At 34.5% G+C, this 209,686-nt stretch overlaps 4 protein-coding genes across 5 annotated transcripts in view; 2 read left to right on the top strand and 2 right to left on the bottom strand.

Annotated features, from left to right (window-relative positions):
* Window positions 1-1,994: 1,994 nt before the first annotated feature.
* On the bottom strand, window positions 1,995-73,860 carry LOC136037326 (endoplasmic reticulum mannosyl-oligosaccharide 1,2-alpha-mannosidase-like). 2 transcript variants are annotated; one of them, XM_065719996.1, is made up of 12 exons: window positions 73,780-73,860; window positions 68,638-68,780; window positions 66,079-66,279; window positions 61,399-61,564; window positions 58,950-59,135; window positions 38,726-38,874; window positions 34,533-34,721; window positions 29,575-29,762; window positions 24,959-25,085; window positions 17,936-18,100; window positions 16,084-16,224; window positions 1,995-2,051 (listed from the first exon to the last, which is right to left on the bottom strand). In XM_065719996.1, exons 2-12 carry the CDS (start codon window positions 68,713-68,715, stop codon window positions 2,010-2,012), a joined length of 1,632 nt encoding a protein of 543 aa, XP_065576068.1. In that variant the 5' UTR covers window positions 68,716-68,780; window positions 73,780-73,860; the 3' UTR covers window positions 1,995-2,009. The 2 variants fall into 2 exon arrangements, with proteins under 2 accessions (XP_065576068.1, XP_065576067.1); XM_065719995.1 differs by lacking the exon at window positions 1,995-2,051 and adding an exon at window positions 5,327-6,715.
* A 10,314-nt stretch (window positions 73,861-84,174) lies between these two features.
* On the top strand, window positions 84,175-140,745 carry LOC136037324 (carboxypeptidase D-like). Its single transcript, XM_065719992.1, has 4 exons — window positions 84,175-84,407; window positions 96,200-96,508; window positions 131,040-131,172; window positions 140,598-140,745. The coding sequence occupies exons 1-4, from the start codon at window positions 84,237-84,239 to the stop codon at window positions 140,714-140,716; spliced, it is 732 nt and encodes a 243-aa protein (XP_065576064.1). The 5' UTR covers window positions 84,175-84,236; the 3' UTR covers window positions 140,717-140,745.
* A 157-nt stretch (window positions 140,746-140,902) lies between these two features.
* On the top strand, window positions 140,903-178,916 carry LOC136037325 (carboxypeptidase N catalytic chain-like). The gene is made up of 6 exons (XM_065719994.1): window positions 140,903-141,000; window positions 145,359-145,487; window positions 156,536-156,705; window positions 167,050-167,211; window positions 175,650-175,800; window positions 178,654-178,916. The coding sequence occupies exons 2-6, from the start codon at window positions 145,411-145,413 to the stop codon at window positions 178,757-178,759; spliced, it is 666 nt and encodes a 221-aa protein (XP_065576066.1). The 5' UTR covers window positions 140,903-141,000; window positions 145,359-145,410; the 3' UTR covers window positions 178,760-178,916.
* Window positions 178,917-190,119: 11,203 nt separating this feature from the next.
* LOC136037323 (ZZ-type zinc finger-containing protein 3-like) overlaps window positions 190,120-209,686 on the bottom strand; it is a 39,726-nt gene continuing 20,159 nt past the window's right edge. Inside the window, exons 4-7 of the mRNA XM_065719991.1 lie at window positions 208,361-208,476; window positions 201,105-201,308; window positions 199,201-199,329; window positions 190,120-190,457 (exon numbers count right to left, since the gene is read on the bottom strand). Of these exons, the coding sequence (XP_065576063.1) occupies window positions 190,287-190,457; window positions 199,201-199,329; window positions 201,105-201,308; window positions 208,361-208,476 (620 nt within the window). The 3' untranslated portion in view covers window positions 190,120-190,286. The remainder of the gene's footprint in view (window positions 190,458-199,200; window positions 199,330-201,104; window positions 201,309-208,360; window positions 208,477-209,686) is intronic.

The following is a 209,686-nucleotide window of genomic DNA, read 5'->3' as shown; positions in this document are numbered from 1 at the left end:
TAACGTAGCTGGGTGTAGGAGAGGGTGATTTGAAATCACTAATTTCAACATTTAAGAAAAAGGGCTCGGTTTCACATTTCCGAAATCACATAATTTCTCCTACGATGTGTCTTTTTTCCTCTTTTGAAAAATTAACCCCCCCCCCACGTTTTCTAGGCTGCGATGATTCAAAAGGTTGTGACAGTTTGCCAACGAAGCATCAATAACCAAACCCATTGGCGCTACACCAAGCCCATTAGCGTAACCAGCACTGCTGTATCTTATACAGTTATATTTTGACACAAACAATGTGTCAAGACAGTATGTCTTTCCTTAAGGGTTGAATAAAAACGATTTTTTGCGCAACAAAAATTATCACAAATGCCTGCCCCCCCCCCCCCAACTACCGCAAAGGTTAGTACACCAGTTGCACATTACAAAAATCCAAAGATTAGTACATTGGTTGCGTATTACTCTTGTAATGTGCAATTCTGATCATAAAGTGACTTAAAAAAACAAAGGTTTTGTGAAAAAAAAGATGAAAGGCAACTAGCCTGATTAGGGTTGCAGCCAAGGCCGTATTCAGGGGGAGGGGGTACCGGGTTTGAACCCCCCTCCAAAAAAAAACAAACATAACAAAGGTTTTATGGATAAAATAGATGGAAGACAACTAGCCAGATCAAGGTTGCAGCCAAGAACGTATCGAGGTGGAGGGGGTACCGGGTTTGACCCCCCCCCCCCAAAAAAAAAAGGCCCAACTCGTTAAATCGTAAAAAAAATGCATACGAAGAAATTTTCTGTGCCCCTCCCCCCAAAAAAACAATTCGGGATACGTCCTTGGTTGTACTGGCAGCTACAACCTGGTAAAGAACGAACCACAGCCCAACGTAATAAAACAAAATATAGATACACGTTTAAAGAAGCCATGTTTGTGAGAAAAAAAATCGCCATTTGTAGAAATGGGCCAGGTCAAACGAAAGTACACCACTGGAATTGCATTTGTCAAAAACCCACTTACACGAAAAACTAACAGCCCCCTGGCTTGAACAACAATTACTAACTAGGCTTACACACAGAAAGTTACCAAAGATCAAAACTATAGCGAGGACTGAAAAGCAAATATTTTTTGAATTTTAGGGTTGAAAAACAGCACCCCAGGTTAGCACGACACCTCAGATTTTAGAGCACGACACCCCAGATCAGACTTGGTATGAACAGACATTACCCTAGATGTAGAAACAGACAATAGATTACAACTGGATTTCTCCCTTCAATTTAAAAAAAATTAGATCCCTAGAAAGGCGAAAACATTCCTAATAATGAACATTAAAAAATAAGTAAAATAAGAGCCGTATAGCATACAGTTTTTGGAAATTATCTCAGAAGTATGGAAATGTCAGACAGGAATTTTTGGGGAGAGGGGACTGAGGCGACATTGCAGTCTTAAGTTGGCTTGAGAGGGCTGAGAGGGTCCAACTCTTACATGTGATAGATTCATAAGTCTTAACATTTATTAATTAAAAAAAGTTTTTTTGAGGGAAGTAAAGAGCGAAGTTGAAACTTAAAACAGATAACAATTATTACTTCAAAGTCTACCTAACACATATCAATAAAACTAGTACAAATAAAACAACTGATGATATTTCCCTATATTTGTATGATTAAATTCATTTCTTCATAGTCTACCTAACATATATCAATAAAACAAGTATAAATAAACCAACTAATTTTGTTTAACTATGTTTGTAGGATTATAGAAAATTCGCGCTTTTACATCATATGAAGCAAGTCCCAAAGAAGCCTATAATGCAAATACGCTAAGTGTATCGTAGTCGAAAGATTTCTTTTCTAGTAGAGCCATCTTTAATTTCCGTTATCACTGCCATCTGATATTTGGCTGTAATAATATTTCACCGAATAATAGTTTATATTAAGGGCATTAAATGGTGCATAGTCAACACAGTTGGTCATTATACAGAAAATGAACTACACTAATTCGCTTCGTAATCAGATATATTAAGCTGGGTTCTTTACAAATCAGATTTCACTTCAGCTGCCGAATTTTGCATGCCCTGATAAAAAAAAAAATCTTCAAATCAAACCCGCTTCTCTTTTGCATCAGAGTTAAAAAAATTCGCTCCCCTTTCACCAAGATAGTGCTTAAAATAAATGGAAGCACCCTATAAATCAACAAGTAGATTACACTATTGATATTCCTTCTGAAAGATATTCTAGGAGGACATAGGATTTTTAGCTGAATCCCATTTACCAGTCAAAATCCAGTTGCACTAATATTCATTATCGCACGACGAAATTACTATCTTTTGTTACAATGAAACACTACACCAGTTCATATTCAATTTTAAATATCTTTTTGAGGGAAACAACTCGTCACAAGCTTTTCAAAAGCTGAAATCTCTCAATTCAGAAACTAATACTCCCTAAAGTTTCATTAGACGGATTACTTAATTTTCTCTAGGCATTGAGAATCGTGTTGGAAAATATTCAAGGACATGCGTTCCGTAAACCAATTATCGTCGATAATAATTAATTGTTCGTGGTTGTTCTCGTTCAAAGCATTAGACAAAAAGAATATTCAATATGAGAATATTCAAGGATATGCGTTTTGTAAGCCAATTATCGTCAATGGTAAGTAATTATTCGTGATTATTCTCGTTCAAAGCATCAGGCAACAAAACCATCTCATCCATTCTAGGCATTGCAATCACAGAAGGGACTACAGTGTTAGGCCCTTTAAGGGGATTCGATCCCTCAGAATCATTCTTAAGACTTCAGCGTAGGATGACCGTCTCAAAGACAAAAGACCCATCAGCGATTTCTCCCAGGACTAGCCATCAAAGAGAACTATTGAGAATCTATCACTTGATAATAAAGTTTGGTTTAAAAGACCATGATATTTTATGTTCCCCATGTCAGCAAGGTTTCCAATCAAAGCAGGTAGCACCACAGGGAGCTCTCAAAGCTGCCAAATTACTCAAGTGAAAATTTAATGAGCTAATTTTAGCGTTTTCCTAGCAATGTATGCTAGAAAATTTCTAGGGACTGCTCTTTCCTGAAGTTTGAAATGGAAATTTCTGCTTCATTCAATTAAAAAAAAATCATATTTCCTAATGATGTCAGTTTCATTATATACATCATTGCAGTACTGCAATGACGTTGTCACACTTATATAGTTGCCGCAGAACAGTGGCTATTAGCGTCCCTTCCTAATTCGAAAGATGGGAGTTCAAGCCTCTTTGTGGTAATGATGTCCTTGTTTATATTCAGTCTTTTAATATTTGTAGTCAGTTTCATTAGGCTGAATATCTTTATCTTCAGCACAAGACGGGAGAAGTTAAATGGTTTTGCTAAGATTTTAGGAATCAACTTTTTAGTTTTCTGTCGTTTATTCAGACGTCTGTTCTAAAAAAAGCATGGCAAGATCAACCAATTAACTTAAACTATTTGGGCCACAAAAACTAAAAAGTTAATAATGGACGAGATAGAATGTTCCTTTAAGGTATCAAATCCTTTAGTTGATTACAAACAACAAAGAGAGATAAAACTCGGAAAAAAAAAAAAAAACAAAAAAAAACATCAAACGAGACTGCGGCCTGTAGAGAGAAAAGAGAAAGACTAAAAAAACGCAGATATTTCGCCTGTATGTAAACTAGGCGTCCTCAGCACAAGATAAAAAGAAAAAAAACACTAAATTAAAAACAAATAAAACCACCACCATAATAATAAATGTAATTGTCGCTACTGATCCACGTCGGGAAAAGAAGCTTTTAGAGTTACTTCAATGAGAACATCAAAGCAACTGTATATTATAATAATTGCAGTATATAATTAGCAACTGTAATAAGCAAATGTAAATACAATAATTAGTAACCATGAATGATAATTGACATTGGAACGGACCCTTAAATTCACATTGTAGGAGCGCGTTCCAGAAAAAAAAATATCATCAGTTATAATAAATTGTACATAACTATTTACCAGATGATAAACCACATAGTAAAAATGTCGGCCAATTGCTTTTATTATAATTGTAGATAGAAAAAGAATGTTCGCCTCTTTTGTTTAGAATGATCATATAAGGGTTGAATTTGCAAGCACTAGCTATTTTAGGATGAAGGTAATAAAGATAATTAATTATAATTCGGGATAATTAGCTTATGAAACCACTTACTAAAGCAGATTGACTGTGTAATAGGACATAAACCGCTTTTTTACTTTGCTATTCCGAGGATAAGTAACTTTTACTTGGTATAGAATAGGCATATTATTATAAGAATAGTATAAGAATAAATTTTCACAAGTTTGAGTAAAAGAGTTTACAACATTCAAAATATTCAGAAATTTTTGAAGTACGTATACCAAAAGTATTTTTTAGAACCGAAAAATTTATTATCCTCTCTTTAGTCCATTCGTAAAACACATTTAAAAAAAAAAAAATTATAAAGTATTTATTAAACGACTATTTCATATCGAACGGCCAAAATACTTATTTAATTTCTTCATTTTAGGGAGATTCCATACAAAGCAAAAACGTCACAACGCAAGGCAAGTCACAACACAAAAAAGTCACAACACAAAAAAGTCACAACACAAGTGCCTCAAATACTTTGCCACCAACATATCAAAAAACAAAGGTAATCAATTTAGCTTGTGGACGGCTCTTATACGAACTTCAAAACTTATTAAAAATACACTTCATAGAATAAATCCTGTTCTTATGAATTTTTGTAGGCGGAGGAAGGGGGAATAAAATGCAAAAATATCAACTTTGGGTTAATATTTTTCAATCCTTTCAGGATGGTTTCTTAGAAGGGGTCTCAAAAGACACATAAATTTTTAGCTGGCAAAACTAATAAGGATTTCCTTCATAAGCCAACAACTATGAACTCAATAATTTAACCTGAATTCCGAAAAGATGAAAATAGCATGGGAGGGCAGCCAAGGGGAAGTAATAAGCCTTTATACACAAAGTTCATTCACCCAAAATAAACCGTTCGTTCGTCATATATTAGAATAAAATTGTCAGGTTTGGCCTTTTTTAATTCGGAAGTTCAAGGTTTGGCCTTTTTTAATTAAGAGAAAACGGAAGTTCATAGAGGCTGTTCCAAATCATTAGAAGGTTATAAATGCGAACGTTACTTATTACACAAGATTTGGAATGAAAACCTTACAAAATAGAAGACGTTACTGTGTCATTGATTTCTAAGTAAGACAACTGAGAACTCACAATTCAAAAAAAAATTCCTTAAACAAAATTGTCTCCATAAACACAATCTCCAGAAAAATAAAACATCCAACCCTACAGTGGAAAAAAAAAGTCGAACACATCGAACACAAAATATGAAATGAAAAATTTACAAAATAGAAGACGTTACTGTGTCACCGATTTATAAGTAAGGCAACTGAAAACTCACAACCCTAAAAAATATTCCTTAAGAAAAATTGTCTCTAAAGACACAATCCCCAGAAAAATAAAACATCGAACCCTAGACTCGAAAAAAACTTTCGATATATGTCAGAGACACCAAAAGAGTTTCCTTCCCTCTTTATATAGAGCTTCTACTATTTACATCTGTTTTTATATAATTTTGCCTTGGTTGTTTTCCTTATAAATCTTAATTTTATGGCATTCTATATTCCCAATTGTGTTTCTTTTACCTTAACCCCAAATTCCACTATATCACTTGTGAACAGATATAGCAAATACAATATCTTTATAATATTATCTTTACTTGTTAGCGGGGTCTATCCGTGGAGTCGAACGGTTAAACGTTATTTTTCAAAGATGGAAATCTTACCAGCTCGAAATCCCGACTGGTTCTGCTTTTTGAAAAAAGGAAATAAGAATTATTTTTGAAAAGCTCATTATTTTTAATTGTATCAATACAAAGGAGATACAGGAACGTGCATTTGACAAATTGATTTATCTTAAATTAATAATAGGGTGGCCCTACTAATAGCTCCTTAGACGAAAACACACAACACTTTTCCAGTTATCGTATATCAATGGCAATTACTCTTCACTCATATTAGCTCTACAAATAAGATACATTTTCTTGAGGATACGATTGAAAGCGTAAAACGATTTAAAAATAATAATAATAATAAATAAATAAATAAATGACACTACCAGCTGTATACCATCATCAGCGCCATTATCTAAACTCTCCAGTTCTGCGCCTTGTTTTGGGATAGCTGCCATAAAATAACTTTCCTTGAGAACTTTATTATTAAATGTATCTTCTTATGTAACATTAAAAAATGTTACCATAACCACCATAAGATGACCATCAAGGCCTGGACTAAACTCTCAAGATCTGCACCTTTTTTTCATGGTTTAGAAAGTTTTCTTTTTTAGAATACAGTTCAAAAAAAAATTCCTTTGCCTAGCCGCATTTTTCACACAGCTTGCTCTTTGATGTCAGTCAAGCGGGCGCACAAAAGAATCCAAAGACAATTCCCTTAGAAAGCACTTAACAAGTCCTTCCCCGTCGTCCGAAGTGTCCACGTTTCAGAACCATACTTGACCACTTCACTGTACTTCACATCACTTGATACTTCACATCACTGTAGCTTCCAATTTTCTAATTTTGGCTCGCAAAATTATCTTCCTATTCTTCCAAACTTTTTTCAGCCGTGAAAAAACACCCTGGGCCTTGGCTATTCCACCATCTTCACTAATAATACTATCCAAGTAAGTACAGCTATCCACCTGCTTTCAAATTTGCTTTTATGTATTTCGACATTGCTTGAGTTGCTTAAAAATTTCTAATTTTTGGCTTTCAATTTTCTCAAGGTAACTTTTTATTTTTTTCTAACGTAAACTTAAATGCGGTTAAATTAATTGTGAACAGTTTTAGTAAATACAGTTTTGTCTCTATTATATTATCTTAACTTGTTAGCGGAGTTTTACAGTATAGTCTCACATTAACACCTTTATGCTATTCTGACTTCATGGAACATTTTGGCAGGAAAATTTATCACGAAGCTGTTCATCAAGCTACAACTTTGAAGTCAGCAATTAACATTTCCTTTCCAAAAAGCGATTGACCTTGATGAAGTGGATTCCATGATTTTTGGAATGCGCTAAAAATAGTGTAGGATGACATTTCTTAATGAACAGAAATGGCATGGAGTAGAAATATTTCTTAAGCCAAATAATCTCCAGAGAACCCTTTTCTCAGAAAAGTAAAACTTTCTACCCCTAGATTTGAGCAGATTTCGACGGAAATCAAAAGATACCAAGAGTTTCGCCCTCTCTTTCTCTTAGATTTTATAAATGTTAGGTGCCCTTTTATATGTTTTTTTTTTAGAAAAAATGCATTTTTTAGTATATATTAATATAAATATAATAAAATATAGTTTATATATTATTAGTATATAAAATTATGTTTTATATAAAATGTTTTCATATATTTTTTCCTTTCAATTTCTGCCTATGAATTGTAAGTTTGTGCAATTTCATTTTTTTTAGTGTTTTTTTTTTTTTTTTGTTAATGCTTTTTTTTATTTCTTTTACATAAACTGGAATTCGGTAAAAATCACTTGTTAGGCGGTTTAGTAAATACAATATTACCTTAACTCTCATTTATTATCCTAAATTGTTAGCGGGGTTTCACTGCGTATTCACGCATTTAAACCTCTTTGCCTCTAACATCTTTATAGCAAAGAGGTTTATTTTAAACCTCTTTGCGTCTAACATCACGGAAGGTTTGAGTAGGCACAATTATCACAAGATTGATCATCAGCCCACAGCTCTTAAGTCAGTAATTAACACTTCCTAGTCACAACGAATTGAGCTTGATGGAATGGAATCTATGATTTTTGGAATGCGCTAAAAATCAGGTGGGACAGGAATAATTCTTAAAGCCAAATACTCCCAAGAGACACCCTCTTCACAGAAAAGGAAAGTCTTCTGACGCTAAACTTGAACATATTCTGAGAAAACTCCAATACACGAAAAGAAATATTCCTCTTTCTCTTTACTCCCTATTTGCTCCAACTTCAAATTTTAGGCACAATTATCACAAAACTGATCATTTTATTTTTGAAGTTTTTTTTCTCTTTTTTTGCATACACTTGAACACGGTAGAAATCACCCGTGAAAAGTTTCAGAAAATAAAATATAATTTTTTTTCTCTTTCATTATCTTAACTTATCAGTGGGATTTCACTAAGTAATCGGACCTTTAAACTTTTTTTTTCTATTATGAAGTCATGGAACGATTTTGGCCAGAAGAATTATCACGAAGCTGTTCAGCCCACAATTTTGAAGTCAGTAATTAAACTTCCTAGACACAAAGCAATTAAGCTTGGTGAAGTCGATTCTATTATTTTTGGACAGCTTAAAAATGGTGTGGGATAGTATTCAAAAACCTAATAATCACATAGGTACTCATTATACAAGTAGTTGTGAATGGGAGTAAACTGTGAAACTGGACGTATTAACGCGATTGTCAGCTATTCCAATGGCAGATACCTTTTTGGGTGGCAAGGTCGTATCCAGGAAAGAGGGTTACAGGGTTTGACCCTCCCCCACAGGATTTTGTTTCCCCAAACAAAATCCTGGATGCACCCTTTTTGGCTGGTGAAGCTCGTTATGTCATTGCAAAATAAAAATATAACGAAATTTTAAGCTACACTCCAATGTCTTTATCAGGAGACAGGCAAAGATTTAACAAGCCCTTTATCAAACATACAAAAGCTATTTCTCCTACGGTCATTGCGACACATAACTACTCGCAATGGGGGAGGAACTTCCCCTGGGACTAGTCCAATAGACCCCCCCGCCACATAAATACTCTGGTTCAGACATTAGGCCTTCCTGGTAAATTTAAGTAATTGAACACACCGCGACTCCGGTAACTTTTAACCGCCTATTTTTTTTCTTTTCTTTTCTTTTTTTTGTAAAGCTTATTTATAAATTGTTTTGGACATACTATTTCTGTAAGCTATATTTTTTCTATTTTCTATGTAATTTTAAGCTATATTTTTTCTATTTCCTACGTAATCTTTAAACTGATAATTTGGTTTAATTGACACCTAAATGACACATATTCTTTTTAATTACTTTTCAACGTTTTTAATTTTTGTTTCTGTTTCTTGGTTGACCTACAAATCAAATTAGACTATCTTAAACCTTGTTATAGTCTTTTGGAAATAAGGATTACCATAACTTAAAACCCTGTAAATACTCGCTTCACAATATGGATTAGAAAAAGTTCTAGTAGTAGCCATTGGTATTATAGAAAGGGCTAGTTATGAACAACACATCTTTATTTTTGCTTTCGATTTATTATTAGTGAAATAGTTTTAGCTACCCCGCTCTATGGGCGTAATATTTCATTGGGGGGGGGAGTGGGTAATGAGTAGTTTAGTTGACAGAAATCACAGAGGTGCCCTAACAAGAATCCTCAGCCAGATGACACAGTGCGAAAGAAAACAGGATCAGTGACACCTAGTTTGCTCCTTCCTTCGTCAAAATAGATGGCAAAAGAAGTTCAAGCCTCTTATTGTTCAACATTATTAAGTCAACAAAAATGTCGACGTTACAGACAACTAATATTTTATTTGCCTAGTTTAAACTATAGAAAAACAATGAACCAAACTCCCGGTTTTAACGAAACATTTTAAATTATATCAAATAACGGAAAATTAATTTACAATTAAGCCTCTCCAAAGCAATCATGTTAAAAAACAATTCTTTCTGCATAGTGCGAAGAATAATTGTTGTTAACGTATATTCAAGGAGATTCCATTTAAAAAATAGCAGTTATATGTGGCTATGAAAATAGCCACTAAAAATAAAAGTTAAGTTATTTTGCTTTTTATTCATAATTCTTTTATTATTATTATTTGTTATTTGATTTTTCACTTGCTAATTTTACTCGTCCGGTATAAAAAAAAACACGGCTGCTATTTTTAGGCAAATTTTTCAATACCAAAGGCACACTACATTAAGAGAAAAAAAAAAATTAATCTTCCTTTTTCAAAAAAGTGAATGAAAGCGGAAACGCCTTGACTGTCTTAAGTACAATTTTTCTGCATATTATAAAGTAAGAATTGTTTCCTTAACATATTTCCTACTGCGGAGGCCTAATTGCAAATTATTACCCAAGTACTGCTATTTTATTCAATTTGACGGCGCATCTTCGAGCGGGGAATGATAAAATTTCTTTTACGAATCTATTTCTTAAGCAGATTCTTTCTTATTGGTTCTATTTTAGTGCCGTTTTTTAGTGATGGTTTTAAGAGAGCTTCTAATAGCATTATAGTTCAGCAATATATTCCAATTGCAGGGACAATTCAAAACATCCTCTTCTTCTACATAATGTTGGTGGTCAAACCACAACAGGTTCTCCCACCTCTTTTACGATCTGGCTGACACGCTGGTTTAATTACGGGCCAATACTCTAAGACAAGTATACCTTACACACTTTAAGTAACAACAAGGAAGTTAATGAATTAATATCTTCTTTAGTTTCTCAATTATCCGTTTAAAAATAATTTTCTCATCTCGAGGATAAAAACATAATTTACAAGTTTCAAATTTGAGATAATCAACGTCAAAACACTTAATTTCAGTTTTTGAATTTTTTGCCAAAATGCAGTTTTTCCTAGTCAGGCAAGAAAACAAATAGAAAATATTTTTTTGCCGTCAAAAGATGACATGAAGAGCATTTGATCGGTGTCGAAAGGGGACGTTTATGTCGTATGTCGACATATCGACGTTTATGTCGATAGAGAGAAACCGAACGCACAAAATCTCCGTTCTGTCGACAGGACTTTTGAATCCAACGACGATTGAAAATCAACTATAGCACTCTCTTCATATGCCTTTAGGCGAATTTGGCCGTGTAGTGTCAAAAGTTTAAACCGTTGCGCTCAAATGGGACGGTTCTGGCCCACTCCCCAAAAGACGATTGGTCATTGGTTTTGACGATATTTAACATCAAATGATGCAAATGATGACAGCAAATGATGACGTGGCTTTAAAAAATGTCGCAAAAATAAAACGTAATACAATCATTATAACAAAAATTATTTTTGTAATAACGATTGATGCGATATTGATTGATGATTGAGGAGATAATGATTGATGTGATTATGATTGATGTGGCAATGATATTATGTCTCGATTTTCTTTAACTAAGCAAACTATATAGTTACACCAATAGCCAAAATTTGACTTAACGATTTTAAAGAAATGAAACAATATGCAAATATCAATTCTTCTCTAAGATCTTCAATAAAACTCCATTATTTATTTATTTTCATCCAAAACGGTAAGCACTCAGTGCTTGTCGTGAAAATTAACTTTTTTCGTAACATTATAACTTTCTCAATTTTAAATATTCTTAATTATAGCTATTATTCTCTTCGTTCCAATCATTGTGTATTCATAATATGATTTTATAGTTATAAAAATAATACAGCTATTCTACATTAATTTGTAATATGTGAATTTGACTTCATTATATTATGACCAGGAATGTCAGTTATTATGTTCCCAAATGTTATGCTATTTTGAGTGCTGTCTTACGCTATTTTCAGCACAGCCCATGAGAGTATGTCCACCCGATCAAGCATGGTTCATTAGAAACAGCCAAATTCTACATATTTTTTTTATGGATTATGCGCTTCGCTATTGTTAAAGATTTAAACTTATTATGTGATCTTTAATAGTCTCGTCCAAAGAATATGGTTGACTAAAAAGAAATTTGGTGTTTAGTGTTTCTTGGCATTTTCCTGGAGCTTCGTAATTGGTTTTCCCCCAGAAACGAAGATGAGAAACTTGTCCTTACGTTAACCTTACTAACTGCACCAGTTTACCTTGTTATTACTTGTAAATTTGTATTATTTGTAAAAATGCCAAGAAACGTGAAACGCTAGATGGTGTTGGTATTTTTTGTTTTTATCAGCACCTGTGCCAATTTCCACAACATCTTTGTGCTTTGGATGTGTTAATTATTAACTTCAACGTTGATAGTTGGTGGAAAACTCGATGATTAGTTATATCAGCAAAAAAGTTTTGCATCCTGAGAATAACAAAGTAAAAAAAGCTATAAATATTCAACTACACAGTAAATATCCATGAGCAGGTTCTTATATGACTACCAACTACGGGACTATTTGATTAATGAATGTTGTCGCACGACATATTTATTGGAATCCAAGAATTATGGAGTTCATAATACCAAACTCAATAACTAAGTGAGTATGGAGTCTTAATTATTGACTTTATAATCGATGGCTGATGAATAGATTTGTGAGTAGTCGTATTAGAAAAATTTTTATGACCCCAGAATATCATAGTGTAAAATCTAATAATCTAATCGGATATATAAATATCCGATTAGACAGTTGACCTCCGCCTATTGTCGGATTATTTTTTTAGCAGTCAGTCACACGCCTGGGTAAAGGAGGAGGGTTGGGCTGGGGGCTTGCGACCACCACCTAAGACTCTACAGCACGAATGTGCAGTGGAGGAAAACCAATTTGCAAACGAAACATAAACGAACAGCCTCGGATCAATCCCTTTATCGACAACGACTAATGCATATCAAAGGAAAAGATTTTTATATCCTTTGAGCTCTTTTTGAAGTACGATGGACGGGTATTGGACGGACCTAGCTCTTTTTGAAGTACGATGGACGGGTATTGTCCAAAAACGAATAGACAAATATCATACTATAATGTCAGTTACGGATTCACCTATACACCTGAGATGCGATAACCAGCGCATTGAGCAAGTTCTAGATTTTAAATACCTCGGGAGCACATTGATAAATATGGGTTCGACTGAAAGATATATCATGCCGCATCGGGCAGGCATCCGGTACATTCAATAGACTGAAACCGGTATGGAGATCGCAGAGTTTCTCCCCCCGACTCAAACTTCATCTACTCAAAAGCCACGTCATCCCCGTCCTGTTATATGCTTCTGAAACCTGGCATCTGAATAACACACAAGAAAGGCGAATTCTAGCTTTCGAGAATGCATGTCTCCGGAGAATATTAAACATCCATTGGTCGCAAAAATCTCCAACGAGAAGGTAAGACGGATGACCGGACAAACCACAGTGACAGATGTAATGACAGAAGGACACGTCAGTGGAAATATCTAGGGCATGTTCTTCGTTTGGATGAATCCCGGATCACAAAAGCGACGTTCCAGAGACAACCCAAAAGAAGAAGAAGAGGCAGGCCACGCAATACACTCAGGCGCATCTATCAGACGGACCTGCGAAACATAGATGCTTCCCTTCAACCAACGTGGGAAGATATTCCTGCTGCGGCACACATGAGCGATGACTGGTGGCTGCTTGTAGATGCCCTGAGCACCTCAGGAGCCACAGGAGGATCTTAGGTCTAAGGTCTCCACTAACAAGCTATTGTATAGTTCCAGACTATGGGACATTTACATTTATCAATGCTCCCCACTGCCGTTTTAATATATCCCCAAAAATTGTTGAATCATATCATCAAGCTCAAAAACTTTGTTTTTTAGAACCGTTGATTACTGATTTCAATGTTATGGGCTGGTGAAAAAATTCGTGATTTGTTTAACAATCCAAAAATTTTTATATTCACAGAGTAGGAAAGTAAAAATGGGTACAATATCCAACTACACAGTAAATCTCCATTAGCAAGTTCTTGTATAACGATCAACTAGAAGACTATTAAGTTCTTGAACGCTATCCCACACCTTTTCTAGCGCAGCCCAATAGACTATGGAGTCCTTCTCATCAAGGTTCTACAACTTAGTAGCAATGTAAAAAAACGGGTATAAATATCCGACTACGCAGCGTACCTCAACTAACAAGCTCTCGTGTAGCGAATAGCTATGGGACTTTAAGATTCGGTAATACTCTCCCACGTCATTTTTAATACAGTCCCAAAAATATAATCTCATCAAGTTCAACAACTTTGTGCTTTGGACATGTTAATTACTAGTTTCAAGGTTATGTGCTAATGAAAAACTTCGTGATTAGTAGTACCAGCCAAGAAGTTCCGTGTCCTCAGAATTTCAAAGTAACAAAACGAGTATAAATGTCCGATTACACGGTCAACCTTCACTAACAAGTGTTTGTATAATGATCAGCACTGAGGATTTCACAATGTCATATTTTGAAGAAAAAAACAATTTACGATTTTAAGTAATAATAATATTTAATAATATTATTATGTTAAATAATATTTAAGATAGAAATAAGGATAGGTGGCATTAAAAGTAAAATTTTCGAAGTATGAAACGTAATGCCATTGAGATGAAAAGAGGTGAGATTTTTGAATAAAAAAAAAAAAAAAAAAAAAAAAAAAAAAAAAAAAAAAAAAAAAAAAAAAAAAAAAAAAAAAAAAAAAAAAAAAAAAAAACATGTCCTTCAATACAGAGAGAGAGAGAGAGAGAGTGGGAGGCAATTGTGATGGGAATAATTTCTATATCTGGAAAGAGCACAAAACAGGGAAGCGAATCATTCATTTTTTTATATATTTGATTTCTGTGTTTTCCATTCATTTTTCAATGCAAAGTGGATTACTACTTCTGCTACCACCGCTGCTACTAACTGCCCAAAACAGCCCAAAATTCACCTGAGGCCAACACAGCTACGCACGCTCCTTCATAATCCCAATCTAATCAAAGCCGTCCTCTTTACAACATCCCAAGAAAATCGCAAACCCCTTAAATTTTTCCTTACAACATCCTCTCAACCCATTCGGGGACGACTGGCTGTTCGTTTGGCCCTTGCCGGATGACCAAAAAGGGAGATCTTTGGTAATCTGTCATCCTTCATCCGCAAAGCGTTTCCTAGCCATCTCATCCTTTCTCTCATTATGGCCCTAGAAAACAGGATTGAACCACATTTTTGTACAACTTCCTGTTTGAAAACGACCAGTTAGACGGGTACCCAAAACGGGTAGACAATTCCTTTGTTAAACATCGAGCAAGTCCTCCTTCGTCTTTCAGAACATCCATGCTTCAGAACTATGCTTGACCACTGTCATCAATGTAGCTTCCTACATTCTACTTTCAACCCTCGGCCTTGATTATTCTACTTTTAACTAAAAATTAGTTAGTACATCTCATAAAGCTTGATTATTTAAACTCACTAGGATGTATTAATTAGTGAAAAGGATTAATTAATTAGTTTTGAAAAGCTCATGACGGACAATATCAGTATAGCTTCGAAATAGAAAAACAAATTGCCAAAGGATAGTCGCAACCATTTTCGTCAAGCGAAAATAACGAAATGGCATTGCTACAGCAACTCCGGTTGCTATGTCTGATTGAGCGTATCTTCTTGGAAATTTCATCGGAATAAATAAGATTTCTTAGAATATCTATTAAAAAAAAGAATTCAAAGCATTTACCAGTACATAAATTCGAGGCCATCATTAGCTTTGAACACAATTTTTGGCCCAGAGAAACAAATGAACAATATAAGCGAACCAAATATTGGCCGATATGGCAACATTTGTGCATCAGATGATGTGAAACTTGGCAGCCAAAGCGGAATTTGACTCATGTGAGAACCTTGCTTAAATTTCAAATTATAATAAAATCATGCCAACAAGGACAATTTGATTTACTTTGAGCCAAAATTTGGCAGCCAGAGAAACTTTTTTAACTCTGATTGAAAACATAAGTGAACTTAATATTGGCCCACCTGATGACAGTTTTTTAAGTAAAATTCGGCAGACAAAGCGGAATTTGACTTATCTGAGAACCTTGCTGAATTTTTTTGATTACAATGAATTCATAACAAAAAGTTCTTGTGTAATGACTAACTATGGGGACTATGCATTATTTAATACTCCCCCCCCCAAAAAAAACAAAATAATTAGTGAACGGGATACAAATTTGTTTACTTCCTGTGCACTACGGACTGGATACAGAAGTAGGTTATAGAGCAAGATGTGAGCTAGGAGATAGAAAATCGTATGATGTACAGTTCCCAGCCACTTTAATTTGGCCAAATTTCAGACATTTTTTTAGAAAGTTTGATTCGGTGGGAGCCTGAAATAAGTAACAGTGTAACTTAGATAAGTATAATAGTGTAACAGTGCAACTTTGTTTCCTTACCTGGAAAATTTCCCATGCCCAATCCTGGTATGTTGTGTTTTTTGTGACGTAATACATGTACCAAAGACCTTCTATAGTCTCTGGCCTTAGTAAATTATGCGCATCATTGGATTTAACCACAAAATCTGAATCAGCATCTTTCTGCAAGGAAACAATAAATTTTAATAAATATTAAGTTCAATTTCAACATGATGAATCGTGACAAAGAGCTATCAAGTATCGCACCATAATTTTCCTTCTTCTGCTGCAACTTTACTTATCTTTTCAAAATTATGCGGTGGTTTTAACGTGATTTAGCAATAGCCTGGTATATTGAGCTGGGTTGTTAGAAAATTAGGTAAAAATGACCAGTCAGTCATCAATTTCTATTGTTTTTCCTTCTTTCTAATATTCCTCCTTCCTCATAATATTTTTCCTCCTTCCTAATAGTCATCAGTTTCCATTGTTTAGGCAAACCTCATGGTCTTGATAGACCAATCACAATGAAGCAGAATAAATTTATGGGCTCTAGCTAATACGAGCAAGTCTAGATGAAAAAAAAAACAATAACAAGAGCTTCTTCAAGGTCAGGGTAACCAATTAGAGCGGAATATTAATCATAAAATTTTGTAAAAATGAGGAATAAAAGGTTCCACAGAGGAATTACAGTATCGTCTGGTAATTCATGCGAAATTTTCTCAGAGTAAAGCTATATTATAATAGTTTTTCCAAGCAATACGTCACTGCGCGAGTTCTGGCTAGTATCGCTGATAGAAAGCAAAATTTTCTTAAATCTTCCTAGATGATGAAAAAAAAAACTCCTTTAAATAAATATCTAAAAAAAAAAAAAACAGAATTTGTTTATCCGTACATACGAAGGAAGTTTCTCTTATTTTTCTACTTGAATAATAGAATTTTTTGAATTATTTCAATAATTAATAAAACTCAATCATTTCAATTGTAGAAAAACTATTTGAGAGAACCTTCGATTATTGGTATAGTAAAATCTGTAGGTCTTAGTACCCTCTTTTGCAAGTTTTTTTCCACTTTCTCATTTGGCCAAAAATCCGCTTTTTGGCTAAATAATTTAATGCAATAAAATACCTTCTTTTTTTGTGTTGTATTTCTCTGCCACCCTTTTATCTGAAGAATGTTCTAATTATTTAAACCAGATTCTAAGCACTATTGAAAGGGTTATCTAAAAAAACGACATTCCCGATTTTGTTTATTCTGATTATATAATAGGTACACTGTTCTGTTTTATATTATAAAGGTAACCCGAAACAGAAATGAACCGGAAATTTGTTCGGATGACAACCTTTTTTTCGAGCAACATGAAATCTGGCAGTTTTGCAGCTCTAGTAGTTACCCCAGTTAGTGTGTCAGTGATCTTGGTGTGGAGGGGGATTTTACAGTGGAAGTCAGATCCCTAAAATTAATGATTATTTGAAATAACAGGGGGGGATTCCTACCACAAATGTGCCCCCCCCCCCCCCCTAAAGAAAAATTAAAATATACCGAGAAGTGCTAGTTTCTATGTTGTAAGTATTCGAGTAAGGAGTCATAATGACACTCTTAAATTCAGTTAAACTCAGTCGGTTCGCTTGTAGATTAAAATGAGTCATCTCTGATGTTAAGCCAAAAGGCTAGATAGCCGAAATCCCATATATAATTTAATCTAAAATATTAAAATGGAAAACAAACAAAAAAGGATAAAAAATAGAAATAAAAACCAACTCAGATTAAAATGAGTCATCTCTAGTGCTACGCAAGAAGGCTAAATCACCAAAACCCATTTCATAGCCAAATCTAGAAAGATGAAAATGGAGAGAAAAAATAAGAAGGATTTAAAGAAAATAGAAATAAAAGCCACCTGTAGATTAAAATGAGTTATCTCTGGTGCCAGGCCTGTGGGTTGAATGGCATATGTTTTGTAGCATGTATGGATTAGTTCTTCAGCTAACCTTAAATGCTCTTGGGGCATACCAAAAAGTGTTCCAAGAGCTAGTGTTCCCGGTAGAAAGCATACCAAGTGATCCTTAAAAAGAGAGCTCATAAGTAGTCAATGAAGTAGAATAAAGAAGAATAAAAAGTAGAAGTAAAGCAGTAGGAATAAGGACAATAAAAGTAGAGGATAGTAATAAAAATAGACCATAAAGTCACCAAGTGATTCTTAAAAAGAGGATCAATAAGTAGTCAATGGAGTAGAATAAAGAAGAGTAGAAAGTAGAAATAGATAAATATTAGTAAAGAAATTAGAACTAAAAGCATACCAAGTGATTCTAAATAAGAGAAGTCATATAATCAAAGAGTAATCAATGAAGTAGAATAAAGAAGGAAAAAAAAGTAGAGAAGCAGCGGTAAAGAAATCAGTAGCAGAAAGTAGTTGTCAAAGTAGAATAAAAAGCACATCCAGTGATCCTTAAAAGAAAATTCAAAAGTAGTCAATAAAGTAGAATGACGAAGAATAGTAAGTAGAAATAGAGTAGTAGTAGTACAGAAATTAGTAGTAAAAAGTACTAATATAAGTAGAAAGTAGTAGTAAAAGTAGAATACAAAGCATACCAAGAGTTTCTTAAAAAGAGAATCCATAGATAGTCAATGAAGTAGAATAAAAAAGAACAGAAAGTAAGTACAGTAGTAAAGAAAGTAGAAACAGAAAGTAGGAGTAGAAGAGTAATAGTGAAGAAACTAGAAGTAGGAAGCAGAAGTCAAAGCAGAATAGAAAGTATACCAAGCGATTCCTAAAAAGAGAATCCATAAATATTCAGTGAGGTAGAATAAAAGAATTGAAAGTGGAAGTAGAATAGTTGTAGTAAAGAAAGTAGATGAAGAAGGTAGGAGTAAATAAGTAGAAGTAAAGAAATTAGAAGTAGAAAGAGGAAGTAAAAGCAGAATAGAGAACATACTCAGTGATACTTAAAAAGAGAATCCATAAATAGTCAAGGAAGTAGAATAGAAAATAATAGAAAGTAGAAGTAGAGTAGTAAAGATAGCTGAAGCAGAATGTAGGAGTAAAGATGTAGTAGCAAAGAAATTCGAAGTAGAAAATAGAAGTAAAAGTAGAATATACAGCATGCCAAGTTGTCCATAAAAAAGAGAATCCATAAGTAGTCAATGAAGAAGAATAAATAAAACAGAGAGTAGTAGTAGAGTAGTGGTAGTATAGTAAAGAAATTAGAAGCATAAAGTCGGAGTAGAGTACTAGTACAAAGAAATAAATAGTAGAAAGTAGTAGGAAAAGTAGATTAGAGAGGATACCCAGTGATTCTTTAAAAAAAAATACCGATAAGTAGCACTAAAAGTAGATTGGAAAGCATACCAAGTGATTACTGAAAAGAGAATCCATAAGTAGTCAGTAAAGTAGAATAAAGAAGTTTTGAACCCTTGTAATTTGCAGGTTTAATGAAAAGTGGAAGTAAGCATCATGCCAATTTTTGTCAATTGAAATTTGTGTATGTTTTTATTTTTATTTTCTTCAGTATATTTGTTAATTATTTCATTTCGCTTGTGTTCAGTTTCTTTTTTCCGAATTGCACTTCACATTTACCAAAAAATAGCCTATCTAAATCTAAAAAAAAGAAAAAAAAGAAAGAAAGAAATAAAAACAAAAAAAACAAAAATGTGACGTCAAGATAATAAGCGTTTTATCTTTGAAGATAAAAATCATTCAAATGAAAGATAGAGTGACATTAAACTTTGAAAAGAACAGAGTTTATTCCGTACGTAAAGGGTACCCGCCTCCTCACCCCCTCGCCTCTTTATATTAAACTTTTACAAGGCTTTACTGAAAACACTTATGAGTGAAACAAATATAGGTAGAAGGTGGTTGCAAGTGTTTTATTTACCGATTGAATTTAAAAATTTGAACTGAAACTTTTACTTTTTAAAGCAAATACGCATCAATATGCTCTCCCACTCCTTCCATTCTTAATCTAACTTGGAAAATACTTTTTATCCATTTCTAATTGCCCTTTTTTCAGGATTCGTTCTTACGGCACTCGGGGACGAAAAAGTCCAACTTTAGAGTAAAGAGCGGGGGGCTGGAGACGGCAGACAGTTCCATCATTAAGAGAACAATTTTCGATCATTTTAAGATCAAATTTAGCTCATTCCTTTTATTTAAAAAAAAACTCGGGTTTTTTCTTATATGAATTCTGTTCGTTCCTACTATCATTCCCACGATTACCCTAAATACGAGGATAACTACTGCCCCTAAATCCCCACTCTTTACCTACAATTTCGATATTTGCAAGAGCTTACTTCGATAATAAGAGCTCATTTAGTGCATTTGCTTTCTGAAATAAAGTATAATTTTCTAAAACAAACTGTCGTATCCAAAATAGGAGGGGAGTTTTCCCCCCTTAGCACCTATACTGTCCCCTTCGTCTATATTCAACCGTTTTAAACCTTCCAAAGAAAGAAGAATAAATCTAAACCGTCTTAAAAGTCATTCAATTTATTTGAAGTATCTTTGACAGAAAATCTGAAAAGGTGGCTCTACAACTCTTTTGAGGCCATAAATTAAGGCCATAAACGAATATTCTGAAAGTTGCGAAATATCTAGATCGTTTTCCAGGAAAATATAGTAAAGTTTTCCAGAAAAAACTTATAGATAAGTAATTCCTATATATATATATATATATATATATATATATATATATATATATATATATATAGATATATATCATGAAAAGATAAAAACACAAATGCAACAGCACAAACACACAAAAAAAAAAAAAAAAAAAAAAAAAAAAAAAAAAAAAAAAAAAAAAAAAAAAAAAAAAAAGACAGACAGAGACAGAAGACAGAGACAGAAGGAGAAAAGGAAGACTGTTTTCCTAAATTAGTGATTAATATAGACCAGAACTTGAATGAGGCCTTAACCCTACTCATCCATACAATCACATAGGTCAAACAGCATAGCCATACACAATCAACCATAAAAAATAATCCATGGACAGGCAGTCATGTCGTCAATAAGTATAAGTCGTCATTTACCAAACAATAGAAAAAATAATAAAGACAAATAATTCAGAGGCAACAACCCAACACAAGGGCTCATCAGGAGAATACACTGGCCTATAGGGTTTCGCCACTTTAAATTCTCTACCCAGCCAAGTGTTGTGGCTACCACAGAATATCCATGGCATCCCCGTGTCAGGTATCACCCCCAAAATACACGCCTATGAAAAAAAAAAACCCAGCAAATGTAAAACAACCAAGTAACACCAAAACAAACTTATCCTGTTAATATATCCCTCTTTTTAGCAACAATAGGTAAACTAAATATAATAAATTTTACCAAATCACAAATATTAACACATTGCAAAAAACCTGAATGAACTAAACAATTATAGAATTCATCTTTACTATGTGGCTAATTTAAAAAAAAAATCCGCTAAATTAGAAACACAATTCAAAATAAATGGCGCTGCAACATCATTTCTCGAACCTCCGAAATTAGTTGAAAATTTCTTTAAGTATTTCTAGATAATTCTTTTGATATTTATTTAAAAGTTCGTTATAATGAAAACTAAATTTTTTAAATTGCCAAGTTAATTTATTTGCAGAAAAACCTCTTGATATCAATTTTTGGCTTAAGATTTTACATCTATTTTTAAAATCAATATAATTACTACAAATCCTTTTCAATATACCGACTCCAACCACAACTCCGACACCAGACATTTTCAATATACCGACTCCAACCCCAACTCAGACACCAGAGATTTTCAATATACCGACTCCGACCCAAACTCCGAATCTAGACATTTTCAATATACCGACTCCAACCCCAACTGCAGACAATTTCAATATACCGACTCCAACCCCAACTCCGACACCAGACATTTTCAATATACCGACTCCAACCCCAATTCCGACACCAGAGATTTTCAATATACCGACTCCGACCCAAACTTCGACTCTAGACATTTTCAATATACCGACTCCAACCCCAACTCCGACTCCAGGCATTTTCAATATACCGACTCCAACCCCAACTCCGACTCCAGATATTTTCGATATACCTACTCCTAACCCCAACTCCGGCTCGAGACATTTTCAATATACCAACTCCAAACCCCAACTCCGATTCGAGACATTTTCAATATACCAACTCCAACTCCAACTACATCCAGCAAAAATTTAATAAAACTCCGACTCGACAGCCCCTTCGGATAGATTCATTTAACTAGATTTTATACATTTAAAATTTTATACAAATCCCCTCCTCCCATAAAAGAAGCTATTGGCAAACATCCTAATGGATCGTGTGCTATACCACGCGCCAATGCCGCCTCTGAAACTGGTAAGCTATTCAAATACTCTAACAATTGTTCAATGAATTTTCGCTCGATGACAATTCGGCTCTGTGCGAAATAAAGTTGCTGTTTTCTCTATTTTTATAGATAGTAGCTTTAAGGTTCTTGTAGATTTTGAGTCTCATTTTTTAATTTTCAGTGGGATCATATTCCTTTTTTGGGGAGGGAGCAGGTGTTTAACCCCTTCTTCTAAAATAAAGCCAATTTCCATATATTAATAACATTTAACCATTTTACTAAAATTGAGCTGATTTTCAAAGTCTATTAACTTTTAATGATCAAATTCAAAATTAGTCGAAAAATATTATTAGTAGATATACTTTAATCTAGTAGATTAAACCAAACTAGTTGATAAACTTCAATTTAGTAGATTAAACAAAATTAGTAGATAAACTAAATTAGTAGATAAAATTTAATTTAGTAGATTAAACTAAATTGGTAGATAAACAAAAGTAGCAGATAAACATATTTAAGATTAGCATAGGATGCATCGAAGATTTTGTGGCTGCAAATATTTTTTAATTTCAATTAACCCCCTCAATAATTTGCAGTAACAACAAAGGACACCATTATATGATGTCCTATGACCTTTGTTGGTGATAATTGACCCCCTTAATTTTTTGTTTGGTGTCCTTTCAAACACAATTTTTTACTGCGAACTGTTTGATCCAAGGCTCTTTCACATGTGAGGGAGGCTGCAACACCCCTTCCCTCAACCCCTGTTTCTCCAAATTAAAGTTAAATAATCTCACCACGATGCTTCGATCATACCTGATTCATGATCCTCCCCTCAAAGGCAGTCCCCTGCCTTATTATCTATATACATAATTATCTATATACTTATTATCTATATACTTGTTATACTTATCTATATTATCTATCTATACCTATCTATCTATTATCTATCTATATACTTATCTATATACCTAATTATCTATATACTTATTATCTATATACATAAATTTATTTTCAAATGGAATTTTTTTCGTCATAGAAGATACCGAAAGATAATTAAAGGACGAAAAAAGCTTAGAGTAAAATGTTGTATATTCATCATCGTCCATAAGAACGGACTTTCAAATGGAAAACAAAGATTTAAATATCCTCTGCTGTCGGTTTGACCGACAGATCAAACTCTAACCTCAACCTCTATTTCTCTAAATTAAAGTTAAATAATCTTACCACAATGCTTCAACCATACCTGATTCATGATCATCCCCTCAAAAGCAGCCCCCTGAAAATGATTAAGGAGGCGGGGAAGGGTTGAAATATAAAAAGAATTTTAGGTTTTCTAAAGTTCTTTAAACAAATCGTTTCTATAGCGGATTTCCGACCCCCTGTTCATTCTCCTGAGCTGAGCATGCGAACATAATCTTTTCTTTTATACCTATGATAGTTTAAAAAATATGTTTTATAATGATGGCATATTGGAAGGGAAACTATAACCCGTTTCCTCTTTCTAATTTTATCTGACTACTGAAGAAGAGATAGAAGATATGGCCCAAAAATTCCCTTTTTGGGGCTTCAGGCACTGCCTCAACCCCTCTCAAAGAGAGACTACTAATATTCCTTCCCAATAACTGATGCACAACTATAGAACACTATAACTAAGCCCTATAAAGCCTAAAATATTAAATTCAGCTAAATGAAGCTTAAAGACAACTATCTAGATTATCTATCTATTTTCTATAGGCTGTATGTAGCTTTCGGAAAGATGTCTCACCATTTTCACACGATAGAGTTTTGGAACTCTGTGGCCCAAAGTTGTTACTTTGCACCAAAAAATAGCAAAAAAGCCACTTTGCCGTAGCGTGATCTCTTGTCAAACAGTTCGTGGTAACGAACTGTAAGTAAGGCGTGACCCCGCTCAATAGTAGTCGAAACTCTAAAAAACAGAATTTTGATACCATCAGATACATCGAAAGAATCGGATTCTTATGCTGATACTACATAAAGGGCACTAACGCTTTTTATCTTCATTCGAAGGATCCCTTCGCCAATATCCTATGACCAATGGTTCGAAACGATCACCTCTGGGAAAAAAAAAATCCATAGAAACAAACATACGTCTGTGACCAACCTTCTTAAAAAAAACATTTATTTAGACAATTATTTATTTAACATTTATTTAAACATTTACAAAAAATTTATTAAACATTTTTTAAACTTTTATTTTAACGTTTATTTAGTTATTTATTTAGATTGAAACCCATGCGCTAGGGTTCTCTGAAATGCGGAATTTAGTAGCTCATTTTTCAGCAATATCGCTCTTGGGGGTATTCCCTCTTTTTCTAAAATCAGGCAAATTTTCTCAGGCAAGTACTTTGTGATGACAAATTCTTGATGAATTTTATATACTAATCACCAAAAAAAACAAAAATTATTTTGATGCATATACTTTTATCAAAATCCCAATTTTTGTTTCATTTCAGTTAATATTCGCACGACTCGCTCCTTACTTACAGTGTTTATCGCGAATTATTTGATGACTACCAAGGCAACACCTACTTCCCTTCCTTATTACCTACCTTACCCATAAAATAGTTACTAAACATTTACAACTTGCTTACCATTTTTGGTCTGAAATCTGAGCCGCCACTTGCTAATTCCCCCACAAACAAGTAACCACTGGGACCACTTCTTTTGAACAAATGCTTAACCATCCCAGATACAGAGTCAATGTAGTCCTCCTTCAAACTAAAAAGAAAAATTCACTCGTACTATCTTCTCTAGATTACATTTTAACACTTATAAGTGGCTGTTACCGTTTTACAAAGGCTCTTTAATAATAGAAAGTGATTTCCCATCCCCACAAGATTCAATGTAGTCCTCTTTCAAACTAAAAATAAAAATTCACTCAATGACTGCTTAAAAAAAATTCTTTGAACTATATTAGTGCATTTGTAAATGGTTCTGAACATCTTACAATGGCCTTTAAGTAATAGAAAGTGATTCTCCAATGATTTCCCATACCAGAAAGGTCCAATACAGTCCTCCTTCAAAACTAAATAGAAAAACTGACTGCTCTGACTGCTTTAAAAAATAATTCTTTGAATTAAATTAGTGCATTTAAAAATAGTTCTTAAAATTTTATAATGGCTTTTCAGCAATAGAAAGTGAGTCTCCAATGATTTCCCATTCCAGACAGATTCAATATAGTCCTCCTTCAGACTAAACAGAAAAGTTCACTCGTACTGTCTTCTTTAAATTAAATTATAACATTTATAAATGGCTCCTAACGTTTACAAAGGCCCTTTGATAACAGAAAGTGATTCCCCAAATCAATGTGTTCCTGTTTCAAACTAAAAATGAAAATTCACTGCTGTGACTGCTTTAAAAAAAATTATTTCTTGAATTAAATTAGTGTATTTAGAAATGGTTCTTTTTACAAAGGCCATTTAACGCTAGAAAGTGATTCTCCATCCCCAAAAGGCTCAATGTAGTCCACTTTAAAACTAAAAAGAAAAATTCACAGCTCTGACTGCTTTCAAAAATAATTTTTGAATTACATTAGTACATTTAGAAATGGTTCTTAAAATTTTATTAAGGCCTTTTAGTAATGGAAAGTGAGTCTCCAGTGATTCTCCATCTCAGACAGATTCAATATAGTCCTCCATCAAACTAAAAAGGAAAATTCACTCGTACTGTCTTCTTTAAATTGCATTATAAAATTTATAAATGACTATTAACGTTTCACAACGGCCCTCTAATAATAGAAAGCGATTCCCCATCTCCAAAAGACTTAACATAGTCTTCCTTCAAACAAAACAGGAAAATTCACTCGTACTGTCTTATGCTAAGTTATATTATAACATTTAGAAATGGCTCTTACCATTTTACAAAGTCCCTTTAATAATATAAATTGATCCTCCGCTGAGTCCCCATACCAAAAATATAATGTAGTCCTCCTTGAAACTAAACAAAAAAAATCACCACTACTGTCTTCTTTGAATTACATTATAACATTTAGAAATGACTCTTAACATTTTATAAAGGCCCTTTAATATAGAAAGTGTTTTTTCTATAAATTTCCATCCAAGAAAGATTCCTAAGAGTTTTATTCACCGAGAGGCTTGCCATATTCGAACGCGACCAGGAGCAGAGCTAAGGCCGGCAGTTTAATTAACTTAAAGCTTTTAACTTTTTTAATTAATTTTTTTTTCATTAACTTTAAAGCTAGGGTTGGTGGCAATCGGAAAAGAATTAAAATGCCCCTCCCGACTATAATATAAGCAAAAAAGTCAAATCAACCTGAAAAATTTTACTTCTGCATTATTCCAAGGTCGTTGAACTAGACACTAGTAGTCTACAAAATAGAGAACTAGTTTTTGTTAAATATTTTCTTCGGCGAAGGAAACCATTCGCTTAAATTGTTTCAGCTAAGAGAAAAAAAAGTCTCTATTAACATCTACTAAATGACCACAGGTTTACAAAAAAAAAAACTAATGATTATTTTACAAGTTATAATCAATTATCTTGATTTTTCTTTGTGAAGATCGAATGTTTCACTCTTTTTTAACACGCAATAACACGCAATTGCTTGGGTTGGGAAGGTATCAACTATATAATTCTAGTTGCTCATTTTATGACTAAAAAGCACAAGGTATCAATCATAGTAGTATATGCTATTGTAGAATCGACTGATTGATATGGTAGTGACTCAAATAAATCTAACAGTTACAGGAACAAATAAAGAGGATAATAATTTTTTGTTAATGCTTTTGTAAATAACATAAAAACACTTTTTAATAAAACTGAAGACAGAGGAGCTTATGTCAAAAAATTACTCAATTGGAAATCTGTATTGCACAAACTGTGTCTATAAATATTTAACCTGATAATGCAGCCACTCCCAAATAAAGAAACAAACTTGAGTGTGGTCTGGCAACCCTCCCCCCCCTTACAAACTGCAATCCTCTCCTTTTCTGGGAAGATTTATACGGACATCCTTGCCAAAAGCAATAAAAATATAGCAAGCAAAATAATAGTTCCCATAAAGCAATAATAATCTCTTTTTCAAAAGTTATCATTTTATCTTCTGATATAGTGCAAAACGGAATATTTAATGTCGGACACTGTCTTAGAGAGCACAACAGAAAGCAGGATAGGCAATTTTTTTGTCAGTACTATGTTTCATAAAATGACGAATATTCATACATTTTTTTTTTAAAGATTTTATTGTATAGTTATTATGCAAGTTAGTTATAATGCTTAGAGTGGAAATAACTACCTCCAAAAATGGTTATATTTGACTATATAAGCGAAAATTTAGACTATATTTCTTTAGTCTAATCAAAATATTCCAAGTACGAAGACACATCAAAAATACTGGTTGTTCCATTTCACTCTTTCATTTCTGTCTTTGCCCAAATTTCTTTGTCAAAGGAGAAGAGAATGAACAATTTTTGCGTCACTTAAAGACCTAAAATGTCGTAATGACATTAAATGTCAACATCCTGTCACAAGATACATAAAATGTCATACGATATAAACGTCAACATCCAGTCAAAAGAGACGAATCAAACCTTCGATACTGATGCTGATGTATCATTTCCTTCGTAAAGGTCAATGGTATTGTTAGCGTGGGATTTTTCTTTTGGGGGAAGAGGGCATATTTTAAAGAGACCTACGTTTGCGAAAAATAAACACACAATTGTATGGAAACAATGGAGGAAAAGAAATTGTTTATTGTTGAAGAATTTTCGTTACGGTGTGGGGTATTCATTTCGAATGAGGCGGGATTATTCAAAGCATTTGTTGAAAGTGTATCTAAAATCATGTGGAAATAACAGAGAAAAGGAGATTTAAGAGCCTGGACATTAGCCAGTTTCTTCATTTTCTTGTTACGTTTTGGAATTTTCATTTTGAGTGAGGGAGGGGGGGTTCCAAAGATAACTGCATCTGTCAAAAAATACTTAAGTACCTAGACATTGGCTAATTTCTTCATTTTTATAATGAAATTTGGGAATTTTGTTTTCAGGGAAGGAGGAGGGCATATTTTAAAGTGACCAACATTTCCAACAGCATCTGGAACACAGTCGTGGTAAACGTCAAGAATACCACTTTTTAGACTTAATTATTAATATTGCTGATAATGATAAATTAGTTTTAGACGGATGACTTCAATTTGAAGTAATTAATTTCTGTTCCCAGAAAGTAATATACATTCATACATCACATATTCAGCCCTGTAATCACAATTATTTAGCCAAGCAAGAATTTGCAGTAATCTAACGGATTTTAAAAATAGACGTAGAGCTTTAAGCCTCAAATTGATCTTGAGAGGTTTTTCCGGGGATAAAATAACTTGGTAATTTCAAAAATTTAGCTTTCAATATAGAAGATTTAGGAAAATACACAAAAAGATATCAAATAATACTGAAGGAAACTTTTACGTAAATTCTCTATATTTTTTCTTTGGAGTTTTTTTTTATATATATATTTCGGTGAAGTCTTTGATATATGAAGTGAAACGCGAATTATGTAGTAGGTTTCACACTTTTACGGTGAGATAATGAGACAAAACTCAAACCCTTGTTTGAAGCGATTTTTTTTCGCTTCAAGCTTGATTTGTATGTTCGATTTAAGTTTCGCTCGTTTTAAGATTCATTTATTCATTTATATTAGTACCTATTGTATATTTGTTTGCTATGATTGTTTATTTAATTTCTGTTCGTTTCGGGTTTCATTTATGCTTCAAAGGCAAAATATTTTTGTTCGTTTTAAGCTTGATTTGCATATTCAATTTAAGCTTTACTGGTTTGAGATTTATTTATTCATTTATATTAGTCCGTATTATATGTTTTTTTGCAATGATTGTTCATTCAATTTCTGTTCGTTTTGGGTTCCATTTATTCTTTAGTAGTAATTTCTGGTCATCTAGAGTTTGAGTTATTGTAGGTTTCTAATTCTTCTGATATTAAGTTTAATATGGCCTTTACTTTTCTTTAAAAAACTTCTTTTTTGGAAAGTTTATTTTTAAAATTAATTATAGATAATGAACAGGGTATGCTGGTACACTAACTAGTTCACTATCATAGCCGTTTATATCCACCTCATCAGAAATAATCATAATAAGAAATTCCTCTTTCTCCAATAGGAGATAAGAATCTCCTCTTGTCTAAAAAATAAAAAATAAAAACAAAAGACATTATAGATAATCAACAAGATAATCTGGTATACTCACTAGTCCACAGTCATACCCGTTTGTATCCACTGTTTTAGAAGATATTCATAATAAGAATCTCCTCTTGCTCCAAGTGTGATAGTGGAATGTTTCCTGAATTCTCCGTTCATTGGGCTAATAAAAATTGGGACCAGTCCATCTTTTTTTTGTAACGTGTGAATATGTTCCGATACCTTGGCACCTGCATTCTGTAAAAAACAAAATAATGAATACACATTGTATATAAAATCTATTCTTAATTCAAAATATAAAAGTCAGAAGTTTTTCATAAAATAGAATTCGATGTAAGCCTAGATCAGGGGTTCTTCAGAAGAAAATATGTTAAGAAAACAATTATCACTTAACAATATGCAAAATGAAAGTAGCTAAACGTTAGCATGCAGCTAAGCTTTTTCTTCACTTATTTCAGTGTTTTCTACTTTTTCTAGCCGATTTATCAATTTTTTCAAAGTTGAAAAAACCTTAGTTCAGTTTTGAAAGTCACATAATCATTCCTGAAACAGAACGCCCTCTACAAAACTTGTTTATAGAGTAAAGCAATGACAGACATCAGCACAAAATTCATCGAAGTGCCATCTAAACAATTTTCTCTCAACACGCTACGATTAATTGTAGATGACGTCTCGTTTAATCTTGTTTTGAAAACGCAGCATTAAGCAAACTTTTCAAAGTTAAAGGAAAACTACTACGGTTTGTTCAAAGTCCTGTGGTAGCGCAATGGGTTTGACCTTAGCTTGGTAATACGGGACTCAGAGATCGAATCATGCTGCAGAAATGCACTGCAGGGCCAACGCAGGGACCTTAGTAGTCAAGAAGCGTCGTTAATCTGATACAAGGTTTGTTCAAAAAAAAGAAAACACTGAAACAACTGGATAAAACTTAGCCATTATAAAGTTCCAAGTATTTAAATGATATCTAATTTGTACCAATATAATAAAAATTGATTATTACTCAAAATAGGACAATTTAGTCTTTTTCCTAAATCGGACATTTCTTCATGAGACTCGTGATCTGAATTATTTTGAAATTACACCTTTTGCATGCCCTCATAAAAACATCCTTGTTTTTTATTTCTGCCACTTGTCCTCTTTTAGTGGGTCGTAATTACTACGTGCAGATAGTTCGTACAGACGATTACATAGATACGAAACAACAGCATAGAAAAACGTGTTAGCTACACTTATACTGCATATCATGAATTAAGAATTATTTTCTTGACATGTTTCCTTCTCAAGAGCCACTGTTTTAGGCTTACACCTAGAATTCTTATGGACAAATAAAACGAAGCATTAATTTGCTTGAAAATAACTTACAAGTCAAAATATATTCATTTTTTATTCACCTTTATTATCCACTTTCTTTTCTCTGTTACTAAACTTTCTTTCTCTGTTACTTTTGTTTTATTTGATTGCATTGATTCAGAGAATTCAGTGAAGTCAGCAGCGATTTTCTGGTGCATATTATTATTTGCTGCTCTTCATTTTTTATAAATTTCTTACAGCATGAGCTCTGACTATTTAGTTAAATCGTATCATTTCTCTGTCCAACCCTTTTTCTTATTTTAGTTGATATTAAATTATTTTAATTGTTAAATATTTTTAATAATTGATAATAATTATAATTATTTAATCAAAAATAAATAATTTTAGTAAATTAAATCATTTAAGTAATATTTAATTTAAATATCTCCTTTCTCTTTAGATTATTTCTCCTTTCTCTTTCTTTTCTATGTAGCATTTCATTTCTCCAAACCTGAGTCTGAAATAACTATCACTTTGTAATAGGTACTCATTAATAAAGTCTCATAATGTTTCAAATTACTGCTGTCTTGCTCGGTAACTATGAGAAAAAAAAGATGAGTATTTCAATCAGTGTTGCCAACCCGATACAATTGTTTAAGTTTTAGTTTATCGAATATATTCCTTTTGTGTCGGCAGATTTTTAACCTGTTCTTCAGATGGTACAAACTAATATCTTATGGAACAATTTTTGTCGGGAAACTAGTGCAGTTTATTTCAAAGTATTGACATAACTGATGTCGACCCTGCCTCCAAAGGCCTTTCTCAGCAGCAACAATGACAACAAAACCAGAGGGTAAAAACGTGATCCTTCACAGTCATCTCATTTTAACTGTTTAATTAAATTTGGGGCCATTAATCTATTTAAAAGAATGCTTTAAAGCACTAGGAAAATCAAAATAAAACATTCTTTATCCCTTTGACTCATCTCAAATCTTGGCCCATTTCCCACCTGAAAAAAAGTAAAATGAAACTTTCATGTTCATTCATTCGAATGAAATAAAAAAAAATTTATCTTGGCCTGTACCAAATATGCAGATTGTTTCATTATTGATCTAGTTTTGGAATTTATTAAATCGAATAATTACAAACTGAGAGATTTTTACAAATATTTACCATTATACATTACCGTTTCTGCATTACAATTACACATATCACGGACGTTTTTATCTTTCGGCTATTCAATGATTTATTTATTGCTATTATGCATATAACGGACGATTTTACGATTCAGTTATTCAACTTCAACTTTTTCTTTATTCAACTTAAAAAATACAAAAATAATATTATGCCCCAACAGAGAGCAGAGCTCCTAAGGCTGGGATAGTGCAAAAACATAGAAAAAACATCAAAATCTCATCAAAGCAATAATTCCAAAATTTACACGTGAAATTAACAGAGCTTTGTCATAGAAACAATTTTTAGAATTTTGGATTTGAAAATGCCATGTGGAAGTATTTAAAACTCGTATATCCTTTAAATCTAACAAATTTAAGAAGAGGAATAATGTTTTAGTTTCCAAAATATTTTCAAGTTTTGAAGGGCGATGTAAGAAATTTCCAAGTATTCTTGTTGCCCTATTTTGTAGTACCTGTAAGGTTTTGTAGTATATATAGTATATATCACGGACGTTTTTATCCTTCAGTTATTCAATGAGTTATTCATTACTATTACGCATATCACGGACGTTTTTATCTTTCAGTTTTTCAAATTCACAATATTTTATCTTTCAGTTATTCAATGAGTTACTCATTACTATTTTGCATATCCACCGCTCAAGACAAGAACCTTCGTCAGACAGAAGTGCACCATCCCTGGACAGGACGGGACCCAAGGTGGGAGTTTTATTTTCAGTGAGGTCTCGGAGATGCTTGAATAGGCTGCCCATGTCTTTCTTTTTGCAGCTAGCTCAATTTCATCGGCTTTCCTTGCAACAAACTGGGTTCTATCCCGGTGAATGAGTCTGTTCCGCACTCCATTGAGCCTCCGATATGTGGTCATGTCCCCAAGAAGTCTTGTCTTCCGTCTTTGCTCAATGACTTGCAGTGTTTCATTAGTTAGCCACGATTTCTTTGTATAACTCCTCCTGCCAAGCACTAGTTGTGCTGCTTCACTGGTCTGCAATTTAAAATGCTTCCAGAGATCTTCGCTGGTATTAAGTGAGCCAAGGGCCTCGAAGCGATTCGATATCTCGATACTATACTTCTGGCGAGTATCTGGTTCGTTTAGTTTCCCAATATCTGCAGCGACGGGTTTTCTTTTCGATCGTTGTGCATGGAGGCGAAGCCGAAGATCGGCACAAACAAGCCTATGGTCTGCGTTTCCAAGCTCTGCTGATCTGTAAGTTCTACAGTTCTTCATCAATGATCTCCAGCGTTTGGAAATAATGACGTAGTCAATCATCTTCTTTGTACGACCGTCATTACTATACCACGTGTACTGATGAACAGTTTCGCGTTGGAAGGTGCTTGCAATGTAAGGTCGTGAGATCGGCAGAGTTCCAAGTAAGTGGAGCCCATTGTCGTTAAGTGGGTCGAGGGATACAGGACCAACTGTGCCACGCCATAAACCCATATCATCGCGCACTGTCGCATTAAAGTCGCCAAGGAGAACAGTTATATCATGGGGGGGGGGGGGTACTGTTGCAAGGCATCTGGACAAAGCAGAGTAGAAATCCTCCTTAGTTGCATCATCCGAATCATTGGTCGGGGCATAGCATACGATGACAGTCATCTTGCCATGCTTATGTCCAAAGCGGGCCTTCATTAATCTGTCCGATACAGCTTCGTGTAAAAGTAAGGCCTTTCTTGTAAGGCTATTTAGTGCAAGGCCAACACCATTCCTTCCCGAGCTTCCTCCAGACCGGAGCAATGAGTCACTGTTGCCTATTCGCTCTTCTCCGCTTCCGGTAAGACGTGTTTCTGTAAGACCTGCAGTTGACACTTTATTCTTGCGAAGTTCTTCAGAGAGTAGGTTCTTGACGCAGGTACATTCAAAGTCAAGACATTCCAGGTGGCTATTCGTAGCCCCCTTCGATCCATAAGGTTTAGTCTGTCAGTCTTTCTGACGTCGTCAGCATGTCCATTGACGCGCGATGGTCGAGATCTTAAAAGGGAATCCGGGTCCGAGGCTATGTTGTCACTTTTTGTAGCACTTAATTTTCGGGTGGAGGGTCGCTAGCCCAACCAACCCTAGGCCTGGAATCTGATTAGAGCTAGGTTAAACCTAGGTACTGAGATTCCCGGTATGTGATATATCCAGTGCATCTTATGAAATCCATTGTGTAATGGCAAAGAAAGGAAAAAGAGCGAAAGAAAAGAAAGAAAGAAAAACAAGGAGAGAAAGAAAAAAGATTTATGTAAACTTTGTTAAATACTTCGTCAAATGTCATAAGAAAAAAAGAGAAAAACAATGGAAATAACAAATGAAAGAAAAAAGGTTTATTTATGCCAAAAATATATTTATTCCAGTACATCTTGTGAAATTTCGAAGAAAGAAAGAAGAACGAAAGAAAAGAAAGAAAGAAAAACAAAGAGAGAAAGAAAATATTTCAGTAGCCTACACCTTGTTAAATCCCTCACCAAATGTCACCTAGTCAAACGCCTTTTCTGATGTCAAAGAAAGACACAAAGAAAAAAAAGGAAAAAAATAATAATTTACCTCAAACGTATTTATTCCAGTACACCTAGTCAAATCCCTAAGTTCAAGTTGGATTGTTGTTACTTCAGAGGTGGTTGAGTCACTATTCCATGATGGGGGGTGTGGCTTAAGAGTATTCAGGTTAATGTCTGCCCAAGGAACACCCCATGCTGTATTGAAAGCAGGCATCAATCTATTCCCAAGGTCTAACTGACAAAAATGAAAAGGTAGATTAATTTATGCTAAATCCCCATGCTGTATTGAATGTCTGCCCATGGAACACTCCATGCTGTATTGAAAGCAGGCATCAATCTATTCCCAAGGTCTAACTGACAAAAATGAAAAGGCAGATTAATTTATGCTAAATCCAGATTCCACAGCAAAGTAATTTCCATAACAATAGTCAAATCTTCACCAAGGCAGTAACGAGAAAATAAAATTCAATTCAAAATCTACATTTTTGTAACTGATGTGAAAAACATAAATATAGTTGCATGTATACACTACTTTGCTATTGAAACATTCCTTAATAGGATGTTTTTTTTTTATAATAATACATTCTTTTTATAGCTAAAAAGCTAATAAAAACAAAGTCTCCCTAAATAGAACCCTAAATACATGGACTACACTGTTAGATGTCTAGAATTGGATCTCTTCGGAAGGAGACATGCTAGAAACAAATCTTCGCCAAAGCAGTAACGAGAAAATAAAAAATCAACTCAAATTTTACGTTTTCGTAACTGATGTGAAAAACATAAATATAGTTGCATGTATACACTACTTTCCTATTGAAACATTCCTTGATAGGATGTTTTTTTATAATAATACATTCTTTTTATAGCTAAAAAGCTAATAAAAACAAAGTCTCCCTAAATAGATCCCTAAATACATGGACTAAACTGGTAGATGTCTAGAATTGGATCTCTTCGGAAGGAGACATGCTAGAAACAAATCTTCACCAAAGCAGTAACGAGAAAATAAAAAATTCAATGGTAAAATTCTAGTTAATTGACTTCTTGCTATCTCGGAAAGGGTTTAGGTTAGGAAAATGAAACTTTCAGGGAGGGGTCTACAGGCTAAAGTATGTCCTGGGAAGGTATTTTAAAGTACCCACCTTCACTCCTTCTCCCTCTAAAGGGCCCTGAAATTTGCCTACATGACAAGTCTATGCCTATTGAAATTTTGACAAAACAACATTTTACCTTAATTTTCAGTTACTAGTTGCTTTTTCTCTGCCTTTAGTTCTGAAAATGCAATTCCTGTTATTTGAGAAGAATTTTCAGCCATATCAATGTTTTCTTTTTCAAAATTTAGGTAATGTATTTGCATATCTTTAAAACCTTCTAAAATGGAATTGAGCAAAGTTATGAAGCTGAAAACAATTTTGTTGTACTTCAATTAAGCAGAAGATCTATTCTGCAAGGTTTCACTTTTATTACACACATATTTTTAACGGTCATCAAAGGTCAGGGCCCTCTAGAGGGTGAAGGAGTGGAGGTAGTTGCTTCAAAATGCTTCCCGGGACATACTTTAGTCTGTAGATTCATCCCTGAAAGTTTCATTTTCCTAACCTAAACCCTTTCTGAGATAGGAAAAAGTCAATTGACTAGAATTTTACCTCAATGGTAAAATCTATGTTTTTGTAACTGATGTGAAAAACATAAATATAGTTACATGTATACACTACTTTGCTATTGAAACATTCCTTTATAGGATGTATTTTCTTATAATAATACATTATTTTTATATCTAAAAAGCTAATAAAAACAAAGTCTCCCTAAATAGATGGGACTACATGCTAGAACAAAACGAGACATATTTTTAGATTACTAATTTTATTCTTATATCTAAGGTTTGATTTGCTTTTTTGATAATTTATCTCCAGCCTCCCTCTAATGGTCGCCCATAGCCGTAGGCTATACAATGAAACTAAAAAAAAAAATTACGGCATTATTACCTTATAATATACCTTGTTATAATTTTGTTATACTATTCCTTGTGTTTGTCCATTTGTATCTGTTTTTGCCCAGGTGCCCATTTATATCTTGTTGTGATCGTTATAATTTTGTTATAATATTTCTTGTTTTTACCTAATTGTATCTTTTTTTGCCCATGTGTCCATTCGTATCTTGTTATAATTTTGTTATAATATTCCTTTTTTTGCCCATTTGTATCTGTTTTCGAATCAGTTTCAATCGATTATTACATTACTATGCAACCTATAATATGGTATAATATGCAACCATTAGAGTGGGGCTGATGATGAACTGTGAAAACGCGAACCAAAACATGGAAATGAGTATAAAATTACCAATCCAAAACGTATTTATTTTTGTTCTAGAATATGACCTTCTGAATAAACCACAAAATTCACAGACTATTAGTTATAACAGTGAGGCTGAACCACCAGTTTTTTTTTCTAACATCATCTGTATTTTCTTATGGATAAAATATTTAGTATATATAAGACATAATAGAATGTCTCCTTCTTAAGCAACCAAAAAGCCGACAGACCAGTAGGTATAACATCGAGGCTGACCCACCATTTTTTTTCTAGCATCATCTGTATTTTCTTTTGGATAAAACATTTATTATATATAAGACATAATAAAATGTTTCCTTCTGAAGAAACCACAAAACCACAGATCATTAGTTATAACAGCGATGCTGACCCACCAGTTTTTTCTAGCATCATCTGTATTTTCTTATGTATGAAACATTTAGTATGGCAAGAACATAAATTGCATAAATTAATTTTTTTTTGGGGGGGGGGGGTACTATTTTTATACATACTTCTTAGATTCAAATAGGCTTACTAGAGGCTTATGATGAGATAAGAACATTTTTCCTATTTTGTTTAATGGCTTAAAATTGTAAACCTTTTGTTCTCTTTTGGTTTATCGGACAGTCAAATTTCAATAATCCAACCCTGCTATAGTAGTCTCGGAACGATTATAGTCTCGAAATCTGATACTTTTTACTTGCTTAGCCCCTCTTTGTTTTTGTTTCTTTGTCATTTTACATGGATATTTCTTATAATAAGCATGTTTTATTTATTCTTTCGGTTTGTTCTTAGTTTTGATTTTCTAAATTTCTGTTTAATTCCTTTCTAAAATACGACTTATCAATCTCAAATAAAAATTGTCAATCATAGAATCATTAGAAGCGAAAGCCTCAAGAATAGAAAGTACCTCTCCAAAAAGATAAAACCCCTCTCTCCCTGAAATATTATTGGTTATTGAATACTTCAGAAATAATTCTGTCAGGTACTGAAGTCGAATGAGACATGATACATCACCATACGATTAATAGACAAAAAAAATATATTGTGAAGGTAATTTTTGTAAACAAGAATAAAGAAATCCTCTCTCCCTTCAAAAATTTCGTTAGATTTTTTTGATAGTTTTATAATAGCATAGTTAATGTTGCTGCTGATGGGAGGGCATTTGCAGGCATAATCGATCGCCCTTAATGCGCGTGACCCTCTTTTCTTTTATTAACACTATGTACTTTTCTTCAAGGGTGTGTGATAGAAGGCTCTGTAGAGAGAGGATGCTAAATTTTTTTCATTATCTTCTTTTTCTTCAATAAGATTTTTTATCTAACGTCCAAACAAACACTGTTAGCTAACCTGTTACAGAATTTATTCAAGAAATCCAACCATTATTAGAGAATAGTCATTAGATTGAACCGTTAGAGAATTACAGGCGCAATATAGAAAAATTAGATAACGGAGTAAAGCAGGTGACTACTTTCTATGCTCATAACATTGATAGAGAGTTCAGGACTGCAAACATTACCTATATTTAGCTCATTCTTAGTATATATTCTTTTTGCCTCGAAGCCTCTTCGCCCCACAAAAAAATCCCTGAAATTTCCAATTTTATTTTGAAAGTTACGGTTTTTAAATTTACTACCGAAATATTACATTTCTGCGAATTGCTAGCTAATAATCTCTCTCAACTAATAACTCTGCTTCCGCCGTCCTAACAAGAACTGTTAGCTAACAATGGGAGAATGAAAAAAAAAACCTACTATCATAACAGCAGTCACTCCACTACACCGGAACTCACAACTTTCTCCAGGATAAGTCCTATATGTACGATATTATTTAAAGACCATATCTGAACACAGGAGGAAGGGATCCTTCTCCCTATAGAACGTCTGTTAGAGTTATTAGAAATCATAAGTTAAATCCCTAAAATGGTACTCACTGCTTTTTCCAGAAAAAACTCATCTCCAGATAAATGATAGGCTGACAACAATCCTCCCATAACCCTGATGGTTGTTTCAAAGACGTTGACATCCTTGTTGATGTCTAAACGGAATTCACTCTGAAGATGAGCTTTGGCTTTGTCAAACTCTTTAAGAAAGAGATAAAAGAAAGTCAATAGCATGAAGATCCAGATTAGAATTCATTTTGTTATATAAAATTAATAATAACATAGAATATAAAATCAATGAGCACCGCCGAAAGCTAAACCAAACTGAGAGTACTATCCCCTTTTAAGGATCACCGCCGAAAGCTAAACCAAACTGAGAGTACTATCCCCTTTTAAGGATCAAGCGCACACATAGGCGGTAAACTATTAGAGCTACTGGCCTCTAAAGACGTTATGACACACATCTGGATCTGACGCAATAGCGCACGTGTATAGTACACAAGTCTGTTAACATCATAGGAGTTGAGGGTGACGCATTCTTGCATGACTGTTACCCCAGGATTTCTTCAAATGTTACATAATAGGATTTGGGATGTTACTTAATATGATTTGTAAGAGTCCACTAGTCAAACAGGGAAGTTTTTTTTAAAGATATTTTTCTTCAACAGGTTTTATTAAGACATTTTTCTTCAAGAGGTTTTTTTCAAGACATTTCAAGACGTTTTTTAAGATATTTTTGTTCAAGATTTTTTCAAAACGTTTCACAACATCCCAAAACGTTTTTAAGACATTTTCCAAGACGTTTCAAGACATTTCAAGACAGTTTTTTTCAAGGCGTTTTTCGTCATGATTTCTTCAATTTTTATGTGATAGGGGAATGTTTCTTATTCTGAGGATGACGAATTCATACATGACATACTAGACTTGGAGGCCCGTGGGGAAATCTCCGCATGTAGCTTAGCAGGGCACACACGTGGATGTTACGTAATGACGTTACACACGTGGCTGTTACGTAATGACAATGAATACGTGAGGTTTTACGTAATAACAGCGCGCACGTGGGATGTTACGTAATGACGATCCACACGGGGAATGTGACGCAATCTTACGTGTGACTGTTACGTAATGGCAGCGTACACGTGGTACGTTACGTAACGGCAGCGCACACGTGGGGTATTACATAATACTTTAAGATATTTTTTTCTTCGGGATTTCTTTTTCTTTCAATGTGTTTTTTTTCAAGATTTTTTTCCCAGGGAACCTTTATATTCTAAAGATTGTTGCCCTCATTGGGATTCGAAAGAGTCATTTCCATCCAATGGAATGAGGTCCTGGACAGCTGGACTATGAATAACTTTCTAATATTGTGTTTCAGGAAATAGATCCTATGAAATAACCTATTCCATGCAAGAAGAATCCCCTGTTAGGTTTACTGGCTCGATTAAATGATTTCCAGTCCTTTCCACAGGAGAGCACGTAACCATTCCTATACTATTGATTTTTGGACCATTAAATACATCCTTCTATAACAGGGTTATTAGTGTTCTAACAGGACCTATACAGGTTAAGACAGCTATTGAATCGATGAGATGTCACATAACTTCAGCGTTATATATTCCATTATGTAAATAATTACATATCGAAGTTTTATCCTAAAAAATGTAATCTAAAAGACACAAACTTTTACCATACATACAACTTTATTAATAAAAAACAAATTTACAAAGCATTACCAAAACACAGAAAAAGCAGTTAAAACCAAAAAAAAAAAAAATCGTGAAAAAAAGCAAACAGAACCATGAAATTAATGTACAGTGGGGGTAAGCAAGCAATTCCAGAGGGGTGATATAAGAAGTAAATTTAAGCCATATTACGAGATATCTCCGAGAGCTTTGATTGAGAATCCCACGTTAGTTTAACCCAAGACTATGTATATCCACGCCACCGTGACAATATGTGGCTAGCCCAAACTAGCAATCAATTCCAGAGGAGAAGGGGTTATTATTATACGTAAAATTTTATTTACGCTTTATTTCCCGTTTTACAAAGCTCCTATAAGCAACAATGAAGAATTTTGGATTCATTTTGGCTAGAATTGTTGTTTTGCGCTAAAAAATGGTGGAAAACACCACATTGCTGTGGCATAATCTTTTTATGGCTAAAATAAATTTCTATGTTAACCCTTATTTTGTAGCATTACCTGTACCTTTTAAAAACGAATGCGCTACAGTACGGCATTACTGACTCTGAAACTGGAGGCTCAATATCCGTACAGTTTTTCGATTATTCTAAATCAATTGACTATCTCAGAAATTTCACGCAATAGCCTTTTCGGCCTTCTTTTGGCTAGAATTGTTATTTTGCACCATAAATCGGCTGGAAACGCCGCTTTGCTGGTGGTCAGACTTTTTGGCAAAAATAAATGTCAATATAAGCCCTTATTTTGTAGGATTATCTGCACCTTTTAGAAAGGAATGCGCTACCATACTGCATTACTGCCTCTGAAATTCGAGAGTCAATATGCGTATAGTTTATTGATAATTCTAAATCAATTGACTATCTCAGAATTACTAAGCAAAAGCTTTTTTGGACTTCTTTGGCCAGAATTGTTGTTTTGCACCATAAATCGGCTGGAAACGCCGCTTTGCTGGTGGTCAGACTTTTTGGCAAAAATAAATGTCAATATAAGCCCTTATTTTGTAGGATTATCTGCACCTTTTAGAAAGGAATGCGCTACCATACTGCATTACTGCCTCTGAAATTCGAGAGTCAATTTGTGTATAGTTTATTGATAATTCTAAATCAATTGACTATCTCAGAATTACTAAGCAAAAGCTTTTTTGGACTTCTTTGGTCAGAATTGTTGTTCTGCACAGCACATCGGCTGAAAACGCCCCTTTGCTGTTTGACAGTCCTTTTTGGCTAAAATAAATGTCTATGTTAACAATTATTTTGTAGGACTACATGCACCTTTAAAAACGAATGCGCCACCGTACGGCATTACTGCCTCTGAAACTCGAGGTTCAATGTGCGAATAGTTTTTGATAATTCTAAATTCAATTGACTATCTCAGAATTTTCACATATAGCTCTTAGGCCTTCTTTAGGCTAGAATTGTTGTTTAGCACTACAAATCGGCCAAAAACGCCGCTTTACTGGGGAAAAGACTTTTTGGCTAAACAAATGTCTATCTTAAACATTTATTTTGCAGGACTACCTGCACCTATAGAAACGAATGCACGCCAGTACGGCATTACTACCTCTAAAACTCGACGCTCAATACGCGTATAGTTTTTCGGTAATATTAAACCAATTGACTATCTCGGAACTTTCAAACAATAGCTTTTTGGCATTCTTTTGGCTAGAATCGTTGTTTTGGACCACAAAATGCTTGAAAACACTGCTTTGCATTTTGATCAAAATAAATATCTATGTTAACCGTTTATTTTGTAGGACTAACTGCGCCTTTAGGAACGAATGCGCCACCGCAAACCATTACAGACCCCTCTGGCAGCCTTCATTATTCCTAAGACATTTTTAGATTTTTCTTTATTAGTCATATCCAATTCCGCTTCTGACCCCGATTACGTCTTCGAATTTGCTGGCTTCCAACCCGCTTCAACCGATTCCACTTCCCGCTACGCCCTCTCCAATCCCAACTTCAAATCTGACTCCGTTTTCGTCAGTTCCAGATTTCTCACTTCTGTCCCTGATTCCAAAATTCAGATTCCGCTCCAAGTTCCACCAATTCGCAGATATGCACGGCTACCTCAATGGTAATCTATGACTGGCAAATGGTACCACTCTGGCGCACATTATTACATCTCAAGGTTTTTTCAAGCCTTTTCCCTTCGAAAATAAATTTTTAAACTAAAAAACAACTATTGTTTTTATTTTAACAGTGAAAACTTCCCACTTCATCGCTAGATAGCCATGTTCCATGAAATTTCTTAGCCAGTGACACTCAATGGCTGATAAACAACATCCTCTAAGAAGCATTATCACACATATGACATTTTTTCGAGCATTTTCCTGCAAATATATTCGTTTACACAAGAACGGATGGTTTAAACGTAATGAAAAAATCCCGGTTAGTATTCCTTCTGATGACTCCTAGCATTTGATGACAACGTGGCACAATGTACCACTCCCGATTACACCCTTCTGGCACATATTGTCACACCCAAGGGCTTTTCAAGTTTTTTCCACCTCAAAATAAATTTGTAAATTAAAACAAGACCATTGGTTTTTATTTGAACTTGTTGCGTGCTCATTTTTATTAATCAAACTTGTTACATGTTGATTTTTCTCTTCGTGACATTTGTATATTGATATCTATCTTTGTGAAACTGATTTTGTTCATAGAACTTATTGTGTGTTGATTCTATTCATGGAACTTGCTGCGTGCTTATTTTTCTTCGTGAAACTTATTATATGTTGATTTTTCTCTTCATGAAACTTGTACATAGACTTTTCTCCTCGTAAAACTGATTTTGTTCATGGAACTTGTTGCGAACTAATTGTTGTTCTTGGAACTTGTTTCGTACTGATTTTGTTCTTGGAACTTGTTGCATGCTGATTTTCATTCCTAAAACTTGTTCCATGTTGATTTTAATTCGTGAAACTTGTTACATGTTGATTTTTCTCCTCGTGAAACTGATTTTTTTTTCAAGAAATTAGAATCGTGTTGTTTTTTTTCATGGAACTTGTTGCGTGCTGATTTTTGTTCATGAAACATGTTGCAAGTTGGTTTTTCTCTTCGTGAAACTTGTACATTGATTTTTCTCCACGCGAAACTGATTTTATTCATGGAACTTGTTGCATATGGACTTTTTGCTCCTGGGACTTTGATTTCCATTCTTGAAACTTATTGCATCTTGATTTCCCTCTTCGTGAACCTTGTACATTGATTATACGTCGTAAGTTAGGTTAAGTTAGGTTAGATGAAGCGACATCTAACCAACCATGTATAAGATAGGTGTGGGTTCCGTCACGCTTCGTACGCCCGCCCCCCCCCCACCAAACCTAGTACGAGTTCCATGAACAAAATCAGTTTCAGGAGGGTAAAAATTAATGTACAAATATCACGAAGAGAAAAACCAATATACAAAAAGTTTCACGCAAAAAAAATCAGCACACGAGAAGTTTAATGAAGGAAAATCAGCATGCAACAAGTTCCATGTACAAAAATCAGTTCACAAGAGTAAAAATCAATATAAAACTTTCACAAAGAGAAATATCAATATACAACAAGTTTCATGAACAAAAAAAATCATGCAGCAAGTTCCATGAACAAAGAACCGCCATGTAACAAATTCCATGAACACAATTAGTTTCATGAGGAGAAAATCAATGTAAAAGTTTCACGAAGAGAAAAATCAACATGTAAAAAATTTCACGAACAAAAATCAGCCCATGACAAGTTCCATAAACAAAAATTAGTATGCAACAGGTTCCATGAACAAAATCAGTTTTTCGAGGTGAAAAACCAATGTATAAGTTCCATGGTGAGATAAATCAATATGCAAAAAGTTTCACGAACAAAACAAAAACCAGCACGCAATAGGTTCTGGGAACGAAAAATCAACACGCAAGAAGTTCCATCAACAAAATAACTTTCATGATGAGAGAAAATCAATGCACAAGTTTCACGAAGAGAAAAGTCAACATGCGACAAGTTTCATGAACAAGAATCATCACACAGCAAGTTACACAAACAGTAAACCAAGACGCAATAAGTACAGTGAACAAAATCAGTTTCACGAAGAGAAAAACCACTGTACAAGTTCTAGGAAGAGACAAAAAACCAACATGTAACAAGTTTCAAGAACAAAATCAGCACGCAGCAACTTCCACGAACAAAAAAATCAGCACGCAATGGGTTCCATGAACAAATCAGTTTCACAAGAAGAGAAATCAATGTACAAGTTTCTCGAAGAGAAAAATCAACATGCGAAAATTTTACGAACAAAAATAAGGACGCAGCAAGTTCAACGAGCAAGAAGAAATCAGCACGCAAGAGGTTCCGTGAAAAAAAAATAGTTCCACGAGGAGAAAAAATCAATGTACAAGTTTCACAAAGTAAAAATCAACGTGCAACAAGTTTTACGAACAAAAAAATATATCAGTGCGCAATAAGTCCTAAGAAGAAAAACCAGCAAGCAAAAAGTTTCATGAAGAAAAAATCAACATGCAACAAATTTCATAGACAAAAAACACGAAAAGAGTTTCGCGAACAAAATCAGTTTCACGAGGAGAAAAATCAATGTACGAGTTTCACGAAGTGAAAAATCATCGTGCAACAAGTTTCAAGAATCAAAATCCGCATGCAACAATTTCCAAGAACAAACAATCAGCACGCAACTAGTTCCAAGGGAAAAATCAGTTTCACGAGGAGAAAAATGAATCTGCTAGTTCCACGAAGAGAAAAAATTAACGTACAACAGCTCTCGCGAACTAAAATCAGCACGCAGCAAGTTTCATTAGCAGAATTCGAATGGATTAAGTTCCATGGACAAAATCAGTTTCACGAAGAGAAAAATGAATCTGCTAGTTCCACGAAGAGAAAAAATTAACGTAAAACAGCTCTCACGAACTAAAATCAGCACGCAGCAAGTTGCATTAATAGGAATTCGAATGCATTAAGTTCCATGGACAAAATCAGTTTCACGAGGAGAAAAATTAATGTACAAGTTTCTCGAAGAGAAAAATAAACATGCGAAAATTTTACGAACATAAATAAGGACGCAGCAAGTTCAACGAGCAAGAAAAAATCAGCACGCAAGAGGTTCCATAAAAAAAAATATAGAAAAAAAAAATGTACAAGTTTCACAAAGTGAAAATCAACGTGAAACAGGTTTTAAGAACAAAAAAAATAATATCAGCGCGCAATAAGTTCTAAGAAGAAAAATCAGCACGCAAAAAGTTCCATGAAGAAAAAAATCAACATGCAACAAATTTCATAGACAAAAATCGGGATGCAGCAAGTTCCACGAACAAGAAAAAATCAACACGAAAAGAGTTTCGCGAACAAAATCAGTTTCATGAGGAGAAAAATCGATGTACGAGTTTCACGAAGTGAAAACTCATCGTGCAACAAGTTTCAAGAATCAAAATCCGCATGCAACAATTTGCAAGAACAAAAATCAGCACGCAACCAGTTCCAAGAGCAAAATCAGTTTCACGAGGAGAAAAATGAATCTGCTAGTTTCACGAATAGAAAAAATCAACGTATAACAGCTCTTACTATTTATTTTTTCATTGTTTTTTAAATAATGCTAGAAAATCCGACGCTCCCTTCATAGAAATTTTCTTCCCCCATGACAAATTCCTCGATGGAAAGTTCCTCCAACATATCCCCCTCTTCTCAACCCCTCCCCCACCCAAAAAATCTCCTTGAAAACGTCTGTACACTTCCCAATACCCATTACTATATTTATACACTGGTCAGTTTGTAACTTGTAGCCCCTCCCAAGGGGACTGTGGGGGAGTAAGTCGTCCCCAAAGATATGGTTATAAGGTTTTTCGACTGCGCTGAAAAAAATGGATATCTCAGAATTTTGATCCGTTGACTTTGGGAAAATAATTAGCGTGGGAGGGGGCCTAGGTGCCCTCCATTTTTTGGCCATTTAAAAAGGGCACTAGAACTTTTCATTTCTGTCAGAATGAGCCCTCTCGCAACATTCTAAGACCACTGGGTCAATACGATCATCCCTGGAAAAACAAAACAAAAAACAAACAAACAAATAAACACACATCCATGATCTGCCTTCTGGCAAAAAATACAAAATTCCACATTTTTGTAGATAGGAGCTTCAAACTTCTACAATAGGGTTCTGATACGCTGGATCTGATGGTGTGATTTTCGTTAAGATTCTATGAATTTAGGGGATGTTTCCCCTATTTTCTATAATAAGGCAAATTTTCTCAGGCTCTTAACTTTGGATGGGTAAGACTAAACTTGACGAAATGTACATATTATAATCAGCATTAAAATTTGATCCTTTTTTTCTATGTAACTATTGGTGTCAAAATTCCTTTTTTTAGAGTTTTGGTTACTATTGAGCCGGGTCGCTCCTTAAAAGAACCCATCGTCTTATATTTTGTCTCCGGAGAAGTACTAATATCGCACTCAAGTACATAAGCCATGATTTTATTTATAGTCATGAAAGTTTAGTACAAACTTGAGTACAAAAACATTTAGTTTGTATTTCGGCATTAAAAAGCAAATCAAAAACCTTAATAAAAAGAATGAATAATATACAAAAGAAGAAAGGGAGAACAAATAAAAAAATTATTTAACAAAAACTATAAGAGTTTCTCCATATATTAATAATCATGTTTCTCTTGTGCTAATAATCATTCAAGATCAATCTATTATTTATTTTGGTCAATTGATTAGCTTTTGGGAAATGTAATACTATCTTTCATACGAAAAACATTACTGAGTGTTATTAAGGCCAGTTTATACACAGACGAGGGGGGCGACCTATGTTGGATAAAAAATTTTCGAATTGTCATCATGCTTATTATTTACATAGTGTTTTGAGATGCATGTGCAACTGAACCCTCGCTTAACTGAACCCTGTGCAACTCGAACCCATTTAACAGAACCCTCGTGGAACTTAAATCCCGTCTGAGTTAACTCACGTTCAGCTCATCGCTCGTTTAACAAAATCGCTGTTTAACTTAACCTCCAACAACTCAACCCTCATTCAACTCAACCCTGTGCAACTCATTACCGTTCAACACTACCCTCATTAACTCAACCACCGTGTATTTCAAGCATCATTTAACTCAACTCCCGTTTAATTTAACCCCCATTCAACGTAACTCCCGTGCAATACAACTCTCAGGTTGAGTTTTTTTTTACCTAAATGAGGGTTGATTGCATGAGGGTTAAGTTAAATGAGGAGTGAATTAAAGCGAGAATTGACTTGTATGGGGGTTCAGTTAAACAAGTGTTCAATCTAACGGAGGTTCAGATTAAGGAGGCTCCATCTTAAGGAGGCACCCTTATGATGGAGGAAGAGCAGTCATCAAGCAGTCTTGGACACCTCAATCCTGCCACAGGTCGGCAATATCAGTAGCCTAATAAGCATCTGAAGCAAAATTATATAGAGACGGTATCATAAAGCGAGGTTCAGACAGGGGACGAAAATTCTATAGAGCAAAAGTGACCAAGCAACATCGCCGTGGGAATTTCGACTGGGTCTTCCTAGAAAATCTCTCTATCAAAAAAGGTAAATAGGATTTTTAGACATGGATCCAACAGTTCGTGCTATAAGTAAGGAGGAACCCGACTCAATAGTAACCGAAATCCTGGGGGAAGGGCTGCAAATTTTGAACTTTGTCCATTGTTTACATACAGTATTGGTTATTGAGAAGTACACAGCATTTTCAGTGGTGATTTTTTCTGGTGGGGGGAGGGGTCGGTCATAGAGGGCTACGTAGGAGGATCTTTCCCATGAAGGAAGTTTTTATGGGGAGAGGGATATTTCTAAAATGAGGGCACCGGATTTCCCAGCATTATTTCAAAACGGTTATAAATTAAATAAAAAACGGAAATTATTACATATCTTAAAAAGGGAGTTATGCACAACTAATGTTTACGAAAAGGTAAATATAGAGGATGAGAATTTAATTGAAAAGACTGAAGAAATACTTTTTAAAAATTTTAATATTAAAATAAATGACAATGATAAAAAGTTCCCTTTCCTATATTGGACTGTAAAATTTCATAAGAATCCCCCTAAACCACTGTTTATTGCTGGAGCAGCTAAATGTCCAACCCGCATTGCTGCTACTGACCTCTCTTTAATTTTAAAGGAAATTGTAAATAAACTTAAAACCTATTGTTCTGGTATTAAAAAATTTTCGAATTTTAATCCATATTGGAGTGTTAATAATTCACTGCAGGTGATAGATTCTTTCACAATGGTTTCAGCTAAAAGAATTGAGTCTTTCGATTTTGCGACAATGTATACTAATTTATCACTTAATGTAGTGTTTGATAATTTAAAAACTGTTATCAAGAAATCTTTCCTCTTATCTAGTAAAAGGTCCTTAAAAATAGACACTTATAATAAAAAAGCTATATGGACAAATTGCTTTAATACTACAGTTAACTTGAGATGTTACAGCTTGGATATGATTTTTGAGTTATTAGAATTTGTTTTATACAATACTTATATAAGATTTGGTGGTGATTTGTACAAGCAAATCGTGGAAATTCCCATGGGGGGGGGGAATACCAGCCCATTTATAGCTGACTTGTTTTTAAGTCAACTAGAATATAAATATATGATGGATAAGAATAATCCAATTAATTTAAAACATGTTTTGTCAAATAATAAAAGATATTTAGACGATATTTTGGTCTTAAATTGTAAGGAATTCATTGATATTCCTAAAAATATATATCCATCAGAGCTTATTCTTGAACCTAGTCATGGCGCTGGTCATGAAGATCATTTCTTAGATTTAAATATTAATATTTGTGATAATAATAAATTAAGTTTTAAAATGTATAATAAAACGGATGATTTTGATTTTGAAGTGATTAGTTTCCCATTCCCTGAAAATAATATACACTCAAATATCACATATTCAGCGTTTTTCTCACAGTTACTTCGCTATACAAGGATTTGTAGTAATTATATTGATTTTAAAAATAGATGTAAAATCTTAAGCCAAAAATTGATATCAAGAGGTTTTTCTGCAAATAAATTAACTTGGCAATTTAAAAAATTTAGTTTTCATTATAAAGAACTTTTAAATAAACATCAAAAGAATTATCTAGAAATACTTAAAGAAATTTTCAACTAATTTCGGAGGTTCGAGAATTGTTGTTGCAGCGCCATTTACTTTGAATTGGGTTTCTAATTGAGCAGATTTTTTAAAAAATTAGCCACATGGTAAAGTTGAATTCTATAATTGTTTAGTTCATTCAGGTTTTTTGCAATGTGTTAATATTTGTGATTTGGTAAAATTTATTATATTTAGTTTACCTATTGTTGCTAAAAAGAGGGATATATTAACAGGATAAGCTTGTTTTGGTGTTACTTGGTTGTTTTACATTTGCTTTTGTTTTTTTTCTCTTTCATAGGCATGTATTTTGGGGGTGATACCTGACACGGGGATGCCATGGATATTCTGTGGTAGCCACAACACTGTGCTAGGTAGAGAATTTAAAGTGGCGAAACCCTATATAGGCCAGTGTATTCTCCTGATGAGCCCTTGTGTTGGGTTGTTGCCTCTGAATTATTTGTCTTTTTTGTTTTTTCTATTGTTTGGTAAATGACGACTTATACTTATTGACGACATGACTGCCTGTCCATGGATTATTCTTTATGGTTGATTGTGTATGGCTATGCTGTTTGACCTATGTGATTGTATGGATGAGTAGGGTTAAGGCCTCATTCAAGTGCTGGTCTATATTAATCACTAATTTAGGAAAAGTCTTCCTTTTCTCCTTCTGTCTCTCTTTTTTTTCTTTTTTTTGTGTTTGTGCTGTTGCATTGGTGATTTCTCTTTTCATGATATATAAGGAGAGTCAATACCTCGTTCTTTACGCTGAAGTTTTTTCGGTATTTTTAAAAGAGCTATTTATTCTAATTAAACGGCCTTTGTGATTCAGGGGTTATTCTTAAAGAACAAAATTCGGTACAAAATTCACTCGAACAAAATTCAAACTTTAGCGTAAAGAGCAAGACATTGACTACGGGGCGAACCCCTTTCATATACGTAATAATTTCTGTTCGTTTTAAGTTTTGACGTTGCTCCTTACTTTCAGCTGGAAAAACTTGTTTTTTTTTATTTAATCTCAATAAAGCACCCACAGCCGATTTTTGATTGAAAACAAATTGGATATTTTTATTTATTTTAAGCAGCATTTTTCGATTATTAATTTACTAATTAAACCCAAGTTACTAATGCCAGAAACCTCGAGGGAGATAACACAAAGAGTAATTCAAAGCTTTTGATTTTAGCTGCACAGGATAGCAACACGTCAATTTCATATGCAGACAGAGAGGGAATGGGAGGCTTTACCGGGTAGAAATTTGGTTTATCACGGTTGTAGCATTAGCTACTACCTAGTAGAGAGCGAACTACAGCCCACAGTAGCAAAAAGTTAAAAAAAAAAAAATACCTAGTGAAAACAATTGCCGTCTGACACTGACATGCAAAAGTAACTATCATTTCAGTTTTTCTTAAAAGTAAAAGTTTTTTGCCAAAAGACATTTATAGTGATTTCGAAAAAAAAAACACATCGAAAGTGGTGTCAGATCAAAATGAAAAGTATGCCATTGGATTTAGCATGGTCGAAAACCTTGTAGAGGTAAATTATAGTCTCCCACTTTGAGCAACAAGGAAAATCATTTTTTGCATAGTCAGGACTGATCTGTCTCCCGTTTTTTATTCTTTTTTTCTAGCAGATCTAGAGGGTGACCAGAACATCATAGACAGATGTTTAATAGCTCATCTAAACGAAAATTAAATTTGCTGGACCCCTTTTAATTGATCAAAAAGATTGAAGGACAGGTTGCCCCCCTTCCCTCGGATCGTCCAATCAAAATTTTGAGATAGCCATATCCTTCAACATAGTTCAAAGGTCCAATAACTATGGTTTTGATGACGATTTAACCCTCCAGAGCCCCCTGGAAAAGGACTGTAGGCTGTATCGGATGTACGGTATCGGGATTGGGCGTATTGATATCACGCGTGTCGGTATGGGCGTATTGGTAAAGCTCGTATCCGGATTGCCAGCACTCTTTCCCGATCATGATTTTTCAAAATTTGACCGATTTTGAGGTGTTTTTTTTTAGGATTTCAGGGTGAATTTTGCAGGGGAAGGAATTTCCATGGGAAGGGTTGTAATCTGACATTGATTCAGGAATGGTAATAGATAATTCGCTAAATAGTAAAGGTTTATTAGAAAAACAAATTTATGGTCACCGAGAATAAATTAATTAAAAGAAAACAGTTTTTGCGAGGGAAGTAACGAGCGAAGTCGGACTCAGGCGTATTGGTATCAAGCACGTATCGGTGTCGGCCGAATATTTTGAACATTTTTTATTTTCAAACATGGATTTGTGTCTTCTGTATGGTTTTATGTATTAAAAACGGGCAAAGATTAATTTAAAAACAAAGTTTTTCTGAGGGAAGTAAAGAGCAAAGTTGAAACTTAAAACGGACCAAAATTATTACTTCACAGCCTCATGTATCGATAAAATTAGTGCAAATAAAGCAACTGGTGATATTTCCCTATGTTTGTATTATTATAGAAAACTAGCGCTTCACTGAAAATACGAAAGCCACACGAACAAGAATATTGATTTAGGAGCCAAAAGTGATTACACAGCCTCACAACAAAAAACAAATCTATAACGCTTTTCATAGTCTTATGCGAGCTGTAATATCGGTAACTTCCAGTATACAATTAATATTATCAGTTGTGAAATTTTAAGTTGTGATACAAATTCGAAAGCGAGTCTGTAGTCCCAGTACTATCAAAATCGGTTCACTTCGAACCTGTCTACAAAATAATAATAAAGTGTGCTTTTCCGATCCAAAACGACAGTGAATCATTGGATTGAGCTCATTGCGCAGGAGTGATACAAATTAAACAAAAAACAAATTAAGCAACAATCTTAAAATATATTATTTTTATACTGCTAATAGTGTCCTTTAATGGCTTACTTTTACTACACAATGATATGGAAATTTCATCCGTTGGCTTATTTGCACCAGTTTTACTGCACAACGATATGGAAATTCCATCCGTTGGCTTATTTGCACCAGTTTTACTGCACAAAGATATGGAAATTCCATCCGTTGGCTTATTTGCACCAGTTTTACTGCACAACGACATGAAAATTCCGTCTTTTGGCTTATTTGCACCAGTTTTACGGCACAACGATATGGAAGTTCCATCTGTTGGCTTATTTGCACCAGTTTTACTGCACAGCGATATGGAAATTTCATCCGTTGGCTTATTCTCACCAGTTTTACTGCACAACGATATGGAAATTCCATCCGTTGGCTTATTTGCACCAGTTTTATCGATATATGTTAGATAGGATGTGAAGTAATATTTTTTGTTCGTTTTAAGTTTCAACTTCGCTTTTACTTCCTTCAGAAAAACTTTGTTTTTTAAATTAATTATTTATATAGTGTCTTTCTTGTGCAGTATATCACAAACTTTTGACACTTGTCTCCCTCTTTGTATGATTCTCAAACACGGAGTATCCCTCGAGAAAAAATGGACGTATTTTCACATTTTCTAGGACTATAATGAAATATATAACGCCCTAGACGAATGGGCTATAATGAAAGAAAGGCTAAAATGGCAAACCACGTTTGCGAATGAAGAATGACAGGTTGCCAATTATGGCGCTAATTGGCCATCCTTTTGGAGCCAAAGGAAAAGCAGCTTACCCCCAAATGTGGTGAGAAGAAGTCATAACGAAGGAGTTGGAGGAAACTGGCACTTCACCCGAGGGGTTAAATAGTGACATTTTGACAAGACTGGGATGGAAGAGGGGTGTGCGCAGCTATATTGGCCTCTGAAGATTAGATTATCAGTAAGTGGTTACTAGTATCAGCAGTATATCAATAAGAATCAATACAAGCTTATTTTTGGTACGAACACCCCCTCCCAGAAAAAAAATAAAAGAGAAATAGAAGTGTCCATGGTAGAATATAAATAAAAGTGAGATTAAGAAAAATATTTGTTTGAACCAATGAGAAAGATGAAATTATTCCTGATAAGCTGACAGATCATCATAATTTGGTTCTCTCGCTGTTAATTTTAATCCAAGATGAGGTTCCAAGCTCAACCTCGTGTTCCTTTTATAGTACAGAGCACTCCGGGTAGCTTGACTCCTTACTTTGATAGGGCACTTCTTATCAAAATCCAGTGCAGCGCATACCACCACCAAACTTTTCTCGTACGCATACGTTGTACGCGTACCACACTTCGGGAGACGCTGCTCTAGTGTGTGTTGACACGGAAGATGAGTGATTACCAATTCGGTATCTTTGAGCAACTCAATACTGCCACAAATCAGTGTTACCAGTAACTTAATATGCATCTGAGGCAAAATAAGTGAGAAACGGTAACAGAAAGTGAATTTCAGCCATAGGAACGGTAAATTCTGCAGAGGAAATGTCATTGTCACGTCATGAGACAGCGAGATTCTCCTAAGTCTTCCAAAGAAAAGGTAAAAAAAAAGGTAGATAGGTGGATATATATTCCCGTTATTCCTAGTTATTAAGGTATATTATGCACATATTTTCAATATTTTAAATCTTCAAATTATATATATACATATACATATATATAAATATATTTATATATATATATATATATATATATATATATATATATATATTTATATATGTATATATATATATCATGAAAGGTAGGTAGGTAGGTAGGTAATTTTATTCAAAAAACAATACAATAAACTTTCATTCATCAGCTAAAAAAATAGGCCGCAATGGCCTGTAAGCATAGCTGACATCAAATACGATCCATTTCTTTAACATATTTCACTTACATCAAAAAGAAAAATAAATAAGATAAATAAACTACAAAAAAAGAAAAAAAAACACAAAAAAAGAAAACAAAACAAAAACCAATGGTCAATTTAACAAAATGGGGGGAGATACCCCTCTCTCAATCTAAAATACTCAACATTACTAATTGTTCACGAGATGGGCCTTGAGGCGTCGTTTCAACTGAGGCAGACTTTCTGATTCCTTAACTTGCTGTGGGAATGGATTCCAGACGGACGGTCCCATGTATCTGATGACATGAGCCGACCGGGAAGTATTCCGAAACTCATGAACAAGATTATTTGAATTTCGCGTGTCATAATCATGATAGGAAGAACCCAAGCTAAAAAAATCATTAAAAGTATCAGGCCCTAAATTATGTAGACACTGATATACTAAAATACCAATCTGCATGTCTCTGATTTTTCCAACATCCAAAATATCAAACTTCTTATACATAGACACAGTGCTAGCGCTTCCACGATCATAATTACCTAGAATTCTAATTGCCTTATTCTGTTGCACTTGAACCCTCCTGTAATTAGACTGAAAGTTACTAGCCCAGATTAAACAACCATAATTTATATACGACGCTATTAAAGTATGGTACAGTGACATTAAAACTTTCAAAGGAAGCACATTTTTTAGACGCCGCAGCATTCCAACTCCCCTTGACACTTTGCAGGAAACTAGGTCACTGTGCGCCTTCCAACTCAGTTTGAAGTCAAGAAGAAACCCGAGGTAACGCGTTTCTCGGACTTGTTTTAAAGAAACACCATTGTACTTAATATCTGAAGGTAAATCTTGGGTCTCACCAGTCCTTCTAAAAACCATGTAACTTGTTTTTGAAGCATTAACAGCACGTTTACTGAGTGTAACAAACGTATGTAGTCCCTTTAAAGCACTGTTTGCTCGGTCTATCAAGTCCGGCAACGATTTGACAATAACAGTTATAGCAGTATCATCAGCAAAAGAGGTTAAGTAACCAGGGACAAAAAATCTTATACTATCTACATAAATTAAAAATAAAAGAGGACCTAGGACAGAACCTTGTGGCACTCCGCAATTCAATGGGTAAGCTTGTGAAACTTCATTATTTATTACGACTTTTACACTTCTACCTCGCAAATACGACTCAAACCAACTCAAACACTTATTCCTAATACCTAACTTCGACAATCTATCCAGCAAAATTCCAAAATCAACAGTATCAAAAGCTTTCTTAAAATCAATGAAAATTGTCATGCAAAAATAATTTTTTTCCAGTGCACCGTTTACCTTATCAATTAAATTTAAAGCAGCATGCACAGTTGAATGTCTTTTTCTAAATCCATATTGAGTTTCAGGCAGAAATCCGCAATTTGTTAGATGCTCATATAGTCTTTTGTGCACTATTTTTTCATATAGCTTTGAAATGATGGGTAGTATTGATATAGGTCTCCAATTTGAAAGGTCACTTAGAGTCCCAGACTTCGGAAGCGGGATGACTTTGGCCATTTTCAGCGAACAGGGAAATTGACCCTCTGCCATTGACAGATTTATTAAAAATACTAGTACTGGAAGAATATTCGGAAGCACTGATTTTAGAGTTCGTAGGTTGAGGCCATCGGTCCCAGCACTGTTTGATTTTATTGAAGAAACAATCTTCTCTATTTCTACAGAATTGCAGGGTTCTAATTTCATTTCGAAATCTTGACCTCTTAGGTCTTCAAAGGTTGATTCTTCTATCAGCAACTCGTTGTTCACTGATGCTTCACAGTTTCACCAATCTTCGAGAAATGATAAGCAAACAAATCACATACTTTGTCAAGATCTCGAACTATTTCGCCACCAGCATTTAGGCTATACTGTTGTGGAGCAGGACTACCTCTGATCACTTCATTAATAATTTTTCAAGTGGCTTTAGGGTTTGATGCATTTTCTTAAAACACATGAAAGAGACAGAAGGAGAAAAGGAAAACTGTTTTCCTAAATTAGTGACTAATATAGACCAGCACTTGAATGAGGCCTTAACCCTACTCATCCATACAATCACATAGGTCAAACAGCATAGCCATACACAATCAACCATAAAGAATAATCCATGGACAGGCAGTTATGTCGTCAATAAGTATAAGTCGTCATTTACAAAAGAATAGAAACAATTAAGACAAATACTTCAGAGGCAACAACCCAACACAAGGGCTCATCAGGAGAATACACTTGCCTATAGGGTTTCGCCACATTAAATTCTCTACCCAGCCAAGTGTTGTGGCTACCACAGAATATCCATGGCATCCCCGTGTCAGGTATAACCCCCAAAGTACATGCCTATGAAAAAAGGGGGGAAATGTAAAACAACCAAGTAACACCAAAACAAGCTTATCCTGTTAATATATCCCTCTTTTTAGCAACAATAGGTAAACTAAATATGATAAATTTTACCAAATCACAAATATTAACACATTGCAAAAAACCTGAATGAACTAAACAATTATAGAATTCATCTTTATCATGTGGCTATTTTAAAAAAAAAATCCGCTCTATTAGAAACACAATTCAAAATAAATGGCGCTGCGTCATCATTTCTCGAACCTCCGAAATTAGTTGAAAATTTCTTTAAGTATTTCCAGATAATTGTATTGATATTTATTTAAAAGTTCGTTACAATGAAAACTAAATTTTTTAAATTGCCAAGTTAATTTATTTGCAGAAAAACCTCTTGATATCAATTTTTGGCTTAAGATTTTACATCTATTTTTAAAATCAATATAATTACTACGAATTCTTGCATAACGAGGTAACTGTGAGAAAAACGCCGAATATGTGATATTTGAGTGTATATTACTTTCAGGGAATGGGAAACTAATCACTTCAAAATCAAAATTATCCGTTTTATTATACATTTTAAAACTTAATTTATTATTATCACAAATATTAATATTTAAATCTAAGAAATGATCTTCATGACCAGCGCCATGACTAGGTTCAAGAGTAAGCTCTGATGGATATATATTTTTAGAAATATCAATGAAATCCATACAATTTAAGACCAAAATATCATCTAAATATCTTTTATTATTTGACAAAACATGTTTTAAATTATTTGGATTATTCTTATCCATCATATATTTATATTCTAGTTGACTTAAAAACAAGTCAGCTATAAATGGGCTGGCATTCCCCCCCCCCCATGGGAATTCCCACGATTTGCTTGTACAAATCACCACCAAATCTTATAAAAGTATTGTATAAAACAAATTCTAATAACTCAAAAATCATATCCAAGCTGTAACATCTCAAGTTAACTGTAGTATTAAAGCAATTTGTCCATATAGCTTTTTTATTATAAGTGTCTATTTTTAAGAACTTTTTAGTAGATAAGAGGAAAGATTTCTTGATAACAGTTTTTAAATTATCTAACACTACATTAAGTGACAAATTAGTATACATTGTCGCAAAATCGAAAGACTCAATTCTTTTAGCTGAAACCATTGTTAAAGAATCTATCACCTGCAGTGAATTATTAACACTCCAATATGGATTAAAATTCGAAAATTTTTTAATACCAGAACAATAGGTTTTAAGTTTATTTACAATTTCCTTTAAAATTAAAGAGAGGTCAGTAGCAGCAATGCGGGTTGGACATTTTGCTGCTCCAGCAATAAGCCGTGGTTTAGGGGGATGCAGCAGAATCGTGGATAAAATTCAGCATAGAATAAGTTTAAACCATCCAGCACAAACAGTTTAAAGTAAAGTTCAGACAGAAGATAGGAAATTCTGTGGAGATAATATTGTCATGCGACATTGTCATGTGAAATTTAGCTCAGAAAGGTAGATATTATTGAATCGTCAGAAATAGCTAAGATTAAAAGATATAGCTTTTACCGTAACTCTTATGGGGCCAACGACAGTGGCCCCATAAGAACGGGTGTTCGGTTAACCTGTTCGGTTGAGCCCGTTACGAAAAGACATACAACCGTTACAACGGTTACAACCCGTTACAATGGTCAAACCCGTGTTGAACCCGATACAAAAAGGCCTTTAAGGCTAGCTGCCAAAAAAACAAAAGTATACCTTTGAAATATGATATTTAATTACTTTATTTCCTTTCGTTTGAATGAAATTATCATCTCACATCATTTGATTTATCAGTCCTGGTTGAACTTAGTTGGTAGGGATGCTAGGACTGTTTTAAAAAGTTCTTTAAAAACATTTTTAATTTCAATTTCACATTTTAATGTAAGTTTTTATATATACATATGTTTTTTGGTGTTCTACTGAAGACGGTCCTTGGACATAGGGCCAAAATATTCACTGAATTAAATTCCACTCTCTTGAGAAAATTTCCCTATTATTTTAAGTTGTGTTTGTTTGTTATGGAAAGCCAGTGTGGTCTAAGTCGGTATTTATATTCAAAATCTAAGAAGGACATATTCGGGGTGCCAGTTCAAACAATATAGGACAGGGGTGGGGGGGGGGGGTAATTTTTATATTTCATTTGTAATGAGGATAAATTTGCAAGGCAGTTTTGAAAATACCAGGAGAGGGTATTTTTAACATTATTCGCAAAGCAAATGCACAAAAATGTATTTTCAAAATTCAAGAGGGGAAGCCCACCCCCGTCTTCACCCTTGTAAAGAGAACTATTACTCTCTCAGTAATACAAATGAAACAATAAAAGCCCAGGGCGGTAAATGAATCGTCAGATGGTAACAAAAGTAGTAAAATATTACCTTCATTAAGTCCCATTATATAAATCGTATCTAAAGAGTCAATCATGGTTAGTTTTAAGGTAAACCAATCATTATAAGTCCTTGATACTGGTTTCAGATGGTCGTGACCCCAGGCATATTCACTGTAGCCCTTCCACGCGTGACGGAATGCGCTAACAACTGCTTCTTGTTTTTCATTTTTAGGGCCTGAAATCAAGAAAAATATTAAGGAGGAAGTTTAGATTTGATTCCTAAACTTTGGTTGGTTCCCAAATTTTGAGTTTGGTTCCCTACTTTGGTTGGTACCCAAATTTTGAGTTTGGTTCCCTACTTTGGTTGGTTCCCAAAGTTTGAGTTTGATTCCCAAACTTCAGTTGGTTCCCCAAAGTTTGAGTTTGATTCCCAAACTCTGGTTGGTTCCCAAACTATCGTTGGTTCCCAAAGTTTGAGTTTGGTTCCCAAGGTTTGGGTTTGGTACCCAAAGGAGTTTGGTTCCCAAAATTTGAGTTTGGTTCCAAGACTTTGGTTGGTTCCCAAAGTTTGAGTTTGATTCCCAAACTTTGGTTGGTACCCAAAGTTTTAGTTTGTTTCCCGAAATTTGAGTTTGGTTCCCAAAGTTTGAGTTTGGTTCCCAAACTTTAGTTGGCTCCCAAACTCATTGGGTCTACCATCCCTTTCAGAACAATATTACCCAGCACCTTATGGAAATTAATTCATCTCAAGCTTTTATCAAACAGTTCGTGGTAACGAACTGTAGTAAGGAGCGACCCGGCTCAACAGTAACCAAAACTCTAAAAAATGGAACTTTGATATCAATAGGTACATCAAAAGAATCGCATTTCAATGCTGATTTTAAATATATAAATTTAATTAAGTTTAGTTTTACCCATCAACAGTTACGAGCCTGAGAAAATTTGCCTTATTTTAGAAAATAGGGGAAAACAACCCCTAAAAGTCATAGAATCTTAACGAAAATCACACTATCAGATTCAGCGTATTAGAGAACCCTGTTGTAGAAGTTTCAAGCTCCTATCTACAAAAATGTGGAATTTTGTAGTTTTTGCCAGAAGGCAGATCACGGATGCGTGTTTATTTGTTTTTTGTTGGTTTTTTTTCCAGGGATGATCGTATCGACCCAGTGGTCCTAGAACCTTGCGAGAGGTCTCATTCTAACGGAAATGGAAAGCTCTAGTGCCCTCTTTAAGAGACCAAAAAATTGGAGGGCACCTAGACCCCTCCCACGCTAATGATTTTCCCAAAGTCACCAGATCAAAATTCTAAGATAACCATTTTATTCAGCGTAGTCAAAAACCTTCTAACTATGTCTTTGGGGACGACTTACTCCCCCACAGTCCCAGTGGGAGGGGCCACAAGTTACAAACTTTGACCAGTGCTTACACATGGTAAGGGTTATTTGGAAGTGTACAGACGTTTTCAGGGGGATTTTTAGGTTGAGGGGGGAGTTGAGAAGAGGGGGATATGCTGGGGGAACTTTCCTTGGAGGTATTTGTCATGGGGGAAGAAAATTTTCATGAAGGAAGCGCAGGATTATCAAGTATTATTTAAAAAAATACAAAAAAAATAAATATGAAAAGTTTTACTGTTTTAAAAAGTACAGTTAAGAGAAAGAGTCAAACTTTAGCGTAAAGAGCGGGGCGTTGATGAGGAAGCATCTCTTTTCATATACAAAGTAATTTCTGTTCGTTTTAAGTTTTAATGTCGCTCCTTACTTTCCGTTAAAAAACTTTTTTTTATTTAATAGCAGTAAAAATTAAAATTTTCATAATTTAAGAAGTAAAAAAAAAGTAAAAATGTTCGTAGTCACAACCAGCCATGTACAAAGCATTTTAGCACGGAGAGAGTATATGCTTAGGAGGGGGACACAATTTAAAACAAAATTAGCAAATTATTATGAAAATATTAGACAATGGAAGAAAAATTGCAAAAATATTTTCATTCTGGGGACCCATTGTCTGGCAGCCCATTTCGCCTTGGCACATCCCAGCCTGATCCGATATCAATAGTACAAAATGTTTTTTTCTTTCTTTTTTGGAAAAGCCAGCTGTAATACCGAGTAACTAATCATTATTACATTCTGCCTTTGACGTGAAAAAAAGTATGGTAGAGGGAAGGGTGTTAATTTTTTTTTTGCCAACATTTTTAAGACCAACTTACGAGTCCGTGATTATTTTTTTCCTGTTTTGCAGGAATAATCTTCTTACCTAGGTTTTTACAAGTTCGAGAAATATATTGTTCTTCTCCTGTTCTTTTCTTATTATTTTTGTCGCTTTTTTTAGTCTTATGCTCCACAAACGAATTTTTTTATTTTTTTTGCATCTTTAGTAGTTTGCCAGAGTTACGCATATCGATCATTTTTTTACTATCATTGTTTATGTTTGTAATGTTAAAATTAATAAAAAATAATTAAATTCAGTTTCAACAGAGTGTTATAGTGTAACAACAATATTACCTGAAAACATGAGTTTCTTTGGTTTACTGACTACTTGATCTTCCTTCTTTTGAGGAATCTCACCCACTCTAATTTGTTCTTCTTCTTCTTCTCGACTCAGTGGTCGGATATCACCCCGCTTCACTGATTCGTCTTTATTAAAACCGACGACTGGGGGACCAAGGGGCTAAAAGTAAACATTAGGAACACCCTAACATAAAAACAGATGATAGCAAGGAAATGACAACACATAAATACCAGCTGACATAGGTCCATCCAGGGAAGTATGTACGATTTTGACACGGTCAGAGAAAGGGGGGGGGGCAATTTAAGGAGAACACAGCTTCAAACAAAACATAAACGGGCAAATTATATTGATTATACAGAAAAATAGAGTAGAATTCTTAAAAATATTGGAATTTTAGGAAGGGTACGGGCCTGAAACCCCCTCCCCATCTTTATGAACTAGGACTAATCCCTCTCAAATATCACGTTTATATGATTATTCCTTGTAGACTGGACGCATTTATTTAGTCGCGATTAAATCCGTAGCAAAAAATTGAAGTACTAAATTCACAAAAAGTAAGAAAAAGAACCTAGAGGAAATGGAAAATTGTCCAAGCACCAGAAAACACTGGTCAAATGCTCTACGGAGTCAATTCATGAAAATTTATGGGGGGCAAAACGTATTTTTCAAAGTCTAGGTGGCTTTTTTCAATTTTATTTGAAAAAAAGTGTTTAATTTTATTTCTTTAATGAAAGTTCCAAAAAAGGAAACTTCTAATGAAAATACCCCAAGAAAAGTATTTTAAAAAATGTAGGGGCGAGAGCAAAAAATACGAAGACACATGGGTTAACATTATGAACCCTAAATTTCCTTTCTCTTTCCCTAATATCAATCGACCCTCCACTTTAATTCAAAATTCATTTTATTTCATCCCCTTTAAAACCCAACTTAAAATACACTTCTTCCTCCCACGTCTGTTTCACCATACTATACAGACTCATAGATCCCGATGCCTTCTTCCGAGCCTGCCACTACTGTATTCGTTGCTCGGGTAACCTTTCTTTTACCTTATCAACCACTGTATCCGAGTTCGATCCCTTACCTTCATTCTAAAAATATGAATATCTTCCATAATAAAATATTTTCTTAATTTCCTGCGTCCACCCTACCTCTAACTTATCCTCTAACGAACCAATATACGCATCTTTCGCTAGCCTATTTTTACTTGTTAAAATTTTTTATTCTAACTTCACCATTCTTTTTAACCTATCTTTTCTTAACCTACTCAATCCCAAATCACCCAAACACTTAATACCAAAGTGGATTTATGTGCCTGAAATATATATTCCAACAATTAATCTATCAAAACTTACAAGCAGTCTCCAAAAGTCACTTAACTAGCATAGCTTTCATAACATTATTAAAAACCCCTCTTAGGTCCAGGAACGAAACGTAATCCTACCCCCTTTTTTCATGATTCCCTTTCTAACTATACTATGCAAAAGAAAAGCCTGCTCTAATGTACCCTATTCTTTCCTAAGCCCTCCCTACTCCTCTGTTAATTTCCCTAACTCTTCTAATCGTTTTCTTAGCCGACTATCTACTATCTTTCAAAAAATATTACTAACTAGATTTCTCCCAGCATAAATGTTGTCCATTCTATTGGCCAGCTGCACAATAACAATATGTGGCTGAAAACTACAGTTAAAACGAGTATGCATATTTCCTTTGCCTTTTTCCATGCTCATTGTGGAATCCCGTCTCGACCTGTCGTTTTCTATGATCTTAGGACTATTTCAAAAAAGATGGATATCTCAGAACTTTAATCAGATACATTTGAGCAAAGAAAGGCATGGGGGGGATCTGGTTACTATTGCGTCACGTTTGAGTCTTAAAAGGGAGAAAAACTTTTAATTTCGAATAAAATGAGCCTCCTCCAAAGTACAACCACCACTTCCATATAAACCTTATATATTAATAACGAGCAATTAGTATAATTTATAGGCCTTGCTCCAGGGGCTGATGAGGGGGTATGTCAACCTCGGAGGCATATTTATTTTAAATTTGGACTCTTTTGAACGAAATAAATATCTCAAAATTTTGATCGCATTCATTTGCGGGGAAAATTTGCAGGGGGGGGGGGATTGGTTGCCCTCCAAAACAACTTTTGACTCTTCAAAAGGTTTCAATTTCCAATCAAATAAGCCTCCTCCAAAGTTCATACAATCATCCCTTCCATATAGCCTTATATCTTAACAACGGGAAACTAGCATAACTTGTTGCCCTTGCCCCGGGAATCGGGGGAGATTTAATCCTTACACCCACGTTCTGGGATGTTGTGTCAACACTGGAGGTAGCTCTTTAAAGAAGTAACCAGAATCTTCAATTTCAAATCAAATGAGCCTCCTCCACAGTTTATACAACCATCCCTTCCATAAAAACTTATTTACCCTTGGATGATAGCTTACAACCTTTGCCCCTAGGCTCTGAGGTTCGGCCAACCCCGGAGACATCGTTATATAACCTTTGGACTATTTTGAACAAAACAGCTATCTCAAAATTTCGATCTGATTTATGTGGAGAAAAGAGAGCGTGGAAGGGACTAGTTATCCTCCGATTACTTTTGACTCTTAAAAAGGGAAATAGAACTTTCAATTATCAATCAAATGAGCCTTCTCCAAAGTTTATATGACAACCCCTTCTAGTAAGTCTTATATGTCCCCGGGGTGTATCTTAATATACTTGTCCCCGGGGTGTATCTTAATATACTTGCCCCCGGGCTCTAGTGGGTTGTGTCGATCCGAAAATTCTTTTTATCTGATCATTGGACTATTTCAAAGAAAATAACAATTTAAAAATTTTGATCGGATGCATTTTGGGGAAAGAGGGCGTGCGGGGAGCTAGATTCCCTTTGATCGCTTTTGACTCTTAAAAGGGCATTAGAATTTTCGATTTCCAATCCAATGAGCCCCCTCCGAAGTTTATCACGACCGTTTCTTCTACCAAGATGTGAATGTGAGTGCGATTGAGAGTGTGAGTGAATGACTGAGTGTGAATGAGTCTGAGTAAGTGTGGGCGTGAGCCCTCTTGGGAATTCAAAAGTTTATACAACTATCCATACCACAAAAACTTAAAATGACCCCAGGGCATAACTTACAATACATGAGTGAGTGAGTGTGAGTAGCTGGTTTAGTGTGAGTAAATGAGTGAGTCTTGTTAAGTGTGAGTTTGAGCCCCCTTGTGTGTGTGAAAGTTTATAAAACCATCCTTTCCTTAAAAACCGTACATGCCCCCAGGGTACAACTTTCGATACTCACCCCTGGGCTTTGGGCGGTTGTGTTAACCCTAGAGTTTTGTTATACGATCTTTGTACAATTTTGAACAAAGACATGACGTCCAAATTTTGATCACATGCATTTGGAGAAAAGAGTGTGGAAGGGGTGCTAGTTGCACTCCGATCACTTTTGAGTCTCAAAAAATGCATAAAAACTTCTGATTTCCAATCGAATGAGCCCACTCCAAAGTTTATACGACCACCCCTTCCATTTGAAGTGCCTCTAGGAAAAAAATAATAAAATCTTACACATCGAAGCCAAATGACCTTTACTATAGGCAACTCTATAGCATTGCCTCTGAAACCTGAAAAGATTCTTTTCTTAACAAATTTTCTAAACCCATGTCAATTAAAAACGAATAAAAATTAAATTTAGAAAACTTCTTTCACAAAGAAATTTTTCAAAGAAAAAAGTAAAGAGTAACATTAAACAAAAAAATAAAAAAATAAAGTCAAATACATTTTTCATCATAAAACTACCACACATTACTATCAATAAATAGATGAAACCCAAAACAAACAGAACTCACAACATATAACTGAGTTAAACTCAAAAGAAGCAGAAACTAAGAGGAGGAGGGCTGATACCCCCCGTGCCTTCTAAAGACTAGCACCAAATTTGCACCAGATTAAAAACAAAATATATTTTAAATGTTTTCTCCCTTTTTAAATTTAATATATCCAAAATTATTAAGACTTTCAGAAGCCTCGGTGACTCGGTAGAGCGTAGGTCCCATTAATACTTTCAGGAATGAATATCAGAATGTATAGACTATTAAACCGTCAATCTACATTCATTTGTTTTGTTTTTTTTTCGTAGTCTTGGTTATGATGGTGATTTTTGTCTTTTCTTCAATATTATTAGAAATGAGTGCAAATTATGCTTTGATCTTTAGAAGCCATGAGGGGTTTCAGCCCTACTCCTCTAGTTTCTGCTCGTTTTGAATTTGACTTGGTAATTTGTTGTAATGTTTGGGTTTCATTTATTTATTGATGGTGATCTAGTGTGGTTTGATGATTGAAGAATTATTTTACTTCATTTCTGCTCATCTTTGGTTTAAGGGAGCTCTTTACTTTTCTTTGAAAGACTTCTATGGAAAAAGTTTTTAACTAATTTTCCCTTGAAAAAAAAAGAATACTGACTTTTACAAATTTTGGTAACAAAAAATAACGAAATGGGTCAACCTCAACCCTAGGTATGTCAATAATATTTGTCAGTTAAGTCAGTCGAATCAAATTACATATCGGCAATTAAAACAGTCAGTTCAATTAAACAAAATATATTCAATATTTTTGCTGCTGAAAAAAGAAAACAGACATACTTTTGGTAACAAAATAATAAAGAAACAGGTCCACTCACCCCTAGGAACTTATTTGAGGCATTAGGATAAGAGAGGTCTAATATATTTTGGTCACGCCAATCAGGTAAACGGTTAGCCATATTCACTCCAGGGAGACCACTTGACATATCCATTGATACAAAGATGAACACACATACGAATACACCCACCATTGTAAGAGATATCAAATTCTTTTGAAATCTTGAAAGACTATTCCACCTCTGTGAAAGAAAAAAATAAGGTCAAATTTGGGTTCTCATATCCTATAATACGCTTTCTTCAAACATCTTTTGTTTTAATCTTGCTCAGTGGAGATTTATAGATAGTTGAGTGCATTTAAAGCCCAAGGGTCATAACTGAAATACAGAATCTGAAAATAAAAAACAACACACTTAAAATTCAAGTATAAAAACACTAAATGGATCTTTTTATGAGAATTAAGACTATATTCATGTTTCTATTTATTTAATTTTTACTACCTAAACTTAGTATAAACCTAAGAAGTATTTAAAATAATTAAAAAAAATATATCCAAATTGTCATGACACATTTACTGTCATGCACTGTCATAACTGTTAAGTCATGTAACTGGCATGTAGAATTGTGACGTAATTGCCAAAATTTATCCTTAGGTTTATATTCTATTTGAAACTCACTATTTCGTCACAATTCTACAGCTGTAACTTCCGCCGAAAGAAAAAAAAATGATTTTTTCTGATAATTATAAGAAATTATAAGAAAATTTATCACTTGATTCCTTAGTTTCATCCCTTTCCATCCACTTTTCAGAATTATAATATTACTTTGACTTTTTCTCACACCATAATCTAGATTAGCGTAAAATGAAAAAACGTTCCCATTTCCCGCTGTTTTTGCCTATTTTCAACACATTTTCTGATCTCAAAAAAAAAATATAATAAAACTTTTTGAGTAATTCCAAAATTTTTGTCTTATGTCAAAACATAGAAACCACATGACTTCAGAAAAATGGCATCAAAACTAAAATAGCCTAAATCAAACTAAAAACTAAAATAGAATCCTATAAGCAAAATAAAAAAAACAAAAATGATCTTTTGTTATTTGTTTGCTTGTTGAATATAAACGAGAAAGCTAAATTCATGCAAAATAAAGACAGGCAGTAAAGATGTGTCCGTCTTTTGGATATTAGGGCATTTTGTTTTTTCTTTTTTTGAAACCAATAAAAAAGAGGCTTACTCAAAGGGACTGAGGTGAGCTACATACCTAAAACCTATACACAAAATCCTAAATGATAGGTCGTTGGGGGTGGCGGCAGCAGTCCTTTCAACTTTTCTTAGAAGTTATGTGCACTAAAAAGCTGTGCAGTGGTCATAAGAGCTTTGTGTGTCACAAAGCTCTTGTCACATCTATCTATATATATAATATCACATCTAAGGCATTTTGCTTCGTCATGATACACCCCCTATCAGCTCAAAACAGTATATAGAGAAGCAGTAAACCCTATTGTATTGGAGGCAACCAGCTCCTCTTCCACGCCCTATTTCGCTGCCTTCCCCCAATTCTGGTCAAAACTTTTAGAGAGCCATTTTCTTTTAAGATAGTCTAAAGGTCATATAATTATGTCTCTTGGGATGATTACCCCCCTCGGCTGCTGGGACAACGGCCATGCATGGAAAATGTTCCAAAGCTGCCATTACCAGAATTCCAAAAGCTGCCAACACTTTACCAGCACAACTTGTGTTTTGGCAGCTTTTCTTTAGGCAAAAAGTATTTTTATGTGTAAAAATGGTATTTTCAGACAAAATCTGCCAATCTTCTTTCCATAATATAATTGTTTTCACTACTTCTCTTTACACTGTTTTAGGGTGACAGATGGCATATGATGATGAAGCAAAACGTCTTAGATTTCACATCAATTGCTTCATTATTCAAATCCGTACTCATCATTGTGCGTTATTTCTATGAACAACAGCAAACATTTAAACACAACGATTATATGACCATATCACAGATAGAGTTGAATAGAAAAATTGCCCAAAAAAATTAAATTTCTGCCATCAAGTATACACAAAAAGGTTCAAAATAATTAAGGTGTTAAAATAGAGTAAAATACAAGAGTTGTCTTGAGGGAATTTCAAGAGAAAAGAAAAACCTCACTAGAAATACTTGAAAAATGTAATATTATTTAGAGTTAGAGATTGCTATGTTGTGCTACAACTGTTTCGGTATAAAACAAAAAATATCACAACATATTACTTATCTATGGGATTCAAAATGCTTATAGTTTGTTATAATTTGCACACAATTCCAGAGCCTCAGAAAACAAATTATGCAATAATATCCTTACAGGCCAACCAATTTTCAGCTTATAAGCAAAAATTTTTTTTTTACTTGGTTGCAAGCTGGTGGGCCCTAATATTTGGAATCAGAACTATTGAATATCCTGAAAGCACCTTCAACCCAACACCAGGAAAAGTGTGCCACCAAACCCCTTTTTTAACAATAGCCAGCTGTGGATAGAACACTATGAATAAGGACATTTAAATTAAAAACTTTTCTGCATAAAATTCAAAATATAAGCAAAAAATCAGTTCACTTACTCTCCATAGAGATTTCTGAGGATATATATTCCTTAGGGCTTCCGTATCATAGGAAACCCTATCTCCATATCCAAACATTGCCTAGGATCCTAAAACCACAATATCTCAGCCAGGAGCTTCCATTCAATATTTCAGGGATGAATCTAAAATTGATAAGTTGTAAAGAATTATACTTGTACAAAATAAGAAAAATAACTAGGAAAAAAATAAAACTGAAAAGAAGAAAAACAAGAAAAATCCCAGTCAGAGTTACCACAGGAAAAAAACATTAGATAGAAAAAAGTTATCAATAAAACCAAAAAACCATAGCTCCATTTTAACTGTTAAGAAAAACTTAACTCACTTTTTTTTAATCAAAATTACTAGGGCAACCATTCCAGAAAAAAATCAATGGAGTAAAAAATTACAGATAAAGAAAAATAAAATCAAAAATAGAATTATTAAAAATTATGACAAATTGCTAAGAGTGGTAATCATGATCAAGAGTCTATTAATACCTCTGTCTGAGACCCAAATCATCCAGCACCTTAAGAAGCACCCAAATGTACATGAAAACATTGTATGACCTTATTTTTATCCTGCTTCTACCAATAGATCTATCTTCCCATTTGGGTTTCAGGAATGTATTTATAATGAAGGGATCTGAGTAGCAAATTGCTAAGGGTCGTAAACATGATTAAGAGTGTATTAATGCCTCTCTCTGAGACCCAAATTGTCCAGCACCTTAAGAAGCACACAAGTGTACTGGAAGAGATTATCTGATCTTATTGTTATCCAGCTACTACCAATAGATCTTCCCATTTGGGTTTCAGGAATGTATTGAGAATGCAGGGATCTGACCAATATGTGCAGCTTAGGGTTTTTTTTGTGGGAATCTATTGACCTTGCTTGCCAGTGGAAGGTTGACTTTGGAGCTTTCAGGTCCCCTATTATTGCAATCAACATTGGCACACAACATGAATATGTCAAAAGTAGTAATACTCAACAGACAAACTATGAACAATTTGGTAATTTGACTTATAAGATTAGCTAATATACCAAGACCAACAATGATATTAATCAAAATTTAGAACTGCCTTACTGGTATTGAACCCTTTAAGAGTGTCAAACTCTCACCAGGCAAGGGGGAGATGTCAGCTATTGCTATGCATGAGCCTCTTATTCCTTGGAATGTTGTTGAACAAGTGGGAATACATGTTCTTTCACACAGCATCAGTCTCAACTAGACCGTGGTAACTGAATGATGCAGTGACATCAACTGGGGTTGGCACTTGCCCTCCCCCTGCTGAAGATTTGTTTAGATTTTTTACCAATAATATTTAGGTAAGACCATGATAAATGTGCAAAACCAAGCAAAGTGTTAGCTATATTTCTAAGAAAAAAATTATTATAGAGTGGCATAGTAAATAATTGAGTATTACTACTAGATGGTTTCACATGGCACCCCAGTAACTTTTTCATTCCTAAGGAGATACAAATTATTTTCTTTCATGATTTTAGCTTGGACAAAGCATAAAAATGAAATCTGAAGCATTTTATGAATTTTATCAACCTTTTTTTCATAATTCAGGCATGAAAAGGTTAATGATTAAAGACCTTAGAAAGTGCTACTAAAAAGAATTCTTTTTAGAAACAGATTGTAATAAAGGAAATGCATCAATGCTTGGGTGACAGAGGAGTTCATGTCCTTCTCCAAAGGAAATACTATACAACTAATGAATATAGAAAATATTTTACAGACATTTGCATTTAATTTGATTTTCAGATTCAGTTCTAGCTTGACTGCATGCCACCCCTCCACCACATCCAGATGCTTGTATAAAGACCTGAACAGCAACAATAAACTCTTGCACAGAAACCAATAAGGTCTCCACAGACCAGATGCCAGCCTCCTGATACTCTGCAGTTGGATGTTAAAGCTATGCATGATTGGGAAAAAATTATCCTGTTCCTTGGTTGAAAAAGCTTCCTGTGTTCCCCTAGATTCCTCCAGGTACCTGTTTGAAGTTGGTTGAACTATTGGTATGCCTTACAGTGAGATGGTCCAAACAAAAATAGCTTCCAACAAGAAGTGAACCAGTGACCCTTTTCTGGTGAGTCTGATAAGCTAAACATTCAGTCAGGAAAGACACACTTGAACAATGGATTGAAAAATTCTTAATAATGTCTTTTTTTCCTGTGGACTTCTAAGAATAGATAGGTCTGTCTGAGTCACATGTCTGTGGTATCTATTTCTACTCCTTCCTTCTACACAGGCAACTGTTCTTTGATGACCTTGGACAATATTTATGTTTTGAAAGTGTAATGTTCAGAAACAGATTTACAACCTAAAGTAAGCACAAGAAGGTATTTCAATCATTACATTTTTATTCGATTTTGATTTATGGATTTTTAATAATTTTTAAAACTTTTTTACATTAAGAAAACTTGACAGCGCTAAAAATTGTGCTGTGATCAGAGGAATTGCTTTTTCAAGATTTGGAACAAAAGAAAAAGAAAAACCTATGCAATCTTCAAAGCTCTAAAAATAAAGAAATGGTAGAGATAACAGCCTTCTCTCCCCCCCATTGTACTTCCTGCCTGAAGGGTTGTGAAACAGAGATTAACACAACAGCTTTGGACTAAGAAGTACAGTGCTGATTGCCAAACTTTCTTTATGTTAACATTTACAACTAGGCTATACAAACACACACATATATATATATATATATATATATATATATATATATATATATCATGAAAAGAGAAATCACCAATGCTACAGCACAAACACAAAAAAAAAAAAAAAAAAAAAAAAAAGAGACAGAAGGAGAAAAGGAAGACTGTTTTCCTAAATTAGTGATTAATATAGACCAGCACTTGAATGAGGCCTTAACCCTACTCATCCATACAATCACATAGGTCAAACAGTATAGCCACACACAATCAACCATAAAGAATAATCCATGGAATAGACAAATATATATATATATATATATATAAAGATATCCTACATGTGTTATAAAACATAAATTACAAAAATACATCCATATAGAATTCAGAAGGAAGGAAGGATAGAAGGATATTTCAGAAGGAAGTGATGATGAAAAAATGATTCTTGATGATTCAATAAAACTAGGTGAATCAGAAGATGAAAGTGAGAAAGAGATCTTTGACAGTCTCTCTACAGGAGATTTTTTTTTAAGTTGTTTACAAAGTAGAGTATTTTCCTGGGTGTGTCCAAGAGAAAAATGAGAACAGTGTCAGAGTAAGTGTCATGTGAATGGCAGGTCTAAAAAAGTGGAAATGCCTGGACTGAGAAGACTCAATATTTTATCCAAAGGAAGACATTTGAAAAAGTTGTCACCTCCTACCCCTGCACCTGGTACAACTTCCAGAGCAGCATCATACTTCATGTTTGCTGACTGGTAATCTAGTCTTGTGCCTAAGATATTTTTACTTTTAAAGTCAAATTTTTAATGTAGTTTGTATATGATGAATGGTCAAAGTTTCTACCAATACATGAATCTTTTTACTATGTCCCAGAGTATACCACCTTGTGTCCCAAGATATACAACCTCAGAACTTAGTGCAACAAATGGCATATGCAGGGACACCCCCCTTTCTTACTTCTAGCTATACAAGAAAAATCAGGAAAAATCATAGTTTATGCAGCAGTTCTGGGGCCTTTATTTGAGACATAAACCATTTTTCTACTCTAATGTTAACCATGCATTTTGGAAGTTTTCCAAAATCCATCCCTATATATAGCCTACCACTCACCCCAAATTAAAATCTAGCACTGTTAACTGAATACCCTGGCTGTTCTTCTGAAAAATATCTATGTATTTTTTCTGTAGAACTGTCTTTAGTCAATACACTTTTTTCATGAGTTTTGTGGTAATGTCACTGTAATTACTTTAATAACCTCTATAAGCAAGTTTTGTAGAGAGTACTCTGTTTTAGAGATGATTCAAAACTAAAGTAAAGCTTTAAAAAAAAAATAAGATATAGGCCTAATTCTAATTAATTGACTTCTTGTTATCTCAGAAAGTATTTAGGTTAAGAAAATGAAACTTTCAGGGATGGTTCTACAGGCTAAAGTATGTCCCAGGAAGGTATTTTAAAGTACACACCTCCACTCCTTCTCCCTCTAGAGGGCCCTGAAATTTGCCTACATGACATGTCTATACCTGTTGCAGCAATTTTTGCAAGAGAGAAAAGATGTTCAAAAGTCAAAATGTATCTATTAACAATAGTTTCATAACCCTAAACAATCATTCAGGCAATAGGAACATTGACCCATATGTCCACCTAGGCAAGCCTAATTCATACCTTAGTAATGGAAAGCTTTCCATACTTACTGACATCAACAATATTTATGAAAGAAAAAAGGTAAAATTCTAGTTAATTGACTTCTTGCTATCTCGGAAAGAGTTTAGGTAAGGTAAATGAAACTTTCAGGGATGAATCTACAGGCTAAAGTATGTGCCGGGAAGGTATTTTGAAGCAACTACCTCCACTCCTTCTCTCTCTAGAGGGCCCTGACCTTTAAAAATATGTGTGTTATAAAAGTGAAACCTTGTGAAATAGATCTTCTGCTTAATTGAAGTACAACAAAATTGTTTTCAGCTTCATAACTTTGCTCAATTTCATTTTATAAGGTTTTAAAGATATACAAATACATTTCCTAAATTTTGAAAAAAACATTGATATGGCTCAAAATTCTACTCAAATAACAGGAATTACATTTTCAGAACTGAAGGCAGAGAAAAAGAAACTATTAACTGAAAATTAAGGTAATGTTGTTTTGTCAAACTTTCAATAGGTATAGACCTGTCATGTAGGCAAATTTCAGGGCCCTCTAGAGGGAGAAGGATTCATACCTCAGTAATGGAAAGCTTTCCATACTTACTGACATCAACAATATTTCTGAAAGAAAAAAATCTGGAAAACAACTAAAAAGAGAATGTAGCATGGTAGTGATATTAAGCAAGCTGCTGAGATAGGCCAACAAATGCTGGTTAACAGACCACTGCTTTGGCCTAGAGAACTTATTGCTATATGCATCTTGGTAATTGTTAGATTAACCAAGAATGATAAACATGTTTTCAGACGGTGGTATTTTGAGCTTTCTGTTTTTCATGTACAATTAAAGTTTACATGTATCTCTGAACTTGATAGATTATCCTTATAGAAAAAATTGCAACGGAATAGACTAAAATCTATAGCAACAAGTCTTTTGCGTTTTCTTGAAAAATCCAAATATCTTAGATGGCGCTTAGTGAGAGTGCACAGATAGTCCTTTGAAAGCGCCGAAATATTTTGAGGAAGAAAGAAAAAACTTCATAGTATACATTTTTGTCTTTTAATAATTCATGGTACTCGTATCTTAATAGCTACTACACTCAAGATATGAATTTCGGTTATTCCTATTGAAATATACCTAAATATGATGAAAATATAATGATTTAGTAGTACAATTGTTGAAACTACAACAGAGAATTATAGAAATCAGGCCACTTGGAATGTATTATATTAAATGGTATTTAAATTGTTCTAACCAAATTCAACCAAAATATCAGCTCTGTACAGGAATTATTTAATTAAAATATATCTAAATTGTAGATCAATTGTCATCCTACTCATGTGGATTGGTGCGCTAGATTTAGGGTCCTTTGTCCGAGAGGGCGACGGTTCAAATCCTAATGAACCCAATTATTTGGTTTGGGATGGGGGAGTGGTGTGACTATGCAAGCTCAGATAGAGTCAACCTAGCTCTAAATGGGTACCTGAAGAAATCGAGAGAAGGTAAACCGTATAGGCGTGCAAAAGCACTTGATGGTTGGCCCCTACCCCCCACCCCCCTGCCCTCCCCATTGCACTTCCTGGTTGAAGGACTGAGAAACGGAGATCAACACCATCGGTAGGGACTGTAAAGTCTAATAGCCTATTCTTTACCTTTTAACCTCTTTTTAAGTAGTAGTTTATCTCTCTCACACTAAGCTGGTTATCACCGAGTACATATTGAAATAAAGAAAGAAACCGACTCTACTCAGACCAAGAACTTGAGTCTGGTGGCTATAAGCCAAAAGTACCTAATTCATTGTATTTTTGTACATTTTCCTGGCTTCTTTTACAAATTGTAACAATTTTGCTTTTAATTAATGTTTTGCATATATTTGGATAGTTTTTTGTTTGGAGTTTGCGTCATCGTAATATCACGAATACTACTGGTGTTTCCAAGATGGCTCCTACACATACACTTGTGACACTGAAATCACCAGGATAATATGACCTACTGTGTTTGTCTGCATGGAAGCCTTATTCCATACAACAACAAGTTAGATGCCGTTTTGTATGCTCAATTTTGTGGCCTTTTCTTTCAATTTGGCTGAGACAATTTTAGCCTTTTGAAACTGGCTAAGCTATTTACAGTTCTGTTAATTGTTTTTTTGTGGCCTTTTCATCCGATGTGTGGTCTTTTTAAAACAAATTATTGAATTAAATGAGAGCGAAATATTCCCAGAAATTTTACCGTTTATATCACAGCTATTTTTTAGGCCATAATATTAGTTTACAAGCACAACTGCATGAACTTATTTTTCTTTGAAGAGTATTAAATTTTTTCATTTGGAAGTACGGGGGGTTGCAAATTGAAAAAAAAGGTAAGAATTATGAAGGAATTCAAAAGAGAACAAAAATCCAGGATATTGAAACGTTTATCCAATATTGAAACGATTTATCCTGTGTCTAGTAGCATAAGACATCGCACATCAATTAGCTTTTATTTTACTCGATATTTTATAATAACACTTTCGAAGTATTTTCTGGAGGTTATTTTATGGATTGGCCTATGTGTGTTATATATTGAGGACTTATGGACTATAAAATAAAGACCCCATGGTAATTGTTTAGTTTCGTCAAAAGCTATCTAAACTGGAAACTATGCTGCGAAGCAGTATAGTTTCTATACTATAGCACTTGGAAATACTAATTCTAGAAGTGCATTCATTTCTGGTTGACCCTCCTCCTCCATGGGCCAAACTAAATGTGTGTATGGTGGGCTGGGCTTTGAAGCTGAGGGAAAAGTTGCGGTTGTACAATATGAATGAAATTATATTTTAAATACTAATTACAGTCATTACTGTTAATTTTTGCATAGTAAGAAGTCGAAAAAAAGTTAAAAAAGCTCACGTATCCATTTATGTTAATATCCAAGATGGTTCACTTTCACTTTCGAACAAAACAAACTTCCAATTTTGCTTACAGGTAACATTACCTATAGAGCAAAGCTTATTAGTCCATGAGCCCCGCGGGCAGCAGGGCGAGGTGTGTGTTCTGATTGGTTGAATTGTTAGTTGATGTTTATGACGTCATTTTTGTTGATTGGCTAAGCCTTGTTTGTTATGGCCATGATGTTTTATCATTGCAACTCTATTTTCGCCAGAAATTGTGGTTAGTCAAGGGCAAGCTTCTGTGGTGTTAAAAGTTCGAAGGAAGGATATTTTAGTTTTTTTGTGAGTTTTTATTTTTATTTTTATTTTTTTGGATTACTGCATATAGCTAGATTCCAATGATTGCATATTGTTTTCATATCATTATTTACTCATATTGCCCAACCCCAACATTTCCCTTGGCTTTAAAACCTTACCCACTTAACGCATTTTTTAGTTTCTTTGAAAGGCAAGTTTAGAAAGCTAAAAAATGGACTTGCTTCTGTAATAATGACAAAGAAACAATATACGATCGTCAGAATCTTACTATATGCAGTAATACGCATTTTTAAAACCTTGTGACGAAAGTAAAGCTTTGTTGACCCCACTTGGTGGACAATGAGAACTATGTGGACTATTCAGTATTATGCGATTTGTATGTGTCGAGCGTTATAGTATTGATGTGGCTTCATGGATGACATACTTGCTCTAGGGTTTGCTATTTTCGTTAAATAAATATAATATAGGTATATAGGTATAATAATATACATATATATTTATATAATAACATAAATATAAGAATAAATGTATGTAAATACATGCTCATAGTTGGTCTACCTGCATTAAATGATAAAATGGGTGTAATTCAAATATTCATTTGAAGACGGCTTAATCGTAAATGATGTTTATATCGACATGGTGAAGGGCTGTATGAATCTTGCCCAACTAGATGCAATCATAATTCATAGAAACATGATAAGTTTTTGATTTTGCCGTGATTTTTGTCTTTTAAAGAATAGGCAACAAAAATTCAGAACATTACGCATAGTCTCATAGCCATAAAAAATAACTCAGAAAAGTTGGGTCGTAATTAATATACGTCAACCAAAAAAGGCTATTGGATTTGGCTAATTACATTTTGAGTCACTTTACTTATAACACTTCTTGCAGATAAACATTTCTTTTTAAGTTTATTGGACACCTGGCTGAGTGATATATAATTTTGCTAATATTTAATATCGGCTCGTAATCAGATTACGTCAGGTAATTTCACATAATAATTAGTTGCAACGGTAGAATTGGTTGACGGCTAGTTGAAAGACTAAGCCTGAACTGTTGCTGCGTGTAAACAATAACACACATACAGTCGCTAAAGTCTTGACTACTGACTACTTTTTTTTAAGCGTAAGTTAACTTCACTTTTCTTCCTTTGAAGTCGTAAGTTAATTTTGTGCCGATTATTAAGGTAGAAAATACCTCTAGATTATCTTGGATTATTGATTAATAGACGATACTTCCTCAGCCAAATAATTAAGTGGGGATGGACTGCAATAATTAGGTGGGGATATATATATATATATATATATATATATATATATATATATATATATATATATATATATATATATATATATATATATATATATATATACTAGCTGTTGGGGTGGCGCTTCGCGCCACCCCAACACCTAGTTGGTGGGGGCGCTTCGCGCCCCCCCCAAGCCCCCCCGCGCGCGTAAGTCGTTACGCGCCATATTAGTTACGCGCCATTGTAGTTGTGTCCCTATGTCCCACCTGTGATATATATATATATATATATATATATATATATATATATATATATATATATATATATATATATATATATATATATATATATATATATATATATATATATATATATATATATATATATATATATATATATATATATATATATATATATATATATATGTACTAGCTGTTGGGGTGGCGCTTCGCGCCACCCCAACCCCTAGTTGGGGGGGGGGCGCTTCGCGCCCCCCCCAAGCCCCCCCGCGCGCGTAAATCGTTACGCGCCATATTAGTTACGCGCCATTGTAGTTGTGTCCCTATGTCCCACCTGTGAATATATATATATATATATATATATATATATATATATATATATATATATATATATATATATATATATATATATATATATATATATATATATATATATATATATATATATATATATATATATATATATATATATATGTTTTTAACTACGTAAAACTTGCGAATATACAACATTCTTTGCTGTCCCATTGTCTGTGCATATAAATAGATTGTCAGGTTTACCGACTCTTGAACATGCAACATATAATGGTCCATGGGAAAACAATCCGTATTCAGATCTATACCTCATGATTCTAATGATTGCCCTTGAGCTTTGTTGATGGTGATTGCTAATCGACCATTCCCTGAGTCGCCATCGTCATTTATATATCCCCCTGTGCACCCCGGCGTCCCCTTTGTAGTTATGTCCCTGTGTCCCGGTCGTCATTTATATTCCCTGTGTCCCGGTCGTCATTTGTGTCCCGGTGTTCCAGTCTGTGATTTCTCTTTGAGTGTCCCGGGCGTCATTTATATTCCTTGTGTCCCGGTGTCCCGGTCGTCATTTATATCCCCCTGTGCCCCCCGGCGTCCCCATTGTAGTTGTGTCCCTGTGTCCCGGTCGTCATTTATATTCCCTGTGTCCCGGTCGTCATTTGTATCCCGGTGTCCCGGTCTGTATATACATTCGTTTTTTAGTTTTGTTTTTCTCCTTTATTTTTTTCCTTTTTTCTTTTTTTTCTTTTTTAGTTTATTTAGATTTTTAGATTTTTTAGTTTTTTTTATTAGTTTTTAGTTTTTTTGTAGTTTTTACCATTTTTTTAGTTTTTTTAGTTTTTTTTTTTACTTATGTCCTGGTCGTCATTTATACTCCCTGTGTCCCGGTCGTCATTTGTGTCTCGGTGCTTTGTTGATTGCTAATTTATATTATATTTATATTTATAGTTTTTATATTTATTAATATTTTTTTAGTTTTCTTTTTCTCTTATTTTTCAGTTTTTCTCCTTTTTTTTTAGTTTTTCTTTTTTAGTTTTTAGTTTTTTTTTGTTTTTTACCTTTTTTTAGTTTTTTTAGTTTTTTTAGTTTTTTAGCTTTTTTAGTTTTTTTATTAGTTTTTAGTTTTTTTTTAGTTTTTGCCTTTTTTTAGTTTTTTCAGTATTTTTTAGTTTTTAGTTTTTTACCTTTTTTTAGTTTTTTTTAGTTTTTTAGCTTTTTTAGTTTTTTTTCTTTTTAGTTTTTTTTGTAGTTTTTACCTTTTTTAGTTTTTTTTCTTCTTTTGTATTAGTGTGAAATAATTCAGACGTCATATGCGGACAAACACGACGTCACTCGACAGACAGACAGACAGACATAACCCACAAACAAATTATTTTTATATATATTTATTCATATTTTTTTAGTTTTCTTTTTCTCTTTTATTTTTCAGTTTTTTCCTTTTTTTTAGTTTTTTCTTTTTTAGTTTTTAGTTTTTTTTAGTTTTTTACCTTTTTTTATTTTTTTTTAGTTTTTTTAGTTTTTTAGCTTTTTTAGTTTTTTTATTAGTTTTTATTTTTTTTGTAGTTTTTGCCTTTTTTTATTTTTTTCAGTTTTTTTTTAGTTATTAGATTTTTACCTTTTTTTTAGTTTTTTTTAGTTTTTTAGCTTTTTTAGTTTTTTTTTCTTTTTAGTTTTTTTTGTAGTTTTTACCTTTTTTAGTTTTTTTCTTCTTTTGTATTAGTGTGAAATAATTCAGACGTCATATGCGAACAAATATGACGTCACCTGATCCATCCACAGATCCACACACAGACAACTTATTTTTATATTTTTTATATTTATTAATATTTTTTTAGTTTTCTTTTTCTCTTATTTTTCAGTTTTTCTCCTTTTTTTTAGTTTTTTCTTTTTTAGTTTTTAGTTTTTTTTAGTTTTTTAGCTTTTTTAGTTTTTTTATTAATTTTTAGTTTTTTTTTAGTTTTTGCCTTTTTTTAGTTTTTTCAGTTTTTTTTAGTTTTTAGTTTTTTACCTTTTTTTAGTTTTTTTTTAGTTTTTTAGCTTTTTTAGTTTTTTTCTTTTTAGTTTTTTTTTGTAGTTTTTACCTTTTTTAGTTTTTTTTTTTTTTAGTTATTAGATTTTTACCTTTTTTTAGTTTTTTTTAGTTTTTTAGCTTTTTTAGTTTTTTTTTTCTTTTTAGTTTTTTTTTGTAGTTTTTACCTTTTTTAGTTTTTTTCTTCTTTTGTATTAGTGTGAAATAATTCAGACGTCTGAATTATTTCAGAAAAAAACTAAAAAAAAGAAAAAAACTAAAAAAAAGGAAAAAACTGAAAAATAAGAGAACTAAAAAACGAATGTATATACAGACCGGGACACCGGGATACAAATGACGACCGGGACACAGGGAATATAAATGACGACCGGGACACAGGGACACAACTACAAAGGGGACGCCGGGGGGCACAGGGGGATATAAATGACGACCGGGACACCGGGACACAAGGAATATAAATGACGCCCGGGACACTCAAAGAGAAATCACAGACTGGAACACCGGGACACAAATGACGACCGGGACACAGGGAATATAAATGACGACCGGGACACAGGGACATAACTACAAAGGGGACGCCGGGGCGCACAGGGGGATATATAAATGACGATGGCGACTCGGGGAATGGTCGATTAGCAATCACCATCAACAAAGCTCAAGGGCAATCATTAGAATCATGACGTATAGATCTGAATACGGATTGTTTTCCCATGGACCATTATATGTTGCATGTTCAAGAGTCGGTAAACCTGACAATCTATTTATATGCACAGACAATGGGACAGCAAAGAATGTTGTATATTCGCAAGTTTTACGTAGTTAAAAACATATATATATATATATATATATATATATATATATATATATATATATATATATATATATATATATATATATATATATATATATATATATATATATATATATATATATATCTATATTCACAGGTGGGACATAGGGACACAACTACAATGGCGCGTAACTAATATGGCGCGTAACGACTTACGCGCGCGGGGGGGCTTGGGGGGGCGCGAAGCGCCCCCACCAACTAGGTGTTGGGGTGGCGCGAAGCGCCACCCCAACAGCTAGTATATATATATATATATATATATATATATATATGTGTGTGTGTGTGTGTGTGTGTGTGTGTGTGTGTGTGTGTATGCGTTGGTTGGGGGGGGGGGGGTAATAGTGTCCAGTCGATTGCGCCACAATATTTCTCTATGTAGTATAATATATGTCATTCTAATGCCAACCGGCACAGAGATAGAAAAGGCTAGGCGGGCCGGGCCATCATGACCCTCGCCAGGAAATATCTTGAAGGGTAGGGGTAGACTTGAAACTTTAATAATACTAGAAACTTTATTTCCAGCAATTTTAAATGGTAGAATTTCTCTGATTCCATCTATTTACATTACAATGTTCCAATGTGATTAAATAAATTATCTAAGATTACAGAAACTTATTGTATATGCTGGGATGACTTCTGTCACATGGAAGATTAGAGGTGACACCTAATTTCCATCCACATGAACAATAATTCTCCTCTTTACCCTCCCAAAATTCTGTAATAAAAATGCCAAATGCTTTATATTAAGGACTAATTCAACAGTACTACTGTTCTTAGGAAATTTTGACAATGTGTTCAAATTTCGTCCAAATTTTAAATTGGAATCCCTCATTTTAGTCCTTAAGCAGAAAAACCAAAAAAGCGGGGAAGGGCTACTAAGCAATTTACAATAATTATTATTTAAACTTTGACAAAGGGGCTTAAAATACAGGGGTTTAAGGGGTCGGTACCTCATATCATCTTTTGGTTAGACCTGGACATGTTTTAGAAAAGTCAGAAACCAAATATAAAAAAAGTTTCTTCATCTGAAAGTAAGGAGCAACTTTAAAACTTAAAACGATCAGAAATTATACCTTATACTCAACTTCTTGTTCTTTACTCTATAGATTGGCTTTCCGTCCAACTTCTTTGAAAAATTTGCTGAAACGAGGCATGGCCTCGTTTAGCTTAAAGAGTGAGGAGCGGAGGATGAGACAGTCTACTTTATATATTGAATAATTTCATTTAATTTTAAGTTCTAGACTTGCTCCTTACTTTCTGTTGAAAAAACTTGTTTTTTTATTTAATTACACTTCGTGGAACGGTAAAGTCTTACGAACACGATGCTTTTGTTAACTCAGAAAAAATTTCGATATTTCAACGCTCTCTGTCTGGTTTTTGATGGGTAGCAAAGCATTGAGATTTTTTTTTGAAAATTAATGAAAGAGTATGCCAATTAAAATAGAAGTGTGTAAAAATGAATAATAAAAGTAATTATAAAAAATACACTAAACAGCAGCCTACTTATGAAAAATAAGATAGGAAGTCTTACTAGCATTCTGTTCTACTGAGCAATGCCGAAGTGTTAGATGGACATTATTGAACACTATTGATATTTTTGAACTTGGATATCAAACACCGAACTATTTTGAGCCTTCAGACTCTGTAATTATAAAAATAGGAGCTTTTACTAGTATTCAATTCTACTGAGCAAAGCCAAAGTGTTGGATAGACCTACTTATCAAAAATAAGATAGATACTCTTAGATATCAGTTGGGGAATCAGTTTTTTTTTAGTTTTTGTTTTGGGCGGGGGGATTGGAGTGGGTTATAGGATTGAAGGAAGGAGTGGGTAGAAGGGGCTGGGGTGGAGGGAGTTGTATTTGGATGAGGGTTTTTACCCTAGGGGTGTTTGAGAGAAGTGGTTGTACTTTTACTTTTTTTGTTTTTATTATTATTTTAATTAGTGTAGGATGCTTCTAGGAACATTTATATAGATTTTTTTTATCATTGTTTTTAATTTAGGATGCTAAGCATTAGCAAAATTTAAATTTTTCCCTAGTGTGGTGAGTTATATCTGTAATAGCTTATATTTTTATTTATTATGTAAATAAAAGTCAAAAAGTATTAAGCAATGTATTGGCTCTCCTTCCTTATTTTTCTCACAATAACCTTATAATCCCCAATTTCCAGGGGGCATGGCTCCTTTGCTCCTCTCCTGTACAGACACCTGTTCGTCAGAAGAAGACATGCTAGAATAAAAAGAGAGACACTTTTAGATTGCTAATTTTACATCAATTTTTATGGTTTTGTTCACGTTTTTGACAATTTATCCCCAGCCCTCCTCTTATAGTCTCACGTAATCCTAGGCTATGAAGAAAAAATAACATAATTATTGATGAGAGTCCAAAAACAGATAATAATGGAAAGACAAAGAAATGTGATTCATTGATACTAATCATAAAGTTAGAATTCCATTATTTTTTTTGTTCAGTTTTTTATATAGCCTAGACCCACATGAGACCATTAGATGGGGACTGGGAATGAATCTTCCAAAACTTGAACAAATCAGGGTTGAGTCCAGGTTTTTTTTTCGAGGGGAGGGGGGTACAAGGGATTTTTTGGGGCGTGGGCTTACTAAAAGAAAACTTCAAAGCGCATCAACAATTCGTTTATATTAATTTTTGTTACGTTCTTACGAGATAGAAAAAAATATTTGCGGGAGGGGGAGGGATTCAAACCCCCTAACTCCCTTGGATGCAGCTTTGATCACCATGCTTTACAGAAACAGACAGGCACACCTGAGATATTTGGTGACATATTTTCATGTTTTTCTATTTTTATAGCTGTATCCACATACTGTACTTTATTTACTGTTTTTTTTTCCCTATCCATTTTTCTTACAAACATAAATAAAAGCAAATCAAAAAAGACAAAATCCTGAGTATATTCTTGGCAAATATAATTGCGAAAAGGCAAGGTAGAACCTCAACAGGTTGACTCTAGTTCGGCATTGTGGAGTGACATTCATGAGAGGTGTAGCATAAGTGGAAGACAGTAACAACGGCAATCAAAGGGGTAAAACTAACCTTGCACTTGATGCCCATTTCATTGGATAATCTATCTTGGCTTTTTCTACAATTGGCCATGACTTTGACTTTTGCCACAACTATTCCCTTTCTATTTATTCAAAAATCAACGGACTCTTTCCCCTTCATCATTTTGCAAGTTAATTTATCCTTGAGTCAAATGCAGCAATTTGCAACCTAGCAGATAACTGCCGAATTTACCATCTCCACACCTTACCACATTTAATTTCCATAGGAGTTCAAGCCAGTTTCCATAGAAATTTATGACGTCACATAAACTCTTTCGCGCATGTTGACGATTCAATCCCAATAAATTTGTTCTTACTCATCTTTAATCAGTTCGTTTTTATCACTCAAACAGGAAAGACTTATGGTTTGAGGATGGCAGCCGGATTCTTACTGATTTTTCTATTTGGGACTAGCTTAGCGTTTCCACGATTTTCTTTTGATGATTATTTAGAAGCTGTGGCAAGGAGTAGGCAAGCTAGACGAATAGAAGAAATTAGTAAAGCGCGCTATACCCATTTTGACGATATGGAAGAGTGGATGAAAGTAAGTTAAGTTTCTGTATTTTTCACAAACGATTAGTCACTAGCCACTTTTCTGTGGGTCCCTGTAATTTACTTAATTTCCACTACTTAAACTTAGTGTAAGCCTAAAAAGTATTTAAAAAAATAAAGAAAAAAAATAAAAAATTTTCTGTGGGTCCCTCGTAATTTAGGTGTAAGACTTTTTCTAAAATAGCTGCAACATCAACAAAATTTCCACTTCATGTATAAGTCCAGCATTGGGGCTCTTGAAAAAGAAACATGTTAGAAAGAGAGAGAAAACCCATTAATAAAGTTCTCAGGGTGAGAAGACAAAAATTAGGCTTTTGTAGTCTATTTTATTCACTATCTTGATTAAAAGTTCTGTCAAGTTTTTTTTTATTACGCGAGCTAATTAGAATAAAGGGGCTTTCTGAAAAACATGATTTTGAAAGGGGCCCACGTCATTACTCCCCATGGATGGGGAGGGGGTGACTTTCAAGTCTAAAGAGTAAGCCTTGCAAAATTATTTTATACTTGGATTGTATGTGGGCCTCTTTGTTATATATATGTAAACGATGACCCATATACATGCATAGGTCCTTCCAGGGACCTGTGTATAATACTGCATATTACATCCGTCCAAGGACCAAAATCATTGTTGTTTTTTTTTTTTTTGCCAAGAACCACATTTTCTTAAGTATCAGCCCCCTTCTCCTTTAATAAAAAATATTAATTTCATTTCATCAATTCAATTCATTTCATATACTAATTTCATTTCAAATATATTCATGTCGTCAGATAACATGTTCAATTTTTGACCAATATACCTATGCTCAAATATTTACTCATCACACGGAAAATACAATTTTCCTTAGGGGGAAGATGGTAGATTTAGATCTCCTAAATAAACCAGGGTTTTAGCAAACTAGGGGGCAGACATTTTTCAAACCGGACGCAACGGGCATTGTTTCAAAAATGTGTTTTAGAATTCTTTTGCTAGTGCCTTATATGCCCTGGGTGTGGGAGGTACTAAATCTAAGCTATTTCAGGGTGCAGGTAGCCCTTGGGTCCGAAGCCTTTGCCCTCCCACGTGAGTGTTATTCGCCAAAGCTATTAGAGATTCAACATTATTATTTACATAACTTAGCGATTCTTCTTTATTTAATATTTCTTATTACTTATATTTATATTTCTTACTATTATCTTATTATTTAATATTTATTTAATATTCCTTGTTTTTATTAACATTCTTGCCGTTCTCTTTACAAATTTATTTCAGTTATATCAATTTGTTCATTTTTGGATACCGAGACTAGACTATCTCGTGCCCCGTCTATAAGTCTATTTCAGACATTATTCGGTTGATTTAGTCGTTAATCAACTTGCTTATTACTCAATTTTTCATTCAGTTAATTCTTTCAAGTCATTTCAACCATGTCCTCAGAAGATTAAGCAAATCCGATTATATTTACAAATGGATTGAAAATCAGAGGTACCAGTTGAAGGAAGGGGACTCTTTCTATAATTTATTTATTCAAAAGAAGAAAAAAATCTGAAGACTTACCCCTACCCCCCGATTTGAAAATTGCCCTTTTTGTATCTTTTTTACTCCCCCTCCCCGACTATAGTGTTATGAGTTGAACCCACTGGTAAAAGCAATGGCGAAACTAGACAATCTTGATCCCTACTATATACTTTTAAATGGGTGTTGAGAAGGCCGTAGCCAATTTCTTTTTAGGGAGGGTGTATGTTTTTTTTTCGGTCGGGGTTATAGAAACTTATAAAAACATCGTATTTTTGTTACGTTTTCACAAATCAGATAGAAATCTTAGGGGGATTGGGGATTGGGCCGAGTGGATCGGTGTGCTGAATTCAGGATCCTTTGTCTGAGAGGGCGAGGGTTCGAATCCTAGTGTACCCAATTATTTAGTTTGGGACGGGGGTCAGTGGCGTGACTCTGTAAGCTCAGCCAGAGTCGACCCAGCTCTAAATGGGTACCTGGAGAAATCTGGGGAAGGTAAACAGGAAGGGTGTGCGAAAGCACAGGATGGTTGGCCCCCAACCCCCAATAGGACTTCCTGGCTGAAGGGCCAAGAAACGGAGATCAGCACCGCCGGTAGGGACTGTAAAGTGCCGTATTCTCTACCTTTTACCTTTTCTTTTTAGGTGCTCAGGACTTAGAAAAACCAAGATATAGTCCATAGAAACAACTGTTGCGAGGCAACCAAAAAAAGATTAGGACGTCGTTCCGGTTTATTGCTAATACTATTTTTGACAAATAACTTTCATTTTAGAGATGTTCTTATATGTTTTATCTATAAATTATAATATTTTGACAGGATAGTTTATTTTATTTCCTACTGTCACTGTCCCCGCCAGATATATTTGACTTAGAAAACGCCTACATTTTGGAGTGACTAATTACTTTTGGCCATTCCAATCGTAGCTGACGATCTATTTTGTAAATTTTGGTTATTAATCATTTCTTGGAATCAATTTAGCAATAAATAAAAAATCACGGATAATAATATGTTTTAGAACTTTACATGTGCCAAGTAAACATTAAGCTTAACCGACATTAAACATTAAGTCAACAGAGCTCTAAATGGGTACTTGGAGGAATATGGGACATATTTGCTAAGTTTTCGGCGGAACATGTAACCCAAACCGGCGCAATCACTAGCCCAAAAATGGCGAACTTATACTTGTAGCCTTATTATGCCCTATTATAGCGTCAAACATTTCATCAAAAACTCCCGCTGCTTCGATGTCACTTGATTCGTTGCATTCCTCTAGCTTATACATGGAATTAACCTTTGAAACATGGATTTCGATGGAATTAAATAAAAAAAAAGTTTTTTTTTGACAGAAAATAAGGAGCGACATTAAAACTTAAAACGAACAGAAATCACTCCGTATATGAAAAGAGCTGTTCCTTCCTCAACGCAACGCTCTTTACGCTAAAGTTTGACTCTTTCTCTCAATTCTACTTTTTAAAACAGTAAAAAACTTTAGCGTAAAGAGCGTTGCGTTGAGGAGGGGACAGCTCTCTTCATATACGAAGTAATTTCTGTTCGTTTTAAGTTTTAATGTCGCTCCTTACTTTAAGTTAAAAAAACTTTTTTAATCTAATTTCTGGATGTTTTTGAATTAATGCATGTTTTGATTTTGGCTCTCTGCATATCAATAATTACGTTCTGAGACCATACTGGCTATGCATGACGTATGAAAACGAAGAAAGGAAATAATAAATGAAAAAGAAAAAACAAATAGGTGAAAAACGAGGATTTTATCAGGATTTAGCGATTATCATAAATCCAAATCATTGATCGCTAAATAATGTGACTATCTTCTAATTCGTGATAATCAAACAAAAGCTGTGGACCCCACTACCATGAATATCCCGAGGAAAATTGAAATCGTGCGAGACATGACTAGAAAAGCTTACCGAATTCCTTTTTCTCTTTCTCCTCCTTGCAACGAGAGATAGAAGCAGAACATCTTGTTGATTCATTTTCCTCACGCGCTTTAATTTCAAATTTTTGCAGATAAAAATTGACTGATGCGAAAATCCGGTGTGAACAACAAGGCAAAGGAAGTTGCCAATTGCCGCGATTGACGAAATTTGCCTATTAAAGCAACTTCTTGTGTGTGAACCTAAGGTTGTCTACATTCGACTTTGACAATATATCTAAAATCAAGTAGCCTATCTTCGTCAACCTTTTCAAGCGCTGATGCTTCAAAAGCAATCTTAAAAATAACCAATACCAGGCTTTTAGTATGGTTTCTATTATCCTAAACTCAGTTTTTAGGCATCTTCCTGTCCTTTTAAACTTACTTCCAACCTAAAAAAAACGTGCACTCTGGCTATTCCAGTTTCTACCTCTGTACTGCCTCCTCCTTACTGGCTAATTACACTAACTAGTAGGTATACATATAAGCTATCCGTTCGGTCAATTTTATCATTATCTAACGTCATATTTATTCATAGTTCAAGGACATTTATATAGGGTTGTGTTCCATTTAAAAGAACTTAGTTATATAACAAGTCTACTTTTTTCACTTTTAAGGTTTTATTTGTCAGAAATTGAACTAAGAAAGTTTACCAGGCTTTTGCAAATAGAACAGAAAGTTTAGAAAAAAAAATTCGAAGAAAAAAACTGCCTCTTTGGGCATTGACATTCAAGTTTTTAAGTATTTTTGTTAAGTATTTTTTAAGTATTTAAGTATTTTTAAGTTTAATTTCTAGAGGTTTCATCCCCTGTTACCCATGTACTCACCAAATTCAGCTTTTTTTTACCCCGCCCCTTAAGTATGAGTTATATTCCTACTTAATATAGCGCTGTGTCTTAGACAATCGTGCCTGAACTTTTGGAGGAATCAGAATACCATGTTTAGAAGAAGCTTCTTTAGATTTTTCGAAATTCCCAGACTTGTTTTCACAATAAAACCTTACCATTAATATTAATCCAAATATTAGTTACCGTAAGTCAACTAAGTCACCTAAGTCAATTAAGAAAGTCTACCTGGCTTTTGCAAATATAACATAAAGTTTGGTACGCCGTATAAGACATTAGGAATAGACCACCAGGTTTAAGAGGGAAGGTTTGAAACAGTCAAAATAATGAAGTAGGCCGAAATAATCTTGACTAACAAGAAATTAACCTTTCAGTGAAAATTTTACCTCATGTTTCCTTTTACAAGAAGAAAGGTAAAGTCCAGCATTAATAATGCAGCCTCTGAGTGAGCAATTTTTATAAACAGCTGCATCAGTCAACCTGGCAAATCCTAAATGAACCATATCAAACAATTCGTGGTAACGAACTGTAGTAAGGAGTGACCCGGTCAATAGTAACCGAAACTCTAAAAAATGGAATTTTGATACCAGTAGTTACATCAAAAGAATCGCATTTTTATGCTGATTTCAAATATATAAGTTTCATCAAGTTTAGTCTTACCCATCGACGCCTCGCTCCTTACGCTAAAGTTTTTTATTGTTTTAAAAAGTAGAGTTGTGAGAAAGAGTCAAACTTTAGCGTAAAGAGCGAGGTGTCGAGGAGGGGAAAACCCTTTTCATATACGGAATAATTTCTGATCGTTTTAAGTTTTAATGTCGCTCCTTACTTGCAGTTAAAAAACTTGTTTCTTTTATTTGATTTTTCAAGAATCAAGCCTTTTACCCCAGATGCAAGCACGAGCTGCCGAGTTCAAATTTTTTTCCAAAAATTCATTGTTGATATCTAACAACGAAGAATTCTTACTAGTACTTTCATAGTCAACTTTTCAGTTAATTAAGATTTCATTCCTCAATAAAACGTTCAAAGCTAACTAAGAATTGCAAAAAAAAACCGGCAAAATCTACTTATTAGTTAACTAATGAAGTAAATTGAACGGGATATAGTTTCTATGACTAGTAACAAAGTATTAAGTTACTTCTGACGCTGCAAATATTACTATCAAGCTTGATGGTTGACCGCGAAGGACAAAAGCTACTTGAACAAGTTTTGCGCTTTTATTTTTCATGGGTTGGTTCATAGTTCAGCCAGTTTAGCTCGAAAAGTACTGAAGTAATAGTAGAAGATTTGAAGTAAAAGAAAGAAAAATTATAAAAATAGGTGCAAAGACCCATGAAAAATCGTTGAACTTCTTTCATTGAGTCATCTGTTGATTGATAAGAATTTAATAAGTCTTTGATTTCTATAAAACCAGGAGCTAACCCTTTGCTGATTCATAGTAGCGATATTAGAAAGTTGACCCATGGCGAAAAGCTACTTTAGAATAAAAGAACAAAATGTCTGTTTTAATAATGATCAAAACTTATTGAACAGCTGATGAATTGCATCATTTTTTTTGTAAGAAAAAATTGTTCATGTGCTGCGCCAGCTTGAAAATTTCTGTTTGACAACTTTTTTCGTTGGACACACCGAATAAATTAGATAATGAGTCAACTTAAAAACGTGTCAACTCCCGATTTAGAAGCCTCCCCCAGACCACTCAGCCTGTCTCAATGTGGTCATAGGGGAACATCCTACGGATATATAGGGCACTTCCATAGGATGTACGGACCAAGGGGGGACCTTGTCTCTGGGGGTCCATTATAAAAACTGGGTCACCCTTGCCCGGGGCATTATATACAGGCAGGGGAGGAAGAAGATCCCTCATATGTACGATTAAATTGCTTGGTGATACAGAACACCATCGTCGGAGGATCCTCTATACGAGAACAACTGCGACAGGGTGTAGGATCCAGATCTATGGACACTGGCCTCTGCAAAGGGCCGTCTCGACCCTTTCGGGGTACGTGTAAGACTGGGGATCAAGTGGTCAACTCTATTCCCACTCGAGGATTGGCACCCCTCGAGGAAATTATACCCTCGTAAATGACATAGCATTCGCACTGGACTTTGATTAATGGAGTAATTCTTCTGGGTTTGATCGGTTTTGGTGGGCGTTGGGGTCGAAAAACCCCTTCCTAACTAATTTATCTATTGAGGGTTGCCCTCCCTCCTCATAGTAGCATAATATTTGTAGGCATGAATAATTATGCGTTGGAGGTAATAAGCTTGTGCAGGATTTCGACTCTTTTTGATAAAAGAGCCGCAGCAAGTGTTAAAAACCATGTTACGACCATTAAGGCTCAGGAGTGCACAAATTCTACTGGAGGTCCCAGGGACTTCTTGCTTTCTGGTTCTAAGCCGGCTTAAGTGCTTCAGTGTTTTGGTCCCCATCCTGTACTGATATCCGGGACTACTGTTTTTTCCGAGACCAAAATAATTCTACTGATTTATAGAATTTAAAATTTGAACTTGGAATGTTACAACCTTAAAAAAGGACTTATCTACCAATTCAGGCGATTCAAACTGGACTTATTAGGAGTCTCAGAACCTTGTATCCAAGGAGTAGGAAGCATGAAATTAGGTGATATAAAATTGGTTTACTCAGGCAGGAAGGATGGGGTACACAGACAAAGAGTAGGGCTGCTAAGGAAGGAAACTAATAAGGAAGCTGCTAAGTCTTGTTTATACTAGGAAGGCATAAGTAATAAACTGCTAACAACTCATTTTATGACTAAAAAGTTCAGGGTATCAGTTATAGTAGTATTCGCCCCTGTAAAACCGACTGACGGAGATGCTAGTGATTCGGATGAATTTTACTTACAGTTACAGGAGAAAATAGACAGGGTCTGAGGTACAAATATGGTGTTTTTGTTAGGAGGTTTTAACGCCCAGGTCGGTAGATATAAGGATATATGGTATCCTAGCCATGGTAAACTTGATATAGGAAAAGAAAACAGCAATGGCTACAGACTGTTGCAACTTTGTAGGTATAAAATAGTTGTAGATATAAGTTAAAATTGTACTCACGTGATGGCAAAAAAAAAATATTGATTAAGTTATTTTAAACCAAAGACTGGCAGGATCAATACAAGATACTAGGGTATATAGGAGTACTGTTATTAATGTTAAAAGTAAAGACTGCCATCTGATAGTGCCTGGATTTAATATATTGCTGAAATCTCGGAAGAGTAACTACCTCCCGAGAATTTACAATGTTGGTAGACTCTAGGATGGGAATTTGGGAGAAGATTTCCAGGAACATTTGAATACTAAACTGGAGAGTTTAAAATTTGACAATAAGGACGATGGAAGGAATAACTTTAGGAAAACATGTTGTGAAGTTGCTGGTGGTGTCTTGGGGGAAAAATTATGACTGCAGCTAGGAATATCAGTAAAAAAGATTTATGTTTTATTGAGAGGAGAAGGAGCTTGTACAAAAATTATCTGATTGATAGATTAAATAAAAACAAAATGAATGTAAAGAAAGTGGAGAAAGTTTTAAAATATGAAGTACTGAGATGTGATTTGGAGGTCAAGGATAAAATTGGCGTGGATCTCGAAGATGCAGCTAGACGACATAATATTAAAATATTTTACTGGAATGTTAATCAATTGAAAGGTAGTAATCAATCTTGACTTGTCCCAGTTAAAGATAGGAACGGGGCCACAATTAGGTATAGCGAAAGGGTTAAAGAGAGATAGGTAAAACGTTTTGAGAATGTGCTAAATCAAGACAGAGTTGCAGAAAAAGATATAGAGGAAAAAAAAATTGTGATTCTTTGGATCTGAAGGACGATTTGTTTTGTGAGAAAGAATTAGCGACAGTACTTAAAGGATTAAGAAATAATAAGGCTCCATGTGTTGATAGTGTGGTTAATGAGTTTCTTAAATATGGTGGCTCTGATGTCAGAAATAAATTACTGAAGATTATGAGTATGACTTTTGAAAAAGGGGAAGTACATAGTTATTTTAGAAAATTCTTAAATAAACCACTGTATAAGAAAGGTGATTAGAGTGAGTGTGGTAATTATTGAAACATTAGTCTGATCTCTGTAGGTAGTGAATTACTTAGTAATAGGATACTTTTTAGACTGAGAGATGCTGCAGACAAAATATTAAGAGAAAAACAGTGCGGTTTTAGAAAAAGTAGAGGATGTTTCCTGAATTTTCACTCTTAGGTGAATAATTGAGAAATGCCTGAGTCATCAAACACATTTGGTCCTCAATTCTATTTATTATGAGCAAGCGTGAATGAACTTTTAGAGGTTTTGCGAGATCAGGTTGCTAGAATATGTTTGGAAATAAATGCTAAGTAGACTAAGTCACTAAGGCTAGGAATGAGTAAAGATGAAAAGGTGACGTAGGGAAACGAAATGATTAATCAGTTGCACAGCTTCACTTGCCTTGGTTTCATTATTAGTAAAGAGGGTGGGAGCATTGAAGATGTTAAAAGTAGAATAGCCAAGACTCAGGGTGTTTTTTCACAGTTTAAAAGGTTGGAAGGATAGTAAGATAAGTTTGTAGAAATTAAGATTAGAATTAAGATTATAATATTGGAGGCTACACTGATGAAAGTTGTCAAGTTTGGCTCTAAAACAGGCACTCCAAAAAGCAGATGAAGATTTGCTGGATATTTTGCAGAGAAATTGCCTACGGATTGCTCTGGGTACCCGGCTGACTGACTGTTCTTTAAACATTCAGCTGTAAGAAAACTGTGGTTCAATCTCACTCTCTAAGGCTATAATGAGAGAAAGGTTGAGATGAATAGGGGATATTCTGCGTATGAAAGATGACAGATTCCCAAAGATTGTCCTTTTGGACTAACTGACTAGGGCTGAACGAAAAGCAGGTCGTCCGCGTTTGGGGTGGAAGGATGTCATAAAGAAAGATTTGATGTAAATGGAAACTTATTGGGAGGGTGAAAAGAAGGTGGCTTTAAATAGATTGGGATGGAGGAGGAGCGTGCTTAGCTCTGTTGGCCTCAGACGGCTTAGTGCTGCTTTGATTTACTAGTAGTAGTAGTAATAGTAAAAGTTCACGGCAAACTACACAAGCGAAACAGAATATACCATTGTGATCCGTGGTTCATAGGTTGTGCAACACTGCATGGGGCTTGACAGAGGAAGTCTAGTTTGATACAACAGCTGCCGTGCAGGTCATGAAAAAGCATGGTTTTCAGCCTGCTGGAGATTTTGCAAATTTCACAAAAGTCTATCTTATCCGTTTCGTGGTCTACAAATCAAAATGAAGTTTTAGTTTTTCTCTGCTGCTATTACGAGCCATAGATTGTTCGTAAGACAATAAACTACGAAAGAAGTGTTTTTGCTCCATAATCAATGACGTCAAATTGGTTGCGCCCTTGGATTTCGAAAGACCGTTTGTGGGTGCATTTGGGAGGGGAGTAGGCTTACAATAAAAAATTATTTGTTAATTGGAATTAAAAAATAATTAGGATTTCAGAGGGTTCCAGGCTGTTTGTACATACCAGGGTCTTGGTTTTTGTACACCATCACAAACTTTAGATTAGCAGTAATTTTTGATAGTCTCTAGTTGTTTCCATTTAATTTTTCTTCTGTTTTCACCGTTTATTGAGTTTTCGCATCCACGAAATTTTTATCCCTGTCCTATAGAACAGTTCGTGGTAACGAACTGTAAAAGGAGCGACCCGGCTCAATGGTAACAGAAACTCTAAAAACTGGAATTTTGATACCAATAGTTACATAAAAAAATGCATTTTAATACTGATTTTAAATATATAACTTTCATCAAGATTAGTCTTACCTATCAAAAGTTACGAGCTTGAGAAAATTTGCCTCATTTTAGAAAATAGGGGAAAGCACCCCCTAAAAGTCATACAATCTTAACGAAAATCACACCATCAGATTCAGCGTATCAGAGAACCTTATTGTAGGAGTTTCAAGCTCCTATCTACAATAATGTGGAATTTCGCATTTTTTGCCAGAAGACAAATCACGGATGCGTGTTTATTTGTTTTTTTTTCCCAGGGGTGATCGTATCGACCCAGTGGTCCTAGAATGTCGCGATAGGGCTATTCTAACGAAAGTTAAAAGTTCTAGTGTCCTTTTAAGTGACTACAAAAACGGGAGGGCACCTAGGCCCCCTCCCACGCTCATTTTTTCCCCAAAGTCGCCGGATCAAAATTCTGAGATAGCCATTTTATTCAGCATAGTCGAAAAACCTAATAACTATGTCTTTGGGGACGACTTACTCCCCCGCAGTCCCCGTGGGATGGGTTGCAAGTTACAAACTTTAACCTGTGTTTACATGTTGTAATGGTTACTGGGAAGTGTACGGACGTTTTCAGGGGGACTTTTTGGGTTTGGTAGGGAGAGTTGAGGTGGGGGGGGGGGTATGTGGGAGGATCTTTCCATGGAAAAAACTCATGGGGGAAGAGACTTTCAATGAAGGGGGCGCAAGATTTTTTAGTATTATTTAAAAAAAACATGAAAAAGTAAATATGAAAGCTTTGTTTCTGCTGAAAGAGAGGAGCAGCATTAAAACTTAAAACGAGCAGAAATTATTGTGCATATGAGGGGTTTACCTCCTCCTAATACCTCGCTCTTTACGCTAAAGTATTTTAAGTAATTTCAACTACTTATTCTACGGCCTTTGTGATTCAAGGGTCATTCTTAAGGAATTGGGACTTAATTTAAGCTTTAGCGTAAAGAGCGAGGTGTCGACGAGGGGTGAACTCCCTCATATACGCAATAAAAAAAAAATACGAATATAGAAGTTCGTTACGTAAGTTAATTCGTAAATTACGTATATGTTTTACTAATGAAAATGTTCGTAAAAAAATTAAAAGTTCTAGTTGCCTTTTTAAGTAATCAAAAAATTGGAGGGCAATTAGGCTTCCTCCCTCTCTCCTTTTTTCTCAAAATCTTCCGATTAAAACTTTAAGAAAGCCATTTAGCAAAAAAAATTAATATGCAAATTTAGTTTAATTATTTATGTTCGGAGAGCCAAGATCAAAACATGCATTAATTAAAAAACGTCCAGAAATTACATAAAAAAAGTTTTTTTTTAAATGAAAGTAAGGAGCGACATTAAAACTTAAAACGACCAGAAATTACTTTGCATATGAAAGGGGCTTTTCCTCCTCAACGCCCTTCTCTTTACGCTAAAGTTTTTTACTATTTTAAGAAGTAGAGTTAAGAAAAAGAGTCAAAAGTTTTTACTGTTTTAAGAAGTAGAGTTAAGAAAAAGAGTCAAAAGTTTTTTACTGTTTTAAGAAGTAGAGTTAAGAGAAAGAGTCAAACTTTAGCGTAAAGAGTGGGGCGTTGAGGAGGAAAAGCCCCTTTCATATACGGAGTAATTTCTGTTCGTTTTAAGTTTTATTGTCGCTCTTTACTTTCATTTAAAAAAACTTGTTTTTTTATTTAATTCCGAAACAGAATTCTGCTTATTTGACTGACCGTACCACTGGCTCATTTCTATTTATCCCTTCTTTTATTAGGAAGCAGCTGAAAGTCGACCTGATATAGTGCGTTTATATTCAATTGGCAAATCTCTACAAGGTCGTGACCTATGGGTGTTTGAATTCCGGAATGGAGCTACTACTGAGCCTCGCCCTATTGGTATGCCCATGATGAAATACATAGGGAACATGCATGGAAATGAAGCCGTTGGGAAAGAAATGCTTATTTATCTATCTCATTTGTTTTTGACCGAGGGAGACAGTGACCCCCGTCTTCAAAAGATCCTTAATACGACCTCACTTCATATTATGCCCACTATGAACCCTGATGGATTTGAAAGAGCCAAGGTATGTATATTCTTATAAGCAAATATGTTCAATAGGATAGAAAGGGCTAACAGCATAAATTGACATGGAAAAATTAAAAGATTTATTAGTCGCTTATTCAATTTGATCATGATGAATCAATGCCTGTGGATTAACAATTTAACTACAACTTTAACATTTAGTGAGTTTTTAACCAATATTTAACTCTTTTTCATAGCTAAAAATAAGAGAAACCTCAATGGTTTAAGGTTAAATTTCCGAATGGCTATTATATTCAGAAAAAGTATTAAAAGGCATCAAGTGATATGTTCATTTAATTCATAGCTAAGTAAAGGAAATGTCTCTAAATTTAACTATCTAAATGACGCCAAGACAGATACTGTGCCAGATAAAAAGTATACAAAGCGCCCCCCCCCCCCTAGCTGAATTGCTGTCTATAGCCTAGCCAACACAAGGAGTACTAAGAATAAGCTATTTGGATGTCCCATATTTAAAAAAAACAACATCAAAACAAAACAAGGTAAGTTTTTAGTACTCCCTTCCTTCATAACGAAACACGGTAAAATTCTGGATTGATACGTTTTTGAAGTTTATATTATTACCCCTCTCCCCTAAATAAAAATATTGGTTGCGCCCTTGCCCTTGTTGAATTTTCAACAGCTTGACTCTTTCCTGTCCGCCGCTTGTTTACCGTTTGTCATTAAATCAATTGAGGTTACAGCAGTAGCTGCAACCTAGTAACGGCTAATAGTAACCGAAAATAAGTTATTTTGAAACCAAATCAGATCGAAATAAAAATGTACACCATGGCCCCATGGTACCATGGTATAGAAGCTCCATGACTGAAAACCCTTTACATGAAATATACAGTCCCCTGTCTTCACCAAGAAAGAAAATCACTTTTTTCGGCCTGGGAAGCACTTATGTATCCTATTTCTTCTGCTTTTTCTCCGCTGTTAGCGGGGCACTAGAACATAATAGAGATTTTTAGGGTTCATGTTAAAGGAAATTACTACATCTAGGGCCTTTCCAGGTTAAAAAAAAATTAAAATGAAATCACTTTTTGGCAAAAAAAAACTGCATCATCATATTCAAGATGATGAGTTACGTCGTAATCATAGGTTTCAACCATAAATGGCATTACTTAAAATACTTTGAAGGGTGCCCTGGGTAATGATGACAAGGCAGTTTGTTCTTTACTAGTCCTGCCCAAGGTCATTTCCTGTGTGTAATACACGCCCAAAGAAAAAGTCATGTCGTTCAACGTTTGAAAACTGTAAGGACCCTTAGCCGATCATGGAATACTTATGTAGTGTGCAAACAACTGATGGAGTATTCCATCAGAAGAAATAAGTTGCTCTATTGAAAGTAGACTTTTGGTATTTTTGTCCCAAGTTGTATTTTGGCCCAAAATGTATTTTGGGCTATATATTTTAAATTGAAGGGGAGGGGTAAAATGAAGCAGTCAACATTTAGAAATGAAATAAGCAAGCATTTATAATGTTTTAAAGCAGTTTCAGTATTTTTTAGTATTTCCTACTGCAGGGTAGCATCACTATACCCGACACCCAGAACGAAACAGTAACTCGAACATGCACCGTTTAATGCATTAAGTGCTTGGGACACACCCTTCACACATAAGTATTACTTCAGCGGTATAACTAGAATGTAGCTTAGTGTAATATAATATAATGCATAGTTTAGTTTAACCTTTGACAAGACGCCCTGCCTTAAAACCCGTTTCGCGAGGTTCAATGTGAATTAACAAATGACTACGAGAAAGGTATTTTGAGTCAGAACATGCTAACAGTATGCGGAAATACGGATAAGACCTCTTGCCTGTAGTAATTACAACCAGGAAATATTGCATATAGCTCAAATATAGGCTAAACAGCAACAAATAACTGACTTTGAACCTTGTCTTGAACGTTTTATGTGTGTTTTTTTGTTTTTTATTTATTTATTTTTTTTTACAAGGGAATGAAATATGTAGAGGGCAGCCCCTCTCTAAGCATAAACACAGTGCAAGAAAAACAAGGAAGTATTCAAAAATTTTGTTCTAGGAGGGGGATTACCATAAAGAACTTTTGAAAATGCATCAAAAATTCGTCTATATGCATTTTTGTTACTTTTTACGAGCCGGACATCAAACTTTCAGAAGGAGGGGTTCAAATCCCGTAGCCTCCCTCCCCTGGATACGGCCCTGATGAATGTCCTAAAATTTTGTACATGTCTTAATTCTGTTATAGCTCTTATGCTTACGATCACATGCACACGACAATGGGCATGCCATTGCACGTCCACTTTTTCATATCATTTATATTATTTATAACTCATTTTATTTATCTTAACTCATATTTTATTCATTCATATTTTAATATTTTATATTTAATATTTTATTATATTATATTTATATTATATTATATTATATTATTTTATAATATTATATAAAATTTTTAATTTCAACTTAATTTCAACTTATAATTTTTAATTATAATATTATATAAAATTTTATAATATAATATTATATATTATTTATATTATTTTATATTATATTATATTTTATATTTTAATATTTATATTTTATATACATATTTTAACTCATTTATAACTCGTATTATTTATAACTTTGTGCTTAGTCGAATTTGACATTATTTAGGTTTGATTACAGTTTGTACTGAATATGTAATTTAGTAGTGAGTTTAGTACTGAATATTATACTGAGACCTTATCTCTACTGTTGCTTATTTTCTTAGGATTACGTGCACTGCACAGTTGACGCACCTAATTCCGGTCTACTTTTACATTTCAGTGTTAGAAATTTGGCCTCACTGTATTTATTCGCCTCTATCTGCTCTCTTTGCTCACTAACGTCAGTAGATCTGACCTTCAGCCTTGGTGTAACGTCACTCTAAGTCGAGTTCCCAGAAATTTTATTTTCTAGTGAATTTTTCTCCACTTGTATTATTAACAATAGTACTCACGTTTCCAATACTACTTTTAAAAAAGTTTGGCAAATCAGAGGGAAAAATGTGAACAAAATAAAAAAATAACAAGATCATGGATTTCTAAATAGAAAAATTACAAGAAAAGTGATAAACTGAATATTATTTTGCTACTACTACTACTAACAACTCACTGCAGCCCCAAGCTGCACCTAAACTGCAGCACCCACTCTATTCAAATCCTCCTTCTTTATATCGTCCAAGGAAGTTTTCATTTTCCTTAAATCTTTCTTTTTGACATCCTCCCACCCCAACCGCGGACTACCTGCTTTCCGTTTAGTCCTAGACGGTTGGCCGAAAAGGACAATCTTTGGTAATCTGTCATGTTTCATCCGCAACGTCTTCGAGTATAATTAAGGTATATGGTTATGCTAGTATATGCTTTTGCTAGTGATTTAAGTGCGTCATTAGGGGGGTATATTTTTTCACTGAGAAAAAAGTCGAGTAGCTACTTGACTACCCACATAAGCCTGAAAACCACTTTTCGAGAAACCTAAACTACTATTAATCACCCATTTAATAAGATCTTCGATAGCAACCAACTGAGATTTGCTGTTTGTGATTTTCCATCTTTTCTGAATAAGGTATCTCTAAGGTTTTTTTTATTCTTGAGGAATTGAGTTTATTTACCCCCACCCCTCCCCCACAAAAATGGTGCCTATCTGTTAAACGAAACACTCAAGATTTACACTGTGTAAGATCTGACAGAAACCGGTTTCCTTTCTTGGGTTGGTTATGATTTGCTTATTTGAGTGAGAAAAACCACGATGTTCGTATATTTTGATTAAATATTTTATATATAAGTGGTTAGGGGTTAGTTTGAGTTATATTATGTATTTAATATAATGCGTTCTGCGCGGCCTGCTTTCAACTTCATGTTCCTTTTATTACCAATATACTTCCATTTACAAACAAAAATATCCCAAAGGGCTCAATGGCCCGTTATTTGCGAAAAAAACAAATATAAATAAATATTAAGTATATTCACACTTAAAATATATTTAGATTCTACTCACCAGTCCCCACCCGAGTGCAACTGGTTTCCGCACCACCTAAATTAAAAAAATCCACAATTCTTTGTCATTGTTTCCATAATTTTTTTCTACTGGTATTATATTATCATCATGTTTTAGTATATTTCATTAGAACTAAACCAGCTACACTTCTAAGGTATGTTTCATTTAACAGACAACTGCCAAAAAAAAAGAATTTCATTTTGACATTTGTGGCCCGATTTCACGAACCAGTAATTCATGTCCCATTTTGCCCATACTACTGCTTCAAATTAGTAAGAGTCACGTGGCTTTTCTTAGTTTCTAAGATCAAGAGGTCGCTGCTGCAAACTCTTTAGTTACAGTCCTGTATAATGGCATAATTTTTCTACTGCTTCAAATTAGTAAGAGTCACATGGCTTTTCTTAGTTTCTAAGATCAAGAGGTGGCTGCTGCAAACTCTTTAGTTACAGTCCTGTATATTGGCATAATTTTTCTACTGCTTCAAATTAGTAAGAGTCACGTGGCTTTTCTTAGTTTCTAAGATCAAGAGGTGGCTGCTGCAAACTCTTTAGTTACAGTCCTGTATATTGGCATAATTTTTCTACTGCTTCAAATTAGTAAGAGTCACGTGGCTTTTCTTAGTTTCTAAGATCAAGAGGTGGCTGCTGCAAACTCTTTAGTTACAGTCCTGTATCTATATATATATAAATAAATTGTCTGTCTGTGTGTCTGTCTGTGGATCAGGTGACGTCATGTTTCTGTGTCAGCTGACGTCATGAAGTTAGTTGTCGTCATTTTTGCTATGACGGTGACGTCATTAAAGATATTTAAGACATATATGTTCACGTAGAAATCTATTAATGTTTAAGTTTAAAATGACTGATGAACTTACAATGGCAAAAGCCGATGAAGATGCTCAAAGAGTCTATGCCAAAAAACTTGCTGCTGATAGAGAAAGTCAGAAAAGAAAGCGTGCCGAGGAATCAAAAGAACAGCAAGGAAACAGGCTTGAGGCTAAAGAACGCAAAACCGCGCAGTTAGATGAAGATCCACCTGGACAGCGAGAGTCAAAACATATCAAAACTGAAAATGATAGCGATGATGATTGGGTTTGGGATTTTGACTCGGATAAGGTCATCAATGCCTACCAGATTTTAGTTAAAAAAACAAAGGTTCGGCGATATGTATTTCATAGTGAAGCTGAAAAATAAAGAAGAAAAAGAAAACTGAAAAAAGAAAAAATGTAAAAAACTAAAAAATACTAAAAAGAAAAAACACTCAAAGAGAAATTACAGACCGGGACACAAATGACGACCATGACAGAGGGAATATAAATAACGACCGGGACACTCAAAGAGAAATTACAGACTGGGATACCGGGACACAAATGATGGCCGGGACACAGGGAATATAAATGACGACCAGGACACAGGTATTTAAGAATATCGTTCAAAGACAAATTTTTAATTGTAAGAAGACCGTTGAAAGAGAAATTTCTAATTGTAAAATGACTGAAGAACCTACAATGGCAACGGCACCACCATCGAAGTAGATAACCAGTGGGTTGTTCCATATTCCCCATTAGTGCGAAACGTCAACCCCAAGTCAAATTCGTGCATTGTTTGGCATCATTTTAACAACTTGCTCTCCATCAGCTTCTACAGAGTTATGGGAAAAATATAAGTCAAAAATGTCCGAAGATATACTCCATCGAAAACAGTTAGAGACGTCAGATATGACTTTTGATTTTACATCAGAAATTTATAACTACACTTTAGTTGTTATAGAAGATTTGTGCGTACGTATGGCAAACAAACCTCTTCAGGATTTGGGAATGCCTTCACCTAACCGTATCGCTGCTGTTTCGACATGTGTAGAATTGGATCGTGAAAAAAGTTACAGTACGAATGATCTATTGTCGTATGTACAAAATAACATTTCCAAGTTAACGTCGGAACAAAAAGACATTTATGATACGATAGACTCAATTTCAGGGCGTATACAACTACCTGCTGATTTCTGTAATTTAGTGACGTCCAAAAATTAATTGATTGAAAAAGTATTTCCGAATATTCTAAAAAATTATAAAAATAATAAATGGCTAAGTGAAAGAGCGATTCTCGCACCCAAAAATATAGACGTCCACGAAATCAACAATATTGTTTTGACCAAGATTCGAGACCAGGCAGTCCTTTACAAGTCAGTCGACACAGTTTTGGGACCAAATGAAGCGGTTAATTATCCATCTGAATTTTTCAATTCCATAGATCTTTCAGGGTTTCCACCACACGTGCTACAACTAAAAATAGGCGTACCAATAATACTTTTAAGAAATATCAACCCACCAAAGCTTTGCAATGGCACGTGACTTGCCGTAAAAAAAACAATGGAAAACCTAATAGAGGCCACAATCTTGACAGGGCCTTTTGAGGGTGAGGCTGTTCTTATTCCTCGCATTCCCATGATTCCAACGGATCTGCCTTTACAATTTAAAAGATTGTAATTCCCAATTCGATTAGCATTTGCAATCACCTTTAACAAAGCTCAAGGTCAATCATTAGAAATGTGGTATAGATCTTAATACTGATTGTTTTTCCCATGGATAATTGTGCGTTGCATGTTCGAGGGTCGGTAAACCTGACAATCTATTTATATGCAGCGACAATTGGACAGCGAAAAATGTTGTATATTCGCAAGTTTTACGCAGTTAATTTGTATTGTATCTACCTATCTATCTATCTATATAAAAACGAGTTGTGTGTATGCATGTTTGTTTGTTTGCAAAAAGAGCGTTTGCATATGACGTCATTATTAGTGCATACGGCTTTGTATATGCACAGACAATGGGAAAGCCAAGAATGTTGTATATTCGCAATTTTTACGTAGTTTAACTCCTGCAGACGAAATGAATGCTTGCCTGAAAAATTCTAATTTATGGGTACACGTAAAAATATTAAAATTAACTACAAATATGCGTGTCCGATTGCAAAACGATGACTCTGGTCAAACATTTTCAGATCAATTGCTGGCAATTGGAAACGGAAAGCTCCCAGTAGTGGGAAAGCCAAAAATGTTGTATATTCGCAATTTTTACGTAGTTTGAAACACATATATAAATCTATCTATATTCACAGGTGGGACACAGGGACACAACTACAATGGCGCGTAACTAATATGGCGCGTAACGACTTACGCGCGCGGGGGGGCTTGGGGGGGCGCGAAGCGCCCCACCAACTAGATGTTGGGGTGGCGCGAAGCGCCACCCCAACAGCTAGTATTGGCATAATTTTTCTACTGCTTCAAATTAGTAAGAGTCACGTGGCTTTTCTTAGTTTCTAAGATCAAGAGGTCGCTGCTGCAAACTCTTTAGTTACAGTCCTGTATATTGGCATAATTTTTCTACTGCTTCAAATTAGTAAGAGTCACGTGGCTTTTGTTAGTTTCTAAGATCAAGAGGTCGCTGCTGCAAACTCTTTAGTTACAGTCCTGTATAGTGGCATAATTTTTCTACTGCTTCAAATTAGTAAGAGTCATGTGGCTTTTGTTAGTTTCTAAGATCAAGAGGTCGCTGCTGCAAACTCTTTAGTTACAGTCCTGTATAGTGGCATAATTTTTCTACTGCTTCAAATTAGTAAGAGTCACGTGGCTTTTCTTAGTTTCTATGATCAAGAGGTCGCTGCTGCAAACTCTTTAGTTACAGTCCTGTATATTGGCATAATTTTTCTACTGCTTCAAATTAGTAAGAGTCACGTGGCTTTTCTTTGTTTCTAAGATGAAGAGGTCACTGCTGCAAACTCTTTAGTTACAGTCCTGTATATTGGCATAATTTTTCTACTGCTTCAAATTAGTAAGAGTCACGTGGCTTTTCTTAGTTTCTAAGATCAAGAGGTCGCTGCTGCAAACTCTTTAGTTACAGTCCTGTATATTGGCATAATTTTTCTACTGCTTCAAATTAGTAAGAGTCACGTGGCTTTTCTTAGTTTCTAAGATCAAGAGGTCGCTGCTGCAAACTCTTTAGTTACAGTCCTGTATATTGGCATAATTTTTCTACTGCTTCAAATTAGTAAGAGTCACGTGGCTTTTCTTAGTTTCTAAGATCAAGAGGTCGCTGCTGCAAACTGTTTAGTTACAGTCCTGTATATTGGCATAATTTTTCTACTGCTTCAAATTAGTAAGAGTCACGTGGCTTTTCTTAGTTTCTAAGATCAAGAGGTGGCATCTGCAAACTCTTTAGTTACAGTCCTGTATATTGGCATAATTTTTCTACTGCTTCAAATTAGTAAGAGTCACGTGGCTTTTCTTAGTTTCTAAGATCAAGAGGTCGCTGGTGCAAACTCTTTAGTTACAGTCCTGTATATTGGCATAATTTTTCTACTGCTTCAAATTAGTAAGAGTCACGTGGCTTTTCTTAGTTTCTAAGATCAAGAGGTCGTTGCTGCAAACTCTTTAGTTACAGTCCTGTATATTGGCATAATTTTTTTAAGTCTATAACTATTTTCTTTCAATACAATTGTAAAATTTTTTTTCAATGCAATTCTTTCAACTGCAAAAGGACTACGAGAGTTATACACACTTTTGTTTATTATTAGGCTATATCAGGGTACAAATCTTTCATGCTTTGACAATTTAGTTAATTGAGATCCATGACCGAAAAAATGACACTCGATCTTCTGGAGAGATTAATATTCCATTGGTTGTGTCGACCCGGTTGACGATCTCTGTGCTTCATAAGGGGATTTGAAGTTGAAAAAATCTAGGTCAGAATTAAAAAAGATAATAGTGATATTTCTTTTTTCAAGAAGAAATAAAAGAAATCTTTTTTACTAAGTATGAATTTTAGTTCTTTTGTTCTAGTTTTTTTGTGAGGGGGAGGTTTAAATAAATAACTGAGCAACTTGTTTTGGCCTCTAAGGGTATTAGTACTGTTGAATTCTTTTGTTGTAAGGCTTGTGGTGCCGATTAGGTCGTACTATTGGTTTTCTAAAAAAAAATTTTTTTTTCTTTGTCCTATTTTATTTTTTTAAGTATTTTTACCACCCCCCTCGGACAAATTTTCTACTTCTCAGGGTGGTTTTATTATCGTTTTTGTTTTGGTTTAATAATTGTTTTTGACTATTTTGACAATTATTTAATTATTTGACAATCTTAACTATTCTTTAGAAATAGTTTTTAACTTAGTTTAATCAAAATTAAATTAAATTAAATACCAATATATTACTACTAATTCAGATCCCATTATTATTACAATTATTCAAATTCCTTTTTTATTAGTAATAAGAATACTGGCTTGAAATTCACCTAACAAAATTAGGAATAAATGCTTGACCAGTAATTAATGACAAACTAGCTGTTGGGGTGGCGCTTCGCGCCCCCCCAAGCCCCCCTGCACGCGTAAGTCGTTACGCGCCATATTAGTTACGCGCCATTGTAGTTGTGTCCCTGTGTCCCACCTGTGAATAGATATATATATATATCTATATATATAAAAATAAGTTGTCTGTGGATGGATGGATGGATGGATGTGTGGATGGATGTGTCAGGTGACGTCACCTGAAAAAACTGGATTAGGTGACGTCAAAACTGAAAAAACTAAAAAAAGGCAAAAACTACAAAAAAAAACTAAAAACTAATAAAAAAAATAAAAAAGCTAAAAAACTAAAAAAACTATAAAGGTAAAAACCAATAAAAAACTAAAAAAAAAACTGAAAAAACTAAAAAAAGGCAAAAACTACAAAAAAAAACTAAAAACTAATAAAAAAAGTAAAAAAGCTAAAAAACTAAAAAAACTAAAAAAACTAAAAAAAGGTAAAAAACTAAAAAAAATAAAAAATAAAAAAAAACTAAAAAAAAGGAAAAAACTGAAAAATAAGCTAAAATAAAGGTAAAAACCAATAAAAAACTAAAAAAAAAAAGGAAAAAACTAATAAATGACGACACTCAAAGAGAAAGCGACCAGGACAAAAAACTAAAAAAAAAGGCAAAAACTACAAAAAAACTAAAAACTAATAAAAAAAATAAAAAAGCTAAAAAACTAAAAAAACTAAAAAAAGGTAAAAAACTAAAAAAACTAAAAACTAAAAAAAAACTAAAAAAGGTAAAAACTAAAAGAACTAAAAAAGAAAAAAATAAATGACGACACTCAAAGAGAAAGCGACCAGGACAAAAGGAATGTTCGATTAGCAATCAACAAAGCACCGGGACACAGGGAGTATAAATGACGACCAGGACACAAGTAAAAAAAAAAATTAACAAAACTAAAAAGAAGGTAAAAACTACAAAAAAACTAAAAAGAAAAAAAAACTAAAAACTAATAAAAAAACTAAAAAATCTAAAAATCTAAATAAACTAAAAAAGAAAAAAAAAGGAAAAAAATAAAGGAGAAAAACAAAACTAAAAAACGAATGTATATACAGACCGGTACACCGGGATACAAATGACGACCGGGACACAGGGAATATAAATAACGACCGGGACACAGGGACACAACTACAACGGGGACACCGGGGGAAACAGGGGGATATAAATGACGACCGGGACAAAAAAACTAAAAAGAAATAAAAACTAAAAACTAATAAAAAAAACTAAAAAATCTAAAAATCTAAATAAGCTAAAAAAGAAAAAAAAAGGAAAAAAATAAAGGAGAAAAACAAAACTAAAAAACGAATGTATATACAGACCGGGACACCGGGATACAAATGATGACCGGGACGCGGGACACAGGGAATATAAATGACGACCGGGACACAGGGACACAACTACAACGGGGACACCGGGGGAAACAGGGGGATAACCTGACAATCTATTTATATGCAAAGACAATGGGACAGCAAAGAATGTTGTATATTCGCAAGTTTTACGTAGTTAAAACCATATATATATATATATATCTATATTCACAGGTGGGACATAGGGACACAACTACAATGGCGCGTAACTATTATGGCGCGTAACGACTTACGCGCGCGGGGGGGCTTGGGGGGGGCGCGAAGCGCCCCCACCAACTAGGTGTTGGGGTGGCGCGAAGCGCCACCCCAACAGCTAGTATATTATATATATATACTAGCTGTTGGGGTGGCGCTTCGCGCCACCCCAACACCTAGTTGGTGGGGGCGCTTCGCGCCCCCCCCAAGCCCCCCCGCGCGCGTAAGTCGTTACGCGCCATAATAGTTACGCGCCATTGTAGTTGTGTCCCTATGTCCCACCTGTGAATATAGATAGATATATATATATGGTTTTAACTACGTAAAACTTGCGAATATACAACATTCTTTGCTGTCCCATTGTCTTTGCATATAAATAGATTGTCAGGTTTACCGACTCTTGAACATGCAACATATAATGGTCCATGGGAAAACAATCTGTATTCAGATCTATACCTCATGATTCTAATGATTGCCCTTGAGCTTTGTTGATGGTGATTGCTAATCGACCATTCCCTGTCCCGGTGTCCCGGTCGTCATTTACATCCCCCTGTTTCCCCCGGTGTCCCCGTTGTAGTTGTGTCCCTGTGTCCCGGTCGTCATTTATATTCCCTGTATCCCGGGTCCCGGTCGTCATTTGTATCCCGGTGTCCCGGTCTGTATATACATTCGTTTTTTAGTTTTGTTTTTCTCCTTTATTTTTTTCCTTTTTTTTTCTTTTTTAGCTTATTTAGATTTTTAGATTTTTTAGTTTTTTTATTAGTTTTTAGTTTTTTTTTCTTTTTAGTTTTTTTGTCCCGGTCGTCATTTATATCCCCCTGTTTCCCCCGGTGTCCCCGTTGTAGTTGTGTCCCTGTGTCCCGGTCGTCATTTATATTCCCTGTGTCCCGGTCGTCATTTGTATCCCGGTGTACCGGTCTGTATATACATTCGTTTTTTAGTTTTGTTTTTCTCCTTTATTTTTTTCCTTTTTTTTTCTTTTTTTTATACTCCCTGTTTTTAGTTCTTTTAGTTTTTACCTTTTTTAGTTTTTTTTAGTTTTTAGTTTTTTTAGTTTTTTACCTTTTTTTAGTTTTTTTAGTTTTTTTAGTTTTTTAGCTTTTTTATTTTTTTTATTAGTTTTTAGTTTTTTTGTAGTTTTTGCCTTTTTTTTAGTTTTTTTAGTTTTTTAGCTTTTTTATTAGTTTTTAGTTTTTTTTGTAGTTTTTGCCTTTTTTTAGTTTTTTTTAGTTTTTTAGCTTTTTTATTTTTTTTATTAGTTTTTAGTTTTTTTTGTAGTTTTTGCCTTTTTTTCTCTTTGAGTGTCGTCATTTATTAGTTTTTGCCTTTTTTTCTCTTTGAGTGTCGTCATTTATTAGTTTTTTCCTTTTTTTTTTTAGTTTTTTATTGGTTTTTACCTTTATTTTAGCTTATTTTTCAGTTTTTTCCTTTTTTTTAGTTTTTTTTTATTTTTTATTTTTTTTAGTTTTTTACCTTTTTTTAGTTTTTTTAGTTTTTTTAGTTTTTTAGCTTTTTTACTTTTTTTATTAGTTTTTAGTTTTTTTTTGTAGTTTTTGCCTTTTTTTAGTTTTTTCAGTTTTTTTTTAGTTTTTTTTTGTAGTTTTTGCCTTTTTTTAGTTTTTTTAGTTTTTTAGCTTTTTTATTTTTTTTATTAGTTTTTAGTTTTTTTTGTAGTTTTTGCCTTTTTTAGTTTTTTCAGTTTTGACGTCACCTGATCCAGTTTTTTCAGGTGACGTCACCTGACACATCCATCCACACATCCATCCACAACTTATTTTTATATATATAGATATATATATATATATATATATATATATATATATATATATATATATATATATATATATATATATATATATATATATATATATATATATATATATATATATATATATGTTTTTAACTACGTAAAACATGCGAATATACAACATTCTTCACTGTCCCATTGTCTGTGCATATAAATAGATTGTCAGGTTTACTGACTCTTGAACATGCAACATATAATTGTCCATGGGAAAAACAATCCGTATTCAGATCTATACCTCATTATTCTAATGATGTGTCCCTGTGTCCTGGTCGTCATTTATATTCCCTGTGTCCCTGTCGTCATTTGTGTCCCGGTATCCCAGTTTGTAATTTCTCTTTGAGTGTCCCGGTCGTCATTTATATTCCCTGTGTTCCGGTCGTCATTTGTGTCCCGGTCTGTAATTTCTATTCGAACAATCCCTGTGTCCCGGTCGTCATTTATATATCCCGCCTGTGCCCCCGGCGGTCCCGTTGTAGTTGTGTCCCTATGTCCCGGTCGTCATTTGTATTCCCTGTGTCCCGGTCGTGATTTGTGTCCGGGTGTCCCAGTCTGTAATTTCTCTTTGAGGTTCCCGGTCGTCATTTATATTCCCTGTGTCCCGGTCGTCATTTGTGTTCCGGTATGTAATTTCATCAGTTGACAAACATGACGTCAGTCGACAAACAACTTCATGACGCATACAGCTCAATCCTTATAATAATGTCAGTCGACAAACATGACGTCAGTCGACACACAAACATAACGTCACTCGACACACACACACACACAGACAACTTATTTTTATATATATAGATTACCAGTAACTACTGCTTTAAATTAGTAAGACTGACATGTTCATTTATTAAAATGACCGTTGGACACTGACGTATCGAAACGAAAGTCATGGAGTTACGACCTCGTTCGTCACTGTGTATTTGCTGGCGGTCATTATTAGGAAGCAATCTAGTAGATGAGGTGTCAAGGCCATATTCGGGAGGTGGGGGTGGGATAGGAAGTTTACCCCTCCCCCCGCCGGAAAAAAATCCTGGATATGGCTCAGAGCTGTCCTCCAAGCTCTATTGAGCTTCTGGTTCTAGACAGCTGTCTGCAAAAGTGGAAAATCTGCTTGACATCAGAGCCAAAGTTCATTAACATCCCGAAGCACTAAATTTTAATGTTTGCTTACACAAAATCTCAAAGATATTTGACCAGTATAGTTTTTCTTAACCAGAATGCTGATGATGCTGATTAAAACAAATGTGCTTAGTTCCAGTTTTTGGAATCCTCTAAAATGTATTAACGTACTCAGTCAAGGAGGATGAGTTTAACATGGACTGGAAACATAAAATTTTCCGAACTAAGATTGAGTGCGTGCATCCAAAATTTCTAGCGTCGACACTAATGGATTAAGGACGTTCTGCATTATACTAATCAACACGGAAAGAACTTTCTAGATGGCATTTATAACAATTTTGCGAAAAAGTGAACTCAACGCGTTTATACGTAATTGTACCTTACTGTGAACCAAATGTCTTTCATTCACAGCTTTACCAAAGAATTTAAGTATTTCTTGGGGATTAGTCCCACAATCGTTAAAAACCCATTACGATTATAGTCCAAATAATCCATCCACCTCTTTGGAGCTGAACTATACTATAAGCATGTTGCCTATATATGTTACAATAGCCCAACAATACATTTTGAAAAATGAAGATATTAATCAAAATATTTAAAAATAAGGTGTAACAATCAAAATTAAATAAAAAATGTTTTTTTATTTTTTGGTGTATTTTGTGCTGTTTCGGATTATCTGTAGCGTTCCCTTCATCTTGTTTACCACACCGCCAAAGGCCTTTTGATAACAGAGAGTTTACCGCAGTTCAATGATTCTAATTATAAATTTCAGAATTATGTGCTCCTTGAAATTTTGGTTGAAATATATTAGTTGAAATATAATTAGTCATATAATCATATAATAATACATTACCATTAATTAATTAATAATAATACAATGCATAAATAATAATAATGTATTATTATAATAATAATACATTAATCATATAGTCATATACTAATCTATATAGTCATATAAATACATTACCTGATATATGTTGATTTGAAATTCTTGAAAAAATATGTTTAAATTCTCCAATTGCAATTTTACTGTTTTAAAAATTCATATTTTATTTTTCTCATTTTAAGTTGAGCCTAATTTTGTCCCGCTAAAGCAATTTATAATTCGGCTTGTTTTAGCCGTTTTTTCATGAGTCCTTAACTCAGAAGATACTTCTTTTGGACTTGATCCATTTCATTACACAGCCTCTCCCAGTATCTTTAGATAAGTAGAACCTCTAGGTTAACCAGGGTTGTTTTGTCTTTTGTTGCATAGCTGAATTTATTATGCTATTTCCATAAGCAACATTTAAAGTTGTATGGTCGGTTTCGTCGCAAGTACATTTAGCTTTACTCCTCGAGGTTTTTTAAAGTTTTAGTGAAGTACAAATAACTCATGCAAAAAGTTTAAGTTAAAATATTATCAAGTAGAGTTAAAATTAGATTCATATAAAATAAAATAAAAAGTTAAAAGTGCAGCTGGTTGTAATAGCTCATGCAAGTACTTTAAGTTAACATATTATCAACTAGAGTTAAAATTAGTTTTATATGAAATGAAAAAAAGACAAAAAGTTAAAAGTGTAGTTTTAAGGTAAAAATTCCAAGGAGCTAAATAGGAACCCAAAGAAATCCAATAAAAGCTAAAAAATGCAACACGTAGTAAGAAGTTTCAGCTGCTTTTGCCCAGAATTTATATAAAGATGTTAAAATAAAAATAGTATAAGGCAAAGTTACAATCAGTTTAATTTGAAAGGAAAATAAGGTTAGTGTTGATTGAATGTTAAAATAAAATAAAGAAGTTGAAAAGTAAATTCTGCCTGGAACCTCATTATGCGTCAAAAATTTTTAGTGAGTTTTCCCAGAATTTAAGTAAAAAAAAACTTAATATTATAGTAATATTAAATTAAAAGAAAAAAAATTTAAGTGATGTTTTAGTAGGAAAGTTGAAATTAAAATAAGTTAGATTAAAAAGTTGAAACAAACCTTTTAGGCTGAAATTGAATTTAAAAAACTCAAATACTGCATGTAAAACAGTTAAACCTTAGTAAAAATACCCCCCAACACCTCAAATCATTCTTGAGACATTGCAGGTAAATGGAAAATGCATGTGCACATAGCCTTCTAGGGTACACTCTTGAGAAACTCTTGGAATATTATCTGAATGGAGCGTCCAGTAACGGCTTTAGGCCTCATAAACTGGGGGGGGGGAGGAGGCATTCAAAAATATTTTTTATTGTTTAATTTACTTAATATGAACGTTAAAATATTAAATGAAAGGAATTTAGTGTCAGATGCCAGAGAAACTGGGGAGAAACCAGCTTCCCTCCCTGCCCAGGCCTTGAACTGCCACTGGAAGGGACTCTTAGAACTGTAGGTTGATCATAAATCCAACACCATAGATGGCCGACTGACATATCTCTCTCCTATTCTTTTTTAAGATTATTTTCAGGAATATTCCTAACTTTTGAAGTCCTTGTCCATTTGTTTTGTTTTTCTTTTGTCTCATGTTCTAATTAACTTGGTCTTTCCTGTTTCTCTACTTTCTTGGTATCTATTTATTGTTATCACTATAATTACTACCAGTTTTTTTTTTTTTTTTTTTTTTTTTTTTTTTTTACTGAATGCTAGGGATTATACTCCTTTATCTTTATTTTATATGTATTGTTTGATTTGGGGTATTATTTATGGTTATTTTAGTGCTTTAATATTGTGTCGTATGGTCCATAACAAGCAAAGTTTCTTTGGCCGAATAACTTTTTTACATTTGTAATAGTGTTTTAGTATTAATAAAACAATTAAACAATTGAATTGAATTCTACTGAAACCTCGCTATCAACAATGGATAGTTATATATCGGAGGACAGTACCCCTGTAGCTGTGAATGGTGTCTAGATCTGCCGACGTTTCTGAACGAAATGACTATCTCAAAATTTTGGTCCCGTATCATAGAAGTTATAGGGGACCGTAATGCCAATGGCACGGAGGACTCAGGTCACCCACACTCATTTTTGGCCATAAGAAGGATACTGAAACTTTTAATTTGCCATCCATTGATCCCCTTCCTGGCTTCGTGCAACCACCTTTTCCATACGAGGTGGCCAAAGTGGCTTTTTTTCATACGAAGCGGCCGGTTAAAAATTAATAATAATACATTGAAGGTATATGACTATTTACTTAGTTGTTGCTATCACACTGTCTCTGAAATCCATGAATTCCTATTTTTAAATATACAGAAACATCAAAAGGCTAAAAAATTCCACATAAAAATCTGTGTAGTTTCCAGAAAAGCGAAAATAAAACTATATTTTGGGAGGTGCAGGGGGCTAAGAGGCGCTAACATTGTACTTATTTGCATTAGTTTACGTTCATTTTAAAATTGTTTTTGTTTTTTTCATTGAATTCTCTGATTGTTTCAGCCGTAAAATATTATGTAATCTTACTTCCCCTCCCTTTCAGTTTCAAATTCGCTCTTTGCTTTTATAGAAAAAAAAAACTTTAGTTTTTTATTTCGTAACACAAAGCATCTAATGCTTCCTAGCTTACATTTCCATAGAAATTTTCTTACCGAGAACTTATACGTCATTTTATTGATTGCTGTTTGTAGGAACACCTTTGCCCTTATGTGGGAGTGTGAACGTATTCTCTGAAATTTTCTTTGTTAGAAATAAACTAATCAAGTGTACTCAAGTAAGTGTTGTTTTCTTAGAACAAATACGTGGGAGGAAAAGAGGGCAGAAATTGGGCTCTCCGTTTAGGAGATGCATTAGAGTATATTCCTTTTATGTCATATACATCACCTGGAGGGGGGATGGGCGTCATACCAGTAATATTCCACTTAGGAGACAGTACACTCATAAAAAATGATACTTCTCTGGCAAAAAATACCGTCACATTTATCCAACAGTTGCTTCTTCGTCAGAAAATTTTCCCTAAGTAAGATATATAGGAAATTTGTGTTTTATTTTACGATTTTGGGTATTTTACGCATCGCAAGCTAATTTGAACAATAGGTAGACTGTAAATATAGGCCCTGACCCTTAATTTCCTCCTGCAATTAAAATCGCTTCATACCTGGCATGAATCTGAGCCTGTAAGGTTTTTCAGATTTCCAACGTCTTATTTTTCCACGAAAATAAAACAAGATTGCAATTGAAAAACAAATTTTTTTATCAAGAGATAGGAATGGATCCTTAATCAGAAGATCGGATTTTGAAGCAACAATTAATCTACCTTGAGTTACTCTTTGGAGGAAATTCCTTGACCCCCTCCTATATCGATTTAATTGTGTTGATTTTTAACATCTTATAAGAAAATTCTTCAACCTGTTGGGGATTTTCGTATTTATGAAATCAATATTAGGAGAGAATCTTCTACCCCCCCCCCCCCCTGTTTTCAATACTATGGACTATATTTGGTTAGTTTCGTGGATTTTCTTTTGTATTATTATGAAAAAATTTAGCAGTTTTGAGGTTTCTTCTTCCTCTTGGTATAATTTTCATAGATTTGAGTAAAAAATAAATTCTTTTTATGGAAAATTTTAATTTTTTTTATCTCAAGCCGTCATGGTAGATAGCCTGGATGTAGACAATCTAGAAACTGTAATAATAATTGCGGCTTGCCTGTGACATCATAAATGGAAATGAAAACCGCAATTGATGATAGAAAATATATTCCTAACGGTAGTGTTGTAAATTTGAGATATACTATGTATATATACCTGACCCATATCTCTTGCAAGAACGTGATCGGCGAAGAGAGTGATGCCTGCCTCCTTTATCCGCGAGTGATGCCTGCCTCCTCTATCCGCTCCATTGAACAGTTAGTGCTTCTGCACCGCTAAGTGTCATGCTTGCCATCCTGAGGAACTTGGACAGGCTCTCAGACCTTCTTTTTTTTTGGCCGACGGTGAGATTACTTCCAGTCTGCTGTGATAGGGTGGAAAGCATAGATGATCTTTATGGGTAGATGTGGAGGCATTTGAAGCGTATATATGAACCATCCCAGGGCTCATTTGGTTACCAGGATTGAAAACCGAGACTTCTTATTAATCCGGAATAATTTCTCGTTCCTGATGAAGTCAAGCCCTCCCATACCTTCTATCCTTATCATGCTCTTTGAATGGAATACATCGAAAGTCTTGAAAGCTGTGGCTGATGTTTGCCACGTCTCAGCTCCGTAGAGTGTCACAGAGCCAACAAAAATGTTGAAAATGTATAGTTTTAGTTGTATGGCTTATGTATGGTTTTTACCTCAAATTATGGTTAAATAATAAGAGCAATAAGAGCAAATGGGTCAGTGGCGAAGATTGAGGTTTCATTCTAGTTTATCTGTAGTCCAGCTGTTGCCGCTTCTCGTAAAATTTGCCAAGATTCCAGAAGTCTCTCAATGGAGTTCGTGAGAATGGCTAAGTTGTCAGTAACGTCGGAGTCCAGAAAGACGCGATCAACAAACCTGGCTATACTGGACAACTGTGTTGAAGTACCACTATATCGTGAATATAAAAAAGACACGCTGCCAAATACTCGTATGATTATAAATGATTATATCGGATTTTAGTTCTAAACAAGATTTGGTGCAAAAATTAATCATTAATTAGTTTTATTTTGCATTTAACATCTTGTTTATAACCCAACTGTGGATTTAAATAGTGTTTTCTCTTGCGCAAGGGGCTGTATTATATGGCTTTTATTTTGTTCTAAATAAATTGTGTGGATTTTTGGTTTTTTCTTATTGGTTATCCACTTAAGGGTACGCTTCCATTCAAAAACGTGCTCGCTTTTGTATCAATAAACACAGTATTTCTTCCTCTTTTTGGATTATTCATTTACTGTTTAAGTTGTCAAACATTATATAAAATTTCTCACTTTCTTTCTGTCCCAACTCCATTCTTTTTTTGGGTGAGGACCAATGCTTCATTTTGTATAAAAATTAAGTTTTACAAAGTGTTGCAATTTATGTCCAATTTTCTTAGAATTAACGTCAATTCTTCGATATCCGGGTTGAGTCGGTATCAATCAAGAGTCGATACAACAGCTTGCTAACTCCAATATCCAGGGATATTTAAAGGTATCTAAACCCGACATCGATTCTACTTCCAGTGCTTAAAAAAATTGGTAAACAGATAAAATTGCCAGATATCGTAACCATTTATAGAAGGTACTGGAGTTACACCACTTTCTAGCGATGATATGGGAAGCATAATTCAATAGTATATATGAAGCGAAACTTGGAATAAACCTTTGTTGATGCAGTACCCCCGCTCCCTTCTCCCAAGAACCAAAAGTAAAAATTCATAAGAATTGAAAGACTATTTTCCTCAAAAAGTATCCGTGGTTGTTAGAACTGACGAAATAATCAGGAAATGATTTCCAGGAGCCCCACTCATTGGAATCAAGTTCTAAAACTTGTTTGAGCGGTAAATCATTAAAGTGATACAGTATATAAAGAGCATATTGAGATTTTTACCTTTAGGGATATTCTCAGGCAAAGCCGTATCCAGGGGGCTAGGGGGTCTAAGGCCCCCTTCTTCGATATGTTTGTCCGACTCGTAAAAACTTAACAAAAAAGAATATAAACAAATTTTAATGCGTTTCTAATTTTTTTTGTAAACCCCCGGGAAAATACTTTGTAACCCCCAGCCCCCCCCCCTAAAAAGAAAATCCTGGATAAGTCCCTATCCTCATCCTCATCCACCACAAACGAATTTGGGCTACGAATTTCAGCATTCTGCAAATCTTCGATATTTGAATCAGTGTTTTTAATCATCTTAGCACTTTGGAGAAATTGACATGGAATAGAGTCATTACGACCTTGACCTGAACATAATACATAACATATCTAATCTCTGATTACTAGATCAAGTGCTATCTCATCATTTTCAACAATTAATGTTTTTTACTCTGATATTTGTCGTATTAAAAAGATAATTACGTATATACAAACGATCAAACATCTGTTTTATGCTTCATAAAGTGTCTTTGGAGCTCAATTAATAGCAGCTTTATTATCATGACCGAGGGATTGATTACTTTTAAAAATCGTGGATATGGTTTCGATGAGTGGAGTATGCATAGTGTATGTCATTGCTGTACACGACTTTGTGCTTTACTTTCCATGTGTGGTGCAATGGGGTATGGGTGGTGCAATGAGGTAGAAGTGTGCGACATTGCGAAAAACGAACGGCTCTCTGAGATATGCACCAGAAGGGGAAGACCGATCATGGTTACATGCTGCATGCTGTGTGTGGTAGCTTTGCTCAACTTTGTGCTTAATTTGTCACGTGTGGCGCAACAGGTTGTGGTGGAAGTGTCCAACGCTGTGCGGAACCAGAAGTGCTCCACCAGAGCACACAGAGAGTCAGCAAGCACTCGATTATATTAGAGTCTATATTTTATATCTAATTGCTGCACATGATTTGGGCCTTTACGTGCCTTAATTGGTGTAACAGTGAGTATAGAAGTCTGTAACGTTGGGCGAAACAAGTGGCGCACTGAGATGGGCCCCTGACGGTGGAGGAAAGGCAACCCCTCGATCATGGTTAAAGGCCTTATTTTCCAAGTCATAGCTTTAAACGACTTTGTGTTATATGCTTGCCACGTTCGGCTCAAAAGGGCGTGGCAGAAGTGTGCACAAAACAAATGGCGCTCTGTGAAAAAGCCAGAAGCCACTAGAAGCCAGAGATAAGGTAACGCCTTGAACAGGATTAGAGGCTACATATTGTATGTCAGTGCTGTACACGGCTTTCTTTCTTCCTTTCCGCATGTGGCGCAATAAAGTGTGGCAGAAGTGTGCACAAAACAAATGGTGCTCTGTGAAAAAGCCAGAAGCCACTAGAAGCCAGAGATAAGGTAACGCCTTGAATATGATTAGAGGCTACATATTGTATGTCAGTGCTGTACACGGCTTTCTTTCTTCCTTTCCGCATGTGGCGCAATAAAGTGTGGCAGAAGTGTGCACAAAACAAATGGTGCTCTGTGAAAAAGCCAGAAGCCAGAGATAAGGTAACGCATTGAACATGATTAGAGGCTACATATTGTATGTCAGTGCTGTACACGGCTTCCTTTCTTCCTTTCCGCATGTGGCGCAATAGGGTGTGGTAGAAGTGTGCAACACCGTGTAAAATAGTCAGTGCTCCAAAATTTGCACCAGATGGTGGAGAGTAGACAACCCCGGTCACGGTTAAAGACGTGAATATTTGAGTTACCTCACTCTGAAGGGGTGACTTTTATGACTTTTAGGGATGTAGCCCCCTTTTTTCAAAAATTAGGCAAATTCTCTCAGGCTCAAAGCCTTTAATGGGTAAGACTAAACTTAACGAAACTTATATATTTAAATCAGCATAATAAGCAATTCGAGTTTTTAGAGTTTCTGTTTTTTAGAGTTTCGGTTACTATTAAGCCAGCTCGCTCCTTACTTACATTTCGAAGTGTTTGAAATATTCTTTTGAAAACTAATTGATAACAATTTTGAAAAATTGCCTAAAACCGTCAAAAATGGTGTCAGATTAAAAAAAAAGTATATCTATGGAATTGTCATTGCTGATAGCCTTATGCAGGAAGCTGAGAGCCCTCTGGCCTGAGTGGGTAGAACTTCTTAATTGTTCCTTTTTTTTTCGTCACACCTAGTGGGAAACTGGAAGAACATAGAGCACTGTTGTAATTGCCTTTCTTTTGTTGAAGATAACTAGTCCTTTTGCTGTTATCAAACAGTTCGTGGTAACGAACTGTAGTAAGGAGCGACCCGGCTCAATAGTAAACGAAACTCTAAAAAACGGAATTTCGATGCTAAAAGATGTATCAAAAGAATCGGATTTTTATGCTGATTTCAAATATATAAGTTTCATTAAGTTTAGTTATTGTCATCAAAAGGTACGAGCCTGAGAAAATTTGCCTTATTTTGCAAAATAGGGGGTAACACCCCCTAAAAGTCATAGGATCTTAACGACAATTACACCATCGAATTCAGCGTATCAGAGAACCCTATAGAAAAAATTTCAAGGTCCAATCTACAAAAATGTGAAATTGCGTATTTTTTGCCAGAAGACAAATCACGGGTGCGTGTTTATTTGTTTTTTTTTTTTTTTCCCAGGGGTCATCGTATCGACCAAGTGGTCCTAGAGTGTTGCAAGAGGGCTCATTCTAACGGAAATGAGAAGTTATAGTGCCCTTTTTAAGTGACCAAAAAAATTGGAGGGCACCTAGGCCCCCTCCCACGCTCATTTTTTCTCTAAAGTTCACAGATCAAAATTTTGAGATAGCCATTTTGTTCCGCATGGTCAAAACCTCAATAACTATGTCTTTGGGAATGACTTACTCCCCCACAGTCCCTGGGGGAGGGCCTACAAGTTACAAACTTCGACCAGTGTTTACAGACGTTTTTAGGGGGATGTTTTTGGTTTTGGAGGTGGGGTTGAGGGGTCAACGGATCAAAATTTTGAGATAGCCATTTTGTTCCGCATAGTCGAAAACCATAATAACTATGTCTTTGGGGATGACTTACCCCCCACAGTCCCTGGGGGAGGGGCTGCAAGTTACAAACTTTGACCAATGTTTACATACAGTAATGGTTACTGGGAAGTGTACCGACGTTATCAGGGGGATTTTTTTGGTTTGGGTGTGAGGTTCAGGGGAGGGGGCTATATGGGAGGATCTTTCCTTGGAGGAATATTTCATGGGGGAAGAGAAATTCAATGAAAAGGGCGCAGGACTTTCTAGCATTACTATAAAAAAAAACAATGAAAATATAAACATGAAAAAGTTTTTTCAATTGAAAGTAAGGAGAAGCACTAAAACTTAAAAAGGAACAGAGATTATTACGCATATGAGGGGTTCTAAAAATACTTTAGCATAAAGAGCGAGGTATTTAGGAGGAGATAAACACTTCACTCTTTATGCTAAAATTTTTTAAATAATTTCAACTATTTATTCTACGGCCTTTCTGATTCAGGGGTCATTCTTAAAGAATTGGGATAAAACAAGATTTAGTGTGAAGAGCGAGGTATTAACGAGGGGACCAAACCCCTCATATATATAATCAAAAATATAAGAATATAAAAGTTTGTTATGTAAGTTAATTCTTAAGTTATGTATTTTTTTTTACTAATAAAAACGTTCGTTAAAAATAAAAGATCTAGTTGCCTTTTTAAGTAACCGAAAAATTGGAGGGCAACAAGACCTCCTTCCCCACCCCTTATTTCTCAAAATCGTCTGATCAAAACTAAGAGAAAGCCATTTAGCCAAAAAAAAGAATTAATATGCAAATTTCATTTTAATAATTTATGTACGGAGAGCCAAAATCAGTCATGCATTAATTAAAAAACTTTCCGAAATTAAATAAAAAAAACAAGTTTTTTTAAATGAAAGTAAGGAGCGACATTAAAACTTAAAACGAACAGAAATTACTCCGTATATGAAAGGGGCTTTTCCTCCTCGACACCCCGCTCCTTGCGCTAAAGTTTGATTCTTTCTCGCAACTCTACTTTTTAAAACAATAAAAAACTTTAGCGTAAGGAGCGGGGTGTTGAGGAGGAAAAGCCCCTTTCATATACGGAGTAATTTCTGCTCGTTTTAAGTTTTAATGTCGCTCCTTACTTTCATTTAAAAAAACTTGTTTTTTTTTATTTAATAATCAATAGAATCAGCATCTACGAGTATCCAATAGGTTGTTAGTGCTCGAGAAAAAAAGAAAAGGGGACGTCAGTGCTACATTGGTTGCCTCTTTCTATCATTTTTCTCTTTTCCCTGAACTTTTTGAGCTTCTATTTTCACAATTGACTGATTTAGTCACATTGATCTCGTTGATCAATCGCACATTACAATCAAAGTTTCCACTTAATCACCCAGTCGTTAAACGAAACATCTGATCTTGCGAAGATTGGAAACCAATTAGACTAATGTGAACACTAAAATATAAGGAGAAACATTGGCTTCATCTACCCAATGTATCAAACAGTTCGTGGTAACGAACTGTAGTAAGGAGCGACCCGGCTCAATAGTAACCAAAACTCTAAAAAATGGAATTTTGGTACCAATAGCTACATCAAAAGAATTGCATTATAATGCCGATTTTAAATATATAAGTTTCATCAAGTTTAGTCTTACCCATCAAAAGTTACGAGCCTGAGAAAATTTGCGTTAATTTAGAAAATAGAGGGAAACATCCCCTAAAAGTCATAGAATATTAACGAAAATCACAGCATCAGATTCAGTGTATCAGAGAACCCTACTGTAGAAGTTTCAAGCTCCTATCTAAAAAAATGTGGAATTTTGTATTTTTTTGCCAGAAGGCAGATCACGGATGCGTGTTTATTTGTTTGTTTGTTTGTTTTTTGTTTTTGTTTTTTTTCCCCCAGGGGTGATCGTATCGACCCAGTTGTCCTAGAATGTTGCGTAAATGAAAAATTCTAAAGGAAATGAAAAGTTCTAGTGCCATTTTTAAGTGACTAAAAACATTGGAGGGCACCCAGGCCCCCTCCCACGCTAATTATTTTCCCAAAGTCAACGGATCAAAATTCTGAGATAGCCATTTTATTCAGCGCAGTTGAAAACCTTATAACTATGTCTTTGGAGACGACTTACTCCCCCACAGTCCCCTTGGGAGGGGCTACAAGTTACAAACTTTGACCAGTGCTTACATATAATAATGGTTATTGGGAAGTATACCGGCGTTTTCAGGAGGATTTTTTGGTTGGGGACAGGGGGTTGAGAAGAGGGGGATATGCAGGGGGAACTTTCTATCCAGGAATTTGCCATGGGGGAAGAAAATTTCCGTGAAGGGAGCGCAGGATTTACTAGCATTACTTAAAAAAAACAATGAAAAAATTAATATGAAAACGTTTTTTTTCAGCTGGAAGTAAGGAGCAGCATTAAAACTTAAAAACGAACAGAAATTATTACCCATATGAGGGGTTTACCTCCTCGTAATACCTCGCTCTTTACGCTAAAGTATTTTAAGTAATTTCAACTATTTATTCTACGGCTTTCGTGATTCAGGGGTCATTCTTAATGAACTGCGACAAAATTAAGCTTTAGTATAAAGAGCGAGGTACTGTCGAGGGGGTGAACCCCTCATATATGTAATAAAAACATGAGAATACAAAAGGTCTTTACGTAAGCTAATTTATAAGTTACGTTTATCTTTTACTAATAAAAAGATTCGTAAAAAATTAAAAGTTCTAGTTGCCTTTTTAATTAACCGAAAATCGGAGGGCAATTAGGCTTCCTCCCCCGCTCTTTTTTTCTCAAAATCATTCGATCAAAATTATGAGAAAGCCATGTAGCCAAAACAAATAAATAAATATGCAAATTTCGTTTTAATTATTCCTCTGCGGAGAGCCAAAATCAAAACATGCATTGATTCAAAAACGATCAGAAATTAAATAAAAAAAAGTTTTTTTAACGGAAAGTAAGGAGCGACATTAAAACTTAAAATGAACAGAAATTACTTCGTATATGAAAGGGGCTGCATCCTCATCAACGCCCCGCTCTTTACGCTGAAGTTTTTTACTGTTTTAAAAAGAAGAGTTGAGAGAAAGAGTCAAACTTTAGCGGAAAGAGCGGGGCGTTGATGAGGAAGCAGCCCCTTTCATATACGAAGTAATTTCTGTTCGTTTTAAGTTTTAATGTCGCTCCTTACTTTCAGTTAAAAAATTGTTTTTTTTATTTAATAATTTCATGAGGTCGGCTATGTTTTATAGACACTTACCCAATCATATATATATATATATATATATATATATATATATATATATATATATATATATATATATATATATATATATATATATATATATATATATATATATATATATATATATATATATATATATATATATATATATATATATATATATATATATATATATATATACTTGTTTTAATAATTTCATGAGGTCGGCTATTTTTTATAGACACTTACCCAATCATATATATATATATATATATATATATATATATATATATATATATATATATATATATATATATATATATATATATATATATATATATATATATATATATATATATATATATATATATATATATATATATCTGGCACGTACGAAGGGGGGGTTCTTCGGGCCCCCCTTTATTTTTTTTTGTAAAGAGAGTTTGCTTTCCACAGCAAAATAGAATTATCCTTGATATTAGGGCGTTTATCCCCCCTTTCGGGATAAAGTACAGCTTTTAATGGATCAATTTTGGAAACTATCATTTTTCATTAAAATCTACGTTTTTGCAATAAAAAAACTACCCCCAACAGAATCCATATTGCACTGTTAACCCTAAAATTTCCCTTTCAGTGGGATATAATATATATATATATATATATATATATATATATATATATATATATATATATATATATATATATATATATATATATGCAGTTTAAGATATGAGGAGATATAAGCAGACATTTAGTTTAAATTTAAACCCTTTTTACGGTCTAACCTATTGAAAGTGGTCTTATAGTAATTAGGCTTTGTCCTAATTTAGCTCATTACTGCATTAGCGTAGATCCAAATTTCACTTTGTCTTTTATTTTCATTCTGCTCTTTCTTCCCAAACACTATTTTTGTAACATTCGCATAACGTGTATTTAGTAATTACGTTCTACTTATAAAATATGTAGACACAATTACAAAGTTCATTGACAGAACCTATAAAATTATGCAGAAGGAAAAATTAAATCTGTACAAAACTTGGCAAGTTTCGGCGACATGTTTAATTGTAATCTCACATGCTCTGAAGAAGTATTTTTCAAATAGTTCGTGGTAACGAAATTCAAGTAAGGAGCGACACGGTTTAATAGTAACCGAAACTCTAAAAAATGTTTGTTTTGATAACAATAGATACATCAAAAGAATTAGCTTTTTATGCTGATTTCTAAAAAAAGGATACTTCAAAAGAATTAACTTTTATTCTGATTTCAAAAATCCAAAATTCATTAAGCTTAATGTTACCCGTCCAAAGCCACGAGCCTGAGAAAATTTGCTTGATTTTCCAAAATGTCAAGAAATCTCACCATCAGACTCAATGTATCAAAGAACCGTACTACAGAGTTTTCAAGCTCCCATCTTTAAAAACGTAGATTTTGTATTTTTTTTTGTCAGAAGACACATCACGGATACATGTTTATTATTATTTTTTTTTCCCTTTGCTCTTCCCATGTTTCATCGTACCGAACTAATAATCCTAGAAGACTGCAAGATGGCTCATTTAAACGGATATTAACAGTTCTAGTGCTACTTTTAAGTGACCAAAAAAATTAAAGGGCAACAAGCCCCCCTCCCGTGTCCTTTTCACCCAAAGTTGTCGGGTCAAAATTTTGAGATAGCCATTTGTTTAGTATAGTTGAAAGGTTCTAGAACTATGTCTTTGGGTATGAAATAACCCCCCAGAGCCCCCATAGGAAGGGTTGTAAGCTGTGAAATTCGCCCATTGTTTAACATATAGTATTTGTTTTTGGAAAATATACCGATGTTTTTCAGGGGAGGGGATTTATTGTTGATGGATTTCTTACGGGGCGAATTTCCAATTGGGATGGAACTTTCCAGGATGAGCTTTCCAGGGAAGATTTTACACGGGGGGAATTTGCCAGAATTTATGTACGAAATTCTTTTTGTTTGTCTTCCCTTCTCGTTGTCGACTCCATTTTACATGTGGAGATTCTCTCGAGGAATTGTCCCGTGGAAATTTTCAGTGGAGTTGCAGTTCTCTTGGGGTTTCTAGGTGGGGAATTTCCACGAGAAAAATCCTCCATAGGGGATTTATTAGCTGGAAAAATTCTCCATGGGGAAATTTTCGTCCGGGAAAACTTTCCACTGGGGGAGATTTCCGGGAAATATTTTCCACACAGGGGGGATTCGGCCATGATCTAAAATACGACCAGAAATTAATTAAAACACAAGTCTTTTTTCAAATGAAAGGGAGCTAAGCAGTATTCTCAGGCGAAATCGTGAGCGAGCAATTTTCTAGGGGGGGGGACTCGCACCGAGGATGTAATTGCCTGAGAATAATTTCCTCGGGGACGGATTTTGCATGAGTGGAGATTTCTATGGAAGAATTTTTCGTGAGGAGAGTTTTCAACGGAGGGGAGGTGGATTTCCTGGGATTATTTAAAAATGATCAGAAACTAAAATAAAACACAAGTTTTTTCTACCTAAAGTAAGGAGCAAGATTAAAACTTAAAAAAAAACAGAAATTATCCCTATATGAGGAGGACTCATCCTTCCCCAATACCCCGCATTTTACGCTAAAATTTAGCCCTTTGTCCCAATTCTTTAAGAACGATTCCTAATACAAAAGTGTCGTTAAATTAGAGTCAGAACCTCTCTTAAAAGTACTAATAAACTTTAGCGTAAAGAGAGAGGTATTGAGGAGGGGGAGCCCTCCACGTGCAGGCTGTAATTTCTTTACGTTTTAAGTTTTAATGTTGCTCCTTGCTTTCAGTAGAAAAAAGCTTGTTCTTTATTTCAATTCTTTAAATGATTATATGTTTAACTTTTGTGAAGCTTAAAGTGGCGTTAATCAGCGGGGTGCCCTTAGGTCCCCCTTGATATTCAGAGATATTTTTTGGGTAATATTCTTTTGGTAATATTATTTTTGGAAAAATATCTTTTTCATTGAAAAATGCCTTTTTATTGTATTATCATAAAAAAATTGTAGAAAATCAACAAAATTGCCCCCTTTATTTTCTAAAAGTATATTGTGCCTTCCCCTTTAACTTTCATGAGCTTATGCCACTGGTAGCTTGCCAAATGTCTTAATTCTGTTGAGCTGTCCTTTGAATATTTGTTAAAACTAACACTATAACAAGCATTAATTTGGGTATTTGGGCCAAAACATCTTCTTAAATTATATAAATTAAATAAAAAGTTAAGGTTTAATATGAAATGTGTTTTTATATTTTTCTTTTTCTTTGGTGGTTCTGAGGTGTCGCATATAAAGGTGCATTTTGGAAAATGTAAGCAGCAAATAATTTGGTTTTCCTCTGAAGGGGGAGAGGAAAGGATCTGATAGCGAACGCACAGTTCTAAATCGAAGAATGCATCGTATATTCTTACAATTTTACCAGATTACTGGCTTAATCAGAGTAGTAGTAATTTTAATCAAACAGTTCGTGGTAACGAACTGTATATAAGGAGCGATTTGGCTCAATAGTAACCGAAACTCTAAAAAACGAAATCTTAATATCAGTGATATATCAAGTGAATGATTCATCAAGTTGAATGTTACACATCAAAAGTTACGAGCCTGAGAAAATTTGCCTGGTTTTCGAAAAAGAGGGAAACACCCCCTAAAAGAACCAGAGTGCTTAATTTTAATCATTTTTAATGAAATTATTACCATCAAAAATGAGTTTTGATCGGTACAGTAGCATCAATGCGCACTTATTTGCGCATATTTCTATTTTGTATAGAGGGGCTTCATTTTTACAAAAACCTAGTATCTGCATTTTAAATAGTTTTGATAAAATCGCTTTTTTTATTTTGGAACCAGGGAATTAGATAAAAACACATAATTTAGTTACGGTCTTCGAATGTTCGTTTAATTCCCATATTTGTCACTAGATTTTTTTTTTTTATGCCTGGTTTTGTAATTCTAGCAGGTCTATACTAGGCTCCGGCAGTAAAAAACTGATGAAAGTCTTTTTTTTTTATCCCTGTAAATGTATTGACCCCGTAAGTCATGTCTGAGACCAACTAAAAAAAAAAATTATAAAATAGTTTTTTTTTGAAGAACCGTAAAGAGCTCCACCGAAAAAAAGTACATTTGGATGTTTTCACATTTTTAGATAAAAAATTATGAAGACTTCAAGGAATAAAATATAAGTATATGTATATTAAACTGTTTCGAACTGTAAATTACAAATTATGTTATGGTCTTCAGAAGGCATGGGGGGAGGGGGGGGGGGCTGGTCGGCCCTACTCATATCATTTTCTGCTCATTTTGAGCTCGACTCGGTTATTTATTGTGATTTCTGTTAGTTCTAGGTTTCATTTATTTATTGATGGTGATTGGTCGTAGTTTTACGTTTGGAAAATTATTTGACTTTATTTCTACTCATTTTTGGTTTAATGGAGCCTTTTGCTTTTCTTTTTAAAACCTATTCGTGTGGAAAAGCTTTTTAAATTGATTTCTGTTCGTCTTTTATTGACATAGTCTTTTTCATGGAAAAAGAACACAATATTTTAAATCTTTTGGTTTTCTTATGTAAGAATTCGTAGTTTGGCCGGCTATTTGCATGTCTTTTTAACAGCATACACCGTTTTGAAAATCTGGAAACAAATAATATTATTTAATTTAGTTTATACCTCCTTAAGGTGACCTGAAAAATGAAACTTAATACAATTTACAAAATTGTATCTATGCTCTTTAACAACTCAGACACACTTAGACTCTTTTGATTTAGTTAAATTGTAAGAGCAGAAGTAGTAATAGTAGTAGCACTGAAGTTTCAACTTAATACCCTCAATCGTTCTTGGGATATTGCTGAGATGTTTTATTGACAATTAATGCACACAGTGCCTTTTGATTTAGTTTTAAACCAACATTTAGTTTTAAAAGCATAATAGGCAAATTGCATAGCTGTTGGCTGGTTATCCTACCCAATATCACTAGAGACAAGGTTACTGGACTGTTCAACTATAATAAGCAAAATGGTTATCTTATATTTTGATTGGAGGTGGGCTGCTTGACCTCCAATCACTTTTGGCTCTTAAAAAGGGCTCTAGAACTTTTTATTTCCAATCAAATGGGTTCCTTCAAAAGTTTCTGTGATATGCTATCTATGACAGCGCTGTGCTGCCTATGATATTGATTATAAGCCTTTTTGAAACCTGCATGCATATAGCTTATTGGTTTAATTGAAACTTGCCCTAAGCGTTCCATAAAAGTTTCACTTTAATACCCTTAGCGCTATTGGTTATAGCAATCGTAATACTAGTAATAATAGCATACATATGGTGCCTTTTGGCTAGTTGAAAATCTGCCCCAACTTAACCAGGAAGGTTCAACTTAATAATGTAAGCTGCTCTTGAGATATTGCTGTGTAACTCTTTTGCTCATAGTTCGTTTTGATTTAGTTCAGCATCCACCTGTATATTACTTGAAAGCTTCACTTTAATACCCTTAGCATATGTAGTAGCAAAAGATGTAGTAGCAGTATTATGTAGTAGCAGCATATGTAGTAGTATTAGCAGCAGTATGCATATAACACCTTTGGTTTTCCTCAGTATCCCCCTCACCACCCGCTGAAGATCTAAACATAATGCGACAAACATTTCCTGAAGCATTGCTGATGCGTCGTGTTGACAACCTGTATGTGCATAGTGTTTTTTGCTTTACTCCAATGCTGTTTCAATATTCCCCAGTTTTTTTCGCATTAACTCCCTTAGCTTTAGTAGCAGTAATAGTAGTACCAATACGTCCAGTAGTAATAGCAGTATCAGTAGCAGAAGCAGTTGCAGAATGAATAGTAGTAGCATTAGCTTTAATTTTAGCAGTAGAAGTAGCAGTAGCAATAATAGTAGTAGTAGTAGTAGTAGTAGTAGTAGTAGTAGTAGTAGTAGTAGTAGTAGTAGTAGTAGTAGTAGTAGTAGTAGTAGTAGTAGTAGTAGTAGTAGTAGTAGTAGTAGTAGTAGTAGTAGTAGTAGTAGTAGTAGTAGTAGTAGTAGTAGTAGTAGTAGTAGTAGTAGTAGTAGTAGTAGTAGTAGTATGAGTAGAAGCAGTAGCATTATGATGCAAATATTGCCTTTTGGTTAGTTCAACATCCCCCACAACAAGCCCTGTAAGTTTCAACTTCACAGACCAAACCGTTCCTAAGATAATGCTGATACGCCCTTTCGACAACCTTCACATAGATGGCGTGCTGCTACTCAGTTCACCTTCCCCCCTGAACATTCCCAGAAGATTTCATCCTCGTACCCTTAGGCATACTTGTATTAGTAGTCACAGTAGTAATATTAGTACTAGTAGTAGTATTAACAGCAATAGCACTAGCAGCAGCAGTAACATTAACATGTTGCATTTTGGTCAGTTGAACTACCTTCTTTAACCAATCCTGGAAGTTTCAACTTAATACACTTAGCCGTTGCCACGACATTACTAATATGCCCTTCTGATAACCTGTATATTCATATACTGCCTGAATTATTCATCTTACAAGTCTTGCCCTTATAAGTAGTTGCAATAGCAGTAGTAGTCGGAATAGTAGTAATAAAAATATCAGTGGAAGCAGTACTAGTAGTAGCCTGCACATATTGCATTTTGGTCAATTGATCTTCCTCTTTAAGCATTGTCTGGAAGTTCTAAGTTAATATCAAAATCCATTCTCGAGATACGCCCTTTTGACAATCTATATGCACCTAGTGAGCTTCGCCAATATAAATGTCCCCTCAATATTCTGTCAATTATGTCAAATTCTGACTCTGCCATTGGACTTTCTTTGTCAAGATTACAAGAGATCGAACCCTAACTCAAAATTTAATTTTCATATAGATGCTAGGTTTTCTCAGATGGCAGCCATGGTAGCCACATTGCAAAAAATCCAATTACGCACAAGGAGACACAAACTGCTTTATTACTAGATCTTTTAGAAAATAAACGAGGTCTTATTTTACATCATTTCCTTATATCTGTATTATTTTTTTTTATTCTATTAAATTATTGGATTCTAGTAGAGAATGCTCCTACTATCACAAAATTTTGTCAGGCATAGGCTATTGGTATGGAAACCTCTGTGTCCCTAATGTCCCTATATGCTAGTCTCTTTAAGTCTCATGAACTAAATAAATATCTGCAAATACTTACAGTACAAAAGAGATGAATGGAATAAATTCAAGAGCACGCATCACTCATTCGAAAGTTAGGCTTGCACTCTGATTTCAGTCATAATTTTTTCCTTTTTTTGCATGCTGACCAATGGTTTATGTAGTGCAGGTATCGATCTACTGGTTGTTTGCCTTTAACCGGGAATGCAATGTGTCATTGAGGCAAATCATCCGACGCTTACCTTGTTCCCCCCCCTGATTTCTATAGGTACTCACTCATTCAGAGCTGGATTGACTCTGGCTGAGCTTACAAAGTCACACCACTGGCCCTGTTCCAAACCAAATAACCAGCGGCACTAGAACTCGAACCATTGTCCTCAGGATTTCAAGTCTAGCGTGCTAGCCACTCGCCTAGGACGGCTCAGTCATAACGATATGAAAAAAAGAGAAAACCTAGGGAAAATTTAAAAAAAGAATCTTATAAGCACATTTACTCATTAAAAAAAAAGCAAACTAGAAAGTTTGATGTTCTTAGGTCATGAAATTAAATGAACTGAAATAGAACCAGCAAAAGATAATATCCGGATATTAGTGGTAATATGGGGAGGTGAGATCTCCCAAAATCGGTTCAAAAGCATACAAACAAAAGCACAAATTTTGTATGTAAAATTTCAATTTTTTGAAAAAAGCCTTTGACCCCCTTCCCCTCCTCTAGTCACCGTAAGGCTCATACTATATGGTCGCATAGGTGCATCAACGACTGTAACAATCGCTACTGTATAAAAAAAATCTTTTGACCTTCTAAGGTAATTTCAATCGAGTTTGCTTTTTGCATTAGCGCTCAGAGACTTTTTATAATACGAGCAAGCTCATGGAGGAGTAGTTCCGGGAATCGAGGAATGAGACTTGAGCCATTCAATTTAAAAATTTTTCAATTTTTCAAGAGATTAATCTTTTAGGAAGGTGACTGTTGGGGTGGTGATTTTGCTTCTGGACGAACCAATCAAAATACTGTTGACTTGAACAGAAATTTTCCTGACCAATTCCGAGAACCACATCTGAAGAGAGCTACACTCAAGGAAATTTTAAGAGGTAAAGTATTCACATGATTGAATTAAGATCACAAGATTACAAGAAGATGGTTGTTTGCTATATGAACCAAAATTCATAATTTTTTTTAAAGGAGGATTAATAGTAAATATATAATAATATATAAAATAAACGATTAAATATATTAAATTCTTCCATATCATGGCTGCAGCGGTGGCTGCAAGATAGTAAAGGACGAGCCATGGCCCATAGCAACAAAAAATTTAAAACGCGTTAAAAAAAAACTGATTAGTGAGAAAAAATGGCCGTTTGTAGCTGATTAGTCTTAATAGTAAAAATTTGTTGCGAAAACAAATTTATGGGAAATTCAACAGTAGCCTAAACCCGTGGAACCCTTGAAAATGGTGTTAGATCGGAACAAAAACCCCATAATTGGGACCACCATGGCCGAAAACGCTATGCAGGAAACCAACAGCCCCCCGACTTGAACAGCAAGGAAAATCACTTTTTATGCAGGGGTAGTGCAAATGTGTACTCTTTTTTTCTCTCCATTATTAACAGGGCACTGGGTGATCATAGAGAGCTGTTTAATGGTTTATTTTAAAGGAAATTGCTACATCTACGCGATTCTGCAAGTACTAAAGCATATTGTTAAAACTAAAATTCATATTTTATGCAAAAATTGCATCTTCACATACAAAAGGATGTTGTATTGGGTATGATGTCATTTGATATGCTGATGTCATAGCATTGGATATGATGTGCTTGTTCTGCTACATCTACGCGATTCTGCAAGTACTAAAGCATATTGTTAAAACTAAAATTCATATTTTATGCAAAAATTGCATCTTCACATACAAAAGGATGTTGCATTGGGCATGATGTCATTTGATATGCTGATGTTATAGCATTGGGTATGATGTGCTTGTTTTGGCAAATATACAGTTTTAATTACGGCAAGTTACTGGGAAAAAATCTAGAAAAGGAGTTTTTTTCTTATGTATATCGTGATACAAAATTATGCAAGATGATGAATGAATGCCAACAGATAAAAAGAAATGTCTGGGATAATGATGAACAAAAATGATGCGCAACGAAACCTGTGGTTGCAGGATATTTTGTTACCATGGAATGCTCTTAAGTCAGATCCCCCATTGCTAATGGAAATCCCATTACCACTGCACTACAGTAACTGCTAGTTAAAACCTCAATGTGATTGAAGAAGTAGCTGCTCTTAATCAAGGGCATTTTAGTAGGAAATTGCTCTTTACTAGTATTAAATAGAGGCAACATCATTCTTTCTTATACATTGTTGTTAAAAGGTGTTACACTATTTTGTTTTGTCCCAAATATAGATAGAAAGCCAAAATCTTGATTTGGAGGAAAAGTTATAAATAATGAAATTATAATGAAATAATAATGAAATTATAAAAGCAATAATGACCAAGCCGGGAGGCTGGAACGGAAAAAAAATTAGACAGAACTTCCACCACCCCTACTACTGTTGGTACTACTACCACTACTAATACTAAGATTTCGTTACAGCACGAAGTCCCCTGAGGCTATCACAGCTACAAACGCTCCTCCTCCATCCCAATCTATTTAAAGCCTCCCTCTTTACACCCTCCCAAGAAGTTCCCTCCCTTAAATCTTTTCTTCGGATCTGACGTTTAACTACTGTTCCACTCCCGAGCAAGCAGAACTTTCACTCCAGGGAAGTTTAGCGTCAAGATAATCCAGATCAAGTTGCCTTGGTCAGCTAGATTTATCCATTGATTAAAACTCCGTCCATTGGTAGGTTTAGAGTGTTTTATTTGGGGGAAACCCCTTTTCCAGAGGCACATGGTCAGTAGGCGGAGTCGGCATCATTCTGTAAATGTGCTGAAAATACTCTATGATAACAATAATGTAGTTGAATAAATAATGTGATATATAAAGTTGTAAGATATATCACATGATTTTACTTATCAGCTCAATCAAAGCAGAGAAATACATCAAAATCAGAAATACCCTGTGGCAGCCCTGATGCGTTAAAATATAGGCAATTGCTTGTCTCAAGCAAGGTAACATAGCCTAAAAAGATCATAGTCAAGCAGATGAGTTACCTTGAACCTCAAAAATAGTCTACAGCAGGTTTGGTCTTCTTAAACGGGGGCTGTAAGTGACCTCAAACCAGTGGCGGTTGTAGGGCACATAATCTGGGGGGGGGGGGGTATACTGGACGAGTGTAAAATATAAAATACAATGAATTCAATGTCAGATGTCAGAAAACTGGGGGGGGGGATATCCCCTCTGCCTAGGCCTGGAACTGCTACCGCTTCAAACAAGGAAAAACGCCTAAGAAAGTGTCAATCAACTTGAATAAATATTGTATGCTGCATTAAGTTGTAAGATATCAGTGAACAAGTTGGAAAAGAAGAAAACTACTTATCCAAACAGCTCGTGGTAGCGAAGTGTAAGTGAGGAGCGACCCGGCTCAATAGTAACCGAAACTTTAAGAAACGGGACTTTTATACCAACAGATACATCAGAAGAATCGGATTTATAGGCCGATTTCAAACATATAAGCTTCACTAAGTTTAGTTATACCCATCCGAAGTTACAAGCCTGACAATATTTGCCTTATTTTTGAAAAAGGAGAAAATACTCCTAAAAGTTATAGAATCATAATGAAAATCATACCATCAGATTCAACGTATCAGAGAACCCTACTGTAGAGGTTTCAAGCTTCTATCTGCAAAAATTTAGAATTTTGTATTTTTTGCCAGAAGAAAGATCATATTCGTGTTTATTTGTTTTTTCCCCCAGGGGTGATTGAATCGACTCAGTGGTCCTACAATGTCGCGAGAGGGCCCATTCTACCGGAAATTAAATACTCTAGTGCCCATTTTGAGTGACCGAAAAATTAGAAGGCATCTAGGCCCCCTCCCACGCTCATTTTTTCCCAAAGCCACCCTATCAAAATTCTGAGATGGCCATTTTGTCCAGCATAGTCGAAAAATCAAATAACTATGTCTTTGAGGATGACTTAATCCCCCAAAATCCCCGGGGGAAGGGCTGCAAGTTTTGAACTCTGGCCATTGTTTACATATAGTATTGGTTATTGGGAAGTATACAGACGTTTCCAGGGGGATTTGTTCTGGTGAGGGGGGGGGGGGAGAAGTTTACTTGGGAGGATCTTTCCATGGAGGAATTTTTCCTGGGGAATGGAAATTTCCATGAAGGAAGGGCCGGATTTTCTAGTATTATTTCAAAAACGATCAGAAATAAAATAAAAAAAGCTTTTCCAACTTAAAGTAAGGAGCAACATTAAAACTTTAAACGAACCGAAATAATTACGTATATGAGGGGGTATGCACCCTCCGCAATACTTCGCTCCTTAAGCTAAAGTTTTGTTTTAGTACTTCCATAAGATCTATTTATTCTAATTAAATCCTTTGTGATTCAGGGGTCATTCTTAAACAATGGGAACAAAATTTGAACTTAAGCATAAAGAGCGAGGTATTGACGAAGGGGTGAACCCTCTCATATATGTAACCAAAACATACGAATATAGAAGTTCTTTACGTAAGTTAATTCGTAAGTTTAGTATATTTATTACTAATGAAAACGTTCGTAAATAAAATTGAAAGTTTTAAGTAATTTTGAGTAACCAAAAAAATTTTAGGGCAACTAGGACATTTCGTTTTAATTATTCTTGTACGGTGAGCCAAAATCAAAACCGGAATTAATTCGAAAACGTTCAGAAATAAAATAAAAATAAATGTTTTTTAACTGAAAGTAAGGAACGACATTAAAACCTAAAACGAACAGAAATTATTCTGTGTATGAAAGGGACTGTCCCCTCCTTAACACCTTGCTCTGTGCGCTAAAGTTTGGCTCTTTCTTACAGCTCTATCTTTTAAAACAATAAAAAAAAACTTTAGCATAAAGAGCGGGACGTTGAGGAGGGGACAGGCCCTTTTATATACGGAATAATTTCTGTTCCTTTAAGTTTTAATGTCGCTTCTTACTTTCAATTAAATAAACTTCTTTTTTTTTGTTTCATTAGGTTATTAAGGCAACGCCTACAGTAAAACGTTGCCTAAAGTAAAGATCATAAGGCTTCAATGTATTATTCGTTTATTTTTTTTTCAGAGGCACCCAATATGGAGAGAATAGCAATATAGTCTTCGGAGGGGGTTCATTCACTTGAAAATTGAAAATTCTAGTGCCCTTTTTAAGAGTCAAAAGTAATTGGAGCCCTACCAGCACCCCTTCCATGGCCTTTCCCCCCGAATACTTCCGATAAAAATTTTGAGTCTGTTCAAAATAGTTCATAGATTAAATAAGTATGCCTTCGGGGCTGAAATCCTCCCCCCCCCCAACAGCTCTCGAGGTAATTGCTATAATTTATGCAAGCGGTCCATTGTTAATAAATAAAATTTTCTATTAGGAAAAGGGGACATATTTGATCCCGAGTCTAAAAAAAATGATGAATACTTTAATGTAGATGGGTATAGAACATGATGTAAAACGTAAAATACGTTTTGTTATGAAACCAATTTTTGTGATGAATACTTTAATGTAGATGGATGTAAAATTTGATGTAGAACATAAAATAAGTTTTGTGATGAAATCGATTTTTGTAATGAATATTTTAATGTAGTTGGATGTAAAATTTGATGTAGAACGTAAAATATGTTTTGTGATGAAACCGATTTTTGTGATGAATACTTTAATGCAGATGGATGTAGAGTTTGATGTAGAACGTAAAATACGTTTTGCGATGAAACCGATTTTTATGATGAATACTTTAATGTAAATGCATGTAGAATTTGACGTAGAATGTTAAATTTGTTTTGTGATGAAACCGATTTTTGTGATGAACACTTTAATGCAGATGGATGTAGAATCTGATGTAGAACGTAAAATATGTTTTGTAATAAAACTAATTTTTGTGATGAATACTTTAATGTAAATGGATGTAGAATGTGATGTAAAACGTAAAATACGTTTTGAAATGAAACTAATTTTTGTGATGGATTCTTTAATGTAGATAGATTTAGAACTTGATGTAGAACATGAAATAAATTCCCCAGGAATTAACACGAATAGGAAAAGGATTTAAAGAATTTCGTTAAAACAGATTCTTCTATCGCCAAAGCCAAAGTAAAGTTGCGATGATAAATTGTCAAATAAGTTTCTAATAATAAGTGTCAGACCCTCCGATCCTATTGCTGTGATCTGCTTAAGCTGCTTGCATCACAGCTTAGATACCAACATACAGTTATGAAAACTCGATTTATTTTTGGGACACAGTGAGCGGTAGCGATGCTAGCGGCTAGAGACAGGAAACTCGTATTGGTATCTGATTAGTAACAGGAAACTGATATTGGTATCTAAGCTGTGTATGCAACAAAACAAAATTGCGTTCCCACCTGTGGTGTTGTAGTACGATCTACGCGTCGGAGCGCGGGCTTGGAGGAGGTGCCAAGTTCAGTGCTCTGTACCAAAAGCTTCTCATGGGCAAGATAGGAGTTTTCATAACTGTATTGGTATCTAAGCTGTGGCTTGCATACACTGCGTAAGCAATTTGCAACGATATCGGAATGTTTAATTTGCCCCTAGGATTCTTCGACTGGGCTGGTTAAAACTGAAGATTAATGTTTGGCTATGACACATGTTTTAAAAATTAGATAGCCATTTAAAGACTAAACGACTTCAAGTTTTACTTACCTATTTTACATTTTATCATTGCTTTTCAAGTACCCAAACAGGGATAGGGGCGGAGTCTGGATCGCACTCTCCCCTCCCTCCTCATATTATGGTCAATTTTTAATCTTATTTCAACTTCCTGTTTAAACGGTTGCGTTAGAATTTATTTACAGAATATCATTTACCCATGTCTGAGCTGAACAGATTGCACATATGAACAAAAAAGGCTTTTTTTCTTTTTTTTTGGTCGTTTACAAAGAGCCCTGTAAGGGCACTAGAACTTTTAATTTTTTGTTCAAATGGGTTGTCTACCGGTTTCTTAGACCATTATTTCGATTCTATCACCCCTAAAAAAACAACAATAAATAAACCCATATCTGTAATCTCTCTTCTGACAAAAATACAACATTCAACTTTTTGCAAACAGGAGCTTGGAACCTCTACAACAGCATTATACGCCAAATCTGATGGAATGATTATCATTAAGATTTTCTGAATTTTAGAGGGTGTTTCCCCCTTTTTTCAGAAATCAGGTACATTTCCTCAGGCTCTAAGCCTTTTATGGGTAGGCTAATACTAAGCTTAATGAATCTTATATATTTGGAATCAGTATAATAAGCTGATTCTTTTGCTATATTTATTGATAGTTTTTTTTTGTAGTATCGGTTACTATTGAGCCGTGTCGCTCCTTACTTACAGTTCGTTACCAACAAACAGTTTGACTCAAGCTAATTTTAAGTGCCAATGTGAATTAAACATTAGATTTAGTTAAAAACAATACGCCAATTAAACACCTGACAAGTAGCCATCCAAAACGAAACTAACCTCTGAAGACTGACGGCAATATCAACCAATATACAAAAATTCAACTAAATAACCAAAAAAACAAAGAAATACTCACACTAAATTTTAACTTTTCTGCAAAAAAAAAGAAAGAAAAAAAAAACCAAGCCACTAGTTCCTCATCACCAGCCCAATATATAATTGATGTTTTTAGATGTTCGGCTGCCCTAATACTCGCCAAAAGCATATTTCACAGGCTGGGTCCCAAAAGGCGAATATTAAATCCTAGGGTACTCTTACCACTCTCAACCCCAGGATTATTCGCGTTTTTAATACTTTACTCATGTAAGAAACTATTATTCTAGAAAAGATTAGAAAAACCTATCCGGGCAGACATCACTCCAGCATTCATATGGAACAGAATTGCAGCCTGATTATCTCTGAGCTACCCAATATTACTCTCTCTTAAGCCTCTATAGCACGTCTTTGTAGAATTAATATCTTTCAATGCAATCTTTTTTTCAAAGTCTGATTACCTATCTACTGATCTTAGGAGAGGTATTACAGCTCAAGAGTGTACTCTTTGAAAACCATTAAAGTTTTCTAATGATCGTTGGGGCATTAATCTACAGTTGGGCTTGGTATCAATCTATAATTAGGCCCACTCAAAATGAAACATAAAACAGTTCTGAAAACAACTTAAAAAATCCTAAAACACTTACTTTTTTTCATTCCTAAAAACTGCATCACTTTACTCTATCGTCCTCCAAGGGTATATCCAGGTTTTTTGTTGGGGGTCGGGGTAATAATTTTCTCGGGTAGGATTTACGAAAAAATTTCAAAAATCGAATCAAAATTTTATTTGTATGCATCGTTGTTACGTCTTTATGAGTCAGGCAAAAAATTTTTGGGTGGAGGGGATTGAACCTAGCACCTTCCCCTGGATATGACCTTCCCCCTTTCCCTAATATGCAAATTTATGGTCCCAACCATATATTTCCCATAGATTTTTCTATATCTAGATTAAGTCCCTCTTCCGTTCAAATATGTTTAACGGTAAAGAAGCAATCTCAACAAAATTAAGAAACGGAAAAAATTCATGGGCAATATATAGTTTGGGCTATATGTTTACAAATTGCGGGGGGGGGAGTAAAGCGAAGTGCTTTTATCAATGATATAAGTAAGTATTTTAGGATTTTTTAAGCTGTTTTCAGAATTTTATAGTGTTTTTTTTTTTTTTTTTTTTTAAGTAGGACGAACTATAGACTGATAACATTCAGAAAAATAGGAATAGGCTGAAGTTCCCTCTTCAGTACTCTTTAATCTCTCCCTTAACGATTGAATACTTTTGTTAAGATAGTAGCCTAAACCTAACCTTTCACCTTCTTCAATCCTTGATTCAATAACAAAATAAGTTTTTTCAACTGTAAGTAAGATGCAACATTAAAACTTAAAACGAACAAAAAATATTACGTACCTGAAGCGGTTGCTCCTCTTCAGGACCTCGCTCTTTATGCAAAAGTTTTTAGTACTTAAAAAAGCTTCTTATGGTTCTAATTAAACAAACAGTATTTCGAGAATCGTTCTTAAGTAATTGGGACAGAATCAAACTTTAGAGTAAAGAACGATATGTTGAGGAAGAGCAATCCCCCTCAAATATGTAATAATTTCTGTTCATTTTAAGTTTTAATTCTTTCCGTTGAAAAAACTTGTTTTTTTTCAATTTCTGATCGTTTTTTAAGTAATGCCCGAAAATCTGGCTGCACCTCAACGGATAAATCCCTCATCCCCACGGATTTATTCTCTGGACAATTCAATCTTGGTGAAAACTTACACCGGGCAATTACTATTAACATCTCAACGCGTAAAATTGAGTTTAGAATTTCAAAAAAGAATTTCATATAGGAATTCTGGCCAATTCAGCTATTGAAAAATTTTCCTTGAAAAATTCACCCTGGAAACTTCCCTCCCCGTGGAAAATTGTCACCGTGGAGAATCTCACCAGCAGAAAATTCTTCTCCTCCCCCCGAAAAATGTATGCATACTTCCAAATAACAAATACTATGCGTAAACAATGGACAAATTTTGTAACTTAAGACCTTTCTATACGGGCTGTAGGGGTCATGATGTCTCCAAGGCATAGTTGTTCGGCGCTGTATCGGATGTCCTGTGGTGTGCCGCAGTATCGGTCCTTGGTCCACTTCTTTACATGGTTTATTTAGAAAACATTAGGTTTCATCTTCTGTATTGTTGCCTAGCATCATTCACTGATGACACTGTGGCTACCTTTTCAAGTCGTTGTTTGGATGGTCTTGTTTCGAAAGTTAATATTGTGTTGAGAAGTTTTTGTGTTTTTACTAGTTTAAGTTTATCATCAGTAAATGATGCCAAGACTAGTAATACATTGTATTCTAGAGTAGGCAATCCTCATGATATTGATGGTAGAATTATGTACGAAAATAAGCTTGTTGTGCAGGTTCAAAAAATCCGTTATTTGGGTTTCTAAATTGATTGGGATCTATCATGGACAGTTCACAGTGATATTATTTCAACAATGCTTGCCCTTGGTCTTGGTGCAATCCGACGCTTTAAGAATTTTTTTCACCTCCAAGGGTATCATTATTTCTATACCACGCTTTGATTCACCCCTATGTTTCATATGAATCCTTGTTATGGTCAAGCAATTCTCATACAGATTTTCCTAGGCTCGTAACCTTTGATGGATAAGATTAAACTTAATGAAACTACACATTTAGAATCAGCATAAAAATTCAATTCATTTGATATTCTAATCACTCGTAGCAAAACTCCGTTTTTTAGAGTTTCGGTTACAATTGAGCCGGGTCCCTCCTTGCTTACAGTGTATGATCACGATCTGTTTGATATGATTCATCAGTAGGAGGGGCAAGGATACCTCAATCTTAAATAGTTACTAATTTGCCGATTGTCAATCTAGAAAAATTAGAACTAGAATTAATGTTTTTTAGGTAGGCAACCGGAGACAAAAGCAGTCATTGAATGGGTCGTAAAGAATCCTTTTGTTCTGTCAGCAAACTTGCATGGTGGGGCTGTTGTTGCAAGTTATCCATTTGATAACTCCAAGTAAGTCCTCTCTAATATACTTTCTAAAAGTGCTTTCTAAAAGACAAAAGCTGTTATTGAATGGGTCGTAAAGAATCCTTTTGTTCTGTCAGTAAACTTGCATGGTGGGGCTGTTGTTGCAAGTTATCCATTTGATAACTCCAAGTAAGTGCTTTATAATATGCTTTCTAAAAGTGCTTTCTAAAAGACAAAAGCTGTTATTGAATGGGTCGTAAAGAATCCTTTTGTTCTGTCAGCAAACTTGCATGGTGGGGCTGTTGTTGCAAGTTATCCATTTGATAACTCCAAGTAAGTACTTTCTAATATAATAGTCGTCCTATTCACATATACAATAGTGTAATAAGAGTATAATGTTTTAAAGGTAATTATTTGGCGAAAAAAACTTTGCATTTTTGTTTATTTGTCTGAGGAAAAATTCGGGAGTAAGGCAAAACTCGGTACCCATCAACGGTACCCGGTCATCATCAACGGGAATGTTCCTGCAAAATACAGCGTGCCTTTTCGCTGGAATAATAGGCTTCACGACTTTCAGTGGTTTAAGTGGAATCATGGCTTCAACTACCAGCCACAGTAGTTATCTCCTTGTCTCTGCTGTTCTTTGGGGGGCTATAATATAATAGTCGTCCTATTCACATGTATAATAATGTAATAACAGTATAATGTTTTGAAATATAATTTGGCGAAAAAAAAACATGTTTTTCACTTTAGCAATTAGGCTAAGGACTTTACCTTACTCAACTATCCAATTACCTAGAACAAACAGTATAACCAAACACAATTAACGAATAAGAAGGATCTATAGACATGCAGCATTATCATTAGTAAATGTAAGCCGTCGTAAACTCAAAAGTAAAAATACCTCAAATCTAATGAAATGTACCCAAGTGATCACCTTCCAGCAGGGAGATGACCAGTAGTGAATCGCATCCTACTACTACTACTACTACTACTACTACTACTACTACTACTACTACTACTACTACTACTACTACTACTACTACTACTACTACTACTACTACTACTACTACTACTACTACTACTACTACTACTACTACTACTACTACTACTACTACTACTACTACTACTGCTACTACTACTACTACTACTACTACTACTACTACTACTACTACTACTACTACTACTACTACTACTACTACTACTACTACTACTGCTATTACTACTTACTAGTAGTACTACTACGCCTTGTCCTTTTTTTCATTTGCTAATGTTTGATTTTGAAAAAGAAAAACAAAATTCTACTGCTCAAAAATTGTGAACGAGACGAATAAAATATGTGCCAGAGCGTGATTGTTCATTCATCTGTTCAGGCAGTTACTTAAGGCCTGTTTCTACTACCGTAAAAAAACGTGCTAATAGAAAAAAAAACCTCAAACGAGACTGCGGCCAGCGAGACTGCGGCGAGTAGAGAGAAAAGAGATGAACATTTCATCTTTCAGATATGACAGACTTTATTTTAGTATTTCATCTCTTTCTCTCTACTGGCCGCAATTTTGTTTGAGTTTTTTTTGTTGAGTTTTATCTCGCCTTGTTGTTTATTGTCATGTCTGGCCAAATTGGCTTAATAACTTTCATACAGCGAATATTGCTGATAATTTTTCCATTCGAAACGTTGTTGAAGAAAATTATTGTCAGAAGTTGAATGTAAATAATAACAATCTACTACTCCAATCACTTCTACTATTGCTACTGCTACAACTACTAATACTGCTACCATTACTACCACTACTACTAATACTACTTCCACTACTAATACTAATACTACTAACAACTCATTGCAGCATAAATGCATCAGAGGCAAACACGGACACGCGCGCTCCTTCTCCATCCCGATCCATTCTAAGCTCTTTTTACATCCTTCCAGAAAGTTTCCATTTTCCCTTATATCTTTCCTTACAATCTTCTCCGACCCCATTAGGGGACGACCTGCTTAAAACGAATCAAAGATTGAAAAGTGATTTTTTGTCGAAGATCTGTTTTATTTGAAAGCGTCAATTTTGGGACATTTCTGCTAAGCTTAGTCTACTGCTCAATTTTATCTACTAAATTTCATTAGTAACAAAAAATGCTAGTTACCAATTGTTAGTTTATTAGTTGTCATTACCATTACCATTGTTAGTTACCACTACCGTTATTATTAGTTTATTAATTATAGTTATAATTATTAATAATATTTGTTTATATAATTATTAATTATAACTATTAGTTTATTATACGTTCGATTAGTTACCAATTGTTAGTTTCAGTTGTGTTTCCCCAACCTTCAACTAAATTTCGAGTAACAATCGGGCGGTGGAAATAGCCTTTTTGTCTATGTGTTACCGTGAATGTCCAAAATCTTGTTGATGTCGACATTCACTGATGAATGTTCCAAATTCCTTTTTCTCAGCTTGGATTCAAATAGCTTTGCTAGTCAGCTTTTTTAGTCTTATGCAAGCTAAGATGGTAAAAGTTAAATTTAGGTTAGATTATATTATGTTAGTCTAAGCTAGGTTAAGTTATATTACATTAGGTTAGGTTAAATTTGGTTCTAAATATCAGAAATGAACTAAAAACCTAATCTAACCTAACCCAACTTAACCTCACCTAACCAAACCTAATCTATTCTAACCTAACCTGTCATCATCAAATCTTGCCTTTAATTGGAAAAGTTGACTGGCAACGCGGAGTAAATCCAAGCAGAAAAAAGGTTTTTCGGACATTCACTGGTGAATGTCAACATTCACCAATTTGCGGAAATTCACAGTAGCATACATACTAAACACAAATAAAATTACTTAGAACATAATATTTTTCCTTAGAAAATATTGCCTCTAAGAAAATGTCTGAACTACCGTCTTATTTGATCCTTAAGCAACAGTATAGCGGGGAATTTGGTAACCCTATGCGTTAAGGCCCTAAGCCACAAGTGTCATGATTTAAATTTGACGCTATAAGCCATGGGTAATTTTTGATAGCAGCCAGCTATTTCACCAACAGCCTGGTTTTGCTATTTGAGTCTAGTAAGTTCTTGTTCCACTAGTCGCAAGTATCATATGACAAGCTAAGCCGACTTTGATAGTCCGCTTGTAAACCACATCCTTCTACGAGCATTAAGGTGCCTCCCATTCCGATATTTTGTTTTTGGATAGGCCTACTACTTACCAGATTTAGTTTCCGTTAAATTTTAGAAACAGCTTATAGCCTAGTTTCTAACGTCCCAATTATAACTAACGAATTTCTGTGGGAGCATGAATGGAAAACTATAAATTCTATGACTATCTTATTTCTATGACTATCTACCTTAGTTCTTCTGCCCTAGGAATGACGCAAGATTTCATTGAAAACGAAATCTTTCGACATATGAATGAATAATTTGGAATGGCATTTCAAATTTAAAAATAAGGATACATATGCCAAAACAAATGTACTACACAAAAGTCGCCCAAGTTATTGCTTTTTTTGTTCTGTTAGGCGTTATTGTTCAAGTGAAAATAATTGCAAATTTTTCTTCTTCTTTATGCTTACGATATCTTGCTATCAATATTGCACCGAATTAGTAGATACCATCAAAAGGTGACGGATTTTTAAAATAGTTTAGTAATTGCGTCCTCCCCTTGCGCTGGAATAGCTTCTTGCAATTTATTTTTGCAAGTTTTGGCGTTTAATAGGCTATTGCAATTTTTGAATTGCGTTTAAAAGCACTTATTAGACCTATTTAATTAATTAAACTTCAGAGCTTAATAGCATGTAATCCGTTCTCTTACAAATACAAAATTCTTGGTATAGTTATGTATCTGTTTAAGTCAATTTATTTATATTATTATTGATTATAATTATTAGTTTATTATACGTTCGATTAGTTCTGCAAAAGTTTGAAATATTTTTTTTTTATTATTTTTGTAAGAAATTAATTTTTAGGTTTAAACTGCGTTCAATAGAGCACAGTACTTACCCTTATTCGGTAAGTAATTTCTACTAACTAAAATAACTCACATGAATTAACAATAACTCACGGATGATCAGGTTGGAATCTTCATGAATTTTTTGAGGGATGGGAGTGGGCAAGAGGGCTTAGAGTCTTGTATTTGAGTCTTGTATTTTTAAGAAGGAGGCAAGCTATTTTTCTCTTGTCCTGACAAAACAAAATGCGCTATAGTTCTATTAATGTCTGGTGCCCAACCCCCTTCATAGCTAGTCAATTAAAACTTGTAAATATAATTTGATATGAAATAAGTTTTTTTTCTATCTTTGGGATTAATTTTTGCAAGTGAAGATTATCTTAGACATTAGTTACTCCAGTGCCTCCAGAGGCACACAGGGTGTCAGTGAGTAGCCTCCGATGGGCTGCTGCGGAGATGTCCTTTCACTCTGGGATGAGACTCATCTGGAGGGCTCTTTTGTTCCCTTCGTGCGTCCTACAGAGTGTGTTCTTTGGTCTGACTCGTTGACGGGTGCCTCCAGTTTACAGTATATATTGTATATAAAAAGAGGGGGGTGATTTTTGCTCTCAGTGTATCTTCCTATTTTTTTCTTTGTATCAAGCAGGTTTTTCGTACTCTGCTTTTTTGGCAACTTTTTTTATTTGTCTTCGATTTTAACAATTACACCCTTTAACGCTATTTCTTCTCTTGTCTGCGATAACATAGCCGATACAGAAATTATCGTCAGTCAAAAAGCAAAGGGGCTTGTCGCTGCTCAATGAGAAACCGGAAACAACGTGGATTTCCGTGCACAGAGGAAGAAAAGAGGAAATGTCTAAAGAATCGGACGAAAAGGTTCTTGACCTAGAATAGCAGATGCACACATGGAATTGCCTTGACCTTGCTAGCGTTGTGTCGCATCCATACTTTTTTCTGTCCAAAGCATCCACCTCGCATGAAACTGAGGGAATTATATTTAACTCACTGACTCTCATCAGCTGAAAAATTAGACTGCAAGACTTAAAGAATAGTGTGTAAAAAACAAGCACTTCAAAAATGTGGAGAATGCTTTCCCTTAAACTAGAATGGGGCTCTGAGATTAAGCTTACTTTTTAAACTTCTGGCACTGCACCCTCCTCCTGTATCCGTGTTTGTTTGAAGCAGGATACTAAACTAGACCGCGCTTTCTAATTTTCGGTAAACTTGTTTGCACAAACTAAGAAAACAGCCAAAATTAATTCAAGTTATTTGTTCTACTAAAATGGATGTGATTTTTAACTTACAATTTTAAATTTCTATCATAACAGAAATAAAAACAAGTTAGATATTCCCAATAAATATTAGCTTTTCGGTGGGATGTAAAATTGTCTGTACCATCAAAGTATCTTGTATGTCCATGCTAAGTTGTCATACTGATACTTCACTAAGCTTAACCTGTTTTCTCTGTTTTGCATTAATCACTTTTTTTTTTTTAGTTCCAACTGTTTTCTTTAATCATTTTGTCCTTAGTGTTTTAGTTTGTAGATTTTGCTTTTTTTTAATGCTCCAAATACCAAAAAGAAGCATGATAGATAAATAGTAATACATAGTAACAGCTAAGGCATTGCCCATGAATGTACGTAATGTGCATGAAAAATATTTTTCTAAAATTAAGGCTCTAAACAAACTTGACCTATCTAGATCATTTTATCAGGCCAGAAAAAACTGGTGTGCCAATTTTCAGAAAATTTATGGAGCCCTTTTCGTGAAAAAATACGAGTATATACACAATAATTTCATGTTTAACGAAAGTAGATAAAAAAAAGAATTGGTGGAAAGCTGTTTCATCGGAAGTATACTGTGTATGGATCTGGTGTAAAATGCAGTGCTTGTAAATTTACTAGCTTCTGCTTCGTCAAAGCTGTGTTTTAGGCCAACTACACTCAAAGTAGTTCAGGACCAAATAGGAGTAAAGTAAATATGGACCACAAAAATGATATATGTTTTGGTGGATTCATCGATCATACTATTATGTTTCTTCAAAAAGCCTTTTCAGCCGCAGCGTCTGGGGTGTGCTAGTGAGCCAAACAGCTCTACAAACAGTCACTGCAAGCTGTCCAGAGTCGCGACTTCATTGTGAAATTGACTATATTCTTGGAAAAAAGCACTTCAATACAAATAAACTACTATCTTCAGTAATTTTGTGTGTGTGTGTGGCTCTAAAATGACAAAAGAATACTAAATAAAGGTATAAAGTAGGCTGTAGACAGTCAATAGCTTTGATCAAACATTTCCTTCAGAAGATTAGTTCAAGTATGATAGGAGTCTGCACTATGCCTTATTAAATCGATTGACGGTAAATGATAGAATGTTTGAATGGCTCAAGCTGTTGATCAGGTTGCTTGACCGTCTTTGTCAATTTTTATCAAATAATGCATCAGTCACTTGTCGGCAATCATGAAGAACAAATCCTTTCCTCAAAACTCAGGAAGTCAAAGTCTGAAAGCCAGTTTATCTCTTTGTTGATAGAACTATGCTGAAATCACCGTGAAATTTCAGAAGATGAAAATAATGGACTACTCGAAGTCAAAAACGAAGTGATCGAAGTAAAAAGAATGCTGCATTTGACAGGGTGGCTAAAAGACATTGGAACCGAAATCTTTTGGTCTTCCGAACCCATATCCGATGCTAGGTACCTTAATGTGATGGAAAGTCTCTGAATTGTAGAAATCACTTCATGTATACTTAGAAGATTCTTCTCTGTTTTGTGCCAAACAAACTTCAGCAAAAAGCAAAAGTCTCTTCATCCAGTCTAATGAAGTCCCTGTTGTCATCAGGTTCAGTATAAAGTAGAACTCTAAGTTGATAATCCTGAGTGAAGCAGTTTCTCTTTTTATACCTCTGCATCAATCAACGACGTTACCTAATAACTTTCTTTCCGTATAAGGACAGCTAAAGCTAAGGCAGAAAAGGCCAAGCAAGTCTAAGTTAAAATGCATTCCAAAGATATATCACAGCAGACACTTCAAACCCGAACTGGAAACTAAATTAAAATGAGTTTTGATCAAGATTGAAGGATTCATTGAAGCATAATTGTAGCATGATTGAAACAAAGATCCATCGTTTTTTGCGGAAACGCTTGACCAAGCCGCTAAGCCGTATAGAGCCTACTTAAGCATTGGATACGAGGATTGATCATAATCATGAATAGGAACATTTTGGATTTAAATTTAGGAGGAAATCTGAAAATCTATTGCTGGGAAATTCTTGGTAATTAGCCTCAAAGGGATAGGTAGAGAGAGCCCCCTTGGGGTTTTGTTCTGATGAAACCAAAATTGAATTATAGCTGCATGTTCATCCTTCTTGGTTAAAGAGCATGGGTAACTTATAACAGTGGAACTGTCTCTAATGTCGACAAAAAACCTATCAACGACATATAGTGTCTGGTGACACTTGGCAATTTGTTAGGGTTTGTAATCGCTTTCTGTCACGAGCTTACTTACTTTCGGTGAGTACCAGACGATGATCCATTCTGCCTGGCACCAATGGCCGATGGTATGACTGATGTAATCCAACGCGATCTGTCAGCAGCAGCCTCTTCTGCAATCTTCAACCAGTCCTTATCCCAACGACGTCCGTGTCGGCAGAAGCCACCCCAAGTATCCATATCATTCTAGAATGTCTGCCAGAGATTCTTTATTAAGCCCCCTGGTCTCTATTTCCAAGTTGGATAGGAATCGCAAGTGAGGACATCGCGGGATATGGCTCCATCTGGCCGTCGTAGTGTGTGTCCCAGGAATTTCAGTCGTCATTGTTTTATGATTACTGATAGGGGGCTTTATGGGCACAACACCTTCAAACCTCAGGGTTTGAGATATGAGACTATCAGCTGACCCGTAGTATGTGCCTCGTGCAGCGATGGTCGGGTGCTTATAGTGAACGTGTTTCTTCAGCTTTTAAAGGCCAAGTTTCACAGACGTACAGCAGAATCAATCCAACAGTTGCCTTGTAGACGTTCATCTTTGTTTTGATTGTAATTTCATATCTATTCCAAAGTGACTTCCTTATCAAACAGTTCGTGGTAACGAACTGTAGTAAGGAGCGACCCGGCTCAATAGTAACCATAACTCTAAAAAATTGAATTTTGATATCAATAGCTACATCAAAAGAATCGCATTTTAATGCTGATTTAAAATATATAAGTTTCATCAAGTTTAGTCTTACCCATCAAAAGTTACAAGCCTGAGAAAATTTGCCTTATTTAGGAAAATAGGGGGAAACACCCCTAAAAGTCGTAGGATCTTAACGAAAATGACATCATCAGATTTAGCTTATCAGAGAACCCTGCTGTAGAAAATTCAAGCTCCTATCTACAAAAATGTGGAATTTTGTATTTTTGCCAGAAGACAAATCACGGGTGCGTGTTTATTTGTTTTTTTCCCAGGGGTCATCGTATCGACCAAGTGGTCCTAGAATGTCGCAAGAGGGCTCATTCTAACAGAAATGAAAAGTTCTAGTGCCCTTTTTAAGTGACCAAAAAATTGGAGGGCATCTAGGCCCCCACCCACGCTCATTTTTTTTCCCAAAGTCAACGGATCAAAATTTTGATAGCCATTTTGTTCAGCATAGTCGAAAACCATAATAACTATGTCTTTGGGGATGACTTATTCCCCCACAATCCCTGGGGGAGGGGCTGCAAGTTACAAACTTTGACCAGTGTTTACATATAGTAGTGGTTATTGGGAAGTGTACAGACGTTTTCAGGGGGATTTTATTTTGTTTGGGGGTGGGGCTGAGGAGAGGGGGCTATGTTGGAGGATCTTTCCTTGGAGGAATCTGTCGTAGGGGAAGAAAAATTCAATGAAAAGGGCGCAGGATTCTCTAGCATTACTATAAGAAAACAAAGAAAAATAAACATGAAAACGTTTTTTCCAATGAAAGGAAGAAGTAGCATTGAAACTTAAAACGAACAGAGATTATTACGCATATGAGGGGTTCTAAAAATACTTTAGCACAAAGAGCGAGGTATTTAGGAGGAGATAAATACCTTGCTCTTTATGCTAAAGTATTTTTAGTAATTTCAACTACTTATTCTACGGCCTTTCTGATTCAGGGGTCATTCTTAAAGAATTGGGACAAAACTTACGATTTAGTGTAAAGAGCGAGGTATTAACGAGGGTGCAAACCCCCTCGTATGCATAATAAAAATATAAGGTTATGAAAGTTTGTTACGTAAGTTAATTCTTAAGTTACTTATATTTTTTACTAATAAAAACGTTCTTTAAAAATTAAAAGTTCTAGTTGCCTTTTTAAGTAACCGAAAAATTGGAGGGCATCTAGGCCTCTTTCTCCACCCCTTATTTCTCAAAATCGTCTGATCAAAACTAAGAGAAAGCCATTTAGACAAAAAAAGAATTAATATACAAATTTCATTTTAATAATTTATGTGCGGAGAGCCAAAACCAAACATGCATTAATTCAAAAACGTTCAGAAATTAAATAAAAAAAAACTAATTTTTTTAGCTGAAAGTCAGGAGCGACGTTAAAACTTAAAACGAACAGAAATTACTCCGTACATGAAATGGGTTGTCCCCTCCGCAATCCTTCGCTCTTTACGCTAAAGTTTGACTCTTTGCCACAATTCTACTTTTTAAAACAATTAAAAGCTTTAGCGTAAAGAGCGAGGGATTGCGGAGGGGACAACCCATTTCATATACGAAGTAATTTCTGTTCGTTTTAAGTTTTAATGTCGCTCCTTACTTTCAGCTAAAAAAATTAGTTTTTTTTATTTAATGCTTGCAAAGACACACCACGCCTTTCCTATTCCAGATCTGACATCAGCCTCTACACCTCCGTTCGGTTTGAGGATAGAACCAAGGTAGCGGAACTCTTTAACAGTCTCGATGGTTTCGCCCTCTCGTTGGATATCTGGGTTGTTTTGGACGTTTGCTTTCATGACTTTTGCTTTAGACTTGCTGATCATGAGGCCAGCTTTCTCTGATTACAGAAGACATCGTTGACCGTCTCTTCGAGCTCAGTCGACGAGCTACTCATGAGGCCCACATTGACTGTAATGTCAAGGTCTATCAGGACGATCGGGTTGTCTTCTCTCTGACCGACGGCAAACTCCTTGTGGGTGCAAAGTCAGTTCACCATTATCCAGTCTATTATGTAATTGAGCAGAGCTGCCGGAAGGGAGCACCCCTGTTCGCCCCATGACTCAACTTCAATTCAGTCGGCAGTTCAGACTCTCGTAACTGTAGACTCATAAGTACATTTGAACATCTTGATCTGTTCTGCTAAGACACTGTCTTCCACAATGATCTCCCAAAGCTCAGTTCTGATGAGAGAGTCAAAAGTGGCAACAAAAATGATGAAGGTGAATATAGCATACAAATGGATTATTTGTAACAAATGGGTAAATTTGTATGTAACAAAACACAAATGGGTAAGAGTTTGTTCTTGACAGCACCTACCAGGTCTGAAGCATGTTTGTTCTGGTGTTGTCAACTTGCCTCAGGTGTCCTTGAAACGGTCGAGGACGATTATATAAAAGACCTTCATCGCGTGGTCTATTAGTGATTTGCCTCGGTATTTCGAGCAGACTGCCTTGTCTCCTTTTTCTATGTACCGGTATAAGTACATAGAGTTTCCGATCTTTTGGGAATTTCTTTGTTGTCCGTACCTCAACAAGCAAGTCTTTCAGCTGAAATAATAGTGTGGGGGATGGCCTATACATCTCTGCTGAGTTTATATCCTCTCCGGGGGCTTTGTTATTTTTCATGTTTTTCAGTGCCCACAGAACATCAGCAAATGACGGTGGCTGTAGATCTATCTGGTAGGGCTCCTTTGGTACACTTTGGAAATCGTTTAGATAACACAGAGCTTTTGTAGGATTAAGGACCTTGGAGAAATGGTCTTTCCATCTCTCAAGGTAGAACAAGATTGCCCGTTATATCATTTAGGGAGTCCGTGGAGATGGGTGACTTGCCTGTCACTTCCCTCAGTAGCTTGAATGTTTTTCTTAGGTTATGCGATTCTGCTGCTTGTTGCATATCAGAAGCCTTTTGCAACCAGTATCTCTCCTTGTATCTAAGAGCAGACGGTTTTAATAGCTTGCAACCATTTTCTGGGGTCTTCAGAGCATATTTCTTTTCACATTGCTCGATTGTGGTGACCGAGAGCCAGAGCCTTTGTTTTCTCTTGGTGTGACGAGAAACCTGTTCAGCAATCTCTTGTGTCAAGACTTTCAGCTTAGACCATCGGTCTTCGATATCAGTGTAGTCAGTAAGGGCCTCAAATTGGGTGCTAAGCTGTCGCTCACGATCAGCCTTGACCTGTGGACTCCCAGTTTTGATGCATACAACTGATGAGTTTTTATCTTCTTTTTGTGGGTGCTTAGTCTTTGACTGAATTTCCAGATGAGAAGAAAGTGGTCGGAGCCGGTTGTGAGCCTGTATCTGCACCTCTGTAGACTCTTTTACTAATTAAATTTATTAATCTTATTATTACATTGAAAAGTACCAAGTTTCGCCAAACTCTAGATGGCATTGACAGTTTTTCTGCCTTTCCTTAGTTTCTCTACTAGCCAATATTTTTTTTGAATTATGCTGTCTGTCAGTGCTACATTTGGCTAAATTACTAAGGGACTGGTGACGCTCATATTCATTCCAGAAATATTCTTTTCATTCCATTTTCAAAATGTCTGTCTTCGGAGAAAAAAATGCCCCAGGAAACAAATTATGCTAAGAGAAACACCCAAGAATAATATAACCAAAATTCCCTTTTCAATGACGACCCCTGTACCCACCCAATGGACAAGATTTTTGAATGCAAAAATACCACTAAAAATTGGATTTTGGAAAGTTTGGACGCTAGCATAGCTGTCACAGGTAGAACAGCTAGAGCGGGAGACGAATCGGTATGGGACATCATGGCCGTCTTGAAAGTGCAATTGAAGAAAATGGAAAGCAACTGCTCAGCTGTGGAAACACTTTAATCTTCAATGGCCATGAAACGAGACGAAAAACTGGAATGACCATAATCATTGTAAGACCTGTGGCAAAATCACTGATTAGCTGAAAACCCGTGACCACCACATTATGACTGCTTGGTTTCATGGGAAACACACCAAAACGACCCTGGTTGCGTTGATTTTGAATTAAAATCAAGTAGTTGTGGGCATGGCTGATTTTAGAAAAAGCCAAGACAGATAGTCAGAGTGAGTGAGAGGAAAATCTGGCATAAGCTCTTTTTAGGATTGTATAAAAATGGTGTCAGTTCATGCACCTACAAACAATGCCATAGACAATCAGAAAGAGACGTTCTACGATGAACTGACATCTGTCCTTAAAGATGTACCCATATGCGTCATGGGGAATTTCAACGCAAAGGTTGGCAACGACAGAGATTATTGGGCAGACGTCCTGAGCAACCACGGTTTTGGAGAACTCAACAAAAATGAAAAATTTACTTATTGAGATATCTCACCTCTTCGGCTTGGTTGTTGTTTGCACTCTCTTCGCCCATAAAGATATGCACAAGTAAACCTGGACTTCACCTGATGGATGCAAAAAAATCAGATCGACCACTCTCTTACTGGTAAGAAGTGGCAGACGTTGCTGTGTGAAGTGCCTGCATTTTGAGGCACTGATATCTTCTCTGACCATAGCCGGATGGCTGCAAAAATCAGAGTAAAGTTGTCTGCCCCGAGAAAGGTGAGGACACCTAGGCAACAGCCATATGACTTCGAAAAGCTGAGTGACTTAAAATTTGGTCCTGGTTCGTGTTAAAACTGACCAACAGATTTGAAACCCTTTATATGCTGTGAGATGAAAGCTTCAACTGCTATCAGACAAACATGCAATGATGCTGCTTATAAAACGCTTGGTATGTAAAAGTCACTAAAGGATGAATGGATCTCCTTCGAGTCGCGGGATCTGATCAAGAAGAGGGCTGACAAAAAGAACTCTCTTCTCATCAATCTTTCCCCTGATGCGAGCCATTCTCTTGAACTAGAGTATGCTAAGCTTAATAAGTCTATAAAGAAGAGTGTCCGTGCTTTGTAGTCTTGAACAGAATTCCCAGAAGGCCGAAGAATCTGCTAGATGGGGAGACCCCCAATCAGTGTGTTGCATCACCAATGATATAGTTGGAAAACATCCAAAGACAGGTGAACTAGTCAAAGATGAGTTTGGACGATTTTTTGACCCTGGTAAAGTGAACGGAGCTTACGCAACGTATTTCGAAGACTTGTTAAATAGACAACCACCTGCTGATCCTCCAGATATACCCACACGTCTGTTTCTAAATCTAGTCGTCGGTATTTAAGTACCTTCTGGTGGGTTGGTACTAAAGGTGGCTACGAAGCAGAAGTCTAGAAAGTCCCCTGGGGAAGATCAAATTGAGGCTGAAATGATTAAATGTTCAGTAGCTGCATGTATAACTCTATGGACCACGTTTTTCTCAATAATTTGGAGAATGGAAGAAATTCCTAAAGAATCGACAAAAAGCGCTCTCGTCAAAATATTCAAAAAAGAAAAAACTGGAGAGGTATCTGCCTTGTATCCATACCTAGCAAACTATTGATGACTATACTCCTTAACGGAATCCAGCCAGCATTGGACGAAAATATCTGAGTCGAGCAGCATGGCTTCCGACAAAACCGGTCATGTGCTGATCTTGTATTTACTCTTAAAATACTGCTAAAACAAGTGAATGAATGGCACAATAAGCCGTACTTCGTCTTTATAGACTTCGAGAAGGCTATCGACTCGGTAAATCGCCAAACACTTAGGATGTTTCTCCATTACTATGGTATAAGTTCATTCAAATCATTGAATACTACTAAAAAGACACAGAATGCTGCGTGAAGACAAGTGACGGAAGTACCCGTTGTTTTCGTAACATGACCAGTGGGAAACAGGATTTTATTCTATCTCCACTGCTATTTATCCTCATCATTGATTATATTCTCCGGACATGTGACGGAAATGGGATCCAAGATATTTGGAGATGTTGATTTCGCTGATGATATCAGCCTCATACAGTCCTGCAAACAAAAGCTCCAGCATTACCTTAACCAAGTTAGAGACGCCACCAAACCTTTTGGGCTTAAGATAAATGCCAACGAAACAAAAAGTAATGCAAACACTGAATCTAGAAAGTATGGTGAACACTAGACCACTGAATTCACTTGCCCTACGATGCAATAACCAGACAATAGAGTAAGTCGTAAAGATAATCACTTAGGAAGTACTATCCACAATTCTGGACCGTGTCAGCGAGAAGTCTAGCTAAGAATCGGCCAGGCTAATGCATCTTTCAGGAAACTGTCTCAAATTTGTCACAGTCCGATGTACTCTCTCCAATTCAAGCTGAGGCTACTCAACAGCAGCGTCCTTTCAACGAAAAGACTTGAAAAGAAACTGCTCGCGTTCAAAAACTTGTGTTTAAGGCACATTCTAGATATCCAAGGGCCCCAAAAAGTAGCAAAGACTACTAGACAACAGAAGGCATCTCAGTCACCGGTAACAAAAGTGATCAAATATTGGAAATGGAGATATCTCGGTCATGTGACCTTTATGCGTGAAACACGGCTACCGAAGGCCATCCTTCAGTGGCAGCCACGTGTTACCGGAAAAAGAGGACACCCCTAAATACCCTAAAACGCAGTTACTGGGCTGACCTCACAAATTTCAATGCCTTAATCCAACCTGAATGGGAAGATGTCTGGGTGGCCGCAGGAATGAGAGATGACGTGTGATTCTTCTTGGATGCCCTAAGCACCTCTGGAGGCAGAGGACGATCTAACGTCTAGGGTTAGATCTCTTCAGAGGATGAGCCCCATTTCTTACCCATATTAAGCCATATAAATGTCAAAGAAGGTACTCAAAATTACCATATTCTAAGTGAAATGGAGCCTTTTCTTGCTGTTGTCAGAGTAAATTTTATAAAATTTCGTAAACAATTGTTAAATACATCTCTTCAGCCCACTACGACCATTCAGGGGTTCTGTAGTGCCACAATACTAAAAAAAAAAAAAAAAAAAAAAATTTAATTTAATTTGTTGAGATTGGGAGCTGGAAATAACCGGGAATAAATGGAAGTACCTAATTTGGGTTTTTGGACTGAACTGATTTCTGGGGCTGTTTTTTTTCTTTTTTTTATCTGACGCTACTTCTAAGGGATGTCGGGATCCGTTTATGAATATTCAAACCTACCATTTTTAAATCAGCATCGGCTGAGAAATGTTTTTCTCTAGAAAATATTCATTGATAAAATTTTTGTTACTATAATCCTTGTTTTACCCTTTATTAGGTTGAAATTGTCACTGCTACTAAGTGACGGGATAGGTGAAAGTTACCCTTTCTTGGTATTAAAAAAATTTAATTATTCCTTCGTGATGAATTATCGTATTAGGCAGTCCAGTGGTGGCGCAGTGGGTTTGACCTTAGCTTGGTAATACGGGACCCAGAGATCGAATCCCGCTGCAGGAATGCACTGCAGGGCCGACGCAGGGACCTTAGTAGTCAAGAAGCGTCATTAATTCTTAAATAATCGTATTAGGCATAGTTTTCTTTTTTCTCGTAATGCACAATTATCAGTTGAGCCAGATAATCAGCATTTAAATTTAAAATACACTGCTTGGGATTCTGCAAATTCTTAAAGACAAAAAGTTCAAGCAAAATCATATTTATTTATTTTTTTAATTTTCATTTGTTATTTTCCTATAAGACAGATAATTTCCACTGGGGGGGGTAGGAAAATTACATTATTATACCCTTTTCAAGAGCTTTCTCCCTTTTTAGACTTATATTGTTAAATGCTTAAAAATGAGCATTTATAACTTTATAAATTTGAAAAAAGTAGGATTTTTTTGACTTTTTAATAAAAAAATTCTAATGAAAACCCCTTCTTTTCAGGGCTGGTTTTCCTATAACAGGCGCAAACAGTCCTTCACCAGATGATTCAGTATTCAGAATGTTAGCAAAAACTTATTCAAAGAACCATGCATTTATGTCAGACGGAATCACTGGCTGTGAACAATTTCCTGATGGAATTACAAATGGTGCAAGCTGGTATCAGTTAGCAGGTAATGGTTCTGCGTGAAAAGTGAGTTATAATGTGCTCAGTGTTTTTGCCGTGTTAAGAATGGGAAATTTTCTGTCAGCATTTTCTGATGGAATTAGAAGTGACACAAGCAGGTATTAATTAGCAAGCAACATTTCTTTGCGCTTAAAGTGAATTACAATATTCAGAATTGTTTTTACCCTGTTAAGAACGTTAAATTTTCCATCAGAAATCTTATTCCTGACTGCATTACGAATGTTGAGAGTAGATATCAGCTAGCTGGTAACATACTTCTTTACTGGTGCTTTTGTCGCGTTAAAACGTTACCTCAGGAATTCCATTTCCTGATGGAAGTAAAAATGGTGCAAGTTGGTATCAGGCACCATATGTCTTCTCTGTTGTCTTTACCTTTTTAAGGAAGTCAAACTTTCGATCAGGAAGTCCGTTTCCTAACTGAATTACGAATGTTGCAAGTTGATATTAGGTAGCAAGTAATATATTTCTTCGCTGTTGCTTTTGCCGTGTTAAAGACGGCAAATTTTCTGTCAGGAATTCCATATCCTGATGAAATTACCAATGCTGCAAGGTAGTATCAGTTAACAGGCAACATCTTTCTGCGCATAAAGTGGACAACGATATCCACTGTTTTTTACTGTGTTAGAAATTCACCCACCCCTTCTGAAAAAATACGCACTTGTAGAGCATTTCAATTTCATTTTGAATGCAAAAGGAAATAAATTAGTTTAGCGTTTGGTCAGATTAAACGAAATAAAAAACGAAATAAAAAACGGAAAAAATGGAAGAAAAAAAAAAGCAGAACAAACAAACTGTACTTAATGAAACAAATGCCTATAAACAAAAGGGAAAAAATGAACAAGACACAGACGATAAAACTCAGATATTAATCAATCCGAATATGATGCATTTAAGGCAACAAAACGAGAAAACAGCATCAATTTTCTATCACATTGCAACAGGACAAAATAATAACAAAGTTGACCACTGCTGGTTTTTTGACTGATGGCAATCTAACAAAATGAAATTCTATAAATATAATTCATATGCCAGGTGTCTCAACTATTGGGTGCAAAGGCGAGCTATTAGCGCCCCTCTTCGTGCAAGGTCAAAAGCTTCGGAGAGAGAGAAGGTTGACAAATGTGCTTGCCCACTGTGTACACTTTGTGTGGATAATTTGGAGCAATGCCATAATATTTATTATCAATAGACACATTATTAGAAAAGTTTCTACTCAAAACTATTAGAAGTATTTCTACAGAAAATTATTAGAAACTTGAATTGGGAGGAATTAAGTGATTCTTCCAAATCTTTTAAATAAAAATTCGACTCTGTTTATTTTTTAATGGGACTTGTATCTGGATAACTTGTGAGATAATAAGGAATTCTTGGTTTTGAAGTATCCATGTTTTTTAAGATTCATCACAAATTTTGTATGAAGCTAAAGTTTTTTTTATTGTGTCTATGGTGTTTTTTTTTGCATGTGGCCTATGTTTCAGTTTTTAAGTGCGCGGCATCATATTGTTTCAGCGTTAGATCTTCGTAAAGAATAATTTACCACTCCCCTATTACTGGTGTTTAAACTATTCCTGAATTTCTCCGTGAAAACTTGTGCTTTCACTTTATCTAGAGACATCCCCCTGAAAGCTATAAAGAACTTGAAGAGAAAAATAAAAAAGAAGATATTTACCCCCCCCCCCCCCAAAATAAAAAGAATTCCATGCTATTGCTTTTCAAGCTCGGCGTGGATGGTAAAGGCCGCACCACAATCTAATACCCGTAATACATGCGCATGTACTTCAGAGCACGCAATCTCACTGTTCCAAAATTGTGATACTGGGGTGGAGTGTTATGTTTTAAAATGACCATGGTACGTGTGGACCCCTTTAACTACCCTGAATAGTGTAAGCCTAGTAGTTATCAGATCTGCTTCACTCGCAGTAGATCTCCGGTTCGATACCATATGGAATTAAATGAAGTGACCGATTTTCTTAACACTGTTCTTGTTTAGGGAAATAGGGGGGGGGGTGGTGGTAGGTAAAGGTTAAAGAGGCAGAAGAGTGGAGAGGGGGTTTTCGGGTTGGAATGATCTAAATATGCAATGAAATAGTAGAGATTTTACACAAAATACTATTTGATAAGCTATTCAACATAAGATTCTTGAGCAGTGACAGGCAGTTTATGCTACTTACAAATAAACTAAAATTTGGAAGCAAAAGGAAAAATAACAGAATCGATTAAACTCTAAGGAAATGACAGAGAGGTATTTGATTTACCTCAATAATTGCAACAAGATACGTTTTTCCCTAAAAGAGTTTGAAGTTCAAGGAAACTATTTTTCTCAGACAAATACGGAAAATGGAGAAGTAATTACTTAGTCTTATTCTTATATATTGTACACATTCTTTCTTCACAAAATTTGTTGTTGAATAGCGGTGAGTTTAGAAAAAGAAGTCGATGTAAAAGTTTAGTGTAAAATCCCCCACTGGTATACTGACATATATAATATATGTATATATGTAATATAATATAATATACAATATAATATATAATATAGTAGCTATTGGTGTGGCACTTTGCGCCCCCCCCAAAAGCCCCCCACGCGTGTAAGTCGTCACGCGCCGTATTAGTTACGTGCCATTGTAGTTGTGTCCCTGTGTCCCACCTGTGATATATATATATATATATATATATATATATATATATATATATATATATATATATATATATATATATATATATATATATATATATATATTAACTACGTAAAACTTGTTAATATACAACATTCTTCGCTGTCCCATTGTCTGTGCATATAAATAGATTGTCAGGTTTACTGACTCTTGAACATGCAACATACAATTGTCCATGGGAAAAACAATCCGTATTCAGATCTATACCGTATTTTTCTAATGATTGCCCTTGAGCTTTGTTGATGATGATTGCTAATCGAATATTCCCTGTGTCCCCGTCGTCATTTATATATTCCTTCTGCCCCTCCGGCGTCCCCATTGTAGTTGTGTCCCTGTGTCCCGGTCGTCATTTATACTCCGTGTGTCCCAGTGTGGCCAAGCGCCACACCAACAGCTTGTACTAAATATATTCTCTTTGAATCGCAAGTCTTATATACTTATAATGACGTCATATACAAAGCCTTATATACTTATAATGACGTCATATACAAACATACAAAACACATACATGGGCTTTCTAAATATTCAGAAATTCTAAGGGCGTAAATTTCAATCTATGGGGGAAAAATTACCCTTAGTCTTCGTTTAGGGGAGCATGTTTTGACTAAACGTGCCATATGGGTACTGAGTATGTGGTTGATCCCTTCTTATTGTTATAATGATACAAATTGGCGTAAATAGAGGTTAGTGGAGGTGAAAAACTGCCTCATATTTATTAAATTCTGTTTTTGTGTGTAAAGAAAGTTTACATAGACGAGCCCTTATTTTTGAATCATTGTTGTACAAAAGGGAAACTACCGTAAATAAAGTGGACGGTGTTAGGTGTCTGTTTATTTGCAACGACCCTGAATATGGTATAAAAACGAACAGATATCAAATGGATAACTTTTACCCAAATCATGGTTGTTTCTAGTAAAGATCGAACTACGGCCCATACTAGCTAAAAGTTTAAACCCCTTTTTGAAAAAAAAAACTGTCAGGGGAGAAAAATTTCCATTTGAATTAGAATAGTTTCCAGGACTGGGAACTATTATTTATTCAACTAATCGTAAAGGTTTATTGCGGAAGCAAACTTATTGGAATTTCAAAGGATAGCCTGAAGACCCTCGAAGTTGGTATTGGATTGTAATGAAAATGGACATTTAGAATCACTACTGCTGAAAACCACATACAGAAAAGTTACAGCTCCCAGTTTAAAAAAATAACTACAATCACGTTTTGCCTTGACAGTTCTGAAGTGGCCCCTTTCTCTTCTTTTTGCTTCATTCAGGGCTAGGAGGGCACGGGAACAAGTTACAAAGCTATTTAAGAGTTCATTTGAAAGAAAGTTTGAATATCTAGTGATTGTAGCAATAAAAAAAGGATAATACTGTAGTAAAATGCAATTTTTGCATTTTACCGGGTGAGGAATGACGTCATATATCATAGGCTACTGCCCTAAATGACGTCATATTAAGACGAATCATTATGCTAAGTGTTGCCAACACTGAATGCATGAAATTGTCCCAAATGATAAAAACGAAACTGGTGGCTTGCGGAGGTTGCTTTAAACAGTTTAAGGTGGAAGTCATGGCCAATTGTAGAAAAAAGCCAAGACAGATTGTCCAGGTTAATTTTACCCCTTTGATGGCCGTTGTTACTGTCTCCCATTTATGCTCCATGCAAACGTGTCCCTTTACAATGACGAACTAGAGTCGTACCGGTTGGAGGTTCTCCAACCGGTAGGTTGCTTTAAACAGTTTAAGGTGCAAAAGTTATGCCAAGGTCGAATACCAACAGTGAGAATGGTTTATTAACGACACTGTTGGGATAATAACAGAAACAATCTTCGGATTTGCATAGGGCGCAATATACACAATAAAAGAGCCATGAGTCATGAGTATGAGTCACATACAAACGACTAAATTATATGAGAAGAACTTTGCCTTTTATAAAGTGCACAATCGACCTTTTAAAAAAATCGTTTTCCAACTTGGGCAAATGAACTAGAAGTCAACGTAAGTTTTTGCTTAAATAGGGCATTAAATGTCCTATTTAAATACCATTTTCTTTCATATCTCTTTAAACTTTGTCTTAAAAAATCTGGATTCTGTCCCTTAACGTGTCAATTGGGTATATTATCCTTGGCATCTTTAAGGAATTTTAAATAAAAAGAAAATTGGTTATCTATGAAATAATTAAAAGAAATTAAGATGTTTAGTTGAAAATACTTTACAAAAATTTGTGTTTTCATTATTTTGCTTGCTTGAATGTAACATTATAAGACAGCTGATCATTGGAAATGAACGAGCGATCGAAAAAGAATAATAACAATAATCGTAAATCATTTCTGAAGAGAGAAAAGAGCAAAGTTGAAAGTTAAAATGAAAAAAAAAATTCCTGCTTTGGGGCTTATGCAACTTACTTTTCAAAAACTGTTTAAGACAAATTGACTGGTGATACTTTTATACAATTTTTGTGCACGTGATATTTTTGTTATACAATCCTAATAAGGGCTTATACCAGATTTGCCTCTCACTCAACTGGATCTGTCTCCGCTTTTTCTACAATTAGGCATGGCTTGATGCCCACAACTACTTGATTTTAATTCAATCTTAGGGAAGATACCAGAATGATATAGCTTGTGTTCGGGAGGATTTTAGAAACCCCTCCCATTCGACATATATACTGCACATCTAATGAATGAATTCCGTATATATATATAGGATTATCCAAAACAAGTTCTTCACTGAAAAACATAAAACCGACGGCACCGTCCTCTTACAATAGAAAAAATTCTTAATCTGCATAGCCTTGAAGTTTTAACATCCTCTTAAAATCTTCAAGATCTACATAATTTTCGTCACCGAGATCTCGCCGAGATGATATTGTGTGTATTGCTTGCATAATAATTTTATGCCTCGTTTCTTCTTCAAGCCATTCATTAGGAAGGACACATTTTGCTAACTTCATACTTTCATACAAATCATATTCGAAAATTTTATTATCACCGTCCACATCAAAAAACCTGAAAAGAGTCAAAGGATCTTGGGTGATGATTGAGTTTATATTACCGTTCTCAGTTTGGTATAAACTTTTTAGAAGTCTTCTTAGGGCTCGGGTACTGTGGAGACCTAGTCCATGTATAATCTTATCGACGTCATGCTCACGAAGAAGATCAACTAATTGGTGACGGTTCTCAACAATTTTCTTAGCTAAGTAATAGTAATTTTTAACTACTAAAGGCAATAGAAAATCCCACAATGTTTTACCAGGTGGTAATGCTTCTAGTTCATCCGTATGACTATAAAAAATGCCTTCCTCATACTCTCCAATTATGCGCCATACAGCCCCTGGGTTTCCCTGATTTCCACAATAGTTTACGGATGAAAATATATTTCTAAGAATTGTTTTCCCATGAGAGTCTTTAAAAGACTTGTAACCTTCTGGATAAAACTGGTGCCCTCTTATTATGACGTCTAATTTATTTTTCTTCAAAAATTCTTTTGCGCTTTTCGCCGTAAAGTCATAAATTCCATCTCCTCTGCTGCTCTCCTCAAATCTAGTTCTCAGTGTACTAAAACCAGACGACACTGGGTCAGACCAAAGGATATTTTGTAGGGTGGTTGACATTTTTTCAGGCTCTTTAATACGGTCTTCGGCATCGATTTCTTGGATTGTAGGTGGCTTATCGGTGTAATACGGAATTCCCCCATGGGCACACCAGTGCCTAGTATTTACAACTGCAGCAATAGGCAGGGCATTACAACACTGCATGATTAAATCAAAAACTTTTTCTGAATATTTTAAATTAATTTCTTTTTTTGCTCCATATTTATCTATCATGGCCCTTGATTCATGGCTGCCACGGATGAAAAAGAAATTTTTTGGATAAACTAGCTTCCTTGCAATAGCGTATAAGAAAGACTCAACATTCTGTGGACCACGATTAAGACAATTACCCAATTGAACCAATGCTACGTCCCCTCTAACGTGTTGATATTCAGATAAATACAATTTTTGTTGGTATGAGTATTGTCCATGTATGTCACCAAAAATAGAAACATTTTTTGAAAAGATTCGAACCACGTTTTTTTCTTTTAAAAACAGGGTCTTGGCATCTTTTAGCATAGATAACACTTCTTTTTCTTTGAGCAAAGAATCTTTTAAAAATGTCTCCTCAACTCTTTTTAAGAAAGATTCATCGAAGGAGTATTTCATAATTTTCTATAAAATTTAAAAATTGAAGGGCTAGAAGTCTATTAAAATGGGCAAGTTTTTGGAAATGATTTAAAAAATTTAATATAATCTCCCTAAGTTCGGTTTTGACTAGATCCTTTATTGAAAAAAAAAATGAAAATATTTATGGAATTATCAAATTTTGAAATATGGCAGGATTTATCAAGCAGAAGTAAAATTGTTTTGTTTCCCACTGGAATAACAATTGCAGAGACTGAAATCAGTCTTCTTAACAGTAATTTATAAAAAAAAGTATAATAAGAACTGACAATTGCTTAAACTTTGATAAGATTTTGTATACACGTTAAGTTACGCAACGTTATTTCTTAGTTTGGCTGCAGTGCTTATTACGAACCGCACGGAGTCTCTTCATATAATTTTTATATTTGATGAGAATAGTAACATCAAATACAGAAAAAAGACTTCGGGCTTTTCTAGTTGGATATAGTATATAACAAACCTCAGGGAGTCGCTTAAATATGACATCATACCTAATATGACATTATCTGGTGTATGAAGAAGTAGTTTTGGTCAAAAGTATATTTTGTGTTTAATATCATGTTTTTTTTAGGAAACCCGTGCATATAGAATTCTCGTTCAAATGAGTGCTTAAACATCTCCCTATGATGTTCCAGCACTCCACAAGCGGTGAAGAAAAAAAGAAAAAAGGGAAACACCAGTGCTACTTATGCAACAAGCTTATTTTCTTTGTTGTTCACAATAGGTGGAAATAAGTTTTCTGTAAGAGCTTTTCAGCAATGGACATTCCAATGGCGTCCATTGTAATTTATGAAATATCAAAATCAAGTAGTAGCATAATTATTTTGTTGTTATGAATTGCTATTTTGATATTGAAAGTTCCCCACTAGCGGGCATTGAAGGTTTTTAAAGAATCAAAGAAACTATTATGTAACAAGCAAAGCCTATTACATAACAACCAAAGTAAACATTCCTTTGACGTAACGTACACCTGCGTCTGGCCCTGAAAGGATCGTCGTTAAGTCTTCTTCTTCATCTTAAATCATTAAAGGAAGAAAAGAACAGCGGCTATGGGTGTCAAAAAAATAGACTGGCCCCTCACCGCTTGCATTATTGTAGGTGTGCACTTGGTTTTGCCAGAACATTGTTCTTGTTCAGTTACTATGGGCTAGATTTTCGCGTCAGTCCTGTAGTGTGTTACTATGGGCCATAATTCATTCTTTACTACATTGCAGCTACCGCTGCAATCACAAAGTTTTTTTGTATCGCCTCAAGTGGGGCACCAATACATCGTAAAAATATGGGGGGGGGTCTCATTTGAAAGAAAATTGCTATATCTAGTGACTTTTGTAAGCTTTCATTCTTTATTGGGTTGCGTCTGACAGCACAACCATGATTCTCGATACGTTTACCCTACCTTTCCCTTTTACATTTGAATCATGCAAACGAAAAGGAACCAAGGGACAAACACAAAAACAACGAGGTTAAACTTCAGGCAGTAAAGAAACATGAAAACACAGAAATATAAAAATGCTGGTATCTCAGCAATGATCTCATCTAAGCCATCTTCAATGTAAAAAAAAAGCGTATAGTTGAAAAAATAACTTTTTGAAGTACTCAATCAATAAAAAATTATCTTGGAAAAAAGTATAAAAAAGGAGCTGCTTTATGAGACGTTAGAAAGGAGGAAAAATCTAATTTGCGTAAAAATTATCCTGTGACGATTTCACGTTCGAAGTTCCCACAGCAACGTGCAATATTGCGGTCATATTTTATCTTTCAATATTGTTTAGCGCATTTAAAGGAAGAAGATCAGTGGTGAGTGTTGATAATGGTAGCAGGTATTTGCTATTGCTGTTATGTTTCTGTCTATTGTCTATCTCTTCTAAGGCAGAATGACATTTTTTTAGTGATTGAAACAATGTTTTTCTTATCGTCTAAAACAAAGGAAATTGCTTTTGTTGACACCAGTATTTACATACCATCGCGGGCATACCTAATTTAAATTGTTCAATAGCAAAGAAAAATAATTTTCTCTCGTTCTTTGGTTTTACTGGACCGAGGTACTAATTTTGTGCATATTTAAAAACTAGCAACAAAGCTTGTCGATTGACTGGAACCTCTGTTGCGCAGCCTCTGGAACTGTTGCGCACACCCCTTTGTGAGTATCGAAAACTTCCTGGCTGTACATCGAAAAATTCTCCTTGTTAGGATAGCTGTGAGTATCCGTTGCAAAATGTCAAACGGTTGGTTTAAAGCTGAGTTGAGGGAATTAGCCAATTATCATTATCATTATTGAATATTATTTATTGAAAAACCTTCTCATGAAAGAAGAAAATAACGGGGCACTACAAAGAGGAGAAAAAACAAAAGTAAAATATCACTTTACAACTATGATGACGTGACTAGAGTAAAAGCAGTCAGCTCCAAGCTTGTCAAAAAATCTTCTGATTTTTTTTTCCGTAAGTTTAGTAACGGCTATAAATGTTTCGGAAACTAAAACATTATTCCTCTTCTTAAATTTGTTGGATTTAAATGATATACGAATATTAAATACTTCCATATGGCATTTTCAAATCCAAAATTCTAAAAATTATTTCTATGACAAATCTCTGTTAATTTTACTTCCTCATTCGGATTGTCGGAGGGCTAGGATGTATCGAATTCCTTTTGTAAGCTCTGAAAGGTCAAGGTTTTCGATTAGATACCAAATACCCTTCATTGCTAACAATTATAAGCTGAATGATAAAATTCTGTTTGATCCATCCCAAAAATCTCAGCAAAAATCTCAGCTAAATTTAAAAAGCAAATATTAAAGATTGTTTGCTAAAATTTTATTATTCACCATTGATGATGGAAAATTAAATTATTTGATCTTCTTATTTGTGTGTTTGTTTGTGTGTCCCTGTGTCTGGGATGGCCTCCCACGCCCTTCCTGCCCGATATTTATATATTTACATATCTTTTATGAGATTGTTTCTATTTTGTTTGTCTTTTACCGTATTATATTTTGAAATCATTATTACCATGAGATGTTGATGTTTTTTCTTATGTTTTTGCACTGTCCCAGCCTTATGTCATGTTTTTGCACTGTCCCAGCCCAGCTCTGCTCTTTTTTGGGGCAAAATATTGTTTGTGTATGAATAAAGAAAAAGTTGAGTTGAGAGTTGAGTTATAGTCGGATCCGCTATGCGCGGACTATTGACGAGCTATATGAACTGCGTGTCCAAATTCAATGTCTCAGTAGACATTTTGCGATACAGATGAAAGTACAGCATATTTTCAATTTATTAGCATTAGTAAGAATCTTCCAGAAATTTGCAATGTAGAGAATGTGGGGGAGAGCAAGAGGGTTGTACAGAGTCGCAAGATAACGGCAATTGAAAGCGAATTATATAGGTAGATAATTACGTTTTTGTATCCCATAGGGGAAACAAATTAAAGGTTTTTTCTTTCTGTAGGTGGAATGCAGGACTTTAACTATGTCTATTCAAACTGTTTGGAACTTACGCTGGAGTTATCATGCTGCAAATATCCCCCTGCAGAAAAGTTGGCCCAAGAATGGGAAAATAACAGAGAAGCTCTGCTTAAATACATCGAAGCTGTTCATAATGGTGTCAAAGGTAAGGGTTATTCAGGCAATAGTGGTTTTTCTGCTCAGTAGACACTGTTTGACACAATTGAAGCTTTGAGATAACCTGCCATTTTTTAAGTAACTAAAAAGTTCAGAAGCAAAAAGAGAGAATATATATTGTTTAGTTTAAATTATACAGTAAATCGACATTTTCTTGATTAAATTTTTGACACTAGTAAATAAGCAATATACTTTAGCTTACATACTAGGCGAATATCATGTCACTAAATGAAAAAATAAAGTAGTTTTAGTAAATATTTAGTTCATTTTGGCTTTTGGATTAAGATGAATGTTAAGTTGAAATTTTTAGATGATATTTTTCTTCGTTTATTTTCCTATATTTTTTAACCGATACAAGTGAGATTTGACTAGTATATATACAGCATATATTAGCTTATATACTACAGGAATTTCACCTAGCAAAATTTCGACTTGTCAGCCGGGTTCATGTTCCTCTACTAGACATTATCTCGATTTAAGTGAATGTTCAGTTCAATTCCGCTTTGGATCTAGTCAAAAAATTGCTGGCTGGTATTGTTCTTGATTTAACTGTTCTATATTTTTGAGTTCGATATAGGCGAAATTTGACAAATATGTAACAAGTATATACTAGCTTATGTGTTACTCGATTTTCGCCTAGCCAGTTGAATTTTGCCTAGTCATCTGGATTCCCATCACTCTATAAAAAGTATCTTAATTTGGGAGATTATCTTAATATTCTCACTCACAGTATCTTAATATGCATCACTCTATAAAAAGTATCTTAATTTGGGACAGTATCTTAATATTCTCCCATTTAAATGGGAGAATATCCATTTCATTTTAGTCTTGAATCCATTCGAAAAATCGCTGGCTGATATTTTTTTCGGTTTAGGCGAAATTTAACTAACATGTAAGCATACATAATATATAACTAACATATATTAATTTAACTAACATATATATATATATATATATATATATATATATACAGAAATTTAACTAATATATATCTACAGCATGCACTAGCTTCTATCCTCGTCGAATTTTGCTTTGCCAGTCAAATTCGCCTTTTCAGTAGGATTTCACGTTGTTCTATCGTAAAACTCGTTTTTTGTTCCATATTTCCCAAGCTTGATATACGTGAAGGTCGACTAGTATGTAATCCGCACTTACTAGCTTATATACTCTTCAGATTTTGCTTTGCCAATCAAATTCGCCTTTTCAGTCGGATTTCACGCTGCTCTATCGTAGAACTCGTTCTTTGTTCCATATTTTCCAAACTCGATATACGTGAAGGTCGATTAGTATACAAGCCGCACTTACTAGTTTACATACTCGTCAGATTTAGCTTTGCTAATCAAATTTGCCCTTTCAGCGGGATTTCACGTTACTCTATGATAAAATTCTTTTATGTGTTTCACAGTTTCCAAATTCGATATACGTAAAGGTCAACTAGTATATATCTACAGCATTTGCCACTCGTTGAATTTTGCTTTGCCACTCAAAATCGCCTCTTCAGTGGGATTTCACGTTGCTCTATTGTAAAAATTGTTTATTTGTTCCATAATTTCCCAAACTCGATATACGTGAAGGTCGAATAGATTATAAGCCGTATATACTAGCTTATATACAATTGCTACAGCTAACAACTCACCTCAGCACCAAGTTGCCTGGGGCCAACTGCTACGCATGCTCCTTCTCCATCCCAATCTATTCAAAACCTCACTCTTTACACCCTCCCAGGAAGTTCCGATTTCCTTTAAACGCTTTCTTTATCACATCTTTCCACCCCAGACGCGGACGACCAATCTTCGGGAATCTGTCATCGTTCATCCACAGAATATGCCCTAGCCATCTCAACCTTTCTTTTATTACAGCCATAGCAAGCGATTGAACCACATTTTGTACAGCCTACTGTTTGAAATATGGTCAGTCAGCCGAGTATCCAGAACAATCCGTGGGCAGTTTCTCTGGAAAATATCTAGCATATCTTCACCCACTTTCCAGAGCGCCCATGCTTCAGAGCCATATTTGACCACTCTCATCACTGTAGCTTCCAATATTCTAATCTTGGTTTGCAGACTTATCTTCCAATTCTTCCAAATTGTTTTTAACTGTGAAAAAACACCCTGAGCCTTGGCTATTCTACCTTTTGCTCCGACCATCTTTACTAATAATCCTACTAAGGTAAGTTAAGCTGCCCACTTGATCAATCTTTTTGTTGCACAACGTTACATTTTCATCTTCTTTTGTTCCTTGCCTTTAGTGACTTAGTATTCTTAAGATTAATTTTTAAGCCTGTTCTAGTACTCTGAACACGCAAAACCTCTAGAAGTTTATTCATTTTGCTCACACTTTCATCTAGGATACTTAAATCATCAGCATAATCTAAGTCCAGGAGAGTTTCATCAGCATAACCTAAGCCTGTGGTCTCCCATTGCCTTTCTTGTTCTCCTTAAGACAATGTCCGTCAAAAGCATCCATATAAAGGGAGATAGAAGAAAATCCTGCATAACTTCTGATTTAATGCAAAAGCAGATGCTAATCCCACTTCCTACCTTATCCGCAGCAGTGTAACTCTCGTATATAGCCCTAATCACTTTAATGCGCTTGTTTGGTATAGCATACAAGGTTAAGATTTTCGCTAAAGCTCTTCTATCAACAGAATCGAACGCTTGCTCATGATCTATAAAACTAAGAACGAAAGGTGTTTGACGACTCAGGCACTTCTCAATGATTAATGTAAGAGTGAAAATTTGGTTGACACGGCCTCTACCTTTTCTAAAACTGCACTGTTCTTCTCTTAAAATTTTGTCTACAGCATCTCTCGGTCTAAAAAGTATCATATTACTAAGTAATTTACTACTTACAGAGACCAGATTAATGCCTCGATAATTGCCATGCTCACTCTTATCCCCTTTCTTATACAGTGATTTAATTAATGTTCTCCAAAAATCGTTAGGTACTTCCCTTTTTTCAAAAATCATATTGATAATGTTCTGTAACTTGTTTCCAACCTCAGAACCACATTGTTTAAGAAAACCACTTAGCACTTCATCTGCACCTTGAGCCTTATTATTTTTTAATCCTTTTAGTGCTGTCACTAATTGTTCCTCGCGAAACAAATCTTCCTTCACATCCCAGGTATCAAAAACGTTTTTATTTGCTCTACATTTTTTTCTGCAACTCGATCTCGATTTAGAACATTCTCAAAATGTTCTGCACATCTCTCTCTAACTCTTTCTGTATCACTAATTGTGGCCCCGTCCTTGTCTTTAACTGGGACAAGTCTGGATTGACTATTGCCTCTCAATTTATTAACATGCCAGTACCATATTATACTATTATGCTGTCTAGCTGCATCTCCCAGATCCTCGGCAATTTTATTCATGGCCTCCACTTCACACCTCCTTATTTCATATTTTAAAGCTTTCTCCACCTCCTTTACATTCCTTTTGTTTTTATATGATGAATAACTCAGATAGTTCTTGTACAAACCCCTTTCCCTCTCTATTAAACATAAAGCTTTTTCACTAATATTCCTAGCTGCAGTCGTAACTTTCTTTTCTAAGACACCATCAGCCACTTCACAAATTTTTTTCTAAAATTATTACAACCATCATTGTCAAATTTTAACCTCTCAAGTCTTATATTCTCAAAATTTTCTCTCAAACTCTCATCCTGGAGTCTACTAAAATCATAACTTCCCGGGAGGTAGTTACCCTTCCGAAATATCAGATTTAAATTAACCCTAGCACAACTAGATGGTGGTCTTTAATTTTAAAATCAATAACAGTACTCCTATATACCCTAGTATCTCATCTAGGTGTTAAAATTTCCTAGTAAAAATATCATATTTCTACCTCTGACCCTGTTTATTGTGTAGAACCACTGAGTCGGTTCTACAGGGGCATATACTACTATAACTGATACCATGAGTTTGAATGAGCAATTAGTAAAATTGCTCACTACTATAACTGATACCATGAGTTTTAATGAGCAATTAGTAAAATTGCTCACTACTATAACTGATACCATGAATTTTAATGAGCAATTAGTAAAATTGCTCACTACTATAACTGATACCATGAGTTTTAATGAGCAATTAGTAAAATTGCTCACTACTATAACTGATACCATGAGTTTTAATGAGCAATTAGTATTCTATTATTAATACCTTCCCAGCCTAAACAAGACTTAGCAATTTCCTTATTCACCATGAGCCCTACTCTCTGTCTCTGTACCCCACCTTTCCTGCCTGAGTAAACAAATTCTATATCACTTATTTCATGCTTCCTACCCCTGGGATATGAGTTTCTGAAACTCATAATAAGTCCAATTCGAATCGTCTGAGTTTGTAAGTCAAAATGTTGATAAGATAGTCATTTTTAACGTCGTAACATTCTGAGTTCCAATTTTCATGTTCTTTAAATCTTTTAAATTACTTTGGCCTCTCGAAAAGCAATGATTCCGGATACCAGTGCAGAACGGGGATCAACATATCTTTTCGAGTCTGCACCGAAGCGCTTAAGCCGGCTTAAAACTGGACAGCAAGAAGTCCCTGGGATCTCCAGTATGAATGGAGGCTTTGTGCAATCCTGGGCCCATCTTGGTCACAACATGGTTTTCAGCACTTGACAATGCTCTTCTAGCAACAAGAGTCGAAACTATCTTGCACAGACAGTCTCAAGCCTTTTCCATGCGATTCATTGTGTATTCATGCCTACAAATATTTTTCTACTACGGAGAGGCAACGCATAGTAGATAAATTAGATAGGAAGAGGTTTTCCACGCCGAAAACGCCCTTCAAGACAGATCAAGCCTAGAAGAACTATCCTTTAATCAGAATCCGGTGCGAATGCTGTGTCGTTGACAAGGCTATAACTTCCTCAAGTGACATTACTCCTCAAGTTGGAATAAAGTTGACCGCAAGGTCCCAGGACTCTCCCACGATGGTGGTCTGCGTCACCATGCAATTTAATCCATTGCTGAGAGAAGGTTTGTAATTCACGGGACGTGTAGACACGCCAGTGGGTCCTGTTAAGTGTACATTTGAGGAGCCTTCTTCCTCCTCCTGAATATATGGCCCTGTGAGAGGGTGCCCTAGTTTCTATTATGGATCCCCAGGGACAAGTTCCCCCCTTGGTCTGTGCCTCCTATGGAGGTACCCTACATATCTGTAGCCGAAATAACGTTATACCTATACATTTAGCACACTTCAGCCAAATAAAAAAAACCATATACCCCACTGTAAATCTTGACCTTTCACATTTTGGCAAAGGGATTAGTAGACGAGGCCCAGTTCGAGCAGAAATGGGCATTTTTCCACATAGAAAACACAGCTTCATTTGATAAAAACAGTTAGAATGAGGTCAAACTTGACTTTAAACAAAAATATAAAAGACTGGACGCTAAGACTCACCGGAAAAATAACCACAATTCTATGTAACAATTCTGTCAATTATTTATTTGGCAAAATGGAAGGACACGGTAGAAATGATTTAAGGGCACGGGGACCTTGTTCTGTGTCTTTTGAAGTGGAACAAGATTAGAGTGAAACGTATTTAGGTACAACAAACCAGCATACTCAAAATGAGATTGTATTAAAGTAAGACAGTGTGACTTCAGTGCAGTATAACGAATTAAAATTTTCAACAGGTTCATAATACCGGTTGAAATGATGCCGGATTAGGAAATTTTCGCTCGTTCAAAATACAAAAAAATTGTCTTCAAGTATAACGCAAATGTTAATTAATTTTGGAAACTTGCACCCGCCTCTACAATAAATTATAAGTTTTGTCACTACGCGCAAGTTTATTGTCATCAATTCATTTCGAACTGTATACATGGGAAATATTTGTTTAAAACTCATTTAAACATTTACCACACCCAGAAGCAGCTGCGTCATGAGCAAACCATTTACCTAGAGAAGATAAAGCTGTAGCAAAACATATATCATTAATATAAAAAAGAAAGAAAAGAGGGCCCATAATTGACCCCTGAGGAACACCGACCAATGACGATAGTGGAAGGAAAGAAAAATTAATTATTAATTACATTAACTTGTGTTCTCTCAGAAGATATGATCATACTGAATCCAGTGCTTTCCCACGTACCCCATAATCATTGAGCTTAGAAAATAAAATCAAATGAGAAATTGTGTCAAACACTTCTTGAATGTCCAGGAACAATCTTCCAAGAGTTTCCCCCTGTCAAAACAATCTTTCACAAACTGGTTAATAATGATCATAGGATAATCAGTCCCATGTCCTTTTCAAAAATCAAATTGAAACTTTGAGAACAATTCTGTTTTTACAAAAAAAGTTATACGTACAATTATATAACACTCTTTCTACAATTTTAGAAAACGTAGAGAATATTGAAATTGGGCGGTAATTAGACCAGTTGTTACGGTCTTCACCTTTATGTAGGTTAATATATTTTTAAACCTTAGAAGAAGAAGAAAAAACTAGTGTCTGAAATATTATATTTATTATATATGAGAACGCAGTCGCAATACCACCATTAACGCTTCAGAATTGTCACGTTTTATAAGCATACCGATATTAATCTCCCCGGATTCATTGGGTGGAGACACTAATGCTGACAAAATAATGATTTAAGACATCGGCAATTCCTTTTCATCATGCACCATAATCCCATCTTGGCCAATAATTTCCCTCAGTCGTGAAATTTTTTTATATTTCCCAACTAGCAAATTAAGGAGCCTCAAAATATAGCGTTTTTGCGTTGCGAATAGATTTTGATAGTGTATTTTTATAATTGGCAAAATTTGATGTATTTTCCTGATTTGGTTCTGAAACATATCTTTTAAATTGTGAATTTTTTACCTGTATGGATCTCAAAATACCTTGATTCCAGAATCTAATTTCAATCCATTCCTGATAACTCATTTTTAAAATTAAAAATATTAACTTTACAAAATTCTTATTTCTAATATTCACAAGATTTCTAGGGCAATAATTTAATCATAGATCGGACACTACAATACAGTAGTCACTCTCACCATTTAGAAGGACTAGTGTTTGGAAAACATTAATTTAAGTAAAAATATTCTCTAATAACATTACAGTTTGCTCTGTTATTCTTGTAGGAACTCTACAAAAAAGGACTAACGATTTCACAAAATTTAAACACAGAAAATCCCACGACTATTCTTAAGTGTATTGATTACGCAGCTCATAATTCGTATTATCACAAGACAGGATATCGAAATTAAAAACCCCCATAAACACGATTTGATTTCCGTTTTCATCGGTCTTTTCTAAAAAATGTTCACATATATTCAAAAATTTCAGAACTGACGCAGAAGTTCTATACTATAGAACTTCGTCTTTGTTCTATAAAATTCGTTTATTTGTTCTATATTTTCGAAAATCGATAAAGAATGAGGTCGACTAGAAAATATTCCGTACAAGTCAAGAAGGGCATATGTACATCAAAGTTTACATTGAAAGCGCGACTTTTTTGTTATTTTAACTTTTATTTTATTCAAATGTTCTGTTTAGATTAGTTTAGTTGTTAGTTTGCATTTTTACCGTTAATAAAGGCCTCCGGACGTAAAGTCGAAATATTTGGATATTTTCAAAAATTAAAATTTGTTTGTTCTTTTCTGGCTTTTCTTGCCTTTTTTTTTACACTGTATTATTTAAAACAATGTAATCTTTTTTCTGTATTTTCGTTAGTTTGATTTCTACAATGTTGCTAAAGACTTAAAGCTTTTCAGTCCTCATTAATCTCACTCCTTATTTGTGTAAAAACAAAAAAAGTCCTAAAAAAGGTGTGAAAGTACTAAAAAGGGTAAAAGTGATAAGAAGAGGTAAACAAAAGTACTAAAAAAAGGATAAAAAATATTGCTGCTATTTTTTTAGGTAGGAACCTTCTTTTCTAGAGACATTATCTAAGAAGACCAGATAATTAAGAAAATACAAATTCATAGGTTTCGTAAAAAACAAGAAGATCCACGATATTAAATCCACAATTTGGTCCATAAGTCCACAATAATGGGTCCACAATTTGGACCCATAAAAGCAGATCCATAATGCTGAAAATTAATTATTTAGTCATTTAAAAATAAAATCGAAATTAAATTTTGACGGAAGTAGTTAGTAAGCAAAAAAAAAACAGAAAGAAAAAGAGAAAAAAATTGAAAAGACATAGTAAAAAAGAGAGACATAGTAAAAAATTTAAAGGAAGTCTTGCAAATCCAATCACCAACAAACAAATACTAGGGACTTTTAAAAGGCAAGTAACATTAAAATGATCGTTATTGTTTCCCACTCTCTCGTAAAACTCATTTTTTTTATACTTTTATCTTTATTTACCATAGCCGAAAATACATGAGCTTTTTTCATCTCAAGAATTATGTTTTGCGTAGAAATTGTTTCTAGCAATGAGAAACTGAATATTAACTTTTTCCCCTAGGTGTGGTAATTGACGCCATAACTGAGAAACCGATACCTGGCGCACAGATATCCATTCTGGGGATCGGAAAAGACATAATATCATCAAGTCGGGGAGAATATTGGAGGCTAACAGTTCCTGGCAAATATAGCGTTGTAGCTAAGAAAAAAGGGTAAGACTTTTTCACTGAGGGGCTACCCATTACTATGTACACCAGATGGGTCGTGTCACACGTTGTTGGGATGTGCGACGTATGGTGGAGCTTGTGGTGCTCAAAGTTGTATACTAAGTGATGAAAAGTGGATAATCCTTCCGCTTCTTGACTACAGGATAATTCGTAGGTATTAGTCAAAGACCGTATATTGCTAGAATACAAATAGCCTAAAGGGCAAAATTGCTCATAAGAAACCCGGGGTGATTTTAGTTTCCCATGGGCGAAATGCATGGACGCACACAGAGGGAACGCATTGCCTGGCCCTTTCGAAATCTTAGATTTTCTTGAAATTTTTGGCACTTCTTAATTAAATTGTCAAATAAAACTTATTTTTATCATCGCCCCCTTGAATTTGTTTTTATTATTGGGCCTCCTAGAAAAAATATTGCATATGTATCGGTCAGAGTTACATGATTGGTTGTATGGACCCTCAGTCGTGAAGGACTGAAGGAATGCGTCATTTTTAGTGCCAATCAAAAAAGTAGTAAGTAAAATTAATGCTGAGGCTGTCCAATCGCCTCCGACAGGAATTATGTTCTTGTGAAGGATAAAAAGGAAAAATGAACTCAATTCACGTCAGAGTTTCTTCATTCAACTGAAATTGCTGATTTCCCACCCCATGACTTAAAACTAAAGGATAACACGATAATTATGCTAATATGTAATTTAGATATTTTAGAGGGTATATGCAATGCATTGGAACAATGCTTGTTCATAAGGAACCCAGAGTTTGATCTCAGACCCAGCAACCCAGTACACGGCATAGAATCTGACTCTGGTGATGAGATTATTTAAAAATGTCTATGTAATAATCAAAACAAGAAGAAGGTAGAAGAATAAAGACATTGGACAAGAAGAATAAACAAGACATTGTATAATAATAAGACAAGAAGAATAAATACATTAGACAATTAAAATAGAAAATAATTAGAACAATAAACTTATTCTAATGAGTAACATAGAAACTTGATGGGATAGCTATATTGGATAGAAGCATGGGAAGGATATGGGTAGGTAGAATAATAAATCCTATGCTTAATTTCTTAAAACTAATTTTAACCTCAGTTATTCTGTGTGTTTTTTTTTTATCTAACCCACCTTATTATCCCGCATAGCTATCTCACCAGCATAACCATATGCACATCCTGTCCCAGGAGCTTCGTTGTTTTAGTTATTTCTAGTTGTGATTATCCAATTATGTTATTCCATATACCCAGCCAAATGTACTACTTAGCTTCTGCAACTATCTACACATCCTGTCCCCATTTTAACTATCTTTATTATATATATCATAGCTTTGTTGTTTTATTTATCATAGCTTTGTTGTTTTAACTATCTATAATTTGACTTGCCCAATCAATTTCTTTTGTTCTACTTAACTCTATCTTATCTATCTTACGATAGTAAACTTTCCATGTATCCAATTCCAGTAGTTCCATTGTTTTAGTTAATTTTAATTAATCAATTTGTTTATCATTCTACTTACCTCAATCAATCCATCCCACTATCCCAAATAGCGGGCCCAATGACTTAACTATGGGAATATGTCCTATTCCAGTAGCATTGTTTTAGCAATTTTTAATTCTATTGGTTCAAAGTGTTTATTATCCTACTCACCCCGATTCTATCCATCCTACTATCATACATAGTAATCTTACTAAGGGCCGGATTTAAGGCTTTGATGCTCCTAGGTACAAGCGTTTATGTCGATTCATTTTTGTGAAATTTTTGGGGAGGTCCCCAAAATTGGGGGATAGTGAAAGCACTGAATAGAATGCAGCTGATTAACCAAAAGTAATGAAAGAGCGTGGTATCGAACTCTCAGCTACCATTTTGAGAGACATCTGACAGTCAGCAACTGGTTTTGGAATTCATGTATTGTTATAAATCACTTTTCTGTCAATAGGCAGCGTGAGGGCGGAGTGCACCTGACACTTTGACGAAAAATCACATCAGTGCAGTACATTTTTGCTAAGAAGAAAATCACTCAGTGATAATTTATTGCACCCCCTGGTATTTTCTCCCCTAGGCCCGGATCAATTGGTAAATCCAGGCCTCATCTTACCTGCACAACTATCGGACGTCCATATCTTAGTAGTTATCCTACCCATTCTACAATTATCCTAGCCTACCCTTCTACAATAATTTTTCACAGGTTTCCCGCCGATTCATAACACGTTTCATGCGCTAAAAAAGTTTTTAAAGATTGCTGTTTGAGGTTATTACAGATTTAAAATTACACGGACTATTGGATAAATAAGTCATGTTTGCGGAGATAAGGGAAATATTATGCTTCAAATGAGAATAAATAAAAAAGAATACGTTTTTTCATGAAGATGAGTCCTTGGACAGCTCTCTCTGATGTTCATGTGTCCCAGAAGTGTCGGAGAAGAAGGAAGGAAAAAAGGGGAATACGTCAGTGTTACACATTCTAAAATGTACTTTTTCGGGTTTTTTAAACGCGGGCATGTAAAGCCTCTGGGTTTTTGACCATGGGGATACCATTGGTGCACTTTTCGATCTTTTGGCATTGTGCAGGGCATCAGCTATCAAGCTATTTGGCATCAAGCAATTTTTAGAAGTTCCTACAACTTCGTACTCTCAATAAACTTTCATTATTAAGACGATCCAAAATAATAAATATCATTGCTAAATCAGCATTAAACGGCAGTTTTTTCTCACTAGACACTTTTTTTTTCAAAGTTCTTTTAAAATTTTCGGTTACTATGGATTGAGGTTCGCTCTTTACTATTTTGCCAATAAGAGGAGTATAAAAATACTTATATTGCTAGGTACTGTTTTTTTTTCTAGGTATCAAACATCGCCAACAATTGATGTGGTTGTGAATAAAGGTGATGCCACGATTCTGAACTTTAAGCTATACCCTAAGGATGATACTGCTGCACCGGGTGCATAACATGGGTATAAAGGAAGTGACTTGGTTCAACTGCCAACTGAACAATTGTCAAGAAAATCAGAGTTAGAAGTTTTTCGTCGATATTTTTTCGTGGATGTAAAAGTAATTAATTCGAGAAATATACGATAAATGATCCAAATAAAATTATACTAATTTATCTCACACCATGTCAAATCAAAAGATTTATGTGCGTCCAGATTTTCAAAAGGGCGTATATTTTTGAAAATCATTGAAGCATTTTATCGAACATACAAATAATAAGCCAAAATATAGATTCTTAATGAAACTATGTCAATAAAGAAAAGAACAGAAATAAATAAAAAACTTTTTCCACAACAGAAGTTTTTCAAAGAAAAGTAAAGAGCTACATTAAACCAAAGAAGGGCAGAGATAAAGTCAAATAATTTATTCAAGTGTAAAACTACCGTTGATCACCATAAATAAATAAATGAAAACCCGAAACGAACAGAAATTATATACGTTCCTGGAAGTCTCAAATTCAACGTTATTATGTTGATACTTTTCAGTGTGACTTGCAATTGCAGACTGTCACTGTCACTGTCACTGTCACTTGCAATTTGCAGACTGGTTCAAGCAAATTTTTATTTTTTTTTTAAATCGGCTTTTAGAATTAGATTTCTCTACATCGATTCTCATAAGTTTAAAATCAAGCTTGTTTACACCGCTGCTTCTCGGCACCATTTTCAATTTTCAAATCATTTTGCGTAAGTTTAAACTTTTTTTTATCGATGTTTAATATTAAATACGTTTATATCAGTACTTTTCCAATGCCACTAACGATTTGCCGATAATTTACCTGAGCTTTAAGCTTCTTTTGGTTGGTGTATAAAATTAAACTTCCTTACATCGTTTCCTGGAAGTTCAAAATTAAGCTTTTTTGCATCAACACATTTCAATGTCACTCTTAATTTGCTGAGTATTTCCTGTAAGTTTTAAACTTTTTGATTAGGTGTTTAAAACTGAATTATTTGTAAAAAGACTAGGAATAACAAAATCAAACTTGTTTATGGGTATCTCGGTGCTTTTCAGCGTCACCCCCTATTTGCCGTTAATTTTACATAAGTTCAAAACTGCTGTTAATTACGTGTTTAAAATTAAACCTTTTTTTGCATCGGTGCTACGAAGCTTAAAAGTAAGCCTGATTACGTCAATATTTTTCAATGTTGTTCTTAATTTGCAGACTTTTTCACGCAAATTTTTAACTTTTAAATGGGTGTTTAAAATTAGACTTCTTTACATCGGTGCTACGAAGCTTAAAAGTAAGCTTGATTACGTCAATATTTTTCAATGTCGTTCTTAATTTGCAGACTTTTTCACGCAAATTTTTGACTTTTAAATGGGTGTTTAAAATTAGACTTCTTTACATCGGTGCTACGAAGCTTAAAAGTAAGCTTGATTACGTCAATATTTTTCAATGTCGTTCTTAATTTGCAGACTTTTTCACGCAAATTTTTGACTTTTAAATGGGTGTTTAAAATTAGACTTCTTTACATCGGTGCTACGAAGCTTAAAAGTAAGCTTGATTACGTCAATATTTTTCAATGTTGTTCTTAATTTGCAGACTTTTTCACGCAAATTTTTGATTTTTAAATGGGTGTTTAAAATTAGACTTCTTTACATCGGTGCTACGAAGCTTAAAAGTAAGCTTGATTACGTCAATATTTTTCAATGTTGTTCTTGATTTGCAGACTTTTTCACGCAAATTTTTGATTTTTAAATGGGTGTTTAAAATTAGACTTCTTTACATCGGTGCTACGAAGCTTAAAAGTAAGCTTGATTACGTCAATATTTTTCAATGTTGTTCTTAATTTGCAGACTTTTTCACGCAAATTTTTAACTTTTAAATGGGTGTTTAAAATTAGACTTCTTTACATCGGTGCTACGAAGCTTAAAAGTAAGCTTGATTACGTCAATATTTTTCAATGTTGTTCTTAATTTGCAGACTTTTTCACGCAAATTTTTGACTTTTAAATGGGTGTTTAAAATTAGACTTCTTTACATCGGTGCTACGAAGCTTAAAAGTAAGCTTGATTACGTCAATATTTTTCAATGTTGTTCTTAATTTGCAGACTTTTTCACGCAAATTTTTGATTTTTAAATGGGTGTTTAAAATTAGACTTCTTTACATCGGTGCTACGAAGCTTAAAAGTAAGCTTGATTACGTCAATATTTTTCAATGTTGTTCTTAATTTGCAGACTTTTTCACGCAAATTTTTGATTTTTAAATGGGTGTTTAAAATTAGACTTCTTTACATCGGTGCTACGAAGCTTAAAAGTAAGCTTGATTACGTCAATATTTTTCAATGTTGTTCTTAATTTGCAGACTTTTTCACGCAAATTTTTGACTTTTAAATGGGTGTTTAAAATTAGACTTCTTTACATCGGTGCTACGAAGCTTAAAAGTAAGCTTGATTACGTCAATATTTTTCAATGTTGTTCTTAATTTGCAGACTTTTTCACGCAAATTTTTGATTTTTAAATGGGTGTTTAAAATTAGACTTCTTTACATCGGTGCTACGAAGCTTAAAAGTAAGCTTGATTACGTCAATATTTTTCAATGTTGTTCTTAATTTGCAGACTTTTTCACGCAAATTTTTGATTTTTAAATGGGTGTTTAAAATTAGACTTCTTTACATCGGTGCTACGAAGCTTAAAAGTAAGCTTGATTACGTCAATATTTTTCAATGTTGTTCTTAATTTGCAGACTTTTTCACGCAAATTTTTAACTTTTAAATGGGTGTTTAAAATTAGACTTCTTTACATCGGTGCTACGAAGCTTAAAAGTAAGCTTGATTACGTCAATATTTTTCAATGTCGTTCTTAATTTGCAGACTTTTTCACGCAAATTTTTGATTTTTAAATGGGTGTTTAAAATTAGACTTCTTTACATCGGTGCTACGAAGCTTAAAAGTAAGCTTGATTACGTCAATATTTTTCAATGTCGTTCTTAATTTGCAGACTTTTTCACGCAAATTTTTGACTTTTAAATGGGTGTTTAAAATTAGACTTCTTTACATCGGTGCTACGAAGTTTAAAAGTAAGCTTGATTACGTCAATATTTTTCAATGTTGTTCTTAATTTGCAGACTTTTTCACGCAAATTTTTGATTTTTAAATGGGTGTTTAAAATTAGACTTCTTTACATCGGTGCTACGAAGCTTAAAAGTAAGCTTGATTACGTCAATATTTTTCAATGTTGTTCTTAATTTGCAGACTTTTTCACGCAAATTTTTGATTTTTAAATGGGTGTTTAAAATTAGACTTCTTTACATCGGTGCTACGAAGCTTAAAAGTAAGCTTGATTACGTCAATATTTTTCAATGTTGTTCTTAATTTGCAGACTTTTTCACGCAAATTTTTAACTTTTAAATGGGTGTTTAAAATTAGACTTCTTTACATCGGTGCTACGAAGCTTAAAAGTAAGTTTGATTACGTCAATATTTTTCAATGTTGTTCTTAATTTGCAGACTTTTTCACGCAAATTCTTGACTTTTAAATGGGTGTTTAAAATTAGACTTCTTTACATCGGTGCTACGAAGCTTAAAAGTAAGCTTGATTACGTCAATATTTTTCAATGTTGTTCTTAATTTGCAGACTTTTTCACGCAAATTTTTGATTTTTAAATGGGTGTTTAAAATTAGACTTCTTTACATCGATGCTACGAAGCTTAAAAGTAAGCTTGATTACGTCAATATTTTTCAATGTTGTTCTTAATTTGCAGACTTTTTCACGCAAATTTTTGATTTTTAAATGGATGTTTAAAATTAGACTTCTTTACATCGGTGCTACGAAGCTTAAAAGTAAGCTTGATTACGTCAATATTTTTCAATGTTGTTCTTAATTTGCAGACTTTTTCACGCAAATTTTTGACTTTTAAATGGGTGTTTAAAATTAGACTTCTTTACATCGGTGCTACGAAGCTTAAAAGTAAGCTTGATTACGTCAATATTTTTCAATGTTGTTCTTAATTTGCAGACTTTTTCACGCAAATTTTTGATTTTTAAATGGGTGTTTAAAATTAGACTTCTTTACATCGGTGCTACGAAGCTTAAAAGTAAGCTTGATTACGTCAATATTTTTCAATGTTGTTCTTAATTTGCAGACTTTTTCACGCAAATTTTTGATTTTTAAATGGGTGTTTAAAATTAGACTTCTTTACATCGGTGCTACGAAGCTTAAAAGTAAGCTTGATTACGTCAATATTTTTCAATGTTGTTCTTAATTTGCAGACTTTTTCACGCAAATTTTTGACTTTTAAATGGGTGTTTAAAATTAGACTTCTTTACATCGGTGCTACGAAGCTTAAAAGTAAGCTTGATTACGTCAATATTTTTCAATGTTGTTCTTAATTTGCAGACTTTTTCACGCAAATTTTTGACTTTTAAATGGGTGTTTAAAATTAGACTTCTTTACATCGGTGCTACGAAGCTTAAAAGTAAGCTTGATTACGTCAATATTTTTCAATGTTGTTCTTAATTTGCAGACTTTTTCACGCAAATTTTTGACTTTTAAATGGGTGTTTAAAATTAAACTTCTTTACATCGGTGCTACGAAGCTTAAAAGTAAGCTTGATTACGTCAATATTTTTCAATGTTGTTCTTAATTTGCAGACTTTTTCACGCAAATTTATGTTTTTTAAATGGGTGTTTAAAATTAGACTTCTTTACATCGGTGCTACGAAGCTTAAAAGTAAGCTTGATTACGTCAATATTTTTCAATGTTGTTCTTAATTTGCAGACTTTTTCACGCAAATTTTTGATTTTTAAATGGGTGTTTAAAATTAGACTTCTTTACATCGGTGCTACGAAGCTTAAAAGTAAGCTTGATTACGTCAATATTTTTCAATGTTGTTCTTAATTTGCAGACTTTTTCACGCAAATTTTTAACTTTTAAATGGGTGTTTAAAATTAGACTTCTTTACATCGGTGCTACGAAGCTTAAAAGTAAGCTTGATTACGTTAATATTTTTCAATGTTGTTCTTAATTTGCAGACTTTTTCACGCAAATTTTTGACTTTTAAATGGGTGTTTAAAATTAGACTTCTTTACATCGGTGCTACGAAGCTTAAAAGTAAGCTTGATTACGTCAATATTTTTCAATGTCGTTCTTAATTTGCAGACTTTTTCACGCAAATTTTTGACTTTTAAATGGGTGTTTAAAATTAGACTTCTTTACATCGGTGCTCAGAAGCTTAAAAGCAAGCTTGTTTACATCGGTGTTTTTCAAGGTCATTCCCAGTTTGCAGACAAATTCAAATAAATTTTAAACTTATCTTTAATTGGTGTTTAGAATTCAACTTATTCATATCAGTGCTTTTCGGAATTCGCCCCCAATTTACCAACAATTTTAAAGTTTTAGCAGTTCTAAAAGAAGTTCAAAACTTCTTTTGATTTGTATTTGAAATTAAACTTCCTTACATCGGCGTTTGGAAGCTTAAAATTAAACTTTTTTATCAATACTTCAATGTAGCTTTCAATTTACAGTCTATTTTGCGCAAGTCTTAAACTTTTTTAAATTGGTGTCTAAAGTTGAACTTAATATTCTGGCTAGCAATTTTCAAATCAAACTTTTTTATATGGATGGTTTTTAGTGTGACCTCCGATTAATTTAGAATTTGGCTTAACTCTTCTTGTGGTTTTTAAAATTCAACTTTTAACATCGGTCCTGGGAAGTTCAAAATCAATCTTGTTTACACCAATACTTTCCAATGTCACTCTCAATTTTTCGACTATTTCGCCCAGGATTTACAGTTCCTTTAGTCGGTGTTTAAAACTAAACTTCTTAATGTCGATGATTGGAAGTTCAAAATTAAGCTTGTTTATACTGATACTTTCCTATGTCACTCTCAATTTGTCGACTATGTCGCTCAGGCTTTATAGTTCATTTAGTCTGTGTTTAAAACTAAACTTCTAAGTGTCGATGATTGAAAGTTTAAAATTAAGCTTGTTTACATAGATGCTTTCCAATATCACTCCCGATTTGTGACTATTCCGCAAAAGCTTTATACTTTCTTTATTCGGTGTTTAAAAATAGACTTTTTAATGTCGATGATTGGAAGTTTAGAATTAAGCTTGTTTGCATAGATACTTTCCAATAGCGCTTTCAATTTGTCGATTGTTTTGCCCAAGCTTTATACTTCCTTCAGTCGGTGTTTAAAACTAAACTTCTTACTGTCAATGACAGGAAGTTTAAAATTAAGCTTGTTTATATTGATACTATTCAATGAAATTCCCCATTTGCAAACTACTTCACAAGTTTCAAATTTCTTTATGAACTTCTGTATTTCCGTACTCGAGATTTTTCGAAGTTTAAAATTAAAATTCCTTATATCTGTTCTTTTCAACTCGCTATCTATTTCGCGCAAGTTTTCCAGAAATGAAAAAAAAAGCTAGCATGGTTTTCCTCAAAGAAAGGGGGTCGATCATCTCTGTCATGGAGACATTAACATTAATAAATTAATTAACATTAATAAATTAATGTTACACTGACTTTTTAATTCCAAATGGAATAGAAACTACTGAATAACCTTCGTCGGTTATTCCTAATCGAGACGTCATTATTTTTATGAGAGCAAATCTAACCTATACTATTTATTTTCTTTCATTATCTTTAAAGGAAAAAAACACTAAAGCTCATACAACTTGATTAACTGGACTAAGGAGTGTTCAAAAAGGAATGAGCTTCCGAGCAGTAGGATAATTCCACTCTTAGGTCACGGAATGTTAGCTTATTTCGTCTCAACGTCACCAGTTCTCCTGTTTGGTCGTTCTATCGAACGAAAGGCGTAATTCTATCTTATTTTGATATACAATATTTAAAAACAATCCCAGCGGAATATTTGAATGGAAAAGTGATGAACGGTTTTCTTTCTCAGGGAAAACATCTCGTAGTCTAGAAACAAAGTCTGGGTCGCAATTTCTGCAACACGATGACAGTTTAATGTTGATTTCTAAATTTGTTTGTCATTTGTGTTGTGAAATAATACGAACATAAATCAATTCTCTCTCTCTCTCTCTCTCTCTCTCTATATATATATATATATATATATATATATATGTATATATATATATATATATATATATATATATATATATATATATATATATATATATATATATATATATATATACAAAGAATTAACATCTTTGTACTCCAAATATCGACAATATTGGATTAAAGTACCAAAGACTTCTAAATTAAAAAAATATCTAAGAAAAAACCCCTCTAGGTTAAACCTAGTTTCTTTCATGATCAGTCTTCATTTTTGATTTGTCCTTTTCTGTTGACAATATTGGGTTAAAGCGCCAAAGACATCTAAATTAAATTCTAAAAAATCAAAAATATCTAAAGAAAAACCCTTCTAGATTAAACGTAAAAGAGAAGTCATCTAAAAGAAAGAAAAATTCTGTTTATTTAAATGTTCCTTTCCTGATCAAATCGTCTTTATGGGTTAAAGTGCCAGGACAACTAAGTTAAAACCTAAGAAATCTAAAATATTTAAGGAAAAATTATCGAGGTTAAACCTAAAAGAGAAGATATTTAAAAGAAACAAACATTCCTTTTTTTTAAATGTTTCTTTCCTAATCAAATAGTCTTTATTTTCTATTTGTCCTTTTCTGTTGACAATACTGGGTTAGAGTATCAATGACATCTAAATTAAAACCTAAGAAATTAAAAATATCTGAGGAAAAACCATCTAGATTAAACTTAAAAGAGAAACCATCTAAAAGAAAGAAAATATTCCGTTTTTTAAATGTTTCCTTCCTGATCATATAGGCTTCATTTTCGATTTGTCCTTATCTGTTGATATTATTGGGTTACAGTACCAAAGACATCTAAAGAAAAACCTAAGAAATTAAAAATATCCGAGGAAAAACCATCTAGATTAAACTTAAAAGAGAAATCATCTAAAAGAAAGAAAATATTCCGTTTTTTAAATGTTTCCTTCCTGATCATATAGCCTTCATTTTCGATTTGTCCTTATCTGTTCATATTATTGGGTTACAGTACCAAAGACATCTAAAGAAAAACCTAAAAAATTAAAAATATCTGAGGAACAACCCTCTAGATTAAACCTGAATAGAAGCCATCTAAAAGAAAGAAAACATTCCTTTTTTAAATGTTTCTTTCCTGATCAAATAGTCTTCATTTTCAATTGGTCCTTTTCTCTTGACATTATTGGGTTATAGTACCAAAGACATCTAAATTAAAACCTAAAAAATTAAAAATATCTAAGGAAAAACCCTCTAGATTAAACCTAAAAGAGAAGCCATCCAAAAGAAACAAAAGATTTAGTTTTTTTTATATCTCTTTCCTAATCAAATAGTCTTCATATTCGATTTGTCATTTTCTGTTGACAGTATTGGGTTAAAGTACCAAAGACATCTAAATTAAAACCTAAGAAATTAAATATATCTAAGGAAAAACCATCAAAATTAAACCTAAAATAAAAAGCATCTAAAAGGAAGAAAAAGCTGTTTTACCCCTCCTATGAAATTCCAATTTCCTTCAAATCCTTTCTTGTGACCTATCCTTGTCTTACTACCCCATTTAGGGGCAACCAGGTTTTTGCTTGCCACAGATAGAGTTGGCCACGAGTCGGCCGCCTCTGGCAATCTGTCTCCCTTCATCAGTAAAACGTTGCCTAGCCATCTGATCCAACCTTTTATTATAGCCCTAGAAGTGGAATCGAGCTAGTCTTAATAATATATTTGTAGGAACATAGCATGTATGGACAAAGTATATATAGAACATAGTATATATATATATATATATATATATATATATATATATATGTATATATATATATATATATATATATATATATATATATATATATATATATATATATATATATATATATAGTATATACGAACAATATATATGCGGGAACATAGACAAAGAGCTATATTACAAGCACAACTTCTTACACAAATTTTGACTTTTTGCCACAATTCTACTTTTTAAAACAATTAAAAGCTTTAGCGTAAAGAGCGAGGGATTGCGGAGGGGACAACCCATTTCATATATGGAGTAATTTCTGTTCGTTTTAAGTTTTAATGTCGCTCCTTACTTTCAGCTTAAAAAAATTAGTTTTTTTTTATTTAATCAATAAAAAGTGTCGGGACGTAAAATTTCCTAAAGGAACAAAAGACGCATTATAGAAGTAGTTCAAAATCATTTCATTCACAAATAGTATGTAAAATTAAATAAAGGTTGCAAAATTAATAAAATGAAATTGAAAAAATAAATAAAACAATTTGAAAAATTAAATATTACCATTCGGATAAAGGTTGATAAAATCAGGGAATAGAAAGGAGAAAAAAATTGTCAGGACTTCATGAGGAATTGACGCAATTTGTTTTTATTAGTTTTAAGGTAAAAAGGAAATTATTTGTCTTTTTTAAATAAGGAACAGGTAAGGTTTTAAAAAGGCTAAGACTATTGCACTAGCTATTATGTCCAGTCTGTTTGCCTGATCATCAAAATCGTACCAAAGGCACTCTTCACTTCACGATCCCAAATTTTTCGCATTTTACTGACTTTCTTCAAAAGAAATTTCGTTCATAGAAATACATCCAAAAATAATTTTCGTTAATAGAAGAATGTTAACAAAAAAAGAAAAAAAAATATTAATAATATTTGTTATATTTCATTAACATCATTCTCAAAATTACGGCAGATGTATTTTCGACTTCACTACCCCCGATTTTTTCTTTTTTTTAGCTTTTCCTGTTTTACTCAAAAGAAAGTTATGTTCTCTGAAATCTCCCCGAAAATTAATGTCTGTTAATACATGAACATCAACGTAACGAATACAAATCGTTAATTTTCGTTAATCTTAACTTTCGTTATGATCATCTTCATGATGATGTCATAGGTAGTTTCGACTTCAATTTCCCCGAATTTCCGAGGTTTTTCGAATTTTCCCGACACTCTTGTGAAGAAAGTTTTGTTATCTGAAATCTCAACGGTGTCAGCACGTGGTAAAAATTGTTAATATCTATTAGTGTTAATTTTTATCATCATCCTTATCATCATCGTCATCAACATCATCCCAAAGGTAGTTTCGACCTTACTTATCCCTGATTTTTCGAGGTTTTCCTGACTATAGAAAATTTTTTTCTCTGAAATTTCCCCGAAAATAAATGTTCAATAATACAAAAACGGTAACACAAAATAAAAGTTATTAAATTTCATTAATGTTAATTTTCATCGCCGTCATCATTATTGGATCGTAAATCATAGTCAAAATTATGCCAAAGGTAGTTCCGACTTCTCTAACCCGAATTTTTCGGTGTTCTTCCGACTTTTCCCAAAAGAAAATTTTGTTTTCCAAATCCTATCGAAAATTTATGTCTGTTAATACAAGAAAGTTAGCACAAAATTCAAATCGTTAATTTTCATCATCGTTTCATCATCATCATCATCAATAAAATGTTGCCAAATCTTACCACAGCGAGAATCAATCGCTGGTCCACATACTCCCAAACAGAGCATTAATCCACTGTCCTACCACAGGGTAATATATAATGTAGTTAAATTGAATTTAATTAGAAAAACAAATCTGCTATTTTTATATAATTTTACAGAGGCTTAATTTACAAAGACATGCCACCATTTTAACTGCTAGTACGGTTGGTATTATTGGATACAACAATACAACAGCGCGTGATACAACAGCGCTTGGATATAACAGCGCTTTTGGATACAACAGCGCGTTTATTTCAAATTACTTTGAGCTGTCTTGTTTTGTGGACACTTCTTTTACCCGATAAAATGAATTATCTTAACAAAGTATGTACTCAGTGTTTTTTAACTTAGGGAGGGAGGGGGTCAAATTCTTAATGAGGATAAACCGTTAGGTGGATTGTAGGACTAAAAGACTGCGGCAAGATAGTAATAGAATTTGATATTTCTGAGTCTTAGGTTCAGAGTTCACCCCCTTCTTGTGTATCTGATTACATGTAAAAACCTATCAGGAAACCAAAATTATTAGAAACATAAAATTGTTATTTAAAAAAAAAAACCCGCAAAATATGAAATAAAAGTATTAGAAATATATTCATATAGGTATATCTATTTTTATATATATTTAGATGCATAGATGTCTCAAATAAGTCTATGTATATTTATATTATTAGAAATATACTTTATACGAGAACATATATTTATCAGAAACACAAAAGGCGATACATGAGAAGATCCTGTCCTTTCTTACTTGTGCAAGATATCACCAGAGAAAATTCTGTCCTATTCTGTTTCTCCAAACAATTTTTTAACAATACTACCGAACTTTTCAAAGCATATAATGGCACTAAGCTTAGAAAAATAAGAGACTGATTTTAACAGTTTTATTGTAAAAAAGACAAGATTTAGATACCAATTTAGACAAAAAAATTACATTGCTGCAACATAGGTATGTTGTAGCAGCTTCTTTTTAAGTACCGCGTCTACAGAATGCCGTAATAAACTATTAATTAAATAATCATAATAATTAAAAAAATTCAGCTTTCATCAAGTCGCATTATTGGAAAAAGCTGATGACTTTTCAGATGCTTCTTGATTGATGGACGATCACGAGCACAGTTGTTGCAAAAATCAACAGAGGCATCTTCAATACATTGCGAGCACTGCCATCTAGTTCCTTTTATGGGTTCTACCCCACACTTGTCACACTGAAAATAAAAAGTACTATTAAAAAAATGTAGAATATAATCTTAGAAAAACTACAACAAATCAATCTTAGACCACAAAAACCATAATACTGAGATTAAATGTAGGGTTGGTCCTCTACATAAAGAAAACAATTCTAACTTCATAATTTGCCGAATAATCCTAGTTAACATATACTGCAGGAGGAGAACCTGTATATTCACTTCTTTCACTGTTGTACAATTTTTTAAACAAAATTCTGAAAAATAAACATGAATTCGACTTCATATATGCCATCTACCAAAAACATTAAAAGACAAATACTGATAATTTAGGTTAAGTAGGTTAGGTTAAGTTAGATTAGTTAGATTTTAGGTTTTCTGTTTATAAACGATTTTCAAGATTTAGAGAATGAACACGAATATTTAAAAATGTGACAGAAAAACTGGAAAAAAGAAGGAAATAAGTGAATACAGATTCACCCCCTGCAAAACATGTTAACCATGATTATTTCTATGTTATGAAGTAAGAACTGTTTTCTTAACACGTATCCTTATGTAGAGGACCAACTCTACATTTATTCCCAATGCTGTCATTTAATCCCTTTTACTGGTTCTATTTCTCATTTTTCACACTGAAAATAAAAAGCCCTACTAGACAAACTTGCCATCTAATTTTAGAAAGCGCCATTAAAATAAAATCTTAGATCACAGCAACAATAACACTGCCACCTAACTCCTTTTATTGGTTCTATTAAAAACTTGTCTTATCAAAAAAAGAAACCTCTACTATAGAACATGATACAGAATTTTTAAAAGTACCATAACAAACAAATACTACACCCAAGAGAATGGGAAACAAAGAAGCAACGCCATCTAATACTTTCTAGTAAAATCCTAAAGTAGGCTATACTTCTGAATTTGACTCTACCACTATGCCGCTTGTGGCGCTAGTTTCACAGGCATTTCTGCTGTGTTTCTTTGACTGGTTAACACACTCCTGTAAAGTGGTATTAGTTTTTGTTTTCTCTACAAGTCATGATAAAGCGCTAAAGATTCATCTGTCTCAACTTTTCTCAGCTCTTATTTTTATAAACCTGTATTTTTTTAATATAAACATTAAAAAAAATAAAATGGAAAGACATGGCAACGAGCGACTCATCACCTGGCATAAAAGTGCGGGGACAATTCGAGCAAGAAGTGGAATTCAGATACCTCGGAAGTAATTGCGAACGAACTGGATCAAGCGAAAAGAAGGTACAGTCTAGGATCAGTCTAGGTACTATCTAGAAACCTCTACTATAGAACGTAATACAGAATTTTTTAAAGTACCATAACAAACAAATACTACACACAAGAGAATGGGAGACTTATAGAAGTTGGGATTTTGGCGGTTTGACATGGTAAAACAGTGCTACCGTCACTTACAGAATAGCGTGTGGCAACTTCATTAAACAAGAGCTCATATGCCATGAGCTCTAGCAAAATTCTAAGAACCAATAGATTAATTTAAAATGAAAAACAGAGGCTTAATGCCGGTCGGGATTTAAAATAAGAGCTCTGAGACACGAGGTCTTTCTAAATATCAAAATTCAGTAAGATCCGATCACCCAATCGTAAGTTAAAAATGCCTAATTTTTTCTAATGTTTCCCCTCCCTTCGGTCCCCCCCAGATGGTCGAATCGGGGGAAACGACTTTATCGAGTCAATTTAAGCAGGTCCCTGACTCGCCCACCAATTTTCATTGTCCAAGCACGTCCAGAAGCACCGAGATCGTCAAAGCACGTGACCCCCCTAATTCCCCCAAAGAGAGTGGATCCAGTCCGGTTACGTCAATCAAGTATCTACGACACTTGCTTATTCTACCCACCAGGTTTCATCCCGATCTCTCCACTCTAAGCGTTTTCCAAGATTTCCGGTTTTCCCCTCCCAATTCCCCCTAATGACACTGGATCCGATCGAGATTTAAAATAAGAGATCTGAGTTACGAAGTCCTTCTAAATATGAAATTTCATTAAGATCTGATCACTCCTTCGTAAGTTAAAAATACCTCATTTTTTCTAATTTTTCTGAGTTAAACATCCCCCAACTCCCTCAAAGAGAGCGAATCCGTTCCGGTTATGTCAATCACGTATCTAGGACTTGTGTTTATTTTTCCCACCAAGTTTCATCCCGATCCCTCCACTCTTAGCGTTTTCCAAGATTTTAGTTTCCCCCTCCAACTCCCCCCAATGTCACCGGATCCGGTCAAGATTTAAAATAAGAGCTCTGAGATACGATATCCTCCTAGGCATCAAATTTCATTGAGATCCGATAGCCCATTCGTAAGTTAAAAACGCCTCATTTTTTCTAATTTTTCCAAATTAACCAATTATATGTCACTTGGTAAATACCAAGTGCCATAAAAAGTAGAAAACTTGAAAGAAAATTGGATAATTCATTTAATGACACTTACTAATGGTTAATAGAATTTAATGAATTAATTATTAGGATTTCATAGATTACTTTATAAATGTATTTAGTTGTAAATTAATAATTGACATTTAACCATTAATATTTTATTAATATTTATTAATATTTAACCATTAGTTTATTACAAATAAAATGATTACAAATAATTAAAATTAATAATCAATTATTGATTATGTAATTAACGATGGTTAATCAACAAATCAATTCATCAATTTATAAATTAAAACGCTTTAATGGTACAATTTAATAATCTAATAAATTTAACAGGATTAATCTGTAAAGCAGTAGGATCAAAGCTAAAATTTGTTGGTATGTGATGACTGGTCAGCATTTTTTATTTTCAAGAATCACGCCAAGTCAAGAGCAGTCTACACAAAGTAGACTTCTTCCCCTCCCCTGCATTTTAAATTATCAGAACAGACAAGATACAAAATTTTTTGGTCCAAACACTAGATGATGTTGATGCTTTTTATTTTCGACAATAGCGCCAGCTTCCGCTCCCATACTTTTTTAATATTCTTGGTCTTTGACTACAGAGATATAAAAACATCCGTCCTTGGGTGGGTATACATTGTAATTGAACAAAAACTTTTCCCACAAAAAGCTTGAGAATCTATATCCTGTAAAGTTATACAAACCCTATAAATAATTCTAAAAAAAAATAATTCTAGAAATAATTATATTATAATTCTATTCTATAATACTAACCTATTCTATAATAATTCTACAATAATAACCTATAAATGATTCTAAAAAAGAACAATTGGATGACGTTTACTCAAATTTAAAACAAGAGAACATGAAGATAAATAAATTCACAACATCGTAGTTACATCACGTATTTGGTTGATCTTGTTACCACAGAGCAATTGATTCTCGAATCCTTTGTTTTAATTACAAAACTTTAAAAGACAAGGGTCTGCTATAGTAAAGCAGGAATTGGTAAGTTGTATTTCACTCCTTCCAGCTGGTTAAATTTAGCGCTCAAAATCCGTCAACAATTTTTTGTTATTTTGCAGAAACACAATTTTTATAAACTTACTACTAACAATGTGTTTATTAAAGCGGTAGAAACTGGGCTTCAAATAGTAAGGCCAAGTGTTAAAAGAAGTATAATTTTTTGTAAACTTACTACTGACAATGTGCTTGTTAAATTGGCAGAAACGTGGCTTATAATACGGCAAGTACAGCAGTGGGATGGCAAGTGGAGTAGGAATAGGATTGAATAGGAAGGATTTGTAATTCAAACTTATACCTCATCCTAAAATGTGAAATGTCTGGAAAAATACTTGTAGTTGTCGGGAAAGAGAAGCTGAGAAATTCGTGAAGCTTGAGAGAAAGTGACGAAAGATTCCTAAATTGACAAAGAGTTTGACTTTTTCTTGCTAAAAGCCTACTTTTTAAGGTCTAGCATTCACATGCTATTGGACACTAACGAGTCTGAAACCTAGAGTTTCTGACCTAGACAAAAAAGACTTGAATTAGATCTCCTGCCGTGCGCTGCTCGGCGTAGAGAATGACGTCTGCCTCCTCCATTCACTTTGGTCCAGTGCGAGCGCATGTGCTTCTCTCGATCTGACGTTTGTCATCACCAGAAACTCGGACAGGCTGTCGGACCATCGTTTTTTCTTTCGGCCGTGGGGTCACTTTCAACCGGCTTCCGTGGGGTCAAAGTTAAAGATCGTCTTTGCGGGTAAGTGCTGGGGCATTCAAAGTAAGCGTCCAAACCATCGTAATGTACGCTCAGCTGCTTAGATGGAAAACCGAAACTGCTTGGTGAGCTGCAGCAGCCTCTCATTACTCATGGAATCGAACCACCTTAGACCTTCGATCCTTCTCAGGCTCTTCGTTTGGAATACAGCGATAGCCTTTAGTGTTGCGGTTGATGCACGCCATGTTTCAGCTCCGCAGAGCATGCAGAACCGACAAGGGCGTTGAAAATCCGCAAAGACAAAGAAGCAACGTCATCTAATACTTCCTAGTAAAGTCCTAAAGCAGGCTATACTTATAAATTTAATTCTACCGCTATGTTGCTTGTGGCGCTAGTGTCACAGGCATTTGTGTTATGTTTCTTTGACTGGTTAACCCACTCCTGTGTAGGGGTATTAGTTTTTGTTTTCTCTACAAGCCATGATAAAGCACTAAAGATTTATCTGACTCCTATTTTCTCAGCTCTTATCTTTAAAAATCTGGATTTTTTTCAATTTAAACATTCAAACAAAAATTTGAAAAGCAAATTCAAATTCAATTTACGATAAAACTACATAAATTATGAAATTGACCATTATTGCCTCTCTAAAGGTTAAGTTCCATCTTAAAACTAATTTTTCGAATCTTTTTGTTTATTTTGTGTCGAGGGATTAAACTAAGGGCAAACTCCGTTCCAATCCAGATCAGGGAAAAGTTAGTTAATAGACAAAGTGTGATTCCTAAAGGGGTGTATGCTCGTCCCCTCTGCGAGGAGGAGAATCAAGATTAAGACCATTTTTTCTGGGATTGTCTTGACTTTCTTTATTTTAGGGCAAATATTTACAGGGGATGTTCCCTATAGATATTTGGTCCCTTATATTCTCCAAAATGGCAACCCAATAACAATAATTCTTTTTGGTGTTTATACAGACAAATGCTTCGAAAGAATGAAGAGTTTATACGATTGAGATATTTTGTCTCTAGATTAGGTATTTTTCGCTTTGTATTCTATTTTTGTTTAGTAAGTTGTTAGTTCTGTTGGAGATATTTCTTGTTTTGTATTTATTTGTTTTGTGCATGTTGCCTCTGTGCCTTTTAAATACAGTGATCGCCACTATGGCTAATCAACAGTGCACTATCAGAAAATAAGTCATATGTAACTAGAGAAAATCGCACATTGCTTCTTTGCGATATATTTCAGACCATTCTACGACGACGGCCCTTACGAGACCCCCCCACCCTCAACATCAAAACTAGCACGACTATTTTAATTTTCTGTTTTCATTGAGTATGATCTGATTTTGGATTTTTAAACTATGTTAAATGGTTTATGATTGCTTAACTTAAACAATCCAACACTCAAAAATTCAGCTTAAAATTTTAAGAGGTTTATCTGGGAATGGATTCATCGTTTGCTTATTTACTTATTAGTATTTTTAGGAATTCGGGTATATAGATTATAGAGAGCCTTTCAAAAGTTTTCATGGCTGCAAATATCTCGATTTTAAATTGATATCTATAAAATTGATATAGATAAGTTTCAGTCAGTTAAAAAAGGTCCACCAAGGAGGAGCAAGTTTAGTCAGATATATTGGTGGAATAATCCGCCAAAAATAACCAAAAATAATTTTCTTCGAGAATCCAAGTAAGAAAAAAAAACTTTAGAGATTACGATATGTAGCTGGGTAATTTGCGTTCATTCTGATATATGAAGTGTTTATCCATTTTTAATACAATTCTGCCGGCCTGCCGGCCACGAAACTGCCGTTTTCACGCCGGCCACGAAAATGCCATTTTCAGGAAGATACTCGGAATCTAATTATGTAGCAATATTACCTATTAAAAAATAAATACAATATAGTATTTATATACCTAGCACATAGTATTATACTTTTATAGATTTATATAGATTATATAGATTTTATTATATAGATTATTATTATAGATATAGATTATTATATAGATAATAGAGATTTTATAAATTTATATAGATTTATATTAGTTTTTAATAATTTATATAATATTAATATAATTAATATTATTATAATTAATTATATAATTAATAATTAATTTAATTATTATTATTAAGTTATAATTTCATAATTAATTATAAAATAATATTATATAATATAATTATAAAATAAAATAATTTTATAATTAATAGATTAAACTACAGAGTATTATAGTCAAAAGGCAATAATATTGGATCGTGAAACCTACATGAATTTATTTATACTTAGGCAATAATTTTTTCAGAAAAAAAAAAACAATATTGCCAATTTTAAAGCACCGTTACTACCTTACACAATCCTGGAATCTAGTTACACAAAAACCATATGTTGTTATAATGAACTTTGTTAATTAATTTGTTTTAAAACTTTTTCAAAACGTTAATTAAACCCCCTGTATGAGTAACGTGATAAGAATGAGTGTGGTGATTATAGAGGCATTAGCCTGGTTTCTGTAGGAAGCAAATTACTTAGTATAATGATACTTTTTAGACTTAGATATACTGAAGATAAAGTTTTAAGAGAAAAACAGTGGGAAATAAGAAGGAGAAAAGACCCGTCTCTCTTAGATTAATAATTGAAAAATGTATGAGTCACCATACCCCTTTAGTCCTAAGTTAATAGATTATGAGTAAACATTTGATTTAGCAGACGCAAGTAAATCATTTCTAAGGCCGAATTGGCTGATCATGACAAAAAAATTGCAACGAAGAGAGGAACGAAGACAATAACAGCCAGTTGAAAACAGAAGAAAAAATTATGCAAATATCTCATTTGAGATCGGTAAATGTTTAGAGCACATAGACTGAATGCAATTCGAATGTTACCAGAATTACGAAGATGGTGTGCAGAATGGTCAGTAAACAAATTCTAGAAGCGCATCCATTTCTGGTTGATTCTATTCCTCCATGGGGCAAACTAAAAATTCGTAAAGTAGGCTTGCTTACAAGTAACATTACCTATAGAGCGAAGCGTATTGGTCCATGAGCCCCGCGGGCAGAGGAGCGAGGCCTGTATTCTATATTTATTTAATAAACCTCGTCTGAGGTTTTTTCTTTTTTTGAGTTTTATCACTCTATGTTGAAGAAATATAGAATACAGACCTTGCCCCGCTGCCCACGGGGCTCATGGACTAATACGCTTCGCTCTATAAGTAATGATACCTAAAGGCAAACCCACTTTACGAATTTTTAGTCTCGTTGGAGAGGGGTTTTAAAAAGCTACAAAATTGATGTGCTTCTCTAATAATGACAAAGAAACAATACGCGATCATCAGAATCTTGCTATATGCAGTAATACGCACTTTAGACCACTTGGAACGAAACTAAACATTTACCTTGAGATCTGCAGTCTTACCTCCGTGCAAAAAAAAAAAAAAAGCAGATAAAAGTAAACGTTTCTCTGTTCTTTGTGATTTTTTTGTTTGGCAGATACAAGAGCTTTAAAGAAGGTACTATTCTTCTATAGTATACTAGATAAGTACAATAAAGTGAATAGGACTATGACAAGAATAATATTGCGGTGGTTAAAGTAAGAAATGAGGCTAGCAGATGGTTTCGAATCCAATGAGGTGTTAAGCAGGGCTGCATTCTATCCCCGCCTATATGGATCAGTTTGATGGACTTTGTCTTGAGGACCACAACAAAGGCTATGAGGAGCACAAAATCAAAACAGGAAAGTAAAAATCTCCTAGACTTAGATTATGCTGATGGTCTGAGTGTCCTAGATGAAAATACAAATGAAATGACGGATTTTTTGGAGGGTTGGAGAGTCCAGGGCGCAAGAAGTGAAAAATATTGAGAACATTAAGTAAATTAGATCCATCAAGTGGATGGTATTATTAGCGAAGATAGAGTGTGCAGTGAAGATGTTAAAAGTAGAATATCAAAGGGCCAGGGTGTTTTTTTTACAGTTGAAAAATGTTTGGAAAAACAGGTAGTTAAGTCTACAAACCAGGATTAGAATGTTAGAAGCTACGGTGATGACAGTGGTCAAGTATGGGTCTAAGAGGTAATCGTGAGGAAGCGGTCCGAAAGACAGGATTTTTAGATGCCTTCCAAAGGAATTCTTTTGAATTCCAGAAGAATTCCAGACATATTCTTTACGTATCCATTTGGGTAGGCCTACCCATCTGACTGGCCGGATTTCAAACAGTAAGATGTACAAAAATTGTGGTTCTATACCGTTTTCTACACGATAATGAAAGAAAGGTTGAGGTAGCTAGGACACGTTCTGCATGAAGGGTGAGAGATTCCTAAGGATCGTTCTTTTCGACCAACCATCTAGGGCTCAAGGACAATTAGGCTGTTCACGAATAGGGTGGGAGGAGATCGTAAGGAGGGATTAAATGAAAATTATCAGGATGGATCAAAGGGGGAGGCTTTGAATAGATTAGGGTGGAGGAGGATCGTGCGTATCTATGTTAGTATCAGGCCGCTAAGTGCTGCACTTATTAGTAGTAGTAGTATAAACGTCATATAAAATCACTCGGTCCCCCTCCTCCACCATCTAATTCTCGTAGCAGCCTCTTTTACCTATAAAAACAATCTTTAAAATTAAATTCGAAATCAAATTTTTGAGAAAGACTGTGTTCATACCCTATAGCTGTCATGCACAACCAATCCCAAGTAGCTTTGTTTTTTCTCAATTTTCATTACAAACTTTAGCCATTGAATCTCTTCGTACTCCGGTGTGTTCCTCAATTCAACTGGTATATCTTCTTCGTCCTATAAAAATATTAATTTAAACAACTTTTTCCACCAAATAAATTTTTCAAAGAAAAGTAAAGAACTCCGTTAAACAAAAAAGATCAGAAATAAAGTCAAATAGTCTTCCAAGCGTAAAACCCCCATAAATCACCATTAATAAATAAATGAAATCTAAACGAGCAGAAATTGAAATAAATAATCGATTCAAGCTCAAAATGAGAAGAAATTAACATGAGTGGGGCTGACACCACCCCCCATGCCTTATGAAGGTCAGAATATGATTTGGACTGTGATGAAAACAAAATACATATTAAATATTTTCACTTTTTATAAATTGAATAAATCGAAAATTATTAAGACTTTGAAGAATAAATGTCAATATATGTATATTAAACTGTCAATCCACATTCATTTGTTTTATTTCAGTAACGTGCAAATTATGTTTCGGTCTTCTCAAATCATGGGGTTTAGAAATTTAAATTTCCAATCGAATTAGCTCCTTCTATGAGTTCTTCTATGAGTTCTAAGAGTTTCTATGTTATTGCTATGTATGATAGCGATGCGCTGCCTACGATATTGCTTATATGCCCTTTTGAAAACCAGCATGCATATATTTTTTTCGTTTAATCGAAACTCCCCTAAGCATTCCCTAAAAGTTTCACCTTAATACCCTTAGCGTCATTAATTAGAGCAATCGCAGAAGTAGCATAAATAGTAAACATATAAAGCCTTCTGATTAGTTCAAAATCCACTACAACTTACCCTGAAAGGAGTAAACGCCAAACACCATAACTAACATCGCTTGTCCCTGGGATCTAGGGGGTTGTGTTGGATCTAAGCATTGTTATATGATCTTTCGACTCATAATTTCGATCCGATGCATTTGTCAAAAAAAGGCGTGACGGGGGGGGGGGCTAGCTGCCCTCGATCACCATTGGCTCTTAAAAGAGAACTAGAGCTTTCAATTTTAAATCAAATGAGTTTCCTCAAAATTCTGTACGACCCACCCCTTCCACAAAAGATTTTATACACCAACAAGGCATAACTTACAACCCTTGCCCCCGGGCCCTGGGGGTTGTATCAACCCCGGGGGCATTGCTATAGGCTCTTTGCACTATTTTGAACAAAATGACTATCTCAGAATAGGTCATGAGAGGGCTAGGTGCCGTCCGATCACTTTTAGCTCTTAAAAAGGGAAATGGAGCTTCCAATTTCTAAACAAAAGAGACCCCTCCGAGGTTTATACAACCATCCCTTCCTTAAAACTTTAATGGACAACTAGAATAACTTAAAGCCCTAGCCCCAAGGGCTTCGAGGAATTTTGAAATCCCAAAGGACATAATTACTGGAACTTTCAACTATGCTGAACAAAATGGCTATCTCAAAATTTTGATATTCAGATTTCATTTCAGCTTTCTTCGGGCCAAATTACTGTTTTACATCACAAACTGGCATAAAATGCCACTTTGATGTCCTGTAATCTGTTTACCTCTTAATATGGATTCTAAAACATTTAGCTTAGCGCAACAAGAGCCTTTTCCCAATATTCTAGGACTACTGATTCGAAGTAAACTCATATGTGAAACTATTGTTCTGAAAATCAGTCGTTTTCAAACTCAATGAATTTTACATATTTGGAAAAATCATAAAAAGCTATTCTTTTAATGGGTATATTTTCACAAAAGGTCCAATTTTTGTATTTTTTATTACTAATAGCAATAGTCACGAGCATAAATATACAGAAGAAAGGGAAGAAAAGAAATAGAAAAAAAAAGAAAAAAAAAACAACTTACAGAAATATCGCTAATTTCATCCTCACTCCTTGTTCCTTGTTGATCCTGCATTTTAAACAAGTCAGGCTCTAATTTATTTTCTTTAAGAGAGGAAGAAGATGAATCATCATCGTTCATAGACACTGTTAAACCTGAACTTCCCCAAAAAGTAGATGGCATAAATAGATGGCGCAATCTCTGTGCTTCTGCGTTGAATTTCTTATTCTAAAATAAATAAATAAATGTTTAAATAAATAAATAAATAAAATAAATGTTTTAACTGCAATAATATTTTGTGATCTGCTAATGGCTTAATATTAGTTTCTTTTACATAACTATGCACAAGTTAAACCTCTTTTTTCTGGAGATTAGGGGGGGGGAGTTACATTAAGTGGAAAATTAATCCTTATCACTTAGGGTAACAGTTAAAACAAACTTCCCCAAAATTTAGATGGCCCAATCGCTATGTTTATGTATCAAATATCAATTTCTAAAGTAACATCTAAGTTTTAGTAGTACTTAAATGTATAAAAATACTCAATCGTATTATATGAAGATAATTTCGGCATTTATTTAACATTGGGCTAGTAGGATTTTTTTTCTAAATGTAGACATTGGTGAATATCAGAAACAAGAAGAACAATAGGTAATTCTTTTCGCAAGACAGTAGAAATCTAATTAGAAGTGATATTTCGGCCCTGTGTCCAAGCGCCGGCCTCAGCAAAACATAAATTATATAGAAAAAGAAAAACTTACAACAATATACAACCAATATAACTAAAGTCCTGGTTGAACTTCGCTGCGTAAGGATGCTGGGACTGTTTTTGAAAAATTTAAATTTTAGTTATATTCGTTGTATCTTGTTGTAAGTTCTTCTTTTCTATATATTTATGTCTTTCGTCAAGTCAAGCGGGTTGCTTGGAATAACCCCATAAACATTGGAGTAAAATTTGAAAAAGAGAAAAAAAATCTGGACTTGCCCAACTCCTGGTCGCAATTTCCAACTAACGACATCCAACTAACGCCCTTCCAATTAACAGCTCATTCCACCTACCAACACACCCAATAACCCCTTGCTTCCAAACAACAAAATCTAAACAATTTATTTCTGTTCATTTTTAGGGAACGTGAGAGCAAATGAGATTCTGTTAGTTTTGTCTAGCCAAAACGAGAAGAATTAAAAGAAAATAACCAAAAAAAGCAAATAAGCGGGTATGAGATAAATAGCCAATAAAAATAAATAGCCAAAACAAAAAAGAATTACAAGAAAATAACAAGAAGAAACCAAATAAGCGGGTATGAGATAAATAGGCAATAAGAATTAATAGCGAAAACGAGAAAGAATTAAAAGAAAATAACAAGAAGAAACCGAATAAGCGGGTATGAGAACAGAGATACCTAGATTTTCACTTGATTTTCCCCTTTTTTTCTCCTTTGTCCATTTGCATAAACGAGATTTGAAAACAAATCCTTCTAACTGGAGATCAATTCGATGTTGTCCTTGTTTTCAAAACTATATGAAAAGGTCGTGCATAAAAGACTATACAATCACCAGAACCTATATGGAATTCTCACGGAAACACAGTTTGGATTCAGGAGAGGCCAATATTGTACGGATTAAAGTTATGACCGCTTTCAATAAAAATAAATAGATAAAAAGAAAAAGAATTACAAGAAGATAACAAGAAGAAACCGAATAAGCGGGTATGAGACCAGAGATACCTAGGTTTTCACTTGATTTTCCCCTTTTTTTCTCCTTTGTCCCTTTGCATGAACAAGATTTGAAAACAAATCCTTCTAACTGGAGATCAATTCGATGTTCTCCTTGTTTTCAAAACTATATGAAAAGGTCGTGCATAAAAGACTATACAATCACCAGAACCTATATGGAATTCTCACGGTAACACAGTTTGGATTCAGGAGAGGCCAATATTGTACGGATTAAAGTTATGACCGCTTTCAATAAAAATAAATAGACAAAAAGAAAAAGAATTAGAAGAAAGTAACAAGAAGAAACCAAATAAGCGGGTATGAGCCAAATAGCTAATAAAAATAAATAGCCAAAACGAAAAAGAATTAAAAGAAAATAACAAGAAGAAACCGAATAAGCGGGTATGAGACCAGAGATACCTAGGTTTTCACTTGATTTTCCCCTTTTTTTTCTCCTTTATCCCTTTGCATAAACGAGATTTGAAAACAAATCCTTCTAACTGGAGATCAATTCGTTGTTGTCTTTGTTTTCAAAACTATATGAAAAGGTCATGCATAAAAGACTGTACAATCACCTGAACCAATATGGAATTCTCACGGAAACACAGTTTGGATTCAGGAGAGGCCAATATTGTACGGATTAAAGTTATGACCGCTTTCAATAAAAATGAATAGCCAAAACGAAAAAGAATTAAAAGAAAATAACAAAAAGAAACCAAATACGCGGGTATGAGCTAAATAGCTAATAAAAATAAATAGCCAAAACGAAAAAGAATTAAAAGAAAATAACAAGAAGAAACCGAATAAGCGGGTATGAGAACAGAGATACCTAGGTTTTCGCTTGATTTTCCCTTTTTTTCTCCTTTGTCCCTTTGCATAAACGAAATCTGAAAACAAATCCTTCTAACTAAAGATCAATTCGATGTTGTCTTTGTTTTCAAAACTATATGAAAAGGTCATGCATAAAACACTGTACAATCATCTGAACCTATGTGGAATTAAATAAAAAAAAACAAGTTTTTCCAACCGAAAGTAAGGAGCGACATTAAAACTTAAAACGAACAGAAATTACTTCGTATATGAAAGGGGCTGCTTCCTCATCTACGCCCCGCTCTTTACGATAAAGTTTGACTCTTTCTCTCAACTCTTCTTTTTAAAACAGTAAAAAACTTTAGCGTAAACAGCGGGGCTTTGATGAGGAAGCAACCCCTTTCATATACTAAGTAATTTCTGTTCGTTTTAAGTTTTAATGTCGCTCCTTACTTTCTGTTGAAAAAACTTGTTTTTTTTATTTAATTTCTGAACGTTTTTGAATAAATACATGTTTTGATTTTGGTTCTCCGCAGAGGAATTTGCATATTTATTTATTTTTTTTTTGGCTAAATGGCTTTCTCATAATTTTGATCGAATGATTTTGAGAAAAAAAGAGCGGGGAGGAAGCCTAGTTGCCCTCCAATTTTTTGGTTAATTAAAAAGGTTACTAGAACTTTTAATTTTTTACGAATCTTTTTATTAGTAAAAGATATACGTAACTTTTAAATTAGCTTACGTAAACAATTTTTTATTCTCATGTTTTTATTACACGTATGAGAGGGTTCGCTTCCTCGTCAGTACCTCTCTCTTTACACCAAATCTTAAATTTTGTCCAAATTCATTAAGAATGACCCCTGAATCACAAAAGCCGTAGAATAAATAGTTGACATTACTAAAAATACTTTAGCGTAGAGAGCGAGGTATTAGGAGGAAGTGAGCCCCTCATATGGGTAACAATTTCTGTTCGTTTTAAGTTTTAATGCTACTCCTGAAAAAACTTTTTCATATTTATTTTTTCGATTTTTTTTAAATAATGCTAGTAAATCCTGCGCTCCCTTCATGGAAATTTTCTTCCCCCATGACAAATTCCTCGAAGGAAAGTTCCCCCAGCATATCCCCCTCTTCTCAACCCCTCCCCCAACCAAATATCCTCCCGAAAACGCCTGTACACTTCCCAATAACCATTACTATATGTAAGCACTGGTCTAAGTTTGTAACTTGTAGCCCCTCCCATGGGGACTGTGGAGGAGTAAGTCGTCTCCAAAGACATAGTTATAAGGTTTTTCGACTACGCTGAATAAAATGGCTATCTCAGAATTTTGATCCGTTGACTTTGGGAAAATAACTAGCGTCGGAGGGGGCCTAGGTGCCCTCCAATTTTTTTGGTCACTTAAAAAGGGCACTAGAACTTTTCATTTCCGTTAGAATGAGCCCACTCGCAACATTCTAGGACAACTGGGTCGATATGATCACCCCTGGGAAAAAAACAAATCAATAAACACGCATCCGTGATCTGCCTTCTGGCAAAAAATACAAAATTCTACATTTTTGTAGATAGGAGCTTGAAACTTCTACAGTAGGGTTTTCTGATGCGCTGAATCTGATGGTGTAATTTTCGTTAAGATTCTATGACTTTTAGGGGGAGTTTCCCCTATTTTCTAAAATAACGCAAATTTTCTCAGGCTCGTAACTTTTGATGCGTGAGACTAAACTTGATGAAACTTATATATTTAAAATCAGCATTAAAATCCGATTCTTTTGATGTAGCTATTGGTATCAAAATTCCATTTTTTAGAGTTTTGGTTTCTATTGAGCCGGGTCGCTCCTTACTACAGTTCGTTACCACGAACTGTTTGAAAAGAAAATAATTCGGTATTTCGGGGCTTCTGACATTATTACTCCTTTGCGGAAGTTAGGCTCAAAATTGGAAAAGGATTATATTGTTTCTCTGGGCCCCTTTCACCTCTTAGTTCGTTTATTTTCCCGTTAGTTTTCATCTGTTTTCGCTTTATAGTTGTGTTATCTCTTAGCAGTTCTTTCGTTAGTTGAGTTATGGTTGTGGTATATATGTTTTATCGCTCGTATAGTTGTGTTATTTTCAAATTATACTCCATAATAGAGAGGCTCCGAACACCCAGCATTGTATATTAAGCTCTGAATTTGACGGTTTTTTCTAACGTGACCAGATTCGTACTGCGCCCTGCGCCCTTTTCATTGAATTTTTCTTCCCCCATGACATATTTCTCCAAGGAAAGATCCTCCCACATAGCCCCCTCCCCCCAAACCTACCCCCAAAACCAAAAAAATCCCCCTGAAAACGTCTGTACACTTCCCAATAACCATTATTATATGTAAACACAGGTCGAAGTTTGTAACTTGCAGCCCCTCCCCCAGGAACTGTGGGGGAGTAAGTCATCCCCAAAGACATATTTATTATGGTTTTCGACTATTCTGAACAAAATGGCTATCTCAAAATTTTGATTCGTTGACTTTGGGAAAAAATGAGCGTGGGAGGGGGCCTAGATGCCCTCCAATTTTTTTGGTCACTTAAAAAGGGCACTAGAACTTTTCATTTCCGTTAGAATGAGCCCTCTTGCGACATTCTAGGACCACTTGGTCGATACGATGACCCCTGGAAAAAAAATAAAAAAATAAACACGCACCCGTGATTTGTCTTCTGGCAAAAAATACAAAATTCCACATTTTTGTAGATAGGAGCTGGAAACTTCTACAATAGGGTTCTCTGATACGCTGAATCTGATGGTGTCATTTTCGCTAAGATCCTACGACTTTTAGGGGGTGTTTCCCCCTATTTTCCTAAATAAGGCAAATTTTCTCAGGGCAACTTTTGATGGGTAAGACTAAACTTGATGAAACTTATATATTTAAAATCAGCATTAAAATGCGATTCTTTTGATGTACCTATTGATATCAAAATTCAATTTTTTAGAGTTTTGGTTACTATTGAGCCGGATCGCTCCTTACTACAGTTCGTTACCACGAACTGTTTGATTCTCACGGAAAAACAGTTTGGATTCAGGAGAGGTCAATATTGTACGGATTAAAGTTATGACCGCTTTCAATAAAAATAAATAGCCAAAAAGAAAAAGAATTAGAAGAAAATAACAAGAAGAAACCAAATAAGCGGGTATGAGCTAAATAGCTAATAAAAAATAAATAGCCAAAACGAAAAAGAATTAAAAGAAAATAACAAGAAGAAACCGAATAAGCGGGTATGAGACCAGAGATACCTAGGTTTTCACTTGATTTTCCCCTTTTTTTTCTCCTTTATCCCTTTGCATAAGCGAGATTTGAAAACATATCCTTCTAACTGGAGATCAATTCGATGGTGTCTTTGTTTTCAAAACTATATGAAAAGGTCATCCATAAAAGGCTGTACAATCACCTGAACCTATATGGAATTAAATAAAAAAAAACAAGTTTTTTTAAATGAAAGTAAGGAGCGACATTAAAACTTAAAACGAACAGAAATTGCTTCTTATATGAAAGGGGCTGTTCCCTCCTCAACATCCCGCTCTTTACGCTAAAGTTTTTCACTGTTTTAAAAAGTATATTTGACAGAAAAAGTCATACTTTAGCGCAAAGAGCGGGGCGTTGAGGAGGGAACAGCCCCTTTCATATACGGAGCAATTTCTGTTCGTTTTAAGTTTTAATGTCGCTCATTACTTTCAGTTAAAAATTACTTGTTTTTTTCTATTTAATCACAATAAGTAAGAGGAAATTGTGAAATCTCATTTAGACTTGTTTTTTATTTAGCTACCCTTTCACCATTACTTAGAAAGGGTGATCATATTTTAGTTTTGTGTTTTGTTTTAAGTTTTTTTTATATATTTTTATCAGTTTATCCTGCACTGAGGACGGTCAAGCAAAGGTCTTGACCGAAGTATTTGCATAATTTTCATTTTTTTCACTGGCTGTTTATTGTCCTCGTTCTTCTTTTCTTTGCGATTTTGTACTTCCATAATTCTGCCTTTATAATCTAGCAACAAGGTTTTTGCTGTTACCAAGGGTTTCAAAAAGAGTCATTATTCTCTCTCTGCATTAATTTTATTTCTCTTCTTAGCTTTATTTTATAGTTATTAAATTTTCAAATGTGTGCTATAAATACTAATTTCAATTAACTATTTAATTAGCACTTGTGCAATATAAATATTATCCTGATTAAGCGTTCGGTAGATAAATACCTCTGGTGCCCTACGTCACAAATTACTACATTTTACAAACTGTTTTGATTAAGTTATGTATAAACACAGGATTCATTTCCGGTATAGAATCTATCACCTAAACCTCAATGCTAACAAAAATGGATATGTTAAACATTAGAGTACAGTAAGTGGCGTTAGTAAAATGTAGTCTTTGACAAATATTTTTTTAATAAATTAGGAAAAAAGATATCTAAAAATAAAATTAAAGTTAAGTCATTAACAATTTAAAAACAATTTTTACTTAAATAAAAAATAAAATCTTTTAAAAAAATTAAAAATTTAAATTAGGAAAAAAGACATATAAAATAAAATTAAAGCTAAGTCATTAATAATTTAAAAACAATGTTTATTTAAATAAAAAACAAGATCTTTAAAAAAAATTAAAAAAGAAAAAATAACAAAAATATACACATTTAGTCGATTGATAACTTTACAGGAACCGCGTAACTATGCAATCTACTAAATTAATACCCCTCCTCTCTCTGTTACTCATTAATAATAAAATGCAGAAAGAAAATATATGCTTACTCTTTTAAGATATTTTTCATATCCGTATTTTCTTCCAGGAACTGGCAACCCTGCTTTTTGAAGTTTTATAAAGTATTTTTGTACTCGGCTTAGTACTTGTCGGGCTGTTCTATTGCCTATGGGAAAGTAAGCGACAAATTAATAAATGTTAATAAACCAAATAATCTTTCAATATAAATGAATTTATTAATGCAATAATCAAATCAACTAATTTATTAATCTCTCTTAATTATCATTAAATCAATGAAGAAAATAATTAATATTTGTGTAAATAAATTAAATTACACTTATTGAACCAAATAACAGTCGATTAAGAAACATTGTTTTAAGACAACGAACTAAAACAACTTTATAAAAACAAAAACAATTAAAAACAAATCAATATGGAAGAAAACGAAAACCAAGTTTGGAAGATATAAAAGATAAGTCTGCAAACCAAGATCAGAATCTTGGAAGTTACAGTGATGTAATGGGCGAATGGTACTAAAGAATGGGAGCTCTGAAGAGCAGATAAAGATCTACTAGATTTTCCCAGAGGAACTGCCTACAGATTGTTCTGGGTACTCGGCTGACTGACCGTATTTCAAACAGTAGCCTATGCGAAAAGTGAGATTTAATTCCACTTTCTAGGACTATAATGAGAGGAAGCTTGAGATGCCTAGGGCAGATTCTGTGGATGAAGGATTCACATTGTCGAAAATTGTCCTTTTCGGCCAAGCGCCTAGAGCTAAACGGAAAACAGGCCGTCCTCGCCCGGAGCGGGATGATGTCACAAAGAAAGATTTAAAGGAAATGGTAACTTCCTTAGAGGGTGTAAAGAGGGAGGCTTTGAATAGATTGGGATGGAGGAGGAACATCAGTGGCTGTGTTAGCCTCAGGCGGATTGGTGCTCTGGTGAGTTGTTAGTAGTATTACTAATACAAAGATTTCAACCTTTTTCTTGTGCATTGGAGTCTTCTTGGTCCAAGGATATAAGACTATAAGTTTCAGACAAAAAAATTGGTCTTCTTCACACCATGCATTTAGGGTGACACGGTTGTAAGTTTCAAACCCTTCGGGAAAAAAACTTTTTGGCGCTTGTCAGGCAACGTCGTGGGGTGGAAACAATATCTATTTCATATCACGTGTTCATCACCTTTTGGACCAAGGAATCAAATATAAAAGTTTAAACCGATAAGGGAAAAAGTTGTTCGGTACTGTCTTAGGTCTCATTTTTAAGGAGCTTACGCCCTAGAACGTTTTTTTTTGTCATTAAGTTTCACTTAGACTAGGAATTTAAGGCTTTAAGTCTGGAACTGATCAGACAAAAAGTTTACAGGCTTATTT

This window comes from Artemia franciscana, chromosome 16 (genome assembly GCF_032884065.1).
Source record: "Artemia franciscana chromosome 16, ASM3288406v1, whole genome shotgun sequence".
NCBI lineage: Eukaryota > Metazoa > Arthropoda > Branchiopoda > Anostraca > Artemiidae > Artemia > Artemia franciscana.
The sequence above is the reverse complement of the archived record's forward strand: the minus strand, read 5'-3'. Positions and strand labels throughout refer to the sequence as shown.

Excerpts from the sequence above, each read along its gene's own strand:
- LOC136037326 (XM_065719995.1), bottom strand. The coding sequence starts at position 68,715 with ATGTTTGGATATGGAGATAGGGTTTCCTATGATACGGAAGCCCTAAGG. Across the intron at positions 29,763-34,532 it reads CTGGAATAAATACGTTTGAG|AATGCAGGTGCCAAGGTATC; the intron begins GTAAATTATTAT and ends TGTTTTTTACAG. Across the intron at positions 25,086-29,574 it reads ACGGGTATGACTGTGGACTA|TTTGAAGGAGGACTACATTG; the intron begins GTGAGTATACCA and ends TTTTCTTTTTAG.
- LOC136037324 (XM_065719992.1), top strand. The coding sequence starts at position 84,237 with ATGGCAGCCGGATTCTTACTGATTTTTCTATTTGGGACTAGCTTAGCG. Across the intron at positions 96,509-131,039 it reads ATGGATTTGAAAGAGCCAAG|GAAGGTGACTGTTGGGGTGG; the intron begins GTATGTATATTC and ends TTAATCTTTTAG. Across the intron at positions 131,173-140,597 it reads ACTCAAGGAAATTTTAAGAG|GTAGGCAACCGGAGACAAAA; the intron begins GTAAAGTATTCA and ends AATGTTTTTTAG.
- LOC136037325 (XM_065719994.1), top strand. The coding sequence starts at position 145,411 with ATGAGAAACCGGAAACAACGTGGATTTCCGTGCACAGAGGAAGAAAAG. Across the intron at positions 145,488-156,535 it reads CTAAAGAATCGGACGAAAAG|GGCTGGTTTTCCTATAACAG; the intron begins GTTCTTGACCTA and ends CCTTCTTTTCAG. Across the intron at positions 175,801-178,653 it reads GTTGTAGCTAAGAAAAAAGG|GTATCAAACATCGCCAACAA; the intron begins GTAAGACTTTTT and ends TTTTTTTTCTAG.